Source organism: Bos indicus, chromosome 3, assembly GCF_029378745.1.
Source record: "Bos indicus isolate NIAB-ARS_2022 breed Sahiwal x Tharparkar chromosome 3, NIAB-ARS_B.indTharparkar_mat_pri_1.0, whole genome shotgun sequence".
Taxonomy (NCBI): domain Eukaryota; kingdom Metazoa; phylum Chordata; class Mammalia; order Artiodactyla; family Bovidae; genus Bos; species Bos indicus.
In genome coordinates this window covers 30,671,708-30,945,675 of record NC_091762.1, presented here as the reverse complement: position 1 = coordinate 30,945,675, position 273,968 = coordinate 30,671,708, and the positions used below count along the sequence as shown (strand labels likewise).

Sequence of the window (273,968 nt, the reverse complement as noted above, 5' to 3'; positions counted from 1 at the left end):
ATTATCAGGAAAAAAAAACCCAAACCCTTAAAGCACCCCTAGTCTAGTGTGCTGTATGAAATAGATATGTAGTATCTAGTATGAAAACAGCAAGATAGGTGCTCAGCTGAGCTGAAAGAGAGAGAGAGAGAGCAGTAACTGAGCTGTGAGTTATCTGTGTAGCTGATTAAACCAACTGTCAGGGGAGAAGATATTTTCCTCTACCCTTCTAGGTTCTTCTGGCCAGTCTAAGAAGATTAACAGATAAACAGGAGAAACAATATAAAAGTTTAATAACATATATGCATAGGAGAGACCCAGAAAACCTGAGTAACTGGCCCAAATGACCCAAATTCTCACCTTAAATACCATCTTCAGCTAAAGACAAAGGAGGATGTTGGGGGTAGGGTGTTGGGACTTCAAAAGGGAGAAAGGCAATTGACATAGAGATGGAAAAGCAAAAGTCTGGGAGACAATTGTTTGCTGGGCCAGGCAGAGGCACTGGGACACAGAAGAATTTTAACTGACTTTGCTAGGGTCCTCCCTTTCTACACACCTGGTTCATACCATCCATGATATGATATCATCACAGATACCATATCTGTGGTGATGACTGCCTTCCTGCAATAGGTCCCCTATCTATCTTCTTCAGGCAGTTAGGGGGAGTTCAAAGTTTCTTTCTGAGACTTTTGGGCCTTGGTTGTTTTCAGCTCGAAATAATCTTCATACTGAAGAGACATTTTGGTATCTTAGAAGGTTCACGACAGAGGAACGTCAGCCCAGCAATGTTCCTGTGACGATAAGGCCAGGCCAGTAAATGAGATCCCAGGTGGCCTCTGCCTGCAGCGGCTTGAAGTTCCCTGGCCAGAGACTGAGGTCAGGTCACAGCAGTGAGAGCACTGAATCCTAGCCACTAGGCCAGTGGTCAGTGACAAGGCCCTGGCCCTTCCGCTTTGCAGAAAATAATTCCCACAAAGACAGAAAGTAGTGAAACAAGTAAAGTGTTTATTAGGGGGAAAAGGGGAGCAGTACGTGTTGATAGACACATGGACGGACTCAGAGGGAGAGTCCTGAGTCGTGCCCTCGTGGCAGTTTCAATCACTTGTATGGGGGCACTTCTTCTGGGTTTCCTTTGGCCAATCATTTTGATTTGCCTAGTTCAGAGTCTGTATTTAATATATCTCAGGATCCTCCCATGTGTGTGCACGCATCTCTTAGCCCAGGTGGATTCTACTGCAAAGGCCTATGAGTACAGCATTCCTTAGCATTACTTCCCCTTTGACCTCCAAGGAGCCTTTCTGTGTGTGTGCGATCAGGAAGGTCTCTTGACTTCGAGAATGAGAAATATGTGGTCTGGGCAGGGCCCAGCCTCTTCTCTTAATTGTCCTGCTGTTCTCCTCCTGGAGTTTCAGTCCATAGGGAATGAACCTCCTATCACTTTACCCTGGAAGGGGGGCATCTACTTCCTGGCTCCTGTTTCTGACAGGAGCCCACAGTTGTGAATGAGTTAAGCTAGGCTCTGAATTTGGAGTTCTCATCAACTTTGCAGGACACTTTAGTTCATCAACACCCTTCGCTGACTCTCCTTGGTCTCTTTCCTTTTGGTGTTATAGAGAGTGAAACAAGGTGACTGTGTTTTCATTCTGACTACCATACCAGACCTCAGATATGACTCTTGAGAGTCCCTCGGAGTACAAGGAGATCCAACCAGTCCCTCCTAAAGGAAATCAGTCCTGGGTGTTCATTGGAAGGACTGATGTTGAAGCTGAAGCTCCAATACTTTGGCCACCTGATGCGAAGGGCTGACTCATTTAAAAAGACCCTGATGCTGGGAAAGATTGAGGGCAGGAGGAAGAGGGGACGGCAGAAGATGAGATGGTTGGATGGCATCACCAATTCAATGGACATGAATTTGAGTAAATTCTGGGAGTTGGTGATGGACAGGGAGGCCTGGCGTGCTGCGGTTCACGGGGTTGCAGAGTCAGACATGACCGAGCGACTGAACTGAACTGACTGACCAGACTTGTCCTGCATGCTAGTAGTTACCTGCAAGGCCACTGGCTATGAAAGTAACATGTTCAGTTTAGCGGGAAGAGGACTTTAGGTTTTCATTCTGTTTAGTAGGAGAAGACAGCCCAGGGAAATGGTAGAGGTTTCTTTCCCACAAAAATGTTGGCAAATGAGTTTTCAAGTAATTTTCTCCCCTTTGTCCTTTAACCCCAGGAGATAAGCGAGATGGTTACTAACAGTTCTTACAATTTGCGTTTCAAAGTAATGTATGCAAAAATGAGGCATTTTAGCACATGCTTCAAAGCATATTAAAACAAATTGGCTTTGGGTCCTTGCCATTTATATCTTTCTCATTCTAGCTCCAAGTCCCTTAATGCATTTAGAAAGAAAGGAGAAGCATCTGGGTAGAGTGGGGAAGAGAGAAAAGGGCTTCCCAGGTGGCTCAGTGGTAAAGAACCTGCCTACCAATGCAGGAGGTGCAGGAGACATGGGTTCAATCCCTGGGTCAGGAATATCCTCTGGAGTAGGAAATGGTAACCCACTCCAGTATTCTTGCCTATAAAAATCCCACGGACAGCAGAGCCAGGCAGGCTACAGTCCCTGGGGTTGACTGAGCACGCATGCACAGGGAAGAGAGAAAAGTGGAGCAGGGATTTGTAGCACCTGCTGTGTGTTTGTCTGGAGGGAGTGGGAATCTTACTCATCTCTTTGCACCGGGCTCAGGCCTGTGGTATTCAGAGACCCTAGAGTGAAATGATTGCTGTGAGATAAGTGTGTGAAGACTTCCTATTCTCTGGGGAAATGAGGGGAGCCCTCCTTGGGGACCCCCACCACTGCTATCATCACCACCCAAACATCCTGTGGTCTCTCTCCAATGCTAGTGTAATTAGATGATGTGGTTGTCTATGGGTGTTCTTAGAGGGGATAGAAACTGCAGGTCCCAAGAAGTTCCCCTTGTCAAAATATAATTTTCAGAAGGTAAAATATGACCCTCATGGAAAGATATAGTGAGCACTTATTTAATTCATTAATGAGGGAATGGGCAGAATCATAAAGCCTTGTCAAAGAAGAGTATGTGAGACAATATATACAGTAAGAGAAAGAGAGATTGCTAAGCTAACTACAAAGCTTGCTTAATTTACTACAGTGTAAGAAAGCTAAAATATTTGAACCTATCTTTTCTACTGGACAGAATATGTTTGTACCCCTAACTGGATCAAAAAAATCATTTGCAACTTATTAATTATCTAAAAATTAACATCTCACTTTACAGAGTAAGGGTCCCTATCAAAATCAGACAAAGGTATAGTCCCTCAAAAGTCAGGAGATGCTTAGGAAGACTCATTGGGAAATGCTCTAGTGTGAATTTGAAAGTGTATATGGTGATATCTTTGCCTTAGGTACAAGTTTTGAATAGTTTTTCTTAAAACTCAGAGTATATCCCAACCCTACCATAGTTTTCTAATTCACCAATTTGGCCAATATCTCTTTGAGCAGGTTGGGAGTCAGGCTAGAAGAGGCTCCAGGCATGAGGTTCACCTGGACCCTCTCTCCGTGCTAGTCCTCCCAGTTCTCCCATCCCATCCCTGCACCCAGTCCTTGGAGATGAGACTGTAGGACACTGAGTCCAGAATGAGAACCCTGAAGCTTTTGTTGGCTTCACACGAGGGCACAAATAAGCTCCATGCTTCAGTGTAGTGACGGTTTCTGCCACCTGTCCCAAGGCATAAGAATTTCCTATAGTCGAAGGTTAAGGGTGTGGAGCCAGACCCCCAGCCCTGAGGCCTGTGTGTTTCTTTATGAATTACCCCTCCTCCTGCCACTCACACACACCCCTCCCATTACCCACAGAACTGCTTACAGCCACAACAATAATCAGGTGTGCACAGTGCTGAGAACTGACAGAGACTCTCTTTGACCAAACTGACAAAGGCTCTTCTGAGCCTTTTTTCCTTGGCCCCCATCCTGCCCTGTGTCTCTGCATAGCCCAGTCTCAGCAAAGAACCCTGCTTGCTAAGTCAGTGTGGTGAGAAATCCTCCACCTTTGACATCGGACTTTCCTCATCCATACCCCATCTTTGATGTATAAGTTTTTGACTTTTCCTTTGGCAAGAGTCCTGTTAAGTCAACTTAGCAAAACTCCTGCTGCCCTTGATGTCCTCTCTCAAAACTTTCCCATCCACTGACCCCCCTCGTTCTGCTTATTGGCCATAAGCCCCCAGCTGCCTTGGCTGTATTGGGAGTGAAGCCCAATCTCTTCCCCCTATGTCAAGTCTTGAATAAAATCTTCCGTACTAATTTAACGAGTGTCATACTAATATTTCTCAAATGGAACTAAAAATAAAGTGTACGCAGTCCAAATCCAGTCCTTCGTGCTGCTTTCAGACCCCCGCTGTCAGGAGTCTCCATCTGCCCCAAGTTCTTCCACTGGATTTCGTTGCTGCCTCCATTAGGGAATCAACAAGGATGGGGCCTCTTGTTCGAAAGCAGGGAAAAGTGCCATTAAAATCACCAAAGTATAAAGCCCTTTTCTTTCTTCCCTTCCTTTGTCTCTTGATTCATTATGGTGTTTATTTGCTATTTGATGTCATTTTCTTTCTTCTGTTACTTCCTTGAATTCAGTTCAGTTCAGTCACTCAGTCATGTCCGACTCTTTGCAACCCCACGAACTACCACACACCAGGCCTCCCTGTCCATCATCAATTCCCGGAGTTTACCCAAACTCATGTCCATCGAGTCGGTGATGCCATCCAGCCATCTCATCCTCTGTCGTCTCCTTCTCCTCCTGCCCCCAATCCCTCCCAGCATCAGGGTCTTTTCCAATGAGTCAACTCTTCACATGAGGTGGCCAAAGTATTGAATTGAATTAGCCAGCCACTAATACGGAAAGTGATGGCATTGAAGGAAAGGAAAAAACAGGACCACTCACAGTTCTTTCTCCTATCAGTCCTTCGTTAGTCATTGACAAGCTGTAAGTAGATAGAACCGGCAGGATGTATACGTACCAAGAAGTAGAATGAAGGGATTTCCCTGGTGGTCCAGTGGCTAAGACTCCATACTCCCAATGCAGAGGGCCCAGGTTCCATCCCTGGTCAGGGAGCTAGATCCCACATGCTGAACTAAGAGTTCACATGCTTCACCTAAAGGACCCTGCCCCCTGCACTGAAGACTGAAGATCCCAGGTGCCACAGCTAAGCCCTGGCACAGCCAAATAAATAAATCTTATTTTAAAAAAGAAGAAGATGAAAGCAGCTGAGTTAGTTTCATGCCTTTCTACTATTTTGGTAAGAACAAAATATGCATAGATGTATAAATTATGAAATGTGAATTATGTAACTTCGGTGATTCTGCATATGAACTAAATGACCTTACATTTGCATTTAAAACTGGGATTGTGCAAAATAAAGATGAACAGTAAAATTTATGTTAATAATCCAAAAAAAATTTTTAATTTCTTTTTACTTAGAATGACATTAAGTAGCAAATAAACACCATAAAGAGTCAAGAGAGAAAGGAAGAGAAGAAAGAAGAGGGTTTTATATTTTAGTAACTTTAATGGCAAGTTTTCCCTGCTTTTTGAGCAAGGAGCCCCATCCTTGTTAATGTTAACAGACTGGACCTAAAGAAGAGGCTGAATGCTGAAGCAGGGAACACAGGGAAGTGATCAGAGCAAGGCCAGATAAACAGGCTTGGTGCAATATACAAGTGAAGCTGTCCCCTGAGTAAAAGGTCCTATAAAATGTTCCTAGGAAATATTTTCTAATATTTCCTGGGGGAGGCTCCCCTCCCCCCAGAGGCTTAAAGGGCCATATTTATGACAAAAACTTTTTGTTTATTTTTAAAATATTTATTAATTTGACTGTGCCAAGTCTTAGCTGTGGCATGTGGGATCTAGTTCCCTGACCAGGGATCGAACCCAGGCCCCCTGCATTTAGAGCATGGAGTCGTAGCCACTGGACCATAAGGGAAGTCCCGAGAAAAACTTTTTAAATAAGCTAAAATGTTTTACATTGCTTTATCCAACATATATCTTCTTTATGGTTTCTTTAATTTATTTTTAACATCAGCATGACCATAACATAAGGAAGAGATAAGGCTAGACGGATAGTTCGGGTGGGTCAACTGGATGAAGTCCCATGAGTTACCCCTGTGGGCTTAGCCGAGCGTCCACTCCTTTGACCCTTCCAACAGTTGTACAAGCACCTCATTCTCTTTATTAAATTTCTCACGGCTTCAAATAGCTAGAGTGGTGTATTTCTTGGGCAGACCCTGACTGATAAATGAGTTTGACAGCACAGGCCAAAGGGAGTAGTGTCAGAGACTCGAAGAAAACTGTGCCCTGCCGGAGAAAATAGATCCGCTCTTTGCTGGGAGCTTCTCTCTCAGATCAACCAAATCCCTCTCTAATCAATTAAGCCCATTTACTCCTTTACCATCCTCTGCTGAAAACCAGAAGAGCTAGACATTGGGCTCCATTTCGGACACCGGGGAATTAATATCTGCTGGAGGAAGCGGAAGCTTAGCCCACCCTGGTTTTGTCTGGGATGTGATGGTGTGACTCCTACTCACACGGTGGTTTAAGAGGCCCTCCTGAGGAGCCTTTTGTGAGTTCTGTTAGAAGCCAGAGCAAGATTGGATAACCACCGGGCCACACCTTCCATCCATGCAAGATTGATTTCCTGAGGCAAAAGCACCTCCTGCCAAAAGCCTCTTACCTTGTTCCTTGAAGCTAACTTCCATTTGGCTGACACCGTGAAGCAGAATGTATTAATACCCATGGTGGGTGATCAGCCTTCAATAAATAATGCTAGTTGTTCTAATGTACCTGATATGAAATATTCAGAGCTATTAATGCATTTCCGTTTAAATCGTCACCAGGGCATTAGTCCAAATCAGTGATGAACTTAGGTTCTATCATCTTTTTCTGCACAGATCAGATGTAGAGTGCAGGCTGAGGATTCCGGGAAATGGCACCAAGGAGCCAACCCTCTGCAGAATGGAGCGGACTATGCAGTGTAAGAAGATGTGATGGGGGCATACCAGGGTCCTTGCTTGGGGTCCAGGGTTCCTGTCCTAGTCTGGCTGCACTGAAGGACTTGATAAGCAAAATTTCAGAAGCAGAGACCTGATGGAAATGGAAATAAAGAGGCATTTATTTGGGGTTTGTTAGGACTACAGCTTGGAGACATGGATTCAAGAGGCAATTGAATTGTGTTCTGCTGGACCACAAAATGGAGAAAGTTTATAAAAGCAAAAACCTTAAGGTTACAGTTGGTTACATGAGTTGTTTATCAAGGATAATAATTGGAGCTGGCGAGAAGTAAGAATGTCTATTTAGCAAGGATTGCCTGAGGTCTGAAATATTTGCATAGTTACCAGGGAGAACAATCTTGGGACACAAGGTTGTAGCTAGCAGATATGTTAAAAATGGCTGGTGTCCTTGGGTTCGGTAGAGTTCACAAAAAGTTTAAGTTCTCAGTGCTGCAGGGGCATGTCAGACCAGATCCTCCATAGCCACTTAACTACATTCTGGATGCTCAAACTACGACTACTCCATCAAGATTTCAATCTGTCATCGTTCTCGAGGCTTCTGTGGTCATGGGAAGTTAGATTAGAGCATTATAAGATGTCTTCTCCTGTCCTTGATTGTAAGCACTTAAAATGCTTTCAGTCTCTTGAGGCTACAGAGGGAACACTGGAGAGTGGGGGTGTCTAAACAACCACACAGATTGGAAGCGGGACTCAAATTACCAAGCATTCGGACCTCCGCAGGAAACGGGTAGTGAGAGATTTGAGAATGTTAAGCTCAGATATCCTGGCACTGTGCAGATGGCTGACAGGTCTATAAATTATGTTTGCTTGTGAGCTGTGGTCCTGATTGGCAGGTAGTGAGCAATCTGAAGGGTGAGCTGACAGAGGTGAGTCAGTAAGGACCAAGTGCGGCAGGAGTACTTGCTGCCTCTTTCTGCCTTGTTTGTTCATTTTTTGGACTTTAAATTAGAGGTAAAGAATTGTTGGCGTGGGAGAACTCTCCAGACACAACGGAATTGCCTAGGTGCCCCCAACACCAATGTCCCCACACCCTTCTCAGATCCCTGGTTTCCCACCCTGCCCCATCCCAGGTGAAGTCCATTAAGAATGTAATCCAAAGGGATCTGAAAGGAAGGACAGGGTTATTTAGTTCCACTAAGGGTTCCCTGCTCCTCCCTCCCCCGAGCAGAAATGGATGTTAGGGAGAGGAGATTTCAGAGGCGGAATTAGCTCTCTGAGATCTACTCTCTGAATCCCAGCTGAAAGCCTGTCTTATCCTTATTCTTATGAAATCCTGATCACCCCTCACTCTTGCCTCTCCTCTCACCCTTCCATTGGCCTAGGTCACTCAAATGCTTTCTTTATGGGTTTCTGACATTGTCAGTTACCAGCAGCTCCATTCCAATCTCTATGCTAATAAGCTGATGTCTACTTTTGTCAATATGGCAATTCTCTCAGCTCATGCCAGTTCTGCCGGATCTTTGCTTTACTCAATCGCTTCTTCCCTCTCAGAGGCTATGAGGTAAACATGGCAGAAAGCAGTAGTCAGACTGGCCTTAGGGACTAAGCAAGAACCTTCATGTGTGCCAGTTACTTAGCTACTGTTTCTCAGCTTCAATCTTATCTTTCTATCCTCTCCTTTGTGATGCTGGGGCTAGAACTTTGAAAACTAGTTTTCTGCTCATTTAGTTAGCTCCCTGTTAGTTTCTGCCAGTAGGGGTTGCCGGACTGGAAGGCAGAAGGGATACACTTTTCGTCTGTGCTGTGCTCAGTTGTCCATCCGACTCTTTGAGACGCCACAGACTGTAGCCCACAGGGCTCCTCCGTCCATGGGATTTCCCAGGCAAGAAGACTGGAGTGGGCTGCCATTTCCTTCTCCAGGGAAACTTCCCAACCCAGAGCTCGAACCCACGTCTCTTGTGTCTCCTGCATTGGCAGGCAGATTCTTTACCACTCTGCCACCTAGGAAGCCTCCACACTTTTCCTCCAGCCTTGATTTTTCACAGCAGATGAGGCAGTTTGTTCAGTAGCAACAGTTGGTTCCAATTTGCAATTGCTCCTCCTCTGTTCAACTTCTAAATGTTGGGTGATCCAGGGCCAAAGTCCAGTCCTGCATGCCCATCACTTCTCTGTGAACACATTTTGAACACTTCAGCTGGTTTATGGATTTATGTGCCAGATATTCTGATGACTCTCAAATCTGCCTCTCTAACACTGACCCTTCCCTATACTCCCTATTTGAAATGTTAGACGCATCTTCAATTTAACATGTCCAAACATAATTTCAAATTTCTCCTCTTCCAAATAAGGTTCTCCTTCTGTCTACTTCACCTCCACTGACCATGTGTCACCGTCTTCACCACACCACCCTCATCTAAGCAAGCATCAGCTCAGAGTGAGTTGGGTAGAAAATCAGGAAAATTCTTGCAGTAAAGCTCTAAAGATATTTTTTAAGTATTTATTTATTTACTTATTTTGCATGTGAAATCTTAAATTGCCACATGCAAACTCTTAGTTGAAACCTGCAAATTCTTAATTGTGGCATGTGGAATCTAGTTCACTGACTAGGAATCGAACCCAGGCCCCCTGCATTGCAAACACAGTCTGAGCCACTGGAACACCCCCCCCCCCCCAGTAAAGCTTCTAGAATGCCCAGTTATAGAATCTCAGAGCACAGTGACTTTCTCCCTGAACAAAAGGAAACGGGATAACAAATCTGTTGGGAGTGAAATCAGAACTACGAAATGAAGGAGTCATGAGTGAACATTTGTAAGAAGTGGCAAACTAAATACGGAAAGTCGCCTTTGTTGATGACCTCAGCCTCCCTGCCTCACAGGGGCCATGTGCTCCTGCTCATTACTGGGACTGTGAGCTGTGCTGGGGCTGGAGCCCATCATTACTCATAATGACTTCACAGAGCTCAGCCCAGGTAGGAGCCCAGACATTTTAAGATAATAGTTTTTCTTCCCTTTTTATTCTGAGTGTGCTAGCTCCCTGCGTGGATTGAAAAGTGCTTATTGAAAGTGCCTTTGATAATTAGGTTGGTCCTGGCTTAATAAACACTGATAAGCTTCCTGCTTCTAGGTCCAGACATGAGAAGGAGCCCAAAATCTGGATTCTCCTTTGAATGAGGCCCTGGGACACAGAGAGGGCAGAAGTGTTTCCCTTTCTGTTTCTGGGTTGAGTTAGTTGTGGGGGTGGAGGGGGAGCAGGCAGGCAGGAGGCAGGTCCCCATGGGGCTACTGAAGGAGGTCTTTTTTTCCCATTCATGCCATCCACATTCTAGGCCTCGATTTTGCTAGGTCTTGCTAGATCTTAATTTTGGCATGTGGGATCTGGTTCCCTGACCAGGGATCGAACCCGGTCCCGCTGCATTGGGAATGCAGAATCTTAGCCAGTGGACCACCAGGGCAGTCCCTAAGCCTTGATTTTCTTATCTGTTATATGGAGCTTAGAACCTGGAGAATGTCAGAGCCAGAAAGGACCTCAGGTGTATTGATGCCTACACCTTTACCTTACAGAGGAAAACATACAGCTATGGAGGCCCAGAGGGAATGCAACTTGCCCAAGGTCACACAGTTCAGCTGTGACAAGGCCATGCTCAGAACCCAGGTCTTTTTTGGTGGCTCCAGGCTCAATGAGGGCTTCCCAGGTGGCGCTAGTGGTGAAGAATCCACCTGCCAATGCAGGAGACACAAGAGACATGGGTTTGCTCCCTGGGTCGGGAGGATCCCCTAGAGAAGGAAATGGCAACCCACTGCAGTATTCTTGCCTGGAGAATCCCATGGACAGAGGAGCCTGGTGGGCTACAGACCATGGGGTCACAGAGAGTCGGACACGACTGAAATGACTAGGAGTGCGCACAGGCTCAGTGATCCCCAGGGTACCTCAGATGATTATGGCAGAACCTTAGAAAGTAGAAGAGAGAAGATGAAGTAGTTTGACAAAGGACACATGCTTTGCAGACGCGAGGGGTTCCTGTCCGGGGGATGGAGGGGAGGAGGTTCTCGGGTCTCCTGGCTTTAGTCTCTCCTCCCAGGCCTGAGAGCCAGGTCATTTGGCCTCCTTGAGTCTCATGAGCTGCCCTGCTTACCTCACAGGGCTCTGGGGAAGAGAGGGTGAGGTGAGAGGGGAGACTTGAGAAAGTGCCTCAATAAACACAGCCCACCAGGCTGCATGAAAGGCTGGCTTTGTGCTCACTCCCTCCTCGTCTGCCCCAAAGTCATCAAAGGTACTGCTCACAGTCCAGTCTGGCGCAGACCTCCACTGGCATCAGCGAGTCCCTTTTCCACATGCTTTATGAGTCACTGAGCCCTCCTCTGCCCAACCACCCTTAGACCTTTGACAACATCAAACCTTAGGCCTGGGCCTTGGCTTGGGTGGCACCATTTCCTTACTGTGCCTGCCACTGTCCCACTGTTCAGATCCCAGAACCCCGTGAAGAAGGCTCAGCTCCGCACAGATTTTCCCTTCGGCTGTGATCGTGGTGGTGGATTTCACCTGGGTCCTAATTCAGAAACAGGCCCGGCCCTAGGTCCTGCCCGGGACTCACCCCTTGCCATGGGTTCTTCCAACTATCCCTGCCCAGCACTCGCTGAATATCTACTACCCTATGCCCAGCTAGCCCGTGACTGTCCTCGGGCTGGAAGGCTCCCCAGGAAGCTGTTTTGTCTCCTCTGCTCAGACTGGTGCAGACACATGTGTTGAGACAGTTGTTAATTGCAGATCTGTCTCACCCCGACCCCACCCCCACCCTATCTCCTTCCTAGGGAAGGCCCAGAGGATGAACGCTTGGATGTCCACATCAGTCCTGGAAAAGCTTTTGTGTGGACTCTCTGGCAGGCGCTGGTTGTTGAGACAGCCCAGAGGAACAGCCAAGGGAGAGAGTGGGGGGACCACTGAGGGTTGGGGGTGGGTATCAGGGCCAAGAGGATAAAGTGTTTTGTGTGGCTCAGGACAGTCCCACTGAGATGAAAGGACCCCTGCCTGCTTCTGAGAATCTCATTAGCCCATTTGTTTGTGGGTCCTGCCCAGATCAGTCAACCACTAACAATCTAGCCCTCCTCTCCATCCTGCCTTACTCTGGGCCCAGCCTGCAGAAAGCTTTGATCAGCTCAACCCACGTCCCCTCCACCTTCCCAACAACCTCTTCTGGGTGACTCCCACCCCTCTTGACCTCTCAGCAAACACGTGTTGAATGAACAAGTATTGCTCTGAGTCCTGGAGAGAGGAGTAGGCCTTGTCTCCAAGGGGCTATGATTGTGGCCTCACTCAAGGCCTAGGCCTGGGAGCCAGGAATGGTGTGTGGGCCCCTCTGCATCCATGCAGTCACGTGGGTGTGTGCTGGGTGGGCTGGCTGGGGGAGCCAGGGCAGGGACCAGGATGAAGGGACAGCTGCACCCGGGGCCAGAGCAACACCAGGGTCTTAGAGTTGGCTCCGTAAAGGGGCGTCACCTAGGGATTCCCTGGGCGCTGGCCAATTCTTTAGTAGATGAATATGGTCTTTCTGATTTACAGGGGTGGGGGGGTTGTGATAAATCTCAGCCTGATTGGCCCTTGGTGTGGGGACCTGTGCTCCTGAAAGGGGGGCCCAGGTCAGGCTGAGGATACCCTTGGAGAAGCCCCAGGTGGGGACTAGGCTAATCAAAAGCACCTGGAGGAACTTCCATGGTGTTCCAGTGGCTTAGAGTCTGAGCTTCCAATTCCAGGGGCCGGGTTCACACGTAAAGATCCCACATACCACAATGAAGATGGAAGATCCTGCATGCTGCAACCAAAGACTTAGAGCAGCCAAGCCAGCAGCTGTCTGGGCTGCTTACAGAAGCAGTGTCCAGGCCATGGGGTGACCGTCTTACTACACGTTGGCTCCGCTGTCTGGGGGCGGTGCGGCGCCTCGGCTGTGGGTCACATGTGCGTGCTCAGGGCTGCTGAGGGGCCAGGGCAGGGTCTACACATCCTGTCTTCCTCACAGCCGGGCCCATCCTGACCCCACACAGAACCTTGTGCTGTGGCTCTGCCTGGCAGGAGCTGACCGGTATGAGAAGAGCCATCAAGCAGTCCCCACTGTGAAGGCACCGGAAGGGCCACTCTGAGATGACATGTCCCTTCACGGTCAGTGTTCCGCCAGGGCCCCATTAGCCGGGTCAGATCTAACCGCGTCGCTGTGCTGGGAGGAAGGCTGGGCTAGGTGACTCCTGAGCTTCCTTTAGTTTATGATTCTATAACATGGACACTTTAAAAAAAAATTAATTTATTTTAATTGGAGGCTAATTACTTTACAATATTGTGGTGGTTTTTGCCATACGTTGATGTGAATCAGCCACAGGTATACATATAACATGGACACTTTTAACACTGCTTAATTTAAATCTCTGTCACGAGTTGGGATGCCAGAGAAGCAAACTCTGAGAGGGAGATAAGCATGCAGGACATTCATGAGAGAGTTCTCTTGGGATTGCCACCTGTGGAAGTGGGTGTGGCAGCAGGGCTGGACAGAGGAGTGAGCTGCACTACAGTCGACCCTCCTGGCAGCACAGGAGCTGACAAGGAGTTCAGAGATGACCAGCATGCTGGGCCACAGGAACCTCATGTTGCTCTTCAGCTGGTGCTGGCTGGCCTGGGAAGGCAGTGTGACCTCAGGCAATCCGAAAGGATGACTGCCTGCTGGCGGCAGTCCCAGTGGCTGGGGAGTGTCCTGCATCCCAGCATCTGCCACAGTTTCTGTGGTGACCTTTTAGGCAGCAGTGAAGCAAGCAAGACTCAATGGACGTGAATTAGAGCAGACTCCTGGAGGTAGCGGAGGGCAGTGGAGCCTGGCATGCTGCAGTCCATGGGATTGTCAAGTCAGACACGACAGTGGCTGAACAACAAGAAACAAGCAAGAACGGTGGATTTGGGTTGGTAGACCCTGTCCTAGTGTTTCTAATGCCTGCTCTTGAGCAACTCCCTGAGGGACATGGCCAGAGTCCTGGAGGCAGTGGTTGGCCCTCTGGGCTCCACTTTGCCTCCTCTGAGAGGCGGTGCAGCTGGAGGCTTGGGGAAAGAAGGCTGCCCAGGAGTCAGAGGCCTTCGCTTTAATTGCTAACAATCACTTACAAGAGAAACCAGCTCATTCCCATTCCTACCATGCAGTGGCCCTAATTAAAGTTTAAACTCATGTTTCCTTTTTTCTTTTTTAAAATTTCCATGGTAGGTAATTAACTTTTCCTTTCTGTGGGTAAGCAATTAATCAATGCTGTGTTAGTGACAGTGGAGGTCAGAGCACTGTGATTTGCTTGGGAATTTGTTTCTTTCATTTAATTCTACTTTCCCAAAGAAGGGGCTGTAGCAGAGGAGGGAGCAGGGGGAAGTCAAGATGCTCTAGAGAGTGTCTGCTGTGCAAAGGATTCTTGGTTAGGACTCCCATGAAGTCCTTACAACAAGGGGGATAAATGGTTCCCCCCTCCCCCCAGCAGCAGAGCAGCTGAGTGCAAAGGTCGTTTTTGTTTAGCTGCCAAGTCGTGTCCGACTCTTGTATCCCCATGGACTGTAGTGCCCCAGGTTCCCCTGTCCATGGGATTTCCCAGGCAAGAATACTGGAGTGGGTTGCCATTTCCTTCATTTCTTTCTCCAGGAGATCTTCCTGAGCCAGGGATCGAATCCACGTCTCCTGCATTGGCAGGTGGTTTCTGGACCACTGAGCCAGCAGGAAAGCCCAAGTGCAAAGGTGTCCCTGTCTAAATGAGCCTTCCTCAAGAGGGGCCAGCTGAATGCTTCTGGGGGCCTAAGGTTCCTGGACCCAATTCCAACATGCGGGAGTACTGTGCATGCATGGTGTGTATGTGTGTGTGTTGGGGGGGGTGCTCTCCCCACACCAACAAGCAATTCTCCAAGACCATGTGGGTGTCCTACATACAATTTCACTTGATTGTGACACTATCAATCCAGAGACAGTGATGCTGAAAGCTCAGCTTCTCTGTACACCGGTGCTGAAGCAAATCTCGGAGACAGAGTTTTGGGTGAAGAAAAAATGGGTAGCTTTATTGCTTTGCCAGGCAAAGGGGGACACAGTGAACTAATACCCTCAAAACCACGTGTCCCCACTTGGGGAAGACAGTGACAAGTTTGATCGCGGTGATCCCAGGTTCTGGCAGTCCCTGTCCTGTGACATTCCTTCGGAATGAAGAATGCTCCCAGAGCAAAGGAGCGTTATCATCTTGAAGGAGTGTCATCTTGAAGGCTGGATGGCAGATATTCTTCTCATTCCTGAGTTCCCTCGCAGTTCACTGGCTCACATTGGAGAGCTGCAATCACTGATGACTCTGACACCCTTGTTTACTGCATGTGTCTGACTCTTTGTGAACCCATGGACTGCAGCATGCCTGGCCTCCCTGTCCTTCACGCTCTCCCAGAATTTCCTCAAAACCATGTCCATTGAGTCAGTGATGCCATCCAACCATCTCATCCTCTATCATCCTTCTCCTCCTGCCTTCAGTCTTTACCAGCATCATGGTCTTTTCCAAGGAGTCGGCTGTTTGCATCAGGTGGCCAAAGTATTGGAGCTTCAGCATCAGCATCAGTCCTTCCAATGAATATTTAGGATTGATTTCCTTTAGAATTGACTGGTTTGATTACCTTGCTGACCAAGGGACTCTCAAGAGTCTTCTCCAGCACCACAGTTTGGAAGCATCAGTTCTTCAGTGCTCAGCCTTCTTTATAGTCCAACTCTGTCCTGTTTACTGATATGGCAGGAGATATTCCATTTCTCAGATATAAACTCAGGAATAGCCAGGTGGAAGAGATGCATAGGGCAAGGAAGGCCTGGGAGAAGGGAACCAAACTTCCATGCTCTCTCCAAGTGCCACTCTCCGCAGCTCTCCATTCACCAACCTGGGGCAGGTTCACCAACCGGGAAGCTCCCTAAACCCTCTGCTTCGGGGTTTTTAATGGCAGCTTCATTACACATTCATGATTGATCACATCATTATAGTGAATAGTGAAGTCGCTCAGTCGTGTCCGACTCTTTGCTACCTCATGGACTGTAGCCTACCAGGCTCCTCTGTCCATGAGATTTTCCAGGCAATAGTCCTGGAGTGGATTGCCATTTCCTTCTCCGGGGATCTTCCCAACCCAGGGGTCGAACCTGGGTCTCCCACATTGTAGACAGACGCTTTACCGTCTGAGCCACCAGGGAAGTCCACATCATTAGCCATGGGTAATTTATTCAACCTCCAGCCCCTCGTCCCTCGCTGGAGGTCGGCGGGTAGGACTGAAAGTTCCCACCCTCTATTCACTCAGCTCCTCTGGTAAACAGCACCCAACTTTAGGTGCTGTCCAAATATCATCTCATTAATACCTTCATCTGTTCTCCTCACTTAGGACATTTCAAGGGTTTTAGGAGCTCTGGGCGGAAATGGGGATACAGATGAAAACCATATGTCTATTTCTTGTCATAAATCACAACATCACAGGGCTGAAACCTCCTCTGGCGGAGTTGGGCAGGGGCCCAGGGGTGTGTGGATCCTCCCCCTGCCAGTCTCAGTGCCCAGGAGCCTCTCTTCTCTCCCAAAGCCATGGGTCTACTTCCCCACCACACATACTTGAGAGAGAACATGTGGATCAATAGGATTTTATACAGCTTGCAAGTGAGAGTGTAAATTGGTGCAACCACTTTGGAAAATATTTTGATGTTGTCTTGTTTGCATATCCTAGGACCCAGCACCCTTTGCTTAGGCATAAACATGGGGAAACTTGCATGCATGTACCAGGAGACATTACCAAAGTGACTTAGCATCATTTTTCAGTTCGAAGTGGAAACAACCCAGATGTCAATATACAGGAGAATGGATAAATAAAGAATGTTTATGTAACCAGGTGCTGCTAGTGGTAAAGAATGTGTCTGCCAATGCAGGAGACACAAGAGATGTGGGTTCGGGAAGATCCCCTGGAGAAGGAAATGGCAAACCACTCCAATATTCTTGCCTGGGAAATCCCATGAACAGAGGAGCCTGGCGGGCACAGTCCAAAGGGTGGCAAACAGTTGGACACGACTGAGGGACTGAGCACACACACAGAGAAAATTGGAGCTGGGAGGAAGGAGCACCACTTACTACCAACAGCCCATCATTTCCATAAAGATCAAAAAAACAAATGAAACAAACATTATTTAGACATATGCACCTATGTAGCAAAACTGTTTGAAAAGCAAAGGAATGACAGACACAAAATTCAAGGTGGAGATTTCCTCTTACCTAGGGAGGAAGAAAGTAGATGAAAGGGGACATATGACGTTCTGGTTCTTGAGTGATTGGTGGACCCATGGGTGTCGATCATATTTTGTTTTAAGCTGCTCCAGGATTTCTGACCATCAGAAACTATGTGAGGAAATGTTTGCTATTTTAAGGTGCTACATTTTAGGGTAACTGGTTACATAGGGTTAGAAAACTAATACATACTCTTTGACATGCATAGGACATTGAATTTTAAAATACGAGGGAGAAAACACTCAGAGGTATAAGAAGGAGGGAACGTAGCTTGGAGGCAGGCCAGTTGGAGTAGTGGACACGTGAGGGGTGCCACGTGAGGTGGACACGTGAGGGGTCTACAGCCATGACATCCGGGGAACAGTGCGACCTGGGCTCCTGGAAGCCGGCAGCACTGATGAGGAGAGGAGGGCAGCCTGGGATCCTGGTGGCGCGGCTGCAGGGCCGCCCTTGCCCACACGAGGGCGCCCCACACTGCCACATCCAGCGGGGCCTGGGGGGGTGGGAGGCAAGAGGGGGACGGCTCAGTGAGAGGCCCTTGGGGAGCGGGGCCGAAAGCTTACTGTGATCCAATGCTGAGACCCTCACAAGATATTTGGAATGTGAAAGGGAACCAGAGACCGCCTTCCTGCTGCTTTGGCTGCTCCCTTCTGGCAAGCAGGGTCACACAGATGGGCATCATTTCTGGCAGCGTGTCCAGTGTGCGGTCCCCACCCCTAGCAGCAGCAGTGGAGCCCCTGCCTGCTCCCGGGATCACAGCCAAGTCAGTGTATCCTGAACTGAGAACTCAGGTTGCCAGTGGCAACCTCCATTTGCCCACCTTCCTCTCCTGCCCAGGACTAGGGAGCAGATCTCCAGAGACTCAGCCTTACCTCCTCCCCTCTTCCACCCAACCATCCCATAAGCATCTAGCCCCGTCTCAAGTCACTTTGCTCAAAACACCTCGAGTGGTTCCTATTTCCTGCAGTGAGCTCCGGCTGATACGACCGTTGTCATCCATATTTTACAGATGGGGAAACCGAGGCACAGGGAAGCAAAGTGGTCTTCCCAGAGCTACACAGCTGGTGAGTGGTAGGGCCAGGCTCGAAACCCAGGTATTCCTGAGCCCCGAGCCCCCTGCACCATCCTGCCTAGTGAAGATGTGTTGGTGTTGCCGGGTGTGGGAGGAGAGGAGGTGAGCTTTCAGGCTGTGGGCTGAGCTGACTCCCATGGCCGGTCCTGAGCAGGTCCCCATGCTGTCTGTTCCCTCCTGAGAAGCACAAGCAGCTCTGGTTCCTGGGGGCCTGACCCTGAGGCCGGGGCTGACCCAGGTGGGATGTGAGGGGCAGGGAGCTGCCAAGAGCCCAGCTGTCTGGGCTCCACGTCAGTCACCTCCCAGGGTTAAAGCCCGTCAACAGTGTCTGGAGAAACACTTCAGTGATCAGAGCAAAATCAAAAGATGAGGATGGTGAGGGAGGTGTCGTCGGCCCATGGTGCAGGAGGCCGACTCTGGTGGCACCACCTTGGTGAACTTGCGGTGGTTTGTTCTTTGTCCCCCAGAGTTGAATGGAGCCTGAGAGGAACCTGACGGACTTTTGACCATTTCACTGACTGAGGCCACAGCCGGATCTCAAGCAGGGAGTTCTATTATTATTATTATTTTAATTTTTATGCTGCAAGCTTTATTTAGCAATTTATTTGTAATAAAAAGGAAGTTTCAAAAGGCGTACTGGGATAGCATTTGGATGAAGAGCTTAAGTGGAATAATTTAAGCTGTGAAAGGAAGCACAGATGGGACTTTGTACTTTGATTCAGTGCCTGAGGAAAAAAGAAACATGGATGGAATTAGCGTCAGACACGACTAGAGTCAGACACGACTGAAGCGACTTAGCAGCAGCAGCAGAAGGGCCTCCTAAGTAGTGCTAGTGGTAAAGAACCCACCTGCCAATGCAGGAGACCTGAGAGACATGGGTTCAATCCCTGGGTCAGGAAGATCCCCTGAAGGAGGAAATGGCAAACCACTCCAGAGGAGCCTGGCAGGCTGCTGTCCATAGGGTTGCAAAGGGTCGAACACAACCCAAGTGACTTAGCACAGTATGGGGTTCCAAATAATAATGGTAGAAAGAAAGTAAACAAATTATACAATTAATAAAACTTACAAAGTTCTTGACTATGATTTCTGACTCTTTTGAAGAAGTCAAACTGCAGAATCTCAGTATTAATCTCTTCCATATTCTTTGAGTGAAGATAACTCAAAGGCTTAATGACCTCATCTGTCTTATTGAACTCATCTACCAGGGAATCATTTCCTATACAGAAGCATCAAACTTAAATCCAGATTTCATGACAATCAAGGGTAACCTCCATCAAGAGGTTTTCCCTGACTTTGTCAGCTTATCAACCTCTATGCTTCTAGAGCTATATGGGCCTATGTAATCTGTCCTCTGCTAGCAGGGGATTCTTGCAGTAGGGTTTCAGGCATCTGGAATATCCTTCCAGCATGTTGAGCATTCTCAATTTCTTTGGCTAAAAGAAACTTGGGTGGGGGAGGTGAGCCACGTGCTGCTGGCGGGGAGAAAAATAAACCCAAAAGAAGTGGTTGATGTTTCAGGTGTTTAAAGGACACCAGTCTTAGGCTACCTTAGAGGGCACGTAGCAGGGCAGTTTGTGTGTGAGTCCCCACCCCAGAAGATCCATCTTTTGAGTCTTCATTCACTCACTCATTCATTGTTTTATACCTTTAGCACATACTTGAATGCTACCACAAACCAAATCTTTGTCTGCATACCAGAGATGGAATCTTCAGATATTCAAAGTTGGAGCTTACACTCCTGGTGGAACACGTTTTCCTGTCTTGTGTTCTCTTTCGATAAATTTTCTTTAGGCATGTAATACTATTTTCTTCTCAATAATTTTAGATGTGCTACCTTAACCTCTGATTGCCTCTTCTATAATTGGGACCTTAATTCCTGGAGAACTGGGCTCAAGGAATAGGGGCATTCACTTACTACTCAGTACTAACTCACCACCTTCACTCCAAAGGAGGAGGAGGTTGGGGGGATGGGTGTAGAACATAGATGCCACTTCAGCATTTCTCCAAGGCAGCCCATAGGCCCACGGGGATGTCCTCTGCCCTCATCAGACCTGGGCTTGGGAAACTGTCTGCCCTTGATTCACGTTTGAGTCCTTGGACTTTTGGGGTCCTCATTATACTGTGATTGTAAGCACCAATTTCCTTCTCTTGCTCCCAAAGGACAAAAAGCTTCTTATTCAGCATTCTATCTTCCTAGCCCAGCCTGGGGCCTGATGCAATGTCTGTTAACACACGGTTCCTCAATTAAGATAATTTGCAAAGTTTCAAAGTCTAGTTGGTTTATACCATTGGTCTCTCTATACCTATCTCTGTTTTTTTCTTTCCAGGAGAGATGCCATCCTTCCCCTATTTACCTACCCCAATCCAACAATTCAGGGTCAGCTGACAAGACACCTCTTCCAGGAAGCTTCCTCAACTCTCCAATCAAAAGGGCTGTCTCTTTTGCTCAAGAAGTTCACACTCTGGTCTGTGTGTTGATGGTGGTTCTGAAAAGCAAGTCAGTGATAGGGGTTATTTATGACAAAGGTAATGATCATAGTGAATATCAAGTATTTACATTAGGTGAAGGTCTGTGCTAAGAATTTTACTGCCATTATCTTATTTCATCCTCATAGCAAACTCCTGTTGTTTTTTTTTTCTGGCCATGTTACGTGGCATGCAGGATCTTGGTTCCCCAGCCAGGAATAGAACTCGTGCCCCCTGCAGTGGAATTATAGAATACTAACCACTGGACCACCAGGGAAAGTCCCAAATCGTCCTAGCAAGCTTCTAAGGGAGATATGTTATTATTCCCATTTTACAGGTGTAGAAACTGAGGCTTAGAGTAGTTAAATACTCTGCCTGGGGAGCCAGAGCTGGGGAGGGCCTGAGCTGGAATTTAGCATCAAAGTTCATTCTCTTAATAACCACTGCACCATGAAGAGACATCAGAACCCTGGGCCTAGAGGGCCTAAAGGATTATTGAGAAAAGTTGAGGAGTATATCAGTCAGGATTGTGCAGAGAACAGAATAACTAAGAGTTACATGAAATAATCAATTTATGATAGGAATTAAACCATATGTAATTGTGGGAACTGGTGGGAATTATTCCAAGAGAATAAAACTTAAAAAATTTTTTTTTTAATTTTATTGAAGTATAGTAGATTTACAATGTTGTATTATGCTGTACAGCAAAGTGATTTAATTATACATATATATACACACACACACATCCTTTTTCACATTCTTTTCCATTGTAGTTTATCACAGGTTTGAATATAGCTCCCTTTGGTGGACAATAGGACTTTGTTGTTTATCCATCCTATATATTAGTTTGCCTCTGCTAACTCCAGACTCTTAATCTAGCCCTTCCCCACCCCACTTGGCAACCACAAGTCTGTTCTCCAAGTCTGCGAGTCTGTTTTTGTTTTATAGATAAGTTCATTTGTATCATATTTTGATGCCACATATAAGTGATATCTTATGATATTTGTCTTTCTCTTTCTTATTCACTTAGTATGATCATCTCTAGGTCCATCCATACTGATGCAAATGGCATTATTTCATTCTTTTTTATGGTTGAGTATTATCCAGAGAATAAACCTTTGCTGTCTATCTATTTACTGTTGTTTAGGCCCAGGCTCTGGGATGCTCTGTGTTCACTCATACCTTTGAGGTAGCAGACAGCCTATAAATACCCAGGCTGCTGCTGCTAAGTCGCTTCAGTCGTGTCCGACTCTGTGTGACCCCAGAGACGGCAGCCCACCCGGCTCTGCCGTCCCTGGGATTCTCCAGGCAAGAACACTGGAGTGGGTTGCCATTTCCTTCTCCAATGCATGCAAGTGAAAAGTGAAAGGGAAGTCGCTCAGTCGTGTCTGACTCTTAGCGACCCCATGGACTGCAGCCTACCAGGCTCCTCCGTCCATGGGATTTTCCAGGCAAGAGTACTGGAGTGGGGTGCCATTGCCTTCTCCGGTTGTCCCTATAGAGGGTAGGAATAAGGCAGCAATATACTAATACCATTGAAACACAGATCTTGTCCACCTAGCATGTAAATAAGGTAGATTTACCAGGGCTTGTTGTAGGTTAGGCTTTTGTTACACTGGCATTTATATCAAATGTAACCCTATGACCCGAGTCTATTGACTGTAGGTCTGGCTTACACCCAGAGAGCAGGGAGAGATTATGATTATGTCCCAGAAAAGAGCAGAGTGGTTTAAAATCTCCTTGGCAGAGCGGTGACAGCCACCAGGGAAGTCCATCCATCACAGACAGAGGCATAGCCCCACATACCCAACAGTTGGAGGAATTGTGGAAGTTGGCGTAGGAATGTGCATGTTGATGAGACCAAGCAGCAGGAGTTGTTTATGTGGCTTCATCCTCAAGGGGCTCCGGGATCTTCTTTTCCTTCTTCTTAAGGATGGTCTTAGTCTCTCGAGGGTCAGCGGGGTCCCTCTGTGCAGTCCACTCAGCGTTTTCTGGGTCTGCGTGGTATGCTCTCTTCATCCTCGTATGATGGATCCAAGGGGCAATACCTGTAACTTTAACTGCAGTAGGGGTAGTTAGAATAACAGTATAAGGGCCCTTCCACCGAGGGGCTAGTAAATCAAGTTTCCAATCTTTGACCCACACTTGGTCACCAAGCATAAACTCACGAATCTGTTCCCCAAGGGGGAATGACACCCTTTCTTGTCCAAACTTAGTTACCCGATTTATTACCTTACCCAGTTCCATCTCCTGCGAAATCCTATCCCCCCCTTACCTGAGGCAAATTTGTTGACACCTGTTTTATTATGGGAGGGGGCCTCCCATACACAATTTCGTATGGTGAATAGCCTTAGGACTGTGGGGTCATCCTGAGTCTGAGCAGAGCCGTCGGAAGCAAGTCCACCCAGGAGCAGTCAGTCTCTCTGATCCACTTAGAGACTCTCTTTTAATTGTCCGGTTGGTTCATTCTACCATCTCAGAACTCTGGGCCTATATGCAGTGTGCAGTTTCCATTTAAGGTTTAAAGTTTTGCTTACTTGTTGTACTAAAATCAGCTACAAAAGCTGGGCCATTGTCTGAACCAATGCGGTAGGAAGTCCAAATCTGGGAACTATTTCCCTAAGCAGGCACCGGGCTACTTCTGATGCTCTTTCAGTCCAGGTAGGAAAAGGTTCTACCCCTCCTGAGAACCTACATACCATGACCAGCAGGTAATGGTAGTGTCAGTGAGGTTTCATTTCAGTGAAGTCCACTCCCAGGTGTTCAAGGGGCAGTGTGCCTTTCAGCTGAATACCCAGAGGTTTTTGTCTGATACCCAAGAGGCAGCATTAACCTGTGAGCAGGCAGCGTGGCCTAGGTGGGTCGCTTGGTGTGTTTGGCTTACCAGAGTGTGTGCCAGCTCCTCCGGTACCAATAATTTACCACTTGGCAATTCCCACCATCCCTTTTCAGTCTTGATGGCCCCTTCCGCTTTGGCTAACCTGACAGCCGTTGTCCTTGTTTTATCAGGCAAGTGCCATCAGCATATAGGACCCAACTAGGGTCTGGAACCCTGTGTCCTTCTTTAAAACAAACCCCAGATACCTTACCTCTTTGCAGATCTGTGCCTTCTTCTTCGACACCCAGTAACCTGCTTCCATCAGCAGCTGGAGCAGTGCTTTTGTCCCTTTCCAGCATTTTTCCCTGGTCTCGGCAACCAGCAGCAGGTCATCCACGTATTGTAGGAGCCAACATCTGTACTTTTCCGGGTGGAATGAGTCCAGGTCAGAAGCCAAGGCTTCCCCAAAGATGGTTGGGGAATTCTTAAACCCTTGTGGGGGAGTCCAGGTGAGCTGTTGTTTGATGCCCCCGACTGGATCTTCCCATTCAAAGGCAAAGATGGGCTGTGATGCTGGGACAAGGTGTATGCAGAAGAAGACGTCCTTGAGATCGGGAGAGGTGGGTATAGCTTGGGCGGTTCGGCTGGAGCCAGATCCTGGAAGTGCTGGCCAGAGGCTTCTGCCACCAGGATTGGAGCCTGCTGAGGTGGCGGCTCTAAGACCTCCAGGAGAGCTGGTGGAGGAGGAATGGCTGCTGCAGGAACTTCACCTGGCCCTGGATTGGGCATTAAGGCAGCCTCTGGTCCTGGTGGAGCACTGGGCCGGAGGGTGCGTCATCATCCAGTATGGGGGAGGGGCAGGCCATCCTCGTCCAAATCCTGCCAGATCTCAGAGGAAGAAGGGGGATCCGTGTGTCTTCACCTGCCGGTCAGCAAGGCCAAACCAGAACACCACGTGGTCCAACACTGTTTCTCCCTTAAAGTCTGTTCTGTCTTGGTGGGCTTGATCAGGTGCGGATGAAAACACAGATGGGTTAAATATCCCATGTCCCAGGCCGTCTCCGGAAAAGCCAATTCATACTCATTTATGTATCCCCCTCCTTCTAGCCTGATAATTCCGAGGCTGTCAAGAATTTAACAGCAGATGGAACACCTCCTGGGGGAGGGCAGAATATGATCATACAAGGACCAGTTTCCTATCCTAAAAATCCCCTGGTGATCGCTGGTTATAATTTTCCCTGAGATGGCGTGGACACACCTCCTAAATGACCTTGGCAAATTCCCTTCCTAAGCCCTAGCACGCTCATCAACCTGTGTACCAAGCAATTGCTGCCTGCCTATTCCAGGCTCCTGTGGGTCCGTGCCCCTTCTAGTCCCTCCCAGAGGGTGATCAGGGCCCCTCTTCCACCCTGCTGGGTGGGTTCCTCCTCACCTGAGCCCTCAGGTTCCCTGCTATCATCCAATACCTGCTAACATGAAAGGTCTGGGTGTTGAGAAGCAGAATCCTTCCAGAAAGGCAAGGCACCTTCCCCACTCTAGAAGATTCAAGCTGCAAGCCCTCGGAGTAGCCCCAAATGGGACTTATTTCTTCAAAGTGAGGAGTTTCCCGGCCCATGCACCAAATGTTGTAGCCATGAGTTCTGGGAAACAAACTCACTCAGAAGGACAATGCAGATAGTGGAGTGTTTATTACGCTGGAGGGCTCAAGGCAGAGTCTCCTCTTAGCCAAGGACCCCGACCAGTTTTTGTGAAAACCTTATATACCCTAAGTGTCCTTACTCAAACCCACCTCCCCAAATTCCTTGAAACTAGTCTGGACAAGGTAAAAGAGAGATACGATCAATGTTAACCCATGATTCATGTGTTACATGACTAGATAAACAGTGGATATTTATCAATAGGCCTGTGGTCATATCCTGATAAACATAATGGAATTTACCACTTTGTTCTGTTACAGAGATAATTAGCATATTCTTTTAGGCAACGGAGAGTCCAAGTGCAAGTCCTGAGGCTATTTTATCTGGGGGTCTGGTTTTCCATTGGTATGCTATCTCTATAGACACCGGACACAAAGTTCAGAGTCCACTGGGAGGGTGACCATGCGTGTAGCCTAATGTTCGCAACCTGGCCTAAGATGGAGTCCAGCTCTTTCTGTTTCCTCCTTCAATCCCACTTGTTGTTGCTTTCTATATCTAATAATAAACTTTGTACTTGCATTTACAGTCCTTGCCTCTGTTGAGAAATGTATGTTTCACTGGGGGCAAGATCCAAGGAAAATTAGCTTCTAGCCTCTAGCCCTTGCTGGTCTGGTGAACAGGATTCATCAAGGCTACCCAGGTTCATTTCCTGGGCAGGAAATCAAGATCTTGCTTCACACCACCACTAAGGCTGCCTCTCTGAAATCATCTTTTTGCCTCACAAACATGCAGATGGTCTCTCATCCAGGTCTCCCATCCAATAAATACACAGCCCTGTCCAGAGCCTGGCTGAGCCAGGAGCCTGAGAGCGGCCAGGTGTCAAGGGCAGTCAGATAAAGCACAGCCCTAAATGGAAGAGGTAAGCCTGTAATCACTTGCTGTGGTGATGTAAATAAGAAGCCACAATCCAGGAAGCAGGGGCTGCGCCATTGCATTTTCCCGAAGTTCATGTGGATCAGCACAGACGTGGGGTCATAACAGTGTTGCAGGGAAGAGTCGGTTCTGACTCCAGGTGGGAACTGTTTCTTTGACTTGATTTTCATTGCCTTTGCTCTTAGAATCACACATAATGGCCCACCTCAGAGAACCCTGCCTGTCTGCCGGACTGTTAAAGTGCCTTCCTTCATTCAACTCACAGAGAGATTATCCGACCCTGCCCACCTGTAAAATGTTGCAAGAAAGAAGAGATTAACACATCCCTTCCACAGGCTGGCCATCCCAGAGATGTTTTGCGAGACGCGCCTCTTTTTCCTCCACGTCCTCACTGCCTCTCCCTGTCTGTCCTGCTTTTTTATTTTAATTCCTCACCTCTTCTCTCTCTGGTTTTATAAGACAACCTGGCCTCCAGATCCTGACAAGATGGTTATTTTGAGACATTAATCTCAAAATCTTCTTGGTCAGCTTTCCAAATAGTCGTATTCCTTGCCTCAGCACCTCATCTCTCAGATTTAGTGGCCTGTCACTTGGGGAGCTTGAACTCAGTATCATCACTGTTGAGGGAGCACCGAACAAAACTCTCCAGCAGTTTGATGAACTCTGGGGTTGCGGAAGGGTGAACTGTGGAAAGACCTGGATCCTGAGGACTTGAACTTGCCTTCCCCTCCCCCTAGCCGCAAGGAGGCCTGGAGTGCCTGAAGTGCCTGAAGAGGGCCTGGCCTGCCTGAGGCGTCAGAGTAGGAGACCTGGGAATGAAGCCACTGGCAAGGAATGTAACAGTGTGAAAGAGCTAAAGTTAGTTTTATTTTATCTCTCTTGTCTCTAAGTCTGCAATCTTTCCAGCATACCTTTTATCATCCACTGTAGCTTCTTGAACTTTCCTTTGAACTGGATTTACTATTCTGCTAGTTTCTTCATTAAGGAGTTAAATTAATCTTTGTCACGTGTTTCTTATACATGCATATGACAGGCATATTTTAACCTTGTCATGGTTTTACTGTGACAGTAGTAGTGTTGGGGGGGATTGGAAGTGAGGAATGAGACCCCAGGCTGAGGGTGCCCTTAGACTATCTCAAGAATCCTGCTGGGTGAGTAAGGACCTGACCCAAGACTATAGCAGGGAAAACAGGTGAGGAAGGTATGGACAGGGCAGATGCTGAAGTGGAACAACCTGTGGGTGTTGGTCAGTCAATCAGTTCAGTCACTCAGTCATGTCTGACTTTGTGACCCAGTGGACTGCAGCATGCCAGGCCTCCCTGTCCATCACCAACTCCCCGAGTTTGCTCAAACCCATGTCCATCGAGTCGGTGATGCCATCCAACCATCTCATCCTCTGTCGTCCCCTTCTCCTCCAGTCTTCAATCTTTCCTAGCTTCAGGGTCTTTTCCAGAGAGTCAGTTCTTCGCATCAGGTGGCCAAAGTATTGGAGTTTCAGCTTTAGCATCATTCCTTCCAAAGAACACCCAGGACTGATCTCCTTTAGAATGGACGGGTTGGATCTCCTTGCAGTCCAAGGGACTCTCAAGAGTCTTCTCCAAAACCACAGTTCAAAAGCATCAATTCTTCGGCGCTCAGCCTTCTTACTATCTCTTGCTTCTGTTAGGTCCACATGGTTTCTGTCCTTTATTGTGCCCATCTTTGCATGAATGTTCCCTTGATATCTCTGATTTTCTTGAAGAGATCTCTAGTCTTTCCCATTCTGTTTTTTTCCTCTATTTCTTTGCATTGATCACTGAAAAAGGCTTTCTTATCTCTCCTTGCTATTCTTGGAAACTCTGCATTCAAATGGGAATATCTTTCCTTTTCTCCTTTGCCTTTAGCTTCTCTTCTTTTCCCAGCTATTTGTAAGGCCTCCTCAGACAAGCATTTTGCCTTTTTGCATTTCTTTTTCTTGGGGATGGTCTTGATCACTGCCTCTTGTACAACGTCATGAACCTCCATCCACAGTTTTTCAGACATTATTTTAAATTTCACATATTAGTGATATAATGTATTATCCTTCTCTTTTGGACTTCACTTAGTATGATAATCTCTAGGTGCATCTACATTACTGCAAATGTCACTATTTCATTACTTTTTTATGGCTGAGTAATATTCTACTATGTGTGTGTATGTGTGTGTGTGTGTGTGTGTGTGTGTGTGTGTGTATGCATATGATACCTTTTCTCTCTCCCTTTATCTGCTGTTAGATCCCTAGGCTGCTTCCATGTCTTGGCTATTGTAAATAGTGCTTCTATGAACATTGTGGTACATGCATCTTTTCAAATCAACAGTTTTCATTTTTTCCAGATATATATCCAGGAATGGGATTGCTGGATAATATGGTGGCTCTATTTTTAGATTTTTAAGGAACCTCCATACTGTTGTCAATAGTGGCAGTGTAACAGGAGGGAAAGGGGCAGAGCACAACTTTTGAAAGAATGACATAGCCCAAGGACACAACATAAACTGATTAGAATCAAATGGGACCAAGTTGGCGGACAAGACTAGACCTTGATCCTCAATCAGCAAGTGAATGACACACTCAGAGGTGCCTTAACAGTTCCAAGCCACTGTTAAAAGAGCAAGGAGTGGGCGGTGGACCAAACCCTGGAAATCTCTGCCTCTTCCCCAAAATAGTTGGAAAAATCCTCCCACTCGTTAGCATGTGAAATTACCCAGCCTATAAAAACTAACCAGGCCAAATTTCGGGGCTGTACTCACCCTCTGCGATGGCCTGCACTCTGTCTGTGTAGTGTGCTTCTCTCTGTATCTGAATAAATCCACTTCTTACCTATCACTTTGTCTCTCTGAATTTTTTCTGCGATGACACATCAAGAACCTGAGTTTCATTAGGTCCTGAAACCAGGTACCGTGGGTTTTGGCTGGGTTTGAGTCCCAGCCATGTGGGTTTGGGTCGCTTTGGCTGGGTTCGAGCCCCGGCACATGGGTTCAAGTTCCAATCTGTGGTAAATGGTTTCAGCAGCACCAACCTACATCCCCACCAACAATGCGGTAGGGTTCCTTTTCTCTACACCCTCTCCAGCACTTATTTATAGCCTTTTTGATGATGGCTATTCTGAGAGGTGCGAGGTGATACCTCATTGCCGTTTTGATTTGCATTTCCCTGATAATCAGTGATGTTAAACATCTTTTCCTGTGTCTGTTGGCCATCTGTATATCTTCTTTGGAGAAATGTTTATCAGGTCTTTTGCCTATTTTTTGATTAGGTTGTTTGGTTTTTTGTTACTGAGTTGTATAAGCTGTTTGTATATTTTAGAAATTAAGCCCTCGTTGGTTGCATTGTTTGGAAATATTTTCTCGCATTTCATAGGTTGCCTTTTTGTTTTGTTCATGCACAATCAGGATTTTTAAAGTTTTACAGCTTTAGGTAAAACTGTTTTGATAGACTGGAATGTATTAGAATTTTTTAAAAATCCAGGTGTTCACAAAGTGACATAACAGATCAAATACAGTCATTGGGTGATAAGAAGAAACGTAGTGTTTCTGGTTCTGCCCTTAAATTTAATCACAGATTATGTACTCTGTTTAATGTCCGTTTTACTGTCTAGACTATAAAACTCTCTGAGGAAACATTCCTTGTGTTAGTCACTATTGTATATTCCCAAGGCTCTATACAGTGTTGGGCATGTGGTTGGCCTTCAGATATTATGTATAAGATGAATAAAGAAGCGCATAAAATTTTCTTAAAACGCCCCTCCAGCCTCAAATATGAAAAGCACTCAGAAGTATTGGGTGCATTTCTTCCTTTCTTTATAAGTGGGGTGGTAAGGCACAGAGAATGAAACACAGCAACAAGAGAAAAACACCCCAGGGTAAACATCTCTTGATTACACATTTGTAGACTGTCAACATAGGAAGAGACTTACCCCCAGCCCACTTCTCCCTCTGGCTTCTTAATGACTACTGGCCACCTCTTCCCATGACTCAGCCAGCAGGACCTCAGTAACGCAAGCTCTCTTAATTCTTAAAATGGTAAAGCATGGTAGGAAAGAAAGTCCGCAAATGAAGAAACCACGTTATGAATTCCGGTGCCAAGAATAAAGACTGTAAATCAGATTATGAATACACCGGAGACCAGGAATCATCTTGCTCTCTTGGTGCAGGACTTGAATGATTTCTTTGGCCACTGTTCACCCTCCAAGATTACCAAGGACTTGCCTGTTCCATTCTAGTGTTTTTTCCAGAGCTTCTGTTATGAGACTCAAGAGTTGATATATTCTTAGGCTTCCTAGGCCCTCCAAAAGGGGAGTTAGCTGCCTTTTCATATGCTATCTCATCACAGCACTTACTGTGCCATCTTCCCCACTAGACTAGAAGCTGAGGCTGCCAGGAACTGAATTTTGTTTTGTTATCCCCTCTATCCAGCTGTGCTGTGCTATACTTAGTCCTCAGTTGTATCCGACTCTTTGTGACCCCATGGACTGCAGCCCACCAGGCACTTCTGTCCATGAGGATTCTCCAGGCAGGAATGCTGAAGTGGGTTGCCGTGCTCTCTTCCAAGCCCAGGGATCAAACCCAGGTCTCCTGCGTTGCAGGAGGATTCTTTATCAGCTGAGCCACCAAGGAAGCCCAAGAACACTGGAGCGGGTAGCCTACACCTTCTCCAGGGTATCTTCCTGACCCAGGAATTGAACCAGGATAGCCTGCAGTGCAGGCAGATTCTTTACCAGCTGAAATACCAGAGAGCCCCAAATAGGTATTTAGTTGATGCTCAAAAAACACTGCTTAGGTAAATGAATAAATGATCTTTTACCCACTGCTCTATTCTGAAATCTGCTCTTTCCCTTTCAACTTATTTACTGTTTACTGTTTGCCTTCCCCTACCAGAAAATAAGATCCATAGAACACAGACTGCTGAGTTTCACTCCTTAATGAATTTTCAATACCTAGAACCCTGCTTAGAACTGACAACTCAGACATGGTAAATGTCAATAATATCTGTTGAATGGATGTGTGGAAAGGTAGACTTCCTCCTTTGGCCCATACCATCCTGTCTTTTTATGATATCACCATATTTTTCTCTGATGCTGATCTCAGTAAGTTAATGTTCAATAACGCTGTGATGTGGGTGAGCACTGACAGCTCTGGCTTCCTGAGTTAAATGGTCATTTGCAGCTGAATGGTGACTGGAGGGGGAATCACAGGAATGCTGTCTCCAGGAAGGAGGCAGTGATGGTTGGCACAGGTGGCCTGTGGACTTTGTCCAGGACCAGGAGAACCATGCCTTGAGGCTATTTGTGCTCTGTGCTCTTTATAATGTTTTTGGTTTTAATATTTTTATTTATTTGGCTGCGGCAGGTCTTAGTTGTGGCACGAGAGACCAGCACGTAGGATCTTTAGCAACAGCATGCGAGAGCTTCAGGCCAAGCATACAAACCCTTAGTGGTGGCAGGTATGATCTAGTTCCTGGCAAGGGATTGAACCCAGGCCCCCTGCGTTGGGAACGCAGTCTTAGCCACTGGACCACCTGGGAAGTCCTCTGTGCTCGTGACTTCCATGTCACACTCACCTCCCTTTCACCAGAATTCAGCTCTTAATGATAAACAGACAATGGCTTATAATAATCACTAGCTTTATTTCCTTAGGAGATAATTTCCTTTTGTCACAACTCTTCTATTTCAAATCTATTTTTCCTGTCACTAATGAAAAGATAACAATCACATTCCCATTAAGGAAAACGGATATAGGGTAAAAGTCACCGTTCCAACACAAGTATGGTCGGAATTTAATTTTTCCCCTTTCCTTTTTCCCCCCAAGAGTATATGATATATGCTTATCTAGTTTGTGTTCTGTGTTTTTCACTTAACATTGTATCATGCTTATAACAGAAGGATCTGTCCATGCTATGAGACCTCATAACCATCTACTTAAATATACTCTACACATTGAAGGATGTTCAAATACATTATTCATTTCACTGTCAGATATGCCAAGCAAAGTCATCTAAAGAATTTGAAAGATAAAAACTCAAGGAACCTAAATATTTTTGACTGTTAAATGTCAAGCTTAAAAAAATAAACCTCTGGAATTCCCTGTCAGTCCAGTGCTTAGGACTCTGCACCGCACTTCCACAGCAAGGTACAGGGGTTCATCCCCTGGTTGGGGACCTAAGATCCCACATGCCACACAGTACGACCAAAAAAAAAAAAATCTCTAAAAGTATATGGAGGGCAACACATGAAAAATGGTCAAGATCATTCATGTTCAAGGAAATGTTCCCCAGTACATTCCAGCTAGAAAGGGAAAGTTAAAAAGATCAGCAATGTCAAGTGCTGACAAGAATGCAGAATAGCTAGAATTTTCATACATCATTAGTGAGATTAGCAAATGGTATAGCCACTGAGAAAATAGTGTGATAATTTCTTACAAAGTTAACCATGCATTTGCCATGACTTAGCAATTCCAATGCTGGGCATCTACCCAAGAGAAATGAGAGCATATGTCTGCTAGACCCCTATGTGAATATTTACAGCATCTTAACTTGTAACAGCTAAAAAGTAGAAACAGCTCAAATGTCCAACTGGTGAATGGATATACAGAGTATGGTACATCTGCACAAAGAAATGGGCCTCCTGGGTGGCTCCATGGTAGAGAATCTGCCTGCCAGTGCAGGAGACTTGGGTTCAATCCCTGGGTCAGAAAGAGCCTCTGCAGGAGGAAATGGCAACCCACTCCAGTATTCTTGCCTGAGAAATCTCATGGACATAGGAGCCCGAAGGGCTACAGTCCATGGGGTCACAAAAGAGTCAGACATGACTTAGCCACCAAACAACAAAATAACAACAAATACTCCTCATTAATAAAAAGCAAAGAATTACTGAAAAATGCAACAACAGGATGGATCATAAAACATTATGCCATTGTGAAGTCAGACACAGAAGGCTGCTCCCAACTGTTTTTACTCAAACACTTCTGACACTAAATGTGTGGGTGATTTTCACACCAACAACCCCTTTGCCAATTCTCCAGACACCAAGTGGGTGTCCTACAGTTCAATTCAATTCTGACATAAAGTACCCAGAGTTAGCATCAGATTCCACAGATTTAAAGGCTTAGTCTCAGGAGACTGCCTTCACTTCAGATTCCATTCTCAAGTCCCAGGTTGCCACCCGTACTTGTGACCAATCAGCTATAAATTGGGAGTTCCCATGACTCATTTGTCAAGGTTGATAATTTGCTAGAATGGATCACTGAACTCAGGGAAACACTTTGTTTACATGCAGTGATTTATTATAAAGTATACATTTCAGAACAGCCAGATGGAAGAGATTCATAGGGCAAAATATGGAGGGGAGGAGTGGCAGGGAGCTTCCATACCTTAGCTGGGCACACTACTCTCCCAGTACCTTAGGGTACTCACCAGCCAGGAAGCTCTCTGTAGTTTAGGGGGTTTCATTACATAGGTGTGATCGATTATTTTATTGGACATTAATAATTGAACTCAGTTTTCAGTCCGTCTCCCCTCCCCAGAGGTCAGGGGAAGGGGCTGAAAGAGCCAACCTTCTAATCATGCCTTGGCCTTTCTAGAGACTAGCCCCCATCGTGAAGTTAGGAAGCGTGTCTCCAGCCACCAGTCACTTAATTAGCATGGAAAAGATACTCTTATCACTTCCAAGGTTCCAAGGGTTCTAGGAGCTGTATACCAGGACCTGAGGATAAAGATCAAATATATGCTATCATGCCACAGTTACATACTATGTCATTCCATACAGACTTCCCAGGTGGCACAGTGGTAAAGAATCTGCCTGTCAATGCAGGAGATGCAAGAGATAAGAATTGGGTGGGGCAGATCCCCTGGAGGAGGGCATGGCAACCCACTCCAGAGAATCCCATGGACACAGGAGAGAGTCGACACTACTGAGCATTCAGGCATAGGGGAAGCAGGTACCAGGTGCTTTAGTTAAGGAGAGGATTGACTGCAAAGGAGCAGAAGGGAATTATCTGGGCTGTTCGAAATGTTCTACATTGGAATGGTAGTTATTTGACAAAAGAACTTTGTCAAAATTCATTATACTTTATAAAAGGAGTGTGAACAGTATATAAACATACCTTAATAAATATGACTTCAAATAAAAGCTATTTCCTTCTGTCACCTTTTGCAAATGTCCCTTGCCCCTAAAAAGTGTGACTGTAAGTGGGTGTAAAGGAAGGAATAAAAGTTCATCAGTGAACAGCTGGTCTGACTTCCACACAAGTGTCCACTGTCCACGGTAAGCACCAAGAGCAGAACATGATTCAGTAGTATTCTTCATACATCTTTGGGCCAAAGCTTCTGTTCCTCCCTGATTTCAGCCTCAGAGTTCCTCCTCTTTTGGTCCTTCTGCTGTGCCTTTCAGTTCTGGAGACTGAGTAGCTTGAATAACTTCCTTTGGTTGCATCTCTTTACTTTCCTTTTTCTGTTTCTCTTCTGCCTTTTGTTCTTCAGCCTCAAGTCGGTAATTGATGCCCAGGCCGATGAAGAGATAGATGCCAGAGACAATAAGGATTATGCCACATGCCCAATATGTGTATTTATAGTCTCCATATATGTCATTGAGACGACCTAAGGATGTCCAAAAAAAAAAGTTATGTGGGTAAACAATTATACCCTTTCCCAAATAAAGGTTAAGGATCCTTTCAAAGAGCCTATAAATGGCAAATTAGTCTAAAAAGAAACTGCTCAAAATTGTATGATCTTTTGTTTATGATGTAACACTGATTTTAGGGTGTCCCTGCACATTCTGTTATCTTTAGCAACTTGAAAATAATTAAATCTTGGCAAATTTGAATGGAGAAAGTCCTGGAGATCACTTAGAATCAATTCTCTCAATATCCAATGGAAAAATTTGCTCAAAAGAGGTTTAGGAGTCTTGACCAAGGCCACAGAGCTAATTCCAGTCTCCCAGGCCAATGCACTCTTTCTGACATCAGCATTTCCCAAAGAGCATTCCTGGGAACGCTCACCCTCTGCTAAAACATTAACTAACAGCCATACTTTCCACCATTCTAACCTCAAAACAGGAAGATTCTATCATCATTCCCACTGTATAACATAAAAACTGAAGTACAGAAACTTTAAGGAAGTCATCCACGGTCACAAAGCTTTAAGTGAAACAAGTTGGCTTTAAACCCAGGGAGTCTGACTCTGAGGCGTGCACCCATAACTTCTTTGCTTCAGGCTACCTCCCTAACATTTGCACAGTCAAGTAAATTTGGAAATGACATATCATAGTCTTTTCTATTCAAGTTTTTATGAGGTCTGATATTAAAGAAACTTATTTAATCCTCGTTATAGTAAAATTTATTAGCAACTCATCAAACTAGTATTAAGAAATAAACTTTGGAAAACTTGACACATATAAAGGCTATCATAACCAACTCAAATATGATTCCATATGGTTTTCCAATGCAGGGCATCACTCACTCAGCAATACTTAGTTTCTATATATACAGCCCTGGGTCTGCTAAGCCCTGAGTGGAGAGACAGCAAAGGCGATAACAGTTCAGTGGAGAAGAGAAATGTTAATCCAATAACCACACAGACTGTGACCAGTGCTACAGGTGTGTTTGAAGGCAGATAATAGGGGTTTGGGGCTAGCAAGGAGGGTCAGGAAGGCTTTTTTAAAGTGTAAACTTAACCAAGACTTACAGGAGGATAAGAGTTAATCTAAGAGAAAGGAGATGGGAAAAGGATCCGGGCAGAGAACAGCCAGTGCCAAGGCAGGTGGTATGGGGAAACACCAGGTGTGAGAGGGGACCACAGAGAGCAAACTGGGTGGTAGGAAATGAGTCTGGAGAAGGTGGGCCAGGCCATGCAGGAACCAGGAGCCATAGTAGGGAATTTCATCTTCACCCTAAGAACGCGGGAAGCAACTGGAGTGTCCTAAGAGACTGGAGAACAGCTAGAGTGGATATGGGTAAAGTTAGAAGGCTACTGATAGAAGATCAGAGACCAGGATAAGAGCAGTAGTAGTGATGGAGGAAAAAATGAACGGGTTAGAAAGAGATTTAAGAAGCAAAAAAGAACAGGATTTGAAACCTCCTTGGATATACTGGGTTGGCCAAAAAAGTTCATTTGTGTTTCTGTAAGAGCTTATGGAGGAGAGAAGGTGGAAAAGTTTTGACAGGTCAGCAGTGGGTCTTTCATTATGTGTCCTTCTTAACTTTATAGTGCATAATCTCAAAAACATGCATCACATCCAGAAGTCCAAATTATTGTTGTATGTTGTATTACCGATAATTTAAAAATGTAAACTGCTTAGCACTGACTGAGAGAATAATACCTCAGGTTTTATGGTCACTTCTTAGCTATGTGATCCTGGGCAAGTTATTTCACTTTCAAAAGCCTCTATTTCTTTAAAGTGGGAACAATAATAGTCTGACATCATAGTCTTGCAATATATGACAGAATATAGAAATGATTAGGACAGTCCCTGGTATACTGTGAGCCCGCATCTGCTACCTACTGTTATTATTTTAAATATTACTTTTGAAACAAATTCCACAATTAAAAAGAAATCACCAACAGTATTTTAAAGGTAGTTATACATTTTTCTACAATAAATGTTAGGATTTTTTTAAATCAGGAAAATTATTAGAAATACTTAAATTTATAATAGCTATAATAGCTTTTTATTCCTCTTTCAGCTTGATGATTCACTTTAATTCAGTTCTATAAGTATTTGAGCAATTATGCTGTGCCAAGCACTGTGTCAGCCCTGAGGGTACAGAAATGAGGACTATCAAGCAGCTCACTGACTTCTGCTTTCCATCACCTTCCCAATCTTCTCTGCCTGTTTTATGTTAATAGAACCATAGAAACTGGGAGACATACTGTACCTAAAACTGGTGGTCCCAGGAGGACAGGACAGCACTCCACAATGGTCACCAATCCCACAGCACTGGAGAATCTCTGGGGTCCCACAAGGTCCATCAGCGTTTCAAACAGTACGGCACCAAACCACCCAAAAGCAAATCCAAGGACTCCCGAGTAGACACAGAACCCTATGTAGCTGGAAGATAAAGGTACTAGCATATGACATACTCCGTTCATGGTAATAGAAGCAGCCAAAAAGTACTGAATCCATGGTCTTACCCACTTTGTGTTGGCTACAAATCCCATACAAGGTCTGGCTACCATGTCAACAAAAGCCAGAATGGAAAGAAGGAAGGCAGCCTTCTCATTAGAGTAACGTTGACTCTTGGCGTAATTGCTAATAAAGACTAAAGGCGTAGCCACCCCAAAAGACACGATCATATTCCCAGAGAGGTACAGCAGGAAGCCTCTGTGCTTCAACAGGGACAGGTCCAAAAGTTTGTTAACTCTTTGAAAAAGTGATTGTTTCTCCTTTGGGGAGTTTCCGCCATTAACTCCTGTCTTTGGATTACCTGCCCCCTTGTTTGTATCACATTTTCCAGCTTCCTGAAGGAATTCTTTAGACTTCTCTTTCTCTGTAGTGGTTGGCTTGGGCCCTATTGGTCTCATCAGGGCTCCAGCCACACAGCAGTTTAGTAGGAGGCCCCCCAGAATTAGGAAGCTTCCTCTCCAGCCAAAGGTAGCAAAAAGAGCCTGGTTGAGGGGGGCCATGGCAGAGAGGAACACAGGGCTGCCTGCCATGGCTAGTCCACTTGCTAACGGCCGCTTCTTGTAGAAATACTTGCCAATGATGGTCAAAGCTGGATTTAAGTTGAAGGCAAGCCCAAGACCTGGGGAGAGGAGAGGAAAAAAAGAGTCACATACTATCAGAAACATATTTGGAAATGATTAACTAGGGAAAGAATTGACATGGAAAGAGGTCAAAATCATGAGAGGCTATTATAACTAGTGGGTCATGAAGTGGACTATTATCAAATAAATACAGACATAAAATCTCTTTATGCAGCAAATACTAGATTTATACACACACATACACGTGTGAGTGTGTGTGTGTGTGTGTGTGTGGCATGCCATGTGGTTTGCAGGATCTTAGTGCCCTGAACAGGGATTGAACCCATGCCCCCAACAGTGGAAGTGTGGAATCTTAACCGCTGCATCACCAGGGAAGTCCCTAAAAAATGTATATTATTAAAAACAATTCTTTTCACTTTAGCAACAAAAAGAACAATAGAGAGTCTTTGTCCAATTTCATAATTACAAATGTATTAGAAGTATTGGAAAAGGATAAATAATTGGTGGGCCTACCCTCACAAATAAATAAACATATTGTACAGCTACAGTAATAGAATAGAACACTTACTCAAAATTGAAAAACTGATTTCTAAAAGTGGGAAGAAAGTCCAGAAATAGAACCAAAAGATACATTTAAATTAATAGGGAAAAAATGGATTTTTCAGCTAATGGGGTTGGGACAGTAACTATACTGATAACCTTTTAAGTGGTCTTCCAAACTTGCTTTTCTACAAGGTAAACCAGGTTAGGGTGCTTGCCCGTTTCCATCTCTCTAATGACTGCCTGTCCATAACTTTTCACTCTGGATTAAGAAGTCCTATGACTTGGCTCACACCTACCTCCCTGCCCTCACTTCAGTCTGTTCTTTTTGTGCAAAGTGGAACTATTACTCTAGGTTTCCACAGAGCCTTCTCCTGGCTATCATTCAGATCTCAACTCAAAATCACAATCTCCTTCCCTTTAGGGAACATTCGATCCTTCTCTATCAAATTCTGTTTTAAGTCTTTGCAAAGCCCTTATTACTACCTGAATTTTTCTTATTTATTCACTTATTTGTTGGCCTGTTTATTGTCTGATTCCCTCCACTAAAGATCAGGAATTTTGCTTGTCATGTTGGTCTCCCCACAGAGCTTGAACCAGTGCCTGGCATATAGTTAGGGACTCAATGAATAGTTGCTGAGTAAATTAATGACATGAAATAATGAACAGGTTGAATAACCACATGGGAACAAATAAAGTTCTATTCCTTCTTTGTGTTATTCAGATATTCCAGATGAATTAAAATATTTAAATATTTAAGAATTTAATGCAGTAAAAGTATAGATTTAAAAAGATAATTGCCTATTATTAGTATTATCTCAGGTCCTGCAGGTGGGGCTGTAAATTATTAAAACCTTTCTAAAAGAGTACTTGACCAATCGTATCCAAAACCTTTTCTTCCCCCAGCAATTGCACTTCTCCAAATTTATCCAAAGAAAATTATCCTTTTCAAAGATGCATACAGAGGCACTCTCATACAAACACTGTTTATTAAGAGTGAAAATACAAACAATCTAAATGTCCTTCAATTAAAGTGAAATAAATTATAGTACATCTATCCAGTGAAAAAATAATAGCTGCTAAAGTATATTTACTGAGATGGGGAAACTATTAATATGTACATGATGTATTACTAAGTAAAAAAAACTGGTTACAAACATTTCACATAATCTGGTCAGTTTTCATTCCAATCCCAAAGAAGGGAAATGCCAAAGAATGTTTAAATTACTGTATAATTGTGCTCATTTCACATGCTAGCAAAATAATACTCAAAATCCTTCAAGTTAGGCTTCAGCAGTACATGAACTGAGAACTTCCATATGTACAAGCTGGGTTTAGAAAAGGCAGAGGAACCAGAGATCAAATTGCCAATATTTATTGGATAATAGAGAAAGCAAGGGAATTCCAGTAAAACATCTATTTCTGCTTCATTGACTATAGTAAAGTCTTTGACTGTGTAGATCACAACAAATTGGAAAATTCTTAAAGAGATGGGAATATGAGCCCACCTTACCTGCCTCCTGAGAAACCTGTATGCAGGTCAAGATGCAACAATAGAACTGACATGGAACAACAGACTGGTTCAAAATTGGGAAAGGAGTATGTCAAGGCTATATATTGTCACCCTGCTTATTTAACTTATATGCAGAGTACATCATACGAAATCCTGGGCTGGATGACTCAAAAGATTGAATCAAGATTGCTGGGAGAATTATCACAATCTCAGATATGCAGAGGATGCCACTCTAATGGCAGAAAGGAAAGAGAAACTTTAGAGCCTCTAGATTAGGGTCTTTCACCTCATCTTTCACCTCAGCCAGAGTGAAAAAGCTGGCTTATAACCCAACATTCAAAAGACTAAGATCATGGCATCTGGCTCCATCACTTTGCAGCAAATACAAGGGGGAAAAGTGGAAACTGTGACAGATTTTATTTTCTTGGGCTCCAAAATGACTTTGGAATGGTGACTGCAGCCATGAAATTAAAAGATACTTGCTTCTTGGAAGGAAAGCTATGACAAACCTAGACAGCATATCAAAAAGCAGAAACATCACTTTGCTGACAAAGGTCTGTATAGTCAAAGCTATGGATTTCCCAGTAGTCATGTATGGATGTGAGAACTGGACCATAAAGAAAGCTGAGTGCCAAAGAACTGGATGCCAAGGATATCAAACCAGTCAATCCTAAAGGAAATCAATCCTGAATATTCATTGGAAGGACTTATGCTTAAACTGATGCTCCAATACTTTGGCCACCTGATGCAAAGAGCCAGCTCATTGGAAAAGACCCTGATGCTGGGAAAGACTGAGGACAGGAAGAGAAAGGGGTAACAGAAGATGAGATGGTTAGACGGCATCACTGACTTAACGGACAAGAGTTTGCACAAACTCTGGTAGATAGTGAAGGATAGGGAAGCCTGGTGAGCTGCAGTCCATGGGGTCACAAAGAGTTGGACATGACTTAGTAACTGAACAACAATATCCCTTTAAAAAAATTTTAACTTTATTGGAGTATAACAATTTTGTTAGTTTCAGATGTACAGCACAGTGATTCAGTTTTACATATACATATATTCATTCTTTTTAAGATTTTTTTTCTCTTACAGGTTAGCACAGAGTACTGAGTAGAATTCCTTGTGTTATTGTCCTTGTTCATTATCTTTCTTAAATACAGTAGTGTGTGCATGTTCATCCCAAGCTCCTGATTTATCCCCTACCCCTCAACATTTCCCCTTTGGTCACCATAAGTTTTTTCCAATATCTATAAGTCTGTTTCTGTAAATAAGTTCATTTGTATAATTTTGAAAAATTAGATTCCACATATAAGTGATATCACAACATTTGTCTTTGACTTACTTCACTTAATCTCATCCCTTTTTGTTCTAAAAGTTCTATGTGTATAGAAGAATTTTTAAAACAAAAATTTTTGTTTTGTTTTTAGAAAGAATATAGAAAACTGTAGAAAAATCAGTGGATATGGCATAAAAATGTTTTTTTTTTTTTTCTTTTTCTTTTTTTTTTTTAAGTCCAGGTTCGATGCACGATACTGGACAAAATGTTTTTTAAATAAATCTTATTGGAGTATAGTTGATTTACAATGTTGTGTTAGTTCCAGGTGTACGGAAAAGTGAATCAGCAAAGTGAATCGTTATACATGTACGCACATCTACTCCTGTTTTTTTTTTAAGATTCTTTCCCATATATGCCATTACAGAGTATTGAGTAGAGTTCCCTGTTCTATACAGCAGATTATTATAAATTTATCTTCTTTACACATAGAAGTGTGCATATGTCAATCCCAATCTCCCAGTTTATCCCTCACCCACCATGTTATCAAAATATTAATGGTAGTTTTCTCTGAACTGTAGAGCTTTGGGTGTTGACAGTATTTATATTCAGCAGTTCTGTTTTTTAAATTTAGCTATTAGAAATGGAGTTTTCCCATGTGTGCCCTTTATCCTTTGAAATGTATCTGGCTTTTCTATCAGAAAACTCCTTCTATGTATCTGACATTCTCTCTTTCTCCAATTTGAGCCAGTGTCTTCTTAGGCAGAAGGGGAAACGAGTGGAATGGTTAATGACCTCCCTTTCAACAACTTTTTACCTATCACTGCTATCTTCTTTATAAAAAAAAAAAAAGAAAGAAAGAAAAAGAATTCTCTTTCACTGTATTCATTCAATAAAAAATAATCACTCATTAAGTGTGATTACTTTTACACTTAATGTGAACTTTCTTTAAAGACTGCTTTTCTAATACTATTAAATTAATGTATCAACAGCTCTAAAACATAGTGACCTAGTAATTTTCTAACAAAGAATTTTCATTTTTCAAAAGAATTGGCAAATGGATGCTATAAATAGTCCACAAAGAAATTATTGCCTGAAAAGGCATTAGTACAACTCACCTACAATAACTCCGATACAAAGGTAAAGTTGCATCACAGTGCTACAGAAGGAAGCTGCAATCAAGCCACAGCCTGACAAGCAGCCACCAAGAATCATGACGGGGCGACTGCCATATTTATTCACCAGGACACTGCTGATAGGACCTATGAGAGAACAGACAGGTTAGTAACAATATAGAGGAGAAGCCCAGCCCTCCCATCCACACCTGCTCATACCATTATTGACATGACAGCATGCCATCCCAGAAAATAAACAGATAGAAGATAGTGCTAAAGAATATTGCCTTCTATCTTTATTTCAGAGTCACAGGTTTGTCTTAGGGAAAAAAAATATAGTATTGATTATACATCTTCTATATACCTAGGACATGTTAGATGGGTTTTAACTGAAGTATGAAAGACCATAAGCTAACTCTTTTAAGGCAGAAGAGGCTGCAAGTACTCTGATTATAAGTGCTTATAGGATTCTTCATATATCTAGGATATTATCCACAGATATGTAGCAAGTTTGCTTATTTTAAATTTTTTAAAAGATATTTTAATTTATGTATTCAGTTGCTCTGGGTCTTAGTTGCAGCATATGAACTCTTTAAGTTGTGGCATGTGGGATCTAGTTCCCTGACCAGGGTTGAACCTGGGCCCCCTGCCCTGGGAGCATGAAGTCTTAGCCACTGGACCACCAGGGAAGTCCTTGTTTTAAAATTTTAGATGGAATTTAAACATACACGACTGATGAGATATATGAGCCAGTCTGATCATACTTCTGACTTAAGGGCATATTTACTACAAACTACCTAAAATATTGTTTCTCATAGAAAATAACAAAAACCAAAACAGGCCTACAAAATAAGAATGCCTACCATCACCACTTTTCTTCAACATTATACTGGAGGTCCAAGTCAGTGCAGTAAGACAGGAGGAAAAAAGGTGTAAGAAAAGGAAGAAACCAAAGTATCAGTATTTGTAGAAGATTTGTTTGTCTATCTAAAATTTTTGAAAAAGAAATCTACCAATAAACTACTGGAAGTAAGAGTTTAGCAAGCTTACAGGATATATGATTAAAGTACAAATATCAATTACCTGTCTATACCCAGCAGCCAATACAAAACATATTTTTAAAGAAAGCTATCCTTTATAATGACACTGTTTTCTATTATAAGTGAACCAACAGAGCACACAATTGCTATGTTTCATTGTTAGAGTGAAAAACATGATTCTAATCCCATAACTCCAATAACTAACATTTCAATTATTTTTACTGATAAAGATATCAAGAGCAAAAAGTACTTAATACAGAACTTCTGTCTACCCACTGAAAGTTAAAAGAGCAAGCCTTCATGGGTACTTACCTCCAGCATACATGACAGCAAACACGATGGAAGATAACCATGACACTTCGCTGGTGCTGGCTTTAAATATTTCTCCAATTTCTTTGTAAAATACACTAATAGATTTGCCAAATGCACAAGCGAAGCCAATGGAAATGAAAGCTCCAACTACCACTGCCCACCCCCAGCCTCCATCTGGTGGGGTATATCCAGCTGGACCTCCATTTGATGGTGGCATTGTAAGTAAAGATGAATTCTAAAATCCAGTTCAAATCCAGATATCTAAAGGGTATGAAATAAAAACAGTACAGAACAAGCAGATCAATACCAAAGCACTTCCAGAAAATCCCTTACATTTCTGAAATAAATAAATAAAGGCATATAGCCTAAATTTTCTAAATAAAAGGTCAAACATTAGATTCTCATTTAATGGGCTGGAAAGTTATCTCAGTAAAGTTTGTTTTTCATCCAGACGCTTAGACTTAAGTTTTTTGTTGTTTTACTATTATGTGACTAGAAAGGGAAAGTGAAGTTGCTCAGTCGTGTCCGACTCTTTGCGACCCCATGGACACCAGGCTCCTCCGTCCATGGGATTTTCTAGGCAAGAGTACTGGAGTGGGTTGCCTTTTCCAATCAAACCCAGGTCTCCTGCATTGTAGACAGACGCTTTACCGTCGTCTGAACCACCAGGGAAGTCTCCATATGTGACTAGAAAGATTCCTAAATGATAGCTAGCCAATACAGTTTAAATCTGCAAAATGAATCCTGATATCAGAGACTAGTAGTTTTAAACCAAAGATTTCACTTTTTCTTAAGCCCCAGCATTAGTGAAAAACATAGCTAGAAAAAGAAATTTAATATGATTATGAATTACCAGCAGGTGGGAGAAGTTAAGAGCAGATTTACCAGTCTAGAGAAATTAAGTTCTCCTTGGATTTACTTAAACCGGATTCTATTTTATGTCAAAATTAACAACAATGATATGTTATCATACACATTTCTGGCCACCCTAACATTACCTGGAGAGATCTAGTACAATATTGATACTGTACAATGACAATATGATATAAATGATATAAAATGGTTAACAATAACAATATCACATTTCACTATTCCTTTTTAATACAAATTCTACCTTCCTCTCCATAGAAATTAACTTTTAAATAGCTCACATTCTAACTAAACACTTCAAATATAATTTAGAAAGTGATGCTGTAGTGATTAAAAAAAAAAACTCAGAAAGAGTTCTGCCTGAGAAGCTAAAAGACTAAGTTTTTAAAATAAAACTTTTATAGAAGTTTCTAAAACCTTTATAAAATTATAAAACTCCCAGAGTTTGCTAACTTTTGTTAGACTTTTTATTACTCTTATAGATAGTAGTTATAAAAAATAATTTTCTATTAGTTGCTGGTGTATAAAGACACAACTTATTTGTTTAAATAATAGCTTTACTGAGATATAATTCACATATAAAACTTTAAACTTTATATTTCAGTGGTTTTCAGTATATTCACAGAACTATCAACTATCATCACTAATATCAAGCATTTTTATCACCCTTGAAAGAAACCCTGTACCCATTAGCAATTTTATTGCTAAATATTATTTTTTTATGATATTGTAAATCAAATTGTTTTCTGAATATCACTTTTGGATTTTTCATTGCTAATGTCTAGAAACTGATTTTTTGATGTTAATTTTGCAGCCTGCAAATTCGCCAAACTCATTTATTAGTTCTAATAGGCTTACCTAAGTATCTGTGGATTTCTCAGGATTTTTTATTTACAAAAGCACGTAATCTGTGATAATTTTACATCTCTTTCATTGCCTAATTCCTTGGCTAAAACCTCAAGTACATGTGGTGAAAGCAAACATCCTCATCTTATTTCTGACCTTAGAAAGAAAGCTTTCAGTATTTTACCATTAAGTGTGCTGTTAGCTGTGGGTTTTTGTAGATGCCCTTTAGCTCAGATGGTAAAGAATCCACGTGCAATGCAGGAGACCCAGGTTTGATCCCTGGGTCAGGAAGATCCCCTGGAGAAGGAAATGGCAACCCACTCCGGTACTCTTGCCTGGAGAATTCCATGGACGGAGGAGCCTGGTGGGCTATAGTCCATGGGATCGCAAAGAGTCAGACACGACTGTGTGACTAACTTTAACTTTATTAAGTTTGGGAAGTTTCCTTCTATTCCTGGTTGTTGAGTATTTTTATCAAGAAGGATGTTCAGTTCAGTTCAGTTCAGTCGCTCAGTCATGTCCAACTCTGCAACCCAATGGACTGTAGCACCCCAGGCCTCCCTGTTCATCACCAACTCCCAGAGCTTGCTCAAACTCATGTCCATCAAGTGGGTGACGCCATCCAACCACCTCATCCTCTGTCGTCCCCTTCTCCTCCTGCCTTCAATCTTTCCCAGCATCAGGGTTTTTTCCAATGAGTCAGCTGTTTGTATCAGGTGGCCAAAGTATTGGAGCTTCAGCATCAGAAGGACATTGGTCTGTGGCAAATGCTTTGTTATGCATCTATTAAGATGACCTTGTGGTTTGGGACCTTTATTCTATTAATACAGTGTGGTTTGACTGACTCTTTTAAATTTTGACCCACTTACGAATTCCTGTACTCCTGAGATAAGTCCCAGTTCGTCATGATATATAACCCATTTTAAATGTTGTTGGATTCTGTTTGCTCATATTTTGTTGAAGATTTGTGTGTCCACGTTTACAAGGGATGTGTAGTTTTCTCCTCTTGTGATGTCTGATTTTGGTTTCAGGGTAATTCTGGCTTCAAAAAACAAGTTGGGAGGTGTTCTGTTCTTTGGAACAATTTGTAAGAGTTGTGTTTGTTCTTTAAATGTTTCATAGAATTCACCAGTGAAGCCATCTAGGCTTCAGGTTTTCTTTGTGGGTAGTTTTTTTTTGGTGTGTGTGATGATTATGTCAATCTTTTTACTTTCTATAGGTATATACAGATTGTCTATATCTAACTTGAGTCCTTTAACAGTTTGTCTTTCTATAAATGTATTTATTTCATTTAGGTTATCTAATTTGTTGGTCTGCAATTGTTCATAGTATCCCTTTATAATCCCCTTTTTATTTCTGTAAGATTAGTAGTGATATATGAAGAGTTGCTCAGTGGTAAAGAATCCACCTGCTAATACAGGAGACATGGGTTAGGAAGATCTTGGGTCAGGAAGATCTTGGGTCAGGAAGATCTTGGGTCAGGAAGATCTCCTGAAGAAAGGAATGGCAACGCACTTCAGCATTCTTGTCTGGGAAATCCATGGGCAGAGGAGCCTGGCAGGCTACAGTCCATGAGGTTGCGAGAGGCAGACATGACTTACAGGCTAAACAGCAACAATGCCATGAAGAGTTTCAAGAGTACGATTAGAGGGAACAGGCCTCACAAAATCGACCTCACTTCTAACACCATCTGCAAGTTTAGGCATTGGAGGTGCGGGTGTGTGGTGGGAGGTAGTTTCACAGTCAGGTTTGGCAATTCTACAGGACTCACAGAATTTACTGAAAGCTATTATACCCATGATACAGGGGAAAGGACACAGGTTGAAATTAGCCACCGGAAGAAATGCACAGGGTAGGGTTTGGGAGAGGTTCAAGTGGGGAGGTTTTGATCATCCTCTTTCCATGAAGTCATGGAAGCATCACCTTCTCCCAGTCACAATGTGTGACAATACAGAGTATCACCAACCAGGGAAGCTCACCTAAGCTTTTAGTGTCTAGAATTTAATGGGACTTGATCACACACTGCCCACATGACTGCTGAGTGTTAGTCTCCAGCTCTTTTGGAGATTGGAAAAAAGACAATATGGCTAAAAGGCCTAGCAAAGACACTCTTATCAGACAGGACTTTTCAGAGGGCTAGAGATCATATTCCTTGTTTTTCATAAGGTTAATTCTTTACTATACCTACTGTATCTTGCATTTCTGACTTCAGTAATTTGAGTCTTTTCTCTTCTTGGTTAGTCTGGCTAAAAGTTTGTCAATTTTATTGATTTTTATCAAACAATCAAACTTGGTTTTATTGACTTTTTGTACTTTCTAGTTTATTTCTGTTCTAACCTTTATTATTTCTTTCCCCATTTGCTTACATTTAATTTGCCCTTTTCTCCCCACATTTCTTACGGTAAAAGTTTCCGTTATTGAGATTTTCTCTGTTTTTAAATATAGATGTATATAGCTATTGATTTCCTGCTAAGCACTGTTTTAGCTGTATTCCAGAACCTTTGATATTTTGCATTTGTTTTCATTCATCTCAGTGTGTTTCCTAATTTTTTTTTTTTTTACAATTCATCCTGTGAACCACCACTGGTTATTTAGGAATGTGTTGACAATTTTCACATATTTGTTCATTTCACAAATTTTCTTTTGCTATTCATTCCTGATTTTATTTCACTATAATCAGAGAACATACTCAGTCCTTTCAAATGTACTGAGACATGTTTTATGGCCTAAGGATGGTCTATCCTGGAAAATGTTCTGTATGTTACTTGAGAAGAATGTGTTTTCTGCTGTTGTTAGATAAAATATTCTATGGATGTTTGTTAGATTTATTTAGTTTATACTCAGTATGTACTTGGTTGTTCAAGTCTTCTATTTCTTAGTTGATTTTCTGCCTAGTTATTTTATTGAAAAAGTGAAGTAGCTCAGTCATGTCCAACTCTTTGCAAACTCATGAACTGTAGTCTACCAGGCTCCTCTGTCCATGGGATTTTCCAGGCAAGAGTACTGGAGTGGGTTGCCATTTCCTTCTCCAAGGGATCTTCCTGACCCAGGGATCAAACCCAGGTCTTCTGCATTGCAGGCAGACGCTTTACCCTCTGAGCCACCAGGGAAGCTTATTTTATTGAAGTTCTGTTGAAATCTTCAACTATTGTTACTGAGTTGTCTATTTCTCTCTTTAATTCTGTCAGTTTTTGCTTTATGAATTTTAGGGCTCTGTGGTTAGGTGAATATATGTTTATAATTTGGAGAAGGAAATGGCAACCCACTCCAGTATTCTTGCCTGGAGAATCCCATGGACAGAGGAACCTGCCAGGCCATAGTCCATGGGGTCACAAAGAGTCAGACACCACTGAGTGACTAACAACAACAACATGTTTATAATTGTTATATCTTCATAGTGGATTAACCTTTTACCATCATAACATGTACTTATTTATGTCTAGGTCTCTTTGGTTACTGTTTCCCCCTGCATCTGTATACTCTGAGTCAGTCTGCCTTTGAATCTATAATGTGTCTCTTGTAGATAGCATAAGGTTTGATCCAATCTTCCAATCACTGGTCTTTGATTGGAGTGTTTAATCTATTTACATAGTGGCTCAGACGGTAAAGCATCTGTCTGCAATGCAGGAGACCGGGGTTTGATTCCTGGGTTGGGAAGATCCCCTGGAGAAGGAAATGGCAGCCCACTCCAGTACTCTTGCCTGGAAAATCCCATGGATGGCGGAGCCTGGTAGGCTACTGTCCATGGAGTTGCAAAGAGTCAGACACGACTGAGCAAAGGGAAGAAGAAGAAAAATGATAAGGTAGGACTTGAGTCTGCTGTTTTACTATTTGTTTTCTCTGTCATGTCTTTTTTGTTTTTCTAGCCCTCCATCACTACCTTCTTTTATGTTAGGTATATATTTTTAGTGTGCCTCTTTAATTACCTTGTTGTTTCTTTTATTATGCTTTTGGTTATTTTCTTAGTGGTTGTCCTATGAATTACAATTAACATCTTAAAACAATCTAGTCTGGTTTAATACCAATTTAATTGTAATAATGCACAAAAATTTTGCTCCTGTACACTATCCCCTTTCGCACTATTGTCTTACAAATGACCTCTTTATATAAGCCTATCAAAAGTTGTATAATTATTGTTTTAAAATTGGGTTGAAGACAAAAAAAAAATGAGTTTACAAAGAAAAAATACATTTTACTGTCTTACTGTATATTAACCAATGAAGTTGCCGTTACTGGTGGAGTTATCTTTTTTCCATGTGGACGCAAGTTATTGGGTAGTGTCCTTTCAATTCATTCTGAAGGACACTCTGTGGTATTTCTTGTAGAGCAAGCTTGCTGGCAAGAAATTCTCTCACTTTTTATCTGGGAATGTCCTAATCTCCCCTTCATTTTGGAAGATAGCTTTGTTGGATATAGAATTTTTGGTTGACAAGTCTTTTTCTTTCAGCACTTTGAATATTTTCTCCCATTGTCTTCTTGCTTCTATGGCCACTAAAGAAAAATTACCTGTTATCTTATTGAGAGGAGATACCCCCCACATCCAAGGTCAGGGGCGGTGGCCGAGAGGAGCTACCCCATGTGCAAGGTAAAGAGCAGCGGCTGTGCTTTGCTGGAGCAGCTGTGAAGAGATACCCACGTCCAAGGCAAGAGAAACCCAAGTAAGACGATAGGTACTAAGAGAGGGCATCAGAGGCCAGACAGACTGAAACCACAATCACAGACAACTAGTCAATCTGATTACACAGACCACAGCCTTGTCTAAATGAAACAAAACCATGCCGTGTGGGGCCACCCAAGATGGACGGGTCATGGTGGAGAGGTCTGACAGAATGTGGTCCACTGGAGAAGGGAATGGCAAACCACTTCAGTATTCTTGACTTGAGAACCCCATGAACAGTATGAAAAGGCAAAATGATAGGATACTGAAAGGGGAACTCCCCAGGTCAGTAGGTGCCCAATATGCTACCGGAGATCAGTGGAGAAGTAACTCCAGAAAGAATGAAGGGATGGAGCCAAAGCAAAAACAACATCCAGTTGTGGATGTGACTGGTGATAGAAGCAAGGTCCGATGCTGTAAAGATAGGAACCTGGAATATTAGGTCCATGAATCAAGGCATATTGGAAGTGGTCAAACAGGAGATGGCAAGAGTGAACATTGATATTCTAGGAATCAGCGAACTAAAATGGACTGGAATGGGTGAAGTTAACTAAGATGACCATTATATCTACTACTGTGGGCAGGAATCCCTTAGAAGAAATGGAGTGGCCATCATGGTCAACAAAAGAATCCAAAATGCAGTACTTGGATGCAATCTCAAAAATGACAGAATGATCTCTGTTCATCTCCAAGGAAAACCATTCACTATTATGGTAATCCAAGTCTATGGCCCAACCAGTAACACTGAAGAAGCTGAAGTTGACTGGTTCTATGAAGACCTATAAGACCTTTTAGAACTAACACCCAAAAAAGATGTCCTTTTCATTATAGTGGACTGGAATGCAAAAGTAGGAAATCAAGAAACACCTGGAGTAACAGGCAAATTTGGCCTTGGAGTACAGAATGAAGCACAGCAAAGGCTAGTAGAGTTTTGCCAAGAGAATGCACTGGTCATAGAAAATACCCTCTTCCAACAACACAAGAGAAGAGTCTACACATGGACATCACCAGATGGCCAATGCCGAAATCAGATTGATTATATTCTTTGCAGCCAAAGATGGAGAAGCTCTATACAGTCAGCAAAACCAAGACTGGGAGCTGACTGTGGCACAGATCACGAGCTCCTTATTGCCAAATTCAGACTTGAAGAAAGTGGGGAAAACCACTAGACCATTCAGGTATGACCTAAATCAAATCCCTTATGACTATACAGCGGAAATGAGAAATAGATTTAAGGGACTAGATCTGATAGACAGAGTGCCCGATGAACTATGGATGGAAGTTCATGACATTGTACAGGAGGCAGTGATCAAGACCATCCCCAAGAAAAAGAAATGCCAAAAAGCAAAATGGCTGTCTTAGGAAGCGTTACAAATAGCTGTGAAAAGAAGAGAAATCAAAAGCAAAGGAAAAGAGGAAAGATATAAGCATCTGAATGCAGAGTTCCAAAGAATAGCAAGGAGAGATAAGAAAGCCTTCCTCAGTGATCAATGCAAAGAAATAGAGGAAAACAACAAAATGGGAAAGATTAGAGATCTCTTCAAGAAAATTAGAGATACCAAGGGAAAATTTCATGCAAAGATGGGCTCAATAAAGGACAGAAATGGTATGGACCTAACAGAAGCAGAAGATATTAAGAAGAGGTGGCAAGAATACACAGAAGAACTGTACAAAAAAGATCTTCACGACCCAGATAATCACGATGTGATCACTCACCTAGAGCCAGACATCCTGGAATGTGAAGTCAAGTGGGCCTTAGGAAGCATCACTACAAACAAAGCTAGTGGAGGTGATGGAATTCCAGTTGAGCTATTTCAAATCCTGAAAGATGATGCTGTGAAAGTGCTGCACTTAATATGCCAGCAAATTTGGAAAACTCAGCAGTGGCCACAGGACTGGAAAAGGTCAGTTTTCATTCCAATCCCAAAGAAAGGCAATGCCACAGAATGCTCAAACTACCATAGAATTGCACTCATCTCACATGCTAGCAAAGCACTGCTTAAAATTCTCCAAGTCAGCTTCAGAAAAACGTGAACCATAAACTTCCTGATGTTCAAGCTGGATTTAGAAAAGGCAGAGGAACCAGAGATCAAATTGCCAACATCTGCTGGATCATTGAGAAAGAAAGAGAGTTCCAGAAAAACATCTAGGTCTGCTTTATTTACTATGCCAAAGCCTTAGACTGTGTGGATCACAATAAACTGTGGGAAATTCTGAAAGAGATAGGAATACCAGACCACCTGACCTGCTTCTTGAGAAATCTGTATGCAAGTCAAGAAGCAATAGTCAGAACTGGACATGGAACAACAGACTGGTTCCAAATAGGAAAAGGAGTACGTCAAGGCTGTATATTGTCACCCTGCTTATTAACTTATATGCAGAGTACATCATGCAAAATGCCGGGCTGGATGAAGCACAAGCTGGAATCAAGATTGCCAGGAGAAATATCAATAACCTCAGATATACAGATGATACCACCTTTAAGGCAGAAAGTGAAAGAGGAGAGTGGAAAAGTTGGCTTAAAGCTCAACATTCAGAAAACTAAGATCTTGGCATCCAGTCCTATCACTTCATGGCAAATAGATGGGGAAACAATGGAAACCATGGCTGACATTATTTTTGGGGGCTCCAAAATCACTGCAGATGGTAATTGAAGCCATGAAGTCAAAAGACGCTTACTCCTTGGAAGGAAAGTTATTACCAACCTAGACAGCATATTAAAAAGCAGAGATATTACTTTACCAGCAAAGGTCTGTCTAGTCAAGGCTATGGTTTTTCCAGTGGTCATGTACGGATGTGAGAGTTGGACTATAAAGAAAGCTGAGCACCGAAGAATTGATGCTTTTGAGCTGTGGTGTTGGAGAAGACTCTTGAGAGTCCCTTGGACTGCAAGGAGATCCAACCAGTCCATCCTAAAGGAGATCAGTCCTGAGTGTTCATTTGAAGGAGTGATGTTGAAGCTGAAACCCCAATATTTTGCCCACCTCATGCAAAGACTTGACTCATTTGAAAAGACTCTGATGCTGGCAAAGATTGAGGGCAGGAGGAGAAGGGGACGACAGAGGATGAGATGGTTGGATGGCATCACTGACTCAGTGGACATGAATGTGGGTAAGCTCTGGAGTTGGTGATGAATAGGGAGCCCTCGCATGCTGCAGTTCATGGGGTCGCAAAGAGTCAGACATGACTGAGCGACTGAACTGAACTGAATCTTATTGAGGCTTAGTTTGTAATGAGTTGCTTCTCTCTTGTTGCTTTCAAGATTCTTTGTCTTTGTCTCTGAGGTTCTATTCGTTTTTCATTTATTTTTTTCCTCTTAGATTTGATAATTGACCGATGTTCAGGTTTACTGATTCTTCTGCCAGCTGAAGTCTGCTGTTGAGTCCCTCTTACAAATTTTTTCACTCAGTTACTCTACTTTTCACCTCCAGAATTTCTATTTGACTTTTTTGTTTTTAAATAACTACTGTGTATTTGATGAGATGTTGTTCCAAATCATTTCTTTTAGTTCTTTAGACATGGTTTTAATTCTTTAAAAAACTTTGTAATAGCTAATTTAAAGCCCTTGTCTAGTAAGTCCAAATGTCTATTCCTTGGGGATAGTTTCTATTTAATGACTTTTCTGTCTACAGATCCTACTTTTCTATTTCTTTGAGTATCTCACCTTTTGCTTTTGTTTTTGTTATTGTTGCAAACTGGACATTTAAAATAATACAATGTGGCAACTGTGGCGATCTGATTTCAGATTCACTTCCTCCCCATGGCTAGTTGTTATTGCTGTTTGTTATTCATGTTGACACTACTACTATTGCCCTTTGTTTAATGAATTTCCTAAATAAATTGTGTGAAGTTTGTATTTTTTGTCATATGTTACTCTTGAAATCTTGCTTAGCTCAGTCATCAGCCAACGGTTGGACAAAAATTTTCTTAAAATGCCTTGAATCAGTCAGTATATCTCCCAGGCTTCACCAAAGGGTTTTATGTGCATGTTGGGGCATGCTTTCAATTATCCAGCAGGCAGCTTACAGTTCTGCCTTAGCCTTCAATTCCTGCTTGTATAGAGCTTCAAGGTCAGTCAGAAGAGGGAGATTCAGGCCTTCTCAGGTCTTTCCTAAGCATGGGCCCAGAGTGCCCATGAGCATGACCTTCTAGTATCCTGGGACTATGGCAGAGCTTTTCAAAGCCCACTGTGAACATCTCACTCCCCAGCTTTTGTTTTGAAGTGCTTGGTCAGCTTTTTGTTGCCCCAGTTGTTTTTCCAATTCAGGCATCTGAGATATTAAGTAATTGCCCCTGATTGTTTTCAACGAATGTCCTGGGGAAAAAACTGTTTGCACTGGGCAAGCTCTGATCAGGTCAAAGGCAAGTCCTGTGAGTTAGAGTTTCCATGACTGTCAGACATGTTGGCTAATAATAATTCTCTAAGATTGGGGCTTTTTTGTGAGTTCCAAACAATTCTGTCCCCACAGTGATTACTACACTGATGAGGTTCAGTTGTTTCTTGATTATATTCTCTTTGGATTACTGCAAGCCTTGGGTTAATTTTGAGTTTTGAAAAGTGAGAGTTTTTTGGGGTGTGTTTTTTTTTTGGCCAATGTTCTTATTGCTTTTATGAAAGAGGAAAGTTTCAGAAGACCTTACTTTACCATTCCAGAAGCAATTCCACTACAGTTGATTTTTGTATATAGTAAACCCACTCCGGTATGGCTCAATGGGTAGGGTCCACCTGCAATGCAGGAGACACAGGAGATGCAGTTTCAATCCCTGGGTCAAGAAGATCCCCTGGAGGAGGAAATGGCAACTCATTCCAGTACTCTTGCCTGAAAAATCCCATGGACAGAGGAGCCTGGTGGGCTACAGTCCAAAGGGTCCCAAAGAATCGGACGTGAATGAGCTACTAAGAAGTCCCCCTTTATCTGAAGTTTTGCTTTCTGCAGTTTTACTCATTGTCAAACTGCAGTCTGAAAATATTACATAGAAAATTCCAGAAATAAACAACTTAATAAGCTTTAAATTGCATGCTATTCTGAGTAGCATGATAAATCTCACACCATCCCACTACCTCTTGCCTGGCATGTGCATCATTCTTGTGCCAGCAGCTCCACGTTGTATGTGCTACCAGCTCATTAGTCATTTAGTAGCTGTCTCAATTTTCAGATTGTCATAGTATGGCAATGCTTGTGCTTAAATAACCTTAATTTTATTATTAAATAAAATTATGTATATAGTGTCTCATCATCAAGAAAAGTATTTACTCCAAAGTTTGCCAAATACATTATCAGATTTGGGAAGTTTCATTCCTAGCTCATTAAGAACTTACTTTAAATCCAGTGACCACTGAATTCAGGTATTTTTCTCCCATAATACCTTCACAAGGCATTTCTTCTTTTATCTGTACAAATAGTGAGTAACATTTATAGATTTTTATTTTTACATGTTAAGCCACCCCTTGCATCCCTAGAATATATCCCACTTGGTCACAATATACATCATTTTTTAAAGTATGTTTCTAAGTTAAATTGTTACTTTGTTTGGATTTTTAAAAAATGTGTCCATAAAGTATTTGGAAATATAATTTTCCCTTCTCATATTGTCCTTTTCTGACTTAAATATCACTTTTATATTAGAGTCATAAAGTAAGTTAGGAGATGTTTTATTTTTTCCTCCTCTCAGAGAGAGATTTTATAAGATTGGAATGATCTACTCCTTTTAAGTTTGGTAGAATTTACTGGTAATACTATTTGGGCACTTTATTTTTTGGGGGGAGATTTCAAATCTTATCTTCAATTTTCTCAACAATTATAGGTCTATTCATACCTTCAGCTGCATTTTGAGTCTATCTTTTTAGGATTTTTTCTATGGCTTCTTCCATTTTGTCAAAGTTTTCAAATTACTGGCATAGAATTTTTATATTTTAATCTCTTTATGGATATAGCTATATCCTCTTTATCACTGATTCTTGTGTTTTCTTTTCCCACTTTAATCTCAGGAATTTATCTATTTTATCAGTTATCTTCAAAGAACATTCTCACAAGAACCTGTCCTGAACAGGTTTTTCCTCCAACTGCAGTATACCCATAAAAAAGAACATTTTCAGTTTATCAATATTTTATTGTACTTTCCTCTTATTTCATTGATTTGCTATTATTTTTACCATCATTTGTATTCTTCCTATTTGGAATTCATTCTATTCCATTATTTATTTATTTTTGGCTACACTGAGTCTTCACTGCTGTACGTGGGATTTCTCTAGTTGCAGCGAGTGGGAGCCACTCTCTAGTTCCGGTGCTCAGGGTTCTCACTTTGCAATGGCTTCTCCTGTTGCGGAGCACAGGCTCTAGAGTGTGAAGGCTTCAGTAATTGTGACACATGGGCCCAGTAGTTGTGTGGTGCAGACTTAGCTGCCCTGTGGCATGTGGAATCTTTCCAGACCAGGAATTGAACTCCTGTCCCTTATACTGGATGGTGGATTCTTTACCACTGGACCGCCAGAGAAGTCCTATTTGATTCCTTTTCAAACATAAAGGCTACTTAGCTGACTAATTTTTAGACTGATTTTTTTTCTAATATGAGCATTTAAAACTATAAATTTGCATACTATATAGTTTTATATGCAGTACTCTTACTATTGTTTGTTCCAAGTGTTTTAAACATTTCCATTGTTAACCACCCCTCACCGCACACCACCCCCCCCAAAAAAAAACAAAGACTTCCCTGGCAGTCCACTAGATAAGACTCTGTGCTACCAATACAGGGGGCGCAGATCCAATCCCTGGTCAGCGAACTAAGATCCTGCATGCCATGTGCATGGCCAAAAGTAAATAAATAAAATTAAAATTTACACTGTGATTTCTTCTTTGACCCAAAGAAGGGGGTTTTTAACTCTCTAAAGGACATCTTTTGTTTGCTTTATTGACTTGTACTTAACAACACTCTGGTGAGATGATATGGTTGGTACAATTCAGTTTTTTGATATAAGACTGGCATTTATGGACTGATATATTAGTTTTTGAAAATATTTCATGTATGCTTAGAAAGAATACACATTTTCTAGCTGTTGGGTTGAACTGTTTTTTGAATTAAACTTTAAAAATTTCTAAATCTTTGCTATTTTTCTATTTTCTGCTTCATCTATTAATAATTGAAGAGAAGTATGTTGAAATCTCCTAATGACGATGTTTCTCAATTTTTCTATGTTATACTTTTGGTAATGTTTACAAGCTTAGTTGGCTGATTTTAATCTCTGAGAAACCTGAGGGCCTAAACTGAGGACACTTTCTTCCACACAGTGGGAGATGCAAATATTTTTCTGGAATAATCTCCCAGAAACTAGGAACTTTATGGACCTGGATGATGTTAGCCAGGATTCCTGGCTTAACATGGAAGCTATGGTTAGTTTTCCTTTGGTGCTGATCCCACGCTTACATTCCAATTACTGGCCCAAGTATGCAAAAAGCACAACCCTATGAAGTTACGTACTACTAATTTCTAAATCAGAGTTGAGCAAATTGAGGAACAGAAAGGTTAAGCACCTTAGGACATGGCATTCAAACCTAACCAGAACGGCTCCCAAGTTTGTGCTCTTAACTACTAGACCATGTTAGCTCTTACTGTTTTCAGTCTCTCCACACCAAAAAAAAAAAAAAAAAGGCTGCATGAAAATGGGGACTTTTTATAGTGACATAGCTCTATATGTCCTTTGGCATCTAATAATAGATACTCAACAAATATTTGATGAACAAAGAAAAGAGGAGGCCAATATAGCCAGAAGAGGAAATGAACGCTTAAACTTGAACTACACACAAGCTGCCCTAAATAAACACTGCAAACTCAGAGCAAATCTATTCCAGCGGTTATTTATCACCCATGTGATGACTCACTTGCATAGTTCCAGCTAAGGAGTCCAAAATCCTGGAGTCACCCTTCTCTCGTGTGCCTGCATGCCCCATATTTTATCGATCTGAATAGCTCTAAATGTGTCCACCTCTCCACCCTCACTGCCACTACACCTTAGATAAGGTCACCATCTCCCATGGGTTAATGCAATAACCTAATTGTTTTCCCTACTTTCCACCTTTCGGTCTCCCCTTTTCTTTCTCCACACTGCAATCCAAGTGATCTTCTGAAAGTAAAGTCTGGTCATTTTGCCTTTTAAACAATTCTTCTCTGGCTCCAGATACACTACCCTTGGAATAATTTATTAAAGCATTCAAAACCTGTTCTAATCTCATCCTTGTTTGCCCCTTCAACTTAAACTCTTCCTGATTTCCACTATACCCTATGCTCTAGCCTGAATAAGTACTTGAACTTCCTCAAAGTGCCATCTTCTCTCATCCTCTGCCTTTCACACACTTCTGTTTCCCTGTGCTTAGTTCTGGTTCTCCCATCACTATGTTGTTGTTTAATCTTAAAGTCGTGTCCAACACTTTTGCAGTCCCCCATGGACTGACTACAGCCTGCCAAGCTCCTCTGTCCATGGGATTTCCCAGGCAAGAACACGAGAGTTGGTTGCCCTTTCTTTCTCCAGCCGATCTTCCCGACCCAGAGATCAAACTTGCGTCTCGTGCATTGTAGGCAGATGCTTTACCACTGAGCCGCCAGGGAAGACCCTCCTATCACTTGGCTAACTGCTGTTTGTCTTTTGGGTCTCATTTTTCCTGAAATGCCAGAGACAGGTTTGTCATCTCTGCTGTGAGCACTCATAGTCCCCCAGTCTTCGTTCTATCAGAACAGCTCTGTTGTGGTATAATCTGTTTGCCCATCTGTCCCATTAAATGCTGTATGCTCTTGTGAACAAACACCATTATCTACTGTGTTCAGCCATATACTTTCATTATCTAGAATAGGTTCTGACAGATACACGGCAATTATATTATTTGGAAAATTAAATGAAGCCCCATTTTATTGGTGAAGACGTGCTTAAAGTTGTTAAATGGTAGGAGCACATATCCAAATTCAAGTGAGTCTGGTTCTACAACACATGTACTTTAATGTACAGACCCCCTTTAAAAGGGGAAGATAAAAATTCTTCTGATCATTGGGTTGATAAAATTATCTTATTTGTAATGCTACTAACATTGTAATGCCATTGCTATATTAAATACAGTACTACTAAACAATCACTGTAAACAAACATTAATTTATAATTATATAATTGTAATTTATAACTATGAATTAATGCTGTGATCAGATTAGTGCTATAACAGCAAATATGCTTATCCTATTACATACTTTTTTCCTACTTAAACTAATACTGAATTTGTTTTTACAGTGTTTAGATTATGCCATAAAATCATCTGGTCTACATTTACCTAAACCTATTATCTAAATATTAAGTATTCTTCCATATTCTTCACTAGCCTGTGTCTTTAAACCCATCCTAGTTTGTGTCTGCATTAATTTTAATCAAATACAAATGCAAAGTACTTTCCTTTTAAAAGAATGGTCATCCTCAATATAAAAAAAGTACTTTATCTATTTTAGATCATCAATTAAAAACAAATACAAGATATATAAAATTCTCCTACAGAACTAGTTATCTCTAATAATATGCACACATGAACACAGATATCTAAGACTTATTTTGCAATCTCAATTAAACACATACACACACACACACACACACCCACACACCCCCCACCCCGCCAAAGCAATTGTCACCACAAACAAGCCGGGGCCTGGGCAAATTTTTCAGACGCCTCCTGTTCCTTCAGGAAGACTTGAGACTTCTTCAACAATGTTCCTTAAGAAACTCTGGCCTTGCCCCAGACTTCCCCAGGACAGTCTGTCTAGAGAAAACATAATGGAGATATGACCAGGACCAGCAAGTTCCACTAGGCTAGGCCTGTTCTAAGAAGCTCAGACAGAGATTGCTTCAAGTCCTCTAAAGTGATTTGGCAAAACAGCCCTTCTAATATTTAGAGATCACCTTCTAATATTTAGAAGCTTCTACGTAGCTGCTAAAGCCCAGAAATTGATGAAATCAAATCAGAACATGAAGGCACCATTATTCTAGGGTCTGGTAACAATTACAGATCCATCTCCTTCAGAGATTTCCTATTATTTTGACTGTTCATCAGAATGAGTAAGATTATACCATGACATCAGAAATATAATTTTCCACCCACTCCCATTCATTGATGGAGACAAACAAGGATTAGTTAAAGTTCTCAAGTAAATATAGAATATGTTGTACATTTCCCCTGTGTGTTTGGTGAAAGGAAGGAAAAAAAAATCAGGCAAAATTCTTGGTTGATATAAAGTCCTAAATTATACAATTGTATCCTCTCTTAATCTCTTCGATTATAAAGTCCTAAATTATACAATTGTATCCTCTCTTAATCTCTTCGATTAAGTGTACAAGTGGCTCCCAAGTCTGTGGTATTCAATCGTTTTGCCGCCCCCCCCCCCCAAAAAAAATCTGGAAACTGTAGTTCCTCACACACTGACTACTAAAATGTGTTAAGTTTAATAGTTGCAAATATGTAGTTTCTGGCATATTGTACAGTGTGTTATTTGTGCATTAAATAGATTATTGTCAAAACCTTGGCACTTGAGCTCATTCAGTTTTTGGAAAATGGCCACCATATAACTGGCCAGTTCTCACTATCAGAAAAGGTGTGACCTCATTTGAATTTGAAAGGGAACAGAATATGCCACCCCAAAACATGCCATTTGGCATACTGTTTACTTTGAATTAATATTATTTAAGAAATAACTGGTATAAGAAGAACACTCTGATTTTCTGATTTGCTTTGCCCCCATGACAGCAGAACATAAGTCTCCCACTGGGAAAGTATACTCCCACTACTCCCACTTCTAACCCAGGAGGTTAGAAGGCATCCTTATTATCACAGATAGGGAGTTTAGGACTGACAAGGCTGTATAAACATATCTTGTTACTTCTTTACTGATTTGCCACCCAAGCCAATTTTGTCAATTCTTCACAAATGTATTGTTTCCTTGTCTAGAAGGTAAAAAGCTGCCTGCTTAGGTCACTTCTTTGAGTGTCATATTTTTATGGCTCGCATATGTATGAAATTGTTTTTCTGATGTTAATCTGTCTTACGTCAATTTAATTATTATTATTGTTTAATTATTAGACCAACCACAGAGCTTAGAAGCGAAGAAGGGAAAAGTTTTCTTTCCCTACAAATTCAAAGCAGTGAAAAACATTCCTGTTATAACCTATTCCTGTCTCCTTCCAAATTTCTCTCTCTGAGGCAATGCATTCTGGATGTTTCTCTTTGTTGGGACTGTTTGCCAAACATTTTGATAGTGTGGAGCAGCACACCAAAGTAAGAACAGGGATGAGTGAGGTAGCCTTTCTTTTGTTAAGAAGGAGAAGGGAATAAACAAGGACCTACTGCACAGCAAGGGAACTATATCTTGTAATAACCTATAATGGAAAAGAATCTGAAAAAAGATACATATATATATAATATATATATGAATCACTTTGTTATATACTTGAAACACAACATCGTAAAGCAACTATACTTCAAAAAAAGGATTTTTTTTTAAAGACAAAGATGAGATTTAAGTCCTGAGGCATCCACACATCTTACAAGAGCTCATTCTAAATTCCAGGTATATTTTGCAAACTGAGGATTTGCAGAATTAGTCCTTAAAACTATACCACCATGTGACAATGAAGATTACCTGTCCCGGAGCATTGCACCTACCTTTGCTGAAGATAGGATAATAAAATATCTCCAAGATTTCTAAAATTTCCATTTGAGTTATAGAAGCTGTCACATTTCAATTCAAAGGAAACAATCTGGGTTCTGAGGTTAAATAGAAATGCTCCATGGCATAAATTTTACAGATTTTTTTCTGAAGTAAGAGTTAAAACAAAAGGATTAAATGTTAATTAATCTCAGAATACTTATGCTTAAATTTACATACACACCCAATGATGGTAGAGCTGTTTGATACAGTAAGGTTCAGTTGGAACAGCTAATATAATACTTATGGAATCCAATTACACTTTGAGCTTAGTTGCCAGTTATGATTTCTCACAATTTTTTGTATTTATCTTATTTTTAATTTTTTTTTTTTTTTTTTTTGTGGCTTATAAGATCTCAGTTACCCAACCAGGGACTGAACCATGGCTATGGCAGTGAGAGCATCAAGTCCTTACCACTAAACAACCAGGGAATTCCCACAATTTGTTTTTTATTTTTTAATTTAAGATTTATTTTTGCTCCACTGGGTCTTCATTGTTGAGTGCTGTGGTGAGCGTGGGATACTCTCTAGTTGAGGGTGCAAAGATTTCTCATTGCAGTGGCTTCTCTTGTGGAACACCCGCTCTAGAGCCAGGGCTTCCGTAGCTATGGCTCATGGGCTTAGTTGCCCTGTGGCATGTGGAATCTCCCCAGTCCATGGATTGAACCCATGTCCCCTGCACTGGCAGATGGGTTCTCAAGCACAAAACCACCAGGGAAGCCCCTCAATTTGTTTTTTAATGGTTACAATTTTTGGTCACCAACAACTGTCTCATCAGTCTTAACAATAACACTGCCTTGTATTAAAAAATTTATTCCACAGTGTCAAAAGTAAATTTAAAACTGCAAGTATCTTCAGGAAGAAAAAGATTCAGAGAGAAGAAGAAAGTGAATAAAATATAAGCAGTCAAAAGAAAATTTATGGATAAAAAAATTCAAAACCCCGACATCGACTCAACACAATTCTGCCAAATTACCAAATTCCTGTCTTTGTTATTTGAAATGTCTTATTTTGGCATGATTTCTTAAATACCAATTTTCTTCACATTTTAAAAAGGACATAAAAACCTGAAGTAATAGTGAAGAAAGGGAAGTTACAGACTGTGTTCTCTGAAGTCCTTTATACCATGCAGGAGAGTTTTGCTCAGTAGAATTCCAGATTATAATCTAGGCTATCATATATAAATGTTATTTTCTGTAGCAATCCAAAATAGACTATTCAAAACCTAAATATACTATTTTTACTTATTAATATATGACTGATTTTGTCCCAGGGTTTGAGGCACAAAGGTATTGGTACTTTAAAATAACAAACAAACAAGAATGGAGTTAGGGTTATGGTCATCTACATTACTCCTTTTGAATAGAAATGCTAGTACACCACTGCCAGTATCTACTACATACCCAATTCTTTGAGGCCGAGTTGGGAAAATAAATAATCATAAAGAAGACAGCAGAGAAATTTGTTTCTTTTCTTGAAAAAAAAAAAAAGTATGAATGGCTCACAGAAATACTTAACATTATAACTAGCTCCATGATTTTCAATAGTTTTATAGTTCATAGTTAGTTTTATGTAACAGTATCTCATGTGCTTAGTTGTATCCTACTCTTTGGGACCCTTTGGACTGTGGCCCGCCAGGCTCCTCTGTCAATCAGATTTTTCAGGCAAGAATACTGGAGTGGGTTGCCATTTCCTCCTCCATGCAATCTTCCTGATCCAGGGACTGAACTCACACCTCCTGTGTCTCCTGCATTCTAGGCAGATTCTTAACCTGCTGAGACACTGGGAAAGCCCTAAAATATCTCATAGGTTTTTAAATTTTATTTATTTTTAATTACAGGAAAATTGCTTTACAATGTTGTGTTGGTTTCTGCCATATATCAACATGAATCAGCCATAGGTACATGTATGTCCCCTCCCTCTTGAACCTCCCTCCTACCTCTCACCCCATATCACCCCTCTAGGTTGTCACAGAGAACCAGATTTGAGCTCCCTATATCATGCAGCAAATTTCCACTGGCTATCTAATTTTACATTCTCACAGGTATTGATGTTGTTTTGTTGTTGTTTATTTGCTAAGTCTTGTCCATCTCTTTGTGACCCCAGGGACTGTAGCCCTCAAGGCTCCATGGGATTATCCAGCAAGAATACTGGAGTGGGTTGCCATTTCCTTCTCCGCGGGATCTTCCTAATGCAGGATCAAACCCCTGTATCTGGCACTGACTGCGCTGGCAGACAGATTATTTACTGCTGAGCCACCAGGGATGACTAAAGACTAAAATTTTACCTCTACGATTTACTCATCTTTCTTAAAAGTTTTCATCTCAAATGCAAGACAACTGAATTTGTCTCTTTTTAGTTCTCTCCTGTATATGTAATTGTTTAATATCCATGACTGAGTCTGAACATCATTATAACTGTTACATCTGAGCTCATTACTTCAAAGAAGTAACAAAGTTGTTTTGTAAAGAAGCTGATAATCCACAAAAGACTAATAAATTAAGTATTGTTTGTCTAACATTACTTACACTAAGCACAGATAAATACTTATTGGCAAGGTTGTTTTAAAGGGCCTTTCTGGACACTAAAAACATATCAAAAATGAAATTTTATTACCTCAAAATACTATTATAGGTTAAACTTAAGGGTCCTTAAATGTTGACAATGTAAGTCCTAGACTATTCTATCAGTAAAACAAAAAAATCACTTTATAATACACTTACAGTAATTTCAACAATCTATTTAACTTCCCTTAAAAAAAAAAAAAGACATTAAATTGCTAATCTACTCCCCTTCCGGGCTGTTTTCTTTTTTTTATAATTTATTTATTTTTTTATTTTTTATTTATTTTATTTTATTTTTAAACTTTACAATATTGTATTGGTTTTGCCATATATCAACATGAATCTGCCACAGGTATACATGTGTTCCCCATCCTGAACCCTCCTCCCTCCTCCCTCCCCATACCATCCCTCTGGGTTGTCCCAGTGCACCAGCCCCAGGCATTCAGTATCGTGCATCGAACCTGGACTGGCGACTCGTTTCATATATGATATTATACGTATTTCAATGCCATTCTCCCTTATCATCCCACCCTCTCCTTCTCCCACAGAGTCCAAAAGACTGTTCTATACATCAGTGTCTCTTTTGCTGTCTCGTATACAGGGTTATTGTTACCATCTTTCTAAATTCCATATATATGCTTTAGTATACTGTATTGGTGTTTTTCTTCCTGGCTTACTTCACTCTGTATAATAGGCTCCAGTATCAGCATAGTGCAATCACAACAGAGTGAGGTCAAGGGGTGCATTCCTAATCTGCATCCCAAATCTGAGTCATCAGCCTCTAGAGGTGTTACTGGCAACTGGTATGACACCAGCCTATACATTCGAGTGAATTACTGAAGACAAGGTTTGGGACTAATTTAAATAACGTAACTGATGTTACTGGATCCACAAGAAGAGAGAATTCCATGGGTCATGGTAATTAGCTGAAAAATTGCGCAAGACACACTGTTCCATTTAACTATGCTTATGGGAATTTCAAAGACAGCTACTACCTTAGAAACTCACAAGAGTGGAGAGAAAGTAAAATAATACAAAATTAAAAATTCACATAAAAGGGAATTCCCAGGTGGTTCAGCGGTTAAGTATCCACCTTTCAATTCAGGAGACCTGGTTCCATCCCGGCTCTGAGAACTAAGAACCCCACATCGGGGAGGAGGGTGCAGCGGCGGGGAACTATGCCAAGTAGCCACAATTACTGAGCCTGCTCCAAGCAGAAAGATCCAGCCTTAGGCAACTAAGACCCAAGGCAGTCAAACAGATAATTTAAAGAAAAATCAGTAAAGATTCTCACATGGTGGTTTAGTCCCTTAGTCTTGTATGACTCTTTGCGACCCCACGGACTGTAGCCTGCCAGGCTCCTTTGTCCATGGGATTTCTCCAGGCAGGAATATTGGAGTGCGTAGCCATTTCCTCCTCCATGGGAATCTTCCCCACCCAGGTAGTAAACCCGGGTCTCCTGCACTGCAAGCGGATTCTTTATTGACTGAGCCACTAAGATTCCCATCAGTTCAGTTCAGTCGCTCAGTCGTGTCCGACTCTTTGCGACCCCGTGAATCGCAGCACGCCAGGCCTCCCTGTCGATCACCAACTCCCGGAGTTCACCCAGACTCACATCCATCGAGTCAGTGATGCCATCCAGCCATCTCACCTTCGTCATCCCCTTCTCCTTCTGCCCCCAATCCCTCCCAGCATCAGAGTCTTTTCCAATGAGTCAACTCTTTGCATGAGGTGGCCAAAGTACTGGAGTTTCAGCTTTAGCATCATTCCTTCCAAAGAAATCCCAGGGCTGATGTCCTTCAGAATGGACTGGTTGGATCTCCTTGCAGTCCAAGGGACTCTCAAGAGTCTTCTCCAACACCACAGTTGAAAAGCATCAATTCTTCGGCGCTCAGCCTTCTTCACAGTCCAACTCTCACATCCATACATGACCACAGGAAAAACCACAGCCTTGACTAGACGGACCTTTGTTGGCAAAGTAATGTCTCTGCTTTTGAATATGCTATCTAGGTTGGTCATAACTTTCCTTCCAAGGAGTAAGCGTCTTTTAATTTCATGGCTGCAGTCACTAAGCCATGCCAACAAGGTAATGTCATCAGAGTCGGACACGACTGAGCAACTGAACTAACTAGAAGAGTTTAAGGATTAGAACGTTACAGGTGGCAGGGCACGCCACGCCAGAAGAAAAACAACTCCTGCCCACCTACCCCTAGCTGAGGCACAACCCCACTCAGAGATGTTGCAGGCAAGAGATTAACCAACCCTATCAGATTTTACACCCTAGGTCACTCTACTCTTCCTGCCAAAGCATCCCCACGGGGGATGAAACGATTTCCCCCAGATCACCACCCCAGATCACTCGTCTCCCCTAGCGGGTAGCCAGGACAACAGCCTCTCGGTGATTCACAGGCGCTGCCACCAACTAAGCCCCTGGCGGACCGCTCCCATCCCCGTCCCGGAGACCAAGCTCTCCGCTCCCCAAGGCTCCCTCCCGCCCAGCCCAAGCCGCCAGGGCTCCCGGCTTGCAGCCAGCCATCACCCAACTAACCGAAGTCCGCGGCTCCCGGCGCCGCGTGTGCGTGAGCGTGGGCGGGACAGACCCGGATGGCGCTTGGCAGAGCTCACCTCCGCACCACGCGCTCAGCACGCAGCCGGAGTTCTCCAGAGTTCCGCACGCACCGGTTCGCAGCGGTGGAACCGGTGGGTGCCGCCGCCTTATACCCCGCCGCCGGGGCCGGAGCTGGCGCGCAGTGGGCGGAGTCGGCCCTCCCGGCCACCCCCCTCCCCCCGCCACCCCACAGGCGCTAACTGCACTGTGGCGCCCTCCTGGCCGCGGGCGTCGGCTCCGGCCCCTCCAGGTGTTACTCCGCCACCTCCAGGTCCCACCGGCACACTTGCGTGACGCCAGTGTCCGCCTCTCCCTGAGTCTCTGGAGGAGAAAGGGGGAAAGCCGCCAAGGACGGATGGGGCGTGCCCCCAGGGCCCTGATTCAGGTTTGAGGGGCGATGGTGCGGGGAGGAGCGGGGGACTGATGGAAGTGGGGGACCCGGCGGAGTTTGAATGGACGCGGGTGTACCTTGAACCGCGGAAGAGGCCGAGAGCCAGAGGTTAGGAGGTGGGCTGTGACCTGGCCACTGGTGTTCAGTGACCTCAGGGAAGTCACTCAAAACCCTCAGGGCCTGTTTCCGCTCTTTAAAATGGCAACAGTAATATTGGAGACCTCATTTAGATTTTAATGGTCTTTGAGGGATGGTAGGTACATAGAGGTCGGGAAAGAAGAGCAAGTCAGAGGGTGGCAAGATTGGTCCAGAAGGGTAGGGGTGGGGGTGTGTGTGTGTGTGAGAAACATGGAATAATGCAGAGGCCAAATTTCTGTGGACACAGTATTTAGGACATGATGTAATTATGGTTGGCAGTTTCGGGGGCGGGGGGGGGGGTGGTGTTGATTATATTACTAAGCACTTCACGTGAACCTTCATGACCCTGTGAAGTAGGTTCTGTTGACAGTTGACAGATAAAGAATCCAAGGCTCAGAGAGAAGCTGAGTAACTTTACGGAAGTCACTGACCTAGTAGTGGCCAACCTTTGAATTCAGACTTCAGAGGCCGATTTTCTCATAAGAGCCTTGGTTCTTAAGCAAGTCCGGATACCAAAGTGTATCTGTTAAAAGTTATATAATTTTTATTTAAGAAATACCAAAAAAGTATGTCGAAGGCCCTTGTCGTCAAAGAATTTAGAAATTCTTTGTGACTGCTGAGATACAAATCAGCCTACGTTTGCTGAGCATTTGCTCATGCCAGGACCTGTCCTACTGCTCCTCTCTCGGTCTGTCTGTCTTTCTCTCAGTTCAGTTCAGTCGCTCAGTCGTGCCCGCCTCTTTGCGACCCCATGAATCGCAGCTCACCAGGCCTCCCTGTCCATCACCAACTCCGGGAGTTCACCCAGACTCACATCCATTGAGTCAGTGATGCCATCCAGCCATCTCATCCTCTGTCATCCCCTTCTCCTCCTGCCCCCAATCCCTCCCAGCATCAGAGTCTTTTCCAATGAGTCAACTCTTCTCATGAGGTGGCCAAAGTACTGGAGTTTCAGCTTTAGCATCAGTCCTTCCAAAGAAATCCCAGGGCTGATGTCCTTCAGAATGGACTGGTTGGATCTCCTTGCAGTCCAAGGGACTCTCAAGAGGTCTTCTCCAACACCACAGTTCAAAAGCATCAATTCTTTGGCGCTCAGCCTTCTTCACAGTCCAACTCTCACATCCATACATGACCACAGGAAAAACCATAACCTTGACTAGACGAACCTTTGTTGGCAAAGTAATGTCTCTGCTTTTGAATATGCTATCTAGGTTGGTCATAACTTTTCTTCCAAGCAGTAAGCGTCTTTTAATCTCATGGCTGCATTCACCATCTGCAGTGATTTTGGAGCCCCCCAAAATAAAGTCTGACACTGTTTCCACTGTTTCCCCATCTATTTCCCATTAAGTGATGGGACCAGATGCCATGATCTTCGTCTTCTGAATGTTGAGCTGTAAGCCAACTTTTTCACTCTCCACTTTCACTTTCATCAAGAGGCTTTTAGTTCCTCTTCACTTTCTGCCTAAGGGTGGTGCCATCTGCATATCTGAGGTTATTGATATTTCTCCCCGCAATCTTGATTCCAGCTTGTGTTTCTTCCAGCCCAGCGTTTCTCATGATGTACTCTGCATAGAAGTTAAATAAGCAGGGTGACAATATATAGCCTTGACGTACTCCTTTTCCTATTTGGAACCAGTCTTTTGTTCCATGTCCAGTTCTAACTGTTGCTTCCTGACCTGCATACAGATTTCTCAAGAGGCAGGTCGGGTGGTCTGGTATTCCCATCTCTTTCAGAATTTTCCACAGTTTATTGTGATCCACACAGTCAAAAGCTTTGGCATAGTCAATAAAGCAGAAATAGATGTTTTTCTGGAACTCTCTTGCTTTTTCCATGATCCAGCGGATGTTGGCAATTTGATCTCTGGTTCTTCTGCCTTTTTTAAGACCAGCTTGAACATCAGGAAGTTCACGGTTCACATATTGCTGACACCTGCCTTGGAGAATTTTGAGCATTACTTTACTAGTGTGTGAGATGAGTGCAGTTGTGCGGTAGTTTGAGCATTCTTTGGCGTTGCCTTTCCAATTAATTCCTACAACAACTTTTGAGAGGAGACCTTATAGTTTGTTCTGCAAATGAATAATCTGAGACTGAGAAGTGGAGTTTGTGGGGTTAGGCTTTGTGCCCTCCCCTCACCCACTTTGCCTCTGTTCAAAGCAAAGTTTTCAGTAAGAATTCAATGCTAGTAGAAGACACTGCAGAATCTATGGTCAAGTACAGCTTATGAGCAGTAATTGTTTTTTATGTTCATAAATGCAGAGAAAGAAGGCACTTCATGTCACTGGAATGTCCAGGACTTAGATCAGCAATGCTTCAGAGTTGTTAGAGTGGAGGCAGCATTCGGGGTACGTGGTAGACAGATGAATTAGGAAGACAGTGGGAAGCTCTGGCTCAGGGTTGAATTTATAAGGGTCTGAACTACACAATGACAGTGTGAAGAGGTAGATAAGAGGTTCCCAGGAAACTTCTTGAAGGCTCATGAAGCAACAGTATGGTGAGTTCAGAATACAGACTCAGGAGGCAGACTACCTAGTTTTCAACAAAGTACCTTAAGGTTGCTAGGAGAATAAAATTAGGGTTGTGAAGCACTTGGAACAGAGGCTAGTATACAGCAAGTGCTCAATAAGTATTTTTAAAACATGAATAAATAGGAAATTAAGGAATAATTTCATTTACAACAGCATCCAAAAGAATCTCAGTCATGTCCAACTCTTTGCAACCCCATAGGCTGTAGCCTGCCAGGCTCCTCTCTCCATGGAATTCTCCAGGCAAGAGTACTGGAGTGGGTTGCCAGTCTTTTCTCCAGGGGATCTTCTCGACCCAAGGATAGAACCCTGGCCTCCTGCATTGCAGGCAGATTCTTTACCATCAGAGTCCTCAGGGAAGCCCCAAAACACCTAGGGAGTTGCCTAAACTCTTTGCAACCTCTTTAGTTAAAACACTTAGGGATAGATTTAACTAAGGAGGTTGTAAACAGTTTATGCAACTCTACTGCCCTATTTCAGATACCATCTGCAAGGTTGGGAGTCTCCAGGGCCGCCCTGACTTCAGGGCCATAAATTCAAGTATTCTCATAACCTTGCTTAGACTCAATAATTTGCTACAAAGATTGGCAGAACACACTGAAAGCTATTATATACACAGTCACATTGATTACAGAGAACGGATACATTGAATTGAGGCAGCAGTAGGGCAGCATCTGGGAGGGGTCCAAACTGGAAGTTCTGGTTGTCCTTTCCAGGTGGGGTCCTGAGTGGAGTTGTCTCCTCTCATATATGATGTGTGAAGTGCTCTAAGAATATTGCCAATCACAAATGCTCACTGGTGTCCAGTGCTTGATGAGGCTTCTTTACTTGGGGAGAATTATTGTCCATGTGATTGAACTAAAATCTCTATCCACCTGCTTCCCTGAAGTTTGGGCTGTTATCTTGTGACACTCAGTCTTAACTTTCCAGTCACATTGTTGGCTTTTCTAACGTTGTCAGCTGTACCCTGAGTCATTTCATTAGCCTGAACTATGAAGGGGCCCACCCTGAGACACCTTATTAGCATAAAACTATGAAAGTTGGTCTGAGGGACTCCACTATGAATTATACTCCTGTCTCTTGGGAAATTGCAGGGGTGTGGAGGTCATCTCCCTGGAGCTGGGGCAGAGGCCAGACCTCCCTTTAGGAGGCCAGATTCCTTACTACACAAAAGTGAAAGACTTGCACACTAAAAACTATTAAATATTGCTGAAATATACTAAAGAATACCTAAATAAGTGGAAAGACGTCCATGTTCATGTATTGGAAGACAAGATTGTTAAGATGGCAATACTACCCAGCTTGCTCTACAGATTCAATGCAATTCTGATTAAAATGCCAATAGCCCTTTTTGCAAACGTGGAAAATACATATGGAATTGCACAGGACCTTGAATATTTAAAATATTTAAGAAGAACAAAGTTAGCGGACTCACATTTCCTTATTGTAAAACTTATTACAAAGCTACAGAGATCAAAACATTGTGGTGTTGGCATAAGGATAGATAGACAAGAGAATAGAATTAAAAGTCAGAAATAGACTTATAAATCTATGGCAAATTAATTTTTTTCTGACCATTCAATGGGAAAAGAAAAGTCTCTTCAACACGTGGTTCTGGGACAACTGAATATCTATATGCAAAAGAATGAAGTTGCACCCCTACCTTATGCAATATACAAAAATTAAAAATGGATTAACTGATAACCTAAATATAAGAACTAAATTATAAAACTCTTAGAAGAAAAATATGCATGGTAAATCTTAATGACCTTGCATTTGGCAATAAATTCTTAGATATAATACCAAAAGAAGAGTAAAGAAGAAAAAGATAAATTGGGTTTGATCAAAATTAGAAGTCTTTGTGCATCAAAGGGCATTATCAAGAAAGTGAAAAGACAACCTATAGAATGGGAGAAAATATTTGCAAATTAGGGTCTAATGTCCAGAATACATAAATAACTCATACAACTCAACAACAAAAAGACAACCCAATTAAAAAATGAGCAAAGGACTTGAATAGGTGTTTTCCAAAAAAAATGTGTTAGTGACCAACAAGCACATGACAAGATACTCAACATGGAGAACAGTGTGGAGATTCCTTAAAAAACTGGAAATAGAACTGCCTTATGACCCAGCAATCCCACTGCTGGGCATACACACGGAGGAAACCAGAATTGAAAGAGACACATGTACCCCAGTGTTCATCACAGAGCTGTTTATAATAGCCAGGACATGGAAGCAACCTAGATGTCCATCAGCAGATGAATGGATAAGAAAGCTGTGGTACATATACACAACGAGTATTACTCAGCCATTAAAAAGAATACATTTGAATCAGTTCTAATGAGGTAGATGAAACTGGAGCCTATTATACAGAGTGAAGTAAGCCAGGAAGAAAAACACCAATACAGTATACTAACGCATATATATGGAATTTAGAAAGATGGTAACAATAACCCTGTATACGAGACAGCAAAAGAGACACTGATGTATAGAACAGTCTTTTGGACTGTGTGGGAGAGGGAGAGGGTGGGATGATTTGGGAGAATGGCGTTGAAACATGTATAATATCATATATGAAATGAGTCACCAGTCCAGGTTTGATGCACGATACTGGATGCTTGGGGCTGGTGCACTGGGACAACCCAGAGGGATGGTACGGGGAGGGAGGAGGGAAGAGGGTTCAGGATGGGGAACACATGTATGCCTGTGGCAGATTCATGTTGATATATGGCAAAACCAATACAATATTGTAAAGTTAAAAAATAAAGAAAAAAAGATACTCAACATTATTAGTCATTAGAGAAATGTAAGTTGGAACCACAAGATGCCAGTCTGTACCAACTAGGATGGTTATAATAATAATTTTTTAAGGAAAATAAGAATTGGCAAGAATGTGGAGAAATCTGAAAATTTGTACATTGCTCATAGGGTATAGCCACTGTGGAACAGTTTGGCAGTTCCTCAGAAGTTAAACATAATATTACCACATGACCCAGCAATTCTACTTCTAAGTATATACCCAAAGAATTAAAAGCAGGTATTCAAACACATTTTCTGTGACCAGTGCATTCTCTTGGCAGAATTCAGTTAGCTTTTGCCCTGCTTCTTTTTGTTCTCCAAGGCCAAACTTGCCTGTTACTCCAGGTATCTCTTGACTTCCTACTTTTGCATCCACAAAAAAGTTCTTAATGAACCAGGTTACTACGACGGTGTGGTCAGTCACCCAGAGCCAGACATTCTGGAGAGCAAAGTCAAGTGGGCCTTAGGAAGCACTGCTGTTAATAAAGCTAGTGGATGCAATGGAATTCCCGTAGAACTGTTTAAAACCCTGGAGGATGATGCCATCAAGGTGTTGCATTCAATATGTCAGCAAATCTGGAAGACCCAGTAGTGGCTACAGGACTGAAAAATGTCAATCCTCATTCCAATTCCCAAGAAGGAAGTACTAAAGAATGTGCTAACGATCGGACAGTTGCATTCATCTCCCATGCTAGTACCTGGAGGAGGGCATGGCAACCCACTCCAGTGTTCTGGCCTGGAGAATCCCCATGAACAGAGGAGCCTGGCGGGCTACAGTCCATGGGGTCTCAGAGTCGGACACAACTGAGCATCTAAGCACAGCACCCATGCTAGTAAGGTCGTGCTTAAAATTTTTTGCATGCTAGGCTTCAGCATTATGCAAACCAAGAACTTCCTGATGTCCAAGCTGGGTTTAGAAAAGGAAGAGGAACCAGAGATCAAATTGCCAACATTTGCTGGATCATAGAGAAAGCTAGGGAATTCCAGAAAAACATCTATCTCTGTTTCATTGACTGCACTAAAGCCTTTGTGTGGATCATAATAAACTGTGAAAAACTCTTAAAGAGATGGGAATACCAGACCATCTTACCTGTCTCTTGAGAAACCTGTATGGTGGTCAAGAAGCAATAGTTAGAACCCTGTATGGAACAATTGATTGGTTCAAGATTGAGAAAGGAGTACGACAGGGCTGTCTGCTGTCACCCTGTTTGTTTAACCTGTACAGTGAGCACATCATGAGAAATGCCAGGCTGGATGAGTTACAAGCTGGAATCAAGATACGCGGGAGAAACGTCAACAGCCTCAGATATGGGGATGATACCAGTCTAATGGCAGAAATTGAAGAGGCACTAAAGAAGCCTCTTAATAAATATGAAGGAGGAGAGTGAAAGAGCCGGCTTAAAACTAAATATTAAAAAAACTAAGATCATGGCATCCTGCCATGGAAAACTAGAACAGACAGCTTTAATGTGTATACTTCAGGTCCCACAAAACAACTTGTATCTTCTCATAAACAGTGAATATTTCATGAAGAGTAAGGCTTTGGAGTGGGAAGAAGTGAAGTCGCTCAGTTGTGTCCAACTCTTTGCGACCCCATGGACTGTAGCCTACCAGGCTTCTCCGTCCATGGGATTTTCCAGGCAAGAATACTGGAGAGGGTTATCATTTCCTTCTCCAGGGGATCTTCCCAACCCTGGGATTGAACCTGCGTCTCCAGCATTGGAGGCAGACGCTTTAACCTCTGAGCCACCAGGGAAGCCTTGATGGCTCTTTTTCTGCAGGCAATTCTCTGAACTCTTCTAGGCTTCAGTTTCCTCACCAGGTACATTGGAGATAATACCTACAAACCTAATTTGTTGTGAGAATCAAAAGAGAAAATAATAAGTGAAACTGGGAAAGTACTCTGAGAATGTTTTTTTTATCATGTTTTTATAAATTATCAGTTGTTGTTTAATTGCTAAGTCATGTCTAATTCTTGCAACCCCATGGACTGTATAGCCCACTGGACTCCTCTGTCCTTGGGATTTTCCAGGCAAGAATACTGGAATGGGTTGCTGTTTCCTTCTCCATTGTATCTTCCTGATGCCAAAGGTCAAACCCATGTCTCCTGCATTGGCAGACTTATTCTTTACCACTGAGCCACCAGGGAAGACCAAATTATCAGTAAAGGGTGCTTAAGTGAAACTGAAAGTCGCTTAGTAATATCCGACTCTTTGCAATCACATGGACTGTACAGTTCATGGAATTCTCTAGGCCAGAATACTGGAGTGGATAGCCTTTCCCTTCAGAGTATCTTTCCCACCCAGGGATCGAGCCCAGGTCTCCTGTATTGCATGTGGATTCTTTACCAGCTGAGCCACAGGGAAGCCGAAAAGGGTGCTTAAGGGGGAAAGAAAATTCAGAAATAAAGAAGGTGGGAAGAGGAAACAGTTTGAGTGAACTGGAGAAAACGATAAAATAAAGCAGGTGTATTCTTACTCTTTTTCCAGATGTCATTCTTATTTTAAGACAGTATAAGATAGGAATTTCAGGGTTGACAGTCAGTTCAGTCACTCAGTTGTGTCTAACTCTTTGCAACCCCACAGACTGCAATATGCCAGGCTTCCCTGTCTAGCACTAACTCCCAGAGCTTGCTCAAACTCATGTCCATTAAGTCAGTGATGCCATCCAACCATCTCATCCTCTGTTGTCCCCTTCTCCTCTTGCCCTCAGTTTTTCCCAGCATCAGGGTCTTTTTCAGTGAGTCAGTTCTTCAAATCAGGTGGCCAAATTATTGGAGCTTCAGCTTCATCATCAGTCCTTCCAATGAATATTCAGGACTGATTTCCTTTAGGATGAACTGGTTTGACCTTGCAGTCCAAGGGACTCAGGAGTCTTCTCCAACACCACAGTTCAAAAGCATCAGTTCTTTGGCACTCAGCTTTCTTTATGGTCTAAATCTCACTTCCATACATGGGACTACTGGACACCATAGCTTTGAATATACCGACCTTTGTTGGTAAAGTAATGTCTCTGTTTTTTAATATGCTGTCTAGGTTTGTCATAGCTTTTCTTCCAAGGAGCAAACATCTTTTAATTTCATGGCCTCAGTCACCATCTGCAGATGCTTGGAGATCTTGTACCTAACCTCCCACATTATGCAGATGTGGAAGCTGAAAGCAGAGACTGGAACAGTTTCCTCAAACCTCAGCTAATGAATGGTTTGACCACATGAATAGACAGACTTCCTGGACTTTACTGTCTGAAGCGTGATCTTGAAGATAAAAGGTATTTCTGCACAAGTATCTTTACTGCACAACAACACAAGAGAAGACTCTATACATGGACATCACCAGATGGTCAACACCAAAATCAGATTGATTATATTCTTTGCAGCCAAAGATGGAGAAGCTCTATACAGTCAGCAAAAACAAGACCAGGAGCTGACTGTGGCTCAGATCATGAACTCCTTATTGCCAAATTCAGACTTAAATTGAAGAAAGTAGGGAAAACCACTAGAACATTCAGGTATGACCTAAATCAAATCCCTTATGATTATACAGTAGAAGTGAGACTTAAGGGCCTAGATCTGATAGATAGAGTGCCTGTTGAACTATGGAATGAGGTTCGTGACATTGAACAGGAGACAGGAATCAAGACCATCCCCATGGAAAAGAAATGCAAAAAAGCAAAATGGCTGTCTGGGGAGGCCTTACAAATAGCTGTGAAAAGAAGAGAAGCGAAAAGCAAAGAAGAAAAGGAAAGATATAAGCATCTGAATTCAGAGTTCCAAAGAATATCAAGAAAAGATAAGAAAGCCTTCTTCAGCAATCAGTGCAAAGAAATAGAGGAAAACAACAGAATGGGAAAGACTAGAGATCTCTTCAAGAAAATTAGAGATACCAAGGGAACATTTCATGCAAAGATGGGCTTGATAAAGGACAGAAATGGTATGGACCTAACAGAAGCAGAAGATATTAAGAAGAGATGGCAAGAATACACAGAAGAACTGTACAAAAAAGATCTTCATGACCAAGAGAATCACGATGGTGTGATCACTGACCTAGAGCCAGACATCCTGGAATGTGAAGTCAAGTGGGCCTTAGAAAGCATCACTACGAACAAAGCTAGTTGAGGTGATGAAATTCCAGTTGAGCTATTTCAAATCCTGAAAGATGATGCTGTGAAAGTGCTGCACTCAATATGCCAGCAAATTTTGAAAACTCAGCAGTGACCACAGGACTGGAAAAGGTCAGTTTTCATTCCAGTCCCAAAGAAAGGCAATGCCAAAGAATGCTCAAACTATTGCACAATTGCACTCATCTCATATGCTAGTAAAGTAATGCTCAAATTCTCCAAGCCAGGCTTCAGCAATATGTGAACCGTGAACTTCCTGATGTTCAAGCTGGTTTTAGAAAAGGCAGAAGAACCAGAAATCAAATTGCCAACATCCGCTGGATCATGGAAAAAGCAAGAGAGTTCCAGAAAAACATCTATTTCTGCTTTATTGACTATGCCAAAGCCTTTGACTGTATGGATCACAATAAACCGTGGAAAATTCTGAAAGAGATGGGAATACCAGACCACCCAACCTGCCTCTTGAGAAATCTGTATGCAGGTCAGGAAGCAACAGTTAGAACTGGACATGGAACAACAGACTGGTTCCAAATAGGAAAAGGGGTTCGTCAAGGCTGTATATTGTCACCCTGCTTATTTAACTTCTATGCAGAGTACATCATGAGAAATGCTGGACTGGAAGACACACAAGCTGGAATTAAGATTGCTGGGAGAAATATCAATAACCTCACTTATGCAGATGACACCACCCTTATGGCAGAAAGTGAAGAGGAACTAAAAAGCTTCTTGATGAAAGTGAAAGTGGAAAGTGAAAAAGTTGACTTAAAGCTCAACATTCAGAAAACGAAGATCATAGTATCCGGTCCCATCACTTCATGGGAAATAGATGGGGAAACAGTGTCAGACTTTATTTTTGGGGGCTCCAAAATCACTGCAGATGGTGAATGCAGCCACGAAATTAAAAGACGCTTACTCCTTGGAAGGAAAGTTATGACCAACCTAGATAGCATATTCAAAAGCAGAGACATTACTTTGCCAACAAAGGTCCGTCTAGTCAAGGCTGTAGTTTTTCCAGTGGTCATGTATGGATGTGAGAGTTGGACTGTGAAGAAGGCTGAGCGCCAAAGAATTGATGCTTTTCAACTGTGGTGTTGGAGAAGACTCTTGAGAGTCCCTTGGACTGCAAGGAGATCCAACCAGTCCATTCTGAAGGAGATCAGCCCTGGGATTTCTTTGGAAGGAATGATGCTGAAGCTGAAACTCCAGTACTTTGGCCACCTCATGTGAAGAGTTGACTCATTGGAAAAGACTCTGATGCTGGGAGGTTTTGGGGGCAGGAGGAGAAGGGGACAACAGACGATGAGATGGCTGGATGGCATCACTGACTCGATGGACGTGAGTCTGAGTGAACTCTGCAAGTGGGATGGACAGGGAGGCCTAGCGTGCTGCGATTCATGGGGTCGGAGAGGCAGACACGACTCAGCGACTGAACTGACTGAAAGGGGATACAGTGCCCTCTAGTGGCTTTTTATTTTATTGTACAAATCCCCATTCACATTTCTGCAGAAAAGAACGGAGATGATGCAAGGTAAGGCAGAGGAACCAGAGATCAAATTGCCAGCGTCCCCTGGATCATACAAAAAGCAAGAGATTTCCAGAAAAACATCTACTTTTGCTTTATTGACTACGCCAAAGTCTTTGACTGTGTGGATCACAACAAACTGGAAAATTCTTCAAGAGATGGTAATACCAGACCACCTGACCTGCCTCTTGAGAAATCTGTATGCAGGTCAAGAGGTAACAGTTAGAACTGGACATGTAACAGCACACTGGTTCCAAATCAAGACAGGAGTACATCAAGGCTGTATATTGTCTCCCTGCTTATTTAACTTATATGCAGAGTACATCATGCGAAATGCCAGGCTGGATGAAGCACAAGCTGGAATCAGGATTGCTGGGAGAAATATCATTAACCTCAGATATGCAGATGACACCACCCTTATGGCAGAAAGCGAAGGAAAACTAAAGAGCCTCTTGATGAAAGCGAAAGGAGAGTGAAAAAGTTGGCTTAAAACTCAACATTCCAAATACTGAGATCACAGCATCTGGTCCCATCACTTCATGGCAAATAGATGGGGAAACAGTGGAAACAGTAATAGGCTTTATTTTGGGGGGCTCCAAAATCAGTGCATATGGTGATTGCAGCCATGAAATTAAAGACTCTTGCTCCTTGGAAGAAAAGCTGTGACAAACCTAGACAGCATTTTAAAAAGCAGAGATACTACTTTACCAACAAAGGTCTGTATAGTCAAAGGTATGGTTTGTCCAATAGTCATGTATGGATGTGAGATTTAGACCATAAAGAAAGCTGAGTGCTGAAGAATTGATGCTTTTGAACTGTGGTGTTGGAGAAGATTCTTGAGAGCCCCTTGGACTGCAAGGAGATCAAACCAGTCAATCCTAAAGGAAGTCAGTCCTGAATATTCATTGGAAGGACTGATGATGAAGCTTAAGCTCCAGTACTTTGGCCATCTGATTCAAAGAACTGACTCATTGGAAAAGACCCTGATGCTGGGAAAGATTGAAGGCGGGAGGAGAAGGGGATGACAGAGGATAAGAGGGTTGGATGGCATCACCGACATGATGGCCATGAGTTTGAGTAAGCTCTGGGAGTTGATGATGGACAGAGAGGCCTGACATGCTGCAGTCCATGGGGTCACAAACAATCGGACATGACTGAGCAAGTAAACTGAACTGAACTGAAGCTGCCTTAGAAACGTCCCTTATAGTTATTTTCAAACTCAGAAAGATTTCAAGAAATTTTTTTTCGGCTTTATTTATTTTTTAATTGAAAGATAATTGCTTTACAGAATGTTTTTGTTTTCTGTTAGACATCAACAAGAATCTGCCATAGGTACACCCGTGTCCCCTCCCTCTCAAACCTCCCTCCCATCTCCCTCCCCATCCCACCCTTCTAGATTGTCACAGAGCCCCATTTTGATTCCCTGTGTCATACAGCAAATTCCCATTGGCTACCTATTTTATATATGGTAATGTAAGTTTCCATGTTACTCTCTCCATCGCATCTCACCCTCTCCCTTCTCCGCTCCTCCTGTGTCCATAGGTCTCAAGCAAGTTTTTTTTTTTTAATATATAATTTCATTTGTATTTTATTTTTGGCTTGCTGGGTCTTCGTTGCTGCACAGGCTTTTCTTCAGTTGCAGTGAGCATGAGCTGCTCTCTAGTTGCAGTGCACAGGCTTCGCACCGCAGCGGCTTCTCTTGTTGTGGAGCACAGGCTCTAGGCCTGTGGGCTTTAGCAGTTGCGGCTCCTGGGCTCCTAGAGCACAGGCTCAGTAGTTGTGGAGCATGGGCTTAGTTGCTCTGAGGCATGTGGGATCTTCTTGGACCAGGGATCCAACTCGTGTAGCCATCAGGGAAGCCCTCAAGCAAGGTTTTTGGTTTTTGGTTTTTTTTGGTTGCACTGCGTCTTTGTTGCTGCACACAGGCTAGTTGCAATGAGCAGAGGCTGCTCTCTAGTTGCAGTGCGCAGGCTTCTCACTGCAGCGGCTTCTCTTGGTGTGGAGCAGCTACGGTGTGTGGGCTCAGAAGTTGCAGCGCTCAGGCTTAATTGCCCTGAGGCCTGTGGGATCTTCCCAAACCAGAGATCGAACCCGTGTCCCCTGCATTGGCAGGTAGATTCTTAACCACTGGACCATCAGGGAAGTCCAAGCAAGTTTTAACTTGAGAAATTAGGGGCTAGGATGAGAAATATCATTAAAGGAAAGGGGTAGAGGATTTAAGTGCAAAATCAGAAATGGTGGCTCAAACGGTAAAGAATCTGACTGCAATGCAGATTCTATCCCTGGGAAGATCCCCTGGAGAAGAGAATGGCCACCCATTCCAATATTCTTGTCTGGAGAATTCCATGGACAGAGGAGCCTGGCAGGTTACAGTCTGTGGGGTCGCAAAGAGTCAGACACGACTGAGTAACTAATACCTAATGGTGAATACATTGCTCAAATATTTTATCTGGAAAATACAGAAAATAAATTTGTGTTGTGTTTTCATTGACAAACTCAGTGAAATAAAAAAGGTTCATTTATTGTTTTATTGACATATAATCCTTATAACATAAAATCCATCATTTTAAAGAATACATTTAAGTGATTTGTAGTGTATTCACCACGTTGTGCAATCATTACCACTATCTAATTGCAGAATATTTTCATCTCTCCCCACATCCCCACAACCCCCAAACAAATTAGCAGTTAATTCCAATTCCCCCCTTCTCTGGGTTTCCAAGGTGACTCAGTGGTAAAGAATCCACCTGCCAATGCAGGAGATGCAGGCAAGAGAGGCAGATTCAATCCCTGGGTTGGGAAGATCTCCTGGAGGAGGAAATGGCAACCCACTCCAGTATTCTTGCTTGGAAAAATCCCATGGACAGAGGAGCCTAGTGGGCTACAGTCCATGGGATCGCAAAGAGTTGGACACGACTGAGCAGCTGAGCACACACTCACCCTTTCTCCCATCCCTTGGCAACTGCTAATGTACTTTCTGTCAATGTATTTGTCTGTTGTAGATATTCGATATAAGTGGAATCATACAGTATGTGAACTTTGTGTCTGGCTTCTTTCACTCAGCATGTTCAGTTTTCACCCATGTTATGCATGTATCAATGTTTAATTTCTTTTTATAGCAAAATACTATTCTGTTGTGTAGATATATCACATTGTAATTATTTGTTTATCAGTCCATTGGTATTTGCGTCGTTTACACATTTTGACTATTATGTATCGACTTAAAAAATATTCACATCCAAAAAGCTGAGAGTTGCGTTTTATTTACTGGAAATGTTTTGAACTTTAAGCCTGGGAGACAGGATCTCAAGTAACCCTGAGAGAACTGCTTCCTGGAGGTGGAGGGAGGAACCAGGTTATATAGAAGTTTTGCAACAAAAGACAGGTAGTCTGACTGTCAGAGGTTTTTTTATAAATAGAGAAAACCAAATATCCCACGTTAAAAAATTTAGCACTTTTCTGTGTAGGGAAAGATGCAAGAATCTGGGCTCACTGAAACCTTTCCTTTGGTAGGCACCTCGGCCATCTGGGGCCAGCTTCCTGTTTTCACAGACTGAGCTTCCTTTCCTCAGGGCAGATTTGTTTCCTCTCTTTTATTTTTTATTTGTGGTAAAATACACAAAACATAAAATGTACCGTCATAACTGTTTAAGATACATAGTTCATTAATGTTAAGTATATTCGCATTGTGGTGCAGCCAGTTTCCAGAACTCAAGCTTGCAAAACTGAAATGATGCCTGTTAAGCAACCCCCACTCTCCTCTCCCCTCGACCACCAATCTACTTTTCTGTCTCTATGAATTTGATGATTCTAGGTTATCTCATATTAATGGGATTATGTAGTATTCGTCTTTTTGTGATTGACTTATTTCACTTAGCATAAGGTCCTCAAAGTTCATCTGTGTTGTAGCATGTGTCAACATTTCCTTTCTTTTTAAGGTTGAATAATATTCCATCGTAGGACTTTCGTAGTGGTTCAGTGGTTAAGACTCCACGCTTCCACTGCAGGGGATACAGGTTCCATCCCTAGTCAATCCACAGCTGCACAGTGTGGCAAAATAATAATAATAACAACAAAATAATAGTATTCTGCTGTGTATATATACCACATTTTATTTATTCATTTCCTTGTCGATGAACTCTTGGGTTGCCTCTACCATTTGGCTTTATGAATAACACTACTATGACTGATGCTGGGAGGGATTGGGGGCAGGAGGAGAAGGGGACGACAGAGGATGCGATGGCTGGATGGCATCACTGACTCGATGGACGTGAGTCTCAGTGAACTCCGGAGTTGGTGATGGACAGGGAGGCCTGGCGTGCTGCGATTCATGGGGTCGCAAAGAGTCGGACACGACTGAGCGCCTGAACTGAACTGAACTATGAACACGGGTGTACAAAGATTTCTTCAAGACGCTCTTTTCCATTCTTTAAATGTATGGTTAGAAATGGAGTAGCTGCATCATATATAAATCTGTTTTTAATTGCTTGAGAAACTGCCACGCTGTTTTCCATAGCGGCTGTACTATTTTACATTCTCATCAACAGTGCACAGGGGCTCCAATTTTTCCATGTATTCTAACATTTGTTTTATTTATGTATGTACTTTGGCTGTGCTGAGTCTTCATTGCAGCGCTCCGGTTTTCTCTAGTTGTGGCACACAGGAGCTTCTCTTCATGGAGCGTGGGCTCCAGAGCACACGTGCTCAGTAGGTGCAGTGTGCGGTCTCTCTAGTTGTGGCTCGCGGGCTGTAGAGCGCACGGGCTCAGTGCAGTGTGTGGTCTCTAGTTGTGGCACATGGGCTGTAGAGCGCACAGGCTCAGTAGGTGCAGTGTGTGGTCTCTGTGGTTGTGGCTCACGGGCTCTAGAGCACACAGGCTCAGTAGGTGCAGTGTGCGGTCTCTGTGGTTGTGGCTCACGGGCTCTAGAGCACACAGGCTCAGTAGGTGCAGTGTGCGGTCTCGGTGGTTGTGGCACTCGGGCTGTAGAGCGCACAGGCTCAGTAGGTGCAGTGTGCGGTCTCTGTGGTTGTGGCTCACGGGCTCTAGAGCACACAGGCTCAGTAGGTGCAGTGTGCGGTCTCTGTGGTTGTGGCACTCAGGCTGTAGAGTGCACAGGCTCAGTAGGTGCAGTGTGCGGTCTCTAGTTGTGGCACTCGGGCTGTAGAGCACACAGGCTCAGTAGGTGCAGTGTGCGGTCTCTGTGGTTGTGGCTCACGGGCTCTAGAGCACACAGGCTCAGTAGGTGCAGTGTGCCGTCTCTCTAGTTGTGGCACACGGGCTGTAGAGCACACGGGCTCAGTAGGTGCGGTGTGCGATCTCTAGTTGTGGCTCACGGGCTGTAGAGCGCACGGGCTCTCTGGGGTGTGTGGGCTCAGTTGCCCTGTGGCATGTGGGATTCTAGTTTCTCAACCAGGGATCAAACACGTGTCCTCTGCATTCAAAGGCAGATTCTCAACCACTGGACCATCAGGGACGTCCCCTCAAACGCTTGCTCTTTTCTGTTCTGTTTTCTTTTTTATAATAACCATTCAGTTGGTGTGAGTTAGTATCTCTCTGTGGTTACGATTTCCATTTCTCTAATGACTAATTATATTGAACATCTTTTATGTGTTTGTTATCTATTTATTATATGTATCCTTGGAGAAATGCATTATGAATCCTTTGCCCATTTTTGAACTGGATTGTCTTTTTGTTGTTGACTTGGATGAATTCTTTATATATTCTGGATGCAAATTCTTTTTATCAAGATACATGATTTGCAAAAGGATTTATTTTAAATTTGTCTTCTATTGAGGGGTATACTTTACATAAAGTGAAATATACAGATCTTAAGGGAGCAGCTGAATGAAGTTTGACAAATTCATACATCCCTGTAACTCTCATCCAGGGCCAGTTAAAGGACATTTTTGTCACTCCAGATAATTCCCCTGGGACACTTTCTGGTCAGGACCCCCATTCCTCTCTACCCAATGCAATGACTTTCTTTATTTCTGTCAATAGTAATTAGTCTTGTATGTTTTTGAAATTTATAAAACAAGTTGTAGGGACTTCCAGGAATCCACATGCTGCAACTAAGACCCGGTGCAGCCAAATACATTTAAAAACAAAACACCAATTGTGTAATATGGACTACTTGTGTCTGGCTTCTTTTACTCAGCGTTACATCTGTGAGATTCATCTGTTATTATTGCATGTATTCAGTTAACACTTTTTATTGCTGAGTTTTAAATTTTGATGTAGTCAAATTTATTTACTGTTTTCTTTTGTGGGGGAGGGCTATTGTTGTTTTTTACAGACAGTGCTTTTTGTGTCCTATATGAAAAATGTTTTCTGACCTCCTATTTCTCTACCCCCAAGTTACAAATATATTTTACTGTATCTTCTTCCGAAAGATTTATAATTTTAGTTTTCACATTTAGGCCTACGATGCATATCAAATTAATAATTTTTGTTTAACATGCAGTGAGGTTGAGGGGTAGTTGGTGTTCATTTTTTCTCCCACAGTTATCCAGTTGTTCCAGCACCGTTTATCGGGGAACTTTTTCTTCCTTCATTGAATTGCTTTGGTTGTTTTGTTAAAATTACTATAGGGTACAGTCTATTTTTGGACTCTCTGTTCTGTATTACTATTTGTTCATTCTATTGCCATGACTACCTTGTCTTTCAATATTATAGCTTTTTATTTAATAAGTCTTGAAATGAGGTAAAGTTTGCCCTAGAGCTTTGCCCTTCTTTTTCAATATTGTTTTAGTTATTCTGAGTCCTATCCACTTCCATGTATATTTTAAAATAAGTAGTTGATTTCAACCAAAAAAGCCCTCATGGAGTTTTTATTGGAATTGCCTTGAATCTATAAAAGATATGATGAGAATTATCATCTTAACAGTATTAAGTCTTCTAATACATGAACATAGTATATCTCTTCATCTGTTTAGGTCATTTTTAGTCTTTCAGCAAATGTCTTGTTTTTAAATAGAAAATTTGCACAATTTCATTAAAATTATTCTAGATATTTTTGGTTATTTTAAAATAGCATTGTTTTATTTTAATTTTTGAGTTGTTCATTGCTAGTAGAAATAAAATTTATCTTGCATATTAAATTTGTATCCTGTAACTTTCCCAAATTCACCTATATTTCATCATTAAGTTTGATGTCAGTTATAAGATTTCATATACAACCTTATTAGATAAATGAATTTCCTTTCAACTCTTAGTTTATTAAGAGTTTTAATCATGAACAGGTGTTAAATTTTATGAAATGCATTCTGGATGTTTACTGAGATAATTACATGCTTTTTCTCCTTGGTAAATCACCCTATTTTTTTTTTTTAATGTCTTTTATTATGGAAAGTTTCAAATGCATATGAAGCGAATAGAGTAAACTCCTAGGCCGCCATACCTAGCTTTCCTATCATGTGTACCTTCATTAACCTCCACACTTAAACACCCTTTCAGGTGCTTTCCCTTGAATTTCCTCCGTCTGTCACTTTCTGATTCTTTTCATTCCCCATTTTCTCCCTCTTTCACTCTCCCTCCCACCTTGTCTTTCTCCTTCTGCCTCTTTCCTTCCCTTTTTCCTCCCCTCCCATCTTTATCTTCCTCTTCTCCTCCCCTTCTCTCTTTCTCACATCCTCCTCATCTTCCTCTTCTTCTGGTAAAGTTGACAAACTCCTCATTGTTATTTAATTAAGATACATGAACTCACATAAAACTCTTTTCTTGTATTCCCTTTCATAGACTTCAAATCAGCAGTTTTCTGTATGCAACGTAATCTATTAGAATCCTACCAGAATTTTATCAAGCACTGAAATATTATACATTAGTCATGATTATCAATCCCATCAGTGTAGTCTAAAATACGTAAGTGCATTAACTGTAACTTAGTTAATTGCACAGCCTTCTTTCTTTCCTAAGACATGTTAGAGCCTTGTATCATTTTTCTATTTTGGTAAATAATCTGAAAATGAATTGCATATGGCTGTGCTTAAAAAGTTGTGATATATTGTGGAAAATAGGAGCTACACAGAACCAAAAGACGACCTTTAAGTGTTATGTTTTTTGACTTGGGGCCCATGCAAGTTAAGTGAAAAATTTGAAGTTTATATGGGGTTTTTTTGTTGTTTTTGTTGCAGGTTTTACTCTGAAGAGGATAGAATGAAAAACGAGATCAGAAATCAGCTTGTTATGAAGCACATGAGAAAAAAAGCAAAAATAAGGTAATTTGGATGTTGTATGAGAGAATATCTTCAGGCCTATGCTTATTTTTCAAAATTAAAAAAATTTTAATAGCAAAATATAGCTGGAAGAAACAGGATAATAAGGGATAATAAATTAATTCCCATCTTACTTTAAGAGGAATAACTTACTAATAGAAGTCATGTAGAATAGCCAACGAAATTAAATGTGTGAAATCAAATGAAGTGAAGCTTAATATTTTCATTATCTGGGTACTCTTAGTAGTGTTTATCTCATCAAAAGTGTTGATCTGAAGGTACTGTCACATATTAGTAAGAAATTGGAAAATCATCTTTTATCAGGTAGCTTCATTTTTTATATGAAAGATCTAAAAATAGTTCTAAACATATTTGTGCTATTCCAACCCTTAACATTGTATGGAAAAACTTAGAGCAGTTAAATTTTGTTTTTCTGGGAGAAGATTGCATTAGCTTATCACCAAATTCCTCCAAACATTTATTTGCAGGTGCTGGTAATACACACCATTTCAAACAATATTTCCACAACAATCATCGATCACATGAACATGTACTCCCATAGCCAGATTCCAGATCCAATAAAAGCATTTGCATTTATCCTTCTTTCTCCTCTACCCCCAAATGGGAAATAAACAACACTTCAAACTAGGGAGCTACGGGAGACAAGGTGGAGCTGGGCTGAGGGCAGGAGCTGCTGGGCACAGTGATCGCATTTCTTATCCTTCCCTCCCTTTCTCCCCTATCCATTTTAAATTGAGGTAATACAGGTAGAATTATACATATAGATCTTATGTGATCAGTTTAATGAGTGTTGACAATCTTATATTCCTTTCTAACCACCATATGAAGAAAAGGTGAGGAACATTCTGGCACCCCAGCAGGTTTCTTCATGCCCTTTCCAGTCTGTTCTCTCTTTCCAAGGAAACACATTGCTGATTTCTCTCTCCACAGACTTGCTGAGGCTGGTCCTGGGCCTCATATATATGGAGTCATACAGTAATGCACTATTTCATGCCTGACTTCTTTCAGCATGTTTCTAAGGTTTATCCACGCCGTTGCTGAGTTCAGTAGTATGTTACTTTTAGTTGCTGAGTAGTATTTCATTATATAAATACATTAATACCACATTTTTTGAATGTTTATTTTTTTTAACAGTTTTAGGTTTACAATAAAACTGAGAGGAAGGTAAATAGATTTTCCATATACACATGCATAGCCTTCCCCACTGTCAACATTACTCCCCAAAACACTATATTTTACCAAAAATGACCCTACCTTGATGTGTCATAATCTCCCAAAGTTGATAGTTTACCTAAGGGTTTATTCCTGGTGTTGTATGTTCTACAGTTTTCAACAAATATATTCATGTATCCACCTTTATATAATATCATACACAATATTTTCACTGCCCTAAAAATCCTTTGTCTTCTGTCTTTTCATTTCTCCAACACCCCCCAACCCTTTCATATCCCTGACAACCATTGGTCTTTTCACTGTCTTTTTAGTTTTCTTTTCCATGATGTCATATAGTTGGAATCATATAGTATGTAGCCTTATCAGATTGGCTTCTTTTAGTAATATGCATTTAAGATTATCCCATATCTTTTCCGGAGAAGGCAATGGCACCCCACTCCAGTACTCTTGCCTGGAAAATCCCATGGATGGAGGATCCTGGTGGGCTGCAGTCCATGGGGTCGCTAAGAGTCAGACACAACTGAGCGACTTCACTTTGACTTTTCACTTTGATGCATTGGAGAAGGAAATGGCAACCCACACCAGTGTTCTTGCCTGGAGAATCCCAGGGACAGTGGGGCTGCCGTCTATGGCCTGATAGTTCATTTCATATTAATGCTGAATATTATCTCATTTTCTGGGTTATGTTTATGTATCTGTTCATCTACTGTAGAGTACCTTGGTTGCTTCCAAGTTTTAGCAATTATGAATAAAGCCGCTCTGAACCTCTTTGGGCAGGTTTTTAAGTGGATATAAGTTTTCAACTCTTTTGGATAAATACCAAGGAGCACAATTGCTTGATTGTTTGCTAAGAGTATATTTAGTTTTGTAAGGAACCACCAAACTGTCTCATCTTCCAAAGTGGCTGTAGCATTTTGCATTCCCACCAGTGATGAATAACAGTTCCTGTTGCTCCACATTCTCCCCAGCATTTGGGGTTGTCATGTTCTAGATTTTGACCTAATTAGGTGTGTGGTAATACCTTACTACTGTTTTAATTTGCATTTCCCTGATGATGTATGATGTGGAACATCTTTTCATGTGCTTACTTGCCATTTGTATGTTGTCTTTGGCCCATTTTAAAATTCAGATTTTCTTATTATTCAGTTTTCAAAGTTCTTTGTATATCTTAGATAATAGTCCTCTGTTAGCTGTGTCTTTTGCAAATGTTTTCTCCCAGTCTGTGGCTTCTTTTCTGATTCTCTTTATAACTTTGTTTCACAAAGCCAAGTTTTTAATTTTCGTGAAATAAAGTTTATCAATTATTTCCTTCATGTTGTACACCACATTTTTAAAAAGTACTTGTTGATTTAATTATTTGGCTGCTCTGTGTCTTCACTGCTGCATGTGGCGCTTTCTAGTTGCAGTGAACGTGGGCACTCTAGGGGTGGTGCCCGGCTCCTCACTGCCCTGGCTTCTCTGTGGCAGAGCGCGAGCTCTAGGTGCGTGGGTTTTAGTAGTTGTGGTTTGAGGGCTCTAGACCACAGGCTCAGTAGTTGTGGTGCTTGGGTTTAGTTGCCCCAGGCATCCCAGAGCAGGGATTGAACCCATGTTCCGTGCATTTAGCAGATTCTTAACCACTGAACCTCCTGAGAAGTCCTGCACCACCACTTTTTAAACCCATCCTTCTGTGTGGTGGCTCAGAGGTTAAAGCGTCTGCCTGCAACGCAGGAGATCCAGGTTCGATCCCTGGGTTGGGAAGCTCCCCTGGAGAAGGAAATGGCAACCCATTCCAGTATTCTTGCCTGGAGAATCCCATGGAGCGAGGAGCCTAGTAGGCTGTAGTCCATGGGGTCGCAAAGAGTCGGACATGACTGAGCGACTTCACTTTCACTTTCTGTGTGTGTGCTTTTAGTTCATTTCTCATTTGAGACCTCTGTAACAAACACTGCTGTGACTGTGTAGTTCTCTTTGGTAGATATCTAGAAGTATAATTATTAAGTCATAGGGTAAAGGTATGTTTGAGTTCATTGGAACTACTAAGTCCTCCAAAGGGGTTGTACTGGTTTACCAGCAATGTATGATGGGTCAACTTGTTTCATATTCTTGCTAACATTTAACATTGCTAGAGTTTTTTTTTTTTTGACTGTGGCCATTCTGATGTGTAGGAAATGGTGCCTAATTGTGGCACCTAATTGTGGCATTTTAAATTATATTTTCTTGGTGACTCATGAGGTTTAGTACTTTTTTGTGTGCTTGACATCATATGTATTCTTCTTTTAAACTGAAATATACTTGATGTACTGTATTATATTAGTTTCAAGTATAGTGATTCAATATTTTTATAGGTTATACTCCATTTAAGGTTATTATAAAATATTGGCTATGTTCCCTCTGCTATACAGTATATCCTTGTAGATTATTTATTTTGTACATGGTAGCTGTACCTCTTAATTTCTTACTCCTATCACTCTCCTACCCTCTTCCCTCTCCCCAGTGGTAAGCAATAGTTTGATCTCTGTATCTGTGACTCTGTTTCTCCTCTGTTGTATTTATTCATTTGTTTTATTTTTTAGATTTCTCATGTAAATGATAACATCCAGTATTTGTCTTTGTCTACCTGACTTATTTCACTTAGTGTAATATCCTCTATATCCATCCATGTTGCCTCAAATGGCAAGATTTCATTTTTTTGTTTGGCTGAGTAATATTCTATTGTATGTATACACACACACACACACATATGTATATATGTTGTTGTTTAGTCACTAAGTCATGTCTGATTCTTTTGCCAACCCATAGACTAGCCCACCAGGCTCCTCTGTCTGTGGGATTTCTCAGGCAAGAATACTGAATTGGGTTGCCATTTCCTCCTTCAGAGGCTCTTTTGACCCAAGGATCAAACCCATGTCTCCTGCATTTGCAGGTGGATTCTTTACCACTGAGCCACTAGGGAAGCCCACTGTATGTATATATGTTCGCCATATCTTCTTGTTAATTCATCTGTTGATGGACACTTTAGTTGCTTCTATATCTTGGCTATTATAAATAGTGCTGCAGTGAATATCAGTGACTTCCCAGGTGTTTCAGTAAAGAAATGGTAAAGAATGGTAAAGAATCCATCTGCCAATGCAGGAGATCCAGGAGACTCAGGTTTGATCCTTGGGTCGGGAAGATTCCCTGGAGAAGGGCATGGAAACCCACTCCATTATTCTTGCCTGGGGAATCTCATGGGTGGAGGAGCCTGGTGGGCTATAGTCTATGGGGTCCCAAAGAGACAGACATGACCGAGTGAGCGCACATGCATGAATATCAGTGTGCTTGTGTCTTTCAAAGGAAATTACAAGTATTCATAAGTTTCCCTCTTAATAGTTCAACATACTCATCACTAACTGCATGCATATGTGCTCAATCGCTCAGTCATGTCCAACTCTTTGCAACCCCATAGACTGTAGCCCACCAGGCTTCTCTATCCATGGGATTTCACAGGCAAGAATACTGGAGTGCTTTGCCATTTTCTTCTCCAGGGGATCTTCCTGACCCAAGGATCGAATCTTTGTCTCCTACATTGGCAGATGGTTTCTTTACCACTAAGCCACCTGGGAATCCCATATCACTATATTTCAATATTTGTTGATAATATTTTTTCTTTTCAGGAAAATTTAAGTGAATATATTTTATAATTGTAATTGGTAATATAAACTTATTGTGGTCAGTGACTTTACCAGAGTGAACTTTTGATCATTATAAGATAAAATTTTGTAACTGGAATATTATACAATAATTTCTTCCTCCATTTTATTTTGTTTGGACAGTACTGAAATGATTGATCAAAATAAGTACTCACAGATATAGCAGATTTTTAAAATATCTCATGTAATTTTAGGAAATTAAATCCAAATTTTGTAATTTAGGTCACTCCTCAGTGACATTAATTCTAAAGCTGGAAGGAAATATATTAAACATTTTTCTTTTCAGGTTGGAATCAAATTGTATCTAATAAGAGTTCAGATTTTTTTTCATATATTTAATAGTTGGGCATAACTAATCTCAACTAATAAAAAATACTAGAAGTGTCTGTAAGTGTTCACTGATTATTATACAACTGATCATTGCAATGTGGTGAAAATTTGTTCCAAAAAAATGAACCTTATACATTTGTTGTTTTTTTTTGTGTGGATGTCCTGTGTTATCTGCTCATGTGTAATATCGTACAATCTGGATTTTTGAGAAGGAGCTACCATCTACCTAGTCAACCACATATTCAGTTCAGTTCAGTTCAGTTGCTCAGCCGTGTCCAACTCTTTGCGACCCCATGAATCGCAGCACTCCAGGCCTCCCTGTCCATCACCAACTCCGGAGTTCACTCATACTCACGTCCATCAAGTCAGTGATGCCATCCAGCCATGCAAAAAAGCAAAATGGCTGTCTGGGGAGGCCTTACAAATAGCTGTGAAAAGAAGAGAAGTGAAAAGAAAAGGAGAAAAGGAAAGATATAAGCATCTGAATGCAGAGTTCCAAAGAATAGCAAGAAGAGATAAGAAAGCCTTCCTCAGCGATCAATGCAAAGAAATAGAGGATAACAACAGAATGGGAAAGACTAGAGATCTCTTCAAGAAAGTTAGACATACCAAGGGAACATTTCATGCAAAGATGGGCTCCATAAAGGACAGAAATGGTATGGACCTAACAGAAGCAGAAGATATTAAGAAGAGTTGACAAGAATACACAGAAGAACTATACAAAAAAGATCTTCACGACCCAGATAATCACAATGGTGTGATCACTGACCTAGAGCCAGACATCCTGGAATGTGAAGTCAAGTGGGCCTTAGAAAGCATCACTACGAACAAAGCTAGTGGAGGTGATGGAATTCCAGTTGAGCTATTTCAAATCCTGAAAGATGATGCTGTGAAAGTGCTGCACTCAATATGCCAGCAAATTTGGAAAACTCAGCAGTGGCTACAGGACTGGAAAAGGTCAGTTTTCATTCCAATCCTAAAGAAAGGCAACCACATATTAAGAAGTTTATATTAAGTATACAGCAATGCATAAGAACTCTTCAGAAAGCTGAGTTTCTGCCAAGGGAGGACCCTAGAATGCCACACTTAAAAATCAAAGGAGGTCCCTGGCAGTCAGATTCAGCTGATATAACAGATTAGTCTTTTTCATCCCTGCCTGGGAACACTCTGCTCAGTACTATCTGCTGTGGTGCAGGAAGCTTTGTGCATAAAGAGGGCGCCACCAGCCTGAGGACTGTCAGAGGCAGGGGAGCTATTGCTACGGTAGCTGACTTTTTTTTTTTGCTTCAGGGCACTAGGCTAGTTGGAATGCCTTGGAGAGTCCAGCTGGAAAAAGTCACAAAACCTATGCAAGGCATCCCAAATAACCATTCTTAAATCAAGGTAGAGGGTTGCCTCTTGAAGAGGTTTAGGACCTTCAGTCCAGGAGTGATTGGCACTTCATTTGATTTTACATGGAGAGGAAGAAAAGAGTTTTTAGGATATTTGAAAACTGCCCCAATGACCTGGTTTCATTGGAATGGGCCCTTTCTCTTCTGAGGCAGTCACGCTGCAGTTGTGGTATGGCAAGAAGAAAAGTATTTTGGGAATAGGGAGTATGTTAGCTTGGAACATAAAACTCAAAAGACCTTGAACAAGTCATGTAACCTCAGTTTCCTCATCAGTAAATGGATTCTGTGGCAGGACTGCATAAAATAATCTATGTGGAAGTACCCAACACTAATTCTTAGCATATATTGCTAAATCTGAATAGTCTCCTAAGTAAAATAGATATTCCTTAACACACCAACAGATGCTCTGAGAGAAGGAGGAAAGAAAGGGGGGGACTTTTGGGGGACTTCCATGGTGGTCCAGTGGCTGAGACTCTGTGCTCCTAACACAGGGGGCCCAGGTTCCATCCCTGGTCAGGGAACTAGATCCCACATGCTGCAGTGAAGATCAAAGATCCCACATACCCCAACTAAGACCTGGCATGGCCAAAAATAAAATACTTTTTAAAAGGAAATTTTTAATCGAACTATTACAAAATAAATTAGGTGGTTCATGTAATTGTAGCTATTATCATTTCACCTTTTAGAATTGAAAGGGATATGAAATATCAGCTGAGATAATGCTGAGGTAAATACATGTAACTTTTGCGTCTTGTGTACTTCTGATGAGGGCTTCCCTTGTGGCTCAGCTGGTAAAGAATCTGCCTGCAATGAGGGAGATCGGGTTCGATCCCTGGCTTGGGAAGATCCCCTGGAGAAGGGAAAGGCTACCTACTCCAGTATTCTGGCCTGGAGAATTCCATGGACTATACAGTCCATGGGGTCACAAAGAGTCAGACACGACTAAGTGACACTTTCACTTTCACTTCTGGTGAGGCCAAGTCACAAGATGGCCTTAAACATATACAATAGACACCTTTTATTCTTGTCCGACTAACATCCATTCCTCCTTTTTATGTTTATAGCATCTGGTTTTCCTCTGTCATGCTCAGTTCATCAGTCTTGGGGGAGAAGAGTCCACCCCAGCTTCAGAAGTGGACTTGCCAACCAGGCTTTGCCAGTCAGAGCATTACATGTATGGCAGATCCCATTGATTGGTGAACCTAATTCCCATTCTCAATCCCCTTCTTCCCAGCCTAACTCAACTAGAGAGTCTGGAAGAGCAAAATACTTGGCTTCCACCTCCCTTGAAGGTAGGGGTAGCCTTGTGACCCACTTATGATCAGTGAGTCATAAGCAGAAGTCTGCCAGGTGGTTTTGGGATAACTTTTGCTTTCTCCAAAGAGGGACATTTTCTTCCCATAGCATCCTTTTTCCTGCCTAGAACCTGGATGTGGTTTTTTGGAACTGCAGCAGCCGTCTTGTGGGTAAAAAAAAAAAAGAACTAAAAAAAATGTTAATCCATTGAGTCATCAGCAGTGGCTATCTACTCCACACATCTTTTAATATAAGGAAGGTGAACTTCATTTTGTTTTATCAAGTTTGCTGTTGTCTGCAGTTGAAGGCATCTCTAATTGATAGAATCTCTCCTTGGCTGTACTGATTGATTCAAGGATGGCCGTGTGACTCAAGTTAGAGCAATCAGAGCCAGTGAGACTCAGTTTTAGGACTCTCACTGAACTGTAAGAATAGAAGTTCTCTATCTGTAGTGTTAAAACTCTTTTTAACACTTTGTGACCCCATGGACTATAGCCTGTCAGGCTCCTCTGTCCATGGAATTCTCCAGGCAAGAACACTGGAGTGGGTTGCCATTCCCTTCTCCAGGGGATCTTCCTGACCCAAGAATTAACCCCAGATCTTCTGCATTGCAGACAGGTTCTTTACCATCTGAGCCACCAGGGAACCTGAAAGTAAAAAAAAAAAAGATATTAGCCTAGAATGTCTGGCAGCCAACTTGCCCCAACATGTAATCAGCAGGATGAGAATGAAGCCAGTAAAGAGGAAAATGCAGATGAGATAGTGAATTATGATGATATCTTTTGAATCCCTGATTCAGATTTGCCTAAACTGAGACTGCCTCTGGACTTTTTAAATACAGGATGCAATAAATCCCTCTTGGCTCAAACTTGTCTGAGATATGAGTTTTCTGTCACGTATGATAACCTGACTAATACTTCACAATGTATTACCTGTGCTGCTGCTAGTCCATATTTTCTCCTGCCTTCACTGCCGCAGGTAACTAAGAGCAGGGCTTAATATTGATCCCTTTTTAGTGAGTTCCTTCCTCCTTCAGTTTCTCTGCTGATGCTTTTGTGGGTCCACCCCTCCTGTCCATGTATAGGGACAGGCCTCTCTTCTTGGTGAGAAGAGAGGAAAGATCCACACATTTTAGCTGAGACTTTCCAGCACAGGGAAGAACCGTGTACATGTTTCTTCTCCAAAATTCATGAAAAGGTTGTTCAGAGAGGAAAGGGAGACTAAAAGACATTGCTGGGAGGAAGGATAATTTGGTTTATTACAATTCAATTGTTTCAACTCCCCCCTCTGCTTACTATCATGATCATACAGTAAATACAGAAAGAGGGAATTCCCTGGCAGCCCAGTGGTTAGGATTCTGTGCTTCCACTGCCCAAAGTAGAGATCAGTGTGTTTCTGTAGTCTTCAAAATTATATCTGCTGGCAAGCATTCTTTGATAATCAAAACAAAATGATGGTTGAGTCAATTTGATAGCAACAAACCAGGTGTTCAGGGCCAAGGGATAGAATAGTCTGGTCCATTGTCAGGAGAGTCCTCACCACTGGACTACCAGGGAGCTGCTGCTGAGTGCTGTGTGTGAATGTGCCGCCTTCAGGCTCTCACGCCCACAGCTCCAACAAAACTGCCTGTGCTGATACAAATACACTGCCAAATTCAGTGGTCAGTTCTTGGTCTTTTTACCTCACCTGACTGACGGTATGTTACGCAGTTGTTTGGAGTTCAGGTAGTGAGGCTGTCAGGACGGTGGGCTCTCAAGCCAGCAAAGGTTCAAAATTAGAGCTCCAACCACCACAAGCTCTGTAACCTGGATCAGTCAGTCAGTCACTTCAGTCACTCAGTAGTGTCCAACTCTTTTCGACCCCATGAATCGCAGCACGCCAGGCCTGCCTGTCCATCACCAACTCCCGGAGTTCACCCAAACTCATGTCCATCGAGTTGGTGATGCCATCCAGCCATCTCATCCTCTGTCATCCACTTCTCCTCCTGCCCCCAATCCCTCCCTGTTTTCCAATGAGTCAGCTCTTCGCATGAGGTGGCCAAAGTATTGGAGTTTCAGCTTCAGCATCAGTCCTTCCAATGAACACCCAGGACTGATCTCCTTTAGGATGGACTGGTTGGATCTCCTTGCAGTCCAAGGGACTCTCAAGAGTCTTCTCCAACACCACAATTCAAAAGCATCAATTCTTCGGTGCTCAGCTTTCTTCACAGTCCAACATTCACATCCACACATGACCACTGGAAAAACCATAGCCTTAACCAGACTGACCTTTGTTGGCAATGTAATGTCTCTGCTTTTGAATATGCTATCTAGGTTGGTCATAACTTTCCTTCCAAGCAGTAAGCGTCTTTTAATTTCATGGCTGCAGTCACCATCTACAGTGATTTTGGAGCCCAAAAAAATAAAGTCAGCCACTGTTTGCACTGTTTCCTCACCTATTTGCCATGAAGTGATGGGACCAGATGCCATGATCTTCGTTTTCGGAATGTTGAGCTTTAAGCCAACTTTTTCACTCTCCTCTTTCACTTTCATCAAGAGGCTTTTTAGTTCCTCTTCACTTTCTGCCATAAGAGTGGTGTCATTTGCATACCTGAGGTTATTGATATTTCTCTCGGCAATCTTGATTCCAGCTTGTGCTTCTTCCAGCCCAGCGTTTCTCATGATGTACTCTGCATAGAAGTTAAATAAGCAGGGTGACAATATACAGCCTTGATGTACTTCTTTCCCATCTGTTGAACCAGTCTGTTGTTCCATGTCCAGTTCTAACTGTTGCTTCCTGACCTGCATATAGGTTTCTCAAGAAGCAGGTCAGGTGGTCTGGTATTCCCATCTCTTCAGAATTTTCCACAGTTTATTGTGATCCACACAGTCAAAGGCTTTGGCGTGGTCAATAAAGCAGAAACAGATGTTTTTCTGGAACTCTCTTGCTTTTTCGATGATCCAGCGGGTGTTGGCAATTTGATCTCTGGTTCCTCTGCCTTTTCTAAAACCAGCTTGAACATCAGGAAGTTCACAGTTCATGTATTGCTGACGCCTGGCTTGGAGAATTTTGAGCCTTACCTTACTAGCATGTGAGATGAGTGCAGTTGTGCGGTAGTTTGAGCATTCTTTGGCATTGCCTTTCTTTGGGATTGCAATGAAACCTGACCTTTTCCAGTCCTGTGGCCACTGCTGAGTTTTCCAAATTTGCTGGCATATAGAGTGCAGCACTTTCACAGCATTGTCTTTTAGGATTTGAAATAGCTCAACTGGGATTCCATCACCTCCACTAGCTTTGTTTGTAGTGATGCTTTCTAAGACCCACTTGACTTCACATTCCAGGATGTCTGGCTCTAGGTCAGTGATCACACCATCGTGATTATCTGGGTCATGAAGATCTTTTTTATACAGTTCTTCTGTGTATTCTTGCCAACTCTTCTTAATATCTTCTGCTTCTGTTAGGTCCATACCATTTCTGTCCTTTATGGAACCCATCTTTGCATGAAATGTTCCCTTGGTATCTCTAATTTTCTTGAAGAGATCTCTAGTCTTTCCCATTCTGTTGTTATCCTCTATTTCTTTGCATTGATCACCGAGGAAGGCTTTCTTATCTCTCCTTGCTATTCTTTGGAACTCTGCATTCAGATGCTTATATCTTTCCTTTTCTCCTTTGCTTTTCGCTTCTTTTCTTTTCACAGCTATTTGTAAGGCCTCCCAGACAGCCATTTTTCTTTTTTGCATTTCTTTTTCTTGGGGATGGTCTTGATCCCTGTCTCCTGTACAATGTCATGAACCTCCATCCATAGTTCATCAGTCACTCTGTCTATCAGATCTAGTCCCTTAAATCTATTTCTCACTTCCACTGTATAATCATAAGGGATTTGATTTAGGTCATACCTGAATGGTCTAGTGGTTTTCCCTACTTTCTTCAATTTAAATTTGAATTTGGCAATAAGGAGTTCATGATATGAGCCACAGTCAGCTCCCGGTCTTGTTTTTGCTGACTGCATACAGCTTCTCCATCTTTGGCTGCAAAGAATATAAGCAATCTGATTTTGGTGTTGACCATCTGGTGATGTCCATGTGTAGAGTCTTCTCTTGTGTTGTTGGAAGATGGTGTTTGCTATGACCAGTGCGTTCTCTTGGCAAAACTCTATTAGCCTTTGCCGTGCTTCATTCCGTATTCCAAGGCCAAATTTGCCTGTTACTCCAGGTTTTTCTTGACTTCCTACTTTTGCATTCCAGTCCCCTATAATGAAAAGGACATCTTTTTTGGGTGTTAGTTCTAAAAGGTCTTGTAAGTCATCATAGAACCGTTCAACTTCAGCTTCTTCAGCGTTACTGGTCAGGGCATAGACTTGGATTACTGTGATATTGAATGGATTGCCTTGGAAACGAACAGAGATCATTCTGTCATTTTTGAGATTGCATCCAAGTACTGCATTTTGGATTCTTTTGTTGACCATGATGGCTACTCCATTTCTCCTAAGGGATTCCTGCCCACAGTAGTAGATATAATGGTCATCTGAGTTAAATTCACCAATTCCAGTCCATTTTAGGTCACTGATTCCTAGAATGTCAATGTTCACTCTTGCCATTTCCTGTTTGACCACTTCCAATTTGCCTTGATTCATGGACCTGACATTCCAGGTTCCTATGCAATATTGCTCTTTACAGCATCAGACCTTGCTTCCTTCACCAGTCACATCCACAACTGGGTATTGTTTTTGCTTTGGTTCCATCCCTTCATTCTTTCTGGAGTTATTTCTCCACTGATCTCCAGTAGCATATTGGGCACCTACCGACCTGGGGAGTTCCTCTTTCAGTATCCTATCATTTTGCCTTTTCGTACTATTCATGGGGTTCTCAAGGCAAGAATACTGAAGTGGTTTGCCATTCCCTTCTCCAGTGGACCACATTCTGTCAGACCTCTCCACCGTGACCCGCCCATCTTGGGTGGCCCCATGGACATGGCTTAGTTTCCTTTAGTTAGACAAGGCTGTGGTCCTAATGTGATTAGATTGACTAGTTTTCTGTGAGTATGGTTTCAGTGTGTCTGCTCTCTGATGCCCTCTCGCAACACCTACTGTCTTACTTGGGTTTCTCTTACCTTGGATGTGGGGTATCTCCTCACGGCCACCCGTCCTGACCTTGAACGTGGAGTAGGTCCTCTAGGCCCTTCTGTATCCATGCAGCCGCCACTCCTTGGACATGGGGTTGCTTCTCTGGGTAGGGACCTTTAAACTCTGTGCCTCAAAACGTGGGGGTGATAATAATATCATCTAATTCATAACGTTGTTGGTACAATTAAATTGTACCAAGAACAGTAGTGGAAGTAATAGTAGTAGTATACTGCTTGACTTGGCTTCCAGAATCTCATATTCACTCTTTTTTTTCTGACTTCACTAGCTACTTCTCCTAAACTTTTCCTGCATCCTTCTTATTCCCCTGATCTCTCAGGGTGTCTCGGAGCTCTGTCATTGTACCTCTTTAACTGCATCACTCTCTTGGTGAGCTGATCCAGCCTTATGATTTTAAATACTATCCATGGTGGACACTCTGATGGGCCATCAGATGCACCTTCAAGGAAGGACTTGTGCCCCAGCTGCTAAGGCTGTTGTCAGTGGACAGGCTTCATCTGTCAGCCCTCTCAGGGATTACCTCAGTTGACAGAACCTCCTCGCCTGAGGTCATGTTCTTCTGGAGATGGTCAACATTTGATAACTGGTTGAGGCAAGAGTATCAAGGGCTTACTATCTCAGCCTCACATAGGACAACTCTGACAGCCCATTTCAGCTCCAGAGCTGCTCATGTAGTCATCTCGGGTTGTCAGGCCTGCATCATAGCTCACCTCCCTCCTGCCTTCCAGAGATGTTGATTCCAATGACATTCTCTATTCAACATTCTAAACACAGAAGTCTGCCTTAGAATCTGCTTCCCCCAAAATCCAATGGGATGCTATTTATATGTTGCTCCTGCTACTGCTAAGTCGCTTCAGTCGTGTCCGACTCTGTGCGACCCCATAGATGGCAGCCCACCAGGCTCCCCTGTCCCTGGCATTCTCCAGGCAAGAACATTGGAGTGGGTTGCCATTTCCTTCTCCAATGCAGGAAAGTGAAAAGTGAAAGTGAAGTTGCTCAGTCGTGTCCGACTCTTAGCGACCCCATGGACTGTGGCCCACCAGGCTCCTCCGTCCATGGGATTTTCCAGGCAAGAGTGCTGGAGTGGGGTGCCATTGCCTTCTCCGATTTATATGTTGATGACTCTCAAATTTGTATGTTGTTGACTCTCAAATTTTACATCAACAGTCTAATCTTCTCTGAACTCCAAATGATATCGTTAACTGCCTCCTTGGAAATTTAACAGACGTCTCAAATTTAACATACCTAAAATTGGGCTCTTTTTTTAAACTAATTTTTTGTTGAAGTCAAGGCTATGGTTTTTCCTGTGGTCACGTATGGATGTGAGAATTGGACTGTGAAGAAGGCTGAGCGCCAAAGAATTGATGCTTTTGAACTGTGGTGTTGGAGAAGACTCTTGAGAGTCCCTTGGACTGCAAGGAGATACAACCAGTCCATTCTGAAGGACATCAGCCCTGGGATTTCTTTGGAAGGACTGATGCTAAAGCTGAAACTCCAGTACTTTGGCCACCTCATGCAAAGAGTTGACTCATTGGAAAAGACTCTGATGCTGGGAGGGATTGGGGGCATTAGAAGGGGACAACAGAGGATGAGATGGCTGGATGGCATCACTGACTCGATGGACGTGAGTCTGAGTGAACTCCTGGAGTTGGTGATGGACAGGGAGGCCTGGCGTGCTGCGATTCATGGGGCCACAAAGAGTCGGACACAACTGAGCGACTGATCTGATGTGATCTGATCTGATAGTTGGTTCACAATGTTTCAGATGTACAGCAAAGTGATTTAATTATGTATATGTAGATATAGATATATGGAGAAGGCAATGGCACCCCACTCCAGTACTCTTGCCTGAAAAATCCCATGGACGGAGGAGCCTGGTAGGCTGCAGTCCATGGGGTCGCTAAGAGTCGGACACGACTGAGCAACTTCACTTCTACTTTTAACTTTCCTGCATTGGAGAAGGATACGGCAACCCACTCCAGTGTTCTTGCCTGGAGAATCCCAGGGACAGGGGAGCCTGGTGGGCTGCTGTTTATGGGGTCGCACAGAGTCGGCACGACTGAAGTGACTTAGCAGCAGATATAGATATAAGAATATATATTCCTTTTCAGATTCTTTTCCATTATAGGTTATTTCCATTATAGGATATCAAATGTATTTCCATCACTGCAGGCGGTGATTGCAGCCATGAAATTAAAAGACGCTTACTCCTTGGAAGGAAAGTTATGACCAACCTAGATAGCATATTAAAAAGCAGAGACATTACTTTGCCAACAAAGGTCCATCTAGTCAAGGCTATGGTTTTTCCAGTGGTCATGTGTGGATGTGAATGTTGGACTTCGAAGAAAGCTGAGCACCAAAGAACTGATGCTTTTGAATTGCGGTGTTGGAGAAGACTCTTGAGAGTCCCTTGGACTGCAAGGAGATCCAACCAGTCCATCCTAAAGGAGATCGGACCTGGGTGTTCATTGGAAGGACTGATGCTAAAGCTGAAACTCCAATACTTTGGCCACCTCATGTGAAGAGTTGACTCATTGGAGAAGACCCTGATGCTGGGAGGAATTGGGGGCAAGAGGAGAAGGGGACGACAGAGGATGAGATGGCTGAATGGCATCACTGACTCGATGAGTTTGGGTAAACTCCGGGAGTTGATGGTGGACAGGGAGGCCTGGCGTGCTTCGATTCATGGAGTCACAAAGAGTCGGACACGGCTGAGTGACTGAACTGAACTGAACTGAATAGGTCCTTGTTTTTTATTTATATACAGTGTATATATGTTTATCCCAAATTCCTAATTTATGCCTCCCCCCCTTCCCCTTTGGTAACCATAAGTTTGTTTTCTGTGTCTGTGAGTCTATTTCTGTTCTGTAATGAATTCCTTTGTATCATTATTTTTTTTTTTAGATTCAGAAGTGATACATATTTGTTATTCTCTGTCTGACTTCAGTTAGTAGGATAATCTCTAGGTCCATCCATGGTGCTGCCAATGGCATTGTCTTATTCTGTTTTCTGGCTGAGTAATATTTCATTGTGTGTGTGTGTGTGTACCGCATCTTCTTATCCATTTGTCTGTTGATAGACATTTAGGTTGTTTCCATGTCTTGGCTATTATAGATAGTGCTGCTGTGAACATTGGTACATGTACCTTTTCGAATTTAGAGTTTTCATCTTTTCTGGATATATGCCCAGCAGTGGGATTGTTGGATCATATGATAACTCTGGGTTGAGTTTTCCTAAGCAGTCTCTGTGCTGTTCTACACAGTGAGTGTACCAACTGACATTCCCACCAACAGGGTAGGTGGGTTCCTTTTTCTCCACACCCTCTCCAGCATTTATTATTTGTAGACTTTTTGATGATGGCCATTCTGACTGGTGTGAGGTTTTGATTTGCATTTCTGTGATAATTAGCAATGTTGAACATCTTCTCATGTGCCTGTTGGACATCTGTGTGTCTTCTTTGGAGAAGTGTCTGTTTAGGTCTTTTGCTCATTGTTTGGATTTAAGTTGTAAAACTGCTCTTAACGTTCTCATTTCCAAAACTTTTCTTCTTCTCCTCCCAGTAAATGACAATTCTTTCAGTTGTTCAGACCAAAAACTGGTAACAGTACTTGATTTCCTCTGCTTACTTCATACAGGTGTACCCTAATTCCTGCTATCAGTAAATCCTATCTGCTCTACTATCAAAATGTATTATAAACCACTTATCATTTCCATTGCTAACAGCTTAACCTACACCACAATTATCTCTGCTTTGGACTAATTTTATACTCTTCTAACTGAACTCCCTTCTTGTCTTTTCCTCTTCTACATTCTATTCAATTTATCTTTTAATGTGTGTGGGTCAAAATACAGATTTTGTTGTTGATGAGTAGTTGATTTACAATATTGTATTAGTTTCAGGTGTACAGTATAATCATTCAATATTTTTGCAGATTATGTTCCATTATGGTGTTATTGTTTAGTTGCTAAGTTGTATCCAACTCTTTGTGGCCCCATGGACTGTAGCCCTGCAAGCTCATCTGCCCATGAAATTTTCCAAACAAGGGTACTGGAGTAGGTTGCCATTTCCTCCTCCAGGGGATCTTCTCTACCCAGGAATCGAACTTGCATCCCCTGCATTGGCAGGCAGATTCTTTATGGGTGAGCCACCAGGGAAGCACTATATTCCCTTGTAGGTTATTGCAAGGTAATGGGTATAATTCCCTGTGCTATACAATAAATCCTTGTTGCTTATTTATTTTATATATAGTAATTTGTATTTGTTAACCCCATGCCCTAATTTGCCCCTCCCCACTTCCCTCTCCCCTTTGGTAAGCACAAGTTTGTTTTCTATATCTGTAAGTCTGTTTTTCTATGTCTGTGTTTCTGATTTGTATATAAATTTAATTTGTATTTTTAGATTCCATATATAAGTGATATCACATACATTTGTTTTTTTATCTGACGTATTTCACTAAGCATAATATTCTCTAAGTCCGTCCATGTTGTGCAAATGGCAGTATTCATTATTTTTATGGCTGAGTAATATTCCACTGTGGATTTATATAATAATATTATATATACATATGTATATGTATATACACACCTGCTACTGCTAAGTCGCTTCAGTCGTGTCCGACTCTGTGCAACCCCATAGACAGCAGCCCACCAGACTCCCCGTCCCTGGGATGCTCCAGGCAAGAACACTGGAGTGGGTTGCCATTTACTTCTCCAGTGCAGGAAAGTGAAAAGTGAAAGTGAAGTCGCTCAGTCGTGTCCGACCCTCAGCGACCCCATGGACTGCAGCCTTCCAGGCTCTTCTGTCCATGGGATTTTCCAGGCAACAGTACTGGAGTGGAGCATCTTCTTAATTCAGTTATTTGTGATGAGCACTTGGTTTGCTTCTGTGTCTTGGCCGTTGTAAATAGCAGTGCTAAACATTGGAGTGTGTATCTTTTCAGTTTACTGTTTTTATTTTTTCCAGATTATATACCATAGATTGAAATTGCTGGATCATTTGGTAGTTCTGTTTTTAGCTTTTTTAAAAAAATCTTTTGGCCATGCATGTGGTGTGCGTGTTGGATCTTAGGTCCCCAACCAGGGATCAAACCCTTGGCCCCTACAGTAGAAGCATGGAGTCTTAACCACTGGACTGTCAGGGAAGTCCCTATTTTTAGCTTTTTGAGGAACCACCATACTGTTTTCTGTAGTGGCTTTGCCAATTTATGTTCCCACCAACAGTGTACAGGGATTCCCTTTCCTCCAAATCCTCTTCAACATTTGTTATTTGTAGAGTTTTTCATGGCAGTCATCCTGACAGGTGTGAGGTGATACCTCACTGTGGTTTTGAGTTGCATTTCTCTAATAATTAGCCATATCAAGTATATTTTAATATGCCTATTAGCCAGAATCTCTGTGTCTTCTTTGGAAAAATGTCTGTTCGGGTTTTCTGCCCAGTTTTTGATTGTATTATTTATTTCTTTGATATTGAGTTGTGTGTGCTTTTGTATAGTTTGGATATTAACCTCTTGTTGGCTGCATCATTTGCAAATATTTTCTCCTACTCAGTAGGTTGTCTTTTTATATTATTGATGGTTTTTTGCTGAGCAAAAACTTTTAAGTTTAATTGGGACCCATTTGTTTTTTGTTTTTGTTTTTTTTTTGCTTTTATTTCTTTTGCTTGGGAGACTAATCTGAGAAAATATTGCTATGGTTTATGTCAAAGAGTGTTATGCCTGTGTTCTCCTCTAGGAGTTTTATGGCCTTGTGTCTTACATGTAGATCTTTAAACCATTTTGAGTTTATTTTTTATGTGGTATGAGGGAATGTTCTAATTTCAGGGTTTCACTTGTAGCTGTCCAGTTTTCCCAGCACCACGGCTGAGCTGACTGTCTTTTCTCCACTTTGTGTTCTTGCCTCCTTTCGTCATAGACTATTTGACTCTAGATGCGGGAGCTTATTTTTGGGCTCTTTTCTGTTCCATTGATCTGTGTGTCCGTTTTTGTGCTAATACCATGCTGTTTTGCTACATTCTATTTTAGATCGAGTAACTAGAATGATAGTACTAGGTATAAATCACATCATGTCACTCTCCACCTCAACACCCTCCAGTGTGAAAAGAAAAATAAAATTGGTAAATATCTATCCAGACTTAATAGATAAATAAAATGTAGTGTGTGTGTACACACACACAGTGGAATATTATTCAGCCTTATAAAAGAATGAAATTCTGATACATGCCACATTTTGGCCAAACTTTAAAAACATTTTGCTAAGTGAAGTAAGTCAGTCACAAAAGCACAAATGATGTGTGATTATACCTATCTGAGTGGTATCTAGAATAGTAAAATTTTGTTTAGTTGCTAAGTTGTGTCCAGCTCTTTTATGACCACATGGACTGGGGGCCACCTGGCTTCTCTGTCCATGGGATTTATCAGGCAAGAATACTGGAGTACATTGCCATGTTCATCTCCAGGGGATCTTCCTGAGCCAGGGATTGAACCCGCATCTCCCGCTTGGCAGGTGGATTCTTCACTGTGGACTCACCAGGGAAGCCTATTTAGAAGGGAAGTCACACTTAGAAAGACATGAAGTATAATGTGGTTGCCAGGGCCTGGGGGTAGAAGGGAGTAGGAAGCTGTTGTTTAATAGGTATAGAGCTTCAGTCTTGCAAGATAGACAGTCTGGGAGATTGGTTTCCCAATGTGAATATACTTAACACTATTGAACTGTCCACTTAAAAATAATTCAATTCAATTCAGTTCAGTTCAGTTGCTCAGTCATGTCCAACTCGTGACCCCAAGAACCGCAGCATGCCAGGCCTCCCTGTCTATCACCAACTCCCGGAGTTTACCCAAACTCGTGTCCATTGAGTCGGTGATGCCATCCAACCATCTCATCCTCTGTCGTCCCCTTTTCCTCCTGCCTTCAATCTTTCCCAGCATCAGGGTCTTTTCAAATCAGTCAGCTCTTTGCATCAGGTGGCCAAAGTATTGGAGTTTCAGCTTCAGCATCAGTCTTTCCAATGGACACCCAGGACTAATCTTTAGGATGGACTGGTTGGATCTTCTTGCAGTCCAAGGGACTCTCAAGAGTCTTCTCCAACACCACAGTTCAAAAGCATCAATTCTTCGGCACTCAGCTTTCTTTATATTCCAACTCCCACATCCATACATGACTACTTTGGCAAAGTAATGTCTCTGCTTTTGAATATGCTATCTAGGTTGGTCATAACTTTCCTCCCAAGGAGTAAGCGTCTTTTAATTTCATGGCTGCAGTCACCATCTGCAGTGATTTTGGAGCCCCAAAAAATAAAGTCAGTCACTATTTCAACTGTTTCCCCATCTATTTCCCATGAAATGATGGGACAAGATGCCATGATCTTCGTTTTCTGAATGTTGAGCTTTAAGCCAACTTTTTCACTCTCCTCTTTCACTTTCATCAAGAGGCTCTTTAGTTCTTCACTTTCTGCCACAAGGGTGGTGTCATCTTCATATCTGAGGTTATTGATATTTCTCCCAGCAATCTTGATTCCAGCTTGTGGTTCATCCAGTTCAGCATTTCTCATGATGTACTCTGCATAGAAGTTAAATAAGCAGGGTGACAGTATACAGCCTTGATGTACTCCTGTCCTGATTTGGAACCAGTCTGTTGTTCCATGTCCAGTTCTAACTGTTTCTTCCTGACCCGCAAGAGGCAGGTCATTAAGATGATAAATTTAATGTTATGTGCATTTTACCACAGTTAGAAAAATATTTTAATTAAAAAAAGAGAAGAAGTAGTGGAGCTAGGATTCAAATCCAGGTCACCTGATGACAGTGCATGCTCCTAACACTAGGCTACATTTGTCCTGCAGGTAATAAGACCCAGGAGACTTAGACAGCTGTTTATCTGGCAGCCCATCTTGCCAGAGCATGTCCCTTTGATTCCACTTATATGCGGAATAGGCAAATTCATAGACAAAAAGAATAGAGGTTACCAAGGGCTGGAAGGAGGAAGGAATCGGGCGTTATTGTTTAATGGGTACAGATTTTCTATTAGAATAATTAAAATGTAGCCCTCATGCCATAGATCATTCTTTTCTCTTGTGACATGACATCTAATAACTGAATAGTGCAAATGGTATTGCCAGAATAAACATTTTTCTGATTGCTACTTCTTGAAATTCATGCTGCTGCTGCTGCTGCTAAGTCACTTCAGTCGTGTCCGACTCTGTGCGACCCCATAGACAGCAGCCCACCAGGCTTCCCCATCCCTGGGATTCTCTAGGCAAGAACACTGGAGTGGGTTGCCATTTCCTTCTCCAAATTCATGAGGGTTCTTCAATTCATAATGAGGTTATAGTTCATTTGGACCCAAACTTACCTATATTGTTCTGTTCTAATAAAGCCCAATCTGAAGATCTCTGCAGAGGTCTTTCAGGGGTTTACTTAAGCACCCACCTACTTTTCATAAATATGTGTAATTTAGTTGGTAACTTGTGTCTGACTCTTTGTGACCCCATCCTTTTGTCCATGGGGTTTCCCAGGCAAATACTGGAGTGGGTTGCCGTTTCCTTCTCCAGGGGATCTTCCCCACCCAGGGATCAAACCCTGTTTCTTGTATTGTAGGTGGATTCTTTACTACTGAGCCACCAGGGAAGCCCCTCATGGATTCTTACTAGGATTACTAGGACTTTAAAAGCCTTAGATTACCTTGTTATTTTATGTCCATCGAATACATAGTTAACATTTTGTTGCATTCTAAAGATGAAGTGAGCTCTAGGACTGGTATCAGTCCATTTAATTTTTTAGCTAAAATATCCAAAGTTTTCAAAGAAAGGTTACAATTCTGTCAAGCCAAAGCTCATTTCCTAGGGCGTGATTTAGACCAAAAAGGCAAAGCCCTCACTTGCAGGCTTGAAAGGCTTTATGGAAGCCTTTCATTTTTCCAGGCTTATTTTCAAGCCAGAGGATTCTTGGCTAGGACTCCTAATTATTGCCAGCAATGGGTCCCCAACTTTTCTGAGGTTGCCATTTAACAAAGTTCTCAGTAACTCACCCTCTTCTTTGAAAACCTAAACATGACCAGGCATTGTGTGATACAGATTTTGTTATCCAATCATCTCCTTCAATCTGGAACTAACTAATATTATAGATCTTTTTTTGTTTGTTTGTTTGTGTATGTGTGACCTGGACCTAGGCAGGCCCTTGGTGTTCTGACTCAGTTTCATAGGAATCTGACTCAATTCTGACTCAAAGCATGGAGACTAGTTGCTTAACACAGCTCTCTCTAATAATAGGTTTATAATAACTTTTTTTATGTTGATTTTTTAAACTGAGTACCTTTCAAACCCCAGTGGATTGCAAAATGCCCCTTCTTGTCCTCCTCTTCACCCTGGTCTGGGCTACCATCCACTGGGGGCCTATCTTAGTCCTTTCAAGCTGCTGTAACAAAATCCCACCGACAAGATAAAGTTTTTATAAACAACAGAAATTTATTTCTCACAGTTCTGGAGGTGTGATGTAGAAGATCGGGGTGCTAGCACGGTCCGGTGAGGGCTCTTGTCCAGGCTGTAGGTGTCTCATTGTGTCCTCATGTGGCTAGGGTTCTCTCTGGAGCCTCTTTTATAAGTTACTAGTCCCATTTATGAGGGTCCCCCCATAACTGAAGCACCTCTCAAAGCCATTACCTATTAATACTACCACCTTTGGTGTTAAAATTTCAACACATGAATTTGTGGGGTTCACAGAATCCCAGGGACCGGGGAGCCTGGTGGGCTGCCGTCTATGGGGTCGCACAGAGTCGGACACGACTGAAGCGACTTAGCAGCAGCGGTAGCAGCAGACATTCAGACCACAGCAGAGTCTGTCCTCAGTGGCTGTGAGCTAATTCTCCGTTAAATCAATCATCCAGTCTCTTTCTAATTCCCTGCCCGTCTTCAAGATGATGCCGCAGAAAGACAAGAAGCCTGAGAAGTCAGCCTGGAGGTTTAATTTGGACCAGGCTCATCCAATAGAAGATGGATTTTTGATTCTGGAAATTTTGAACATTTTTTTGTTAGAGAAAGTTAAAGTCAATGGAAAAGCTAGAAATCTTGGGAATGTCGTTCATATTGAATGCTTCAAGAATAAAATGATTTTTCCTGAGAAACAGTTCTCCAAAAGCTATTTGAAGTATCTTACCAAGAAATATCTTAAGAACAATCTTCATGGTTGACTTTATGTGGTTGTATCTGACAATGAGACTTATGAACTTTATTACTTCAAGATTAGTCAAGATGAGGGTGGATTTGAATCTGAGGATTAGGTAAAACTGCCCCTTACAGGGCTTTGTTTAGTAATAAAACAAATGAGGCATACAAGAGGAAGAAACATCTAGAAACAGACTTTTAGTTTATTAGTGAATAAAAAACATTGTACTCTATTTTTAAAAAATGAGTCACCCAGGAACGCATACCTGGACTGATTTACCTGTGCTTCCTTCCACCCCATAGATTTATTGTTTCACCTAACAATACTTTGGAAAATCACCAAGAGGTTTGCAAACCATACAGGCTAGACCCCATGCAAAGCCTTCCCTGTGGAGATGAAAAAGGTAGCACCACAGCAGTGTCACAGGAGGTCTGCTGAAACATAAAATTTAAATAAAGCCCAAAGCTTTATAGCATAATACCCCAAATGTTTGTGCTTTGATAAAAAATCACTCATACCAAGAATCAGGAAAATCTCAATGTGAGTGAGAAAAACCAGTAATCAGATACCCATATCTAGATGGTATAGGTGTTAGAATGACTTGTCGAAGAAAGATTTTGAAGCAACCATCATAATAACGTATCAGTGAGCCATTATGAGCACACTTGAAACCCATGAAAACAGAAAGTAAGAAATTAGAAGAGAAGGAAGGGGCAAATGGAGATTTTAGGACTTAAATATAAAATACAATAAGTTCAAACAAAAAGTTCAGTGGATTGGCCCAATAGTAGAACTGTGGAAAGAATCCATGGACTTGAAAATAGAACAATAGAAATTACTCAATCTGAACAACAGAGATAAAAATAGAAAAAAATGAACGTAGAATCAAGGACTTATGGAGCTATATAAAAGATCTTAGTGTTGTGGCACCAGAATCTTGGAAAAAGGGTAGAGATTAAAAAGTACTCAAAGAAATAATGACTGAAAAATTTCCTAAGTTTCCTGAAAATTTGTCCAAAAAACATAAGCTTACAAATTCATGAAACTGATGAACCCAAATATCATAAACCCCAAAACTTTATGCCAGGGCACATCATAGTCAAATGTTTGAAAACTAAAAGCAAAGAAAAAATTCTTGAAAGCAGCAAAAGAGAAAAGATGTATTATTTATAGGAGATAAACAATTTGAATGACAGCAGGTTTTCTTATCAAAATCCATGGAGGCCAGAAAGAGGTGGCATGTTTTTCATGTGTTAAAAGAAATGTCAACCCAGAATTCTGTATCCATCAAACATATCCTTTAGGTATGAAGGAGAAACCAGGACTTTCTCAGAGGGAGGAAAATTAAGAGAACTTTCCCAGAAGACCTATCTTAAAGGAATGGCTAAAGGAAACTCTCTAAACAGAAAGAAAATAATGAAAGAAGAAATCTTGGCACATCAGGAAGGAAGAAAATAAAAGACAAAGATTAAAAGTATAGTGACAACATATTGAGATAAAGAATACTTTGAGGAACTTCCCTGGTGGTCCAGTGGTTAAGAATCCGCCTTCCAATGCAGGGGATGTGGGTTCAATCCCTGGTTGGGGAGCTAAGATCCCACGTGCCACAGGACTACTGAGCCAGAGCATTCTAGAGTCTACGTACCACAACTAGAGAGAAGCCCATGTGCCGCAAGGAAGATGCCAAGTGCTGCAACTAAGACCCAACAGCAAAATAAATAAGATAGGAGCAACCAAAATGTCCATTGACAGAAAAATGGATGAAGAAGATGTGGTACATTTATACAAAGAAACATTACTCAGCCATTAAGGGAGTGCCATCATACCATTTGCAGCAACATGGATGGACCTAGAGATTGTCATCCTGAGTGAAGGAAGTCGGACAGAGAAGGAAAACTGTTGTATGACATCCCTTATATGTGGACTCTAAAAAGAAACAATACGAATGAACTTACAAAGCAGAAAGAGAGAACAAACTTGTGGTTGGTGGGCAAAAGGGATCGTTAGGGAATTGGGGGTGAGCATGTACACACTGCTATCTTCAAAACGGATAACCAACAAGAATTTATTTTATAGCACATGGAACTCTGCTTGATGTTATGTGGCAGCCTGGATGGGAGGGGAGTTTGGGGGAGAATGGATACATGTGTATGTATGGCTGAGCCCCTTTGTTGTTCACATGAAACTGTCACAGCATTGTTGATCGGCAATATCCTAACACAAAATAAAAAGTTAAAAAAAAAGACTACTTCGAATTGCTACTATAGGTGGAGAGAAGTCCCGCTAACCCATATCAGAGAATTTAAATTGTGTTTTTGTAAGTCCTTACAGTTTTGTTTGATACTTTCTTCTGCAGTATATCCCATTTATGCTGACTGATTAAATCATAATGAATTGTTTTAACTTTGTGATTTTAATTTTCAATTATATTTATGTTCACTATAAATCTTTAAAAAATATTAATATGAAATTTTAAATTGTCTTTAAAAAATCAATATAACTTACCTAACCCTATAGGAGTGAAATCATTATGACCGGCTCAATAAATTCAGAGAAAAATATTGTCAAAAAAAAGTAATTAAAGGAATACTCAATTAGAAAGAGAAAGTAGATCATGGGTGAATTGAATAGAATATAGACTTTTAGAGTCAGAAAGACCTACATTCAAATTATGATCATGTCATAAAATTTCCTGAAAGTTTGACTCTTCAGAGACTGTTTCTTCTTTTGTAAAATGAATTGTTTAGAAGATTAAAGGAGGTACTGCTTATCAACAAGCTGTCTACCACATAATAGGGGCTCAATACATAACTGTTACTGATAACATTTACATAGGATATATATACATCCTTAAAAGTCCTGTACTAGCGGAAGACATAAAAAGAGAGGATCTGTTTGGGAAAACATATGAACTAATACTTGTATTTTAAGAAGTCCCAAAAGGTTAAAATCTATACTACATAAATACCTTATTCAAAGTTATACTTTGTTTTATTCATTTTTAAAAAATTATTTATAAAAGTAATATTTTTAATTGAGAAAGAAAATCACACAAAAAAATAATAGTAAGAAATCAAGAGATGAGACAATGAGATGAGATGGGACAAACAAGATGAGGTTATAAGGGCCCTGCATGAGTGCTTTTTGAATTAGCAGCAGACACTACTTCTCCCAAACCACTCATCTGTAAAATTGTCCCTGTCAACCACACTTGGGTATGACCAGTGTGGGAACAATAAAAGGCACACAAAAATGATACTTTTCCTAAATGTGCTATATTATCAATCTTATATTTAATTTTGTTAAGCTTTGACATGTGCAGAATTCCATCAAAATGTCTCTGTGTAATTTCATGGGAAGTATATTTAACCAAAGCTCTCTTTGGCTGATCTTGAAGGAATCATTTTCCAAGCTTGTTTGCCCAGCTGCTGCCTGGAACCCGTGGGGCTAGGATGAAATCAGTGATGAGGTTGGCAGGTGATCAGCCAGCCTTGAACAGAATATTTCAGATAATCGCCTGTATATTGCTTTTTAAGCTTCTGTAGTTTTAACTTTAATAGATTTTTAATATTTTAAACATGTTTTAAAGTTCACATATTTTTAGTTTTTGCACAAAGGCTCAAGTTGGATCCAAGTTTTTGTCCTGCTATTGCAATGAGAAGGTACAGGACTTGTTTTTAGTCCCATCGTCCTCACTGAACAGTGGCGCCTGTGGCCAGTCTTCCCGGGCCCTGCTAACGTGGGCACTGCAGCACAACTCAGAAGTTGGCCACATTTGGTTATTTGACTGTGTCAGCTCTACACATTCCACTTAACATTGCTGACTTTTGAGTCACCCGTAGAGACATGACTTCCTGCTTCTTCTCGGCAGCTGAGAAGACTGAACATCATAAAGGAGCTAGTCAAGGCCACATACGTGCCTCTACCATTCAAATTTTGAGTCCTTTTCCATTAACACACAGACAGCACTGACACTTGAAACATGCCACTAATTAAATGCCTAGATGTGAAGAAAAAATAAATAAGATTATGCTTAAAATAGGCCCTCAATAGATAGAAAATGAATAAGAAGAGATAACTCATAAACAGAAAAAGAGTAGACTACTATGCACAAGTAGAAGGGAAAATGTTTATCTTTAAGAATTTTTTTTCCAGATGTGACAGCATTTAATTAATGAAAGAAAAAATTACATTTCCCTGTGACTTCTCTGGTAGTCCAGTGATTAAGACTCTGCACTTTCACTGTAGAGGCATGGGTTCGATCCCTGGGCAGGGAACTAAGATCTTGCATGTCACAGGGCCCATTGCGCGTGCGCACGCACACACACACACAGACACACACACACACACACACACACATTTCCAGCCTCAGTCTATACTTGTAGGATCTACTATTCTATTGAGATTTTCTTGGGCAGTGTGTCATCTAAGGTGATCTAAGAATAATTTTTTTGAACAATAACATCTCTTAATTATTAAAAAAAAACCTTATAAAAAGTGTTTAATGAAAATGCCCAATTCTGATGAAGCTGGGGTGAAATAGGCACATTCATCTAGGGCTGCAGCAGCTCAAGTTGATACAAAGTAGACTTGAAAGGCCAGAATCTCATGAAAAATAATGCAGAATAGTTTTGTATTGTATTACTCCCAGAATATATGATTAATAGTTTGATTTCCTTAACAGTAAATTAATGTGTGTGTGTGCATGTGCTCAGTCAAGGCTGACTCTTTGTGACCCCATGGACTGTAGCCCACCAGGCTCTTCCCTCCATGGAATTTTCCAGGCAAGAATACTGGAGTGAGTTGCTGTTTCTTCCTGCAGGGAATCTTCCTGACCCAGGGATCGAACCCATGTCTCATGCATCTCCTGCATTGGCAGGCGGATTCTTTACTACTAGCTTCACCTGGGAAGGACAAATTAATATGTACAGGATAACAAACTACAAAAATGTACAGGTTGGGCTTACAGCCTTTTTTGAGGTGGTCAGTTCTGAGGAGTCCAAAGAATTAGCTCACCACTTCAGCTTTTCCAGCCAGTCTGAGTGTCCCATATCAAATGCCTTTCTACTCAGAGTACCTAGAACACCCAGAGGGGTTTCAGTTCCTTGTGCAAAACCCTAACCACTGAATGGGTTTGATAACATAGGGAGCAGTGTAATAGACTCAACCGGATGAAAATAGCATTACTGCTTGCTACTGTGAGTTTCTCTCAGTTCATTTCAGTCAGTCACTCAGCTTGTATGACTCTGTGAACTCATGGACCGCAGCACGCCAGGCCTCCCTGTCCATCACCAACTCCAAGAGTTTACCCAAACTCATGTCCGTTGAGTCAGTGATGCCATCCAGCCATCTCATCCTCTGTCATTCCCTTCTACTCCTGCCTTCGATCTTTCCCAGCATCAGGGTCTTTTCAAATCAGTCAGCTCTTTGCATCAGGTGGCCAAAGTATTGGAGTTTAGGCTTCAACATCAGTCTTTCCAATGAATACCCAGGACTGATCTCCTTTAGGACTGTTTGGATCTCCTTGCAGTCCAAGGGACTCTCAAGAGTCTTCTCCAACACCACAGCTCAAAAGCATCAATTCTTCAGCACTCAGCTTTCTTTATAGTCCAACTCTCACATCCATACGTGACTACTGGAAAAACCATAGCCTTGACTAGATGGACCTTTGTTGGCAAAGTAATGTCTCTGCTTTTGAATATGCTATCTAGGTTGGTCATAACTTTCCTTCCAAGGAGTAAACATCTTTTAATTTCATGGCTGCAATCACCATCTGCAGTGATTTTGGAACCCCAAAAAATAAAGTCAGCCACTGTTTCCCCATCTATTTGCCATGAAGTGATGGGACCAGATGCCATGATCTTAGTTTTCTGAATATTGAGCTTTAAGCCAACTTTTTCACTCTCCTCTTTCACTTTCATCAAGAGGCTCTTTAGTTCTTCACTTTGTGCCACAAGGGTGGTGTCATCTGCATATCTGAGGTTATTGAGGTTTCTCCCGGCAATCTTGATTCCAGCTTGTGTTTCATCCAGCCCAGAGTTTCTCATGATGTAGTCTGCATATAAATAAGCAGGGTGACAATATACAGCCTTGATGTACTCCTTTTCCTATTTGGAACCAGTCTATTGTTCCATGTCCAGTTCTAACTGTTGCTTCCTGACCTGCATACAGTTTTCTCAAGAGCTAAGGCAACCTAAATCCCTCTTAATACTAAAAAGCTTATTTACTTCTTGTCGATCCCTTGCTGAATAGCTACAATGTTGAGCTCCAAATCAAGTGTCAGGACTTAATATCTCTGCTAGAGAAAGGTGCATCTTAGGCCAGACTGGTGGTGCCTGGGACCTAACCATGGCCCTCCCTACCCCACAGGATGGTGTTTGAAAGGCCCTCATGATGAGTCCCTGGGAGAAGTTTTGTGCAGTTGGATGATACACTTGGTCACATTAGACTCCAAGCTAACATCCATCTGGTTGATACTGTGCTGCTAAGTCTATTAATACCTACAATGGGTGATTAGCCATTAACAAATCATGTTATTGTTCTACTCTAACCACCTGTCATAAAATATTCAGAGCGAAAAACGAGTTCCAGTTTAAATGGTCTGGGCCTCCCAGGTGGCACCCATGGTGAATAACCTGCCTGCCAGTGCAGGAGACCGAGAGATGCCGATTTGATCCCTGGGTCACTAAGATCCCCTGGAGAAGGGCATGGCAGTCCACTCCAGTATTCTTTTCTGGAGAATTCCCATGGACAGAGGAGCCTGGCAGGCTACAGTCCATAGGGGTCGCAAAGAGTTGGACACAACTGAAGTGACTTAGCACGCACGCATACATGCAGGCCTTTGGTCCAGTTCGGTAGGGAGCTCAGGTTTTATCATATTTTTGCATAGGCTAGATGTGGACCACAAACGGAAGAGTCCCAGGAGAAGCACCAAATGGCCCACCTCACATGAAGGTAGGGGCCTGGGTGGTGCAGGAATATGTGATGGGAGGAATGTCCAGAGCCCTCCCGATGGCTAGTCCTATCCCGAGCCTGACACTGACTCTGTAAGAGGTCCAGAGCCCTCCCGATGGCTAGTCCTATCCCGAGCCTGACACTGACTCTTGTGAGAGGCCACCTAGGGCTTGCTTGATGGCGGAGTAGAGTATCTATCCTCCCCGAGGTATTTGCACCCTTATCAAGAGAGATACTTCTGAGAGGCTTCCCTGGTGGCTCAGATGGTAAAGAATCTGCCTGCAATGCGGGAAACCCAGGTTCAATCCCTGGGTTGGGAAGATCCCCTGGAGAAGGAAATGGCAACCCACTCCAGTATTCTTGTCCTTGGAGAATCCTAAGGACAGAGGAACCCAGCAGGGTAGCTGAATCTTCTGGAAACTCCCTGGGTAAAGCGGGTATTGATATTTTTCAGGAGGCTCTCCTTTAGGCAGATAAGATTTCTTTCTGTATCTTTTAAAGCTTAAAATTTTCACTTTACCAACTGTGAGGGGCTCAGTGGCTCCACACCTCTCACCCTCCCAAACACTTGACTGGCTTCCTTACTTAGCATGCTATCGGCTGTGTTCTGAGAGAAAGCAGAATCTACGTGTCCTGAAACCGAGGCTCTGAAATACGTACTGAGACAGGAGGGAAGGGGGAAGCCTACAATCCTTAAAGAATGACACAGCTGTTGAGAAAACTGACTATGACAAAAACTGGGTAGAGCAAAGTAGTCCTAAGATGGCAGAAGATTCGATGTGCAGTGGTCCTGAGCCTCATTATAAGCTCATTGTAAAAGGTTAACATGTGCTGCAAGAACACACCCACAGGCACCATGGCAGTTCCGAGGTATTTCATAAAAGGCCAAAAAGTGAGTGGCCCAATTCCTGGAATTCCCTGTCTCTTCCCCAAAAGAGTTGTAGCAATCTTCCTGCTTGTTAGCCTCAGAAGTTACCCAGCCCTTAAAAACTAGCCACCCCATGCGTCAGGGCGGCTCTCGCCCATTGAGATGGAACGCTTCTGCCTGTGGAATGTGTCTCTCTCTGCAGACCTGCTGTCACGGCACTGTGGCTCACTCCGGAAGCCAGGACCCTCGCTTGGTATCCATTCCAGGGACTCACTTAAGACCTAGGACATGACCATCCCCGTCCCCCATTTTCCTGCAACATCTCTACAAAGGAAGAGGAAGAAGGTAGTCCCTCTCTCCTTCCCCACTTTTCCTTTGATTATAAAAATGTAGGCAACTTAGTTCTTGAGCCCTTCTGCCTACCCGTTTCTATCCCTCACAAGTGTAGTATATTAATAAATCTACACAAATTAGCTACTAAACCACCACCACCACTTCTTACCTATCACTTTACCCCTCACTGAATTCCTTTTGCACTGAGACATAACAAACTTGAGCTTCATTCAGTCCTGGGACAAGTTGTGCAGTTTCAATACAGTAGCCATTCTGCTGTATTCTACTGATCTAAGCAAGACACAAGAACAGACCAGACTCAAAGATTGGAGAAATAGACTATACTTCTGAGGGAGGGAGAGCGAAGAATCTGTAGCCATATTTAATCTTCCACAAAGAGTTTGACTGGTATACGGAGTTGTTATTGTTGTTTATTTGCTAAGTCATGTCCGACTCTTTGCGACCCCATGGGCTGTAGCCCACCAGGCTCTCTGTCCATGGGATTCTCCAGGCAAGAATACTATAGTAAGTTGCCATTTCCTTCTCCAGAGGGTCTTCCCAACCCAGCTATTGAACCTGTCTCCTGAATTGCAGGCAAATTCTTCACCACTGAGCCACTGGGGAAGCCGGGAACATGGGTTAGGTGAAGGCAAACCATCCCTTGCCTTACTGAGCTGGAGTCTTGAAGGAGCCATAAACCTCCTTCCCTACACACTGCTCTGCTCCCTTTAGAAAGAAATCAGCAAAAGCCTGATCACTCCCAAAAATGTTCACCCGAAGCTCCCAGCATCTCTCCCTTCTCACAACCTCTCTCTGTTCTGTAGCTAAACTACAGCCAGGCTCTATGAGCTTGATTTGTTTTTGTTTGTTTTTAATTTTGTTACTTGTTTTTGGCTGTGCTGGGTCTTCCTTGCTGTGCATGGGCTTTCTCTAGTCGCAGAGATTAGGAGCTATTCTCCAGTTGGGGCATGCAGGCTTTTCATTGCGGTGGCTTCTCTTGTTGCAGAGCATTGGCTTTAGGTGTGCGGGCTTCGGTAGTTGCAGCACACAGGCCGAGTACTTGTGGTTCACCGGCTCAGTTGCCCTGAGACATGGGATTTTCGTGGGCCAGGGAGCAAACCTGTGTTCCCTGTATCGGCAGGCAGAGTCCCAACCACTGGGCCGCAGGGGAGTCGGCTCTGTGATCCTGGGCGTGCCACTTTTCCTCTCTGGCCATCCCTCTCAGACACCCACTGCTCTCCCCACCTTTCACAGCCTGAGAAGTCAGCTCAGAATGAGTTGAGTGGAGAATCAGAAAAGCTCTTTGAGGCTCCTTAGACCTCCCAGTCACAAAAGAAAATTTAGGATAACAAATCTGGGTGGAAAATGAACGGTAGAATGGAAGGGCCTGGTGGGGGCACTCACAGGAAGTGGCATGGAAGGGAGCTAAGAACAGAAAGTCACCTTTAACTTCCCTGCCTCAGAGGGGTCACATGCTGCCCTAGGCATTAACTGTAACACTTGGGGCCAGTTGTCTTGCTGAGATGATAGCAACTAATAGCCCATAATTACCCATAATGACTTCACAGGGCTCAGCTCAGGTAGGAGCCCTGGCATTTCCAGGTAATGGCTTTTATTCCCTTTTAATTTTGAGTGTGTTAGCTCCCTGTATGGACTGAAAGGCATTCATTAACACAAGTGCCTTTGATAATTAGGTTGATTTTGACTCATGTGCTTTTCATTAACTACTTCAAGTCAGTATGGGTTAGGGCCCCACTTCTGGGCCAGGACAACAGAGACAGAAAACTCAAAGTTTTCTCAAAAGGGGTCATTGGTGTCCAGAGAAGACAGAGGGAGCTTCATTGCTGTGCTCCTGGGGGAAGAGGAAAAGCAGGCGGAAGACGCTTGAGGGGACAGCTGCAAGGGACAGCACCCACAGGCTGAGCCTGTTTTCTCATTGGTGAATTGAGGCTTACAATTGGAATTGATCAGGGATTCCTGCCTGCATTTTTATTCATGTAAGGACGAAAGGCTTCCCTGGTGGCTCAGTGGTAAAGAATCTGCCTGCCGATGTAAGAGATGCAGATTCGATCCCTGGGTCAAGAAGATCCCCTAGAGAAGGAAATGGCAACCCACCCCGGTGTTCTTGCCTGGGAGATCCCAGGGATGGAGGAGCCTGGCAGGTTACAGTCCATGGGTTTGCAAAAGAGTTGGACACAACTTAGCAACTAAAACAACAAGGAAAAATAGTGAGGTGAGACTTTGAAATTAAGTGGGAGTCCTGACGTGGACAGCTCATAGATCCAGGTAATCTCTGCCTGGTTTGTCTTTGACTGGGCTATTTTACAACCTGTAGAGGTAAAAGTTTAAATACACACGCATGCATGCATGCCTAGTCACTTCAGTCGTGTCTGAATCTTTGCGACCCTATAGGGTGTAGCCTGCCAGGCTTCTGTGTCCATGGGATTCTTCAGGCAAGAATACTGGAGTGGGTTGCCATGCCCTCCTCCAGGGGATCTTCCCGACTCAGCTATCGAACCCAAACCCTGGTCTCTCAGTCTCCTGCATTGGTAGGCGGGTTCTTTACCACTAATGCCACCTCATAGTAGGGCAATTAATTCATTTCTAAAGAAATGCAAACTGGCCATTTCACAATGGATGCTATTGATTCCTATGGGTATTGGCCAGTTTTGCCAGTTCTTTGAATTTCCAACTATTTGTTTATTCATTTTGACATTCCTTATCTGACTATAAATCTGTAGTCCTTTGGCATTCTTTGGACTTGGTTGTAATACCTCAAGGCTTCCTCATTAAATAATGAGTTAAGTTTTTGACACAGGTGCATTTTGTATCTGAGTAAGAGGTGTATCCTCTTCACATCTTACAGAGAAGCGTAGGTGATCCAGAGAGGGGATGGGACGTTCTCAGGATCACACAGCTTATTTGTGCCAAAGCTGTGACCAGAAGCAGGTTCTTTTGACTTATCTGTGTTTGGTAATCCCTGATGTAACTCACAGAATTGTCATGAGAGCCAGAAGGTGGAAGAGAAAAAATGGTGTGAAAAGTGAGACACGCTGCTGTGAAGAGGTGAGGGGTTCTTGTGTAGCAGGTCAGGGTGGGGAGTGGAGGCTTATCAGGTCCTGGGTTTCAGCCCCACCCACCAGGCGTGTGAGCATGGCCAGGTCATTCCGCCTCCCTCAGTCTTATTACCTGCCCTGCTTACCTCACAGAGCCCTGGTAAAGAGGAGGTGAGGTGAGAAAGGGCGCTTGCAAAAGAGTTCTGATGATTTTTTTTAAGTGTACCCATGTATTCTGATACTCCTCTCTTCAAGAGATGGAGCCGCATTCCCCTTGCTTGCATGTGGGCTGTATTTTGTTAGATGTGACTCAATTCTGACAGGGTAAAGCAGAAGTGAGGGTTTGTTGTGTGTGTGACTAGGTCATGAGATAGCATGGTGGCTTCCACTTGGCTAAGCTGTCTCTTGGGTTTCTCTTGGGGGGAAAGCCAGCTGCCCTGTCTTGAGAAAACTCAGACAGGAGAGGCCTTCATGAGGAACAGAGGCCTCCAGCCAACAGCCACGTGTAGTCAGTTTGAGAGATTTCAGGGCTGATCAAGGAAAAAGATAACCAGGAGGTTGGCAGTAGCAGACAATGAGCTTTATTTGGGTTTACACTGGTAAAAGGGCTTTCAAGTCCTTTATAACATGAGACCTTCCATGGTCAGTCACTTGGGGCCATCACCGAGAAGAGGAGGGCAAGGAAACTCCTGGAGGAGAGGGAGATGGAGAGGCCCCCTCATGCCTAGATGATGTGGTCCAGCAACGTGATGGGGAGTCTCGCGATGAGAGAGCCCCAAGGGGCAGCGGTAGCTTGGATCGTCAGTAGCCCCAGAGTTTACTGTACTGATGGCTTGCAGATGGGGTTCAGTGTGGGGAGGAATGCAAAGCAAGCAGGGTCCAAATGGCTAGAGATAAATTTAAAACAACTGGGGGTATAAAAATTTGAATTTGGCACCAGTAGGCTCTTGAGCCAATGGTCTCAGCTGGCTGTGAGGGGCCATCTTTGCCTCATTAAATAACTGTGTCCATCTTAGAAGCAGAGACTTCAATCCCAATCAAGCCTCAGGTGACTGTAGCCCCAGAAGAACTTGACTGAAATTTCATGAGAGACTCTGAGCCACAACAACCCAGCTGCCACATTTCTAACCCCCAGACACTGTGTGAGATACAAATGCTTGTTGTTTTAAGCTACTAAGCTTTGGGATCTTTGTTCCACAGCAGTAGATAACTGATACAGATGCACAAAGCCAATCAAGTGGCAATAAAGGCTGGCTTTGTGCTCACTCACTCTTTCTCCCAGGAGACCAGTTGTTGCTTTGGGACCGAAAAGGCACAAATCCCATTAGCAGCAGCCGCTTGCTTTCTAAATTATTTAGTCCTCCTTTGCCTTCATCCACGCCCCAGATCTTTTAAAATATTAAGACTTTAAATAGGCTTGGGCTTCAGCTTGGGAACCTATCGATACATTTCTCTCCCACCCTGCCACACTCTCCTCAGCCCAAAGCCAGACGGTCTTAAAGAAAGCTGTGTCTGCCCTGATTTATCTTTCCCCTCGACTGTGGCTCAGTGTGATTGACTCCAGCTGAGTTCTAAGTAGGGAATTGGCTTCACCAGTCCTGGGAGCTGGATGATGGCACTGCCAAGTTAGCGGACACCTGTCCCCTTCCAGTCTCACCACCCTCAGCCTGGATGTTCTTTCAGGGCTCTGGCTTGAATCTCTCCTGATCCAGCTTAAATCTGCACCCTTCTCACTTTCTCGACAAAGGAGTTTCTTCCCAGCAAATGCAGCCTCCTGTTTGCCCCAGCTCATGGGGCTTTGTCAGAACTGGTGGTCTGAGCAGCTCCTCTCGCTCCCAGCATGGCCCATTGACCCCCTCCCAGAAGAGGACAAAACCCACACTGTGTGTGGCATGCTTCATCATCAGCCAACTGTCAGCTCCCTTGCTGCCCCAGGGAGGCCGGTGAAGCTTCTGGGGATCCCTGCACCCCACACAGCTGAGACCAGGAGAGGAGTCCCAAGCTGTCTTCTCAGCTCTGTCCTCTGCTCTCCTAGGGTGGCTCCCCTTGACCTCTCTGTCCTCACCTGCTAGTCGAGTGGGGGGCATCTGTTTCTCTGGGCTGCAGAAGCTTGAGTCTCCATTTGACCTGTAGAAAAGCCAAGACAGGCAGTCCAGCTTGGCTGGGGCCCTGGGACTGGAGTTCCTGCTCGGTGCTCAGTCCCCCAGACAGCCAGGCTAGCCCTCACCTTCCACCCAGACCCTGCACTGGGGGTGGGAAAAGTGGGCCCCGGGATTCAGGGATGGTTCCCTCCCGTTTCCCAGCCTCCCCCATCTCCTCTGTCTAGTGAACTGGGATGCTTCCTTCTGAGCTCAGTGCAGAGGCCACCTTCTCTGATCCTTCCCTGTCCCCTCAGAGGAGGACTGGAGGACCTGGGGACCCCTCCAGCCCCTTCCTATCCTATCCCGGTGCTTTGGGGTCACTCCCAATTTACACTTATTCTCTCTCCCCCTGTTGGTTTCTCACCTCCAGCCAGGACAGGAAAGGGCCCCTGGTGCTCATGGCTGTGTCTGTGTTTCAGCCCTTCCTGGTTGTTGCAGCCGTAAGTTTGAGAACCGCTTGGCGAATTCCCAGCCTCTCCTGACTAGGGTCAGCTTAACATACCCCAGCTTGGGCTACTGGAAGGGAGGGCGCAAGATCCGGCTCAGCCCAGGAATACCTCAGAAGGGCCTTGGAAATGTCTGACTGGAGCCAGCGGCTGACTGGGCTGCTTACAGAAGGCCATGGGCTGTCCAGGCCATGGGGTGACCGTCTTACTACGCGTCGGCTCTGCTGTCAGGGAGCGGTGCGGCGCCTCGGCTGTGGGTCACGTGCGCGTCCTCAGGGCTGCTGAGGGGCCAGGGCAGGTTCTACACGTCCTGTCTTCCTCACAGCCGGTCCCATCCTGGCCCCACACAGAACCTTGTGCTGTGGCTCTGCCTGGCAGGAGCTGACCGGTATGAGAAGAGCCGTCAAGCAGTCCCCACTGTGCAGGCACCGGAAGGGCCACTCTGAGATGACATGTCCCTTCACGGTCAGCGTTCCGCCAGGGCCCCATCAGCCGGGTCAGATCTAACCGCGTCGCTGTGCTGGGAGGGAGGCTGCGCTAGGTGACTCCTGTAAGCTGTCAGTTGGTCGGTATGAATTCCTTTCCACCACAGTTTAATACCTGAGTAAGTAAAGTTCCTGTGGTGAGCCCTTAGGTGATAGGTGAGGGAGGTAGTTTTTGGACAGTGGATCCAGATCAGCGTTTCTGAAATCACTGCTCCTGGACAGTTAGTACCCTGTTCCTCTAACTGAGCTGGGTCACCCCAGCTGACCTGTCCCTGAGAGGTAGGAGCCAGGGTCCTGATTGGGGTGGTCTGTTTCCTCTACCCCTTCCTCTCTGCCCTCCCCTGGGAGTTCCATAGAAGGAGTGAGTAAGGAAGAGGCATCCAGAGTCAGACTGTCTCTTTAATTATCATCCAGAAGTTCCAAGAGAAACCAGCTCATTCCAGTTCCCACCACGCAGAAAAGTGAAAGTCGCTCAGTCTTGTCCGACTCTTTGCAACCCTGGGGTAGCAAGAGACTAGCCTCACCTGAGGAGGGCTCACGGGTGCTCTGAATGGAGCACCTCCCACCACGCAGAAGCCCTAAGGAAAACTTAAAATCCTGTCTCCTTTTTTTGTGGGGGGTGGAGGGTAAGCAATTAATGAGTGCTCTGTTCATCATGATGGAGATCAGAATTGTGATTTGTTAGCAAGTTTTTCATTTTCTTTCACTTTCTTGAGAAGTGGCTTCAGTGCAGGAGAGGAACAAGAAAAAAAGGGAACTAATACTTAGTGAGCATTTGTTAAATGCAGCAGGATTCTTGAGGGCTCTCATGAAATTGCTACCAGTTGCACAGTTCCTGTTCCCCCTTCTTAACATATCAGGAGGAAATACGTGATTTTCCTTTGGTCAACACAAGACCTGGGTGCAAAGGTAGATATCTCCATTCAGAGCACCAGTGAGCTTTCCTCAGGTGGGGCTAGTCTCTTGCTTCCCCAGGGACACAAAAATTTATCTGTTGGCTGGGATCCATGAAAGCCTCTCTCGCCTCCCAGGCTTCTGGGCCCCTCCACACACATACAGAGGCATATGTGGAATTTGAATATGTGAATAAGCAGGATATTATTGTATACAATGCAGTGTAAACTGGAAACAGATTGACAGTTGCCTGTTAAATGGGACATTTGTGTACCCTAATACCCAGCATCTTATTGCTTATATATACATAGGGAAATGTTAGGACTGTATACCGGAACACATGTACAAAATGTCTTGGTATCATTGTTCAAAGTGAAATAGAAGTAGAAAATAGAAACAGTCCCAGCATCTATCGAAAGGTGAATGGGTGAATAAATAATGGCATATTCACTGTATGAGCTGGGATCCAGTCTGGAAAGCAGAAGTTACACTTTCAATCAGAGAAGTTAATACAGTGTGTTGTTAGCAGATGCCCCTGAGGGCTGAAAGAAGACAGAGGGAGTGCTGAGCTCGACCCTTAATAAAAGTCAGAAAGCAACTCCCCGCTCCGGGGTGGAGAAACAAAGGCTCAGGAGAGGGTTTTATAGACTTTGCAGGAGCTTGGAGGAAGAGCTCTAAGGAAGTGGAACTCTGACCTCCGAGGACAGGGCACCACCCACTGCTGCCTCTGAGAGGAAGTGAGAGGTTTGAGGGGAGTGAAGAAAGGACTGGAGGCTGGGGTTAAGTGCCACCACTGGAGAGTCACTGGAAGGAACCAGGGATGGAGATAAACAGTAGTCTTTTCTTCACTCCTCCACCCTTTAATTTTTCTTCAGTGTTGTTAGCAGAATCTAACAGGATGCCAACTGAAAATGAGTCAAGAACCTAAATGCAAGAACTTAAAAAAAACCCAAACATTTATTTTTTATTTCTTTTTGGCTGTGCTGGATCGTTGCTCCACCAGTTTTCTCCAGTTTCTCTTCATTACAGCACACAGGCTTCCGGTTGTGGTGCCTTCTCTTGCTTCGGAGCGCAGGCTCTAGGACTTGCAGGCTCTGGAGTTCCGCCTTGCCGGCTCTAGTGCGTAGGCTCAGGCTCAGTGTTTGTGGAGCATGGGCTTAGTTGCTCCTAGGCCTGTGGAATCTTCCTGGACCAGGAATCGAACTGGTGTCCCTTGCATTGCAAGGTGGATTCTTAGCCACTGGACCACCAGGGAAGCCCCAAACTACACACTTTAAAATGGCTAATTTTAAAAGGAAAATTGGGGTAAAAAAAGGCAAGAGAAAATATGAAATTTAGGACAGTGGTTACTTCTCGTTTGGGGAGAAAGAAGGGAATGGGGATGAAGAGCAACACAAAGGAAGATGCAAGTTGTTGACATTTCAGCTCTCTTGTTGGGTTGCAGCCTCGTGGGTGTTAACCATATTATGTTTTATAGATAATATTTTCTTACGTATGTGTTTTAAAATGCATTGTTGTTCAATCAGTCATGTCCAACTCTTTGCAAGCCCACGGACTGCAGCATGCCAGGTTTCCCTGTCCTTCACTATCTCCCAGAGTTTGCTCAAACTCATGTCTATTAAGTCGATGATGCCATTCAACCATCTCATCCTCTGTCATGCCCTTCTCCTCCTGCCCTCAGTCTTTCTCAGCATCAGGGTCTTTTCCATTGAGTCAGCTGTTCGTATCAGGTGGCCAAAGTATTGGAGCTTCAGCTTCAGCATCAACCCTTCCAATGAATATTCAGGGTTGATTTCCTTTTGGATTGACTGGTTTGATTTCCTTGCTGTCCAAGAGTCTTCTCCAGCACCACAGTTTGAAGGCATCAATTCTTCAGCAGTCTGCCTTCTTTATGGTCCAGCTCTCACACCCATACATGACTACTAGAGAAACCATAGCTTTGACTATATAGACCTGTCGACTAAAAAAAGATGTACAACTTGGGAGTTGTGAGTTAAGTTTTATTGGGGGCAAAATGAGGACTGCAGCCCGGGAGGCATCCCCTAGGATAGCTCTGAGAGACTGCTCCAAAGCAGCAGTGGGGGAAAGTCAATATATAAGGTTTTGGTGAAGGGGGAGTTCCATACCATGAAGATTTATTTTATAAAAAGTTTGTTGCTAGTCAGAAGGACCTGATGTCACCATGAAGGGATTTAGTGCTTTTCTAGATATGAGGAGATGCAAAGATTGGATCATAAAATTTGTTCCTAAAACATCTGTCTAAAGATCTGTCCCACCAGATTCCCTTGAGCACAGAGTGCCTCACTCCACCCTGAACTCCCTCAGTGAGTGTTGAAGGTCAACAATTTTGACACTGCAGGGTTTGATCTCCGCAGAGGCAGATGGCGAATGCCCTTGTTGTTCATTCATCGGCAGCCATCTTGGCAAGTGCCAATCTGTAGTCGACAGACCTTTGTCAGCAAAGTGATGTCTCTGCTTTTTAACCTGTCTGTGCTTTTTTAACCTGTCTAGGTTTTAACAGCTGTCTTGGAGACCCCGGTTTGATTTCCTGGGTCAGGAAGATCCACAGGAGGAGGGATAGACTACCCACTCCAGGATTCTTGGGCTTCCGCCTGCAAGGTGAGAGACCTGAGTTTGATCCCTGGGTTGGGAAGATCCCCTGGAGAAGGGAAAGGCTACCTACTCTTGTATTCTGGCCTGGAGAATTCCATGGACTGTGTAGTCCATGGGATCACAAAGAGTCCGACACGAGTGAGCGACTTTCACTTCACTTCTAGGTTTTAAAATGCGTAGAATTTTGAATTTTAAAATATAAGTGAGAAAACCTTTTACTCAGAGATAAAAGGAGGGAATGTAGCTTGGAGGCAGGCCAGTTGGAATAGTGGACATGGGCGGTGCAGAGCCCTGACATCTGTGGGACAGCCGGGGAGGGGCTACAGGAGGAGGGCAGGGGGTGTGCAGGAAGAGGGCAGCCCGGGATCCTGGCGGTGGGGCTGCAGGGCCGCCCTTGCCCACACGAGGGCGCCCCACACTACTGCATCTAAGCGGCGGTGGCGGCCGGGCGTGCCAGGATGGGCTGGGGACAGGAAAGGAAAGCAGCCCGGGAGAGGCCTTCTGGGGAAAGTAGGGTGGAGGAGAGCATCCTGTCCACCTACAGACTGGCCCCTCAGCTTTCTTGTGTGGTCAAACCTTGAAGAGAGTCAGTGTGAGATTCGAATGGAAACAGAGCCGGCTTTCAGGCTGGGAGGAATTCATGGGAGTCTCCATCAAGCCTGCCTGTGGGGGGCGGGGTGGGTGTTTGCTATTTATTGAGGGGTGTGTGGTATGCCTGTGCTGTGTTGGGAGTGACTATTTAGGTTAGAGGGTGTGGGTGTGTGTTTTCCCCAGGAATATAGTGGAGAGTGGGAGCAGGGCGTGGAGAGGGGCTGTTCCTGCTTCCCTAGGGTCTGATGTACAAACAGGAAGGGGAACCTGCAGCAAGATCCAGCTGGTGAGGACTCAGAACTTTTCCCCCTCAGAGGAGCCCTGGGTGTGAAAGAGAAGGGAGGAGCCTGGCTGCTGGCCTGTGGAGGACACCTCCCTCAGTCTGGCCCAGCAGGATTGTGTATCAGTGCCTTCCTCGTGGGTCTGCAGACAACCCCCTACCCCACCAAGCCTTCTAGTGATGGCTCAGCACCCAAGGCTAGCATGCCACAGGGCTGCCAGACCCTGGATCCTGCCTCTTCCTGCTGCTCCGGGACTTGGTGTTACAACTTGTGCCCCAGGGCATAGCCCAGCAGAGGTCTGTGACCTGAGAAACCCTGCTGACCTCACTTTAGACCAGAACATTTTTTTTCTCCTAAAACCAGTGGCAGGGAGCCCAGGTTTGAGGAGGGTATGAAGAGTGGGAGAATACGCCATCTCAAATACGCCTCCAGGGCAGAAGGATTATTTTGAGCTGATTATTTTCAGAAACTACAGACAAAGGAAGCTTCTGAAAAACAGTAGAAATGACTCTTTTGAGAGAGATGTGCATTTATAAAAGAAATCTCCATTTGCGAGGGTGTCTCCCTCAGTGGGTGGGGAAGTTGACTATAAATCACAGAATTATAAAAATCTGTGGAAAGGGCGTTTACTTAAATCTACATAACAAACCTTCCCCTTGTTTACTCTGCTTTTCCGGGTAATCTCCCAGAACTGGCTTGCTCCCTGACCTGCCCTCACCTTTGCTTCCTGTTTTTGGCGGAAGGTAGTGTTTAAACTGCTAGCTTAGACCCCTTGGGAGAGTTAAGTTTTTGTCCCTGGGTATCTCCCTGGTGTACAAGTATATGTGGATAAACTTTGGTTTCTTTCTTATCTTTTTGTTTACAGAGGTCTCAGTTGAGAGCTCAGAAGAGTTGAGGAAAGTTACTTTTCCTCCCCTATGGGGGATGGGGGTGAACGGGGTTGAGGGGACAGCTAGGGGGACCTGGAGGCTCCTCCCCATCCCACCAGTCACAGCTACTGCGTGTAAAAGTGCTCTGCGGGCTGTATCCTGGAGTCTCAGCCCAGATTTGAGAGCATTATAGTGGAAATTAAGCCTAGGGTGGGAGCCTCTGGCCAGTAGGCTGAGGCCCCGGGGCAGTGTCCCAGAGCAGAGAAGAGAAAGTCCTGCAACTCCTCAGTCAAAGGAAGAGGAGGGATAGGAAGTCACAGGTGTCCTCTGGATGAGCAGGACTTTGCGGTGCCAGGAGACACCCTGTGGGGGAAGGAGAACAAGAGCGAGGCTCCAGACATCTCCCCAGTGGCCTGGCCCTGGCTCTGTACACCTCATCTTTCTAGGCGCCTCATTTCTAGGTCCAGCCAAACAACCATGAGGAAGCTGTGAGAGAACAACATTCTTCTGGGATGGGACCACCCTGGGGAGTAGCGGAAACCTGGCTGGTTCAGGGAGCAAGGCTTAATGACCATGTAGTCATTAAGAAGGCATTAGTGGGCTTCCTTGGTGGCTCAGTGGTAAAGAATCTGCCTGCTAATGTAGGGGACATGGATCTGATCCCTGGTCTGGGAAGATACCACATGCCACAGGACAAGTGAGCCCATGCACCACAATGACTAAGCCCTCACTCTAGAGCCCATGAGAACAAAAAGAGAAGCCACTGCAATAAAAAGCCTGCAAATTGCAAGTAGAGAGTAGCACCTACTTGCTGAAACTGGAGAAGTGCCATGCACAGCATTCAAGACCCAGCACAGCCATAAATAAATAAATCTTTTTTAAAAAAAGGCATTAGCATCAGTCCTGGGTTGGCTGAAATTCCACTCAGCCACCTACTAGCCATGGGAACTTAAATGAGCAGATTACTTAATTTCAGTTTCATCATCTGCAAAATGGGGACAATAATTACATTGCAGAATTATGAAGATATAGAAATTAGGAATGTGGAATGCTGAATCAATAGTAAATGCTGTTACTATTGAAACTGACACCCCCCCCCAAAAAAAATAACAACTGAGTTCCTCTGCTGAGTTTATGCTCAATCTGTCTATGCAAAACTTTATTCCCTTTCTTGTCCCACATGTGTTCCCTTCAGGATTGAGGATTATCAAAGATAAAAGTGAACTGAAACCCAGCAGAGGTCTCCCAACTACAAAAAACCTTTCCATTTGTAGGAAAAGGCCTTAGTCTTCTAGGCCTGAGTAGATTCAAGCAGTTACTGACTAGGGAAGTGAGGGAATGCTGAAATAAAGGAAAAGCAGCCAAGAGACAATAGTTGAGTGATAAATCAGAGTCCTGATATATAGCAATCCGACATATATCTTTGAGTTGTTCTGCAGGAACTGAGACCCCTACTCAGGTGGAGGTCAAGCCAAGCACAAGCACACAGATCCAGACTGGTAGGAGCCAGAAGGCTGGTGATTAAGATTCCTGAATTATCACCCTGTTACCTCATCACCAGCCAGTCAGAAGAAAGTCATGCACCCTGCAGCCCTTCACCCCAAATGTTGCCTGTAAAAACACTTCCATGAAAACCATCTGGGAGTTTGGATCTTTTGAGTGTTCAAGCCGCCTCTCCACCTTGCTGGGCCCTGCTGTGCCTGCCTTCATCACAACTTGGAGTTAGTAAGTTGGCTTTGCTATGCCATGAGCAAGCAGACCCAAGTTCAGTTCGGTAATAGTCATTATTTTCCAATACCCAGACCCATGTAGGATGGATGGCTCCAGGCCTCTCTTCCAGGCTCTGACCAAAGCCAGCCTGTAATTTGCCTGTACTACGGTACTGTGATAGTGAATCACTAAGAAGATTCTATGTTATAACAGGAGTGGGTTCATGTCTCTCTGTTGAAAAGAGCCTCTGGGGAGATGCCTTGATTCCAAAGGCTGAGTCTGTTGGGTGGTGGGCCTGTCCTTTCATCAAGAATCTCACAGCAGAAGGAACATAGAACTTTCAGAGAAGGAGACCGGGGGTGGCGTCTGTCTCCACTGCCTGCCTCAATAGAAGCTGGGGGCCCAGGAGCTCTGTGTAAGGCTGTGCTGATGTCCCTTGTACCTTTCCTATCTTGAGGGTCAGAGGTCAGGGGTCAAGTCCCTTTGGTGGTAGGATGAAGAGAAAATGGCCTGAACTTAGGCTTTCCTAAATTGTAACTTGTATGTACAGCTTTCTCCTTCTCTCTGCTCTGGAGTCTCTCAGACATCCGGTTAAAACTCCCTTAGGTGAGGTAGGGAGATGCCTCCCTGGTTCATAGCACATAATAGCTGGTTAATAAATGTTGCTGGAACTGAATTGCATACAGCCACTAAGGTCGATGGGAGGGAAGGGGCTTTATGTGAGTTCAGTCTACAGGCAGGAGCCTGTAGGTGGGCACCACCCAGGATCAGGTGCCAGGAGTTGATGGGGGCCCCGCCCTTCCAGGTGTGCCTGCTGCTGAGACCTGGCAGCCACCCTGAGTTTCGCCCTGTTCCCACTCCCACCTTACTCTGTCCACTCTGCCTTGTAAACTCGATTGAATCTGCTCAGCCTTTTCTGTTGTCCTCTTCTTGGCAACCCTGTTTCCAGCCCAGACTACTGTAACATCATACCTGAAACCCTCGCTTCCAACTGATTGCACAAAATGCATCGAAGTGATATCACTGAAACCAGAATGGGAGAGTCTTCTCCCTGCTTAAACTCCACTGTGTGTACCCACTGCGCTTCCCTGGTGGCTTGCCTGCCAATGAAGATGTGGGTTTGATCCCCAGGTCAGGAAGATCCCCTGGAGAAGGAAATGACCACCCAGTCCAGAATTCTGGCCTGGGAAATGCCACGGACAGAGGATCCTGGTGGGCTACAGTCTATGGGTCATGAAAGAGCTGGACACAGCAACTAGACGACAACAGCAGGCATCCCCATTGCCCACAAGATAAAGCTCAAATTCTTCCAAAAATGACATGTAAAGCTGCATGCTCCTGCTTTCTTCTCCTTTCTTATACACACCCCACCCTACCCTCACTCTGGGCACTGGTCAGACTTAACTGTCCACTAGTGGGGAATGCCAAGCACTCTTTTTTATCTTGCAGGGTTTTGTGTATGTATATGCTTCCTCAAGGTGGAAATTAGCACACACACACACACACACACACACACACACACACCCCCTATTTCCTCCTGCTTAGTCTGGTTAATTTCTAGCTCTCCTTCAAGCCTCTAACTCCGCTGCTGCTGGGAACTGGCACTTGCCTCTCTCCCCTCCCCGCCCCACCAGTGCTGGCCTGGGTGCCCCCTCTCTGTGCTCTCAGGCCTTTACAGAACACTTTCGCATCAACTCCTTGCCTTCGTGATCCCAGTGTTTGCTCCCCTGGACTCTTCTCACTGCTTCAGGATCTGGCCCTGCCTTGTTCACTGCTGTATCTCCAGGCCCTGGCCCAGCGCTCGCACGTGGCAGGCATGTAGCCATAACCACTGTAACATTTGCCAGAGCCCAGGACCTGGGAGGGTGCCTCCTGACATAAATGCGGTTAATCCTCACATGGTTAAATAGCACCCAGAATCCATTCCCACCTGTTTCTTGTCCTATAGAAGCGGAAAGCTAAAGCCTTACCTCCCAGACTCACTTCTTTGGGAGTGGTGGGTGCACACTGAGACCCTCACATGGGATTTGGAGGGTGGAAGGGAACCAGAGACCGCCTTCCTGCTGCTTTGGCTGCTCCCTTCTGGCAAGCAGGGTCACACAGATGGGCATCATTTCTGGCAGCGTGTCCAGTGTGCGGTCCCCACCCCCAGCAGCAGCAGTGGAGCCCCTGCCTGCTCCCGGGATCACAGCCAAGTCAGTGTATCCTGAACTGAGAACTCGGGTTGCCAGTGGCAACCTCCATTTGCCCACCTTCCTCTCCTGCCCAGGACTAGGGAGCAGTTCTCCAGAGACTCAACCTTACCTCCTCTCCTCCTCCATCCAACCATCCCATAAGCATCTAGCCCTGTCTCAAGTCACTTTGCTCAAAACACCTCGAGTGGTTCCTATTTCCTGCACTGAACTCCGGCTGATACGACCATTGTCATCCATATTTTACAGATGGGGAAACCGAGGCACAGGGAAGCAAAGTGGTCTTCCCAGAGCTACACAGCTGGTGAGTGGTAGGGCCAGGCTCGAAACCCAGGTATTCCTGAGCTCTGAACTGTTAGCCCACCAGGCTCTTCTGCCAATGGTATTCTCCAGGCAAGAATACTGGAGTAGGTTGTCATTTCCTTCTCCACGGGAACTTCTTGACCCAGATGGAACCTGCATCTCCTACTTTGGCAGGTGGATTCTTTACCACTGAGCCATCAGGAAAGCCCTCCTGCCAGCATACCGTCTCCTGTTAGGCAGCTTAGAGTATAGAGGAAGCCAAAGGATTGTCCCGTGAGGAGAAAAGTAAATCAAAGCAGTTGGTTGACACTTAAATACTAATTCCTTTAGTATTTAAAGGACACCAGTCTTGCTGATGACATGTGTGGGCAGCCACTGGGCTAGCCCGTCTCCCTGGACAGATCCTCCTCTGGAGTCTTCACTCACTTATTCATTCTTTTATAGATTCAACAAATATGTGCTGTCACATAACAAGCATAATCAGATCTTCCATGCCTCACAGAGATGTTCCAGGGGAAACAAGTCTGCATTTCGTTGTTGACTAGTCCCTCTTTCAACATCCCCTCTTTCCACAGGTGGACACCAATTAGCAATGACTCCAAGCGTGCCAGTTGCCTGTGAGACGTGGGGAGTGGTGCTGGATGCCTATGCCTGTAATGAGGATTTACATTCCTAGAGATCTGAGATAACTCGGATGTTAATTCTCCACAGCCACAGGTCTGCCAGCAGAAGTTCAGCCAAAAGGTAGGAAGGGAGGGGAGGGAGCCTAACAATGGGTATAGAACACAGATGCTTTTTTACTCATTTCTCTGAGGCTGTGCATAGGCTTCACAGGAATCTCCTGTGTTTGTCCCTTTATCAGACCTGGGCTTGGAAACTTGCTGGTAATTCACTCGAGCTCCTGCAGGTCACCTTCTGGATTTTTAGGGTCCTCATCACACTGCACCGTAAGCATCGATTTTCTGTTGTTGCCCTCATCAGACAGACGGGCCCTCCTCCGTTATCCTGCGTTCCTAGTCTAACGCAGGGCCTTGGGCACGGTCTGCGTCTCACACTTGCTTGCCAGTCGTTTCTACCTTGGTGCCACCACAGGTCTCTCTGGATGCTTTTCTCCAGGAGAAATGTCGCTTTCTCTTTCTCTACCCGGCTCAAATCAAAAGGGCTCAACAACTGTGCATGAACTGTCTCAAGGAACTCAGAGTCTGGTACAGGTTTAGAAAAGCAAACTGATGTGTGCCATGCACTGCAGTGCTAGGAAAAACTGTAACAGACTTTGAAATGGGCAAAGGCTCACTGAATGTTCTTTCAGTGGAACGCCCTGAGTTGTCTAGGATTCCGGGCTGTCTGATCCTCTAGGGAACTAACTGCGCATTTGATTGTCTTTTGCTGGGCCATTTTATAACTCTGCAGTGATGGAAATTAACTTGTAGAGGGCTGATGATGGTGCACATGCTTCCTGTCTGATGTGCGACACAGAGTGTTTCTGTTCAAGGCAGTGCAAATGAGTTTTGTCCAGTAGAGAGTCTGTTGTTGTTGTTCAATCACTGAGTCATGTCTGTATCTTTGCGACCCCATGGACTGCAGCACGCCACTTCCCTCCACTGTCTCCAAGAGTTTGCTCAAATTCATGTCCATTGAGTCGGTGATGCCATCTAACCACCTCATCCTCAGTTGCTCATTCCCTCCTTTTGCCTTCAGTCTTTCCTAGCATCAGGGAATTGGCTCTTTGCATCAGGTGGCCAAAGTATTGGAGTTTCAGCATCAGACCTTGTAGTGAATATTCAGGGTTGATCTCCTTGCAGTCCAAGGGACTCTCAGGAGAGATAAGTCTCTATAAGTCCAATTCTCATTTAAAAGTTGTAAGATCTTACTGATTCTTTCCTTAATTAATGAGTTATATAAACATGTTAATTTTACTATTTCTCTATGGGAGGCTTGATTTTGCCACTTTCACTGTTTGTGACAGAGGCAGTGAAAATAGGTATTGAGTATTTATTCTGTGTCAGGAAGTATGCTAAGGGTTTTATAGTTGTTGTATTTAATTCTCATAGCAGCCCCATAAGGTAAGTTATATTTATTAGCCCCATTTTATAGATATAGGAACTGAAGCCTAGAGGTTAAGTAACTTGCTTAAGGACCGAGAGATAATCAGTGGTCTGTCTGCACTTTGAACCCAGAGACCTGGGATTTGACACTAAGATTCATGCTCTAACTACATTGTAGACAGAAAAAGACACTCAAAAACAAACTGGGGCAGCCACTGTGCAAAGCAGTGTGGAGGTTTCTCAGAAAAACAAAAATACAACTACCGTATGACCCAGCAATTCCACTCCTGGCTATATGTCTGGGAAAAGATACATGCATCCCAGTGTATATAATAAAAGCATTATTTGCAACTGTCAAGATATGGTGACTTCCCAGGTAGTCTAGTGACTGAGACTTTGAGTTTCCACTGCAGGGGGTGAGATTTCGATCCCTGATCAGGGAACTAAGATCCTACATGCCATATGGAGTGGCCAAAAAACTGAAGAAGAAAAAAAAAAAAAGGATACGGAAGCAACCTAAGTGTCTATCAACAGATGAAAGGATAAAGAAGTGGGTATATACACATACACACACACACACACAATGGAATACTCATGGGAGGTCCTGCTGTCAGTCACTAAGTCCTGTCTGGCTCTTTGCAACCCCACAGTCTATAGGCTGACAGGCTCCTCTGTCCATGGGATTATCCCATTAACCCACTGGAGTAGGTTGCCTTTTCTTTCTCCAGGGGATCTTCCGGACCCAGGGATTGAACCTGCATGTCTGGCATTGGCAGGCGGATTCTATACCACTGAGCCACCTGGGAAGGCCACAGTGAAATACTATTCAGTCATAAAAAAGCATGAAAATTTCCCATCTGCAGCAACATGGATGGACTCGGAGGGTGTTACACTGAGTGAAATAAGTCAGACATACTATATGTTATCATTTGTATGTAGAATCTTAAAATTACAATAAACCTGTGAATAAAACAAAAAAGCAGCCTCACAGACATACAGAACAACCTAGTCCCGCTACCAGTGGGGAGAGAGGGGCAATATAGGGGTAGGAGGAAAAAATGTGTTATTAAGAAGGGATTATATGAAATCATATGTGTGAAACTTCTGAAGATTGTAATGCATTCATCTCCTGAGAGAGCACCAAAATCACAACTAGCTGTTGGAGAACCATCAAAAGGAGGATGCTGGAACCCACTTACAAAGACAAAGAAGAAGAGACAGTAGGAGGGGTGCAGAAATGATAAAATCCAATCCTAGACCTGTCAGATGGGCAACCCACAAACTGGAGAACAGGAATACCGAAGAAAGTCTCCCACTGTTGTGACAGTTCTGAGCCTCTTATCAGGCTTCCCAGCTTGGGGATCCAGCAAAGGGATGGGGAATCCCCTGGGAATCTGACTTTGAAGGCCAGTAAGATATGATTACAGAACTTCCACAGGACTGGGGAAAGAGACTCTTGGAGGACACAAACACAACCTTGTGGAAACTGGGACCCAGGAGAAAGGAGCAGTGACCCCACAGTAGACTAAGCCAGACCTGCCTGTGAATGTCTGAGGGTCTTCTGCAGAGGTGTGGGTCAAGAGTGGCCTGCTGCAGGGACAGGGGTCCCAGTAGCATCTGTCCTGGGAGGTACCTGTTGGTATAAGTCCCCTTGCTAAGTCACTTCAGTCGTGTCAGACTCTGTGCGACCCCATAGACGGCAGCCCACCAGGTTCCCCCATCCCTGAGATTCTCCAGGCAAGAACACTGGAGTGGGTTGCCATTTCCTTCTCCAATGCATGAAAGTGAAAAGTAAAGTGAAGTCGCTCAGTCATGTCCGATTCTTAGCGACCCCATGGACTGCAGCCCACCAGGCTCCTCCATCTATGGGATTTTTCAGGCAAGAGTACTGGAGTACTGGAGTGGGGTGCCATTGCCTTCTTCAAGTCCCCTTGGAGGTTGCCAATAGCCCTACCACATAGCCTGTAGACTCCAGGACTGGGTTGCCTCAGGACAAGCAACAGGGAGGGAGCTCAGCCCCACCCTTCAGCAGACAATTGGATTAAAGATTTACTGAGCAGGGCTCTGCCAACCCAGATTTCCCCATAGCAAGTCCCTCCCATCAGACACCTTGCACAAGCCTCTTATCCTCATCCATCAGAGGGCAGACAGAAGAAGCAAGAACTACAGTCCTCCAGAAGGAAAACCACAATCACACAAGGCTAACCAAAATGATCACATGGATGACTTGTCGTGGCAAAGGGGCCTGTGTAACTCAATGAAGCTATGACAAAATGTGGCCCACTGGAAAAGGGAATGACAAATCACTCCAGTATTCTTGCCTCAAGAATCCCATGAACAGTATGAAAAAGCAAAAAGACATGACACTGGAAGTTGAGCCCCTCGCCCCCAGGTCAGTAGGCATCCAGTATGCTACTGGGCAAGAGCAGAGAAATAGCTCCAGAAAGAGAACTGTGCCAAAGTAGAGACAAGGCTCAGTTGTGATGTGTCTGGCAGTAAAGTCAAGTCTGATCTTATAAAGAACAATATTGCATAGAAACCTGAAATGTTAGATCCATGAGTCAAGATAAATTGGAGGTGGTCAAGCAGAACATGGCAAGAGTGAACATCAACATTTTAGGAATCAGTGAACTAACATGGGTGGGAATGGGCAAATTTAATTCAGATGAGCATTACATCTACTACTGTGGGCAAGGATCCCTTAGAACAAATGGAGTAACCCTCATAGTCAACAAAATGCAGTACTTGGGTGCAACCACAAAAACAACAGAATGATCTGTTCATTTCCAAAGCAAACCATTCAAAATCACACTAATCCAAGTCTGTGCCCCAACCACTAATGCCAAAGAGTATGAAGACAAACTTCTAGACCATCTAGAACTAACACTCAAAAGAGATGTCCTTTTTAAAATAGGGAATTGGAATGCAAAAGTAGAAACCCAAGTGATACCTGGAGTAACAGGCAAGTTTTGCCTTGGAGTACAAAATGAAGCAGGGCAAAGGCTAACAGAGCTTTGTCAAGAGAACATGCTGGTCATAGCAAACATCCTTTTCCAATAACACAAGAGACAACTCTACACATGGACATCACCAGATGGTCAATAATGAAATCAGATTGTATAGAGCTTCTCCATCTTTTATATTCTTTGCAGCCAAAGATGGAGAAGCTCTATATAGTCAGGAAAAATAAGACCTGGTGCTGACTGTGGGTCAGTTTGTGAGCTTCCTTTGCAAAATTCAGGCTTAAATTGAAGAAAGTAGGGAAAACCACTAGGCCATTCAGGTTTGGCCTAAATCAAATCCCTTATGATTATACACTGGAGGTGATGAATAAATTCAAGGGGCTAGATCTGGTAGACAGAGTGCCTGAAGAACTATGGATGAAGGTTCATAGCATTGTATAGGAGGCAGTGACCAAAACTCTCCCAAAGAAAAAGAAATGCAAGACGGCAAAGTGGTTGTCTGAGGAGGCCTTAAGGATAGTTAAGACACATGAAAGGCAAAGGAGAAAGGGGAAAACATACCCAAATGAATGCAGAGTTCCAGAGAATAGCAATGAGAGATAAGAAAGCATTCTTGTGTGAACAATGCAAAGAAATAGAGGAAAACAATTGAATGGGAAAGACTAGAGATCTCTTCAAGAAAACTGGGGACATCAAGGGAATATTTCATACAAGGATGGGCACAATAAAGGAGAGAAACAGCAAGGGCCTAACAGAAGTAGAAGAGATTAAGAAAAGGTGGCAAGAATACACAGAACTATACATAAAAGGTCGTAATGACTTGGATAACCATGATGGTGTGGTCACACACGTAGAGCCACACATCCTGGAGTGTGAAGTCAAGTGGGCCTTAGGAAGCATTACTACAAACAAAGCTAGTGGAGGAGATGGAATTCCAGCTCAGGTATTTCAAAATCTAAAAGATGATGCTATTAAAATGCTGCACTCAATACTTCAGCAAATTTGGAAACTCAGCAGTGGCCACAGGACTGGAAAAGGTCAGTTTTCATTCCAGTTCCAAAGAGGGGCAATGCCAAACAATGTTCCAACTACTGTAAATTGTGCTCATTTCACATGCTCGCAAGGTAATAGTCAAAATCCTTCAAGCTAGGCTTCAACAGTATGTGAACTGAAAACTTACAGATGTACAAGCTGGATTTAGAAAAGGCAGTGGAATCAGAGATCAAATTGCCAACATCCATTGGATCATAGAGAAAGCAAGGAATTCCAGAAAAATGTCTACTTCTGCTTCATTGACTATGCTAAGGCCTTTGTGTGGATCACAACAAACTATGGAAAATTCTTAAAGGGATGTAAATAACAGACCACCTTACCTGCCTCCTGAGAAACCCCTATGCAGGTCAAGAAGCAACAGTCAGAACCAGACATGGAACAACAGAATGGTTCAAAATTGAGAAACAAGCTTGCCAAGGCTGTATATTGTCACCCTACTTATTTAACTTATATGCAAAGTACATCATGCAAAATGCTGGGCTGGATGAATCACAAGCTGGAATCAAGACTGCCGGGAAAAACAGCAACAACCTCAGATATACAGATGATACCACTATAATGGCAGGACGCAAAGAGGAACTGAAGAGCCTCTTGATGAGGGTCAAAGAGAAGAGTGAAAAAGCTGACTTAAAACTCAACATTCAAAAAACTAAAATCATGACATCTGGTCCCATTACTTCATGGCAAATAGATGGGGAAAAAGTGGAAACAGTGACAAATTTTATTTTCCTGGGCTCTAGAATCACTGTGAATGCTGACGGTAGCCATGAAATTAATAGACACTTGCTTCTTTGAAGGAAAGCTGTGACAAACGTAGACAGTATATTAAAAATCAGACCCATTACTTTGCCAACAAAGGTCCGTCTAGTCAAAGCTATGGTTTTTCCAGTGTCATGTATGGATGTGAGAGTTGGACACATTTGAGCACTGAAGGAGGCTAAGCACTGAAGAACTAATGCTTTTTAATTCCCTTGGACTGCAAGGAGATCAAATTATAGGATTTAAGTCCCTTGGACTGCAAGGAGATCAAATCAGTCAATCCTAAAGGAAATCAACCCTGAATATTCATTGGAAGGACTGATGCTGAAGCTGAAGCTCCAATACTTTGGCTACCTGATGCAAAGAGCTCACTCATTGGAAAAGACCCTGATGCTGGGAAAGATTGAAGACAGGAGAAGGGGTTGACTTAGGATGAGATTGTTGGATGGCATTATTGACACAATGAATTTGAGCAACTCTGGGAGATAGTGAAGGACAGGGAGCCCTGGCATGCAGCAGTCTGTGGGGTCGCTAATAGATATATGCCTTTGCAACTGAACAACAACAACACACTATAGAATTTAAAGAATCCTTCATTCAGTTAAAAAAAAAAAACAGATCAGTAGGACAAGAAAAATGATCTGGGGACTCAGATAAGGCCCCCTGTAAAAGCAGGCATGAACCAAGTTTCAGAAGTCAGATAGAGGTGGTGCTGAGGAGAAAGGAGAAGGGGCTTCTGCTGCTAAGTCGCTTCAGTTGTGTCCGACTGTGTGTGACCCCACAGACGGCAGCCCACCAGGCTCCCCCGTCCCTGGGATTCTCCAGGCAAGAACACTAGAGTGGGTTGCCATTTCCTTCTCCAATGCATGAAAGTGAAAAGTGAAAGTGAAGTCGCTCAGTCGTGTCCAACTCTTAGCGACCCCATGGGCTGCAGCCCACCAGGCTCCTCCGTCCATGGATTTTCCAGGCAAAAGTACTGGAGTTGGGTGCCATTGCCTTCTCCGGAGGAGCTTCTAGGCATTAGCATTTAGGAAGGCAGGGGTCTGAAACAAGGTCTTAGTTAACTAAGTAATTCAGTTGGGCTGGGGAGCAGGGTGCGGGCTTAGGACTGATGCAGAAGCTAATTAAGAAGGGCCCTATGGGTCCTGCTAAGGACTTCGGACTTTATCCTCAAATTACAGGATTTAAAGCAGAGTAAGTGATTAATGAGTTTTATTATCCTTATTGCTTTGAGGTTATAAAGGCAGCTGAAAATCTGGCCTTTTTAGAAAAGTCATTTTAGCAGCAGTGTTGAGGCTGGATTGAAGGTGGTGAGAACTGACAGGGAGGCTGTTAAAAATGAAGCCTATGGCAGGGAAGAGGGCACTGTAAGGAGAAACAGTAAGTCAAGTCTAAATATTTGGACAACCAAAGAGGAATGTGGGGGTGGGAATGGGGAGGGGTGTGGAAGGGGCTGCAGCGCAGATAAAGCTCACACTCTGCTGCAGGCCTGTTTATGCTCATTTTTTAAAGTTAACTGATTTATTTGGCTGTATCAGGTCTTAACTGTGGCACACAAGATATTCATTGCATCATGGGGGATCTTTCCCTGTGGAACAAGGACTCCCAAGGGTTGTTTTTTTTTTCTTTTGGTTTAGTTGCACCATGCATCTGGCATGTTAGTTCCCCATCCAGGGACCGAACCTATCCCTGCATCCCCTGCATTGCAAGGGGGTCCTTGTTTATGCTCATTCTTAGCATCTGAGAAACAAGATAGCGCTGGGAATTTAAAAGGTTGTTACCAAAAAGCCTCTAAAGTTCCCATGCTGAAAAGTATATATAAATAAGGCCTAACACAAAAGCAGACCCTGGTTTCATTCCTGGGTCAGGAAGATCCCTTGGAGAAGGCTTAGGATACCCACTCCAGCATTCTTGGGCTTCCCTAGTGGCTCTGATGGTAAAGAATCTACCTGCAGTGCAGGAGACCTGGGTTCGATCCGTGGGTTGGCAAGATCCCTGAAGAGGGCACGGCAACCCACTCTAGTATTCTTGCCTGGAGAATCCCATGGACAAAGGAGCCTGGCGGGCTAAAGTCCATGGGGTCACAAAGAGTCGGACACGAATGAACGAGTAAGCACAGCATAACACGAAAGCACCCAGGTGGTACTAGTGGTAAAGAACCCACCTGCCAATGCAAGAGATGCAAGAGACATGAGTTTGATCTCTGGTGGGAAAGATCTCCTGGAGAAGGAAATGGCAACCTACTCCAGTCAGTGTTGTTGCCCAAAGAATCCCCTGGACAGATGAGCCTGGGGAGCCCATGAGCTGCAAAGAGTCAGACACGACTGCAGCGACTTAGCAGACACACATTTTTGTTTTGGTTTCAAAGGAAAAAAAAATAAGATAGGGAAAGATAGACCACAATGACAAGAACTATTACAAACCTTCTCTTGATAACTATAGATGTACAGATCGTCAGCAGACCAGGTGATTTTTAATCACCTCCTGGCTTCTTAATGGCTGCTAGCCACTTCCTCTTGGGACCTGGCCAGAGTAAGCTCCGGAAATGCAAATTTTTAATTCTGGAATCAGTAAAGCACATTAGGAAAGGAAATCTCACAAGTAAAGAAATCACATTATGAATTCCAAAGCCAAAGAAAATGACTGTAAGTCAGATTGTGAATTCATTGGTGCAGAGTCCAAGTGATTGGTCTCTATTCATCCTTCAAGATTACCCAGGATACAACCTTTCTCATTCTTGTGTGTCCAAACTTCCATCCAGTACAACCTTCAGCTCCAGCAGTTGAGCTGTATGCAGGGGTTGGGGAGAGTGGTAAAACCCAGTTAAAGGGTGTTTTTCATTTATACCCACTGGTGGTGCAGTGGTAAAGAATCTGCCTGCCAATGCAGGAGATGCAAGAGACAGTGGTTCAATCCCTGCGTAGGGAAGATCCCCTGGAGTAGGAAATGGCAACCCACTCCTGCATTCTTGCCTGGGAAATCCTGTGGACAGAGGAGCTTGGTAAGCTACAGTTCATGGGGTCACAAAGAATGGGACATGACTCAGTGACTGAGCACACACACAACACACACCCCAGGATATTGCATGAATCAGATGATATACTGGAAAGGCCTTTATGTACTCCAGTGATTGTTCTGCTTGATGACAACTGACCCTATTTAATTTTTAAAACTACTATGAGCTCAACTAGTACTACTGTTCAGTCAACTGTATGCAATGTACATTCACAATCCTCACAATAATTAACTTGCCCAAGAGTATATACTTTTCTGTCTGCTTTAGGCCCTCCTGAGGTTGGGTTAGAGACTTCTCCATGGGATGTCCTGTCACAGCACTTACTGTGCAGTCTTCCCTCTGGAATAGAAGCTGTGGGTGCCAGGAACCCTGAGCATTATTATGCCTTCTATCTAGAAACCAGATAAGCACATAGATAGCACTCCAAAAATACTAGGTGAATGAATTAATAAAAGTTTTATCTTATATCCATATTCCTGTTTTCCTTATAACTTACTCTTCACTGTCTGCTTTCCCTTACTACAAAGTAGGTAGGATGCATGCATGTGAAGACATTATTATGTTCATGGCTGGATTCTCAAAACTTAGAACAATGCTTGGGAACTAGTAGTTCAGTTAAGTCGCTCAGTCGTGTCCGACTCTGCAGCCCTATGGACCGCAGCACACCGGGTTTCCTTGTCCATCACCAACTCCTGGAGTTTGCTCAAACTCATGTCCATCGAGTTGGTGATGCCATCCAACCATCTCATCCTCTGTCGTCCCCTTCTCTTCCCACCTTCAATCTTTCCCAGCATCAGGGTCTTTTCCAATAAGTCAGTTCTTCGCATCAGGTGGCCAAAGTACTGGAGTTTCAGCTTCAGCATCAGTCTTTCCAGGAAATCAGGACTGATTTCCTTTAGGAGGGACTGGTTTGGTCTTGCAGTCCAGGGAACTATCAAGACTCTTCTCCCACACCACAGTTCAAAAGCATCATTTCTTCAGCGCTCAGCTTTCTTTAACATGCTGTCTAGGTTTGTCATGGTTTTCCTTCCAAAGAGCAATCGTCTTTTAATTTCATGGCTGCAGTCACTACCTGCAGTGATTTTAGAGCTCAAGGAAATAAAGTCTGTCACTGTTTCCATTGTTTCCCCAGCTATTTGCCATGAAGTGATGGGACCGGATGCCATGATCTTAGTTTTCTGAATGTTGAGTTTTAAGCCAGCTTTTTCACTCTCCTCTTTCACTTTCATCAAGAGGCTCTTTAGTTCTTCTTTGCTTTCTGCCATAACGGTGGTGTCATCTGCATATCTGAGGTTATTGATATTTCTTCCGGCAATCTTGGTTCCAGCTTGTGCTTCTTCCAGCTCAGCATTTCGCATGACATACCCTGCATATAAGTTAAATAAGCAGGGTGACAATATACAGCCTTGACGTACTCCTTTCTCAATTTGAAACCAGTCAATTTTTCCATATCCTGTTCTAACTGTTGCTTCTTGACCTGCATACAGATTTCTCAGGAGGCAGGTCAGGTGGTCTGCTATTCTCATCTCTTTAAGAATTTTCCAGTTTGTTGTGATCCACACAGTCAAAGGCTTTTGCGTAGTCAATAAAAGCAGCAAAACTTTGCCAATATGTTGTACCAATTTATTCAGCCACCAACTGATGACAATTTATGATTTAAATGTTATCAATGTAGTAGGGAAAAATTCAAAGCTCATCAGTCTTTCAGTTTACATTAAGAACATTTACATTTAAGAACTAGGTAGAGAGGACTTCAATCATGAGTGGCTGCTTATTATATTTCTGCTCTTTTTAGAATCAACACAAATATTGAAGGAAAAGGATTATCAGTTACTAATCAGGTGCCTCTTCCTTGTAGGGGCAGTGTACAAAGACCAAGGGCTTTGGGATTCAAACCTACCTACTTAAAGAGCACCCCTCTCAGGCGGTGTTAGTTTTCATTCATTACCAAACAGGAACCATTACATTTCTAAGAGTAAAAGGAGGATAGGTCTGAAAGGAGTTTGATCATTTAGCTAAGAGTCTTACCTTTAAGAGTCACTCCCAAACTACCCTCTGTGAGGCTCCACCCACCTTGGGAATTAGAAGAGCTCAATTTTTCCCCAAGTACTACATATCTTTGATATATATATATATATATATTTTTTTTTTTTTTTTTTTTTTTAAATAGGTGCTTACACTTATTAAGCCCTTGCCTAGTACAAGCTGTCACGTATCAACTAAACTTCATGACAGCCCTGGGGCAACAAATGGCATTAATTATTAACACCTTTACAGAAGAAAACACCTGATGCTTAGGTTTGAGGTCACAAAGCCTTTGTTTGAACCCTGGCAGTCTATACTGTTAAACAACCAATAGGCTGTGATTTCTTTACTAGCTATTCCAGTGTCTTCTAGCAAGTCATGGTAAAAAGCCAGCAAAAAGTAAATCAGTGCTGTATAGCCAAGAAGAGATATTCTACTGAATGACTGTCACAACGGCCCAGACTAAGTGGGGAAAGGATGACTGAATCTGAAATCCTAAAGCTAAAACACATTTCAGGAATGATGTATTTGAAACCGCCTTGCTGCTGCTGCTGCTAAGTCACTTCAGTCGTGTCCGACTCTGTGCAACCCCATCAACGGCAGCCCACCAGGCTCCCCCGTCCCTGGGATTCTCCAGGCAAGAACACTGGAGTGGGTTGCCATTTCCTTCTCCAATGCGTGAAAGTGAAGTCAAAAGCTCAGTCGTGTCCGACTCCTAGCGACCCCATGGACTGCAGCCTACCAGGCCCCTCTGTCCATGGGATCTTCCAGGCAAGAGTACTGGAATGGGGTGCCATTGCCTTCTCCGTGAAACCGCCTTAGATGCTTCTAATCTGAAGCAACTTGGCTTAATTGCTCACATTTGGGCAAGCCAGGCAAGCTTGGGCCATCACTTCCTTACAAGTTTTCATAGCAGCCGAAGTCTGTCATTAATCTCTTTCTTCAAGTACCTGATCTGATTATTAAAACAAGCTGTGTTGCAAAGGTGGACATACACTGTTCACCTTTCCTCATCTTTCCAACGACAAGAGGGCGGGTGATGCACGCCTGATAATTAAATGTATTATACTATGAACCATTTCCTAGGGAAGATGTAAAACTTGGACATTGAGGTTTTTCATATAAACCAATTCTGAATTTATCAATCTGAAATTCAATATAATAAAACAAGAATAAGATTATTCATTAGTATGATTAAATCAGGGATAAAAATACCTCCCTGAATTTTCTATAGTTTGTTTTAGCATCATCCTTTTCTGAATACTTTTGTAGAAATTATTTTGAATAGGTTAAGATGATTTCCGTTCTCAAAAAATGACTATATAATGTGATAATATGGTCTTGTTGCCATGATCATCTGCAACTGTCCAGTCTACCAGTTTCTTAAACAATTTTTCAGCTTTGAATTGAGACTATTTCAGAGCATACTCTTGACCAGTCCCACGCCTCTTTGGGCACAACAATCTAGACAGCTATATGTTTTGTGACTTAACAGAATGTGGGACAGAGGGAAGCAAGGATAGGCAGGCACTCTATTTTCCCAAAGCAGCCACTGAAACTCTGTCAAGTGAAATAAAACTTAAGAAGTCTAGTCAGTCCTTACATGGAGCAAGGGACAAGACTGCCCAGTCAGAAAGCTCAGATGCGTCCGGTGTTGAAAACAGCACTGCAGCACGAGAGGATTAGCTGATTGTTAGCAAGGACTAGATGGCAGAGCAGGCCTATATTGGGCTTTAGTGTTGGCTCTGTTACCAAAACTGATCCTGAATAAATCCCTTAAGCCTGTGTCTTCAGCGGGGAAAAAGTCAGAGTTGGATTGGGTGGTAAAAGGTTTTGTTTAGTCCAGCTTTGAGCCAGTTTTTAACCTTTTGCTTCTGAATACAGCAACTTGAGAACCCTTCCTCCTAATAAATGGTGATCATTCTGCACCAAAATTTCATCACTTCACTAACAAGTTTCAGGTAGTGGAAAAATACTAAGCAGGGTCTTATGTATAGATGCAGCTTAACAACTGGGATGGGGGAAAATAATCTTATACTCCTGGTTTACTCCCCCACCCCACATTTTTTACTTAGGGTGATCCTCACTTTTTAGAAAGGGAAAGAGGCATACAGAGGTTAGGTCGGTGGAAAATGGCGGAGTCCAAACTGGAGCCAAGCCTGTCAACAATCACAGCAGGCTTCTTCCCCTAAAATTCCTCCTCCATCTGCCATGATACCTGAGCACAGAAAGGGAGTTTTCATTGTGTCCTTAAAATTAACTGCTCTGCTTTCAAAACGCTTTCAGAGAAGTAGTTTTAAAAAATTTCTCTCCTGCTTGCCTGGAAGAAGAGGTTAAGGAGAAAAATCAAAATAAGCCATATACACAAATTCCAATGCACATGTGCTGAATTTTTAACATTAGCAAGGGCCAGATTGAATCTTGATAAAGAAAATGAAGACAGACAATATTTTCCTCAAGAAAATAAACATTTGGAAGAAGAAACATTTCTTAAAAAAAAAAAGAAAGAAAATTTTTATTTTAAAAAGCCAGCCTGTTAAATAAGGTTTTATGTCTATACTTTCACACTGTCAACAGCAATATTTTAAAATGCATTGAATATAATTCATTGAATGTCTAACATTATCTTCCTGCTGTAATTTAAAAGATACTAGGTTAAAAAAAATTTACAGTTTTCATTCTGGTCTGTCCCCCTCCCTATCTGTATACTAAACCCATTTCTTTACATTTCAGATAAAGTGAAAAAGGGTCACAAAATCTTTAGGGTTGTGTGAAGAATAAGAATATGCCCAATAATTCTAAGCAAAACATAATTTCCTTTAAGGCCTTATCAGAAAAAGAAAAGGAGTTATTTATTGATAAGCCAAAATAGCAACTTCTCTCCCAATCTTATCCCTATTGGTTTCTGTGGGCCAAATTTCTATGGTTCTCTTTAATTAGCAAACACTACACAGACTGAGTATCTCACACTCAGTGCTAAGCTAGATATGGATATAAATGAAACCACTGGGAATCAAAGGCGTAAAATTCCAGGAAAACAGCAACAAAAAAAGATTCCAAGTCTCACAGTTTAACTGAAGTTTTGGAAAAGTTTAAGCTGAATTCAGCTGCTGTATGAAATAGCTTTCTACATTTAATTTAGTGAGGAGGCACGAATACATAGTTGTGTATTTTAATACTAATTTTTACATTGAAAAAAATAGAATGTAATCTCAAAAAGGGCAATTATCTATGACTACGCAAAATGTATCTTTGGAAAGGGGAAGAAAAATAGTAATTTAATGAAATCAACTCTCAAGCACTTGACTTCTAATAAGCAACCCAAGAAAAGACACTGGAGGGTTGATGATGAGTAAGTACAATGCATCCAGAAAAGCCAAGATGTTTTCAAAGTTTCATGCCTTAAATTTCCTAAATACATATCTAGCAGGCACATATGCCAAGCAACTACTGATGCTAGGAAAATATTTTAGTCAGGGTTTTATAAAACCACCAACTTTCAAATCTTCTAGTGATAATATGAAACAAAATTAATTTAAAATTTTAGATTTGCCTCAAAGCAGTTATTTTTATTTGTAACGGAACACTGAAAATGGATGAGTTAAGCAGAATAGTTTTAATAGTTAAGGCTCCCTAAAGACTAAAACTTAAGGCACGTATTATAATCTTCATGACACTGTTAAAAGCAAAGATTTAAACAAACAAACAAACACACAAACTGACTTCCTTTTCTCATTCATTTTCAACCACTCCCTTCCCAAGGCTAGGCATTTTTAATCCAGGCTACTGGTAAGGAGTGAAACAAAAATTCCATCAATAAACCCCTGGTATGATTCCCACAGAAATGTCCAGTATTTGCACTGAGCACCACTGGTAGATCACAGGCCAATAGAATATTTTGGGTCATGAGCTGCACCATTTACCCTTCAGTCCCACAGGTTCAAACTGGACTCTCCGCCTCTTTGGGGTCTTCTTCTGTGGCTTTATGTTCTGGAGATTCTGCTGCATCGATGACTTCTTTTGGCTTCTCAGCAACATCTACATTGGTCTCCTCATCTTTACTTTCCTTTTTCTGCTGCTTCTCAGCTTTCTGTTCTTTTTCAAGAAGTCGGTAATTGATGCCCATGCCAATGAAAAGATAGATGCCTGCGACAATAAGGATTATGCCACATGCCCAGTATGTGTATTTGTAGTCTCCATATATGTCATTGAGACGACCTGAGGAATGTAAAAAAAAAAGTTATGAGGGTAAACAATTATACCCTTTCCCAAATAAAGTTTAAGGATCCATTCAAAGAGCTCATAAATGCCAAATTAGTGTAAAAAGAAACTGCTCAAAATTATTTGATCTTTCGTCTATTATGTCACACTGATTTGGGGTGTCCCCACACATTCTGTTATCTTTAGCAACTTGAAAATTATTAAATCGTGGTAATTTTGAATTGCAAAGTCCTTGAGGTTACCTGGGGCTCTCTAGTGGATCAGACAGTAAAGAATCTGTGTGCAAAGCAGGAAACCTGTATTTGATCCCTGGGTCAAGAAGATCCCCTAGAGAAGGGAATAGCAACCCACTCCAGTATTCTTGCCTGGAGAATCCCATGGACAGAGAAGCTTAGCAGGCTACAGTCCAAAGAGTTGGATACAGCTGAGGGACTAACACTTGAGATCACATAAAATCAGTTTTCTCAATATACAATGGAAAAATTTGCTCAAAAGAGGTTTAAGAGTCTTGCCCAACGTCACAGAGGTAATTCCAGTCTCCCAGGCCAATGCACTTTTTCTGACATCAGCATTTCCCAAAGAGCATTCCTGGGGACACTCATCCTCTGCTAAAACATTAACTAACAGCAATACTTTCCACCATTCTAACCTCACAACAGGAAGATTCTATCATCATTCCCATTGTATAACATAAAAGCTGAAGTATAGAAACTTTAAGGAAGGTCACAAAGTTTTAAGTTATACAGGTTGGCTTTAAACCCAGTGAGTCTGACTCTGAGGCGTGCACCCATAACCTCTGTGCTTCAGGCTACCTCCCTCATGTTTCTGTAGTCAAGTAAATTTGCAAATAACACACCACAGTCTTTTCTATTCACGTTTTTATGAGGTCTGATATTAAAGAAACTTATTTAAAGAAACTTTGGAAAACTCTACACATATAAAAGATATAATAACCAATTCAAATATGATTCCATATGGTTTTCCAATGCAGGGCATCACTCACTCAGCAATACTTAGTTTCTATATATTAATACAGCCCTGGGTCTGTTAAGCCCTGAGTTAAGAGTGAGCAAAGGCGGTAACAGTTCAGCAGAGAAGAGAAATGTTAATCCAATAACCACACAGACTGTGACAAGTGCTACAGAAATGTTTGAAGGCAGAAAATAGGAGGTTTGGGCCAGTAAGAAGGGTCAGGAAGGCTTTTCTTTTCTTGGTAAATATTTATTAAATGGAAAAAAAGGTTTACTAAAAAAAAATGCTGGGGGTTGGTTAAAACTCTATTAAGGAGAGGGCTTCCTGGGCTTTCGCTGGTGAAGAATCCACCTTCCAAATGCAGGAGACATGGGTTTGATCCCTGGATTGGGAACATCCCTTGGAGGAGAAAATGGCAACCCATCCCAGTATTCTTGCCTGGGAAATCCCATGGATAGAGGAGCCTTGCAGGGTACAGTTCTATAATAAGCAGGCATTAAAAATATTTTTTCTCAAAAAAAAAAAAATTAAAAAAAAAAATTTTTTTTCTCTTTAAGGAAATTGATTGAAATGTAATCAGTGCAAAGAGGTTCCAAAAGGTCATTTACGGCACTGCACACATTTTCTTTGAAAGAATATGTGCTTTTATCTGTTCCCCCAAATAGCAAATTAGCTACCAGCAATGGTCTCTGTGTGGTGGGATAACAGGTTATTATTTTATTGCTTGCCGTTTTCTGTTAAAGCCTTAAGACATGCTAACAAAATAGTTTACCCCAGTGTGAAACTCAGTACCAGGAAGGTTTTTATCTTAAAAAAAAATTTTTATGACTGCACCAGGTCTTCATTGTGGCACACAGGATCTTAAGTTGCAGCATGCAAACTCTTAGTTGTAGCATGTGGGATCTAGTTCCCCAACCAGGGATTAAACCCAGGCCCCCTGCACTGGGAGCAAGGAGACTTAGTCACCAGACCACCAGGGAAGTCCCAGGAAGGCTTTTCTTAAAGTGTAAACTTAACCAAAACTTACAGGATAAGAGTTAATCTAGGAGAAAGGAGATGGGAAAAGGATCCGGGCAGAGAACAGCCGGTGCAAAGGCAGGTGGTAGGAGGAAGCACCAGGTGAGAGGGGACGCACAGAGAGCAAACTGGGTGGTAGGAAATGAGGCTGGAGAAGGTGGGCCAGGCCATGCAGGAACCAGGAGCCACAGTAGGGAATTTCATCTTCACCCTAAGAACGCGGGAAGTAACTGGAGTGTCCTAAGAGACTGGAGAACAGCTAGAGTGGATATGGGTAAAGTTAGAAGGCTACTGATAGAAGATATGGATGAGAGCAGTAGTTCTGATGGAGGAAAAATGGGCAGATCAGATAGAGATTTAGGAAGGAAAAATGGACAGGATTTATAGTCTCCTTAGGTATAGGGAGGGCTTCCCTAGTGGCTCAGATGGTAAAGTGTCTGCCTACAATGTGGGAGACCCGGGTTCAGTCCCTGGATTGGGAAGATCCCCTGGAGAAGGAAATGGCAACCCACTCCAGTACTCTTGCCTGGAAAATCCCATGGACGGAGAAGCCTGGTGGACTACAGTCCATGGGGTTGCTAAGAGTCAGACACGACTGAGCGACTTCACTTAGGTACAGGGAGGAGAGAGGGTAGAAAAGTTCTGATGGGTCAGTAATGGGTCTTTTGTTATGTATCCTTCCCAACTTTATACTGTATAATCTGAAAAGCTGAGTCGCATCCAGAAGTCGAAATTATTGTTGTATTTTGTATTAATGATAATTTTTAAATGTAAACTGGTTAGCATTCTTGAGAGAATAATACATCAGGTTTTATAGTCACTCACGAGCTGTGTGATCCTGGGCAAGCAAGTAATTTCACTTTCAGAAGCCTCTATTTCTTGGTTTATAAAATGAGGACAGTAATAGTTCAACATCATAGACTTGTAATATATGACAGAATATAGAAAATGATCAGTAGGACAGTCCCTGGTATACTATAGCCCTCACCTACTGTACCCATGGTACCTACTGTTATTTTTAAATATTTTAATAAATATGTGTTTGAAGTAGTTTTTATTCTTTTAATTTGATGATTCACCTTAATTCAAGTATTTGAGCAATTATGATATGATAAACACTATGTCAGCACTGAGGGTACAGAAATGAGAAGGACTATCAAGCAGCCCACTGACTTTTGTTTCCATCACCTTCCCAATCTTCTCTGCCTGTTTTATGTTAATAGAACCATAGAAATTGGGAGACATACTGTACCTAAAACTGGTGGTCCCAGGAGGACAGGACAGCACTCCACAATGGTCACCAATCCCACAGCACTGGAGAATCTCTGGGGTCCCACAAGGTCCATCAGCGTTTCAAACAGTACTGAGCTGAGCCACCCAAAAGCAAATCCAAAGAATCCCGCGTAGATACAGAGCTCTATATAGGTAGAGGATAAAGGTGCTGCCAGATGACACAGTCCATTTGCAATAATAGACGCGGCAAAAAAATACTGAACTCGAGGTCTTACCCACTTTGTGTTGGCTACAAGTCCCATAGAAGGTCTGGCTACCATGTCAACAAAAGCCAGAATGGAAAGAAGGAAGGCAGCCTTCTCACTAGAGTAATGCTTACTCTTGCCATAATTGCTAAGAAAGACCAATGGTGTAAATAGTCCAAAAAACATGAGCACATTTCCAGACAGGTAAAGCAAAAAGCCTCTGTGCTTGAACAGACTTAAGTCCAGGAATGTATTAAGTGTTTGGAAGATTGATTTTTTCTCTTCTTTGGGGTTTCCTCCAATGAGATCTGTATTTGCATCACTTGCCCCCTTTTTCGTCTCATATTTTCCAGCTTCCTGAAGGGATCCTTTAGACTTCTCTTTCTCTGCAGTGGTTGGTTTGGGCCCTATTGGTCTCATCAGAGCTCCAGCCACACAGCAGTTTAATAGTAAGCCCCCGAGAATTAGGAAGCTTCCTCTCCAGCCGTAGATCATAAAGAAAGCCTGGTTGAGGGGGGCCAGGGTAGAGAGGAACACAGGGCTGCCTGCCATGGCTAGTCCATTTGCCAGCGGTCGTCTCTTATAGAAATACTTGCCAATCATGGTCAAAGCCGGATTTAAGTTGAAGGCAAGCCCAAGACCTGGGGAGAAGAAAAAAAAAGAATCATATATTACAATAAATGTCAGAGACATATTTTGCATTACTTAACCAGACAAAGAAATTAAAATAAGAGGTATATATATTCAAAAAGATAAAAATAAAATGGAAAGATATTCTGTGCTCATGGACTGGAAGAATCAACATTGTCAAAATCTCCTTATTACCTAAAGAAACCTACATCTTCAGTGCAATCTCTATCAAAATCCCAAGGACATTTTCCACAGAAATAGAACAAAAAAATTCTAAAATATATATGAAACCTCAAGAGACCCACTGTTCATCACAGCATTATTCTTCCTCTGGGGATCTTCCCCACCCAGGGATCAAACACGCATCTCCTTCATCTCCTGCACTGCAAGCAGATTCTTGACCGCTGAACCACTGGGGAAGCCCAATTGATAAATACATGCAACTGAATACTACTCAGCCATGAAAAAGAACAGAAAAAATTTGCTATTTGCAACAACATGGATGGACTTGGAGGGTATTATGCTGTGAAATAAGTCAGACAGACTAAGGCAAATACTGTATGTTACCAGTTATACGTGGAATCTAAACAATACAAACTAGCAAATATAACAAGGAAAAAACAAGACTCAGAGAACAACCTGGATGTTGTACCAAATAATTCGTGCTTTATGTTTAATACTCTCTGGTGCTCCAATAGATGTCTATTCCCTGGTAAGAGGAATAGGTAATAAAATAGTAACCAGTGACCACTCTTGCAACAAACTGCAGAACACATTTTATCTACAACCATTGACTATTCTTAGGACAAGAAATAAATGATTTCTTTCAATTCATTCATTTATTCAACAATGTATACCTATGGTATGACAGCAATTTCTTTAAAAATTCTTTCTATTGCTCTTAAATTGCTTGTCAAAATGATAATCAGCTAATTTCTATGAGGGACTTTCATTCAAAATACCTGAAAGACCAATGTAGGTGAATACCAAATAACCAGCAATATTAATATATTGAAAATGAATCAACTCACCTCCAATGACTCCAACAGAAAAGTAAAGTTCCTGCACAGTGTTACAGAAGGAAGCAGCAATCAAGCCACTGCCTGACAAGATGCCACCAACAATCATGACTGGACGACTGCCATATTTATTCACTAGGACACTGCTGATAGGACCTAAAAGATAACCAAACGTTCAGTAGTACACAGGCACTGATCACTGCATTAAGTGACAAGTCCTCCAAAATTAGCAGACACACAAAGGCAATGATAAGAATATTGCTACCTATCATTATTTCATAGTCTTATAGGTATGTGTGCTGGAAAATAAAGATGGTAAAAGAATCATTAACTCTGTACCTTCTCTGACTTGAAACACTGGATGGAATTTTACTAAAATATAAGACTCTAGCCTATCCTTAATCTTTCTCTTATAAGGCAGAATAGGCTGAAAACACCTTGATAACATGTTCATAGGCTTCTTGATTTATCAAGGATATGATCAACACATATTTAGTAAGTTTGCTCTATATTTTTGGACAGGCAGTCTGATGAGATAATGTGGTTTGTGTTATATTTTTTAAAAACAAGAAAAAGCAAAGGGAAAAATAATTATTTTTTCCAAGTTCAGTAGTTTTGTGATTAGGACATCTAAATTTAAAACAAAACTGTTCCTAATTACACCTATATATCTCAGGTACTGAATTGAATGCCTTTCAACCTGGTTCTATGCTTATATTTTGTGGTATCAAAACTATGAAAAAATGTTCGTAGGAGAAGATTTAGTCAGATAATGGTCAAAACATCATCAGGTCTAACAATGCAAACAAGATTCAATTTTCTCAGCTAAAGATACGCATACCAAAAAATCAGTTTTTCCTTAACGTGAGAGAAGAAACCAAATAAATGTGTAGTGTTATAAGAATCACGAAACGATTTTGTGCATTTCATGTATTTTTCAAATACAAAAAAATCAAATGGCCTCTCTCTACTTGAAATTGTAACTCCCCTTTTAAGTCTTAATTATGTGTCTTATCCAAAGCAAACAATGTTTCAAAAGCTGTTACACAACTTTTAAGTAGACTAACAATATTTGTTGATTACAAACTTGAATGACATTCCACATTCACTGAATTTCATTTATTACAAGAATACTTACATCCCTACTTGGTGGCTCTGGACATGACAACTTTGTTTACATGACACCTGGTTAAGGCAGATGACTACAAAAAGAAAGGGTCACTGCAAGGGTCATCAGGGAAGGGGACACAAGGAGAAGAACTGATATTTGAACTTGCAACATCACAAAGCTAGCAAGAACCAAGTTTCAAAACTATCCCGTTTTCTCTCCATTACATATGTGTTTCTGGAACTATGGTTTCAGAGTTACAAAGCAGAAGACATACAAATTCAAATTTTTCTTCCATTAGCACAGTAAATTCTTACATTATTCTGTTTATTCTATCTTAGCTCCTGAGAAGATAGTAAGTCTATTTTTAAAAACAGAATACACATATTCTGAATATCGTATGTATATACCATATGTATGGGGCTTCCTTGGTGGCTCAGACAGTAAAGCGTCTGCCTGCAATGCGGGAGACCCGAGTACAATCCCTGGGTCAGGAAGATCCCCTGGAGAAGGAAATGGCAACCCACTCCAGTATTCTTGCCTGGAGAATCCCATGGATGGAGGAGCCTGGTAGGCTACAGTCCACGGGGTCGCAAAGTCGGACACGATTGAGCGACTTCACTTTCTTTTCCCTATACCATATGTGTATGTATGTACGTTCAGTTGTGTCTGACTCTGTGGGACCCCATGGACTGTAGCCTGCCAGACTCCTCTGTGGGATCTCCCAGGCAAGAATACTGGAGTGGGTTGTCATTTCCTTCTCCAGGGGATCTTTCCAACCCAGGAATCAAACCCAGTCTCTTGCATCTCCTGCATTGGCAGGCGGATTCTTTACCAGTGTGCCACCTAGGAAGCCCTGTATATGTATACATACATACAATAAACACGCAAGAAGTAATTAAAGCTTTTGATATCCTAGTATTTCAGAGGACCAATTCTCTTTAAAAGGCTGGGTCAAGAGATGACTGCAAGAGAGAATTCAGCCTCAACCAGGGATGTGTCTAAAGAAGTTTTCATCAAACTTCTAAGTCACTTCATGAAAATATTAGGCCACGGCTGGTTTGGAAATAATTTGAATTTACAGTTTATATATGATGAAAGAATTAAATACTGAAAAAATATCATTAGTCATTAAACAGATTTTTGTATAATCAGAGTTACAAAGCCCACAAAGACTGCCACATTGTTGACACTGTGAAATAAAAGTAAAATGCTGTAAAGTTTGAAGTATTTTAAGTTAGGAATGTTAAGATGACATTACTGTGGAACTAAAAATATGTAAATTCATACTTTCATGTTAAAAAAGAGGGAAAAAAATCCAGCAACCCAAGAGTAGGTAACTGTAGGTAACTAAGATCCTATCCTTTAAAAATATAATTTAACAAGAACCAGTATGTATCTGTGAACCAAAGCACACAAAAAGAAATTAAGAAGAGAAAAGGAAGGAAGGAGGAAGGCAGGCAGGCATGAACCCTAAACCACTCCTAAAGCAAAATGATTAGGGTTGAGGGAGTGGCCCAAATGCACAAGTTAAAGGTTAAGGCAGTTTTAAAAATAATTCTTAAAGGGGCCAACCACCTAGGAGCCAAACAAAACAAAATAACCATTTGGTAAAAATTATGCCACGAGGTTCTTGATATGCAATTCGTCTTTCAGAGTTATTTCAGGAAGGATGACCCCAATTAGCTATCATTAAAAATAGAGAAGGGTACAGTTTATAGGCCTATTATAACACAGATTCAAAGAAATGTGCTAGTTATCTCTGGGTGAAAACAAGAAACTGTTCTCCCAAAAGAAAAGTGTCATGTGCAGTCAGCACTACTGACATCACTTACTTCTGATGCAAAATGCCAACAGCTTTCAAGCTCTTGCTCTCAGAATTACAACATGTGAACCTGTTGTTTGTAGTCAGCTTAAAAATACTCTGAACACCTGGAGTACCTCTAGATAATATCAATTTCTTCAAGCCATCAGAGTCAAAATCTGATTAGAAATCCTAGCAGATGGAGTTCAGAGCCTCCAAAATTAATGGTTCTCAGAAGCTAGAAAATGTCCAAAATCCCTTTTAATTTCTCTGGACTCATAAAAAAAAGTAATATAATAATAAAAAAAAAAGTACTTAATCTTATAACAGACAAAACAAACATGCATTCAGAATTTAAAAAGCACAAAGAAACATTCTGCAGAAAAAAAAATAAATCTTCGATCTCCATTCCCACTTTATGTCCCCTTAAGGCAGCCAGCTTACCCTTTTTCTGTGCAATGAGATTAAGCACTGAACTAAATTATGACTTCAAATACTTATTCCTGTTTCATGAGTTGTTTACATTATTGTCTCAACAGGATTACAGACTTTTCAAGGGAGAAATCAAGATCAGTGTCCTCTATAACTTAGACCTAGCCTAGTGAGGAATATGTGTGTACAGCTTGATAATATGGGTTAAAATATACATATATATATTGGTGGAATCTGCCACCAATTTAGAAGCCTAAAGCTAAGGTTTTACAGATGAAATACAGAATCTCTTTAAAGGCCTTATGTGAAAATAATTTGAGGTACTAGTGAAAGTCGCTCAGTCATGTCCTGCGACCCCGTGGACTAATACAGTCCATAGAATTCTCCAGGTCCGAATACTGGAGTGGGTAGCATTTCCCTTCTCTCTTCTTGGGATCTTCCCAACCTAGGGATCAAACCTAGGTCTCCCGCATTGCAGGTGGATTTTTTTACCAGCTGAGCCACAAGGGAAGCCCAACAATATTGGAGTGGCTAGCCTAGCCCTTCTCCAGTGGATCTTTCCGACCCAGGAATCGACTGGGGTCTCCTGCATTGCAGGTGGATTCTTTACCAACTGAGCTATTAGGGAAGTTCCTCTGAGGTACTAAATTATCATTAAAAAAAAAAAGCGAAAGCTTGGCTACATAATCAACATGTGAGCTGTCAATCCCAGTAAATAAATACACTTAACTTTAGAATTTCTGCTAACTAAGCAACTACTTATTATTATGAGAGGTTTTGACTTTTATATGTTAAATTGTGATTTGATGTTCCAAGGCAAACAAATAACCCCAGTTATTTTAAATGATGTTGAGGTAAGCAAGTTACTCTCCACATTTCCTTCACTCCTTTACAACATGTGGAAGAAAACAGAAGGGTAAAAAATGATAAAACTTAAGCTGAGATGCAGCTGAAATGCTGTAGAACTAATTACATCACAAGGAACAAAACAAGGAGGGGTTTATCCAGTTCTTTAATTCTAACACCATGAAAAGATTTTACGTGAGACTTTGAACTGTGATAGTCAAGTTAGCCTGATTTACTTCAATCCTCCCAACATCAATTAAAAAGAATTTTTATTTACATTTATATCAAGAATCTAGCAGAAGCAATAAGCAAAATCAGTTGTGCACATGAAATTTTTCTAAAGCTTTAAGTCCAATGATACTGAGCTGGAACAAAACCTAACAATTTCTTATTTCTGTTTTTGGAATACTATAGTGCAACAAGCAAAGCAAGAGTTGTCATTGTTAATTAAAATTAAAACTGTGATTATTTTAAACACAAAGCTTTAAGGAGTATGATTTCAAACCTCATGAATAAAACATTTTTTAAAAAGTTACCTAAAACAAAGTATCTGGTTGCTTAGTGAAAATCAAAAAATCAGGCCTTAGTGGATACTCACCTCCACCATACATGACAGCCAACATGATGGAAGATATCCATGACACTTCACTGGTGGTGGCATTAAATATACCTTCAATTTCTTTGAAGAACACAGTAATAGATTTGGGGAACGCATAAGAGAAGCCGATGGAAATGAAAGCTCCAATTACCACTGCCCACCCCCAGCCTCCATCTGGGGGGGTGTATCCAACTGGACCTCCAACTGCTGGTGGCATTGTAAATGTTGATAAATTCCAAAATGCAGTTCAAATCCAAGTATCTATACAATACAAAATTTAAATGCAATGTCAGCAATAAAGCACTCCCATCTAGAACTCCCAACAACAAAGTACACTTTACACGTAGCTCTCAAGTAACAGAACTATTTTTCAATACTCTATGAAGGTTCTAGGTTTTAATACAGGCTTTGTAAGTTTTTCCCCTTTCTCGTGTATTCTTCAATACTCTTTCTCTTTTAATATGCTGACTTAAAAGTAACAGGAAGTAGGCACCTGACTTACTAGATACATAGCAATTTGCAAAATACAAGATCATTCTGAACACATAAGAATTGCATTTAATGAGCTGGAAAATAATTTCAAAAAGTTTCCTTTTATCTATCTAATTTCTTTGGTTAAACTCCTAAACATATAAGTTGAACTATAAAGTCAAAAGATAGTAGTTTCAAATAAAAGATTATCCCTTTTTCTTGAAGCTACCCAATACTAATATTTAGCAAGGTTTAGACTGTTAGATTTTGAATAGTTTTGGAAAAGATGGGAGTGGGTGTTTGATAGTAGGCTTACCTGTTTTCTCATGAAGGTCTCTTTTATTTTAAGCCAGCTTCCACCCTATGTTTAACTCATCCTACAACAGTATGTGAGTATGTCCACTTCAAATTATCTTCAGTCAGACTGTATTACTACAATAAATATAGGTCATAGATGACAAGCTCACTCTTGGCTGCAGCTTTCTTTAGTCTAAAACACAAATCCCTAACTTCACACTGTAGGAGCAGTATATTGGTTATCTTCTAAATACTGTTCTTTCCAATCCATCTGAACACTTCCAATCTGATTTAAGACACTGGACATTGTAGGGTAAGGAAGAAGACAGTCCCAAAGGAAGGTTTCTGTAAAGGCAAGGATATAGTTTCCTCACTCCTACAACATTGCACTAAAGGTTCTAAGCCAGCTTGTGCAGGCAAGAGAAAGAAATTACAGGCATAAAGACTAGAAAGGAAGAAGTAAACCTGTCTTCATTCACAGATGAAAAATTGTCTATGTGCATAATGCTAAGAAATAAAAAAAGTATTAGAACTAAAAATGAACTTAACTAGATAGATCTCAGGATATAAGACCAATAAATTGAAATCAACTCGTTAAGCCAATTTTGAGTTTTCCTTTCATCTAATTGGGCTTCCCTTGTGGCTCAGCTGGTAAAGAATCCATCTGCAATGTGGGAGACTTCGGTAGGGAGGGTTGGGACATCCCCTGGAGAAGGGAAAGGCTACCCACTTCAGTATTCTGGCCTGGAGAATTCCACGGACTAAGTCCAAGGGGTCACAAAGAGTCGGACATGACTGAGCGACTTTCACTTCACTTCACTTTCTTCATCTAATTATGAAAAAAAAAAAAAAACACTTGAATTTTTTCAATCAAAGAAGCACTAAAAGATTAATCTGCCTCAGAATGTTTACACACAGAGAAACCCACAGACAGTAGAGTCACTTAACACATCAAGCTCTGACTCGAACAGCTAATTCATGCTGGACATGATTAAACTTTGAGCTTAGCTGCCAGCTACGATTTGTCCCAGTTAGTTACAGCAGTTACAATTTTTAGTCACTAAGACTTGCCTCATCATGTTAATAATATCTTATCCCATTGTGTAAAAATTAAGATTTAAAACTTGAAGCTTTAAAAAGATTCATTAGGAAATAAGTACAAGAAATAAGAGTATCCAAATTTTGAAAGAAAGAACACTTCAAAACCCAGACATGGATTCAACAGTTCTGCCACCACCCAAAAAATGCTTGTCCTTCCTAACTTAAAAATTCTGACAGTACATAATAGAAGGTGTGTAGTATCATCTAAACAAACTATTTTCTTTCAAACTGACCAAACTTGAGCTATGAACAAAAGGGTTCATTCAAAAAGTAAAATATGTGAGCAGGCTTCCTTGTACAGTATTCACAGCCCCAGTGAGAAGAGGGAATGCGCAAGTCCAGAGGCGAAAAGAGATTAAAGTTTTATATTTTAATCCTTACAGTGTGCACAGTAGCCTTCTTATTAGCTATTAGTTTATGACTCTCCAGTAGTTGCCTGATAGTGATAGGAAGATTTTTTTTTTTTTAAGTGATAAGATAATGAGAAAGTTCTTCATCAATTGACTGGGAAAGAATAGGAAACAGTAAATAATCCTAACTTTTCTTAGCAATGATGGTGGTGACAAGAACCACCTTCTAGATTTTCTGATTTCTCTCCTTTTCTCATAACTCTCAGGAATTGTGCAAGTAAACATTTGGAAATTCAAAGTTGAGCTTCCTACCCTTCATGCTCTGCCCCTACTCTAGAAGAGTTATAAAAGCCCCTGCAAATAGTATTCATTATGTTCTCTACACTTTTTCCATCAACATTTAAAACAACATTTTAAACACTTTTAGGAAATGACAATGGCCCGTATGTGAACTTAAAAGAGCAGAAAGTACCTAAAACCAATTATCGAAAAGAATTTGTTACTAAGTGTAGACCAGTTTTACATATCAAATTCACAAAGAACATTCAAATCCAGAAAGGCTGATTAACTGAAGCTATTGATGCTGAAGTAGCCAATCTACTGCTCTCTATAACTGGCCCCCAGTCCAGCTTCACGGCTTTCAGAACCACTTGCCCCAAGGTAGACCGCAAGATTCAAGGTCTAGGAAACCTCCTTTGCCTTTTCTATTTTAAATGGAATACAATGAAGAAAACCAAAACAAACTTTAAAAAAAAAAACTACAAACAACCAGAAGGCACCAAAGAAAATGAGAAAGGAGGGAAAGGGACAGGGCATAATCTTTTTTTTTCCCCCTGCAAGATCTTAGTTCCCTGGCCAGGAAACACCAAGCCCTACCCACTGGACTGCAAGAGAATTCCCAGGATACAACTTTTAAAAGAAGGTCATAGCTGTTCAGGACAAAAACTGGTTAGAACAGATCAGGCCCAAGATGGTGGAAGTTTCAACTTCATGGATGTTGAGCATCCTTACACATTCATTATTACATATTAGCATACGCTACATGAACACACCCATACATGCTATAACAGTTCTAAGGTCAACCATAAAAGACCAAAGAGTCGGTGATGACCCAATTTCTAAAAATCTTTGCTACTTCCCCACAAAAAAATGGAGTAATCCTCCCCCATAGTGAAATTAGCCAGCCCATAAAAACTAACACCCCATACCCTGGGGCCGCTCTCACATTCTGATACAGCCCACACTCTATGGAGTGTTATCTCCCAGGGCTGCTCTTGCCTTTTGAGATGGACCACATTCTATCTGTGGGGTATGTATCTCCCAGGGCATCTTACCTTCTGAGATGGCACATACTTGTCTATCGAGTGTTTATCTCCTTAATGGACTTCCCTGATAGCTCAGTTGATAAAAGAATCTGCCTGCAATGCAGGAGACCCTGGTTCAGTCCCTGGGTTGGGAAGATCCCCTGGAGAAGGGAAAGGCTACCCACTCCAGTATTCTGGCCTGGGAAATTCCATGGACTGTATAGTGCATGGGGTCACAAAGTGGTGGACAATACTGAGCAGCTTTCACTTTATCTTGAATAAAACTGTTTTCCCACTTAGTTCTGGGGCAGAGCCTCTTGCCTACCAGTTTGTATCCTTCCAAGCATCCTATACTTAAATCTGTTTCTTGTCAATTGCTTTTCCTCTCACTGAATTCCTTCTGCACTGAGACAGAAAGAACCTGAGTTTCATTACATCCTGAGACCAAGTGTGTGGTTTCAGCTGAGAGATTGTGGATTTGTTCAGTTCAGTTGCTCAGTTGTGTCCAACTCTTTGTGATCCGACTGCAGCACGCCAGGCCTCCCTGTCCATCACCAACTCTTGGAGTTTACTCAAACTCATGCCCATTGAGTTGGTGATACCATCCAACCATCTGTCGTCCCCTTCTCCTCCCGCCTTCAATCTTTCCCAGCATCAGGGTCTTTTCAAATGAATCAGCTCTTTGCATCAGGTGGCCAAAGCATTGGAGTTTCAGCTTCAACATCAGTCCTTTCAATGAATATTCAGGACTGATTTCCTTTAGTTTGGACTGGTTGGGTCTCCTTGTAGTCCAAGGGACTCTCAAGAGTCTTCTCCAACACCACAGTTCAAAAGCATCAATTCTTCAGCACTCAGCTTTCTTTATAGTCCTAAACCAGAGTTTGTGTGTTCAAGTCCCATCTGAGAGGTATGTATGGGTTCGAGGTGTGCAGTTTCAAAAGGATAAATACTACTGTAACTGATTAGGCCAACACTCAGCAGTTTTGAAATGCATGATTTTTGATCAAATGGCATATAAAGAACTTTTAAGAATCTCCCTTATCATTCAAGGTAAACCCAACCAATATTATAAGAAATTATACATAACACCCTTGAAGAGAAATGAACTATTTCCTAGCCAGAATGCTTCAGAATACATGAAAATTGATTCTAAATCTTGTTTTTAGTTTAACACATATTTATAATTCCCAAAATGTCAACATTCATTACTAATTATTTACAGATTTAAAAATAATTTACATGATCAGATCATCCTACAAATAAGGTTTTTTATCTACAGCAATTCTAACCAGATATGTTGTTGGAAAAAGAGATTTTAATGGTCAGCTTCTTCAGATGATTGTGTATATTCTCTGATATGTTACCCAAAGTTGAGAAGTGATGCCTCCTTGAGACCTCCCCTGACTTCCCAAGTGCAGGTTCAAACAGTTGCTAATCAGGAAAGGGAGAAAATGAAGAAACCAGGATCAGTCAAGAAACAACAGTTCAGTTCAGTTCAGTTGTTCAGTGTGTCCAACTCTTTACAACCCCATGGACTGCAGCAGCCTTCTCTGTCCATTACCAACTTCCGGAGCTAGCTCAATCTTATGTCCATTGAGTCCATGATGCCATCCAACCATCTCATCGTTGTCCCCTTCTCCGCCTGCCTTCAATCTTTCCCAGCATCAGGGTCTTTTCCAGTGAGTCAGTTCTTCACATCAGGTGGCCAAAGTATTGGAGTTTCAGCTTCAACATCAGTCCTTCCATGGAACACCCAGGACTGATCTCCTTTAGGATGGACTGGTTGGATCTCCTTGCAGTCCAAGGGACTCTTCAAGAGTCTTCTCCAAAACCACAGTTCAAAAGCATCAATTCTTTGGAAACAACAGTGTTCAATATTAATACTATACAGTAGCTCTTTGATATTGCTATAGTGACCCCATTTTACAAAGGTGAATCTGAATTTTCTTGTATCTTCTTTTAGAAATGAGGATAAAAGCTTTATAAGTAATATAGAAAACTGATGAAGCTGATCGTATCTGCAAATAGTCAAACATACAAACTTAAAGGGAATGAATATATTTACATGTGTATATTTATAGTATGTAGATACTGACTTCAAAAAGAAAAACATGAAGTTCATTAGCTATTAAATATACCATCCAAGAAGAAAAGTAATCTACAGTAGGAGATTAAACCCTCTTGTCTATAACAGCTTCCTGTGTGTCATGCTGTATTTCTTATCCATTTCACTCTTGCCACTATCCAAGCACAAACTGTGGCACAACTTTATGAACTATATCATCCCAAAGAACAAGGGTTAGTTTTTATTAGTGCAATAAAAAAAAGCATACTGTTAATAAAGATTCTTTCAGAGGCAGGATTTTAGGGGCATTAGATCCCAAGAGGATCAACTGTCAATATGCTAAATCATCAAATTTCATCTGATTGTTATTGCAATTAAGACTTTCAAAATTATGAACTGTATAATCATTTAAAAGTTATATTAGGATACACACCACTTTTTTGCTTTCATATAATAAAATGTGAGTGCCCCCCCATTGAAAAGCTGTAAACAAGACAGGCATGGTCCCTGCCATTGTAGAAATTAGATTCCAAGGAAGAAAGAAAACAAACAGGTAAACAAATTAAGTAAACTAAATATGTTCTGCTGCTGCTGCTAAGTCGCTTCATCATGTCTAACTCTGTACGACCCCAGAGACGGCAGCCCACCAGGCTCCTCTGTCCCTGGGATTCTCCAGGCAAGAATACTGGAGTGGGTTGCCATTTCCTTCTCCAATGCACGAAAGTGAAAAGCGAAAGGGAAGTCGCTCAGTCGTGTCCGACTCTTAGCGACCCCAAGGACTGGACCCTACCAGGCTCCTCTGTCCGTGGGATTTTCCAGGCAAGAGTACTGGAGTGGGGGTGCCATTGCCTTCTCCGAAATATGTTCTAAGTATACCTAAAACTTTACAATGGTTGGAGGTTGGGAAGGGGAGATAACATCCTCTTTCCACATCCTTATTGTTTGACTTCTTCCAACGAACATACATTGCTTTATAATAAAGAAAACAGAAAGCAGCAAAGTTTTAAAAGATGACGAAGTTATATGTGCTTATGTGACTAAAAACGTTAAATGCACCTGTCATTCTATCATCCTCATGTAGTGAAAAGTGAAAGTTGCTCAGTAGTGTCCGACTCTTTGCGACCCCATGGAGTACAGAGTCCATGGAATTCTCCAGGCCAGAATACTGGAGTGGGTAGCCTTTCCTTTCTCCAGGGGATCTTCCCAACCCAGGGACTGAACTCAGGTCTCTCGCATTGCAGGCAGATTCTTTACCAGCTGAGCCACCAGGGAAGCCCTGGTATAAGCCCTCGTGTAAGTTAGTTACATTTAATGTAAATTCTAAACTTCTTTCTAGGATAGTCATGCATAAACACAAAAATAAACATGAGACTGTATTTCATGCTTTATAGCCTGCTTTTCCTATTCAATGTCTGAAGCATTTTTTGATACGTGCCTAGTTCTGTAACTTTTTTTGGCTACACTATGCAGCATGCAAGGTCTTAGTTCCCTGATCAGAGATTGAACCCATGCTCCTGCAGGGGAAGCATGGAGTCCTAACCACTGGGCTGCCAGGGAATTCCCTCTAACATTTTTTTAAAATAGTGTTATTCTATTCTGTGGATGTACCATACTTTAAAAAAAAAAAATCACCTATTGTTGAGCACATAGATTGTTACACGGAATTTCTACAAAATTCTAACGTTTTTAATTCATATTATAAAAAATAAAAGGAGCCTATTTTTCACTCTTTCATTGTATTTTGTGGCAAAAGCATTTTAAAACTAAGAATCACACTAATATTCAGAACTCTGAGAACAGTATGTCAAAAATGTTAAGGTTCACTTTAGACAGGCAGTAACATTTTTTTCTACATTAAAAAAGAAGCTAGTGCTCCAATATAAAAGTCTTTGGATTAATTTAGGGCTGAGCATGAATTAAAATCTTTGGGTAAAGGTGGACATCTACTCAAAGAAGTAGCAAATTCATTTTTTAAAAAAATATTTATTTATTTTTGGCTGTGCCCTGTCTTCAGATGCTTGCAGGCTTTCTTTCTCTAGTTGCAGGCACTCTCCAGTTGCAGAGCGAGGGTTCCGAGGGCTTCTCACTTCGGTGCTTCTCTTGTTGCAGTTCATGGCTCCAAAGCATGGTCTCAGTAGTGCACAGGCTGAGCTGCCCCACGGCATGTGGGATCTTCCTGGACCAGGAATCAAACTTGTGTCCCCTGCACTGGCAGGCAAATTCTTAACCAATGGATCACCAGGGAAGTCCGACAAATTCATTTTTTACTTTTCACTGCAAATTCCTAACTTGCAGAACACTATCCCACCTCAGTGTGGTTAGGCATCTGGGCTACCCTCAAATGTCACACCACAGAGAAGCTAAAGTACTATATATCTGTATATAAGTATTTTAGAAAATAGCAGCATAATTAACTAAACAAAAAACCATGAGATCAAGTTAATTTAAGTACTCTAACACTGGGGCTTACATATGGGGTTAAGGAGGCAAATGAAGATGTCCAAAGATTAAAAAATAACTTCTCTGGGGGAATACCCTGGCGGTGCAGTAGTAAGGATGCTGCGCTTTCACTGGTTTAACTGCTGTGGCAGTTATTTGCTCATTAAAAAACAAAAAAGAACTCATGGATATTTCAAAGCTTTTAAGACACAGTTGATACTCACAAGAGGCGCCAATGCTTTAGGATACCTTAAAGATCAATTCAGAAACAAAAGCAAAGACAGGAGTATAAATATGTTCCAAATCCAGAAGCATTTAGTAATTTTCAAAACTGAAATTATTTTTCATTAATACCATAAGTTTATTTAATGCTAAAAGTCTATTTCAGTCCACTAATATCATTACTGTTTTTCTGAATATACCTTGCCACGTGAAATTAATGGCCTCTATGACAACTTAACTCAATGCTTCTTGGCTGCTGCTGCTGATGCTAAGTCACATCAGTCGTGTCCGACTCTGTGCGACCCCACAGACAGCAGCCCACCAGGCTCCTCTGTCCCTGGGATTCTCCAGGCAAGAATACTGGAGTGGGTTGCCACAGCATGCTGAAAAAAACTAACAGAATAATTCCCACATTTGTTTCTTTCTTTGTAAGTAACTATTTCCCTCACTAGCTTAGGTGTGTGCTTCTAGATCATGAATTAAAGACAGAAGCTATTGTTTCAACTTATAAAAAAGCTAAGGAACTCCCTGGCAGTCCAGTGGTTAGGATTCCATGCTTTCAGTGCCAGGGGACACGGTTTAGTTCCTAGTCAGAGAACTAAGCTGGGTGCAAAGCAAAGCAAAACAAACAAAAACAAAACAAAACAAAAAACATCAACTAATCCCTCCTCCAGGACCAAATGATGTTAGGATTCAAAGAACGTGACTTTCCCAGTTTTTGAGGGTGCAGGAAAAATATGAAACAAAGAACCCTCCAGTGATGTTATGCTTTCTGTGTTAAGAAACACAGGCAGAAAGGTTTTTTGTTTCAGCACATAGAGCTTACCTGATCAGTCTCACTTTCTGAGTGATTACTACAGCAGATTTTGTCTTTTTTTTTTTTTTAGTTCTACCAGTTTATTGCTACCAACCTGTGACCCTCCACCCTCATGCACACATGCTCAGTCATGTAACCCCATGGACTGCAGCCTGCCAGGCTCCTCTGTCCATGGACTTTTCCAGGCAAGAATACTGGAGTGGGTTGCCATTTCCTTCTCCAGATTTTGTCTTCTTTAATGCTTCATTTTCACTTGATTCCAGCAGATTAAGAAAGTTGGAGGCTGTGTCCTCCAAAGGTAGGTTTTGCTTGGCAGAATTTCAGGCTATATTTTGGAATACCTTTATATGTTGTTTTCTATAGCACTACAAATATATATTCAACAAATCAATATCTAAGTGGGCCATTTCAGTTTATTATTATATGACCTACCTTGTTCCAAAATCTAAAGAAGAAACATAGTGGACTGAATTAAAATTATAATTAGACATACTGTCAAAACAGTGTCATTTATGTTACACTTTGAATATAAATGAATATTTGAATACAGTTAATGGTATTTCTGTTAGACTCTACTTCACTACCAGTATTCTGAAGCTTAATGGGGAAAATTACAAATTATTAACAGATAAACAACAAAGAAAGCTTTTCCTTTTCTTGCAAAAGGCTGAGTTGAACTTCTCACAGTGATAATTAACACTATACTTAGTTTCATATTAAAAATTTTTTTTTGAAACCCAGAAGCAACAAAGTAATATGTGGACATTTCATTTCATAGCTTTATTTTCATCCTAAAAGTTTCAAGCCATATTTTAAAATATGTATTTCTTCATCTTTTAGTGAGTTCTTGTATACATATTTGTTTAGTAAATATCCTTTGAATTGAGTCTGAACTTCATTACTGTGCTACATTTGACCCTCATTATCTCAAAGAACCAAGTTCAATTTTCTTACTTGTCTTATTAGTACAGTCAAACTACATAAGAGTATTGAAACTGAGTACTCTTTGGCATTAAAGCATTATCCACCATTCTCAAATGTTTGTTTACAAAGCTTTTTAAGACTAGACACTAAAGATGTATCAAAAAAGTCAGCATTATCACCTCAAAATATACTATAATTAAATTTAAATACCCTTTTTAATTGCTGACAATATAATTTTATGTTCTAAGATAATAATCAGTTCCTTTATTAGAAATACGTAATTTTCAAGTGAATGTTTTATTTTCCCAGAAACAGGTAATTGTTAAGCCATTTCTCTGCCCTTTGCTACATCAAGTAGATATACATCTAGGAGATGGAGACAGTAATTTTAAAAATATGCTTCCTGAATACAAGGGAAAATTATTGTCTCAATTTGTGACACTCATTTTATTCTCCCTTAGCATATTTGTTAATGTTTAGTCGAGTTGTTTAAGTCATGTCCGACTCTTTGCAACCCCATGGACTGCAGCATGCCAGCCTTCCCTATCCTCCTTGATCTCCAGGAATGTGATCAATCTCATGTCCATTGAGTCAGTGTTGCCATCCAGTCATCTCATCCTTTGTCATCCCCTTCTCTTCTTGCCCTCAATCTTTCCCAGCATCAGGGTCTTTTCCATGTGTTGGCTCTTCACATCAGGTGCCAAAGTATTGGAGCTTCAGCTCCAATTGGAATTCATATTCCAATGAATATTCAGGACTGATTTCTTTCAGATTGACTAGCTTGATCTCCTTGCGGGCCAAGGGACTCTCGAGAGTCTTCACCAGCACAACAATTCAAAAGCATCAATTCTTTGGCACTCAGCCTTCTTTATGGTCTGACTCTTACATCTGTACATGACTACTGGAAAAAACCATATGGACCTCTGTGGGCAAAGTGATGTCTCTGCTTTTTGATACACTGTCTAGGTTGGTCAGAGCTTTTCTTCCAAGAAGCAAGCGTCTTTTAATTTCATAGCTACAGTCCCCCTTTGATCCCTAGGTCAGGATTTATGATTTAGTACACAGAAGTCGATGGCCAAAAAATTTATTTACTTAACTGACATCATGAGTTGTGTGCTGTGTTGCATCACAGGTTCTGGCTAACTTCATTCTCACATCAGAAGTACAGGAGTTAGGAGCAGGAGCTCTTAGCTTTTTTGGTGCCACAGATTAAATTCTAAATTTTACACAGAGGTCAATGAAGTTTTTCCCCAACCAAGTTCATAGCCTCCTTGAATTCCTTCCAACATGGAGTATCAACCTGCATATCTCAGGTTAAAACCTCTGATTGGGGAATAGAAGAGAAAGTTAATAAAGTAAAAAGCTTTGGTTCTCAAAAGCTCAATAAGGCAATTTACAAAAGCTCTGTTATTATCCAAAACAACACACTAAAACAGTGTCATCAGGTCTTCATTCATTCAATAATCTTCAGAAGATTTATATAAGAAGAGCAAAATCAGAGGGAAGAAATATTTTTCAGTGAATGATCAAATATGAAGCTTACACTGCCTGTATATTTTGAGGAATTTCTCCTTTATATGAAGGCTAAATCACTGTAATCAAATCAGATTCAATGTTATGAGTAGTTGTAATCAGCAATAGGGTAGTTTGGACAACCAGAGGGGCTAGATATCACTGTTTCTGCATAAATGGTGAGTAGCACTCTTCAGTGACTCAGCCCATGCAACCAATAACACTGTTGTGGCTGTGAACTCATGTAGTTATTGTGCATAATGTACCCCTAGAAGAGAAATCACTATTTCAATAGGATTGTAACTGCTCTTTTAATCACTTCTCTGCAAGACACCACAGCTCACAAGTCACCTATTCTAGTCTTTCTGCCATAAATCCATTATGAAATGGATCCTACAACCAAAAAGAAAGAGGGGAAGCAGAAGGGGAAGAGGCATAAGAAGAGGGAGAAGGAGGAGGAGGAGGAGAAGAAATTACAGAGGAAAAAAGAAATATTTGTCGGGGAAAATTAAAAGATGAATAACATACAACTTAAAAGGTCATGCTGCTGCTAAGTCACTTCAGTCGTGTCAGACTCTGTGTGACCCCATAGACGGCAGCCCACCAGGCTCCCCTGTCCCTGGGATTCTCCAGGCAAGAACACTGGAGTGGGTTGCCATTTCCTTCTCCAGTGCATGAAAGTGAAAAGTAAAAGTGAAGTTGCTCAGTCGTGTGCGACCCTCAGCGACCCCATGGACTGCAGCCTTCCAGGCTCCTCCATCCATGGGATTTTCCAGGCAGGAGTACTAGAGTGGGGTACTGCTGCCTTCTCCTAAAAGGTCATGGTACTAATCTAATAATGACAACAGCCTAAACTAGGGGTGGGGTGGGATGAGAAAAAGTGGACATAAGAGATAACCAAAGGAAGAAGGGGTTGACACTTAAATGCATTTGGTAGGGAAGGAGCCCACTAGAGAAGTATTAAAATGACTCAGATTTTAAGCCTGGCTACCTGGAGTAATCAATCCCTGTCCTCAAGGAATTTAAAACCTGTAATCTGGTTTAGATTTGGTTTAGATTTGGTAGTAAGTGATTCTACCAGAAATTCCTTCAAACCTATTGTAACAGATAAGCTCTGCAAGAAAGAACAAAGACCAAAAGAATCCCTGCCAATTTAAGAAATTCTAAATGTTCCAAATACTAAAAGCCATTTGAAACATTAAGGACAAACGCTAAAAAACATTCTAATAAAATATGTACTGGCTTTCAAAGAAAATATACCTTGGTACCTTTAAATACATTTCTCCAAAAAGACAGTATTGCAATCATATATGATATGATATGATATTGTGCTTCCCTCGTAGCTCAGTCGGTAAAGAATCTCCCTGCCAATGCAGGAGACCTGGGTTCAAGTCCTGGGTCAGGAAGATCCCCTGGAGAAGGCAATGGCACCCCACTCCAGTACTCTTGCCTGGAAAATCCCATGGATGGAGCAGCCTGGTAGGCTACAGTCTATGGGGTCACAAAAAGTCAGACATGACTGAGCGACTTCACTGTCACTCATGATATTATATTAAGCACATAAATTTTTAACTTGCCCTTCCTATTCAAACTAACTCTTTTTTGTAGAGGTATTCTAGCTACTCAATTAAGACAGAGGGACTTCCCTGTGGTCCAGTGGTTAGAATCTACTTTGCAATGCAGGGGACATGGACTTGATCCCTGGTCAGAGAATAAAGATCCTACATGCCTCAGAGCAACTGAGCCTGCATGCCACAACTAGAGAGCCCAAGTGCCGCAACTAAGACTCAACACAGCCAAATAAATAAATAAATATATTTCTTTTAATTAAGAAGGAATGTTAGAATTAAACTGCCATTTGCAAACCACCAATGAAATAACAGAATTAGGCCATCAAGATAGCAGTATGAGGGACAAACATCATATTCCCCCCAATAGAAATACACACCATCACCTATGAATTATATTTGCCTTTTCCACCACACCATACCTCCTCTCAGAAATCAAACCTCAATCTAGCTACCAGTTTACAGAAAATACAATAGAACATGTTAAACTAGGACATGTTAAATCTATACCAGTGGGACACATTCAACACAATCCAGAATGAGGGAAACTGCATAAAAATAACCTGGTACCTTCAACAAATAACTTAAGAGGAAAATAAGAAAAAAGGGAAGACATACCAACCAAAAGTAATGTGTGGTCTTATTTGGATCTCAAATCAAACTGATCAATTATTTTGAAACAGTTTAGGAAAATGTGAATACTGCTTGGTTATTTGGTGATGTTAATATTTAAAGGCAGAACAATGGTTATGGTTGTTTCTTTAAAGCGTCATCTTGGTTTTTTTTAAGGAAGAGTTACTTTAAAAGTTTTTTAATTTATTTTTTGTTGTGCTGAGCCTTCAGTGCTTCACGGTTTTCTCTAGTCGTGGCAAGCAGAGGCCACTGTCTAGTTGTGGTGCTCGGGCTTCTCATCGTGGTGGCTTCTCCTGTTCAGAGCACCTGGTCTAGAGCCTAACTGCTTCAGTAATTGCAGCTCCCAGACTCTGGAGCACAGGCTCAATAGTTGTGGTACAAGGACTTAATTGCTCTGCAGCATGTGGGATCCTCCGGAGTTCCGGAATCAAACCTGTGTCTCCTGCATTGGCAGGCAAAGTCTTTATCATGGAGCCACCAGGGAAGCCCAAGAGTCATATCTTCTAGGGATATACTAAAATATTTACAGGTGAAATACCTCTATCTGTTTTGCTTCACAATAATCTAATAGGGGGCAGAGAGAAGTAAGTAGGAGTACAGATGAAACATTATTGGCTGTTTGAAACTTCAATTGGGTATTGAAAGTTGCCATAATAAATTGTATAGAAGGGGAAAAAATCACTAACTGCAAAAAGACATTTCCAATCTTTACCAGCTGAACAGCCCTGGGCTAGTCACATAACCTCTTAGTGTCCACATTGGGTAGATGGAGAAAAAAAAAAAAAAAAAAAAACCTCATATTTGCTCAAGCTAGAAACCTGGGAAATATTTTTAACTTCTCTGGCTTTCCCTGTCTCCCACATATGGTCTATCATTGAATCCTGTCTGTTTCCCTCTCTCTTCCATTTTCCCCATACTGTCCATCTTGTCCATCACTGTGATCTCACAAAATGCCAAAAGCCTCCAACCTGTTCTCTACTTTGTAATCAGAGTGGTATTTCTAAAATTCAGTCTGATTGTGCCCTTCCCAACCCCATTTATAACCATTAAACTTGATTCATTTAGCTTCAAGAGCACTTCCTTAAATCTTTTTACTTAGTCCCTTCTTTACTTAAAATGACTAAGGCCTTTCATTATCTGATATTGCCCATCTCTCCAACTCCCATCTTTCCGTGTTCTCTGTGCTCTATTTTTATGCTTTAGCAAAACTCTTTTAAGTTTTTCTAATGTACCCTGTATTCTGACTGCAGCTTCAGTACTCAGATCTGGAATGCTCTTTTCACTATTACTCTCTGGCTTTAGCTAACTCCTATTCATCCTTCAAGTCTCAAGTTAAATCGCATTTCCTTGGAGAGGCGTACCTTTGCTTCTATACTAAGCTGGGAGTTATCTCACACCTACATAATACAGTATTTGTTCCCATAGGAACCTCTACTTCCTCTATTACGTACTCAATAGTTGTTTATAAAGAGCATATGTTCTGGTATTTATATCAATATATATTATGCTTTCCAGTTAGACTATAAACTCCAGGAATGATAGGGCTAGAACTTATTTCCCAAACAGGGATCAAACCTGGGCCTCCTGTATTGGGAGTTCAGAGTCTTTTTTTTTTTTTTACTTTTATTTATTTATTTGGCTGCACCAGGTCTTAGTTGTGGCATGATAACTCATAGTTGCAGAATGTGGGATCTAGTTCCCTGACCAGGGATTGAACCTGGGCCCCCTGCATTGGGAACGTGGAGTCTTAACCACTGGACCACCAGGGAAGTTCCAGGGCTAGAACTTGTTCTTGCTGAATCCTAGGTGTCTCTGAATCCTAGTGGCTGGTAGCCAACAAATCAGGTCCCATCTTCCTAATCCTCTTCTCTAACAAAATGCCATGTAGACATTTGCAGGGACCTAAATCCTTCATAGGAAGGCATATTATGAAGTGGATGGAAAACACAGTTAGAATGAAGGTATAAGTTGGGAAGTTACTAATTATTCAAAATAACTTTTTTGGCATAAGATAATTCATATCTAGGGCTTCCCTGGTAGCTCAGATGGTAAAGAATCTGCCTGAAATGCAGAAGACTGGGGTTCAATCCCTGGGTCGAGAAGGTCCTCTGGAGAAGAAAATGGGCCTGGAGAATTCCACAGATAAGCCTGGTGGACTACAGTCCATGGGATTGCAAAGAGTCAGACATGAATGAGTGATTCTCTCACACACACAGACATTTCATACCTATATTTATAATTTTTAGAGAAAGTTCAGGAGTGCTGAACTCATTAAATGGGAGTCAAAAGTTACATAATTCTCACCTAACCATTAAAGTTTTCAGAACTAAGATTAGAAGTCACTTAACCTCTAACAGTTTCCTAATCTATAAAATAAGGAAAACTGACCACCTGGTCAGTAAGATCTTTTCCGGAGTTATATGAATTAACATTTAAAAGGCCAAAAGATACATAAACTATTTAAACACTGATCAGTTGGTTCATCCTATGGTAGCATGAATCTTTTTCCTTTTTAATCTGTTTAGGTATGTTATAGCCTATTATGTTAAGCTTACAACTAAACCTTTAAACCTATTCAGCTATAAAAATATCCCCAGACCATTAACTTGCATTTTTAACAAGGGTCAATGCAGTCCAATGAAAGAACAGCATCCAATCCCTGAATTAATTACTAAAGTTCAACTTGTGTTTAAATAATACCCAATACCTGTTTTAAGGGCTAAATGTCTTAAACTATTTATTTTCTCTATGGCAACCTGAAGGCAAAATTGTACCCTAAGGCATAAAACTTGGTCTTATGGGTATTTTTAGTGCCTAACTAAAAAACTACACTAAAATACATATTCTCTGCATCACCTCACTGGGCTGGTAGCAGCCATCAAAATTGCTTATTAATGGCTAATTCCTACTTACACTCTAAAAAACTCACAATTCAGAGTTCACCGTATCATATTCCCCTAGTAACTATATCCACATTTGTTTTATCAGGGCACTGAGGTGTCCACATTTTATTTCAAAACCAGAATAATTTTTGGAAAAACAAGTTTCAAAACTAGTTATGACAGAGCAGATGCCAAGTATAGCACACTAGGAATCTGACTCAAGTAGTACTTTTTTGGGGGGTTAAGATTAATTACAAACTAATTTTGGCAACTGCCTGTCGCATTTGAGTCGTGACAAAGAAATGAAATGTTAAAACGCACGTGGGGAGAAAGTATGTATCTGGAACAAAAAGCGAGCATCATACCGAGTGTAATGCTATGCTTCAGACTCCTCACCTCAGGGCCGCCTTAAAGTCCCAGAGTGAGGGCGCTGCGGCGGACGTTCCGCAGCCACAGGTTGAATGACAAAGAGTTCCCGTCAGCACGACTCCGGGAGTCTGCCAGTTGCAATGTTCCCTCGGCAAAGTCCACTCAAACCCTGCAGTCACGTCTTGGCTACGGGGACTGCAGTTCCCCCGAGCCACTGCCGCAAGTCACCAGGTGGGACAAGGATTGGCTGGCCGAGGAGGTTGGGGCGGGCGTGCCACGAGTCCAAAATAACTCCCGCCCTGAATCCCTACCCTCGGAGAACACTGCCAGCAGCTTGAAGGCACCACGTGAGTCAACCTCACGTCGTCCCTTTCCCAGATCAAGCATCTCTTGAAGAGCCTACTTAAGACTAGAGGGGAAGCGACTTTCCCAAGGTCACCGGCACCACTACCCAACTCCTCGGCCAGGCCGGTGGCCCGCACCTGACAACGGGGCCGCAGCTCTGCTGAGAGGCGCTGTCCCCAGCGCTTCAAGGTCTCCTTCAGCAACGCTGCGCTCCGAGGCCACGTGGCTGCGGCGGTCCTAAGCCCCCGCCCGGCCGTCCCCCCTCCCCTCGGAGACCAAGCCCTCCACTCCCCCACGCCTCCCTCCAAACACGCGGAGGAAGCAAGGACACCGCAGGGTCCCCGCCAAGCACGCAACTGGCCGTTAACAACTAACCGTTATACGCGGCTCGCGGCGCCTAGCGTGAGCGTGACGCGGCGGCGCGGCTGGAGTTTTCGCTGGGCCCACGGTCCAGGTCGCGTCCTTTGCCGGCTGCCTAGTTCGCTCGTCCGAGCACCCACGCGCCCGGCTAGTCACGTAGCAGCTCGCCAGCACTTTGTCGGGCCCGGCCCGCGAGGCTGCCTTATAACCCGGGGCCGGAGCATGCGCACAGGGGGTGGAGTTGGCCCTCACGGCCACCGCCCCCTCCCCCCTACACTTACACCCGAACCGCGACTCGCGCCTCCACAGCTCTCAGGCGCGCGCCCGCAGAGTCGCTTTCTCTCGCTCGCGCGCGCTGGCGCCCCCCTCCCCGCCACGTGACCCGCGGCCCGGCAAGACCCGCGCGCGGCGCCCCCGCTATGCGGCAGGGACCTTGTAGCCGCGCTCCTCTGCGGAGTCTCCCCTTCGGCCCGCCGTCGGAGGACCTCGGGGTAATCTACTCGCATCTGGGACACCAGCGTCGATCTCACCCTTAGTCTAACTGCCAAGGATGGATTGGGCGTGCAGCCTGGGGCCTGACTCAGGTGTGGGGGGCGATGGTGCGCGGAGAAGCTGGGAACTGACTGGAAGTGAGGGATTGGGCGGGGTTTGAATGGACGCGGGTGCATCTCGGACCGGGGAAGAGGCCGAAAGCCGGCAGTTTAGAGCGCGGGCTGCGGCCTCGCTTCTTGAGATCAGTGACCTCGGGGAAGTCACTCAAATCCTCAGGGCCTGCTTCCTGCTCTCTGAAATGAAAACAGTAATACAGGCGACCTCATAAGGGCTTTTGGTGATTTTGATGAGAGAATTTATGGAACTTTTTTACATTTGATGAATGGTGAGTATGAACACAGAAGACGGGAGAAAAGAGCTGGTCTGACGGTGGTGACACTGGCCCCACGAGAGGATCTGTGTGTCGGAAATATGAAGAAATGAGACTGCAGAGAGGCCAAATTTTTATGGACGCTGAGGGTTTGGAACAAAATATAATTATAATTAAAGGTTCTGAAGGGCCGATTATATACTTAGCAGTTCACCTGAACTATCCTCAGGACCCTATGATGTTGAAGTGATCAAACTGAATAAACATGGAGTGCCTCTGATGTCCGAGACTTTTGAGAAGTACCGAAAATGTATGGATCAAGGCGCCTAACAAAGATTTTGGGGGGAGGTCGAGTCAGATGGAGATAAACCAACGTTGACCAGCACAGGAAGCCTGCGTTCCTCTCCTCCCCTCACCCCTCCTTACTTAATTCTCTTTACAATCCCGAGTGGTTCAGCCTTTTGTTTTGCAAATGAAGAATCTAGATTGTAATGGAATGGGCCCTGAGGGATACGATTCTGAAAGTTTCCAAATACTTTCTCCCTCTCACCCACTCCGCCTCTGTTTCAGGCTAGAAAAAGTTTTCAGTAACAGTTAAACATGTTAGAAAACAGCATGGAATCTACAGCCAAGTGCTACTTATGAGCAATAATTGCTTTTTACCTTTGATAAATACAGAGAAGGAAGGCTGTTCAGGTCCTTCAGTTGGTCAGGACTTCAGCAGCACTTCAGGACTGTGACGGGTATAAGCAGCATTCAGGGTAGATGGAAGAGAGTTAGGAAGACAAACTAGGACTGGTTCAGATATGAACTGTCAGGACCTGAACGGTGGAATGTAGGAGGAGCATAGTATGGTAGATTCACAATATGGACCCAGGATCAGATCTGAATTCGAGCTTGAATACTTGGCACTTACCACGTCTTTGTCCTTAGGTAAATCACCCCCGCTCCCACGCCCCCGCCGCTGCTCTGAGCCTCATTCATTCTCTGCTTTGTAAAACAAGGACAGTACCTTCCTCATAAGGTTGTTATAATAATAAAATTAATATTTACTTTAGTGTCTGGCATATAGTAAGAACTAAATAAATGTATAACTAGGGGAAACTGTGAAATTGAATGCTAAAGATTAACCCTAAAGTTCCCTCACTTGGTCCTAACAGTGTAGTCACAGGATCATACTTAGTGATGTATTGTACTTTTGTATTCCTTTTCTTGAAGATGTCCACCAAAAATATATATACCACAAGCCCCATAAAATCTGGATCTGCCCCTAGTAGGCTTTCTAATGTGAAAAGAATACAGGCTTTGGAATCAAAAGACTTGTTCCCAAAACTTATCCCTGTTACTTTGGGCAATTAATTCACTGACCTATTCTGGGCCTGTTTTTTTTAACCAGGTAATTTGAAGATAGTATCCATCAATCTGAATTGTTGTGACAGTCAGGTAAGATAGTATTTGCAAAAGTGATTGGTGGAACTTGATAAGTGCCCTATAAATGTTTATGAATTAATATTATAATTTTTCCACAAAGTTTATAAAAGGCAAAGATAAAAAGCAACTCCATTGACATATATACACTACCATGTGTAAAACAGATAGTGGGAAGCTGCTATATAACACAGCAGGCTCAGCTTGGTGCTCTGTGATGACCTAGAGGTGCAGGATGGGGGGAGAGGGAGGGAGGTTCTAGAGGGAGAGAGAGAGATGTATACTTATAGCTGACTCACATTGGTGTACAGCAGAAACCAACAACAGTGTAAAGCAATTATCCTCCAATTAAAAAAAAAGCGATTCCAAGATTCTTAGCTGAAAAAGTAAAAACTGGGGTGGGTGAGCTGGCAAAAGTGATGAAATGGTACAGGTAAAATTCTTGCTTTTCTGCCAGGTTTTCTTCCTGATTAATCCATGAGACATTGAAGAGGTAAACTAGTAAGTGTAAAATCAGAAATTTAGAGCTGAGAGGAGGTTGAAAATCATTTAGCATAACTCCCTAATTTTACAGAAAAGGAAATTAAGACCCAGGGAAGCTAAAAGACTTTTCTGAGGCCACCCATCTAATAAATGGCATGATCAGAAGAACCAGATATCTAGGCTGAAGGTTATTGTACCAAGGAATTTTTAAGTTAAAAGCATTTCATCACAGGGTCTTGCAAAATCAGAGAAGGTATGGTGCTCTCTAGTGGCTTTTGGCTTTATCACAAAATTTTCCAGATAGACTTTTCTATTTTAAAGGTTGATGGACTGTTTGCAAGCTTGTTAATAAGTGAGCAAAATCTCTGAAGATTTCAAGGTAAGAGTTATAACTTCACAAATTAGTAAGAGAATGAGAAAACGCAAATTTTGAAGGTTCAAAACAACTAGTTACTATTCAGACTGAAAAGCTACTCAATTTTTTTATCTGGAAAAGGAGAATAAAATTACTGTGTTTTTTCTGAGTTCAGCTGCATACTTCACTTCCATTCCCTCAGTTACTCCATCATTTCTGTGAGATAGGAAATAACAGGAAAGCATTCTTTTAAAACACAAGAATACTTAATAGATTAAAAATGTTTCCCCATTTAAAATTTATAGTATTTCGATTGGGAATATGGGAAGAGAAATTTACAGAACTATCCAAATAGGGAATAAGAATATTCCTTTTTGACCTGTTTATCCTCTTAATTCAATTTGATTTCAGCCAAATTGGGTGAGGCTCTTTTTTCCGAAGTCCTTTTCCCATATCGTCATTCCATTCAGTGGTCTGATGTGACTTGTCTCCTCCTTCTTGCCTCTGCCAGCACAGGCTGGTTTGGGCTGATGCACTTCATAATCTACATCACTGATTATGATCTTTCCTAGCAAGCATTTGTTTTAGGCATGGTCCTACATATTTACCAGACCTGTCTACTTTCTTGACCCTGGCTGACCCTGAGCTTGCTCCTTCCTTCTTTTTTCCTCTCTCCTTCTGTCCCTTCTTCTATCCTCACTCCCTCCCTCCCTTCCCTCTTCTAGGCAGGTGGGCTGAGAGTGGGGGAATAATAATACCAATAAATTGATGATAGCTAAGATTTAGGGGATATTTGTTATATGCCAGGCATTGATTGATCTAAGCACTTTACTCATATTAACTCATTTACTCTTCATAAAAATGCTATGGACTGGGTACTATTATAATCCCCATTTTACAGACCCGGTGGCTCAGATAGTAAAGACTGCCTGCAATGCAGGAAACCCAGGTTCGATCCTGGGGTTGGAAAGATGCCCTGGAGAAGGAAATGGCAATCCATGCCAATATTCTTGCCTGGAAAATCCCATGGACAGAGGAGCCTAGCAGGCTATAGTCCATGGACTCGCAAAGAGTTGGACACGACTGAGTGACTAACACTTTCACTTTCACAGTTACAGAGGTAACAGATACAGAGAGGTTAAGTAACCCAAAGTCACACAATTAACATTGGAGTTAACAGAAAATAGTCATTATTTGGTTCTCAGTATACCCGCCTGCCAATGCAGGAGAGAAATAGATGCAGTTTCAATCCCTGGGTTGGGAAGTCCCCTGGAGGAGGGCACAGCAACCCACTCCAATATTCTTGCCTGGAGAATCCCATGGACCTAGGAGCCTAGCGGGTTAAGGTTCATAGGGTTGCAAAGAGTCAGACATGACTGAAGCGACTTAGCCTAGGCTATAAATACATGAGTAGAAATGGTCATTTGCGACTTATTAATACCATAGGAGACTAATCAATAGACTTTGAAGGTCATCTTAGGAAGACCATGTTCTAAGTTGCTTCTACCTCAGCTAAACAATCATTGCCAAAAATCTATTGGCCATAAAAGCTGCCTTTGAAGCTAGAAAGTTCCAAGAGAACCAACCCCTGCTTATCTGAATCTGGAATAGTTGTGAATCTCTGGGCAGCTAAATTGGGGGTGGAGATGTTAGGACATCTTTTTGAACAGCTAAATTTTAAGGTCACCTATATTCCAGAAAGTTCTGGGTATCCTGGCACCTACATTCCATGCTGTGAGATCCTTCAGTGAGAGTACTTGGACTCTTCTTATGGCCTTCATCCAACAGCAGCAGCAGGCAGTTGGAACTCCTGAACATCTGTACCTCAGACCTAGTGTGAGTCAGGAGAGGGTTGCATGCAGGAGAGGGAAGCCTCTAAGGTCATAATGATCAGCTTTATGTATCCACTTGGCTGGGGAGCCAGGCCTGGTTGTTCTAACTGAACCTTGATACTGCTGCACTGGTGTACAAGATGAGGCTTGAATAAAGCACAGAAATCAATCTGTGGTGACCTCTGAGAACCCTGAATCTTCCACAGTGCCCTGCACCAGACAGCACCTGTGACACCTGTGAAGCTGTATGTCACACTAGGTCTGAGGTACAGATGTTCAGGAGTTCCAACTGCCTGCTGCTGCTGTTGGATGAAGGCCATAAGAAGAGTCCAAGTACTCTCACTGAAGGATCTCGCAGCATGTAATGTAGGTGCCAGGACACCCAGAACTTTCGGGAATATAGGTGATCTTAAAATTTAGCTGTTCAAAAAGATGTCCTAACATCTCCACCCCCAATTTAGCTGCCCAGAGATTCACTTCACCTGTGACAGGTGAAGTCGGGGGCTACCAATACTACTTCTGAGCTGTGTATTAATAAAGTGAAGCCTCTCCCCACCCAGGAGTTCAGATGTCATGCCTATCATATTTTACCCTGACAGGCCTATTTTTTGAGGTTGTAGAATAAGGCCATACTCCTTTGGATAGGGTATAAAGGTTTTCCTAAATAAGGTAAATGTTTTCATCATCAGTTGCTCAAAGAAGAAGAGAATTCTCACAGAGGACAATTTGGAACATGGAACAGGTAAGGTGGCACTTCTCAATTTACCTTCTAAGGGTTTGGACTTAGAGGAGTTAAGAAATGTTGAGGATCCCCCTCACTGATGCTGGGGAAATGGCCTCTGCCACAGAGTTTCCTAATATTAATCAGGCAAAGAGGATTTCCTGGAGACCCCAAAATGAAGGTAAATATTTATGTTTTGTTAGTCTGCTTATTGAAACATCACTGTACTTACCCTTGAACTTCAGTCATGTTTCATCTAAATCAAGGATTCAAATCAAAAAGCCCTCAAGAACTAAGAAAAGGTAATCAGCTCACTGTAAGATAGTAAAGACTTTCCTGGGTAACTCATTTGGTGAAGACTGCCTGCAATGCAGGGGACCCGGTTTCCATCCTTAGGTTGGGAAGATTCCCTGGCGAGGGAAATGGCAACCCACTCCAGTATTCTTGCCTGGGAAATCCCATGGACAGAGGAGCCTGGCAGGCTACAGTCCATGGGGTCTCAAGAGTTGGACACAAATGAAGTAGCTAAACCACCACCGCCACCACCAAGATAGTGAAGAACAGTGAGCAGCATGGAGAAAGAGTTCATACCCATCTAGACATCCGAGTTCATGTTTTTCAAATGAAACATTTACCCATATAGCACTAACAGTACAAGTTTACCTGAGATTTCTGCATAACGTTATTCAGTAATTCAAAGAAAATAGAACTCTTTAAATTCCAGACTTTTTAATAATAAGTGGAAAACAAAATTATGGGGGGGGTGGGGGGGTGCGGTTAGAAAGTGAGTAATGGGTAGGCAGATGGGGAATAGGGCAAACAAATATTGTAGCAGGCTAGTCTGCTCCAGCCTGGTCTCTACTGAAGTATTTAAGAAGCAGACAAAAGGGGGAGTGCTCCTTGCATGCCCCAAGGTCCTCCCCATGGTGTCAGTGATGATTTAAGAAAGATCTTCAAGGAAAATCTTAGAACAAAAGTTTTCGTGACAAAGGTTTGACAGTCCCCTCCCTATGAGGAGAATCTCCTTCCATTATGATCTTTGGCAGATCAGGATTCAAGTTTAAGAGACCCTGTGGATTGCCTTATAACTTCACCCACAGTTTTCTCCTATCCCAGGTCCATGGTTCCATTTTGGTCACCATGGCCACAGTAACTGAAATGGTCTGCTTCATTCTTTGCAGTGGACAGCCTTCAGCCCTGTAGTCCAAACCAACTGCTTAAAGATGAGTTATTTTCTCCCTAGTGTCTCAAACTCATGGTCTCAGACTGAGGATTTTAATTTTATCTTGCTTTTGGAGAGCCCCCTTTAAGGCTCCATATACATAATGCCTCTTACTGTTTACCACTTCTAATCTAGTAGCAAAAAAGGAACTGGAATATCTTGTAGTGGAAGATCCTCTGTTCCATGATGCCTACCTCCAGGATAGCTGGTCTACCAAGTGTCCCGAAACCAGAAGTATACTAACTCTTACCAAGCTCAGAGTATACCATTCCACTGCAGCTGTTTTGTTGTTTTTCCACCACTCAGTCATTGTTTTGTCTCAGGGATGCTTGCCATAACCACATCACCAGGAACCAGGATCTGAAGAAATTCCAATAATGAGTTTTTTGCTCCTGTTTCCAATGAAAAGATAAATTAATCTTGGCGCCTTCCAACTTCATATGAATCCCCTCTGGTTTGCTAGTCATTTCATTGACCAGCCCAGGTGAGACATATGCATGAAACAGCCCAAATATGCTTTAGCCATAACATGGGAATATATAATGCAGGCTATGTTGATTACCAGGCTCACTTATGGAATCTGGTGGGTTAAGTGAGGTAAGGTAACAAAGATCTTCCACCAATAATCTAGGAAAATCTCATCCCATTCCCCCAAACTTACATGTATGTTATTAAGCTATTCTTATGCTTAGTCAGAAAGTGAGTAATTTTTCACTTATAATTACTGTAAGGCTCTGATGTAAACCTTAGTCTAATTCATAGCTAATTCATAGAGTCCAGCTCTTAAGTGCTGGACTATTTCATTTATCTAAAGTTTTGAGGTCATAGGGAGGGATGGGGATGAGGAAGATAAGAGGCAGGAAGGGAATAGATGGCTATTGTATAGTCCCAACCCTGAGCCTTAGCCATTGTACATGCTGTTTCTTCATGGAAAGCGTTTCCTCCATGTAGCAGGTGAGCTGTATACAGAATAACATGGAGATGAAAGAAAAGCAGATAGACTAACAAGGGAGTAGTTTTAGTATTTCTATTATATAACTCAAACCTCTATGTAATCCAGTTTAGCTGCCCCACTAATTAATGTGAATTAATAAGTCTCATAATTATGTTTATTCACCAGGTTCTTTCTACATAATTATTGTTATACACTTTAATAAATTGCTTAGGAAGGCCACCTCCAAATCCAAATTAAGTGTAATGTTTCGTTTCCTATTTTCTTCCCAGGGGCACATGATTATGTTGGAAAAAGCTTTGACCTGATAATTAAGTTCCGTATCTTGCTCTCCCTCCTCGAGAAGACTTAGATCTCTGCTCTCTCTTTAAAACATTACATACTTATAGGCTTTGCCTATCCAACGGAAGGACTCTTCTAGGCTGTAAGTGGCTCTCCTGAAATTTTAAGGATTTCAAACAAAAATGCATGCAGTCTTTGTACTTTAAAATTCAGGCATTCCAAACTTCTAATGTGTTGTCTGTGATTAAGAATGCAAAAGTCACAGGATTCAGGAAATATCTTGAGAGTATTAGCCACATGAACATTTTGTGATGTAACTTATACATTTTTTTAATATAGAAAGCTTTTCCTCAGGTCAGCAAAGCAAATTAAGTTTCAAAGCTGAGGGGAGGGAATGAAAGGTTATGTTTTAAGGTAGATTAAGAAAGCCTGTGGTTTCCCTTGTGGCTCAGTAGTAAGGAATCCGCCTGCCAGTGCAAGAGATATGAGTTCAATCTTGGGCTGGGAAGACCCCCAAAAGTGAATTTTTTATTCTTATATTCAAATTATACATGGAGTTCTGATTCAGTTAAGTTTTATGACATGAGAATTGTCAAAAAGCAATACATTATTACTGTATAATTTATTTCTGTTTATTTTAAATATCAGTAATCTCTGTTTTAAGCTTGTTCGGGAAAGAACAGGCTATGAACTTTTCTCAACCTTTGATGCAGAACTCAAGCTGAACTGGCAAAGGACATTACCTCAAAGAAATTATTTTTTCTTAAACAATTTAATTTTCTTTTCTCCTTCATAGTGTATCTCTATAAACTTCTTACAACAGGGACTGTTTCTTCTCTTGGTATCATACAGATTGCTTTATATAAACCTATATGTATATGGCTAATACAAATTGGTTGATATTTCAGAGTGGTGTCAGATGGTAAATAGCAGCTAACATTTATACAACACAGCCTCTGTGCCAGGTACTGTTGTAAGCATATTGAGAGCGAGTTTGTAAATCCAGTTTGTTAGCCTAGGTCTTCAACTAATGCAATCAACTATATAGTGCTGTATTGTAATGCATTTATAATACTTTCCACACAAATAATACATAAAAGACAAACTCAAAAAATAAAACATTTTAAAATCTTACAATACAGTACCTTGAAAAGTACAGTAGTATCAGCTATATCCCTGCTGCTTTTATGCTTGCTTCCAAACATCCTGGGCTTGAAATAAAGATACTGTGCATGTGTATTAAGTCACTTCAGTTGTTTCTGATTCTTTGCAACCCTATGGACTGTGGCCCACCAGGCTCCTCTGTCCATTGGGATTCTCTAGGCAAGAATACTGGAGTGAGTTGCCATGCCCTCCTCCAGGGGATCTTCCCAACTTGGGCATCAAACCCGCATCCCTTATGTCTCTTGCATTGGCAGGCGGGTTATTTACCACTTGCTCCACCTGGGAAGCCCAAAAGATACTGCAATACTGTACTGTTGTACTCTATGCAATACTATACGGCAGAGTACACAAAAGCACAACACTTGTCGGGGATGTCCACATGTGGCAATGACCGTGTAAGCCAGACACGTGAGCTAATTTGCATCATTTTGGACATGTGAACATTTTGGACAGGTTCACATCTGTGAAAGTTCACAACTTAAAGGTTGATACATAGGAGTCTTACTTTATTTTTCTGGTAAAATGCTTTAAAAATTTGTGCTGCCATTAATTCCACAATTCAGCCTTCACTCCCTCAACAAGAATAACTAGAATTCCAGTGTCTTCTCTTTATTATTTTGACTCCAATAAGATGTCACTTTTTAGATCCATGCTTGCCCTCAAGACTTGACCTGAGTATGCAACTGGGCTTCCCAGGTGGCTCAGATGATAAAGAATCTGCCTGCAATACAGGAGACCTGGATTTGATCCATGGGTTGGGAAGATCCCCTGGAGAAAGAAATGATTACCCACTCCAGTATTCCTGTCTGGGAAATCCCATGGGCAGAGGGGCTTGGTGGGCTATAGCCCATGGGGTCAAAAAGAATTGGACATGACTGAGTGATATCACAATACAGTTGGTTATCTTGTATAAAGCAAAAAACAGAGCCTTAAGTAACTTTGTATTTGGTATAAATCCTTGATTAGCTTCACTGAAGTAGTAAGAGATACTATGAAAATGTTGATTAGAATTTTGCTTGCTATACCTTGCATAATTTTTCAGAAAAATATTGGCCAGGACAATAAATACATGCCATATATATATGACAAAGTGAAAGTGACATCACTCAGTTATGTCCGACTCTTGGCGACCCCATGGATTGTAGCCCATGGAATTTTCCAGGCAAGAGTACTGGAGTGAATTGTCATTTCCTTCTCCAGGGGATCTTCCTGACCCAGGGATCAAACCCGAGTCTCCCTCATTGTAGGCAGAGGCTTTACCGGCTCTAGAACACAGGCTCAATAGCTGTGGCTCATAAGATATATATATATATATATTGATATTGGTATTTCTCCCGGCAGTCTTGATTCCAGCTTCTGCTTCCAGCCCAGCATTTCGCATGATGTACTCTGCATATAAGTTAAATAAGCAGGGTGACACTATACAGCCTTGACGTACTCCTTTTCCTATTTGGAACCAGTCTGTTGTTTTATGTCCAGTTCTAACTGTTGCTTCCTGACCTGCATATAGGTTTCTCAAGAGGCAGGTCAGGTGGTCTGGTATTCCCATCTGTTTCAGAATTTTCCACAGTTTATTGTGATCCACACAGTCAAAGGCTTTGGCATAGTCAATAAAGCAGAAATACATGTTTTTCTGGAACTCTCTTGCTTTTTCCATGATCCAGCAGTTGTTGGCAATATGATCTCTGGTTCCTCTGCCTTTTCTAAAACCAGCTTGAACATCTGGAAGTTCATGGTTCACATATTGCTGAAGCCTGGCTTGGAGAATTTTGAGCATTACTTTACTAGCATGTGAGATGAGTGCAATTGTGTGGTAGTTTGAGCATTCTTTGGCATTGCCTTTCTTTGGGATTGGAATGAAAACTGACTTTTTCCAGTCTTGTGGCCACTGCTGAGTTTTCCGAATTTGCTGGCATATTGAATGTAGCACTTTCACAGCATCATCTTTTGGATTTGAAGTAGCTCAACTGGAATTCCATTCATGGCATCTGGTCTCATCACTTCATGGGAAATAGATGGGAAACAGTGGAAACAGTGTCAGACTTTATTTTTTTGAGCTCCAAAATCACTGCAGATGGTGATTGCAGCCATGAAATTAAAAGACGCTTACTCCTTGGAAGGAAAGTTATGACCAACCTAGATAGCATATTAAAAATCAGAGACATTACTTTGCCAACAAAGGTCCGTCTAGTCAAGGCTAGGTTTTTTCCAGTGGTCATGTATGGATGTGAGAGTTGGACTGTGAAGAAAGCTGAGCGCCAAAGAATTGATGCTTTTGAACTGTGGTGTTGAAGAAGACTCTTGAAGAGTCCCTTGGACTGCAAGGAGATCCAACCAGTCCATCCTAAAGGAGATCAGTACTGGGTGTTCATTGGAAGGACTGATGCTGAAGCTGAAACTCCAATATTTTGGCCACCTCATGTGAAGAGTTGACTCATTGGAAAAGACTCTGATGCTGGGAGGGATTGGGGGAAGGAGGAGAAGGGCACGACAGAGGATGAGATGGCTGGATGGCATCACTGACTCGATGGACATGAGTTTGCGTGAACTCCTGGAGTTGGTGATGGACAGGGAGGCCTGGCGTGCTGTGATTCATGGGATCTCAAAGAGTCAGACACGACTGAGCAACTGAACTGAACTGAACTGATATATTTATATACATGTAAGTTCCCTATCACTTATAATGTAATAAAGATTAATGGGTTGGTTCAATTTAGAATCTAGCAAAATGACAATAGTTTTTTCCTTCAATTCAGTCTTTGTTTTTCTTCTTAAAAAGCCATTTAGTTTTCATGCAGTTATGACATTTCACCATTTAGCAGTGACAGGAAGTTTGATAAAACTGCCATTAGATAAGCTTGGGACCTGACTTTTTATTTTTTTTATTTTATTTTTTCTGACTTTTTAATAGTAGAGTTAATGCATCTTCTTCTAGATCACAAGAAGTGTTTTTTCCAATGAGTAGTAATTTCATAGATTTAGGCGGATGAAAGATACTCTAGCTTTGTTTACTTAGGAATGTTTAAAGCACTAGCCTACAACCAATTATAAAAATGTGGTTCTTCTATTAACCAACGCACTTTTTCTAGCTGTTCCACACTTCTGTTGTTTCTGAAGACATTTACAGAAAGTTTGCTACCATTTAGGCACATTCATTTTAGCAATACCACTGCTATACTTAGGGATTCCACAAAGCTTTAGTAATCCAAGTGCGTGTTTAAGACATTCATTGTACTTAATTCATCCATTTATTCGTTCCATATTTATTGAATTCCTACTAGGGAAGTCCCATAGTTTTTTTTATATATGCATATTATGGTAGCATAATGTAATATACTATTCTGCATTTCTCCTTTTTTCGTTTAACAATTTCTAATTTATAAGATATATTGTTCTTTGGGCACATTAAATTCATTTCAATATTATGACCAACACATTTCAATATTAAAGTTATAGTAAAAAGATAAGGAAGTAGAAATGACTTCCTGGTGTTCCAGTGGTTAAGAAACTACCTTGCAATGCAAGACATGGATTCTATCGCTAGTCTGGGAAATGAGATCCCACATGCCGCAGAGCAGCCGAGCCCTCGCTCCACAACTACTAGAGAGTCCGTGTATCACAATGCAAGATCCCACATGCCACAACTAAGACCCGACACTCTAGAAAAGACTTTGAAATGATTTCCTTAAGTCAACAGGGTGCTGTTTATTACAGAATCAAATGTCTACCTTTTCTAAAAAATAAATTATAAATATACACGTGAAACAACAACCAAAAAAATTAAGAGGAAAGAGAATAAGAGTAGATATATGTTCAGGAAACGGAGAAGGCAATGGCAACCCACTCCAGTACTCTTGCCTGGAAAATCCCATGGATGGAGAAGCCTGGTAGGCTGCAGTCCATGGGGTCGCTAAGAGTCGGGCATGACTGAGTGACTTCACTTTCACTTTTCATTTTCATGGATTGGAGAAGGAAATGGTAACCCACTCCAGTATTCTCGCCTGGAGAATCCCAGGGACGGAGGAGCCTGTTAGGCTACCGTCTATGGGGTCGCACAGAGCCGGACACGACTGAAGCGACTTAGCAGCAGCAGCATGCTGAGGAAAGAACCTATATAGGCTCAGAAAAAGGTAAAAGGGCAATAAACTATGTAAAGATGTGCTTTGTGATTCTGTACATGGTGTTACAGGTAGTTCTTTGGAATGATAAACTATCAACAATAACCTGCTCAGCCAGTAAGTCAGAGTCCAGCAAGGGGGTTCTGTGGGTTTCCATTGTTTCTAGCTTAGTGTTTTTTCTGAGGCGTCCAAGAGAGCATCACATTTGTCAGGACCACTGAAAGCCTTTAGTTTTGTCTTTCAAAAAGTTCTAATGAAATGGCTAGATGGCAGCCGCTTCCAAGGTGTTTATGTTTCTATTTACCTAGCCAATCCACTCACATAATATGAGTCAAATTGTCGGATACCTGAATGTAATATTTCTGTTCTGCCATCATAATTTTGATCTAGTCTAGGACGCTGTACATTTAAAAATGAATACCTGCAATGTGTATTCTTCTAGTTCATCCAAGATTCACTTACCAATGTTTAAAATTTATTATTGTTCAATGCAAAAAATTAATGAAGTCTTAATGTCTCATTAAGAGTATTTCATTATTAAAATATTAATGGAAAAGGTGCTTCAGGATAGGGTCTTGAAATGATTTACTGGTAGCTTTGGGATTTAAAAAGTGAAACATAATTATAAAATTATTTGTGGATAGATAAAAGGAAAACTGTAAAAGAACATTAATTGAAGCTTTGGTCTGGGACCATAATTTTGGCGATTTTTGATCTTCAAAAACAACGGAGTCTTATGGTATACATACAATGGAATATTACCCAGTCATAAAGAAGAATGAAATAACGCCATTTGTGACAACATAGATAAACCTAGAGGGTCTTATGCCAAGTAAAACAAATCAGAAAAAGACAGATACTGTATGATTTCTTTTATATGTGGAACTTAAAAAAATAAACATAACAGAAATAGAGACATAAATTTAGAGAACAAATATGTGGTTCCCAATGGGGAAGAGAGAAGTAGATGAGGGAGATTAAGAGGTACCAACTTCCAATTGCAAAATAAAATGAGTCATGGAGATGAAATGTACAGAGTGGGAAATATTGTCAATAATAATGTAGTATTTGTATATGATGACAGGTAATAACTAGATTTATCATGTGACTATTTTGAAATGTACAGAAATATTGAATCACTATGTGGTAGAACAGGAACTAAGATAGTGTTATAGGTCAATTATACTTCAAAAACGAACTCATAGAAAAAGAGATCAGGTTTACGGTTACCAGAAGCAGGGTGTTTGGAGAAGAGGCAGTTAGATGAAGACAGTCAAAAGGAACAAACTTCCAATTATAAGTAAGTACTAGGGATGTAATGTACAAAATGGTAAATATAATTAACACTGCTTTATTTATATATGAAAGTTCTTATGAGAATAATCCTAAGAGTTTCATCACAAAGAAATCATTTTTTTTCCTATTTCTTTAATTTTGTGTTTATATAATATGATGTATGCTCACTAAATTTATTGGGATAATCATTTTATGGTGCATTTAAATCAAGTCATTATGCTATAGGTTGTGACAAGTGTCATGATATCATTTATATGTGAAATCTGAAAAATGATACAAATGAGCTTATTTGTAAAACAGAAATAGAGTCACAGACATAGAAAACAATTTTACGGTTACCAAAAGGGAAGGAGGGCAGGAAGGGATAAATTAGGATTTGGGGATTAACAGAAACATACTAATATATATATATAAGATAGATAAGCAACAAGAACCTACTGTGTAGCTCAGGAAACTGTGTTCAGTATCTTGTAATAACCTATAATGGAAAAGAATCTGAAAAAGTATACATATAGACATATATATATATAACTGAATCATGTTGCTGTACACCTGAAACTAAAACATTGTAAATCAACTATATTTCAATAAAAAATAAATAAATTTAAAAAACCTGAATCTTCAGGGCACCTTCTAAAATCTACCCCATCAAAAACAATGAGACATTTGAGAACATCTCAAAAAGAAAAGTGGTGAGTGGGAAAATGGGCAAAAGACTGGAGTAGATATTTAACTGAAAAAGAGAAATGCAAATGACCACAGAAAAATACAGAGAAGTATTGAATAATAACCAGATATGGATATCGACAAGGATTTCTCTAAATTATAAAATCCAGGTCTTTAATAAAGAGCTTTTCACAAGGCATATTGGCAAAGATGTATTTAAGTTATAACTAATTTTATAACTCTCAAAGGGAACTGGAAACCAGCACTCTCATACATTGCTAGTAGGAGTAATTCTAGTTATGAGAATTTATCTTTAGGAAATAATCAGGTTTTCTTGTACAAATTTGTTCAATACGGTGTAATTTATAATAAAGACTATAAATAACCTAGATGTTGAATAGATGAGTTAAACTGTGGTTTTTCTAGATGATGGATTACAAATGCGGCCATGAAAAACATTCATGCTTTAGAAAAATATGGAAAATATTTATGATATATTATTAAGGAATGCAGTTTTCAAAACACTAAGTACAAAGCTATCACGGTTATCTTTTTAAGTAAATATGTGTAAAAGTATGGGCGCAAAAGTAATGTTAGAAAATTATAACTCAAAATGTTAAGAAAACCTTTTCCTCAGTGATGGGATAATAGGGTGGCATTTATTTAAGTCATGTCATGACTACTGAAAAAAGGAATACATTCTATATAGAGAGAGCTATTTTGTTTTAAGAATCTGTGGTAAGTGACTTTTTTTTTTTAATTTGAGATTGAGTAAACAAGGATGACAAAGTGGGAGAGTTTTCCTGTCAGATCAAATCATGCACTATTCAAACTGGAGGATGAGTTAGAAATAACCCAATTCCTTTTATTTCATAGATGAAAAAATGAAGCCCGAAGTTATCCTAGGGTACACAGATAGTATTTCAAATCCAAACAATAACTGGATTTTCTAATTCCTAGAATTTTATCTCATCTTTCTTCCTTTCTACTTATTGCATAATGGCAGAAAGTGAAGAGGAACTAAAAAGCCTCTTGATGAAAGTGAAAGAGGAGAGTAAAAATGTTGGCTTAAAGCTCAACATTCAGAAAACTAAGATCGTGGCATCCGGTTCCATCACTTCATGGCAAATAGATGGGGAAACAGTGGAAACAGTGGCTGACTTTATTTTGGGGGGCTCCAAAATCACTGCAGATGGTGATTGCAGCCATGAAATTAAAAGACGCTTACTCCTTGGAAGAAAAGTTATGACCAACCTAGATAGCATATTCAAAAGCAGAGACATTACTTTGCCAACAAAGGTCCGTCTAGTCAAGGCTATGGTTTTTCCAGTGGTCATGTACGGATGTGAGAGTTGGACTGTGAAGAAGGCTGAGTGCCAAAAAATTGATGCTTTTGAACTGTGGTGTTGGAGAAGACTCTTGAGAGTCCCTTGGACTGCAAGGAGATCCAACCAGTCCATTCTAAAGGAGATCAGTCCTGAATATTCATTGGAAGGATGGATGCTACAGCTGAAACTCCACTACTTTGGCCACCTGATGGGAAGAACTGACTCACTGGAAAAGACCCTGATGGTGGGAGAGATTGGTGGCAGGAGGAGAAGGGGATGACAGAGGATGAGATGGCTGGATGGCATCACCGACTTGATGGACATGAGTTTGGGTAAACTCCGGGAGTTGGTGATAGATGGGGAGGCCTGGTGTGCTGCGATTCATGGGGTCGCAAAGAGCTGGACATGACTGAGCTACTGAACTTAACTGAATAGTTGGCAACCGTGTTCTTTTAAGTCTGAGAAAAGAGATGGAAAAATTTTAGGATTTTGCTATATCTTAAAAACATGGTAACATATTATTTTTTAATTGTTTTCTTCATATTTTTGAATTGTCACTTCCCTCCCCTCACCCCCCAGAATTACTCATATACTGTACTTATCTTCAGAATAGTTCATTTGAAGTAAAATCTATAAATACAACTTCATGATACTGATTTAACTATCTCTTATATCCTCCCTTTTTACCCAGCTACCTTCCTCAAGATCACAGACTGATTATAAAAGATAACAGCATGGTCTAAGAAGCCCTGATATAACCTCACTGCTCACTTTATCCCACTCCTTTCAAAGCAAATCCATCATTCAAGTCGCTTCAAATTGGGTCTAATATCTGGTTATGAAAAGATTTCTGACACAAAATCATTTAAATGTGGCTTCCCAAAGGTAGAGCAAGCAGCCTTGGTGCTCAGAGACTGCTGTCATTTAGATGAGAACAGATTATTGTCATCATTATGTAATCTTGTTCGTTTTTTTTTTTTTAATCTTGTTCTTTATAAAGAAAACAATTTGGCATTTATTTTACGTTGGTCTTCATAGCTGCATGAGGTAATTTGGGGAAGTAATCTGAATGACTATCTGACCCAGCATTTTTGGAAACAAGTAACAGTTTTCAGCACAAATACTTCATGGAAATCTCCAAAGTAATATATTTTTAAATGATCAGAATATCAGAAACTTTTAAATTTTTGGAGATTGTTAGTATGCAAACATATTTCATTTGCTGACATCTCAGTCAAATCAGGATCTTGCTGTTGAATCAAAGAAGCCAAAGCCTATAAAGGCTTTCCTCTGTTATCGTCCCTATAAATAATAGATTCATTCTACTTTAATTTACCTGGGGAGGTATACACAATATGAAAAGACAAAGTCTTGGCCCTCTGTAGGTCTGTCTGGTCTACTAATGGATAATGTGGTGCTTACCTGAGACCTCCATGAGTTTAGTCTCTACTCTGTCTTCAAAAGGAGAGAGAATACATTGTCCTCTGGCTTATCCAAACTGGAGAAGACAGCAGCTGTATGTGACTTTGTATCTGACATGGTTCTGGCATCTGGACAGAATCTTTTTGGTAGTCTGTGCTTTGTCACTTTCTAGCAAGTACAGCAAGTAGGCACCTGGGCCTAACACTTAACCACTCCATAGGACCCCAGACCTCCTTGAAGGTAGGAGAAAGGGGTTCCAGTGTTCTCAGCATTTAGTTGTCAGCCTCAAATGGACCTTAGTGTTCAGTTAATGAACAGGCGGCATGCCAGGGAGAGATACATGAGCTTAGATCTCAAAGGGTTGTATTCTCTGAAGCTGAAATCATAAACCAGAACATCTGATGTGTGTCTCATAACACAATGAAGGCGGGAGGCCTGCTGACGGAAATGTCACAGGCAGCTGCTTTTAGCACTTGGCTCTCACCAATGAAGCTCCTCTCTCCACGACTACACCCCACCCTCTTCCTGCACGAAAACCATTTAGGGCTCATTCTCATCCTGCATAGCAAGAAAGAAGCTGCAAATTCATATCTGTTAAATCAGTCTAGTCTGTGGCTGGTTGATGTGCCTGGTGGATTATAAGAGTGACTGGCTCAGCCACTGTTTTGAATCAGGAAAGGGAGACAATTATGTGCCTTGCCCTGAAAGGTAAGGAACATAGCCTATAGTCCTAATAACAGTGTCCTTTGAACATTGCTTAAATTGCTTTGTTCTCCTCCTGCTGCTAAGTCACTTCAGTCGTGTCCGACTCTGTGCGACCCCATAGACGGCAGCCCACCAGGCTCCCCCGTCCCTGGGATTCTCCAGGCAAGAACACTGGAGTGGGTTGCCATTTCCTTCTCCAATGCATGAAAGTGAAAGAGAAGTCGCTCAGTTGTGTCCAACTGTAGCTACCCCATGGCCTGCAGCCTACCAGGCTCCTCCGTCCATGGGATTTTCCAGGCAAAAGTACTGGAGTGGGGTGCCATTGCCTTCTCCTACCACTATATAATAAAGCTATATAATAAAGCATTTAATGCTGAGTGACTTCCTAGCATGGTTGTGAAGACAAGGTATTCCCTCCATCTGAAATTCTTCCCTCACTTGTCTGACGCCAAATCCTCTTTATCCTTTAAGTTGAAACCTCAATTTCTTGAGGAGAGCTTCCCTAATCCTACTTTCTTACTGCTCAAAAGCAAGAAATCCCCCAGTTTATCACTCTGTAGCACCTGGTTCTTCCCTTTTTACAACCTGTGTCATGCTTAATAATTGTTCACTGTCTGTCTTCCCTATTAGATTTTAAGTTCCATTAGAGTAGGAATCTTATCTGTCTTTTGAACCTGACTCTCCATGAAGCACTGTGCTTTGCACATATTTGGTGCTTAATAAACACGCTGTAATTCATGGGGTCACAAAGAGTCGGACACGACTGAGCAACTGGACTGAACTGAACTGAAACATTTGTTGGATGAATGATGAATCGCTTCTTATAATCACTTTTAGGTTCCTTTGTGAAAATTAGTGTTGAACTCTCTGCCTTCCTGACCAGGAGGTGATACTAAGATTAGGTGTTGAATCCGAGCCAAAAGGACTGTTATTTACTGTTCAGTTCCCCGTACCCGACTGCTGCTCGCCTTTTCATATCACCCAAATCTGAATTCGTATCATCAGGGCGAATTATTTTGCACTCCCTAAGCAATCATTTTTATGAAGATTCCAGTCTGTGTTCATTTATAAGTGAAACCAAGAAGCCTACCTGGCTTTTAGAATTGAGTGTTGTTTCCTAATATTTTTGTAAATTTAAAGAATCATTAAGCTCCTATAGAAAAGATTTCGTGTGATCTATTAATAATTACTTGGAGAATGAGTTTGCCAACTTCAAATAAATTCTTACCCAAACACCTGCTTGTTGACTGTAGGTGTTTTGGAAATACTAACCTGAACTTGAGTATCTAATTCTATCTAGAAACTTTTCAGAGTAGATTCAGAGTCAAAACAAGGAAAACCAACATGATATGCCACTTACTAATTCAGTGATTTATTAATTCAGTAATTATTCATGAACAGTATAAGCCAAATACTATTCTAGATATTTGGGAATATCGGTAAATAAAACATTCTTGTGCTCAAGGAAATAGTGATAGGACTATCGTAGGATAGACTGCAGTCACCAAATATTCCTTTGCTCCTCTGCTTTTCCCAGCCTTCCTTCAGCTACGTTAGGGTCAAGTGATGTCTTCTGGCTCATATCCTTAAGGAAGTCTTGTGTCACTTTCAGGCTGAGGAAGTTATAAACCACTGTGCCTCCTCTGACCCTTTCACCCCCTCACAGAGACCTCAGGAGTTACATGTTCCACATGTACAGCTGAAAGATTGTAGATCCTGAGTCATCTTGGTTAATCGAGTGAAGGTGTGGAATAGAACAATGCACCCTTTACTGCCTGCCAACCTGGGCTAGATATAGGGCAAAGTGTGAGATATATAATTTTACTGGTTAAGCCATTAAGAATTCAGGGTTTGACTGCTAGGATAGCTAGCATTAACTACCCTGAGCGATACAACTTCTATTATTTATTCAACACCTTTTGTGTGCTAGTACACAGTTCTAGGCTGTAAGAGTGATTTATTACTGTTACAGCCATGACAATCACTTCTCTTGCCAAAAGCGAGGCATTTTTAATACTCATCCTGAACTATTACATTCATTCTCATCAGGTATGCTCTTTTTTTTTTTTTTAAACGGTAACTCTTAGAATAATACAAGTCTTGAAATCTTAGAGGGAAAAAAAGAGTGTTAGGCTTATTCTGCTGCTGCTGCTGCTGCTGCTGCTAAGTCGCTTCAGTCGTGTCCGACTCTGTGCGACCCCATGGACTACAGCCCACCAGGCTTCTCCGTCCATGGATTCTCTAGGCAAGAACACTGGAGTGGGTTGCCATTTCCTTCTCCAATGCGTGAAAGTGAAGTCGCTCAGTCGAGTCCGACTCTTAGCGACCCCATGGACTGCAGCCCACCAGGCTCCTCCATCCATGGGATTTTTCTGGGCAACAGTACTGGAGTGGGGTGCCATTGCCTTCTCCGAGGTTTATTCTAGATGACTGAATTTGAAGCCCTTATCCTGATCTATAGCTGGCTGAGTAGGTTATTTAATCTGCCTTGTTTTTCCCATCGATAAAACTTGATGTTAATATTTTGCTCCTAATATCACAAGGTTATTAAGATGACTACAATGAGCTAACTTTATAAACTGTGGAGCATTTATACAAATATAACACGGCCATCCTCATCAAATTTAAGACACGACCAATTTTAGGACACATCATTATTTTATATACTGCTAACAAAGAAAAGAATGCCACAAGTTAATCAATGGGGCAATGCTTTCTATTCATGCGGCCCTTATTAAAGACCTTATTAAGTTTATTTGAGCGTGTATTTTTATCATATATTACACTAGTGCATTTTTCATACTGTTCATGGAGTTCTCGTGGCAAGAACACTGGAGTGGTTTGCCATTCCCTCTTCCAGTGGGCCACATTTTGTTAGAACTCTCCACTATGACTTGTCCGTCTTGGGGTACCCTGCACCACATGGCTGATAGCTTCACTGAGTTATGCAAGCCCCTTCGCCATGACAAGGCTGTGATGCACGAGAGTTGGACCATAAAGAAGGCTGAGTGCCAAAGAATTGATACTTTCAAATTGTGGTGCTGGAGAAGACCCTTGAAAGTAACTTGGACTGCATGATCAAACCAATCAATCCTAAAGGAAATCAACCCCAAATATTCATTGAAAAGACTGATGCGGAAGCTGAAACTCCAATACTTTGGCCATCTGATGCGAAGAGATGACTCATTGGAAAAGACCCTGATGCTGGGAAAGATTGAAGGCAAAAGGAGAAAGGGGTGACAGAGGATGGATGAGATGGTTAGATTGCATCACCGACTCAAGGGACATGAAGATGAGCAAACTTCAGGAGACAGTGAAGGACGGGGAAGCCTGGCATGCTGCAGTTCTTGGGGGTCACAAATGGTTGGACACAACTTAGGGACCGAACAACAAGAAACACTATCGCATCAATAAAAGGGAAACTATGAATGTTACAGTAAGTCTTCTGCAGCGTTCCTTAAGCAGGGTTCCACCATTTTTTTTTGTAATTTTCTTCCAAGCTCCTGATATCCAATCTACAAGTTTTGATGCTGGTGCTTTCTTGATCTTACCAAAAGGTGTTAAGGGAAAGTTTTCAGACAACAATTAGGATTCATATTTCTTGTGTAAATGCTGCTTAAATGGTTTTGTTTTTGTTTTATTGTTTTTTTTTTTACTAAAATGTCCATGGATTTTAGTTATCCTGTTTGTGGATGAGCGGGCAATAGCAGCTACATGCTGCCTCCTCCTCCTCTTCCTCCTGCTGAGAGGTAAAAAAAACTGAAAAAGACCAATTGTCTCAATTTTAGAAATGTTAAAATGTGAAAATAGATGTATCTCGAAAGAGAGAAAGTTGTTTTTTTTTTTTTTACAAAGCTCTGCTGCCCAGGAACTCACATCAGTCTTTGATCGCCATCCTATCGTTAACATTCCAGTCCAGGCCATCACAATCTTAAATTTAGGACAATGCAATAAGAACAGTCTGGAGTGTAGGGGAAAGGGAACTGGCTTTGGTGTCTGAAGACCTGAGTCTGACTCTCAGCCCTGTGGTTTTTCAGATGAGCTCCTTTGGAGGTCGAGTCACTATTCTTTGGGGAAACACCTAATTCAGAAGGTTTTGGGGGGTTAATGTACACAAAAATACTTTAACTGTAAAATATATATGCAGAGGAAAAAGAACTAATGGTTGTGGAGTGCCAGAAATGGTACTGCTTACTTTGCTTGCATTATCTCATTTGATCTATGTAAATACTAGTGTTTGTTGCTCAGTCACGTCCGACTCTGCAATCCCATGGACTCTAGCCTTCCAGGGTCCTCTGTCCATGGAATTCTCCAGGCAAGAATTCTGGAATGGGTTGCCATTTCCTTTTCCAGAAGGAGTTTCTTGATAAGTATCTTGCTAAGGTATATACTGTCTTGATCATCTTGCTATCTAATCCACTTAATGCTGTATTAAGCCTTTTCCCTAAAATACCTCTTTTCTTGCCTCATACCTTAAAGCAGAAATCATATATTCTAGTGTTTGGAACATGAACAAGTTGATGACTATGAGCCGGTCACGGAGCTGCAGCCTCTTACTTGCTTTTCTTGCCTTGCAACCAGAAACACTTGAAATGAGAGACCCTTGAGCTACTACTGCCTTCTTTGTGACTCTGTCGCCAAAGCCAGCCCCCAAGGACCATGCAGAAAGTTTTAACTTATTGTAAAAGTCTAAAATGAATCTAAGATTCAGGGTGTTAATCTGAGCAAGCATTAGACAATGTGAACAGAACAGGTGTGCAAAGTTGGCATCCAAAAAAATCATAGAAAACAGAGACCCCATTGAAAAGAATATAGTTTTGGGGACTGTAATTCTATTCATGGGAGGGGAAATTACCAGCAAGAAATCTAGTTCTGGGGATTAGAGGTATAAGGCAGGAACCTCTTTAAAACTAGATTACCTTTGAGACTGAATCTTTAACTAGTGACTAAGTTTTCTCCTGCTCTTCTAGCAGGAAGGTTCTGAATTCTTGAGTGAAGCTTAAACTGCAGGTTAGGGTTATAGATTCAAGCTCAAAGGCTAGAGCATTAAGAAGTTAAGAGCTAAGCACATTGTTACACGAAGTATATGAAATGCTATCTCAAAATATAAATAGGTGTGAGTAAGGTGGAGTGGGGTGGGGTTTAAAGCAATAAACTTTATTATATTTCAAATGTCCACAGAATAGCTTTGTGAAGCCTCAGAGGAGTAAAGACCCACAAAAATTGGGGGTCTTCAAGGCTCATCTAAAGGCCACCATCTTAGGACACATTTTCCAATAGCAGTGCTAAAATGTTTAATTTATAAAGTGAAAGTGAGCTCACTCGGTCGTGTCCGACTGTTTGTGACCCCATGGACTGTAGCCTACCAGACTTCTCCGTCCATGGGATTTTCCAGGCAAGAGTACTGGAGTGGGTTGCCATTTCGTTCTCCAGTGTAAACATTGATTAGTTTATGTGTATTCACACTGATTCTACGTTAAGATTTTAAGCTTGAAGGCAGTAATAACATCTTACTTTTTAAAATATTCTACGTGTGCAATACCTAGCATAATGCTATATAGTGCTAAGAAAACTTATAAATGTCACCCTTTTCCATTTGAATCTGGCAGAGATTGTATCTTGCATGATCTCTATAAAAATGAGAAACTGGATTACTTTTTGGCATTCAGCACATAATTTTCTGAGAATACAGCCACTCCAGAAAATCTATCTTATTTTCAGAACTATTGCAAAATCTGACGCTTCTCTTCACTTCACTGGTATGCCCTTGTAATTGCCAAATGTGGCTTTGCCTCATGGAAATTCTATGGATTGCCAGCCCTTGCAGCTGTTGACCCTTGAAGTCTAATTCTCCTATAACATTAAATCAAGCAGCATTTCTTAGTGACCTAATAAGAACAGGCACTGAGCTAGTTTCCATCAAAGGCAAAGGTACACATTATCCCTGCCCTCAAGTAGTTTTTACAAAAACAAACATGAATATTTAAATAGTGTAAAGACAACTGATAGGAATAGGAGAAAGGATAGCAAAGGCAATGATACAGAAAAAAAATGAATTTACTGGAGGACAAAACATCTTTTTTACTTCCTTTATCTAGAAAGCCAGGATCCCAGTGTTAGAGCTGTCTGTGTGCTATGTTTCTTCATGCCACTATTTGAGGTGTGCTTGTGGAAGACATATGATGTCCTTGTCCTATACGTGGACCTTGGGCCCTTCCTGGATTTTAGGCTCTCATCTCTTGACCTGAGGTTACTTAATGGCACTCATGGAAACCCTGCTTTGGGAAATGTTCGCCTCCTCTCTTTACTTCTAATTCTCTATATTAGACTTTATACTCTTGTTGGTTTTGTTTTTAAGTTTTCTAGACCTGCGGACCTTGGGCTGGTACATGCTCATAGGTGCTCATTCATGTCCAACTCTTTGCAACCCCATGAACTGTAGCCGACCAGGCTCTTCTGTCTATGAGATTTTCCAGGAAGAAGACTGGACTGGTTGCCGTTTCCTCCCCCAGGTGATCTTCCCAGCTGAGGGACTGGGATGTGTCTCCTGTGTCTCCTGCATTGGCAGGCAGTTTCTTTACTACTGTGCCACCTGGGAAGCCCCTTGGGCTGGTACCAGGCCACAAAGATACTCATATTGTCACAAGACTTACTTTCTTCCCCTAGGATGTTGGGCCAGAATATATATGATTTCTACTCATCCTTTTCACTCTGCCTAGAATATAAACTTCCTGGAACAGCCTTTTCTGTGGGGATGAAGAGACTGTCAAAGGCAGTGTAGTAGCCACTGCCTCCTGTTCCTTCACCTCATTTTCCCTATTCCCTCCTTACCCTCTCTCCCTTGGCGACTTCGTCTGTTTCCCTAAGAGAATGAATGTTCCAAGTCTTCAATCAATGCGCTCTAAAAGGAGAGAGAGCCTAAGAGTATGAGTCAACTTTATTCTTGGTACCGAACGCTGTTTGTTCTCTTGTTAGTTGCCCTGAGGAACAGGGAAGTACAGCTTCTATTTCTTACATCTATTTTTCTTTTCCTTTCATAAAAGGGAGGTGAAGGGTAGTCAGCACATTTCATTAATTTAAAAGAGATCCATTTAAAAGAAAATGATGAAACACTGAGCCCCTGTTCTATACACACGCTCTGGGTGCATAGGGCATTATGAAATATTTACTTTATGGTGCTTAACATGTTACAATTGACTTTATTCACCTTAGTGTTGACTTCTTAGACAACCCCAGGAGATGAGCAGGCATCTGCCTGGTGGCCTGATAGTTGAAAATGCTCTCCTTCAACTTTTCCAGATTTGAAGAATACATCTGTTATCTACCGTTCTGTCCTCACCTTATATTTCAGTGATTTATAGATGTACCTAGGTTTCCATCAGGCTTCCCTGGTGGTTCAGTGGTAAAGAATCCACCTGCCAATGCAGGAGATGCAGGTTCCCTGAGTTGGGAAGATCCCCTGCAAAAGGGAATGGCTACCCACCCTAGTGTTCTTGCCTGGGAAATCCCGAGGACAGAGGAGCCTGGTAGGCTGCAGTCCATGGGGTCACAAATGAGTCAGACGGGACTCAGTGACTAAACAATAACAAAAAAGGCCTCCATTAGAATGTAACCCCCTGAAAGAGAGAATCTTGTTTTCTCCTTCATCTTTGTTTCCCTCCACGTCATCAAGCTGCACATTCACATTGCACGTGCCAATACTTAACAGATGTTTCTGAGTCAATCAGTTAAGTAAGCCTTGCCAAAGTGGTCGCCTGTCACTACTGCCTGGCTTTGTGGAAATCTTTCAGCCCTGAATGTTGGTTCTCAAGAGTGTTAAAAATAGCAACAATAATAATAGGTATTACCTGTGGCAACCAGGAGCAACAACTGCTGTGAGAACCAATGATAATGAGAGAAAGGACAAGGAGTTATGTTGCGAGTACAGCCAATCAGACCCTGCCTCAAACAGAGCCAGGGGACAGCTCCGAGGAATTATGTCCAGAAGGGAGCTGCTGGAGAACACCCACATTCATCACCAGTATCTATGACTTTCAGCACTCAGAAGACTGCCTCTGAGAAACGTTGCTCTGTGTCTCACACTGGGAGTGAGGAAGGGGAGCCTCTCTCTCTGGGCTCAGTCTGGAAACTTGAGTAGTCCCCTGACACGAGGATTGCTGAGAGACTGAGCAGATGCAATAGGAATGCCTGTGCTCTTCCCTGACTGCCTATTTTGGCCATCTCCCTGCTTTTAGTCTCCTCTGTGGAGGGTTCAGAGGCTTGAGCCAAGCCAAAGATACAGGAGAAAGATCTGGAATATACCTCAATGGGTAGGGCCAATTAAGACAGAGGGGAGTGTACAGAGAAGAATGTTCAGAAAACAAACTCCTTGCAAGAATCTGGAGTAATAAAGGGCCCAAGTCTTCTACTCAGTTAACCCCTGGACACTGGTGGGAGCTTCATTTTAATGTATGATTGTTGGGGAAAGGTGCGTGCATGTGCTAACGTGCTTCAGTCCTGTCTGACTCTTTGTCACCCTGTGGACTACAGCCCGCCAGGCTCCTCTGTCCAACCGATTCTCCAGGCAAGAACACCGGAGTGAGTTGCCATTTCCTTCTCCAGGGGATCTTCCTGATCCAGGGATTGAACCTGTGTCTTCTGTGTCTCCTGCATTGGCAGGGGGGTTCTTTACTAATGGCACCACCTGGGAAGCCCAAAGTTGGTATGATAAATCATGATATTTGGAGTGGGTGGACAAACAGTCTAGTCCCCTGGTTGGCCTTCAGTGGAAAGAATCAGTAGACTTCCTGATTCACCCTGCTCCTCTCTCAGCACCATTTAGAGATCTCTCCAGGGAGAGGCTGTGGCTATTATTGAGCCTATCCAATGTCCTGTGTTTATGCACTGGAAGTTCAGGGTCTGGTAGACCCGGATTCTCCCTATCTTGCAGAACGGAACTGGAATGGTAGGCCTTGAAAGTCAGGGGTTCCCACTCTTGTACCTTCCCAATGTGGCAGCCCAGTAGTCTAGAGCTGGGAAAATACTGCACTGGCAGGACCACCTTCCTTTCCCCTGTACCCTGAAGATGTGTCAAGTCCCCACCTGCAGAAGGAGAGGAGAGGAACTTGTCCACGCCCCCTTTCCCCTGTCACCTGCTGTTCACAGCTGCCATGTAGACACATTGGTAGTGAGGCATCCATTGTATGTGAAAGTGTTAGTTACTCAGTCATGTCTGACTCTTTGCAACCCCATGGACTATAGCCCACCAGGCTCCTCTATCCATGGAGTTCTCCAGACAAGAATACTGGAGTAGGTTGAGGTATCCATTACTTGACTTTAAACTCTGCAGTTACCCTGGGTCCAAAGGTTCTGGGAGCAGCTTCCCTCCTTTAAGTCTTTAATTAATTTATTTTTAATTGAAGGATAATTACAGCATTGTGTTGGTTTCTGCCATGCATCAACATGAATCAGCCATAGACATGCACATGTCCTCTCCTTGAGCCTCCCTCCCACCTCCCACCCCATGCCATCCCTCTGTGTTGTCACAGAGCACAGATTTGAGCTCCCTGCATCATACAGTAAACTCCCACTGGCTATCTAATTGTACATATGGTAAAGTCTATGTTTCCATACTACTCTCTCAATCCGTCCCACCCTCTCCTTCCCCCATTGTGTCCATGAGTCTGTCCTCTGTGTCTCCATGGCTGCCCTGCAAATAGGTTCCTCAGTACCATCTTTCTAGATTCCATATATATGCATTAATGTGTGATGTTTGTCTCTTTCGGACTTCACTCTGTATAACAGGCTCTACGTTCATCCACATCATTAGAACAAACTAAAATACTTTCTTTTTTATGGCTGAGTAATAGTCCACTGTGTATGTCTACCACAGCTTCTTTATCCAGTTACCTACTGATGGACATCTAGGCTGCTTCCATGTCCTAGCTACTGTAAATAGTGCTGCAATGAGCATGGGGTACATGTGTCCTTTTCAGTTATGGTTTTCTCCGGGTATATGCCCAGTAGTGGGATTGCTGGATCATGCCTTCTTTAAGTGCTGACTGCTCTACTCGGTAGAGCTTCCAGCCTTATCTTCACTAGTTCCGAGCATTCCATGTTGTTTTCAGCAGGAGACTCCCAGGCATTCTGGAAGCTCTGCATGGGAGTAGGAAGGCTACTGTTGATGTAGCTGCCTGGACCTACAGCAAAGAGCCAAGAAAAAACAAATCATTTAACACCGTGTGCACCCGACTCACCCAGAGCTGGCACAGCCAGTGGAGTCTGCAGAACTATGTAAATCTTCCTCCAAGCAGTCTATCTCTTCACTAGCTACAGAACACAGTGTTATCTTTTAGTTTTTAGTTATTGTTGGACTCCTTTTGACCCCATGGACTGCAGCATGCCAGGCTTCCCTGTTGTTCACTGTCTCCCAGAGATTGCTCAAATTCATCTCCACTGGGCCAGTGATGCTATCTAACCATCTTAACCTCTTTCATCCCCTTCTGCTCCTGCCTTCAATCTTGCCCAGCATCAGGGTCTTTTCCAATGAGTCAGTTCTTCAAAGGTAGCCAAAGTATTGGCCTTTCAGCTTCAGCATCAGTCCTTCCAATGAATATTCAGGGTTGATTTCCTTTAGGATTGATTGGTTTGATCTCCCTGCAGTCCAGGGAACTTTCAAGAGTCTTCTCCAACACCATGATTCGAAAGCATCAATTCTTTGGCATTCAACCTTGGACAGCAATACTGTCTTGTTTCTGAAGCTAGAAAGCCAACCAACAAGATCTTCAGAAAGGAGAAAACAGCTTTCACCAGAGGGATGGGGTCTTGTCTTTTATTGTTGCTGTCAGTACTTCTGGACCTCAGAGAGAGGACTCCCCAGCAAGAACCTGGAACTAAAGTGGCTTTTTTAGATATAAACCTTCAAATCAATGTGTAATGGACCAGCGATTATTGTTCAAAAACTTGGAATTCCCTGGCAGTCCAGTGGTTAGGACCATGCTTTCACTGCCCAGGGCATGAGTTCAGTCCCTGGTTGGCAAGTCACGCAGTGTAGCAATACATAAATACATAGATAAATAAATATAAAAATAAAAATCTTAGTAAAAGAAGAATTATGCTGTAACCTGAAAAAAAAAAAATTAACCTAAAATCAGGAAAGAATTGGTCATCCCCCCTCCCACCAAAGGAAAAAAAAACACAAAACAGGAAGAGAAGGGTCTAAGAAGCCAATGCTGGTAGTGTTTATCCCAGCGTTTTTGAGTGAGAGGTTATATTGGCCTATTCAGTTCTAGAGGCAAGTAAATTACTGCTTTGGAGCTGGATGAGTTTGGTTCTATCGAACATTCATACATAAAACAGACACCCTCATATCTAATTCCATGCTCAGCAAGCAGCCTGCCCTTAGAATCTGATTCTCAGGTGCTGGTTACAGGACACAAATGTTTTAGCCATTGGCTATTCTATTTTTATTCATAACTTTCATTGTGGATAAACTGGTCTCTGATTTTGAATACCAGTTTCTGGAAGCTTGGTTATGCTCTGGGAGATAAATCCACAATCTATAATAAATTGAATTTCTAAGCCTATAGGACTTAGGGCCAGAACCTCACCCCGGTGAATCATCAAAGTAAAACTTTGCCCTGGAGGACCTTTTTGGCTCCTGGAAGCTGCCTGACTGGTTGCTGGTCAGTATCCTTCCTATTCATACTCTTATTAAAGTTTTAAGACCTAGTGAGGGTTTTATCAATATTCAGGGACTAGCAGGATAGAATTGTGTTTGGGATCCTGGTCTGGAGTCAGAGAGACTTATATCTATATATATATATATCTTATCTTCCATGTTTAACTTTAGCAAATTGCATAATCTTTCCATTTCAATTTTTCTCACCTGTGATCTAGGGATAACAAAAGTGTCCACTTCATATAATTGTTTGGAAAAAAAACATGAGACAGCATGTTAAGCACTTCATGCAGTGCCTAGCATAAAATAATGCTTAATAAATAGTAGTTAATTTCATTTTTATAGCTCTCACTAGATGCCAGGCACTAAGCTAAGGCATTGATATATTTGCCCCAAATCAAACAGCTGGCAAGTGGCAGAGCTGGGCATTGAACCAGGTCAAAGCTAATGTATTTGACTACTAGGTTAAACTGTCTTTGATGGCTTAACAAACACAGTGAAACTTACCCTTTTGAAAAGTGTCCTCTCCTTTAAAGGAATACATTTGGAAGACTCTGTGTGTATTCCTAAGCCTATTTGTAACTCCTCTTTTGGACTTACCTAAGAAATCTGTGATATATTTTTGGAACATCTTTAATAAGGCCAAATCTTTGTTCTTGGATAGAAGATTTGATCTTGTTTAATAACTAAAACTTAGTGCCAACCCCAGTAAATAAAGTGGAGAATTACGATGGGAAATGCCTTCCTTGGTCAAAAACCATGAGCTCTAGAAAGCAGTTCCACAGTTTTGACAGAAGCAGTAAATACTTCATCATCAAAGAGTGTTTTCTATTGTTACTTCACTCTCCTGCCACATTGGTTTTATATGGGGTGAAGTTGTAAATATGTATTGTTACTAATAAATTAGATTAATTTCAAATGGTTGAATTATTGTAACTAAAGACTAATTAGTGGATTAATATAAACATAAGGAAAGATCCCAGTGAAGGCCTTGTCCTTTTAACAGTTCAATTATTGACATGAAAATATGCTCATCAAACCTGTAAGTCAAACAAAACTGGAAATGGGTGATTTTAGAAAAGCAGGCAGAGGTGGGCAGTTGAAAATTTAACAGACTTAAATGTAAGGTACTTTACTTCAAGCTAGAAAAAAATAACCACATGTACAAGATAAGCAATACAGAGTAGCAGAAGCACATGAGAAAAATGCTTGAAAGTTTGAGTAGATAGGAACTCAATCTAAGTTAATATGCCAAGAAAAATGCCAAGAAAAATACTATGATATTAAGCTAAATTAAAGGAAGCATAAGACCAAATAAATCTTTCACTTTTTACTAAAAAAAAAAAAAAATAATAAAGAAAGTATAGATTCTGGACAAAGGAGGTGACATACTCTGCTGATTAGCTTTCTAGAAATGACAATATTGGGCTTTCCCGATGGCTCAACAGATAAAGAATCCATCTGTAAGGCAGGAGACGGAGGAAACTTGGGTTTGATCCCTGGGTCAGGAAGATCCTTTGGAAGAGGAAAATGGAACCCACCAACCCACTCCAGTATTCTTACTTGAATGATCCCATGGACAGAGGAGCCTGGTGGGCTACAGTCCAAAGAGTTGGAAAGAGTCAGATAAGACGGAACAACTAAGCACAGGATCAAACTGTATTTGGAAGAGAGTAATCATGATGGTAAAATAATATAAGAAATGTTGAGTTGTTAGGAGATGTGTTCTTTGAAGGTGGAAAGACTGGGGGTGGGCATGATTGATTTCTTTAAATATTTAATGTGTCATCACATGGGTAAGTAATTAAGTTCATTCCATTTTGTAGTCATGTGGTAGGATAAGAAATGTGAATGGAAGCTTCTTTGAGATAGATTTTTAGTTCAGGATGCAAAAGAAAAGTATAAAGGTGATAAAAATGAAATGAGGCCTCAGGAAAAAGTTTCTCCATCACTTGAGGTGCTCCCAGAAAAACAGAAACTCAACTTCTATCTTTCTCCCCAAGAGAGGACTCAAGCCCATTAGATCCTATCACCACCATCCAAAAATAACCTTAAAGCACCCACATGTGTTGTGAAGCTAAAGAGAACAACCATCCTGATTTTCCGAGGACTGAGGGAGTGGTTTCTTGGCGTGCAGGACTTAAAGAATGCTAAAACTAGGAAAATTCTCAAGCAAATCTTGATGAGTTAATCACCCCAGAGGTGAAGGAATTTTAAATAAAGTAGGTCCTTTAAGGAATGGTTAAAACAAACAAAAGATATGCAATCAAACCTTCCTTGAACCCACACATGAATAAATGAAAGCATTGTCCATTCTCTTCCATATAATAGAAATTTCTAGATATTTAACACTTACTTTTAAAATACCAACAGGGTTTTCCTGGAGGCTCAGTGGTAAGGAATCTTCCTGCCAATGCAGGATACATGTCTTCGATCCCTGGGTTGGGAGGATCCCACATGCCACAAAGCAACTAAACCCATGCACCACAACCATTGAGCCTGTACTTTGGAGCCCAGGAGCCCCATTTACTGAGCCCACGTGCCGCAACTACTGAAGCCTGCACACCTTAGAACCAGTGTTCAGCAATAAGAGAAGCCATCGCAGTGAATAGCCCAAGCATTGCAACTAGAGAGTAGCCCCCACTCACCAAACCTAGAGAAAGTCCTCGAGCAGCAACGAAGACCCAGCACAGCCAAAAATAAATAAGTTTTTAAAATACCAACATATATATATGTTAGATTCATAATGTCCTAAAACATTTTAATAGTTCCCTGTGCTCTTAATCAATGTGGAATACAGATTTGTCTTTTTTTGAAAATATACTAAGAAAAAATTAGAATTAGAATATACAGCAATAAAACAAAACAGGTAAGACTTAAGTTTTAAAGTCTGACAGAGGTGGGTTTGAACTTGCTTCTATTAAGTACAACATGTGAGTTTGAGTGAACTCCGGGAGTTGGTGATGGACAGGGAGGCCTGGAGTGCAAGTCATGGGGTCGCAAAGAGTCGGACACGACTGAGCAACTGAACTGAACTGAACTGTCAAGTTACTTAATCTGTGCCTTGATTTTATCTGTAAATTTAACTATAAATTGGGAATAACATTTGTACCTGCTATGCAGAGCAGTACCCAGGAGACCATAATAAGCACTCAATAAGTGGTAGGGACTTTACCATTATTATTAATAACCAGCAGTTATTTTCTGTGCTGAATAGCTCCAGCTGACTGCACTGTCTCCTAGATCAGCGGTTCCCAACTTTTTGGCCCCAGGGACTTGTTTCATGAAAGACAATTTTTCCACGAATGGGAGCGGGGGGTGGGGAGCAGCAGGTGAGTGAGCAAAGCAAAGCATCTTGAACTTTGCTTTGCTCACTCCTTGCCATTCACCTCCTACTATGAGGCCTGGTTCCCGTACCACGGCCTGGGGGCTGTGGACCCCTGTTCTAGATGATCTGAGCAAACTCTGCTGTCTGTTCATCCTAAAGGAAGTCAGTCCTGAATGTTCATTGGAAGGACTGATGCTGAAGCTGAAACTCCAATACTTTGGCTACCTGATGTGAAAAACCAGCTCATTTGAAAAGACCCTGATGCTGGGAAAGATTGAAGGTGAGAGAAGGGTACGACAAAGGATGAGATGATTGGATGGCATCACCGACTCAATGGACATGAGTTTGAACAAACTCCAGGAGTTGGTGATGGACAGGGAAGCCTGGCGTGCTGCAGTCGCAAAGAGTTGGACATGACTGAGCAACTGAACTGAACTGAACTGATGAAGGCATTTGAAACTCCTAAGGAGCAAGGTGTATGTGCTTTTTGATGGCTATTTACTCATTTATATCTATTCCCTGCACTGTGTTCCAAATACTTGGGTGTCCTGGAAATATTACTTACCTATAAGTGTGAAATTACAAAAATCAATCAATTAATCTATGAATTTTACCAGTAGTTAACTTGATCATTTTCAAACAGTTTTTCAGTCTCCTTTCTTTGTCCTACCACCCATTTTGGACCAAAAAAACACCCTTTTTAATTTTTTTGGTTGTTCCCTGCATCTTGTGAAATCTTAGTTCCCCAACCAGGGATTTAACAAGAGCCACGCAAGTAAAAGCACTGAGTCCCAGCCACTGAACTGCCAGACAATTTCCCGCAGAAATCTTTATTCTTTGCTAATGGCTGCTCAAATACCAGAGTTACTTGGATGAAGTGTGCATTTGAACGTTATTAGTTTTCTCAGAGAAGCCTAGTTTTCTAAAGCACAAGAATGAGACTTTTAAGACAATAATTATTTTTCCTTTATAACCTTACCCTTGACCCTATACTGAAAAAGCAATATATAAACATGTTGCTGTTGTTTTAGTTGTTCAGTTGTATACAACTCTTGTGACCGCATGGACTGTAGCCTGCCAGGCTCCTCTGTCCATGGGATTTCCCAGGCAAGAGTACTGGAGTGGGTTGCCATTTTCTCCTCCAGGGGCTGTTCGCAGTCCAGGGATGGAACCCATGTCTCCTGCACTGGCAGGCGGATTCTTTACCACAAGTCACCTGGGAAGCCATAGTATATAAACATACATTCAGGAATCAGAAGAAGACTGTGTATGAAGGATCATGGAGGCACACAACACGGCTGTACTGACTTTCCCTCCCCCCTTCCTCTCCTCCCACCTGCAGGTCTAACCATTCCAACCCAAATCTGTGGGTCACCAGTTCATCAATTGCACTCCTCACTTCACTACTGGACAGAAATTGCCCATTCAAGTTTTTATCTTAAACCCACAGTCCAGCTCTGAAATGTACCTTGGGAGAGCAAAGTCAAGTATAGTGACATCACACACGTGTCTGTTTGAAAGTCACAGAGTTGTTTTTTTTTTAATCTCTTCAGCCCAAAGTTAACCTGTTTGGAACTGACCACTGGGAGTTGGCCTCCTGTCTAAAGGTTTAGCTGTGAGTAAACAATCTAAAAAAAATTTTTAAAGACCTTATTTTTTATCAGACTGTTCAAAGAAGGACTTTTGTGGGTAAAAGTTCACTAGGCTGAAACAATAGAAACATTGGAAAGTGGAATATGGCCTTCACTGTTAAAGCAGAGGGTCTTAGTTCACCTTTGCTGACCTCCATCATAGGAGAGTATAGATACACTTAGTTCACATTTCAGAACATTTTGCAATTGATCTTTTTTATAAGAATATTTGTTATTTGTATGTATTTGGATATGCCGGGTCTTAGTTTAGGCACATGGGATCTAGTTCCCTAGATGCTAGCACAGGGATCAAATCGGGCTCACTGCATTGAGAGCGCCGAGTCTTAGTCACTGGACCACCAGAGAAGTCCCCAGTAGATCTTTAATATAATAATAGAATAATCCCTTAAAAGATACTGTGTTCAGCAGTTGGGCATTTATCCAGGTCTAAGAAAAATGGGGAACAAATTTCAGCAGGGTTGATCTTCACTAAGCAAATAACCTCCTGAATCATTTTTTTTTTCTCCTAAATCATTTTTAATGATTAGAAAGTGAAAGGAAAAAAGTAGCAGGAACTTTCCCACTCCCTTCTCCTGTATGGATCCCACTATAGATTCTCAAATTACCTTGAAAGACCACTCAGAACTGAACACATAGCCAGTCTAATGCATCCCCTTACTTAAACCTTCCTTTTTAGTTTTCAAGAGATAAAGTAACCTAATCCTTCATTAATGAGCCTCTAAGTTAGGAGAGGCCGAAACTTAGTACTATTTCAAGAATATGAAGGTAATTACATGTCCATGAGTTTACCCATGTAGTTATGGTGACCATATGTCCTAAATTGTCTGGGATGGTCCAGATTTCACACAACTGATCTCAGAAGTTCTTTACTTCTCAGACCATGAAGATCAGATACTTTTCAGTTTCTAAAATAAGATTATTTTAGCTAAAGCCTCATATGATCGGTTAACAGTAATGATGTGCAAAGCTGTTTTAGGCCGAGGGAAAGATATTGAAGAATATAATCATCTTCCGCCCCCTAATAACATCTTTCTAAGGTAATAACTCGTCATATTGTCTATGTGAAAGAACAGGGGTTATCACAATTATTGTTAGAATTATTATGATCCTCTCCTTACTCTAGTGTATGTGGAGAAGGAGAGGGAACTGGTTCATGTCCCTCTGAGTTGTTCCCCTTCTAGTTGGAATTAACACACTCTCCCAAGTCCCCACTGCATCCTAGGCTCTTCACCAGTTCTTTCCTCCATCATGAGTCACCATTCAATGTGGATCACTGTCTCGAACTCCTGGATAGTTCTCTTTTCAGACTGTTGTTCCCTGTGATGGGTGCAGCATCCAAATAAAAGTGAGGCACGGTACACTTCTCTGTACAGTTTCATCCCTTTATTCTCCATACCTCCACTACACAAGGAATGCAGGTCTATTAGACTTAGTGATTGATGGAGTAACTTAAAGAAATCACAGTATAGGAAAGAAAAAAAAATTGTTGTAACCAATGCAAAATCTGTGATAGGTGCTCTATTTGAGCTGCCTTCGTGGAGGTCCAATCCAGACTTCAGTTTAATCTCATTAGTTAGAAACTTAGGCAACATAGACTTGATGCTTCCAGAATGAAGTCCATATTTCACTTGCAAATCTCTCATTGCAGAAGTGGTTTTAGTCTAGTGAACCTGCAAAAAGACTGTAGAAGGGAGGCCAACATAATTAAATGCCCTGACACCACCACCACCTCCATAAGAGGAAGTCCAGAGCTGAAGAACAAAAGGAGATTTGTTATAGTTGATTGCTAGATTTTTTTATAGATCCTAGTTTTAGGGTACCAATGGGAGTGCTGCATAGTGACCTTTCTAATAGTCCCAGGAAAGCAAAGAAGACACTAGCTACATCTTTCCTAGATGATTGACATGTAGATAACCCAGTCTATAATCTTTCTACCACACTCTTGGGTCTGAGAACCCTGTCATTTCCTAACCTCTGCTGTGTGGCTGTCCACCTACTTTGGGAACCTCTAACCAGTATCCAAGGAGTTGGTCTCATCCCAGTAACTCTCTCTTGCTGCTCCCAGTGGCTCATCCTCTGAGTCTGAGTTATTTAGTCCAAAAAAACCAAATGCTTCAGATATCTCTCACAGAATAGTCCAAGTGGGCACATGGGTCCTCCAAGTATGATTCCTACTTAAGTCTCCTCACCACTGTGAGTAGCAAATATGTCTCTTTATCTTTAAAATTGACCAGCCAGTTACTGCTGGAACACAGATGCATACACATATACATACCTTTCAAGGGCAAATGTTAGATCACAGAAACAACATAAAATCTAAACTAAAGCTCTTAACCTGCTTATAAAGGGAATTCATCCCACAGATATGTCTCATTAGAATGGTGTTCTGTTGTTGCTGTTTTAAATAATTTCTTATGTCTTCAGAAAGTGTCAGTCACTCAGTCATGTCTAACTCTTTGCAACCCCATGGGCTGTAGCCCACCTGGCTCCTCTGTCTATGGAATTCTCCAGGCAAGAATACTGGAGTGGGTAGCCACTCCTTTCTCCAAGGGAATCTTCATGACCCAGGAATCGAACCTGGGTCTCCTGCATTGCAGGCAGATTCTTCACCATCTGAGAGGAGGCATGCAATTCCCATTTCCCCTCGTGAGGATAGAGTTTAATAATTTAAAATTTTCTTCTATCATGCCACCAAACATTTTTATTTGTTCAACAAATATTTATTGAGCTTCAACTTTAAGTCTGGAGAAGGGCATGGCAACCCACTCCAGTATTCTTGCCTGGAGAAGTCCATGGACAGAGGAATCTGGCAGGCTATAGTCCATGGGGTCACAAAGTGTCAGACAAAACTGAGCGACTAACACACACACAACTTTAAGTCAGGCATACTCATACTCAGAATAGGGTAATGAGCAAAACAAAGCTCCCTGCCCTCATGAAGCTTACGTTCTAGTAAAGGAAACAATTTCAATATCCATGGTAAAGAGCCTATTGTTAATGTCTATAATACTGAAGATTTAATATACTCTGGATTTAATTCAGAATTATATGCATGCACATTTTCCATGTAACCAGGAGATTTTATCTCAACTCATAGTAATTGCATGTTATTAAATATCCATTTAGTAAGGAAATGTTCAAACATACCCAGTCTGAAGGGCCAACTCATTGGAAAAGACCCTGACGCTGGGAAAGATTGAAGGCAGGAGGAGAAGGGGACAACAGAGGATGAGATGGTTAGATGGCATCATTGACTCAATGGACATGAGTTTGAGCAAACTCCAGGAGATGGTGAAGGACAGGGAAGCCTGGCATGCTGCAGTCAGTGGGGTTGCAAAGAGTCGGGCACGACTGAGTGACAGAACACTACCACCATCCAGTCTATGACCAGTTAACTCAATAGACAGAGAATATTAATGCCATCAAGGTCATTATATTTGGGCTTATTTTATGTGCAAATTAGTTAATACCCTTCAGCCTCATAGCCACAGACTACTTTGCTAACTGGTCTTTCTGCAGAGGCCTGCAGTTGGCAAGAGCAATGAAGGAACGATAGATTAGGTGTCCATTAGCACCTCTGGGAAAACAGTTTAGCATTCGCTTCCTGATGATAGTGTTCCAAGAGGCATGGCAGGACAATAGTGTCATTGTGATAAATATGGCCCAGGGCAGTCTTCACACTGAAAATTCTCCAGGTTCCCTTCAGCCCCCACCAGCCAGGCGAATCACGAGAGAATTCTTTTCCTTGGATGAGATTCTTGGGATGGAATTTGCAGTCCTTTCATTTCTGTGTTGCTTCTGTGGTATTGTCTTGTCTTCAAGAGAGTTTCTGAATTAAACTGCTGATGCAAATAATTTAAGAATGACAAATGAGTTGTTCTGAGAATTTAAGCTGATGCCTTCTGGTATGTTTGAAGGGCCTGGCTGCTAAGGTTCCATGTATGTGAAGTATTAGGAATGAGTTCATTAGAAAAAGAGAGAGCCCATTAAAAGGAGAGAGGTAGGGTTGGGAAAGAAGAGTGATTCTGGGCACAGACCAGATTCATATTTGAACCCTAGGGAAAGGGAACTAAAATCAAGGGCATGCAAAACCCAAGAGTCCATTCCATAAAATCTCTATGAGCCCTTCCAGATCAGCTGTGTCACTGTGTGAAAGAAACTGAGGGTGAAGAGTGATTTTGCCAGTTGGAATTTCTGTTGTAAGAGTCTGTAATGGCCAGTATCAGGCCCCCACCTCCGAAAACAAAAGCAGAGGCAGCACCATCCTCAATGAGCACTGGCAACGTAGCACAGACACCAGTGGTTTCAGGTGCTTTGGGGCCTGTCATCAGTGTGTGTGTACAGGTTGCCTTTAGAATGGCAGGAGATTATGCCGAAGTGAATCAGAGAATCAGGAGAGTACATGCAGGGGTGGCTAAGTGCAGTAGTCAAGACTGATTCCAAAAAAAAAAAAAAAAAAAAGACTGGTTCCACAGATTTCTCACTGCCAGAGAAGTGAGCTGTGACATGGAAAGGGGGAAGGCTAAAATGAACCCTGCAATACTGGGCTGGAATTGGAATTATTGATAAGAGCACATTGTTTTATAAGTGTGTGAGAGAGAGAGAGAGAGAACAAGCGAGCCTGAGCCTGTACTCTGAGAGAACCTACAAGTTATGACACAGCAGTATGAAATAGTACACTTAGAACATTAATTTTTCTAAATACTTTTCTCCACTACAGAAACCAGGATTTCTTAGGTAAGTGGCTTACTTCAGGGCCCGGGCTAGGAAAATATAAGAAAAACCTGAAATATATTGTGTCATAAAGTCAGGAAGCTTAAAGAATTTTGGAGACATGTCAAAAGGACAGTTGGAAAGGACTGCTGCTGTTGCTGCTGCTAAGTCGCTTCAGTCGTGTCTGACTCTGTGTGACCCCAGAGACGGCAGCCCACGAGGCTCCCCCATCCCTGGGATTCTCCAGGCAAGAACACTGGAGCGGGTTGCCATTTCCTTCTCCAATGCATGAAAGTGAAAAGTGAAAGTGAAGCCGCTCAGTCGTGCCCGACTCTTAGCGACCCCATGGACTGCAGCCTACCAGGCTCCTCTGCCCATGGGGTTTTCCAGACTAGAGTACTGGACCACCACTATGCAAATCAGGGACAATTTTAGCATCATAATAGTGTCAATAACAGATACCCACTGAATAAAATAAGAATTTATGCATCATAATGGTATAAATAAATTGGCAAACAAATCATAGAGAAGAGAACATTTTTCCTTGTGGTAGAATGCCAACTAAAAAATACAGTGGGAATGATAGAATTATAAAAATCCCCATTTGGCAATCACTATAGTAACACTGACTCTGGCAAGAGTCATCAATGGATACTAAAACTAGTGGGTAAAGTTTGTTGAGAAACAAAAAGTTTATGTAGTCTCAAAGTATCTCCCTATGAAATAATTAACTTTAAAGGAAAAATAGTAATTTTAAAATAGAGACACCTGGCAGGCTCTACCTTAACAAATCATTTAAAAAGAACAATTCAACTCCTAATATTACATACTCAGATCACATCACTTCTGTGTTATTCCTGCTTAGAATGCGTAACCTGAAGCTAATCATGAGGAAACATCCAACAACCCAAGTTGAGGAACTCTCTACAAAATAACTGACTTGTAACTCTTCAAATATTTCAAGGTCACGAAAGAAAGAATGTGGAAAATTTCTTCCGGATTAAAGGAGACTAAAGATACTTGACAACATAATGCAATGTATGATTTGTATTTTTCTTTTACTCTAATGGACATTATTGGAACAATTGAGCAAAATTTGAATGAATTTATAGATTAGATAATATTATTAAATCAGTATTGACTTCTTAATTTCCATAATTGCACTGTGGTTATGAAAGATATTGTCCTTGTTTTTAGGAAATATACACTGAAGTACTTAGGGGAAAATGGTATCATGTCTATATCTTACTCACAACAGAAAAAAAAAGTCAGAAAAATGATAAATAAGTAAATACATACACATGTACAGAGGGAGAGTGTGCAAGCCCACAGTAGGTATTTTTTTAATTAATTATTGATTTATCTTTGGTTGTTGGGTCTTGTTTGCTGCATGTGGGCTTTCTCAGTTGCAGCGCGTGGGCTTCTCATTGCAGTGGTTTCTCTCGTTGCAGAGCACAGCTCTAGAGCTTTCAGCCTTCAGGAATTGCAGCACACAGGCTCAGTAGTTGTGGCGCATGGTCTTAGGTGCTCTGAGGCATGTGGGATCTTCCTTGGCCAGGGATCGAACCCGTGTCCCCTGCATTGGAAGTGCGGGGTCTTCACCACCGGACCACCAGGGAAGTCCCCACACAAGGTGTTGACCTAGGTTACTAAGAGAAAGAGTTGACATTAACAAACAATGTACATAAGACCTCGGTCAGAAATTCTGAAACCATGCCCTAAAGCCCTTTCATGGGGTACCCAGTGCCAATTTATGTTGTAAAATAAGAGAGAGCCCACAAGGCAGAGGTTTGAATATCAATGAGTCATTCTTTATGTTTGAGACACCTTTATAACACTCTTCTAACAGAAAATCAGTTTGATTCATCTCAACTTCTATTCACAAAATCCTCTACCGAAAATTGTTTCTTTAACTTTCATTATGTTCACGTTGAGTCACTGGAATCACAAACTCCACACAGCTCTCCTGCTTGAACAATAGAATAATTTTTTTTTTTTTGGCTACGCTGTGCAGCACGCAACATCTTAGATGCTCGACCAGGGATCGAGCTAGTGCCCCCTATAGTGAAAATGTGGGGTCTTAATCACCGGACCACCAGGAAAGTCTCAGAATAATTTGTTTCCCCATGCATAGATTTAATACAGATGAATTAAAAACATTTATGTAATATAGGGATAAAATATTTTGGACCCAAAACCTGATTAAAAACCAGCCCAGATCACAGATTACAAAATACCGCCATCCCCTCTTATTATTTGTTTGCTCGCTTTGCTCTATTATTCCTATATCACTTGTGGACAGGAAGCAGCCATATTGAAATACAAATTTGACTTGTTTCTTTAAAAAAAGAAAAACAAATAGATGGTTTATTCTAAGAACATACAGGAACTTATATTCTAAACGTCCATAAATACATTTTCTAGGGACTCTTATCATCTTAGAACGCTACTACAGCTTCTCTTTAATCTTTTTAAACATCCTGTTACATAAATTGTGACTGTATCTATAGCAGGAAGAATAATAAGATAATAATTGGTCAGACATCAAAAGCACTTGGGTGGGTCTTATAGGGACATTTAGTCTTCTCTCCCATCAACACCATGTTCTTAAAATTTTTCCCAACTACATTAATCTATTTTTTGTTTGTTTCTTCTTTTTCCTTTCCCCTAAGTAATTACTATGAATTTTTGCCAGATCAGAAATTTTTTCCAGGAAGAGACTCCAAGTATTAAGAAAGCAGACAAACAGTACCTGAAGATAAGATATAAACTCCTTCCAGGCTCGCCTTTGATTTCTTTCTCCATATTGAGTGGAATTAATTGGTGGAGTTGCACGTCCTCAGTTTTCTATGACAGAGAGGTACTATCTGATCTATGCTAAGAATTTCCTATTAACTTTCATGGGATATATTTGGAACTGTTCTTACCACCTAGTATTAAACAGTAAGAACCACACAAATTGTCATATGTAGGCTGTGAATCATATATATATACATCCAGCAAGTATTTCTTGGTCATAAAGTGTTAGGAAGAGTTTTAGAAGCCATTTAGCTTGACCTCTCTTTCATCACTTTTCTGACAAATGGTCGCCAGCTAAGACTATTGTTGTAACAAGGAGTTCCCTATGGTGTGGGGCAGCCCATTCCGTTGCTGGACAGCTCTCGTTGTAACCCTTGCCTCTTGCTGTGATTATTTGCAGCCTCATAGAATATGTCTACCCCTCTTCTGTAAAACAGCCCTTTAAACATTTGGTGACTGCTAATTCGTCCTAAGCTATCACCAGCTATTGATTATTATGTCCTTCAATTTGATTATTTTTCAGATCACATTGATAAATGCATAAATATCCAAAAATTAACAATAGTTAACTCCAGAAGGCAACTTATGGTTATGTTTTCATGTTTGCTTATGTGTAAATTCTAATTTTCACAATAAATATTTATTCTAATAACAATGACAACATTAATTATTTTTATTGAGTTTCACCTAGACACCAGGTCCTGGCATGTGTATATTATTATCCTCAGTAATCCTGAGAGATAGAAGCTATAATTATCCTCATTGTACAGATGAAGAAACTAGGGCATAGAGGAATTAAGTAATTTGCCCAAGGTCACATAGCTAAGTAAGTGGCTGAAAAGAAACTGGAAGCTACGCTTGCCTGATTCTTAACCAATTGTCGTATAACAAGAAAATACATTTCTCTTTGCGGGGGAGGGGGATATTTGTTTTATTTTTAGTATTTTATACAGAAACATATACAATATGTTAGATTTGATCTGAACAACATAAAGTACACTGCGATTATTATGTCCTTTGATTTGGACACAATGTAATCTGTTAATGTCCCTATGACTGCGTTTGATTTTTCACCTGTGATGTGAGATTATTGGCTCATATAGAGCTTTCCAAAAAATCATTTGGTTCTTAATTTTTTTTTCTCCCTTGACTTCCTTTTGCACATCCTCTGTCACCCCATCAATTCCTACCCCACAAATAACCATTTTATCAATCTAATTGTTAACAATTTTCTATATTCTCATATGATTAAGTGTCAGTCAGTCAGTCAGTTCAGTTGCTCAGTCGTGTCCGACTCTGTGCGACCCCATAGACAGCAGCCCACCAGGCTTCCCGTCCCTGGGATTCTCCAGGCAAGAACACTGGAGTGGGTTGCCATTTCCTTCTCCAATGCCTGAAAGTGAAAAGTGAAAGTGAAGTTACTCAGTCTTATCTGACTCTTAGCGACCCCATGGACTGCAGCCTACCAGGCTCCTCCATCCATGGGATTTTCCAGGCAAGAGTACTGGAGTGGGGTGCCATTGCCTTCTCCGTGATTAAGTGTAGACAAATACAAATGTACACATATTCAATATAGGGTTTTTTTGTCATTTAAAAAAAGTGATTTCTTTTTTCTTTTTATTTTTTATTTAAAACAGTTTCTCATCTAAAATCCCTCTAAATCAATTGTCAGAGTACAAATGTATTCCTTTTAATGGATGCTTCTCTCTGTCTTTTTTAAGTACACAAAACTTTTATTTTATGTTCATTTTTTGGTTGAAACAAATGGCATGTGAGATCTTAGTTCCCCAACCAGGATTCAAACGCATGCATGCCCCCTGCTCTGGAAGTGTGGAGTCTTAGCCACTGAACCACCAGGGAAGTCCTTTAATGGGTATTTCAAAATGTGGATATACTGAAAGTACCACAACATTGCTAATCAGCTATACACCAATACAAAATAAAAAGTTTAAAGTTTGAAAAACAAATGTGGATATAGTAAAAAAAAAATTTGCAACCTTTCCCCTATTGATGGCATACATAGTATTTTTTTTAAGATTTTTTTTTTTTTGATGTGGGCCATTTTCAAAGTCTTTATTGAATTTGTTACAAAATTGCTTCTGTTTTATGTTTTGATTTTCTGGCCGAGAGGCATGTGGGATCTCAGCTCCCCTACCGGAAATCGAACCTGCGCTCCCTGCATTGTAAGACAAAGTCTTAACCACTGGACAACCAGAGAAGTCCCCATATAATGTGTGTGTGTGTTGCCTGTTGAAACAGTGTGCCAAAGTATCCTTGTACATCTATATAGAACTTCGTTGTCTTTATTTCAGTAGTTTTATTGAGGGAATTCCCCAGTGGTCCAGTGGTTAGCGCTTGTGCTTCCACTGCATGGGGCGTAGGTTTGATCCCTGATGGGGGAACTAAGATCCCACAAGCCATCCCCAGAACTGAGATTGCTGGGTCACATTTTTGAAATAATAGCTGTTGCAGCTATTGCTTGCCAAAAAGGCTATAATAACAGCTACATGAAAATACTCTTCACTCCACATCCCTGCAGCGGTATTGCAGTCTATTCAGCAACCATTCTAAGAAAACCTCTGTGAAACAAGAAATCAAAGGAAACTACTTAAACATAATAAAGATTATTTACTGCAAATTAATACCAATTATAATTCTAACTGGCAAAATATTAAAATTCTCTCATTCAAAATTAGGAACTGCACATTGAGCTTTTAATAAAAAAGATTTCCCACGTCTCTTTTATGCTTCAATTTAAAATTGATGTATATTACACATATAAAATGAACAAATCATAAGTACACAGATCAGTGAGTTATTGCAAAATAAACACATCCATATAACCGTTGCCCAGGTCAAGAAATAGACACTAGCAGCACCTCAAAATCCTTCTTCATCTCCCCCCATCATTGCTCCCTTCCTCCTTCCTCAAGAGAACCAGTCCTGACTTTTAGCACCATAGAATAGTTTCCCTTGGTTTTGAAATATACAGAAATAGAATAATGCAATGCATATTCTTCTTTATGTCTCTGGTTTATTTCCCTCAATATCATCTTTGTAAAGTTTTTCATATTGCAGATAGCAGCAGTTCACTCATTTTCATTGCTGTGCAGTAATTCATTGTATGAGTAAGATATACGCTTATTCGTTCTACTTTTGATGGACTTTCAGCTGCTTTTGAACCTGAATCCTGTCATCCAGTGTGTCAGCCACCAATATTCCCAGCTTTTTTTTTTTTTTTTTCCTCTAAAAGCAAGGCTTTATAGGGCCCTTCCAAAACAGTGGGAGGGAGAACAAACCACAGGTTTGCTTGGTTGCTGGCTTCCCTAAAGGGGAGGGAGCGAGCCTGTTCCTTATATGTGGTGAGGGTAGGGGTGTGTCTGGGGGGCTGGAAAGGTAGCTTGAAAATGTTAGTTGCTCAGTCATGTCTGGCTCTTTGCAACCCCATGAACTGTAGCCTGGAGGGGTTGGCTTAGGTGATTTCAGAACTCTCGGCTTTGTGTCATCAGAAATTCGGATGATTTCATCATCTGTGTCTAGAGAAATCATTGACTTTTAACCGTTTGACAAGACCAGACAGATTTGTGTCAGCCAACTAGAGATCTCCCTTCAGGTTAACTTTGATATACTAATAAGTATTATTTGGGTAAAAATGTTTGACTAGCTATAACTATAGCTAGCTGTCTATAGTATCATTGAACATACATTTCTACACCTTATCTGATTCAAATTAACAAATATTTCTTGAAGGTTTACTGTATTCCAGGTACTGATTGGGATTGAGGATTGAATAAAACAGATCAGATCCACAGCCTTGCTGAATTTATGTTTTAGTTGATGAGACAGATATAAACAAGCAATCTAGATAATTTTACTTAAGTGCATGAGAAAGTGAAACAGGGCCACCAGTTAGGAAGTAACAAGGACGGTGACAGGCAGCATTAGAAGGAGGTAACTCAGGCAAGTGTGACATTTCAGGCAAGAGGAATAGCTAACACAAAAGCCCTGAGGAGGGGATAAGCTTCAACAAACAGGAAGGTTAAATAACTTAAGTGGAAAGTAGCCTCTAAAAATTGTATTAAAAAGTTTAAAGAAAAGAAGGTGGCTAGTGTATCTGAAACACATTTTCAATAGAAGCAAGTGGAAGAGAGGTAGGCAGGAACCAAACTGTTTAGGTTCTTGGTGTGTTTGTGTTCTAAATACAGTGGTGAGATGGGTAAGGAGATGCAAACCCAGATCACTCTTTTTTTTTTTTTTTTCCAGATCACTCTTCAAGGAAGGACTTGATGTCAAGACATGAAGAGTATGGTCTGAAAACAGTCTTAAGCTGACAGCTTTTCCATGATCTGCTTCTGTTGCAGAGCCTCACTGGTTGAGAACCTTCCCTTCGTGGGAAGCCAGGTGGTGCACTGGTAAACAATCCGACTGCCAATGCAGGAGATGCAAGAGACACAGGTTCGATCCCTGAATCGGGAAGATCCCCTGTTCTTGCCTGGAGAATCCCATGGACAGGAGCCTGGTGGGCTACAGTCCATGGGGTCAAAAAGAGTTGGACACAACCAAGTGGCTAACCTTTTCAGTTTTTTGGTTGTTGGATAACTGGTTTGTCCCAAGCATATTGATCATTTGACTCACTGAAAACAAATTTAGTGTGTCTTTGGATTTCTTTAATTTACCTGCCCAGTAATCACGTCAAAAAAGGAAACAGCATTAGTTAGTGCCTGTGTGATACAGCCCCTAGGTTCCTGGAGAGGCTCGCTCTTGCACTCTGCCTTCTGTCTACTGCCTTCTGACCTATGGCCACCTCAGTTTGTTCTCTGTTCCTCTGCATGCCAGGTTTATTGCTGCCTCATGCCTTTTCACTTGTGGTTTTCAGATTGTCTCTGTAGCAATACTTCTTACCTAAATTCTATTCATCTGTGGGGCTCAGATTACATGTGGCTGGCTCACAGAGAATTTCTGTAGCACTGCCCTCTTCTGCAATGAGGCTAGTTCCTCTAATCATGTTCTCACACGAATCCCTGTGTTTTCTTTCATAGCACTTATCACAAGTTGTAATTATGCTGTAATTGTTGTTATTGTTTGTTTTCTTCCCTGGAGTTCCACAAGAAGCAGAAAGGTGCTGTTTTGTTTTCTGCTTCATTTTGCTAGTGCCTTGGAGAGTGACTGGGATCAAGTGGGTAGACAATAAATGTTTATTGAATAAACAACTTGTCCATAGTGGATCCAAGTTGGCACTTAAGGCCAATTCCTTTAAATGCTCATTAAACATTTTGTAATAATCTACCCCAAATCTTCCAGGAGTCATTGAAGATTTGAAGATCATAGTTTTTAAGGTCTCATATTTTCCCATGTGAAAAACTTTGGAGGGTAAAATTTATTAATTATATAGATTTAATTTAAAAGTAGTACCAAATGTTTAGAATGAAACAGGCAAACAAACCAACCTGCTTTATGCCCTAGTCTTACTCTCTAAATAGGTAACTATTTTAAACTAAGCAGGTCTGGTCAATCCTTTATTATTTTTTTTAATTTATTTTTATTTGGAGGATAATTGCTTTCCAATGTGTTAGTTTCTGCTGTATACCAGTGTGAATCAGCTGTAAGTATACATATATCCCCTCTCTCTTGAGCCTCCTTCCTACTCCAACCACCGTCCCCCACCTCTTTAGGTCGTCACAGAGAACCAGGCTGAGCTCTCTGTTATACAGCACCTTCCCACTAGCTTTGTATTTTACACATGGTAGTGTATATATGTCCATGGGGTCGCGAAGAGTCAGGCACGACTAAGCAACTTCCCTTTCACTTTTCACTTTCATGCATTGGAGAAGGAAATGGCAACCCACTCCAGTGTTCTTGCCTGGAGAATCCCAGGGACGGGGGAGCCTGGTGGGCTTCCATCTATGGGGTCACACAGAGTCGGACACAACTGAAGTGACTTAGCAGCAGCAGCAGCAGCAGTGTATATATGTCAGTGCCACTCTTTCAGTTCACCCCACCCTCTCCTTCCCCCGCTGGGTTCACAAGTTCATTCTCTATGTCTGCATCTCTGTTCTTGCCTTGAAATAGATTCATCAGTACCATTTTTCTAGATTCTGTATATATGTGTTAATATACAATATTTGTTTTTCTCTTTCTGATTTACTTCACTCTGTATGACAGACTTTAGGTTCATTCCACTCATTACAACTGACTCAAATTCGTTCCTTTTTGTGGCTGAGCAATATTCCATTGTATATATGTACAACAATTTCTTTATCTATTCATCTGTCAATGGACATCTAGATTGTATCCTCTGTCTTTAAAAGAAGCCCTTTGTCACTCTTGAAAATCAGTCCTTTACCCTCTGATACTTTTTCCATTGTCAATTTTTATAATATTTCTATTTGCGGTTTTTACAATATTAGCTATTTCTTTCACTACCTCTTGGTATCAGGATTAGAAATTTTAGTTTGTTCAACATGGCAAAATATCTCAAATAAGCTCCCCATGGTGGTATTTCAAGTTTCTTACCTATGTTTGTCCTTCCTCTTCCAGCGTGAAAATTATTATTTTTTTAATTGAGTTATAACTCACAATCCAATCCACCTTTTGAAAAACATACCTTTTTTGATGAAGAGGGAGGAAAGAAAAGCAGACCTTATGTGGCTTACCAGCAGACATATGATTGCTTTCTAGCAGTGGTCTCTTGCCTGGGAGATGACCTGAGTTCCAAAGTCAAGGTAAGGAGGGAAGACAATAGTCACACTGACAGGGGGAGGAAGGAGAGTGCATGCATAGATTGTCTAGTCAGAAAGAAGGAGTGACTTCCTTTCAACAATTCCTCTCATAACAAGTTTGTCATTCCTTATTTCACAGCAAATGGTCTTCGGTCAAATATCATAGGCAGAACTAGATACAAATTATTTTGTATATAGTTTGGAGTTACTGCTACATAGGTCCTTTGTTTCCTATGTTGGTTGTGCTGGGTCTTTGTTGTGCACAGGATTAGTTGCCCTGTAGCATGTGGGGTCTTACTTCCCCGATCAGGGATGGAACCCGTCTCACTTGCATTGGAAGGTGGCGTCTTAACCACTGGATTATCAGAGGAGTACCCTCAGGTCCTTTGTAAGAACCTCTTGTACTCTAGACATTGTTAGATCCTTTGTAGTATCGTGTAAACATTAAAATATCACAGGCCAGGGAATTCCCTGGCAGTCCAATGGGTAGGACTCTGTGCTTCCACTGCAGGGAACACAAGTTCTATCCCTGGTCAGGGAACTAAGATCCTGAAAGCTACCAGGTCATAAATAAATAAATAAAATATCATATTCTAAATCAAATATGAAATTTTGCTATACAATTTTGACAAAATTTTGGGTAATTTTTGTTTTGAAATTATTTAAACTACTATGAAAGCGAAAGTGGAGAGTGAAAAAGTTGGCTTAAAACTCAACATTCAGAAAACTAAGATCATGGCATCTGGTCCCATCACTTCATGGCAAATAGATGGGGAAACAGTGACAGACTTTATTTTGGGGGGCTCCAAAATCACTGCAGATGGTGACTGCAGCCATGAAATTAAAAGACGCTTGCTCCGTGGAAAGAAAGTTATGACCAACCTAGACAGCGTATTAAAAAGCAGAGACATTACTTTGCCAACAAAGGTCCGTCTAGTCAAGGCTATGGTTTTTCCAGTGGTCATGTATGGATGTGAGAGTTGGACCGTAAAGAAAACTGAGTGCCAAAGAGTTGATGCTTTTGATCTGTGGTGTTGGAGAAGACTTTTAAGAGTCCCTTGGACTGCAAGGAGATCCAACCAATCCATCCTAAAGGAAATCAGTCCTGAATATTCATTGGAATGACTGATGTTGAAGCCAAACCCCAATACTTTGGCTACCTGATGTGAAAAACCAACTCATTTGAAAAGACCCTGATGCTGGGAAAGATTGAAGGCGGGAGGAGAAGGGGACGACAGAGGATGAGATGGTTGGATAACATCACCAACTCAACGGACATGAGTTTGAGTAAACTCCAAGAATTAGTGATGGACAGGGAGGCCTGGTATGATGTTGTCCATGGGGTTGAAAAGAGTTGGACACGACTGAGCGACTGAACTGAACTGAAACTATTAGAAGTAGTAATGTTTAATTTATGTTTGCTTATCGTTCCTCAGAGATTATGCAATCTTATGAATTTATGTAGAATGAAATAAAATCTAGCCTTCACATGCCTTTCAAACATAATGCATTTATTTTGATTAATTTTATAATTGATAAACTTCACATGATACATGTGTGGACATTTGTTTTATTCATTTCAAAAAATTGTGCAGAGATATACCTTTGTTTTAAATGTTAGTATTTTAAATACATTTAAATACACTATAAATACATTTAAAAATGCATTACATAAATTCACAGAAACCCAATTAACCCAGAAAAGTACAAATAAAAAAGTAAAATCCTTTTTCCTAGCTGGTGTTCCCATTTTCTAGAGTCTAGAAGCCACCACTGTTGATAGGGCCTTGTGTGTCCTTCCAGAAATTTTGCATGCATATCCCAGCATGACAATGAAAAAAATTAGTAGTCGATTTAAGAAATAAATAGAAAACTTTGTTCTGGCCAACCTGCAAATTATTACCCAGGAGATAAAGGAAATGGAAACCTGCTCCAACATTTTTGCCTGGAGAATCCCTTGGACAGAGAAGCCTGACGGACTACAGTCCACAGGGTGGCAAAGCGTCAGACATGACTGAAACAACTTAGCATACATGCAGCGTTCTGAGAGCTCTGAGGACTATTCTGCATCTTGAAGGTCAAAGCATATATAAATATATAAGTTTTTTGAGACAAAGGGTTATATATCAAAATAATATATTGACAGTTTACATAGTCCAACAAGGTGAGTAGTGGCTTATTGTGACCCCTTACAGGATTGAGAAAGGAATGTTATCTCCTAAGGTGTTACCTGTTGGTACCAGGAGGAAATAGCTTTTTTTTTTGGTGAATGAGCATTCCTGTGTCTTCTAAGGGGATCTAGTTAATGTATAACGCAGGTGCACAAGGCATGCTAAAGGGGAAGGGGTGGTGGCTCAAACAGGCAGGGAGAGAATTTTATGTTTAACATTTTTCTTGTCCTGTCTTAAAAATAACTTTATTTCATCAATTCTCTCTTTTGATAATTAATCAAAAGGTGATCAAATATTTGGTCCCTTGATGCTAGGATGGTTGGTTACCTCCTGTGGTATACCATGTCCCTCGATGCCGGTTCCTAATAGCCCAGTTCTTTCTTTTCTCTTAGGGGAGTTGTACTGGTAGGATGTCTGGCAAGGACTGACAGTTAATTTCAAGTGGTCCAATAGGACTTATGCCAATTTTCCCTTGCATGTATACTGTGCATGTCCATTATTTTATAGAGAACGATGGATGTGATTAATAGTTTCAAATGGTTTGGATATTTTCTAAATGGGAGTAGGTGATACACAACATAAAGGCAAGAAACTACTATTAATATTTTTTAAGTTACACAAACTGTTATTAAAATGTAGGAGTAACTATCATTAGCAAAGATTTAAGCCAACATCCGCCTGAATCAAACCGTCTTCCTAACATTTCACTTAAACTGGAAAGAGGATCATTCAGAGTGGAAATTTGATTTTTCTTATGTGTCATAAGGCAGGTTACATTAGAAGACTCATCAGGTATAAAAACACAAATCTTGAAGGTCAAAGCATATATAAATATATGTGAATATATTCACTGTGTGTGATAGTGCAAGTTGCCCCTGTAGGACTGCTTTCCTCATCATGGAAACTTCTTAACTGAACAAACTAATGACTTGGTTTCATGCGTGCATGCTCAGTTTCTAAGTTGTGTCTTTGTGACCCCATGAACTGTAGCCTACAGGCTCCTCTGTCCATAGAATTCCCAAGCAAGAATACTGGAGTGGGTTGTCATTTCCTTCTCCAGGGGATCTTCCCAACCCAGGGATCGAATCCATGTCACCTGCTTGGCAGGCCGGAAGCCATCTGACAAGCCCAATGATGGTTACTACCATTTAAAGCTTACTGGCTGAATTTTGTTGATGCCTCTTTATAAATAATGACATATTCTATTCCAAGTGAAGGAACAAATATCATGACCAAATAATCATACCACTGAAACACTAATTGAACAGGTGTGTATATTAAGTCGCTTCAGTTATGTTCGACTCTTTGCAATCCTATGGACCGTAGCCCACCAGGCTCCTCTGTCCATGGAATTCTCTAGGCAAGAATTCTGGGGTGGATTGCCATCCCTTCCCAACCCAGGGATCGAACCCATCTTTCACGTCTCCTGTATTGGTAGGCAGGTTCTCTACCACTAGCGCCACCTGGGTAGCCCAGTTGAATCTAGCAGGCCAAATTAAAGACAGGTTGGCAGGGACTATTTTCAAGGCTACCCATAGGTGACCTTGAGCCTAAGGAAAACCAATTGTTCATCTTCCTAACCAACCTGGGAATAGCTAAGGCCATAAATTTGTTCCATAAATCTATTGGGTCCTGTTAGGAGCTACTCAATATATTTAATATCTAGTGAAAAGGAATATTTATAGATAGATTAAACATAAGAGTTTAATGTAAGAGTGTCCCATTTCATAAGAGTGATTATCATCAGTACTTGCATGGTACCAGAATTCCTTTCTTCTAAGCTAAAATCGATAAGGGCCTTCCAATTAGAACCTTGGAGAGGAGAGATCCACTGAGGCAACCCAGAAATACTGGACATAGGTAATCAACCATAAATCTAGCAACTGGGTTGATTTTTGACATTTGCATAAGCCTGAGCTCAAGAAAGTAATGTTTGGTTCACAAACAAAAGTGTGATCAAGTCTCAAAGTAATTATTACACAGGTCTGGTTCGGCATCTTGGAAGCCGTCTACTTCGGATGTTGTCTTCTTCTTGTCCTGGTCTGGTACTGCTGGTCTCAGTCTAAGAGGGTGTCAGAATCAGGAGTTTCAGTCCATTTAAGAGAGAAGGCCTGATATGGCCCCTTCCAACAAGGCTGTGGACAGTCCTTTATCTGATATCTTTTCCAATGTGAATAATCTTCTGGTTGCAGGACATGAGGCATCTGATCTGTATCCAAAAATAGATTACTGTGATAAACTTCAGAAATAAACATAGAGTATCCTTTTAATAATTCAATTAAGGGGCTTCTCTGGTGGTACAGTGGTTAAGAATCCACCTTCCAATGCAGGGGATGTGGATTTTATCCCTGGTCAGGGAACTAAGATTCTCACATACCACAGGGCAACCAAGCTCACATGCCACAACCACTGAGCCTACCTTCCACAGCTAGAGAGAAGTCCACAAGCTGAAAAGAACCTGTTAGCCACGACTAAGGCCTGATACAGCAAAAATAAATAAATATTTTTAAAAATAAGTCTTAAAAAAATTCTATGAATCTTCTTGTAGATGAGGCATTTTTGCAAAGACATCAAAGTAATGTCTTAGAATGACAAAAGACTTTAAAGGTATAGCTAGCCTGGAAAATCCCGTGGATGGAGGAGCCTGCAAGCCTGCAGTCCATGGGGTCGCTGAGGGTCGGACACAACTGAACGACTTCACTTTCACTTTTCACTTTCATGCATTGCAGAAGGAAATGGCAACCCACTCCAGTGTTCTTACCTGGAGAATCCCAGGGACGGGGGAGCCTGGTGGGCTGCCGTCTATGGGGTCCCACAGAGTCAGACACGACTGAAGTGACTTAGCAGCAGCAGCAGAGATCTGATTACAATGCAATTGACAAAAAAACTTAGTTATTGCTATAACGTACAACATTTTAAGATCATAATTAGAATTATGACTGGTAGCATTATACCAGAACATATCCAATTTTAGAAATTTTATATAATTTATAAGAATATTTATATTAATGACATTTTATCCATACAGTGCAACCTGAGAAGGTTTATCTCCACTCCACTAGGCAATGCTTCCCATATAACCCAACATACTAAACAATCCTAATTGTTTTAATCTCTCTCTGGGATGCTTCAGGGAGCGTCTAAGGTATCCCCAAATTAGCTGGAGGCAAGAAAGAATTTTGTGTTTAAAAATTTTCTTGTCCTAAAAAAAAAGTTCTTGCCCTGCCTTAAAATAAAAATAATTTTATTTCATATATACATCTATAAAAATACACAAATGGTATTGCATGATGTGTACAGTGCATCATGATATTTTTCACTTCCACTAATTACTATGGAAGTTTTTTTTTTCATACCTATGGATTTATTTCATTGTTTTCAAATGTTGTATAACATTCTGTAAGATGAACTATAATATATTGAGCTAGTGCCCTGTAAATATATCTTCTTAAAAAATGCTTGTCTTTTGGGGTATAGTGGCATTGTGGGTGACTTTTTCTGCCTTATATTTACAACAATATTAAAGCGTCTATGCTGTTCCTATAATTTTTTTTTTGCCATGTCACTTGACTTGTGGGATCTTAGTTCCCAGAACAGGGACTGAACCAAGGCCCTCAGCAGTTAACCACTGGACCACCAGGGAATTCCCTATAATTAGCTATTTTAATTTTTTTTTTTAAAAAAAAACATCTTTTAGGGTGTTGTTTGCAATAACAAAATTCAACAGGGGACTCTGGGATTCAGTAAAGACTGAGAAGGGGCATTTGAATCTACTCATTCAGGAATAGATAATGGCCCCTAATTACATTTTCAATAGAGGTCAAAACCAAATTATTGCAAGTTAAGAGGTGAATGTAATTGCCAGGCAGATAATTTGTTAGAGGAGTTTGCCAAAGATTGGTGAAAACAGGACAGACTCTTTAAAGAGCAGCAAAGTTGGGCAAAAGCTTTGTTCAAATTTGGAAAGGCACGGACAAAACAGGTGTAAGGTCTGCCTCCTTAGCTATTTTGATTATAAGCTTAAAGAAGACCTGATTAACAGTGGAGGGTTGATAGTGTTGCAGGAGGGGGGCCCCATCCAGGGCCCAAGAGTGGGCTCTTGTTTAACACTCAGAAATGAGTTGTCTGAGGAGACTTGCATGCTGACATAGCAAGAGGCGTTATTGGGAAGGGCGCCGGGGGTGGGGAGAATAGGAGGGTAAGGGGTACCCAGGAGGACTGCGCTGCCACATGGGTCACAGTCTTGGGTTTTATGGTGATGGGATTAGTTTTCTTTCTGGGTTGCATCTTGCCAGTCATTCTGACTCAGGGTCCTTCCTGGTGGTGTGCACATCACTCAACCAAGATAGATTCCAGCGAGAAGGATTCTGGGAGGACATATTGACTGGTGTCTATAGTCTCTCCTTTTGAGCTTTCCAGAATTCTCGTGGGTGCTGGCTAGTTCTGTGTCCTGACCAGGATCTCCTGTCCTACAATAGCTCATGCAAATGGTTACTGTGGTGCCTGGCCAGGGTGTGCGGTTTCCATTTCTCCTATCAGTAGCAGCCTAAGACAATGTCCTCACCTTTTTCTTTTTGTTGTTTTACTTGGTAAAAAGGGAGTGAAGGTAAAAGGTCCTCATAAATTATGATCTTGTGAGGTCAGTAACCAGGCACTTGGAAGGGGAGGAAGGCCTTGATCATAAATCCCTCACGGTTCACCCATAAGCAAAATCTAGTTTGTGTCAAGCTGGCTTCTTGGAAAATGTGAGGAAATCTATTATATTTAAAATCCTAAACTCATATTTGCCTCAGTGAGGGTCTTTTTGTTTTGTTTTTGACTGTGCCATGCAGCATTCGAAACCTTAGGTCCCCCCTGCTGCTGCTGCTACTGCTAAGTCACTTCAGTCATGTCCGACTCTGTGTGACCCCATAGACGGCAGCCCACCAGGCTCCCCCGTCCCTGGGATTCTCCAGGAAAGAACACTGGAGTGGGTTGCCATTTCCTTCTCCAATGCAGGAAAGTGAAAAGTGAAAGTGAAGTCGCTTAGCTGTGTCCAACCCCCAGCGACCCCATGGACAGCAGCCTACCAGGCTCCATCGATGGGATTTTCCAGGCAGGAGTACTGGAGTGGGGTGCCATTGCCTTCTCCGTACCAGGGATCAAACCCGTACCCCCTGCTTTGGAAGCACAGAGTTTTAACCTCTGGACCGCCAGGGAAGTCCCCTTGGTGAAGGTCTTTTGAAGAAGAAAATGGAGAGAACAAAATAACCAGAGAATATGAATTAGGTTGATAAACAGGAATGACTTAGGCAAAATTATGTACTTTGAGAGTTACCCTATTCTGGTGTAGTTCTAGAAGTCATGTCCTCATCTTTGTTTAATATGAGGATTAGCCCTCACTTGGGGGAATTTCCAGCTAGGTTAAAGGGGAAGGTGGTACCAGGTCAGTGAGGATATATTTAGGACAAAGCATTGGGCCTTAACACACACCTCAAATCACATCATTTTGAACAGGAAGGGTTTCCAGCCATCCCAGTTCCAGCCACTGCAGCACTGAAGGTGTGCCCTCAGGGAAATTCAGGATCAAGAAAAACAGGAAGCATTCTGTGCCTTGGGTATTAGCCTTAGTTAAGATGCATATCTAAGGAGTAATTTCAGTGAACCCAGATCCTTGCATCTTTCCAAAACAGAAGAGTGCTAAAATCACCAATCTGTAGCATCTGTTCTTTGTGATGAGCAGTAATCTTTTGATGTTTGACTACATGTTTCCAGCAAAAAACTCATATGCCCTGGGACTTCACTGGCGGTCCAGTGACTAAGACTCCACACTCTCAGTGCAGGGTGCTAGGGTTCAATATCTGGTCAGGGAACTAGATCCCACATGCCACAACTGAAGATTCCACATGCTGCAGTGAAGATCAAAGATCCCATGTTCCACAACTAAGACCTGGTGCAGCCAAATAAATATTAAAACAAAACAGAAAAACAGGGGCTTCCCTGGTAGTTCAGTGGTAGAGAATATGCCTGCAAATGCAGGAGAATATACAACTAAGCCGGTGTGTCACAACTCTTGAGCCTGGGCTCTAGGACCCAGGAGCCACAACTGCTGAAGCCCATATGCCCTAGAGCCCTTGCTCCACAGCAAGGTTTCTTGAGGAGAAGCCTGAGCACTGAAATTAGACAGTAGCCCCCCTGCTTGCTGCAACTAGAATAATGCCTTCATGGCAATGAAGACCCAACACAGCCAAAAATAAACTTAAAAAAAAAAAACAATAAAAATCTCATATACCCTGGCTTTCCCTTGACCTCTTTGGAACAGTTCCTCAGTTTTCTGAGAAGTTGTCTCCCAGGCTGTAGTACTCAGTTCAGTTCAGTTCAGTTGCTCAGTCGTGTCTGACTCTTTGCGACCCCATGAACCGCAGCACACCAGGCCTCCCTGTCCATCACCAACTCCCAGAGTCCACCCAAACCCATGTCCATTGTGTCGGTGATGCCATCCAACCACCTCATCCTCTGTTGTCCCCTTCTCCTCCTGCCCTCAGTCTTTTCCATCATCAAGGTCTTCTCAAATGAGTTAGCTCTTCGCATCAAGTGGCCAAAGTATTGGAGTTTCAGCTTCAACATCAGTCCCTCCAATGAACACCCAGGACTGATCTCCTTTAGAATGGACTGGTTGGATCTCCTTGCAGACCAAGGGACTCTCAAGAGTCTTCTGCAACACCACAGTTCAAAAGCATCAATTCTTTGGCGCTCAGCTTTCTTTATAGTCCAACTCTCACATCCAAACATGACTATTGGGAAAACTATGGCCTTGACTAGATGGACCTTTGTTGACAAGGTAATGTCTCTGCTTTTTAATATGCTGTCTAGGTTGGTCATAACTTTCCTTCCAAGGAGTAAGCGTCTTTTAATTTTATGACTGCAGTCACCATCCGCAGTGATTTTGGAATACAGAAAAATAAAGTCAGCCGCTGTTTCCACCGTTTCCCCATGTATTTGCCATTAAGTGATGGGACCGGATGCCATGATCTTAGTTTTCTGAATGTTGAGCTTTAAGCCAACTTTTTCACTCTCCTCTTTCACTCTCATCAAGAGGCTCTCTAGTTCTTCTTCACTTTCTGCCATAAGGGTGATATCATCTGCATATCTGAGGTTATTGATATTTCTCCCGGCAATCTTGATTCCAGCTTGTGCTTCATCCAGCCCAGCATTTCTCATGATGTACTCTGCATATAAGTTAAATTAGCAGGGTGACAATATACAGCCTTGACATACTCCTTTTCCTATTTGGAACCAGTCTATTGTTCCATGCCCAGTTCTAATAAGATCTTTGAAGCAAACAACTCAAAAATTTTAGGTTGTGCATTGTTCTGCAGTTGATACCCTGTAATGAGCATTCTCTTCTAACACCTAGAATCCTCTGTGTTTAGGTTGAGTCAAGGCCTCTGAATACTCTCTGGTGGCCAGGCTAGCTGTGGGGAAAGGGGGAGGGGCGCGGGCAGGTGAAGGGCTCAGAGGAGGAGGAAAAGTGACTTTTCATGTTACCTTTTCATATTTTGAATCTCTTGATTTTTTTTATTATGGAAATATTTCATTCAAAAATATAAGTTGTTTTAAAGACTTGATTAAGGGAGGGGTGAGAGGAAGGCTCAAGCGGGAGGTGGTATGTATATACATACAGCTGATTCATGCTGTTGTACAGCAGAATGTAACACAACACTGTAAAGCAATTATACTCCAATTAAAAAAAAAAACTTGATTAACACAGAGAAGAGAAATTTGGTTTTGTTTTCTGGTCAGCATGGGCTCCTGGATTTACTTCATTTCATTCCTACTTCTTCATTTGATCTGTAATTTCATAATGTGATGTTTTAGTTTAGGGCCCTCTCCCTGCAAACCACATCTCCAACCCAAATTAACTAAACAAGTCAGCTTTTCTTTCACCACATCTTTGTTTCCCATCAGCAAACAAGACATCTTGCTAAACACAGACTAACCACCTGAAGCCTGACAACTGAATTACAGGCAGACGCCAGCCCTGCCTGCTATTAGCTGCATGACCTTCAGCAGGGTGCTCATAAAACATTCTGGAATTTGGTTGCTTCATGTGGGGCTGAGGAAGGTGCACTCACGAGGTTAGAGGTCAAAGGGCCTAGACTCACTTTTTGGTTCTGCCACTTGGTTGCTCTGTAAACCTGGGCATGCTGCTTGGCCTATGAGCTTCAGTTTTTTAAAAAAAAAATAGCGATGAATCTTCTTTCCAGGGAGGTTGTGAAAGTGAAATAAGAAATGTCAATGTACCTGCTGTCTAGAACAACTGGGCTCTCAACTCTTATTAGTGTCTTTTCCTTCCTCTTTACCTTATTTCCAGTTTTGTTTTAAATTGGTAAAATGAGACTTTGTGAACTTTGTAAAGCCTGCCTGTGACTCAGGCCCTCTGCCTTTCATAGTGCTTCACAAACTGTGAAGCAGAATTTTGTGGTTGTTTTGGCACTAGGCAGACTTGGGCCCCAGGCTGTGAATTTCTCTGTCCTCTCTAAATTGTGTTTGAATTCCAGAGGAGAGCTCTGTTTTTCTAGGTGGAAATTAGGTAAACTTTTCCAGGAGCTTGCCCCAGGCATCACGCTGGGGGCTGGGAGCTCCTTCTGCTAGATCTTCCCAACGTTTTCTCTGGGCTCAGCAACGCCAAGCCACCTGAGTTGTCGGGTAGGTATTGTTCTTAGAAGCCACCTGGATGCTGGCTCAGTCTGTCTCAGGACAAGAGAAGCTGCTTAGACCTTTGAAACATATCATTGAAAACCTATTCACACTTACAGGGAAGCCAAACTGATAAGGATGATAAGGATGATGAGGATGATGACAATAATAATAAGCCCTACCTGCTGCTCACTATGTATATATACTATGCTATGGGAGAAGCCAGGATGCCTTCAGCCTAGTCACTTGAATTAATTTTTAAAGCTTTTATTGTATTTCTAGCTTTTCTGAAGTTTTCCTCCTACAGCACATGAAAGTGTAAGATCGTAGTTTTAAACTTAGCCATACCAAGATGAGGAAAGAGAGAAGACAGTTAACCCCAAAATTAGTGAAGTGAAAGTCGCTCAGTCATGTAGTTTAGAAATGAGCCAGAGGTACACATGGAAGTTTAGAAGACTACATTAAGACACTTGACAGGGAAAAGATAAAAAGAAAGAAAGAAAAGAGACACTTGGGGGAGTTCCCTGGTGGCCTAGTGGTTAAGATTTCTGGTTTTCATTGCTGTGGCCCAGGTTCAATCTCTGGCTGGGAACCTGAGATCCTGCAAACTGCTAGGTGCAGCCAAAAAAAAAAAAAAAGGAGTAAGAAAAAGACACCTGGCATTGCCACTCAGAGGATTTGTAAGGTTTATTAAACAGCAACTCTCCCTGGCCCTCAGCATTTTTGTCTTAAGATGAGGGGGATTGGTATCAAATCCTCCCTAGCTCTGACTTTCCTAGGCCAGATGCTTACAAAGAAGTTCTTTTGTTTCAACCATGTCCTTTCCCATGAGCAAGGGGGAAGAAAGAAAGGATCCCAATTTTTATATTTTATAGAGCAAATAGCCTATGTCAGGCACTGCATGAGCTATTTTGTTTACATTAATGTATACATTAACTCCTAGAACAGCATTGCTCTGTTAATTTGGCCAGTGGTCTTAAAACGGGGGTGGCAGTGGGAGTGCATTGCCAGCAGTACCATCACAATGTTCTCTTATTTCTGTCTTATCAAGAAAACAAGAAAGTAGGGACTTCCCTAGTGGTCTGTTGCAGGGAAAAGCCAATTCTGACTCCATGTTGGAATTGTTTCTTTGACTTGCTTTTTGTTGCTTTTGTTGTTATAATCATACATAATGGTCTGTCTCAGAGAATCTTGCCCTTCTGCCTGACTGGTAAACTAAACTGCCTTTGTTCAGAACCCTGCCCTCCCTTTAGATGGCAAGAATGAAGAAATTAATACATTCCCTGCCTGAGGCTTGCCATTCTAGGAGATATTTGCAAGATTAATGGCCACCTCCCCCAACCATCTTCGATCTATAAAAAGAACCTGACATCCAGCTCCAGATAAGATGGTTATTTTGAGTTAGTCTGCCATTTTCTTGGTCAGCCAGCTTTCTGAATAAAGTCAAATACCTTGCCTCAACACCTCCTCTCTCATTCATTGGCCAGTCCTGCAGGGAGCAGAGGGAGTTTGGAGTCAGTGACAGTTCAGTGGTTAAAAATTCTGTCTTCCAATGCTGAGGACATGGATTCAATCCCTGGTTGCCAAGATCCCACATGTCTCGAAACTAAGCCTGTCCACCACAAGAGACCGTATGTGCCGCAGTAAGACCCAACGCAACCAAATAAATATTAAAAAAAAAAAAAAGTAATTAATAAACATAAATGGATAGACAGAAGCATGTATACATATGTATTTATTACAAATAACATATTTTCATGTGGTACATAATTTAAATTTTACATTGAGGTGCAAAATTAAAAAACAAAAGGAGTTGAAACTATATGCTGGACATTGGCAGTAAGATAATCCCAGTTAATCTACCAAGCATATTTTATTGGGGTTAACTGAGAGTTCATAATATGTCCAAATGAAGTTTCATGTATAAATCACAGGTGAACTGTTTCCCAATCCATCCTTTCTGTCCTTTTCCCTACTTAAATTGCACATGGGGAACTTATCTGACGGTTCAGTGTTTAAGAACAAGGCCGGGGGCTCTTTGATCCCAGCTGGGGGAACTAAGATCCCACAGGCTTTGTGGCCTGAATAAAAAAAAAAAGAAAATGTAATTCACTAAATATTCTCATTGTAAAGTAATCAGAAAGCATAGAGAAAAGACTTCTGGGCTGTTCTCCCCTCTGCCCTCCTCCCCACCCCCAACCCTGAACTTACTCACCCACTTATCCAGTCCTCTCCTCAGAGAGCCACAATTATTTACTTTTTTTTGGAGTGGGGGTGCTCTACTAGGCCTTCATTCCTGCACAGGCCTTTCTCTAGTGGCGGCAATCAGGAGCTAATCTCTAGTTGTGCTGCTCAGGTTCTCATTGCAGTGGCTTCTCTTGTGGAACATGGGCCCTAGAGTGCTCAGGCTTCAGTAATTGCGGCTCCTAGGCTCTAGGGTGCGACTTCCCTTTCACTTTTCACTTTCATGCATTGGAGGAGGAAATGGCAACCCACTCCAGTGTTCTTGCCTGGAGAATCCCAGGGACGGGGGAGCCTGGTGGGCTGCCATCTATGGGGTCGCACAGAGTCGGACACGACTGAAGTGACTTAGCAGCAGCAGCAGCAGCAGGCTCTAGGGTACAGGCTCAATAGTTGTGGCTATTGGGCTTAGTTGGTCTGAGGCATGTGGGATCTTCTCAGAGGGATCGAACCCGAGTCTCCTGCATTGGCAGGAGGATTCTTTACCACTGAGCCATCAGGGAAGTCCCACAATTCTCTTTTAGATGTGTATTCCAGCTCTATAAAAAGTAAAGTTTCATCATTGATATCCTTAAGTCCTTGCTTTAAGGAAAAAAAAGAGAGAGACTGGAAAGAGTAAGGGGAAAATGGGACTCGGTAACCTACAAAACTTTTGGGCAGGATGTTTTTAAAATGCACGTTCAGAATGGGAACTTGAACTGTGCCTTGAACTTTCCAGCATGAGCATCTGGCTACCCCCACCTTGGTAAATACTGCTGATTGACTGTCTCTGGCACTGGCCCACCTGCCAGGGACAGTCAAACACAGGAAAGCTGACAAATTACCAGCATCTTTCACTTTTTCATTTTTATTCTTTATATTTATCAGTCTCCCATACTCGGATGATGGCTGAGAATGGGAGTTTCTCTTACACACAGTAGCAGAGACAGTTTCTCTTTTTCTCTTTCTTTTCTAAAGGACAATGTCAAGGACGTGTCAAAGCCAGGTCAGTAAATGTTACATCAGAGATACTGCTGCTATATTTACTCCCACTTGCCCTTCAAGCAAAGTAATTTATATGATGAAAAAGAGCAGAGACAAACCGACCTGGCTATCTTCAGAGAAAGAAAGCATTGAATTTTAAAGCTGTGTGTGGTCTTGGCATTGCAGTTAATTTCTCTGTGGACTAAATTTCCTTTTTCTCTCTTTTCCCACCTTTTTAGAATTCTCTCCGAAGAAAGAGTTAAAGAGACATGGTACTTCATCCCAGGCCTGCAGACCTGCAGTTGCTATTCAGGATTCAATTCATTCCAGGCTGTCACCATAGCCTTGAGATAAGAGAGACTAAACAGACAGGAGAATGACGAGCAGAATTACCACCAGATTGGCTTCTGTTCCACTCCCACCCTGAAGCCCTCTCTGGGAGTTTTCATTCTTCAAACCTCAGTTTTCTGCTTTTTAATCAATTTTGTTTGCGTATTGTTTGGAGAATAAATATTAATAAGGTCTTGTGGGGAAAGAAAGGTTATTCAGTTTTGACTCCATTCAATAATCATTTCTTTCTTAAAAAATTGAAGTACAGTTGATGTTGGGTTTCCAGATGGCTAAGTGGTAAAGAATCCACCCACCAATGAAGGAGACATGGATTCAATCCCTGGCTCAGGAAGATACCCTGAGAAGTAAATGGCAACCCACTCAAGTATTCTTGTCTGGGAAATCCCGTGGACAGAGGAGCCTGGCAGGCTACAGTCCATGGCTTAGCAAAAGAGTCAGTTACAACTTAGGGACGAAACAACAACAATAACTTGATTAGCAACTGTTTGAATCTGCCCTTTGCAACTCAGGGAAGATTGTGGAGGCTGGGGTCTTGCCTGCAAGAAATGGGAGACAGAAAGGCCTCTGTGCCTGCTCACTTTCAATCGCAGACCTATCACAGACCAGAGTTCTCTGTGCTATATAGTAGGACATAGTTTCTCCATCATATATATTAATATAATAGTTTGAATCTGCTAATCCCAATTCCTGCTCCATCCCCCCACACACTTGGCCACCACAAGTCTGTTCTCTATGTCTATGAGTCTCTTTATGTTTCATAGGTAAGTTCATTTGTGCTATCTTTTAGATTCCACATGATATCATATGGTATTTGTTTTCCTTACTTCACTTACTATGATAACGTCTAGGTCCATCCATGTTACTGCAAATGGCATTATTTCCTTCTTTTTTGTGGCTGAGTAATGTTCCATTTTGTATATGTACCCCATCTTTTTATCCACTCATCTGTCAATGACATTTAGGTTCTTCCATGTTTTGACTGTTGTGAATAGTGCTGCTATGAACATAGTGGTTCGTGTTCATAGTGGTTCATTTTTAATTATAGTTTTGTCCAGATATATGCCCAGGAGTGAGATTACTGGATCATATGGGAACTCTATTTTTAGCTTTTAAGGAACCTCCATACTGTTCTCTGTAGTGGTGGCACCAACTTACATTCTGACCAACAGTGTAAGAGAGTTCACTTTTTTCCACACCTTCTCCAGCATGTGTTATTTCAACAATCTTTTCTAAAGTACATATTAAGTGCTGGCAGAGAATACCATCCAGAGTAAAACATTGCACCTACCCTTAAGGAGTTAACAATCTAAAAAATGGGAAAAAAAAATTATAAAGAACCTTAACCTCAGGCAGCAAATGATAAATTTCAAATGAGGGAATGTGGAGGAAATAGGACAGGATTACAGGAAGTCCCTCATGCTCAGTTGGTAAAGAATCTGCCTGCAATGCAGGAGACCCTGGTTCAATTCCTGGGTTGGGAAGATCTGCTGGAGAAGGGATAGGCTACCCACTCCACAGCCTTGTCTAACTCAATGAAACTAAGCCATGCCGTGTGGGGCCACCCAAGATGGGCGGGTCATGGTGGAGACGTCTGACAGAATGTGGTCCACTGGAGAAGGGAATGGCAAACCACTTCAGTATTCTTGCCTTGAGAACCTCATGAACAGTATGAAAAGGCAAAATGATAGGATACTGAAAGAGGAACTCCCCAGGTCAGTAGGTGCCTAATATGCTACTGGAGATCAGTGGAGAAATAACTCCAGAAAGAATGAAGGGACGGAGCCAAAGCAAAAACAATACCCAGTGTAGATGTGACTGGTGATAGAAGCAAGGTCCGATGCTGTAAAGAGCAATATTGCATAGGGACCTGGAATGTCAGGTCCATGAATCAAGGCAAATTGGAAATAGTCAAACAGGAGATGGCAAGAGTGAACGTCGACATTCTAGGAGTCAGTGACCTAAAATGGACTGGAATGGGTGAATTTAACTCAGATGACCATTACATCTACAACTGTGGGCAGGAATCCCTCAGAAGAAATGGAGTAGCCATCATGGTCAACAAGAGTCCTAAATGCAGTACTTGGATGCAATCTCAAAAATGACAGAATGATCTCTGTTCGTTTCCAAGGCAAACCATTTAATATCACAGTAATCCAAGTCTATGCCCCAACCAGTAACGCTGAAGAAGCTGAAATTGAACGGTTCTATGAAGACCTACAAGACCTTTTAGAACTAACACCCAAAAAAGATGTCCTTTTCATTACAAGGGACTGGAATGCAAAAGTAGAAAGTCAAGAAACACCTGGAATAACAGGCAAATTTGGCCTTGGAATATGGAATGAAGCAGGGCAAAAGCTAATAGAGTTTTGCCAAGAGAACGCACTGGTCATAGCAAACACCCTCTTCCAACAACACAAGAGAAGACTCTACACATGGACACCACTGAAATCAGATTGATTATATTCTTTGCAGCCAAAGATGGAGAAGCTCTATACAGTCAGTGAAAACAAGACTGGGGCTGACTATGGCTCAGATCATGAACACCTTATTGCCAAATTCAGACTTAAATTGAAGAAAGTGGGGAAAACCACTAGACCATGCAGGTATGACCTAAATCAAATCCCTTATGATTATACAGTGGAAGTGAGAAATAGATTTAAGGGGCTAGATCTGATAGATAGAGTGCCTGATGAACTATGGAATGAGGTTCGTGACATTGTACAGGAGACAGGGATCAAGACCATCCCCATGAACACACACACAGAACACAGAAGTCGCTCAGTCGTATCTGACTCTTTGTGACCCCATGGATTGTAGCCCACCAGGCTTCTTGGTCCATGGGATTTTCCAGGTGTGAATACTGGAGTGGGTTGCCGTTTCCTTCTCCAGGGGATCTTCCTGACCCAGGGTTCGAACCTGGGTCTCCCGCATTGTAGGCAGACGCTTTACCGTCTGAGCTACCAGGGAAGTCCATCAAAAAAAAGACTAGTAGTAAGTTTCAAAAGGATGACATCCCCATGGAAAAGAAATGCAAAAAAGCAAAATGGCTGTCTGGGGAGGCCTTACAAATAGCTGTGAAAAGAAGAGAAGTGAAAAGAAAGGAGAAAAGGAAAGGTATTCCTCCCCGCCAAAAAAAAGATATTCCCATTTGAATGCAGAGCTCCAAAGAATAGCAAGGACAGATAAGAAAGCCTTCCTCAGTGATCAATGCAAAGAAATAGAGGAAAACAACAGAATGGGAAAGACTAGAGATCTCTTCAAGAAAATAAGAGATACCAAGGGAACATTTCATGTAAAGATGGGCTAGATAAAGGACAGAAATGGTATGAACCTCACAGAAGCAGAAGATATTAAGAAGAGGTGGCAAGAATACAAAGAAGAACTGTAAAAAAAAGATCTTCACAACCCAGATAATCATGATGGTATGATCACTCACCTAGAGCCAGACATCCTGGAATGTGAAGTCAAGTGGGTCTTAGGAAGCATCACTACAAACAAAGCTAGTGGAGGTGATGGAATTCCAGTTGAGCTCTTTCAAATCCTGAAAGATGATGCTGTGAAAGTGCTGCACTCAATATGCCAGCAAATTTGGAAAACTCAGCAGTGGCCATAGGACTGGAAAAGGTCAGTTTTCATTCCAATCCCAAAGAAAGGCAATGCCAAAGAATGCTCAAACTACCGCAAATTGCACTCATCTCACACGCTAGTAAAGTAATGCTCAAAATTCTCCAAGCCAGGCTTTAGCAATATGTTCAAGCTGGTTTTAGAAAAGGCAGAGGAATGAGAAATCAAATTGCCAACATCTGCTGGATCATGGAAAAAGCAAGAGAGTTCCAGAAAAACATCTGTTTCTGCTTTATTGATTATGCCAAAGCCTTTGACCATGTGGATCACAATAAAGTGTGGAAAGTTCTGAAAGAGATGGGAATACCAGACCACCTGACCTGCCTCTTGAGAAACTTGTATGCAGGACAGGAAGCAACAGTTAGAACTGGACATGGAACAACAGACTGGTTCCAAATAGAAAAAGGAGTACGTCAAGGCTGTATATTGTCACCCTGCTTATTTAACTTATATGCAGAGTACATCATGAGAAACGCTGGCCTGAAAGAAGCACAAGCTGGAATCAAGATTGCCAGGAGAAATATCAATAACCTCAGATATGCAGATGACACCACCCTTATGGCAGAAAGTGAAGAGGAACTAAAAAGCCCCTTGATGAGAGTGAAAGAGGAGAGTGAAAAAGTTGGCTTAAAGCTCAACATTCAGAAAATGAAGATCATGGCATCTGGTCCCATCACTTCATGGGAAATAGATGGGGAAACAGTGGAAACAGTGTCAGACTTCATATTTTGGCGTTCCAAAATCACTGCAGATGGTGATTGCACCCATGAAATTAAAAGACGCTTACTCCTTGGAAGGAAAGTTATGACCAACTTAGACAGCATATTAAAAAGCAGAGACATTACTTTGTCCTCAAAGGTCCGTCTAGTCAAGGCTATGGTTTTTCCAGTGGTCATGTATGGATGTGAGAGTTGGACTGTGAAGAAAGCTGAGCGCCAAAGAATTGATGCTTTTGAACTGTGGTGTTGGAGAAGACTCTTGAGAGTCCCTTGGACTGCAAGGAGATCCAACCAGTCCATTCTAAAGGAGATCAGTCCTGGGTGTTCACTGGAAGGACTGATGTTGAAGCTGAAACTCCAATACTTTGGCCACCTCATGCAAAGAGTTGACTCGTTGGAAAAGACTCTGATGCTGGAGGGATTGGGGGCAGGAGGAGAAGGGGACGACAGAGGATGAGATGGCTGGATGGCATCACTGACTCGATGGACAAGAGTTTGAGTGATCTCTGGGAGTTGGTGATGGACAGGGAGGCCTGGCGTGCTGCAATTCATGGGGTCTCAAAGAGTTGGACACGACTGAGTGACTGAACTGATTGACTGACCCACTCCAGTATTCTTGGGCTTCCCTTGTGGCTCAGCTGGTAAAGAATCCACCTGCAATGCAGGAGACCTGGGTTCGATCCCTGGGTTGTGAAGATCCCCTGGAGAAGGGAACAGCTACCTACTCCAGTACTCTGGCCTGGTGAATTCCAGGGACTGATAGTCCATGGGGTTGCAAAGGGTCGGGCATGACTGAGCGACTTTCACTTCACTTTAGGGGAAGTTTCAAAGGGAGAAGCAGCCCTGAGATAGGAAATAACAAGAGGACATTCTTGAGTAAAGAAGAAAGAATAAAGAAAGATGCAGAGGAAGCAGAGCTCAGAATAAGTTCAGAGGACAAGGAGTCAGCAATCTGGTACGTGTCAGGGAGCCATGGTGGTAAGTTGGATTAATATTGGAGATGCGAAGTCTATATTAAAAAAAAAAAAAGGAAGAAGAAGTCTATACTTAATCCTGTAGGTGTCACAGATGTTTAGTTGAGGAGAGACGAAAATAAAGTAGTGCTTTAGGGCAATTACTGTGGTGGCTAGGGTGGGGAGGGATAGCATGGGGGTAAAAGGAACAGGTGAGGGTGATGGCAGAGCATCACAAAAATCTTCCCTGACCCACAACGAATCTCTGCATCACACGCAGTAAAGAAAGAACTTCCCTTCTAGCACTTACATATTCAGCATTTTCTCTTAGCCCAATTCGGTTTTGGTGAGCCTCTCTTTTCCAAGCATGACTCCTGGCTCCTCATCTGGCCTGGAGAATTCCATGGACTGTATAGTCCATGGGGTCACAAGGAGTCGGACACGACACAGCGACTTTAACTACACTTTGCTGAGAACAGGGCCTTTATTTGTTCCTTTCCTCTTTTTCCTCTCTGTGCCAGCAGCCCAAATGCCCTCTCTGCTATGGCCAGCCATAGTCCTCACTCAGGGTGGAAAGACTGGAACTTTCTGCTTTTGTTTAAGCACTTTTCAACATCAATCTAGGACATCCACTTAATTCAGAGGGTTAAAAAAAAAAAGGAAAGAATTGATAAGCAGATGAGGGAGGAGGAGATGTACCTGTGTCATAATGAAAAGCCAAGCTTCAATTATGATCCTTTAAAGAAAAATGCAAGACAGCATTCGTTGAACATTATTATATATCTTGTATTTCACATGTGTTATCTCATTGCGTTCAGTTGGCAATCCTATGAGATAGTTACTGTTATTTACAGGTGAGAAAACCACACAGAAAAGTTCAATAATTTGGTCAATAGTCCATAGCAAGTGACAGAGTCAGAATTTGAATGACGTCTCTCTGCCCATAATCTTAACCTTGTGGACCTAGATGTTGTTGTTTAGTCGGTAAGTCCTTTCCAACTCTTTGCGACCTCATGGACTGTAGCCCACCAGGCTCCTCTGTCCATGGGATTTTAATTCCTCAACTTGAACCCTTCTGCAACACAAAGCCACTGTTGCTTAAATGTCTACTGAAGGAGTTGATCCCATCAGGGTAAGACTTTGTTCAGTTCAGTTCAGTCACTCAGTCGTGTCCGACTCTTTGTGACCCCATGGACTGCAGCATGCCAGGCTTCCCTGTCCATCACCAACTCCCAGAGCTTACTCAAACTCATGTCCATCGAGTCGGTGATGCCATCCAACCATCTCATCTTCTGTCATCCCCTTCTCCTTCCGCCTTCAATCTTTTCCAGCATCAGGGTCTTTTCAAATGAGTCAGTTCTTCTTCACATCAGGTGGCCAAAGTATTGGAGTTTCAGCTTTAGCATCAGTCCTTCCAATGAATATTCAGGACTGATTTCCTTTAGGATGGATTGGTTGGATCTCCTTGCAGTCCAAAGGACTCTCGATAGTCTTCTCCAACACCACAGTTCAAAAGCATCAATCTTTTGGTGCTAAGCTTTCTTTATAGTCCAACTGTCACATCCACACATGACTATTGGAAAAACCATAGCTTTGACTGGATAGATCTTTGTGGGTAAAATACGTTGGTCATAACTTTTCTTCCAAGGAGCAAGTGTCTTTTAATTTCATGGCTTCAGTCACCATCTGCAGTGATTTGGAGCGCCCCCCCCCCCCCCAAAAAAAAAAGTCTGTCACTGTTTCCATTATTTCCCTTTCTATTTGTCATGAAGTGATGGGGCTGGATGCCACGATCTTAGTTTTCTGGATGTTGAGTTTTAAGCCAACTTTTTTGCTCTCCTCTTTTACTTTCATCAAGAAGCTCTTCAGTTCTTCTTCACTTTCTGCCATAAGGGTGGTGTCATCTGCATATCTGAGGTTATTGATATTTCTTCTAGAAATCTTGATTCCAGCTTGTGCTTCATCCAGTCCAGCATTTCTCATGATGTACTCTGCATAAATAAGCAAGGTGACAATATATAGCCTTGACGTACTCCTTTCCCAGTTTGGAACCAGTCGGTTGTACCATGTACAGTTCTAACAGTTGCTTCTTGACCTGCATACAGATTTCTCAGGAGGCAGGTCAAATGGTCTGGTATTCCCATCTCTTTCAGAATTTCCCACAGTTTGTTGTGATCCACACAGTCAAAGGCTTTGGTGTAGTCAATAAAGCAGAAGTTGTTGTTTTTCTGGAACTCTCTTGCCTTTTCAGTGATCCAACAGATGCTGGCAATTTGATCTCTGGTTCCTCTGCCTTTTCTCAATCCAGCTTGAACAGCTGGAAGTTAAGCATTCTTTGGCATTGCCTTTCTTTGGGATTGGAATGAAAACTGACCTTTTCCAGTCCTGTGGCTGAGTTTTCCAAATTTGCTGGCATATTGAGTGCAGCACTTTCACAGCATCATCTTTTAGGATTTGAAATAGCTCAACTGGAATTCCATCACCTCCACTAGCTTTGTAGTGATGCTTCCTAAGGCGCAATTGACTTTGCTTTGTTACTGGGGATTAAATTGTAAAGCCCTAATATTTTCAATGCTAAATAGCTCTCAGGTGGAAAGATTTTAGCCTGACAGACAAATTTCATTTTTAATTAATTCCATATCATAGAAGACAACCAGACCTTCTACATTGAGTTGATGGGACTTCAGACAAAAACAAAGAAATGTGAGTGACCTAAAAAAAAATTGACAATTTCTATTAGGCTTATTTGAAATAGGGGAATTCTCAGGTCTCCTTGGAGCCTCAGTGTAGTGCCCTGAAGAGTAGTAAAAATTCTGTTGCTTGAGTGTCTGGCATTGTCTAAGATTTGATAGGAAGGGAGCTAAGAAAGGGAAGAGAGTGGGGCGTCTGAAGTATGAGGGAGGAAGGGATGCTGAAAGGGAGGGAAGGAGAAATTAAGGGGAAGAGAGATTTTCTGGGTATTCTGCCTTGAGAATGATGCTTTTAGCTTTTGGTGAATTAATTAAGTTAGAGTCTCCTTTGGTTCAGTTGAGAAGGCAGTATGATAGGATGGAAAGATCGTGGATTCTTAAGGGAGGCATGTTTGGATTTCAAGTCCTGGTTTTCCCACTGCCTGCATAACTTCTGAGTCTCCTGAAATAGCTAATTTTTTTAGGATTGTTTTATAAATATATGAGAGGGTGAGAAATGGAATATTTCCTGCCATATGAGTAAACAAAGGATTTCACAGTCATCAGAGATTGCAACCCACCAAACTGAGCCCCTGAGTCTAAGGAAACTCAGAAAAGAAAATACCCGCCACCTATCAGCCATCAGTCTGCAGCCACTCCCTGCAGTCACTCCCTAGGGTAAGTGTGATGTCAAAATATAAGATACTGACCCCAGATAGCATATCAAAAGAATAATTTCAGTGAGCCCAGATTCTTACATCTTTCCATACAAAGAAAAGCACTAAATTCCTTAACTTGGATTGTCTGGTTTTCTTTACTTAACAATCATTTTTTGATATTCTGACTACCTGCTCTTCATTCCAAGACTTCTATAGAGCCCCTGGCTCCTCCTCTTGGCTCCTCAGAGCTGGTTTCTCAGGATTACTTGAGATGCTGCCTCCGGGCTTAAGTCCTAAAAATTCCCACTGAGTGAAACCTAATTCTCCACTTTTCAGTTCAGTTCAGTTCAGTCTTTCAGTCGTGTCCGACTCTTTGTGACCCCATGAATTGCAGCATACCAGGCCTCCCTGTCCATCATCAACTCCTGGCATTCACTCAAACTCAGGTCCATCGAGTCAGTGATGCCATCCAGCCATCTCATCCTCTGTCGTCCCCTATCCTCCTGCCCCCAATTCCTCCCAGCATCAGAGTCTTTTCCAATGAGTCAACACTTCGCATGATGTAGCTAAAGTATTGGAGTTTCAGCTTCAACATCAGTCCTTCCAGTGAACACCCAGGACTGATCTCCTTTAGAATGGACTGGTTGGATCTCCTTGTAGTCCAAGGGACTCTCAAGAGTCTTCTCCAACACCACAGTTCAAAAGCATCAATTCTTCGGTGCTCAGCTTTCTTCAAAGTCCAACTCTCACATCCATACATGACCACTGGAAAAACCATAGCCTTGACTAGACAGACCTTTGTGGACAAAGTAATGTCTCTGCTTTTTAATATGCTATCTAGGTTGGTCATAACTTTCCTTCCAAGGAGTAAGCGTCTTTTAATTTCATGGGTGCAATCACCATCTGCAGTGATTTTGGAACCCCCAAAAATAAAGTCAGCCACTGTTTCCACTGTTTCCCCATCTATTTCCCATGAAGTGATGGGACCAGATGCCATGATCTTCGTTTTCTGAATGTTGAGCTTTAAGTCAACTTTTTCACTCTCTTCTTTCACTTTCCTCAAGAGTCTTTTTAGTTCCTCTTCACTTTCTGCCATAAGGGTGGTGTCATCTGCATATCTGAGGTTATTGATATTTCTCCCAGCAATCTTGATTCCAGCTTGTGCTTCTTCCAGCCCAGTGTTTCTCATGATGTACTCTGCATATAAGTTATATAAGCAGGGTGACAATATACAGCCTTGATGTACTCCTTTCCTATTTGGAACCAGTCTGTTGTTCCATGTCCAGTTCTAACTGTTGCTTCCTGTCCTGCATATAGGTTTCTCAAGAGGCAGGTCAGGTGGTCTGGTATTCCCATCTCTTTCAGAACTTTCCACACTTTATTGTGATCCACACAGTCAAAGGCTTTGGCATAGTCAGTAAAGCAGAAATAGATGTTTTTCTGGAACTCTCTAGCTTTTTCCAGGATCCAGTGGATGTTGGCAATTTGATCTCTCATTCCTCTGTCTTTTCTAAAACCAGCTTGAACATCTGGAAGTTCATGGTTCACATATTCCTGAAGCCTGGCTTGGAGAATTTTGAGCATTACTTTACTAGCTTGTGAGATGAGTGCAATTGTGCGGTAGTTTGAGCATTCTTTGGCATTGCCTTTCTTTGGGATTGGAATGAAAACTGACTTTTTCCAGTCCTGTGGCCACTGCTGAGTTTTCCAAATTTGCTGGCATATTGAGTGCAGCACTTTCATAGCATCATCTTTCAGGATTTGAAATAGTTCAACTGGAATTCCATCACCTCCACTAGCTTTGTTCATAGTGATGCTTTCTAAGGCCCACTTGACTTCCCATTCAGGATGTCTGGCTCTAGGTGAGTGATCACACCATCATGATTATCTTGGTTGTGAAGATCTTTTTTAAACAGTTCTTCTGTGTATTCTTGCCACCTCTTCTTAATATCTTCTGCTTCTGTGAGGTTCATACCATTTCTGTCCTTTATCGAGCCCATCTTTGCCTGAAATGTTCCTTTGGTATCTCTAATTTTCTTGAAGAGATCGCTAGTCTTTCCCATTCTGTTGTTTTCCTCTATTTCTTTGCATTGATCACTGAGGAAGGCTTTCTTATCTCTCCTTGCTATTCTTTGGAACTCTGCATTCAGATGCTTATATCTTTCCTTTTCTCCTTTGCTTTTCTCCACTTTTAGGTTGTGAATATTTTTTAAGTCCACAAGAATATAAGTTTTTAAAATTCTTGGTGATAGTACGCATTAAATGAAGGCCCATTTATTCAAAGTCTTGAAAACTGCCATCTTGTAGTAATTTAAGAGGCCTCAGAATTAAACAATTTGCATAATTCACACCTTCTTTTGGAATATCAAATCTGTTATTGCTAAGAAATAATGGTTGAATTAAACTAGAATGACCTCAGATAATTTTAGTAGATGATAGTGGCCATCTGAAACAGGAACAACCTTAATGAATTTGCTGATCCACTGGGAAGAGAGAATGTTGGTGAAGTCACCAAATTGTCAGGATTTTTCATTTAGCTTTTCTAACATCATCTCGATCAGTTTTAGAGCAAAATATAATTATTTCCAACATAAGAATCACCAAGAATGTGCTATGTTGCTTAGTTTCAAATTCAATCTTGAGCCAAGATGTGTTTGTGGGTGTGTGTGGCTGTGCAGGGTGGTTTACAGGATCGTGGTACCCCAACCCAGGGTTGAACCTGGGCCCTCAGCAGTACGAGTGTCGAGTCCTAACTACTGTACTGCCAGGGAATTCCCCCCAATTTTGTTTATTTCTGTTTTTAAGAGTTCTCTTTCCAGGATCTGCTGGGTTGGAAGCTTGATACTTCAAGGGTCTAGTCTTAGCTTCGAAGCTTTTCCCTGACTTTCCTGTTTTGTTTTCTTGCCTGAGGCCAGATTTTGAGCTCTAGTGCCAGGGTCTTATCCAAACAAATGACCCTATCTCTCCGATCTCTGTGGGAGATGTTGTGGGGCGCGGGGTAGGAATGGGGTGGGTGTGGAGGGCTGGCTCTCCAACACTCCTGTAAGTGCCTCTTAAGCAAGGCTATTGTGTTGGGGGGGGGGGTGTTTTTGTTTTTATAAATTATCCCCAAGTAATGACAACAGTTGTATATTCAATAGATATTCTTGCTGGATTTCTGAGTTCCTTAATTTCAGAAAGTGTAAAAACAATGTGCTTCCATTGTAACCAATTTCAAAATTCAGGGAATGAGCAAGATAGGTGTGCATGCTGTATCTTTTCCCTGCCCAACACAGAACTGGTTTGTGGGGGAGGGGTGCGGAATAGAGTAGGGAGGAGGGGGTAGATATCTTTCTCTCTTCAGTTCCAAGTATTATCCAGAGATGGAAGTTGAATATCAATGCAATTTGTCAGATTTCCCTGAAATTAGGAATCCGATGTGTTAATGTAAGAAAACAGCAAGACTGTCACAGGCTCTGGCAGGATCTCTGCCTGAGGCTGCCTCCCTCACTTTTTCATTTGGTTAGAGTCAGCTCAGCCACCACTCCTCAGGGAAATCTTTCCAAATTTTCCAAAAAAAAACACCTCTCCAAATACTATAGGTTAGGGGCTCAAACTTCCTTTTTACACTGTCTTCACCTCTGTGTAACACTCTCAGTCATTGATTACAAGTTGATTGCCTTGCCAGAGCATTTGTTTCTCAATAGATTTTTTTCACTCCATTTGTACAAAGTAGTGGAAGATCTGGTATATGATAGGCATTTGAGAACACTTCGCTCATGAAAGGAAGGAAGGGGGGAAGGGAGAGAAAGGGGGGGAGGGAGAGAGGGGAAGAGGAAATTCCATTCATCTTTGTCCTCATTCTCCACCTCACTTCTCTCCCTACCCCTACCCTCTACCCTGCTCTGCTTGATGAGGTAACAGTTTCTACCTCAGTTACCAGCAGAGATCCGCAGTAGAGGTTCTGTGCATTAACAGGAAAGGAAGGAAGGAAAAAAGAAACAAAATGCATTTTGCATTCCCAATTCATCAAAGTTTCTCCTTTTACTAGGTCTCTTCAATCTGGCACTGAATAATTGAGAATGGCAGAAAGCCCACACAAAAACGGACAAGATTTTCATGCACCAAAATAGCAAACTTTAAGAATTCTCCCATTCCAATCAAACCTTTTGTTCATAGTCACATCTAGCTAGCTTCCTGCAAGAAAAGAGTTGTGAGTTCTAACTTTGGTTGTGATGGGAGTGGTGATTTGGGTTTTCCTTTTGTTTCGGTTTGTTCATCTGTAAAATGAGTCTGTGTTTCAAAATGTGAGTTGTAATTCATTAGTAAATTATTTTATCAATTTGGTGGGTAGTGACTGGCAATAAAATTGAAACCAGAGTGTAATGATTTGGGTAAAATAAGGATTGTTTCATAAAACATGGTTTTGGTTATATTGTATATATACTAGAGGGTTCCTGGGTGGCTCAGACAGTAAAGAATCTGCCTGCAATGCAGGAGACCTGGGTTCGATCCCTGGTCAGGAAGATCCCCTGGAGGAGGGCATGGCAACCCACTCCAGTATTCTTGTCTGGAGAATCCCATGGACAGAGAAACCTGGTGGGCTACTCTCCACAGGGTTGGAAAGAGTCAGATACGACTGAGCGACTGACACTATAATTGTGTATACTAGAGGTACTAGGTCATGGCGTAAAATGTACTTCTTAACTGTGTCATCAAAGTCAAAATTTAAAAAAACTGGATTGTATGATAAATGAAGCCCCTCTAATCTTAATCTGTGTGAATTTGGCAGGGCTGCAGTGTAATTACTCTAACAGAGGGGAAAGAGGGACTGGCAAGAATTAAAGAGAGATCAGGACAGTTTAGAACAGTAAACAGACTATAAGAACAGGAGGAACCGACAAAAGAGCACCATAAAGTTTCAAAATAGAAATCCTTTACAAAATTGTGCAATTGGGCCCTTCCCACCTTCTGAGTCTTAAATCTCTGACCTGTCTGTTACTTTTATTTAATGAGTTGGGAAGAACAGTGGTATTTTCATAAATTGTTCCTTCTGGCCCCACCCCTACTGTTCTCCTCTGCTTATATATAACTCATCGTTCTTCCCTCTTGGCAACCCCCCCTCCATCCCATCGCCATGCTCCCACATACATGTGCTCACACCTCTTTCAATTCATGTTTGTTGGTCAGTTGCATGTACCCCACATGGAGCCAAGAAGTGTGTGTCAGTGTCAGAATGTGGGGTCTAGACACATGTCGGGTGGGTAAAGAGGTGGAATGATTCCCTGCAGCATCCTGAATCTTCCCAAGGACACAGATCAGTATAAATTCAAAACACATATGTAAATCCCAAACACTGTTTCAATTCACATTAAAGGACTATATCAGTATTTATTATTATTAATTTTTAATCAAGAAGCATTATGAGCTTTAAAAGTTTGAGAATCACTGGTCAATAGAGTCAAAAGTGCTCCCCTCTCATTACCCAGTAACTCCAATCACCTGTCTTTGTTTCAGGGTATTAAGGCCAGCCAGCATCAAGGAGATCCAACTAGAGAGAGATGGAAGTGGGTCTTTGAAACCCTAGTGCAGAATGACTGGTGGGAAGGGTTTGGGCCACAAATCAAGGACTGTCTGATTTCTAAAGTCCCTCCTAGTTATTAGACTCTTAAAATCTAAGATTTCCAGCATTTAATGGACAAATGAGAAGTGATAGGAGGTTTTATCAAGTACCTACGTCTGTTTTGTGATTAGGGGGTCGAGCCGTAGGACAAGGAGACAAGAGAACTTTGTGTATAAGCTTTGGCTCCCTATTGTGGCTATGGATGCTTCTGGACAATGCTTAGCCGAAACCTGTGAAAGAATGGATTGTTCTCAATGTTTGTGTCAGGAAAAGGTGTTAGGAACCTTTGCTCCAGGTTCTCTAGTAAGCTCTGAGTCACTGCTGGAAATTAGAGGTGGGTGGGCCATATCCTGGCTTCGCAGGGTTTCAGTTCTTTGCAGCTGACCAATCAGATGACCTTTGACATCTGTCTTGACCTCTGTTTCTCATTCCTTTTTTTTTCCTGTTAAATGAGTACGTTTAAAAGTAGTGGTAGTAGTAGAAAAAGTAGTAGAAATGGAAGAAGCAGTAAATATTTTTCTCATTTTACAAATTAGAAGAGAGCTGATGCACAGAAAAGTTAAATACCTTGCCCAAGGGTACCTGGGTATTCATGTACGTGACTGAGTCTGCAAACGCCTGAGTCTGTGTGACTTCAAAGTGAGTCATTGGTATTGGTTGCTGGGAGCTGGGGTGAAAGGGTCTGAGGAGAAAGCTGAAGATTGGTCTGGCCCCGCCCAATGAGTCTTGGAATGGTGCTGAGTCACAGCCCTTCTAGGTTACCACTCTGAAAATGTCTATAGCCTAGAGCCAAAATCCTCAAATGTTTTTGCTCCTGTATCTTTCTGAAGGAGGTTTGAAAAACCGTATCTCTTAATATATTTTTTTCTTTTTCAGTCTCTTAGTCGTGCCTGAATTTTGTGACTCAACTGCCTGTAGCCCGCCAGTCTCCTCTGTCCATGGGATTTTCCAGGCAAGAATACTGGAGTGGGTTGCCATTTCCTTTTCCAGGGCGTCTTCCCACCCCAGGAACGAACCTGAGTCTCCTGTTTGGCAGGCAGATTCTTTACTACTGAGCCACCAGGGAAGCCCTCTCTATATACATTTTAAACTTGACATCTAACATTTATCATTGTAAGCTTAAAGAGTTGTGACTTAAGGGCTTAGTTGCAATGTGGCATGTGGAATCTTCCCCAACCAGGGATCAAACCTGTGTGGGAGGCAGAGTCCTATCCACTGCACCATCAGAGAAGTCCTGAAATCATATTTTGATCCCTCTTTTTTTTTTTTCCTTAAAAAAAATATGATTATTTATGCCCGCATAGCAATGAAGACCAAGCACAAAAATAAATGAAATTAATTTTTAAATGTATTATTTATTTATGTGGTTGCACCAGGTCTTAGTAGCAGACTGTGGATCTTTTAGTTGGCAAACTTGGGCCCCTGCATCACTGGACCACCAGGGAAGTCCCAACCTTGTCTTAATATAATTTGGTAACAAAGTATTTTATTGATGCTCTGTTATACATACTTTTCTGTCAGAAAAAAAATACATGAATTGACATTCATTTTATTTTGTTTTATTTTTCATTTTAAAATATTTCCAATGACAGAAGGTTCTAATTGTTTAAAAAGTAGTGCTGTTACTAGTAGTAGCATTTATCAAAACAACAGATATTACAACTCTTTATAATTAGTCAGCATTATTTCACTTCTTAAGAAGTGAAATTAGCATTATTTCACTTCTTAAGAAGTGAAATTTTATTGGGAATTTGTCTCTTCGGGAGATGAAAAAAATGGGGAGGTGTTTATGGCTCCTTGGATTAAAATAATTGTGGGATTGTCCCTTTGAAGTCCCAGAGGATTTTATACACTGGAGCAATGAATGCATCATTTAACAGGATTAGGGAAAAGGGAGAGGTAAATTTTTTTTTCCTGTAAAATGGCAAGAGGGCAGTTTCGAAAGAGATAGGAAAAGAAAACCAGGGTTGCAGATGCCCTCTGAGGCACGCCAATTTTATGGAAGAACACGAATGAAAAGAGTGGAAATTGAGTCCTTCAAAACAATCTGTGGTCCTATACCCTTCTTAAAGGATTACCATGCTGGAACCCCTAGCAGCCCTGCCGGTCTCCATGTTAATTGGATCCCCTCATGAGCCCAGGTGAAGAAACTGGGTCATGGTAGCAGTAACCAAACAGGGCTCTTTGTTCCCTACTCCAGGGAAATGGCACCTCACTCCAGGGTTCTTGCCTGGAGAACCCCAGGGACAGAGGAGCCTGGTGGGCTGCTGTCTGTGGAGTCACACAGAGTCGGACACGACCGATGCGACTCAGCAGCAGCAGCAGCCAGGGTCTTTAAACAACCTAACCTCTCCTTCGTGATCCTCCTGAGTCATTCTGGAGTCGCTGGGAGTGGCTTTCTTGTGCTCACAAAGCGATCTTCTGGGCTCTTTTGTAGTTTCTGCGCGTTTGCTAATCTGCTATAGCCTGGCACAGCCAGCTGCTAGCCCTTTAGCTGCCAGAGCCAAGTAAAGGGTCACGCAAGGAAGCTGAGCATCAGTCCTCTAGACCCCTCGATCTCCTCTGGCTCACACAGTGGCCCCACCCCAGCCCAGTGTCTTCCCGGGGAGCCAGAAGGTCTCAGCAGGGAAAGTTCCTCCAGCTGACAGTTATTAACAGGAGTTTGTGAAATCTAATCTTCCCATTTGGTCTCCCTTTTGGTTCTGGAGTGGTGATAAATGCCCAAAGTGGGCTGCAATACCAGGTGCTCTGAAAGAGGACCCTCATCCCAGCCTGCCTTTTATATTTCAGCATTTCCCATCCCAAGCAGATGGCTCTTGCCCTTGACTTTTTGTCTCCTTGGTGAACTCATACTGACCCTTCCCATCTCAGTGCAATCTCTCTTATTTCAGGATGACTTCCCTTTCCTCTGATGGCTTCAAGGTTTGTTTGTTTGTTTTTTGCTATCTCTCTGCTCATTTTGGTACATTTGCTCTCACATATTACACTTCTTTCTCTCCTATGGACCTATGGGCTCCTTAAGGACTAGGACTGGGTTTGTTAGACTTTTCTCTGTCTTGTTATCTTTTGGTGCAGAAACAGAAGCCAGTGGCTCTCCTTAAGACACTCTAAGTGTCTTTGAGTGCTCAGCTATCTGGAGAATAACCGGCTTATTCCACAAACCTCTGAGACTATACAGAAGTTTGAAGGATGCTGAAGGTAGGGGTCAGAGGCCTCTGGGCCACAAGCTGTTGAACACAGCCGTGGTAGAGACAGCATGCAGACAGAATCTCCATTCCCTGCCTACTGTGAAGCACGGCCTATGGGATCTCCTGCTTTTGGGGATGAGATAAACAGTTAACGGAGAACCAGCCTATTATTTGAACTCATCCCCCTCCAAACAATGCTCTGCTTGATAAAGTCTCTGATCCTTTTCCAAGGGGAGGCAAGGGCAGGAGGCTGAGCGATAAGATCTTCTGGCCTGGATTTGGAAGGATCTGGACTGTTCTAGGGGAATTCACCTTATCAGGATTTTATTCAAAAAAGCCCCTGACTCAGATCTGTAGAGTCTATTCACTGCATTTGGTGTACAACAGTGCTACTCAAGATGTGATCTACCACTAGCAGTGTGAAAATATCTTGGGAGTATGAAGAGTGTAACTGTTGGGCCCCTCTCCAGACTTACAAATCAGAATTCCTGGGTGAGGCCCAGGAAGCCGCGTTTTAACAAGCTCTCCAGATGATTTTTCTGTATAGTGAAATTTAGCAAGTACTTGTATTGGATACACACACACATTCCTTCTCTGGCTCTCTCTCTCACACAGACACAGACACACACAGACACAGACACAGACACAGACACAGACACACACACACACACACACAGAGCTGCCTATAGCTGCTAATGCCACTTGGTCATTTCCCTGTGGTTTCCCTCATCAGGGCCCTGGGATTTGTTTTTCTCCACTGTGGACCTTGTTCATTTCCTGCAGCTTCCCAGAGGTTGGGAGAGGAAAGCGAGACAGCCTGAAGGCAGGAGGGAGGGGGAAGGGGTTAGCTGAGGCAGTGAGCTTTCTCGAATGAAAAGGAAAATGCTTAGTGACAATGTTCCTTTGTGAAGAGGTAGCTTTATGTTGATGGAGCTGCAAGTCATTAGCGATCTGGGTGCATGCGAGAGGTGGGAGCTGACCCGGTCATTCTCCAGGGACAGATCGCCCTCTGCTGCCGACGGATAAATAATACTCTGGGACTCTAGGGCAGCCAAGGAAAAGAGAAAGAGTCCCTGGGGCTGGGGTGGGAGAGAGGACGTGACTAAGGCCAAGAGGTCACAAAGTCAGCACTTCAGGCAGTAGATGAATCTTGTTCCAATCTTGTTTGCAGGAAGGACGAAGAAGCCAATTCAGTGCGCGTTTCCAGGACCCATTCAACAAATAGCCGAGTTCTGCCAAGATCGCTGCTGGCTCCCATGATTCCAAGCTCTCAGCTTGACTTGGCTCAGTGGACACTCATTCCCCATTACCTCACCTTGAAAGGAAAAGAAGGGGTGTTTAAAATAGGAAGAGGGATTACAAAAAGAAGAAGTTTTTGTTTTTTTTTTTCCCGGTGAGGGCATCTAGGGGGAGTCAGTCAAGCCTCAGACTTTTTTCTAAAAATCTCATTTTCTCAGAATCTCTCATTTCCTTTTGTCTCCACGAAAGCATTATGTCTCTCCATCTTTCTTCTCTTAGGAGGGAACACTTACCCCGCAAATGTGGAATCAGCCCTTCTTTATTGCTCCATTTTATTGCTGTTGAGAATTATGGGTCATGTGGGTCACTGGTGAAGAGAGCAAAGATTTGTTCCCAGAATAAAAGCTCAGGCACAGCAGTTGCTCCTGCCAAGCACGGGCAGTGACCCATTTCTTCCAGGTTCTTGTTTTTGCCATTTCCCAGCTGTGACTGGAGCTGGGCACCAGTAGACCATCAGCCCTGTATCCCCAAGTCTTGGAACTTCTATAGACTATAGGACTCCTGCTGGGGAGATACCATGAGGGTCTGGTCTAGAAAGTTACTTAAACTGCCCTAAAGGGGTTAAGGTGGAGTGGAGGAAGGGAGGAGAAGGAAAGGGTGGGAGACTGGGGAGATGAAGGGTGGAGGTGAAATGAGAACAGCAAAATTTTCAGAATGTTCTGGTATCATGAAACATTCTGGCTTTTCCTCAAAACATCTATGTGTAGAGTAAGTCTGTGTAGTTCCAAATCCCTCAACCAAACCATGTCTTAGGTAAACTTGGTTGTTTGCTTGGTTTTTGGTCTGTGCTGTGCTTAGTTGCTCAGTACTGTCCAACTCTTTGTGACCCCATGGAATGTAGCCCGCCGGGCTCCTCTGTCCGTGGGGATTCTCCAGGCAAGAACACTGGAGTGGATTGCCATGCCCTCCTCAGTTTTTGGTCTGCTTGGGACCAAATATCTTTTGTAAGTCGCTCGACCCTATGGACTGCCAGGCTCCTCTGTCCATGGGATTCTCCAGGCACAAATACTGGAGTGGGTTACCATTCCCTTCTTCAGGGGATCTTCCCAACCCAGGATGAAATATGCGTCTCTTATGTCTCCCGCATTGGCAGGGATGTTCTAACGCCACCTGGGAAGCCCCGTCTGGATCTTTAGATAACCACATTTGGATGATCTGATCTGTATGACCCCCAGATATACGCTGGTTATCTATTCATATTAAAATCAGAGCACCTTATACACTGCCTTGTGGTTATGGTACTTGGCGGACGGACATAAGTGACCCACTTTGTTGTGGGTAAGGTTGGATCTCTGGAACAGTTTTGTGCCTGGAGTTGGACCAGAACTCCAGGTACAAGGGGCATAATCATAGACACTTTGGGTGGTGAGAGTGATCTGGTCTCTGCAAACATAGGCAGGTCGGGAGTTTGGGAGAGTAATGGTTTATAGAGGGCGTGATTGTAACAACGTATGGTGGTGAATTGTAACCAGAATTATTGTGGAGATCTTTTCACAATATGTACAAATAGTGAATCATTATATTGTATACCTAAAATAAATATACTGTTATATATATGCCACTTATATCTCAATTAAAAAGTAGAGAGTGTAAGTAGCGACATAATTTGCAAGACTCAAGGCAAAATGAAAATTCAGGGCCTCTTGTTCAAAACTGTATTAAGAATTTCAAGATGGAAACAATAAACATAACATTGTAAAGCTCCAACATTGTAATACTCCAACACAAATTACTTAAAAAACCAAAACAAACAAACAAACAAAGAAGGCAACAGCAGAACATTAAATGTGGGGCCCTGGTAAGCATGGGGGTCTGTGTGATTGCACAAGCTGAAGGCCATGGAGCCAGCTCTGATAGAGGCTCCCCCTGTGAGTGTGTGGACTCACAAACTCAGAAAGCTGTGATATGTCCTTTCCAGTTTAGGAGTCTCTCCATTTCAGTGTCATGACTCCCATGAGACTCAAATCTTCTGTCAGACATTTTTTGGACACTCACATGCTGGTCTTCTCTGTGCTTTGGGGAGGGAAGGATGAAGCCTATGTCCATGTTGGGGAGACACGCCTTGGGGAGAGCAGCAGCAGTATCCAGCGTCAGGGAGGAGACAGTCCAGTCCTGGGATGGCATCTCGTGGTCTGGGAGATGTGGAGCAGCGGCAAAAGTGGCAAGTGTACCTGGGGAGGAAATTGCAAATGTCAGGATCATGTTGGGTTTCTTCTGTGATTCCTGCTACCAACAAACAAGAAAGAAAACTAAGATCCAGTGGGAATCAGCTACTCACATTCTAGAGAAGATGACTTGGAGTCATGGTTCGGTTCAGTTCAGTCACTCAGTTGTGTCCAACTCTTTGCGACCCCATGAACCGCAGCACGCCAGGCCTCCCTGCCCATCAGCAACTCCCAGAGTCTACCCAAACCTATGTCCATTGAGTCGGTGATGCCATCCAACCATCTCATCCTCTGTCGTCTCCTTCTCCTTCTGCCCTCAATCTTTCCCAGCATCAGGGTCTTTTCCAATGTAGTCAGCTCTTTGCATCAGGTGGCCAAAGTATTGGAGTTTCAGCTTCAACATCAGTACTTCCAAAGAACACCCAGGACTGATCTCCTTTAGGGTGGACTGGTTGGATCTCCTTGCAGTCCTGGAGTCATGGTAACATGTATATTAAAGAGGTGTGACTTTATAGTTTTGGGCTAATGAAATCTTGGGACACTTTGGGTTGCGTAATCAGACATAACTGGTCTGACATGCCTTGTAGCTTAGTCTCATCTTTTTTTTTTTTTAGTCTCATCTTTTAATTTTCTACTTATTGAGAGAGTCAATTCCTAGGCAGGTTGAAAGAAGTCCGGGGTCCCCAAGGAGGAGAAAGGGGTCTGGGGCTCTCCAAGCAGAGATAGGAGGCTGGAATTCTCAAGGAGGAGGAAAGGCAAACATCTTTTTTTTCTCTACATTCCTTAGTCACATAAAACGTTTTTTTCTTTAAGTCCAGAACTGATGATTACACAACAAACAACTCAGTTTAAACTAAGGATTATATAACAACATGGAGAAGGCAATGGCAACCCACTCCAGTACTCTTGCCTGGAAAATCCCATGGACGGAGGAGCCTGGTGGGCTGCAGTCCATGGGGTCGCTAAGAGTCGGATACGACTGAGTGACTTCACTCTCACTTTTCACTTTCCTGCATTGGAGAAGGAAATGGCAACCCACTCCAGTGTTCTTGCCTGGAGAATCCCAGGGACGGGGGAGCCTCGTGGGCTGATGTCTATGGGGTCACACAGAGTCGGACACGACTGAAGTGACTAAGCAGCAGCATATAACAACAATGTATCCTGCTTGAGGACAGTTTCTCCTTCCTGAAAACCTTCTGGCTAATCCTGTTATTTTAAAATGCAAATTATGGGAGTGAGTCTAGTAAGATCTTTACTGCATTCTTTTGATGTATTGTAATAACTAATTTAAAAAGTATCTAACTCTCTTGCTAACACTAGTGAGGGGGGCACTCTCTGTCCCCCTTCTGATGTCTATGTCAGAAGCTTTCTCTGTCCTTTTTCTTACTTTAATGACACTCTGCTTCACAAAAGCTCTTGAGTGATCAAGCCTGGTCCAGAGATCATGAATCAATGACTTCGTTCACCGTAAGCTATCGTTACCACCTAGCCCCCAACTGCCTTTAGTGGTGGGAAGTCCAGTATCTCCTTGGAGACCTTCCCATCTCCCTTTGGAATTGTTTAGGAATAGGGGGCTCCTGCAGGTCTGGCCAGGTCCTTGCTTGGAGGGAGAAATAGCAACTGGGAGAACTTGAGAGAGTGGAGGAGGAGATGCCTGGTCATTCACTGAAACCAAGGAAGCAGCACCCCTCAAGTTCTACTTGTGATTTCCTTCCCCTCTTAGGCAGAATCGGGGCTGTATCTGTGGGTGAACGAGCCAGTTACATCCTTCTTCACTTTTTCTCCTCAGAATTAGGATACCCAGATGAGTTTTCAAAACCTCACTTTTCAGTGACATCAGACTAATTAAAATATCAAGACCTAAGCAACACACTGATGACATTTCATATTAAGGAAGTTAATAGAATATATTAAAATATGTTTAAAATGTGTGTTTTGAAAATGAAAGTGTTAATCTCTCAGTCGTGTCCCACTCTTTGCAAACCCATGGACCGTAGCCTGTAGCCTGCCAGGCTCCTCTGTCCATGGGATTTCCCAGGCAAGAATACTGGAGTGAGTTACCATTCCCTCCTCCAGGGGACCTTCCCAACCCAGGGGTCAAAACTGTGTCTCCTGTGTCTCTTGCATTGCAGGGAGATCCTTTACTGTCAGAGCCACAGGCATAAGGAAGTTAATAGAATATTAACATATTAAAATATGTTCAAAATGTGTATTTTAAAATGTGTTTAAAATATGTATTTAAAATGGTTATAAGTCTCAGTAATTAAAATTGCAGTTTGGACTGATAATTGATTGTTACAGATTCTTTCTTTTAAGGAAGGTAACAAAATGCGTATTGATAGGGAAATGAACCTCTACCTTGATTCCTGATTTTCCCAGGGGCTCTTGGGGAATACGAAGAGAAAAGGGCTCTCTAAGTGTCCCTGAAAGGTTGGCTCTGGGGAGAATGCTCACTGGTTAGCAGAGCACAGTCAGGAGTCTGTCTTTGTAGAGAAGGGTTAGGGTTGAGTTAGCCGGTGAAGAGGTCAGCTGTTTTGCGTAACAGAGATAGGGGAACAGCGTTTCTGAGAGGTCAAAGGAAGGGGAATGGGGTTTGAAAACTGGATAAGCAAGGAGGCTTTGGGGAAGAAATGATGATCAAGTTCAGTTTGCTTTTCTATAATGTCTCCTCAAGTGTTCAGTAATGTCTATTACACACATGCATGCCTTGGGCTAACAATGAAACAACAGATAATACTTGCTGTGTATCACATACTATTCTGAGTACTTGACATATACAAACTTATTTAATCCTCACAATAATTGTATGAAGCCAGTACTGTTATCCCATTTTTATGGATGAAAAAACTGAAGCACAGAGAGGGTAAACAAATAGCCTAAAATCATTCATGGTTATTTTGAAATTTCACTAGAAATTAATATGCTTTTATTTATTTAAATGCAAGTAATTCAAAAGGTTCAAAAATTATACATCAAAATACCTGATGAATGAATTTTAAGTTATCAAGTTTAAAATTAATGGAGAGATGTAATAAGGATGAGTGTGGGCCAGGACTGACTTTTGTTGATTTGGCTGTTTTCTGTTTTTCTTTCTCACACTAAAGAGGCACTGAGACCACAACTCTAGACACACAGACACTGTAAGGTAAAAGGAGCTAGTGTAGCAAGGATAAAGACATGAACAATGCTGTGAAGAAACTGAAGTCAGAGCAAGTAAGGAGATGGTAAATGAGCTTTTAAAAAACGTTCCTCCCAAATTTCTTTTAAAGAATGCCCCCCAAATTTCTGGGCCCAGAGAATTATATTCCAGTAGTAAAATAATTTGTTGATGGTATCACGGATCTACCAGCAATTTTTTATCTTTGAGCATAAAGTTATAAATATTTAACTTTAAAAGAACCCTTGAGAAGTTGTGGCAAAATGAAAGGGTGTCAGAAGGCAGGAAACATGAAAACATCAATTCCATAAATGAGAAAGGGGCAGATTTCAGAACCTCAGTAGCAGGATATTGATCACAGGAAAAAATAAATCTCAGAATAGTGTATTCAATCGTTATATTGACACTTCATAAAGAAAGATGTTATCACTTGGAATGAGTTTTCTAGGAATATTTCCTATCAAATTGTCTGTATTTTATTTTATGATTAAGTTACTAGATGTGTGAATTCGGGTGATGCAATAGTTTTGCTCTATCTTGATTTTAGCAAGACATTTACAGAGTTCATTGATATTATCATGGAAATGATGAAAAATGTGACAAGATTCTAATATGGTGTGCTAGGTTGTATGGGTTAAACAGCTCATGTCAATGTGAACTGATTCAGGGTCGTTGGTCCTGTCCTCCTTGGTATTTTCATCAAGGGCTTAAGAAAGTGTTTTTATTAAATTGGTAGATAACAAATTTGGGAACAGTATCTAATGAATTAGCTAACAGGGCCAAGATTCAAAAAGATGTTGTTATTTTGGAATAATTACCCCAAATCAATGAGAATATTGCATCCTGTAATTAAGTCTAGAAACAGATTGAACAGGTATGAGACTTTGAATGAATGATTCTAAAGAAAATCCTGTGGAAAACCCTGAGGGGAGGGGATCTTCATTATTTTTAGTATGACTACTAAAAACAGACGAAAAACAAAAGAATTATTCCTGGAGTGGCCATATCTGGAGCCTTGCATGTGGTTTGGTGGATGTTCGTTTAGGCAAATCTTTAAAGAACTGGAGGATATTCCATGTTAATAACACTGTGCAAGAGGCTTTAGTATATTTTCTTGTTTAATCCTTGCAACAGTCTTATTTGATAGCTCTTACTATCTTCATTTCACAAATGAAGAAACTGGGACATAATAAGAGTAAACATTTGTGCCATATCACACAGCTATAATTAGGATTGAACACAGATCTGGCAGGTTATCCCACACATACACTTAGCCACTATGCATGCTGATTTTCAGAATGACCAGGTCAGTGTGGTCTTAAGTTAAACTGTGACTTAACACAAATGGTTAGTGAGTCTAGGTCTGTATTTTCAAATATTTTTTCGTTTCATGTGGAAAACTTGGCTCCAGAGGGCATAATTAAGACAAAAAGTGTAGTCAATATCTGCTATGCCTAAGGAAAGACTTTATAATCATTAGAACTGTCCAAAAATGAAATGAGCTACTTAGAAAAAAATATTTTGTTTGTGTGTGTGTGAGAGAGAGAGAGAGAGAGAGAAAGAGAGTCCAGGCTCTAGGTGCTGGAATATGGCAATGATCAAAATTCCTACCCTGAAGGAGTTTCTTGTCAGTGTTTCATTCCTTGCACAGTGTATTCAGGATGACTGGTGCCTGTCCAAATTCTTCCCAGAAGTGATGGTGTTTGAGTTGGGTCTGTACAAGGTGGGAACTTGGGAACATGGACTGGTGAAATCAAAGTTTGCAGTCAACTCAATGATTCTTATCTGTAAATGTTTAGATAATTTGATGCTTAGGATTTTATGCAAATATTAGCTAAACATACTAAAAAGAAACAGTATTTTGAAAAATATTTGAAAATGCAGACTCAGACTCTTTAACCATTTATGTTAAGGCACAGTTTAACTTAGGACCGCACTGACCTGGTCATTCTTCTGAAAGATAGCATGCATGCTGGCCAAGCATATGTGTGGGATAGCCTGTCAGATGTGTGTTCAATCCACATGTCACCACGATCACTCACGGTTGTTGCTGTTGTTGTTTTAACAGTTGTTCAAATCAGACTGGCTTTTATGTCTACACAGACTTGTACACAAACGTTCAGAGGAGTTTTATTTGTAATAGAAAAAAACTGGAAATATCTCAAATATCCATCAATAATGGATGGATAAATATATTGAGATACATCTATAGCATGGAATATTACTCAGCAATAAAAAGGAACAAAATATTGATGTATACAATAACCTGTGGGATCTCAAAATAATTATATTGCATGGAGTAAGCCAGATTCGCACCCCCCCAAAAAAAAAACAGAGTACTTTTTGTCCTATTTAATTACTCTAGAATATGTAAGCTAATCTATAGTGATAGAAGGCAGATCTGTGGTTTCCTGTAGACAGGGCTGGGGAGTAGGGGAGTGAGGGATGGATTACTAAGGAACAGAAGGAAATTTAGGGAAAGCCATGGACAGTACATTATCTTGATCATGGTTATGGCTTCACAGGTATATATGTGTGTTAAAACTCACCAAGTAGTAATCTTTAACTAAAGGCAGTTTATGATTTGTCAGTTACACCTCAGTTAAAGCTGAAACTAAAAAAAAAAAAAGTGTGAAAGGAAATACAGGAAGCAATAAGCAATAATTACCTCTTAAGTTAGGACTAGGGAGGTGATAATTTATTTTCTCCTTTTTGTGCTGTTTAAGTTGTTATATTAAAAAAAAGGAACTTAAAATGTTTGAAAAATAGGACCACACAAGCCAAAAAAAAAAAAAAAAAAAATCAGGCTGTTTAGAGCCCAGAAATTAATGGATTTGGGGAGACCTCAAAATGGTTACATGCAGAACAAAACGGGCCACTGTAAGAAGCTGTTCAGAGGTGGCCTAATTACTAGAACTGCAAAGGCTGAGCCATATAAGCTCCCTCAGGGGCCTCACATTCCTCTTCCCTTGGGGTCAAAGTCTTTGGGATTCAGCAGTAATCAGAGAATAGCATTCTGCCTCTCTGGGATTAAATTAAAGGTCTTTAAGAAATCTGACTATTGTTCACTTTTTGGGAAAAAAAAGTTATTTATCTGGCTGTGTTGGGTCTTAGTTGTGAACTCGGGACCTTCACTGCATCCTTTGGGATTTTTCTTTGCTGCGCACAGACTCTTTAGTTGTGGTGCATGGGCTTAGTTGTCCCAAGGCATGTGGGATCCTAGTTCCTAGACCAGGAATCCAACCCAAATCCCCTGCATTGCAAGGTGGATTCTTAACCATTGGACCACCAGGGAAGTCCCTATTGTTTACTTTCAAGACTGTGCTTAGAACATGCAAGGGACTGGATGGTACTAATTGTCTTTGCTGTTAGTTGTAACCATTGTCATAGCTAACCTGTGCAAAGCCCTCTGCCAGAGGACTTTGTTTAATTTTAACAGTCATCTATGATATGGATATTATTTTTAAATCCCCATTTTACAATGAAGAAATTGAGGCAGAGACTCTCTTATCCAAGGTAATATAGCTAATAAGAGGAGGAGCTGGGATTTTAAAGTAGGCAATGTCCCTCTAAAACCAGTTTACTGAACCACCAGTTTATACTGCCTCTTTAGGGATATTGAGATGAAAAAGACAGAAGCCCTGCTCTTGAGGTGCCACGGCCTCGTGGGGAAGACTGGCACAGAAACACTGGACCGTAGCATGTGAGAAGCACTATGATGAAGGTGTGTACAATGGAGTGCCGCAAAAAGACCAAGGAAAGCCTCCCTGCCCTGCCTGAAAATGGGGGCAGTGGCCCTTGACTTGCACCTTGAAGGTGGATTTGCCATGTAGAGGAGGGAGAAAAATATGGCAGGCAAGGGGAACTGCTTGTGTATAAGGTACTGGCGAATGGAACATGAAAGCACATTGGGTTTGCATGTGTGCTCATCGTGTCTGACTCTTTGCACCCCATGGACTGTAGCCCACCAGGCTTCGCTGTCCATGGAATTTTCCAGGCAAGAATACTGGAGTGGGTTGCCATTTCCTACTCCAGGGGATCTTCCCCATCCAAGGACTGAACCCATGTCTCTTGTACTTCCTGCATCAGCAAGCAGATTCTTTACCACTGCACCACCTGGGAAACCCCATATTGGATTTGGAGAATAGCAAATAGTCTGACGAGAGAATAGGGTAGTGCAGAGGGAGATGAGGATAGAGGCGAGGCGGCTTGTTAAGGGTCCTTAACGGGTGTTCAGGAGCCATGGAAAGTGTATGAGCAGTGTACAGGGGTCCGAACTGTGGTGGTGATGCTGGTGTAACTGCCCCTCAACAGCTTAACAAGGAGAACCTAAGACTTTTGCCATGGGTTCAAGAGACCTGAGTTCAAATTGGTTATGACTTTGAAAGAAGAGTTTTTGCTCTGTTTGTTTATTGTTTATTTGCTTTTGCTTAGAGAAGCCTACCTTGGGCTATGCGTTCTAGAAAGAGAAGGAAGAGGCTCTAGCAAAATACTTGTTATTTTCTTGTGAAATAGGAAGAAACACTAGACATTCCTTGTCCATTGTTATTGCTACCTATATAAGAAATACTTTTCTGGAATGCTTTCAAACAGAAAAAATAGGCTTGAATAAGGAATTTATCAAGAAAAGACCCTGATGCTGGGAAAGATTGAAGGCAGGAGGAGAAGGGAACAACAGAGGATGAGATGGTTGGATGGCATCACCAACTCAAAGGACATGAGTTTGAGCAAGCTCTGGGAGATGGTGAAGGACAGGGAAGCCTGGTGCGCCACAGTCCATGGTGTCGCAAAATTCGGACACGACTGAGCCAGTGAACGACAGCAACAGAAGAATTTATCAGTTCATGGTGTTAGAAAGTTCAGAGGCAACTTGTTTTAATTATTATTTTTTATTTTTAAAATTTTGGGGTATACCATGCAGCATGTGGGATCTCAGTCCCCTGACCAAGGATTGAACCGACATCCCCTGCACTGGAAGGCGGATTCTTAACCACTGGACCTCCAGCTGCTGCTGCTGCTGCTAAGTCGCTTCATTCGTGTCCGACTCTGTGTGACCCCATAGACAGCAGCCCACCAGGCTCCTCGGTCCCTGGGATTCTCCAGGCAAGAACACTGGAGTGGGTTGCCATTTCCTTCTCCAGTGCATGAAAGTGAAAAGTGAAAGTGAAGTTGCTCAGTCGTGTCCAACTCTTCTCGACCCCACAGACTGCAGCCTACCAGGCTCCTCCGTCCATGGGATTTTCCAGGCAAGAGTACTGGAGTGGGGGTACCATCGCCTTCTGGGACGTCCCTAAATCCTTGATTTTCATATAACCTCATTCATGGATTTTAGTAGCCTCCAAACCGTCACACTCATGGCAGCCTCTGTTTAAGGTGTGATTCTTAACACCTTCAGAGTTTCTGATTTCATTGGCCTAGACATCAGTAGTTTATTTTCAGCTTACCAGATGATGATTCTAGTGAGCAGCCAGGGCAGCAATGGAGCATCATTATACTAATCTTCGTTATTGCCACTTCTTCCGTCATAGGCTTTAGTTCTTTGTGCAGCTGAACTATGTTGAATATAATAAGAAGAATATAGGCAAACATATAAGAATTAATAACTACTCTTACTGAGACTTATATGTTCCTTATAAGACTTATAAGATATTTCATAGTATTATCTGATTTCATCCTCTCAATAGCAATCCTATGAGATAGAGACTTTTATCTCTTTATCACAGATTAAGAACCTGAGGCCCAGAGAACTGAACTTGGAGTCCAAGGTCATGCATCTAGCATGTGGTTAAGTTAGGACTTGAATCCAGATGATCTGATTCCAAAATTCCATTCACTTAACCCCTGTTACACATCGTTTGTTCCAGAACTGTGACTGTAAGCAATCTTATTTAGAGTTCCTTTCCCAACTCTTTTTAGTCTCTGACATACTTTTTTTTCTCCCAGTTTTATTGAGATATAATTGACATATAGCCCTGTATAAGTTTAAGGTTATAGCATAAGGATTTTATTTATATATATCATGAAGTGATTATCACAAGAAGTTTAATGAACATTCTTTATCTCATATAGGTACGAAATTAAAGAAATAGGAAAAACATTTTTGTTGTAATGAGAGCTCTTAGGCTTTATTCTCGTAACAACTGACACATGTAACACACAGCAGTGTTATTTTGTCATGTTGTAGTCCCTGACATATTTTTGTCAGGAATTTGTCAGGGCTTGCCAGGTGACATTTAGGTGGGGTTTTATTTTTAAACCACCTCTTAGTGTCTCCTGAACACAATATATATAAAATCTATTACATTTTATAAACGTTGTATCAGTATTATACACATAGAGATTATACCTAGTATATGTCTGTTGGTATAAAACAGGGTGTGATCTAAATATGTGCTCACAAATTACACATTGTGCACATATTGTTCATACACACACACACTTATATTTTATTTACACAAATATAAAAATCGTGGATGTGGCGTAAGAGGGAGAATACTGATTTAGAGTTCCACTTTTGACTAGCACTGTGACCTTAGGCACATCGCCCAAATTTGTTAGTCTCCTTTTTATCAGCTCTAAAATAGGGAGATAACACTTGCTTTTTTAAACTGCATGATTATCTGATGATTGAATGAGATCCCAAACGTAGCAAGAAGTCTTGAACATACTTTTTTTTTTTTTGGTCGGTCAAAAAGCTGTACATTTGAACTCTAGTATAGGTGATGGGTTGACATAACGTTTTACAGAGGATTGCATCTCTGTGTATGCCAGTTGATGAGCCATAAAATCCCCCTCCCTTTGTTTTTTCATTGGCTGACAAACCTTTGAAATTCTGTAACGTGCATGGGTCAGAGGTTGTGAATTTAATGGAAAGTAGGTGAAAGGACAGGTTTCCCAGATGGTGCTAGTGGTAAAGAACCTGTCTGCTAATGCAGGAGACATAAGAGAGGCTGGCTCGGGTCAATCCCTGGGTTGGGAAGATCCCCTGGAGGAGGGCATGGCAACTCACTCCTAGACAGAGGAGCCTAGTGGGTCTGTGGGTCGCAAAGAGTTGGACACGACTGAAGAGACTTACTATAGCACAGCACAGATGAAAGGACAGAAGGAAAGGAAAAAAGTGGGAGAGGTTTTTTTGGTTTTGTTTTTACTTTTGGCTGCACCATGCAGCATGTGGGATCTTAGTTCCCTGACCAGGGATGGAACCCAAGTTCTCTGCAGTGGAAGCTTGAAGTCTTAACCTCTGGACCTCCAGGGAAGTCCCAGGAGAGATATTTTTACTGTTTACATACTAGCACTTTTTTTCACTACAAAATAAGTCACTGTTGGCTAGGATGGGAGGAAATGTACTCATTTATACACTCTTGGTAGGAGGGTAAATTGGTATTGAATTTTGGAAAGCCTGTTATCAAGTTGAAAGTCAACATATCCCTCCCATTTTATATTAGATAATAAAAAATTTAAAGTGTAAGCTCATAGTTATGCCAAGATTTGGCTGAAAAAGATATGAAAAGATAGACAGCAAATAGCAGTCGTGAGTGGGAGATCTGGGAAGAGGAGTTTCAATTTATACTTCAGTTTATACTTTATATTCTCCCATATGATTTGAACTTGCCTTGTAAGCATTTATTTTTTGCAAAAAAAAAAAAAGCCCAGAGCAGAAGATTAGCTAGACATGCACACATCAGCTGTGCTCCTGTGTCTCTATTCCTTGGCTCCTATCAGCAAGACAAGGCCCTCAGTCCCGGGAGGGCACTGACCCCTGCCTGCCAGGCCCTCCTCATGTTGTTTTTGCAGTCCATTACCAGCTGCTTAAGCAGCAGGTTCCCAGTGGCTGGTCAGCTGGAACTGCTTCAGAAGGACAAACAGGAAGGACACAGCTACCAGTGCAGATTATCCTGTTAGCCTTGTGGACAGCAAAACATTTTTTTTTTTTTTAGATCTTAAAATGTTGAGGAAAACTTCATGCTGTTAGCAACTCCCTCAAACCTCTGCCTGGAGAGGGCAGTGAGCCGGATTTAGCTTGTCCTGAAGGAACCCTTGCAGTTGCATCCAAATAAGCTTCTAGCTCCAGGTCCTGGCGATTTATCCCCTAGGCTTGCTTGGTTAGGCTTCAGCTCCACAGGCTAAAGCTCAGGGCTATCCTTATCTTCTATGTCAAACTGTAGTTTCCACTAGAGAATAATGACGTCTCACCATTTCTGCAGCTAGCCTTCTTTTAGGTAAGATGCCTGCAGGAGCTTGGAGCAAAGAGAGATTAAGGGAGGCAATGAAAACTGTTCTCCCCCTACCTGAGATGTGTGCTCAGTCACTCAATCGTGTCCGACTTTTTGCAACTCCACGGACTGCAGCCCGCCAGGCTCCTCTGTCCATGGAATTTTCCAGGTAAGAATACTGGAGTGGGTTGCCATTTCTTCCTCCAGGGGAAAAATGAATGCAAGGAATTCCCATCTCATATGGCTCTTGTGAAGATTAACTGAAATAATGTTCCTAAAACAATCAAGTAGGGACTTCTCTGGTGGTCCAGTGGCTAAGACCCCGTGTTCCCAGTGCAGGCGACTCAAGTCCAATTTTCTAGACAGAGAACTACATCCCACCCACCACAACTAAGAGTTCACATG

General features: G+C 42.0%; 2 protein-coding genes, 2 long non-coding RNA genes and 1 pseudogene across 4 annotated transcripts; 2 read left to right on the top strand and 3 right to left on the bottom strand.

Annotated features, from left to right (window-relative positions):
- Positions 1-33,461: 33,461 nt before the first annotated feature.
- LOC109555916 (monocarboxylate transporter 1-like) lies at positions 33,462-67,116 on the bottom strand. Its single transcript, XM_019956797.2, has 5 exons — positions 66,906-67,116; positions 43,694-43,954; positions 42,345-42,488; positions 37,072-37,938; positions 33,462-34,795 (listed from the first exon to the last, which is right to left on the bottom strand). Exons 2-5 carry the CDS (start codon positions 43,908-43,910, stop codon positions 34,548-34,550), a joined length of 1,476 nt encoding a protein of 491 aa, XP_019812356.2. The 5' UTR covers positions 43,911-43,954; positions 66,906-67,116; the 3' UTR covers positions 33,462-34,547.
- Positions 67,117-67,139: 23 nt separating this feature from the next.
- LOC109555915 (uncharacterized) lies at positions 67,140-246,798 on the top strand. The gene is made up of 8 exons (XR_011565747.1): positions 67,140-67,350; positions 86,591-86,674; positions 127,512-127,619; positions 134,135-179,509; positions 180,299-180,356; positions 182,854-182,906; positions 184,431-196,043; positions 224,455-246,798. It is a non-coding gene; the product is annotated as an uncharacterized lncRNA (long non-coding RNA).
- On the top strand, positions 101,807-127,484 carry LOC139182165 (ribosomal protein eL22-like 1 pseudogene; annotated as a pseudogene).
- Positions 149,018-159,762, bottom strand: SLC16A1 (solute carrier family 16 member 1). The gene is made up of 4 exons (XM_019956796.2): positions 159,546-159,762; positions 154,770-154,913; positions 152,883-153,749; positions 149,018-149,638 (listed from the first exon to the last, which is right to left on the bottom strand). Exons 1-4 carry the CDS (start codon positions 159,760-159,762, stop codon positions 149,361-149,363), a joined length of 1,506 nt encoding a protein of 501 aa, XP_019812355.1. The 3' UTR covers positions 149,018-149,360.
- Positions 218,718-220,259, bottom strand: LOC139182166 (uncharacterized). The gene is made up of 2 exons (XR_011565748.1): positions 220,145-220,259; positions 218,718-219,041 (listed from the first exon to the last, which is right to left on the bottom strand). It is a non-coding gene; the product is annotated as an uncharacterized lncRNA (long non-coding RNA).
- Positions 246,799-273,968: the final 27,170 nt, after the last annotated feature.

What these genes read in the sequence shown, in the direction of transcription:
- LOC109555916 (XM_019956797.2), bottom strand. Translation starts at nt 43,910, where the DNA reads ATGCCACCATCAAATGGAGGTCCAGCTGGATATACCCCACCAGATGGA. An exon ending in TGCTGTCATGTATGCTGGAG is followed by an intron (nt 42,489 to 43,693) that starts GTAAGTACCCAT and finishes GTTCTCTCATAG; the next exon opens with GTCCTATCAGCAGTGTCCTG. An exon ending in TTGTATCGGAGTTATTGTAG is followed by an intron (nt 37,939 to 42,344) that starts GTGAGTTGTACT and finishes TCCTCTCCCCAG; the next exon opens with GTCTTGGGCTTGCCTTCAAC.
- SLC16A1 (XM_019956796.2), bottom strand. Translation starts at nt 159,762, where the DNA reads ATGCCACCAGCAGTTGGAGGTCCAGTTGGATACACCCCCCCAGATGGA. An exon ending in GGCTGTCATGTATGGTGGAG is followed by an intron (nt 154,914 to 159,545) that starts GTGAGTATCCAC and finishes GTTATCTTTTAG; the next exon opens with GTCCTATCAGCAGTGTCCTA. An exon ending in TTCTGTTGGAGTCATTGGAG is followed by an intron (nt 153,750 to 154,769) that starts GTGAGTTGATTC and finishes TCTTCTCCCCAG; the next exon opens with GTCTTGGGCTTGCCTTCAAC.